Source organism: Diadema antillarum, unplaced genomic scaffold (genome assembly GCF_040938485.1).
Source record: "Diadema antillarum isolate AM-2024a unplaced genomic scaffold, OU_Dant_1.0 seq00000620_RagTag, whole genome shotgun sequence".
NCBI classification, from domain to species: domain Eukaryota; kingdom Metazoa; phylum Echinodermata; class Echinoidea; order Diadematoida; family Diadematidae; genus Diadema; species Diadema antillarum.
The window spans coordinates 1,589,926-1,878,283 of NW_027271543.1; the positions used below are offsets into that span (position 1 = coordinate 1,589,926).

Sequence of the window (288,358 nt, forward strand, 5' to 3'; positions counted from 1 at the left end):
CGAAATTGAATGACTGAAATACCATTTTCCGTCAGTGCTGGCGAATTTGAATGACTGAAGAGCACGTGCCAATTTGAATGCCCGTTTTACGATGTCGAAAGGCACATGTATTGTGCGAATTTCATTGACCGAAATGCTAAATTGAACGACCAAGTTGCAATTTTGAATGACAGAATGTGCAGTGACGAGGATTTTCGCTAAATTGAATGAACCTTTTATCAAATGGACTGACAAAAGTGCGAAATTGGCCGGGAAAACCTTTAGTATGATCCCTCCTCAGACTGTGCTTGCAGTCCACAATAATTATGTGATTGCTTTCCCGACATACTTGTCAATCAAATTTTGTCTCTGACGAAGATTCTGCTATAGGATCGAAAGCTCGAGTTCCTTTTGAGTCCATTTTACTCCATTGCTTCACCACTATTGAATAAGCAGGTTTCAGCAGTTTCTTTTTATAGTTGAAAGTTATTATAATTGTGAAAAATGTTTTTACTATTACTGAGAACAAGTTAATATCCATCTTCAGCAATTGCACCAAGTTTTGTAAATCAGTTGTGAATAGTGATAAATTTGAATGGCATCCAGAAAAAATGTTGACATTAATACACCACCGTCATTATACACAAAGTCACGTGGCGTATGCTATCAGGCACCTGAGTAATGCAAAATGTCATTGACAGAAAGAAAACGGCCTAGATAATCACGTTATGATCCCTTAACGAATATGCACTATACACATAACTCGATTGTCACTTTAGCTGATGTATGACCATTGTATGGCCAGCCACGGTCTTTCAGGCTATGCTTAACTGAAAGCCCAAGGGAGGCACATTGTGTGCATATCATAATATCATTATTTTCATTTGCCACTCCTACGCCCTTTACTCAATTTCAACCAAATTCGGTGATTTTTCTTAGAATCCTATTGCAAACATTTTGATATAATATAACCATAACAAATAGTGAAGGTTGATTTGCTTTTAGTCTGTGGCAAATATAAAAATGATTGGCATGAAATATAAAAAAAATACTGGGGATAAAGAAATATAAAGAAAAACATGATTTCAGCATATTTTCCTGTATGATTATTTCTTTATGTTTTGGTAAATAGCGCCCTCAATGGGTGGCTGAGAAATTTCAAATGTTGGGTCATGTAGAATATGAGTTGCCCTACCATGTGCCAAATATGACGGTGATACATATTAAAGAAGTTATATAGAGGGCACGATGTGCCCCCCTCCCTTTGGAGCCTGGAAGGGGTCAAATAGCTTGGTATTTATAGGGTTAATACAAGGCGATAATCTCTTTGTTTGCTTGTTGATTTATTGATTCTCTATTCCACATTTTAAGATGTAAACAAAACAATACATAAACCACATAAGATGAATCAAAGAAAGATTACAAAATGGTAGGGCCTATAGATTGCCCATTTCAGATTCGTTATTATAATGATACTATCCTTTCATTCATGTTCAGCATATAATTATATACATCTGCACTTTGTCTAGTTGTTAAATGTACCGATATTATGGTCCCTTTGTAATATTTTGTTTCGAGTTATGTACATGTAGTTTGTCATTTCTTAAACTTCTATCTCCTTCAGCGGTTCATGAGCATATAATGTTAAATGTGTTGTGAAATATATAAATTACTGTATCATTTACTGAAAAAATGCAAAAATAACGCTCACCCTGAAATAAGGAAGCAGATAAATCAATCAATTATCGATAAATCGATCGATCGGTAGATCAATCAATTATCTTATAACATTTTATTACAATCAAATTGTTTATACTATTAAGTAACTCACATGCCATTTTATCTGAAGAATAATATGAACAGTAATGAGTCACAAACCGAGACTACATAGTATACTACAAGGTCTGAGGCATTGAGTACTTTGAAAAGGAAGTCAACTAATGGAAGTAATGTAAAGAGAATTTGGCCTAACTCCAAATCGACTGCCAGCAAGGTGTAATTTTCTAAGAAATTTGTATAGCTCCAATGAAAACACATCTTCCAAGAACTGTTGTAATTAGAGCTAGAATTATCGAAATAAAAAAGGGCTATACAATTTGATGCATCTCCCTTTGTTCCACTTTGTTAATAGGTATTCTCATTTCGCAATATTTATAAATTATTAGGAACTATAAGATAGTTGACAAGGATAAATAAATTTTACATAAAGAAATACAAGCCAACAGAGTAATAATAATTTCTAAGGTAATATGTGTCGAAAGTTCATCAGACCCAGGACTTTTAGCATTTCTTGTTAGATCACTGACGATTTCAATTATTTCATCAGGAGAATATGGTTTTAAGAATCCAATATTATTCTAAAGTACTTATACCGTGGGTTCCAGCTCTTTGACAAGATGAGGCAAGTTTAGATCCAACATCGATTAAAAAATAATTAAGGCAGAACACTATCCGGCATGTCATCTTGCCCATGCATAGTTACAGCTTTGTTGTTGCCTTGCGGTAGTTTGGGCAGGGTATATTCGACTTCTTTGCACCTATATATTCCACGTATTCTTGATGCTATACATGTCGACTGATTCAATACGGAGCGTATTATGACACATGTACGTCATAAATAAAAGGACACAAATACGATACACCTTCTGTACCATATTATGGTAGACCATTGTTGACGGTAGTTGTTTATAATTATAATGATACGAAGAGAATGGTTTTGTTGTGTTTGAAAGATGGATGTTGATAGAGCAGAGCATTATTGTTTGGTGTCGAGGAGTCTGCAGGGAGCACAAGGGAAATTAATACAGATTAAAAAAAGAAATCTCTTGACCTTCGATTTACGAAAATGTATACTACGCTGATCCTTGCAATGGGCTCACAGATAACTTAAACATGAGAGATGCTGATCTGGTATCAGAACTTTCGCAGAGTTTGCCATATTAAGAAGGTTGCAATACATTGTAAATTCTTAACAGCAGTAAACACTGCTTTCAAGTATAACTTCAATGTGTACGGTTTTTCTTTTTTTTTTCTGTGTGGCGGATCGGGGGGGGGGGTGCCCCTTTGTTTTATTTTTTTAACATTTAAAGAAATAAAAAGAAAATAAAATGACAGGGGGCGCTTGCGCCTATCCCTTTAATATTGCTTGAAGACGTCAGCCGATGAAACCCGCGATGTGGCACAAGAAACGGCACTGGGAGCCCCGCCCCCTTTGCTTCTCAGCTGATTAAACCCCGGAAGTGGCACCCGTATATTTTTGCTCCCCCCCCCCCCCCCCCCGCCTCATGGAATTCCTGGATCCGCCCCTGTGCAGGTACATAATGTGTATTTGTAAAGTATTTCGGTGACAAGGACGGACATTTATTTGTGAATTTTGGGCATGCATAGCATAAGGATGAAGTGCTTTTTTGTTCTTTTTTAAAGATGAAAGTTGATAGGACAAACCTGTGGAGTCATGGCGATACTACGCGGCAATAACAATCGAGTAGACCTATAAGATACACTAACAGTCACCAGGGTGCGTATATGGGGGTGTTTCATCAATATAGTCAGCTCTGACAAGTTGTCAGTCTCTGACAATTTCAGCAAAATCTGTGGATTTGATTGGCTGCGAAGCTAGGGGGGCATTTCATGAAGGAACTTGTCCGATAAAGTATCTGACAAGTCAATTATATCCGACAAGTTTTGAGAAATTCTTAAGTCTGATTGGCTGATTTCTCTGAACTTGTCGGATATGATTGACTTGTCGGACATTCTATCAGACAAGTTCCTTCATGAAACGCCCCCCTGGTCACTGACTGTTACCATGGTGATTGTCAATGACTGACATCTTGTCAGCGCTGACTTTTGTGAAACGGTGCCCCGAGTTAATATTGGAACATGATCTTATACTGTAGGCCTATACTATTACGGCCCGTGTCGGAATTAACTTCAATTATATCTTAGATTCCAACTTCTACAGTGAGAACAATAATGTGAATAGCCTGTGTTCTGCTATGCTATGCTATACAACACAAAAGCATTTCTGTGATATGTAGAGAGGTGATGTTCCTTATTCCGAAGGTTCGTTTTTCCGACAAATTCCGTATATACATAAGATGTTCCTTAATCCAAGAATGAAAAGGGCTCGTTAATGCGAACATCTTGTGTCATTTTTTTTTTTCTGGAGGTTGATTATTATAACGAAGATTCGTAGGCCTATAATTCCGAAAATGAAATAAGCTTTATGTGAGGTGCGTTAATCAGAAAATGACAGGACCGTTCATCCGAGGATTCGTTAATCCAGAAATGAAAAGAAGGTGCATACTGGAAAAAAAGAAAATAAAATGTAAATAAGATCCCTGTTTGTTTCCGGATTAACAAACTTCCAAATAACGAACCTTCGGAATAACGACTCCTTTCATTTTTCGATTAATGAACCTCATTTCATTCTCGGAATTATACTGCGGAATAACGATTCGTAACCTATACCCATTCATAGGTCCTATATAGGCCTAATAAATATATATTTTTTTTGATCTGGTATTAGATCTCTTATTTACATTATGATTAAAGAAGAAACTTTATAGTATTACAACCGGTGATTACAATGTGCGTTCTACTAGCGTTGTTCGTGGAAATCAGACATCTGGAGATTCTCCCGCCTGAAACCCCTTGCAAACGGGAGACTCCAACTTGATGTGCGCGAAGCGCACATTACGAGCGAGAAGTTCCTTGCAGTGATAGGGTTCTAGATGCTCTCTCGCACTGTCTCAGGCTTATAGTTCAACATGCAATGAAATAAAGTAAGAAATCATTTCAAGCGGGAGAAATTAAATCTCAAGCGGGAGAACGGGAGATTCTGCAAAAATGGGCTTTCGCCGGGAGATCTCCCGTCCAAAGCGGGAGAGTTGGAGTCCCTGTTAAATGCATCAATCCACAAAAGCCAAAAACACTCAACAATGATAACTCATGTGAGGACAGAAAAAAAAAAGAAAAGAAAAGAAAATGATAGTAAATGGCAACAGGAAAGGTATCCGGAAATGATGGAAAACTGTCATCACCGGTAATCAATGAATCATTTTCAACACCCTCTGCCCATCGTAGCAAGCGCCAGCTTGCGGTGAATGTTGCTATGCGGATATGAAGACATAAGTGTACTGAACCAGTGCAGGAGTACCCCGCCTGGTATGGTATGGTACATACACAGAAATTATGCTTGCCTACATATCCGACTACTTGCTATATGCTAGAGGCGCAGGCACACAAGCCCGGCTAGGCGCAGACTAGACGAGACCATACCATTATCGTTTTCTCTAGCTGAAGTAACTAAACTCACTCAGTTATAATACGGTTCTCAGACGTAGAATACCTATTGTACATGTAGACTATAGACGTCGTGCCGAATACTTACTTTCGAGTCACCCTGAGGATGTTACTTCGGGAGAGCAATATGGCGTCAATGCTTAGTGCCGACGAAGAAAGGGTAAGATAGACAGGGTTTCCTACATTGTACATGATTACCTATTATAATCATAATAATGACATATCCGGAGATAAGAGTTTAGGCATCCGGATAAATATGTCTTTGAGCGATATTCGCTCCGTTTGACACAGTAGCAGGCGATTGGTCTACTGTTTACACGTGAGCCGTGGTGGTAGTGGTGGTGGAAAAGGCTGTTGCTGGCACAATGGACTGCCTGCTCTCATGGCCCAAGGTGTGTGCCTGTTTCCGTATGTATGACTCTGAGCTAGCTAACGTTTATGTTGACGGTGTTGGTTTAATAGGAACTTAGTAGGGTGAGAAGCAGGATCACATCCATCAGTGTTTACTACTTCTAGGGCCATAGCTAATAGGCATATAGGATTCAGTCTAACATTACTGTTACTGTTACTGTGAATATGCTCAATATCCACAACCTATAATCCATCCAAAGAAGTATTGTCACTCCTGATCCTGTTGAGTCTTGTCAATGACAATGTCATGTCATTAGTAACTTAGTTTTAGAAATGTATGAATTGTCATATGAGTCATGACGTTTCAAGACCCCTAACAACAGATGTCTGCATTGTGGTGTGTATTTTAGCAATTAACGTTAGTTAATGACATCATAAATGTAGAGGCTAGGTCCATAGGAAACTTTCAATTCCCCCTTTTTTTGACTGTTATGTTACTGTTAATATTATCTATAGCTTCAATACCTTCAAGTTTAAGCCTCATCCACATATGGTCCTACTTGAAGTAGACGTCTAAGATGGGTCATGGCCAGGTGGGATGGCATCAAACTTGAAGTTGAACTTACATGTAATACTTTTTCAATATGGATCTAAATTTGAGAAAGTCTGCTGCATATCAATACAATTCGGGAAACCCACTCACAAGGGGGGCCCCTCCTTATAAGTAACCCGTCCCCCTTATAAGTAACCCCGTCCCCCTTATAAGTAACCCCCGGGGCACCCCTTATAAGGAGTCTCCACGCTTTTTTGCAATGCAACGCGAAAATGAAAGGACTGCGGCAATTCGCTTGATTATGTCCATAAAGCTTCACAAGTTTCCTAGTTACTCACGAAATTTGAGCAAAATCGGTTCGAGGCATCATATCTAAAATCATGGATTTAAATGCGATGTCAAACGACCCATGCGAATGCTGAAATGCGAGCGATTACTGGCGTGAGTGTCGCCAGGCGCGGCGGCGCGGCAATGCTTGAGTGCAGACGGGTTACTTATAAGGAGGGGCCCCCCTTGTGAGTGGGTTTCCCGAACTGAATAGTGACCCAAAATGACCTACTGTTGCCATCTTATGTGAAACTTGTGAAATGTAAAGACCATGGCAAAATGTGTAATTTTTTGATTAAGAAAGATTGGCTTCCTTTGCCTTGGAGCAAGTGTAGAAACATTACCCATGAAATAATGTTTGAAAAAAAAAGTACAAAAAAAAAAAACAACATGCCAACAGAGTCTGAGGAGATCATACTGTGATCTAAAGTTAACTTGCAGAAGGTGCCTAGAGAATGTTAAGGTAGATGATGAGACATTTTGAAATGCCAATGAGAAATACTATAATTAGTATTCGCTCTAGACTTCTATAGATATTACATGATTCACTGTAACCAAATTGGTTGAGCTTTTACAAATATTGTGCTTTGATTTCACTTTTAGTTGCTGTTACACTACACTTGGTCGATTCAGACTGTCTTTCGAAAAGAAAAAAAAAGAATAAAGTATACATTAAAAGCTGTAAAGCTCATGATGATGCACTTGATATTGCAATATTGATAAGCAATAGAGTTCACCTCTGTAATTTGTGCCGTATCTGGTTTGAAATATGTCATTTGTAAAGTTTATATGATGCTCAGTGAACTCTACTAAGTGTATCCCACTATGTTGAAAAGAAGAAGAAGAAGAAGAAGAAGAAGAAGGAGGAGAAGAAGAAGAAGAAGGAGGAGGAGGAGGAGGAGGAGAAGAAGAAGAAGAAGAAGAAGAAGAAGAAGAAGAAGAAGAAGAAGAAGAAGAAGAAGAAGAAGAAGAAGAAGAGGAAGAAGAGAAAGAGTGAGAGAGTGAAGATCTTGTGCCACTGCAACCACAGTTGATGTAGACTGGCTAGTCGGGCACCCACACCATGCATCGTAGCAGTTGTTAAAGGTACAGTTTACCTTTGGGAGCAGTGATTTCAAAAATTTTTGAGTTATCATTGCATATGTGTAGGTCATATTGTATCACAAAACACCCTATCATATAAGAATCTTGCAATAAAACCTAAAATATAGGGAGATGTCGCTGTGTTTCTCATTAAACCATAACTGTAGACGGTTTAGTCTAGATACAATTTTATTATAATTATTGCTCACATTTTGTATATTTAACAATACTTAACATTGATTGTCCTGATTAAAATATTTGCAATGGTTGTTTCTATGCCTTACTCACATCTTTAAACTATTTTGAAGCTCTAAAGCTGGGTTTTTGTTTCATCTGCAAATGGTAAGGTTGCCTTTAATATCAATCCAGACATATAAATCTCAATGTGATTCTTTTTTATTATTATATGACTAGAATAGAAGGAGATAAAGCAGGGTATGCTATAAAAGAACAACAACCATATATCCAGCTTGTTATCAATGTATTGAATGGAGCAAGAGTATTGAGAGCAAGAGACCTTGCACTACAAGTAATGTTCTCCATACTTCTTTATTCTACCTGTGGTCTAAAAAAAGTGAAATCCATAGATATTTTCAAATTGAAATTAATAGAAATCTTTAACAAGTGTCTGATTTCCTGTGTTTAGAGGATTTTTTTAAAAACATACATTACATATTCAGGAAGAAAATGAAATAGCGAATAATGGATTAGACAGCAATGCATTAAATCATTAATATCATTAAACTTTAATACTGACCACCCTTAAAAGGGCTTTTTAAAGGAATAAAATGTTGATTTTGGAGCAAAGCATGCTTACTACATAGCCATGTAATTTTTGCCTCAAAATGATCAAATCAGACTTTATCTGGATGGGAAAGTTGTGTTGCATTGATGAAATAAAGGGAATAGAGCGACAGTGGTTACAATTAAAACATGAATACTTCTTTCAACTTATTTAAGGAAATCTCAGTAGTTGAATGTCATTAATTCATTTTGATTGTATTTAAAGTATTTTATTTTTTGTCACACAACTAAAGCTTTGCTGTCGTGGAATTCTGTAGTCTTGTTTAGAAATATCCAAATTGTTACTACTGTACAACATTTTGTTTGATTTGAGTCAGACTCATAAAGTGTATTATTTCTTTCAGTGAATGTGAATATTAGCGACACTGGGGGAAAAAAAATAGTATGGCACAAGTGATGTGATGTTAACACCAGCCTGTAAAGCAAATATTTTGATATATCTTGAGAACGCTTTAAAGAATACTTTCCCCCCAATCAAAATTATTTTGATTGTTATTTTTTATTGTGCTTATTGAATGTAATTTTCTTAGTGAGTGACGATCCCCTTAAAGAATTGATGTATCATTCATAGAGTGATGAACTTATTAGCAAAAGTGTAACTTGCTTCTAATCCTATTATCAAGTCAAATCTCCCTTCTGCTTTTGATATTGATAGGATCAAGACTATCAGGTAAAGTATGTGATTTGAGATGATCAGTTAAACCATACTACTAGTATAGTGAGTGCATTAGAGTATTTAATAGCAGTTTCATACCTACGGTACACAAGTCGCACAGTGCCGTGACTAAAGTGATTAATCCTACGGTTGTAGTGGGCACCATGTAATATGCACTGAGCCACAAATTTAGGAAGAGATAGTCTTTCACATCTATAAGAGGGCATCTAGTGTGACAAGATACGTAGTATCAGGGGCCAAGTATAGGGGAATATTCCATAAAGTATTTGGAGGTACACAAAGTGTGATTCAAGTACAATGTGTCACACATTTGTCCTCACTCTCTACACTTGTTAGTTGTATGAATTGCAGCATTGTTATGTATTCTTGTATCAACAAAGTGTCAAAGCTTATTAGGCTGAAGGTGGCAGAAGGGTGTCTGTTATCATTTTCAGACTCATCGTTACCTTGTCAAAATGCAGTGATTTAATGACAGTATGCAACAAACATCTTGATCAAGGGACCACTATTGCAGCTGCAGCAGATTGTGTTATCATATTGTCACATGACCCTTACAATGTATAAATCATGCTGCCTCATACACATATGAAAAACCTGTGTTGGGATTTTTAGAAATCATGCCAGGCCTAGTGATATGGGCTATTTTGACTTCTGTGCAATAGCATTTCACCTCATTACTTAAAATGACAGAAAATGTAATGTATTTATATTTGTTCAGGTTTTGATGAAAATCAGCCAAACCATAGGAACCTTCTATGTAAGTCTTTCCAGTCTCTCTGAAAACATTTAAATACATATTCTAAAGATTCGCATATTTTGTAATATGATAATATGTGCCAACTATACTAAGGAAATTCCAAATACAGTGTACAGGACCTGTACAGAATTCAGGTACAGAATTTGGTAGCTATGAAAAAGAATCCCTAGAATGTCCTTTTATATGTAGGCTATACTGTGGGATAGAAAGTTGTAGGCCTACATTGTATAATTTGATATGAAGGACATGAAGGATCTGCATTGTATGATCTTCCAGTTGCCTTAAAAGAGTCTGCTTTAGGATTGAGATTTTCAATGTGTGGATGGAAATACGTAGATTGGTCATTCATGAACCATATGATAGTTATTTGAAGCGTGTTGTGACTATAGAGATCCCCACAAGGTTTTTAGATTTAATAATTATTGTAACTTAATAACAACATTAGCCAGTGCAGCACACTTGTTACACTGACAGTATCATAGAGCATGCCAGTGTAGACTGTTCGTAGTACAGGCACAGGTGTACGACATGTACATTGTACGTGTAGGACATGAAATGAAATTGTATGCTGCTGAGTTTAGGGCCTATATGCCACAGCTGTCATACACGTGACTATATGCATTGCAAGCCAGTTGGATAACATAGAAAATCATCATTCATAACATAGCAGTTGGGCCTTTGGGCCCTCTTTGATTCTCCGGGAATTTTGTCTCTAATTTGGGAGAGTTTGATGATTACTTCTTCCCAGTGCTTCAACTGGGGACAGCCATTGTGGCAGAGAGATGTGTTGTATCACATTGATACAGCAGGTGACTCATCAAGTGCCATCTACCGGTACCCAGCACAAGGCATGTCTTCTAAGACTCGCATGCGAGCAAGGCAGGGTCTATGGGTATAAGCACACAGTAGTATGCAAACACTTTTGACATTGTGCATTGGTACAGTACTACACTCTTCACCTCTGCACATGAATGTATTGTATTTTTACATTCTCACATTCCATGCTATGTATGAGAAATTTTCACTGGCACCACATTTTCCCAGATGTAGTGAAATAATCATAAATTCATAGGTTCACAATAGTATACACTGTACGGTAGATGTGGATACATTCTGTAGTTGAAAATATGGTACAATTATGTTGTAAACCTATAAAATTCTATTTACCAGTGTTCACCCACAAACGCACATGTGCAAAGCAACATGATACCGTGGTACGTTATATAGTTCTTTGTGCTCAAGCATATAGTGCAAGTTACAGTGTAAATGTGCGATACTCCATAATTTTGGGAATTGAGTAACCCTTCAACATGTGCACATTTTACTTTTGTGTACTCACTTCATGCTTTATGTTTTTATTTGTTGTTGTGGGTGTATCATACAGTAATTGTATTTAACCATGTCGTATGATATTTCTTCAACACTACAGCAAGTCAGCAGGGCTGTTGGGGATACTCTTGATGGTTATTGCTAATTGCCAAGGGTTAACTGCTGTGAGTCAGTATCATACACCTAATGTTTTCTTGTGAGTGCCAGCCTACCAACTTTCCAACAACTTTTGCTAGCTTTTAACCGAGTACATTTTTTTATTTTGTCAGGCCTTGTATTTGTGGCTTAGGTTTATTCTATACGCTTGACATATCTTAGACTTGATTTAAAATCATTGTGGAGAATGGCAAGGTAAGGGATGGAGTCACACCCGAGTGGTGCCAGCCACTTGGTCTTTTTGGACCTTGCTAAACCATGCATTGATGGATAATTTACAAGGCAGGTATGCATCATTCATTTTTAGTATGGAAATCTACTGGCTCTACATCGACTGTCCGGTCAAAAGTGGGTGGGGCGTCTCCAAATTGTCCATTATTTTACGAAATGTATGTGGGGGAATAGAGGTGTCTATTTTCTTTCGTAAGGAGGGATTTTCAGATTGTAAACTTACAGATTATTATAACTGATATAATTATGTGAGAAAGAGATATTTTATAAGTGCATCAACATATGACAATATCTCGTCGTTATTGTACACGCCATTATACACCAATGATATACAACAGGTGCAAGATTATACATCCCCATATATAATATAGACGATTTCAGCAAGACTACGACTCTCCCTACAAGTATGTCTGGTGGGAAGACTTGTGTGTCATGTGATGAGAACGGAATTTATCATTGTCAGTTGTATTTCTGCATACCAAACGTAGGCTTGATATCATTTCATTGAAAAGCTCGCTGATTGGCAGCTATAATTACAACAGAGAATTCTAGGGAAAAACAAAAGGTAACATACAAATGAAAGAAACACACAGACAAGAGTCTGCACAGGCCCTGTAGGGACTGCAGTTCTCTCTTGCTGTCACCCCTTGCTTCACTTTTAGTCTCAAATAAGATGGGGGCCTTTCCTGTAAGGCTTGTTTTTACCCTACTTTTTGCAAAAATTGTGATAAGCAGTGCAATTTTCAAGGGCTATGCAACTCTTCAATCCTCTACTTGAAAAATATCACATGTGGTTTTAGTGTCTACGATATCTACACATCCTCTATCAGTACAAAAGTGTACTTTTCCTGAGACTGCTTTGGAGTTCGATCAAGGGACCTTGTACACTGTACAAGTCTATGTCAGTGTCAGCCTGCATTGTACTTAAAAATAGTGCCAAACGGACCTCACCCTGGCAGTTATTGTAATAACCCAGGTTTTCTGACTTAGGGACAGCATCATTTGAAGTTGCTATGCAACCACCTACATTCACCAAAACAGCAAAACAAACAACTAAACAAACTTAAAAAAAATAATTGTCAAAGTGTGATACACTGCATTTGTCAGCTCTATCAATCTTTTGCCTTTATTAGCCTTTGAAGTACAGTAAACCTCGGATAAGTCGACGTCGAGTGAGTCGAAAATCACTTAACTCGAAGCAAAATAAAAAGTCCCGATTTTTCCCTATGCATTTTCTCTAAGAAATATTTGGATAAGCCGAAGTACGAGAGTCGAATTTCGGCTGTGTCGAAGTAAAACATTCAGTCCCTTTTGTACAAAATACACGTAGTTTACATCACTTGAGCCGAAGAAGATTTGTCTGGCATTCTCATGACATTTAGAGGAGAACAAAAAAATCGGCATGTCGCAGAACCCCGTCCCTGGCCTGCATGCTGCAGGTAAGCATGCACACTCACCGTACCGGTATGCACGCATGTCGAATACGTACACATGTATACATGTAGGGTATACACACAGCACATCGATCCATATACTTTATCCATACACACAGCACATCCATACTTTATCCATGTCAAGCCAGAACTCCTTGGTCAACCAATCGCTGCTTTAATATTTTAGTGACAGGCCAAGTGGGCGGAGCTTGTTTGTGCGTGCCCGGCTGGCTGTATAGTTTTGTTCAGTGGAGGTGGGATGGGCCTGGGAGAGTGTTTGTCTCAGGGTAGGTTGACAGAGATGGCTACCTACATTGTATGTTGCACCATAGACATAGCATATGCACATTGCCACATTAGCGCAGACATTCTCAGAACTACGTTTAACTACTAGTATTGATACAAATTCCATGTTCAATTTAGAACAAAATAAGAACATTATCTTCAAGAACAGACAAATTTGAATGCAAACACACACACGCACGCACACACATACACACACACACGTGCATGCAAATGTACTATAATACATGTACATAACTGTGAGTCGAAAAAAAATCGACTCTCGCGAGAGTCGAATTTCACTTAAGTCGACGCATTTTTGCCAGTCCCGAGAGCTTCGACTCATGCGAGGTTTACTGTACTATAAAAGTGGATATTTTCCCACGACTAATATTATGCACTCGGCCAGTCAAGAAGAGTTTTGCATGTTTTTAATTCCGCAGAATCAAGACATCAACTACTGAAACATACGGCAAGCAAAAATATTCACATGCTTTTATTTTCGCGCTAGTTTCTGGTGGCGCGAAATCCTCATAGATGTAGACACCGCAAAAATTTCAACTTTTACAGTAAGTGATAATTGTGGACATCGGTCATAATAGCAAGCATTCCGAGAGAATTGCTTGTTTGATTTTTTTGTGTGTGTGTGGTTGTGTGTGTGTGTGTGTGTGTGTGTGTACATGTGTGTCTGTGTGAGAGTCAACAGAGGCTCTAAGATGACAGGTCATTGCTCTTGTGCTTGATCCATTCAAAACTTTGGCCTGAAATTGCAAAGCACCTACAAATACATGTACTTAGACCTGTGCATGCACACTCCTTGAAAATATTAGATGTTGAAAATTGTTTTGAGATTTATGAATTTTTGTTGTAAACCTCTTTGGTTCTTCACTGTTTATTTGCCAATATGAAACTTCGCCCTACACTCACTATTTAAAATTCTGTTTTTTGGTAAAGTATCTTTCCATGCCTTTGTTAGTATGCAAACATAAAGCTCAAAGGATTTAAGAAGGTGATGAGTTCTTGTTGTCTTCTCTTGAATTACAGAAAAGCAAATATGATGTCGATTTTATATTTCCGATATAAATAAGAACAAACCTGGATTTGGATCATGTGTCATTGAGAGGACATGAAAAGTTCAGGGCAGTTATATATTTTTAGCTTGTGAACCTGAGTGGAATGGCTCAAGTGAGCTATGTGTACCCTGTATTGCGATCATTCACCATGCATCAGGCATTGTGCGATGTGCGATGTGCATTGTGCAGTGTGCATTGTGCGTTAACATTCTCGTACATTTTGAAAATTGGTAGAAGAATTTTGCCAAGACCTGGCAGGAATCATCAATGGGGGCAGGGGGTCATAGTTTGTACAAATAGTGGGGCTGCCCTCAAGGGGGCTCCTAGGGCGAGGCCCATCCCGAATTAGCGAAATTATTATTTTTTTTTAAATGTTTATCTTCCGGAAAACAGGGGGATAGATTTTGACCAAACTTTGTGGGAATCAGTGATGTATAAGTGAGGATTGGTTCCACATGAAGGGGTCCCTAGGGTGGAGCCCAATCATTCAAAATTAGCTACTTTTCATAATTGTTGATATTTTTATCTCCTTGTTAAAATGAAATTGTTGGAATTTGATGGTTGTGACCCAAATGGGCCTGCACTAACTCCTTCATCTCAAAATGTTTTTAATATTAAGTGGTTTGCCTGATGTGGAATACAATAAAGGCAAAATGTGCTACTAATGTGAGTACTAATATACTATGTGTACATGTAGGTCTGGTCATTGGCTCACTTCTTTATTGAAATAAACATAGTTGATTGTGGAAAAGTAACCATACTGTTAATGAAACTAAGTAAGCCTGAAACTTGAGAAATGACAACAACAAAAAAAGAAAAGAAAAGAAACTGTGCTAATTTTGCAGTGCATAGGTTGTGTTTGACGCTCCATTGCAAAGTGATTTTAAATTCAGACTATCAACTTCAAAAATGCATAAAAATTTAGTTCATATACCAGCACATCTTGTGTAGCTTCTGATATTTGATATGCCTGTTCCTATTCCTCTAGTGCAGACCCCTAATGGCTCTGGTGTCTGAGTTTATTCTGTGACATTAAAGTCCGTAAAGTGTGGGGATACCATGCGATGGAAGAGCTTGCCCGACTCGAATAAGTATATACTAATCGCGTATCCCTGTGACGAATAGTGTACAACTTTATCACTGATCTGTGTGTCAGTACACACACAACAAAACAATCTCGACCGGAGTCGAACATTACAGAAGAGCATACGCTTCCACGCACATATTCTGATAAGGGCAATTTTATTCCAGCAGGCCTGCGCTGGTCTTGGTTTTCGAATGTACCCCATTGGGCAGCGAATTAAGATTGATACAGTCTGGTCAGCCATCTCTTCCCACACTACCAGGTCTTAAAGGAATGGTATAGTATTGGTAGAGGTGAGGATTTGGCCTTTAACTTTTTGCCGGATATCAAGATACCACTTGTAAAATAGTACAGAGCATACCATTCTAAGAGGAATTCAAGGATTATTTGATGAAAATCGGTTCTGGAATGGCCGAGACATCCAAAAACAAAGTAAAACAAAGTGATCGTATAATAAATGGTGCGTCCCACCTTTTATTAGAATTGATCTGTTTTGGGTATCTCAGCCATTTCAAAACCAATTTTCATCAAGTAAATGTTGAATTCCTCTCGGAATTACATGCTTTTTCATATTTCATAGGAGGTTTCTCATTATCTCTCCCCAAAATGTTAGAAACCTGAGGTTAGGCCTCAACCAAAACTATACGATCCCCTTAAGATCATCCCTTCCACAGACACTATGAAGAGTAGACTGATAAATCTGCCTCTTGTTCGGTGGCTTCTTGTTAACTGTACAGTCGGTTATACGGTCAGCCCCTTACAACAGACAGATATCTTCCATTCAGTCAGCTGTGCGGACTGTGCGATCTACAGATCTGTATCTGCACATACGCGACTTCGGCAGTTTGAAAGCGACTGCCGCATCTTGTAGGCGAGCAGAGTTTGAAGGCCATTTTACTAGTACCCAATTTTGATAAAGCATGCAAAATGGTGTGTAACAGTGTAAGAAGTATAAGTCTTAAAATTGTTGAGCATGACACGTTCTTTGAATATACAGTTTGTAAAGGTATGCATGCCAATTTGTTTTTAATGTCTTATTTTGGAAAAAAGGGATTTCTAGCCCGTTTCCTACTTGCCTTCGTGAGGCAAGTATAAAGTCTGCACAACAGAGTGAATGGAAGATATCTGTCTGTTGAGAGGGGCCGACAATATTATTTATATAAAACTTTAACAAGAGGCCTCTGAACTGAAGGCATATTTATTGGTCTATAGGAAGAGCACAATGGTAAAGAGAGGTGGGAGGGGGGGGGGGTAAAAAGAGATAAGAAAAAATGGAAGCTTTTGAAATTAAACAAAAAAAGAGAAAATCAGGAGACATGTGGAAAATTATTGTTTTGTTGTGCAGTACCATAATACACTGCAATGTCTGCATTTGAGTTCAGACTTTAGCACTCTTTTGCTTAGCCCTATAGATAACTCTACCAGCACTTTCTTTTAGTGTACATAACAGTCTCTAATAAGCACATTCTGCACAAGGACGCTGCACCCCAAGTTGAGAAAAATGTCTAGGACCGATGATACAAATTGTATGCAGCACACCATCGACAGTAATATTCTTTGTAAGATAAATCTTTCTTTAACTGGAAATTTCATTGAAATCTAGGAGACATGAACAACAAATGCAGGTTCATGTGTGCGTGTTTGTGTTATTTTTTTTTTTTAATTCTAGATTTAAAACAGCTGCATTTGTATTTGCCTTCACTCTAGCACAGGTAGTACAAGAAGAAAAAGATTTACAGAATGTTTCATCTACGTGAAAAACTGTACCCGTCAGTCGTAATTCCCGTGAGAAGCACGAAACAAAGAACATGAATTGAAACAGCTTACATGTAAGTATCATTGACCACTGCACATGAATATAGCTCTTCCATTGATTTTTTTTTCCATGCTGCATTCTGTAGGTCAAAATCAGCTCAGAAAGTAGTGGATCATTGGCAGCTAGAATTTTCTGGAAAACAGACCCATTTCTTGTATTACCAGTAGTCTCTTTGAGCATTAATGTACCACTGTAAATAATGCATTCACGTTGTGTACTTCACAATACCAGTTTTATTCCTACAAGTCCATTTTGCATACTCTGTAGAACATCATTAAAATTTCTGGAAAATTGTAGTGCTACAAACAAACAAAACAATTGTCATGAAATGACAAGCCACAGTTTGCGTGGGTGCTTTGGCTGTGGAAATGGTACAGAGAGTTTCAAGAAACTTGCCATTAAACCTGTGCACTTGTATCTAGTTGTCTGCTGCTATGCCTGTAGCAGTCTTCCTTCTTGTTACCCATAAAATTTACTATATTTCTTGAACTCCCCTCCCCCTTCTTTTGTGTCATGCTACCAGCACATGGTACCCTTACTGAAGAAGGCTTGTTGAAATTGTTCCAGTAAATTATGTAGGAAAGTATGGACAATCTTTCGTATTGAGTAGCGTGATGATTTTCCACAAAATTAACTCCATTTGCACAGGTGTCTGTTACTGAAAATAGATACCGGTACTACAGAGTACAGTTGAACCTCTATTATCCGGCCTCCCTTTATCCGGATCTCTCTATTATACGGACGCAATCTCGCCGTGATTTTTTTAAAAATAATTACGGGAGGAAAGGGGGATTCCCAACTCCATGAGAACTCCTACACAAACACACATGAATTACATATTACTTACAACATGATTAACATACATTACATCAAATTTCCCTCCAAATTGCTTACCTTCCGACATTTTAACGTCCCCAAACATCCCCAAATGTAACAAGGAAAAGGTTGCAGTATACACATTACTACATGTGGTACTACAATGGGCTACATCAGTACATGTGTATGTGTATGTACATGTATAAAGCATTGAGTCTCCCGTATCCGGCCAAATCCCTTATCCGGATGAGCCCCGGTCCCGACTTGTCCGGATACGAGAGGTTCAACTGTATGTGTATTATCATGTATGTGAACAATGACTCTTACAGAGTATGACATGACAAGAAATATCAAATAAGGGCAAATAAGGGATATTCAATATTCCAAAACTTTCTTTGAATAGAAATGTCTTTAATATTCATTCAGATTTAGTAATTCTAAATGTTAATATTAAGTGTGTTTCCAGTAGTTTAAAAACACTGTTGTGAAAGTGTTTGTGTCTGTGTTGGTCTTCGGTAATACAACAGCTTAGGTAGGGGAATCTTTATCATTTTTGTTTTCTCTGCAATCTGCAATAGTTACGACTGAAAATTGCAAATTGCAAAACTCATGAAGAACGACTTCACATTGAATAAAGAGGAAAGCAGAAAGATTTTGAAATACAGAAATCTGGTAATAAAGTAGTCTTAATTGGGAAGCAGTATGATTTTGACAATGCATGAGGCTGCTGTACAAATGGAAATGTCTACAGCAACAGAACCTGTCCCTGTTTCTGAAGACCCTGTGTAACATACATGTAGTTCAGTATTTCATTTTGCACACAATCCTAGGTATTCAACACACTAGTGGGATACGGTGTGTCATCATCACAGAGTGATATATATTTCTCTGTGATGACGTATCCAGTCTATATGTTAGCTGTTCCCTAGAGATGCATAGATCATCAATATGGCTCTAGAGGCGAGAAAGAAACAGAGATCGAGGAGAGAGAGAGAGAAAGAGAACCAAAGCCCCACCCATCCCCAACATTTAGAGAAAAAAAAATGTACGTGGCAAGAATGACAATCATGCTTTCTTTGGACTTTCCAAATTTATTTCATCTTTCCGCATCCCTCCCTAGTGCTCTTCCTTCATCTAGGATCAGCATGAACAATCCTCCATGACCAATTTCCCCATGCCCGGCCACCAGTCATCATCGCCAACGTGTCTTGAATCGGTGGCATAACTCTGGGTGTGTGGTATTTGCATTCCTCTCATAGTGACAAGACATTCGAAACGGGGGAAATTAGCATGCTCGCGGAGTCTCATCCTCATTCTCATCGGAGCCTTGTCTTTGTTAGTATCAAACTTTGTAACTGCAAGGAAGAGACATAAGCAGCAAAGACTGTAGGAAGGTTTTCAACATTTGAGCTGCTGTTTTCCGTGGGCAGCAGAGATAAGCAGGAGTAGTGTGGTTTACCTGGGCATTTTCAAGTGTTTAGAGAGGCTCCCTTTTGTTGTCAGTGACTGCCCACTGGCCCATTCCGATGGATATGTGAAATATTAATGGGCTCAGCCACACTAGAGTATTCACTGGCCCACATGGCTTGAGTAGCCTGCTATACAGTATTTTAGATTACCTGAATTTGGATGACTGGGCCTATTCTATTGTTGCTCAGACTGCAGCTTTGAAAGGATAGATAGATAGATAGATAGATAGATGGATGGATGGATGGATGGATGGATGGATGGATGGATGGATGGATGGATGGATAGACAGACAGACAGATAGATAGATAGATAAATAAATGAATAGATAGCTAGGTAACTAGAGAGGGACAGAGACAGACAGAGCAAGCAAATAATACTAATAAAGCTTCCAAAAGTGTTTGTGTGAATTTTTTACATTTATTGACACCTTATAGAACCATGTTTGTCAAATACAATTCTGGATCTTGAAGAGTTAGACCCCCCCTAAGTTTAGTTTAAATAAGGTTTTCATTTTTGCACAGGCATAAAAACATGCTAGTGCCGAAACAGTGTAGTTCACCAGGTTATGGTGTTGCAGAAATAATCATGTTATATTATGAGTTGAATGAAGCACTGGGAATGACATACATTGTGTACAGTATATATCAAGAACAAACTGGTCATAATGAAAGAGTATGTTAAGAGTGGCAGATTCTTTAAACACACTATAGAAACAAGTGGGATGGGAGAAGAAAGCAGATGGATGCTTGGAAACAGAAATTTGATTCTGTAAAACAGATATGATAGATATGAATTTACTATGAGAGAAAATGAAGTTTATGGGCCTGATGAAAAGGCATATTCACACTTACAGTGAAATATCACAGTATTTTGCACAGTATTACCTAATAAGAATGCAAATATACCACGGAATTCCTTGGGAAATACATTGCAAAATAATGTGGTATTAAGGATGACAATTCAAACAAAAAGTTAAATAAATATGCGTGCAAGCTTTGAGTGAGGACCATATTACCTATTTTGTGTGGTTTACTAAATTTAAATTCTCATGGTCTGCCCTAAGCCCACTCAAAGTACACCTGTGCAGGATTAATTCATTTCTTGAATAGTTACCAAATTAAAAGAAAAAAGAAGAATGAAACAAAACTCAAGAAGGTTGACATGCACGAGCATTGAGTTTATTATAACACTTTGTTTATCAATAGGTTGTGCTTCCTTTGTGTTATAAAGTTTCTGTCCTGGTTGCGTGTTAAAGTTTTAGCAACTTGAAGTGGGAATTCCCATGCTAAAGGCTGCTGTCTGGAAGTAGAGCTCAACTTTTGTTCAATGTAACCAAAGTCTTTCATTGCTTTGTCTTTTATAGGGTAATAGACCATTATCTCCTCTCCCCCGTCCCCCCCCCCCCCCCGAAAAAAAAAAGTCAACCATGAATGAAAATGGTGCATGGAAAGAAGTTGTATCAAAACTAAATGTAAAGATGGTTGTACTTTTGGATTTTGTCTTGCATGATGTACAGGTACATGTTTCTGTGAAATAATGTCCTTTGTGTAGAACTGATTATTGAAGGTTACCAGTTTGTGTGATTTCATGCCTTTCCTCAAGTATGAGGTAAATCTTTTATTTTTCTTTTTGATCGGAGTTGGTTTAAATATTTACATTAGAATTGGTTTAAATCTTCACTGATGTTTTGTGTGTATTTGAAGACTAATTTAAAGTGATGTGATGATCTTTTGTACATGATCCTGTCGTATCTATATCACATAGATAACAGGTTGAGTTATTCAACTACAAGGAAATACTAGAAAGTACATGTTGTATGTGCTACCTGTCCTCATCTGTGAATGGGGTTGACCTTGCCGAATCCGATTTGCATCCTGACCAACCAGAAATCTTTTATCAAGCATGACAAAGCTTGAATAACCTGCTGTGAAGGTTAACCCTGACCACTGAATAAAATCAGGAAATACTTGCTCCCATGTGCTTAATTACGAATTACACTGACTGGATTTGGTGTGCCCCATTTCCTCTTTAAAGGAGAATGCAAGTGGCCCGCAAAATACAGTATGCATATTGAGTAAATGCATCAACATTGGTAAAACACATCAGCAAAGTTAGAGGAAAATTGGACGATCCATTCAAAAGTTGGGAATTAAAAAAAAAAAATGTTGCAGCTATTATTGGATGAGAAGACAACAATATTTTGTGATGTCACACAGGGAAATGATATAAAGAATGTAAAGAAAATTCAACATGTTTTCACTTACGTAGCATGATAAAAAAATACCTGACTTGCCTCTTTCAGAAAGCAGGGGAATACATGTATTACCCTAACATGCTTTGTATATTAATAACTAGTCAAAGGAATGTGTCCTTTTCTTATGAAAAAAGAAATTTTGTTGAATTCTTTTATGTAAATTGCGCTAATATTTGTTGTCCATACATGATGTCAGGAAGAGTAGTAATCTTCTCATCCAATAATGGTTGCACTGAAACTTAAAAATTTAGAACTTTTGAATGAATTGTCTGATTTTTCCTCAAACTTTCACTGATGTATTCTACTAGTATTGCTACATTTACTCAATCCTCATGTTAAATTTAGTTTCATTCCACTGAAGTACAATACTACTCCATATTTTGGGCGACTTCAATAAATGTAGTAGAGGTAAATCAAACCAAGACATCGAAATTGAATGTGAAGAAGAAAGTTATGATATTTTACAGTTCCACATGCATTGTCGCTGAGCATTTGTTGCAATGATGTCATATGATATGCAGATTAGATGAGGTATTGATGTCATCAATCACAAGTTTCCCATTGGTTTAGTATGCACAAACTATCATCACCAAAAATTGTGTATTGGAACATGATTTGTTTCCAAATCACTGGCAGATTATTACAATACAGCAATATCTAGAAGCAAAGAATATATGCATAATATCTTTTTCAATTCATTTCAAAACCTTTTCCCTCATAATCAGTCACTCTTTCACTTTCGTAATAGTATCATATCAGTGGCAGATCCAGGGAGGACCGTACCGGGCGCACGTCCCCCTTTATTTTCTGTTGAAACAAAAGAAAAAAATGGCGGAGGGGTGTGTGTGCCCCCCTTTAATTTTGTAAACGCGCTCCTTCTTTACATAATTACTAGATCCGCCCCTGCATAGATCAGTCAGTGTCAATACAGGCACATAGCACAAATTCCCACATACATGTATATCATGAAATACACCATATGGAGACAGACTATAAAACTTTTTTTTTGTTTGTTTAGAAAGGAGATCATTCATTACAAATGCATCTTTTGGTGTGCACATGTATGTGTGCATGAGTGTAAAAGTATGCTTTTAATTAAATTAACATGTTCACTGTTAGACTGTTCTTTTGATTGCCTTTTGGCCACTGACATAGTTTTTGGTTTCATCTAAATGTGTTTGCCATCATAAAGCATCAATCACTCCATTTTGAGAAATGTTGCTGCTGTTGAGAAACAGCGCCAATGTGCCATGTGTAGGCCTCCTGTTGTGAGTATGCAGCCTTTTACTAGTATTTGGTTCGTAACTGGAGTAGGGCGCTTTTGAAGCTAAAGTGTGCTGAAATCAATACAGTGCCGTATCCGGCGGCATCATGGAGGCCCCAGCTTGTAAACCCGACATTGGCACCCGGCACACAATACAGTGGATCTCTAAGCCCACCTACAGCTGTAGAGTAGGAGCAGAAAAAACGCTCATTCTGGTGCTTCCTCCCATGTGTTTCACCCATAGACCTCTCCTCGAGAATGTGTGCAAAAAGTAAAAAAAAAAAGAAGAAAAAAAGGCTGAGTAGAGAGTGCTGCTCATTATGTGAGATATTGGAATGCAGTACTCTGCATCAATGCTTGGAAAATGTGGCATCCATTCAACAACCAAGCTTCCCCATCATTCCCACCTCCCCCCCCCCCCCCCCATCCCATGCCTGATGATTTCAACAGGCATTTCTGTGATGTCCATATGCTTTGTACACCTACAGTACATTAGCATTGACCAAGAAAAAAAGAAGAAGATAAGGTCATGGTTTGGTATATTATATTCAACAGACAGTGCTATGGCTTTGAATTCTATTTCTACTCTGTAAAGCCAGTATGTCTTTGGCATTAGCATGGAAAAGCCACTGTGTGTGTGATTTAGTAGCAGTTACTAGACCTTTTTTGTTTTATGGTCTAGTAAAGGAATTTAGGTCAAGAAGTGCCAGTCACCAGATGTAGCATGATAATGGGAATATGCATGGGAGGCAAATTTTGAAAGAAGGGACATAAAAAAAAATTATTCCAGGTTCATGAGTGCATAAATGTTTAAAATTGTGGCCTATTTGCAGATCCTAAACTTTTTTCTTTGTGGATTTTAGCAGTTTTAAACTAAACATATGTTAGTCAGGAGACTGAAAGAACTTGAGACTTAATGTCTCAACCTATGTGTTTGAGACAGTTCTTATATTGCTCTTACACATGGGGAGGATAAATCTAGTCCATTCTGTTTCTTTGAGTTTCCCTTATGAATTGCAACAGATCTGTATTTACGGTATTGTATGTGTGATGTACATGTGCATATATGCTGTAACATTACAAATTTATGAAGTTTGGACAAATGAGCAAACATTGTTTACAAAAATCGTCGTCAGAGAAGAAGGCAAAGAAGTTAGAATAAATTCCCAGGGCTTGCTGCTGTGTAGTAATTGGGTCTAGAGACGTGTTAATGAGCCCACGGAGAGACAAGCTGGTATCTTTTTAGAGCATGTGTTTATGTTTTTTCTGATAACTGGCTATATGATGTATGTTGCTGTGGAGATGGATACCACCTTTGCTGGTTGGTTCTAGAATGCTAAATTAAGCGCACAGCAGCTTGCACAGATTTATCATACAGTTATAGTATACATTCTTGCAATAATTGTAGATACACTTTACTTGAGTTAGAGATGTTACAGGTGCATAAGAAGCAACAATGACAATGGCAACAGCAATGACGACAACAACTACAACAACAGCAACGCTCACGCAAATACAACTCTTTACTTGTTGGTTTACCATGGCATATTGTTTGTGTGAGTGCCACCTCCATTGGTATGATGGGTGTATTACAAGAATGCCTGATGCTTTTTTATGTACAGTGTAGTATTTAGGGGAGGGCTTTCCAGATCCAAACTCTTCTGATTATTTCAATGTGTTATTTGTTTTTTTTTTACACATTTTCAACAAGCATCAATACCATTTGACAGGTTTCCCAAAAGTTTAAAATGATACACACAGGTCACATGTCTTTCCTAATGACATGCATAGGGTTTTTTTTTTTTTTTTTTTTTTTTTAGTTGAAAAGGGACTCAGAGACAACTTTCTTATGATCAAACTCACACTTGTTGCATGTTAATAGTGTGAGTCAATTCAGATGCACTATTTGCAAAACCTTGTTATGTGTGTGGATTCAGAGTGTATACAAATTATGATTTATAAATTCTCTTGGCTTTAATCCTGTACTGAATGCAAATGCATTTTTTTTTTCATTTCTTAGGGTGGGAGGGGGGAGGGAGAAGGGGTTGATCTCATATTCCAGTCAGTGTAAAAGATATGGTTGATTTGGACGTGAGAAAGAGTTAGTGCCAGGATTTTTCATGATGTAGATGAATCATCCATATCAGTGGCTGCATGGTTCGTATGATTAGCTCGTATAATCTGGGTAATGTTCAGTTGGAACACAGTGCTCGAAGACTGCTGGCTACAGACAATTGACATTCTTGACCTTGGCTGATGTTGATTATCGTTATAATGGCTGTATATATGTGACCTCAATACATGTATGTTACCCATGCTTTAAATGTTGAACAGCATACAGCAGCATGTGTCGCCATATGACTACAGGGATGGCGTGTTTGAAACAGCATTCCAAATTTCCAGTGAGCACTTCCTCTTCTACCAATTATGCAAAGTACTTTATACGCCGAATATTTTGTGAGGTTTTTATTTTTGCAAATTTCGTGAGTCAGGTGCTATTCACGAAATTAAAGACATGCGAAAATATTGATTCTGATCCCCAATTTGAATGTGACATACACATTTCTCCATTCAGTTCAGTACTCCACAATCACGAATTTAACCACTCGCGAAATTTTCGGAAAGTCCCGATTCGCGAAAATTTAGACTCGCTCAATATATGGCCTATACAATGGTGGTTGGATTTATTGATATCCTGGTGATATGATGACACTGCCATGGTTGCCAGAAAAAAACTTGGAGTCTGATATCAACTATTCAAACAAACTGAATACAATGTTTCCCCAACAAATTGTACCTGTATAATGTACCAATGTGTGTATGAAAATGCATGTTAACTTTGACTGAAGTTTCCTTGTTTCTTTATTTTTGAGTTGGGGGGGGGGGGGAGAAATGGATAGGGGAGTTTTGTTTTGTTTTGTTTTGTTTTTAGAAAGAGACATGATTGTCAAATCACCCCTAAAAGATGAAGTATAGTTTATGGGTTTTTTTTTTTTTGGGTAAAATTTCCTGTTACTCATGCACCAAATATGTCTTGTATATGGTTGACAAATGCGTTACTGGACCACCTCAACCAAGTTCTTGATATTGGATATCACTTCATCTAATGAAACAATAACAGTAGTTGGAGTGATGCACAACAATTGACCAATTAGTAACTTAGGAAAACTAATTTCAGAGATCAATGTGGAGGTGTTTCCCATACCTGCAGCACGTATCCAATAGGTACATGTAGCATAAATATACCTAGGAACATTGTTTGCTGTCATATGCTGCATATTAATTCACCACCAGACCAAAGATCCTCCGGATTTCCATTATAATCCTTTCCCCTTATTCTGTATGGGATTATTCAAGAAAATGATGTCTCTGATAAGCTCATAAGTGAACAAGAATAACCTCACTGTTGTTTTTGCATTTGTGTGTTAACTGATTGGGCATCAGTACAAGTGGTAATGGGAATTATGTATATACTCGTGATTTAGTCAATCTGCGCATTTGACAGGCCCATTTTGCCCGAGTCCCGCGGTGGCGCTTCCCAAATTAGGGAGCGGAAGAGCTTCATTTTGCCTGCACTATGATGCAATTTAAATCATTTTGTACTGTAATTAAATCAGTTGGTAGTGTGCATACATCCCAAATACTAAAATTGATGCATGTATTATACATGTATCTATTAGGCTCATAATGATCAAGACAGTAGTTCAGTCCATATCCTGTGTTGCAGCATAACACGTTTGGCCTAGTCCTCTCTCTCTCGCTCTGGCAGATGCCTGACATAGCAATGATTTAGTTTCCCTGACCTGTAGGTATATGTCCCAATCTAGTTCATCATGTAACTCTCTCGTTACTATCACTACCCATTTGCATGCCATGTCAAAGGCATTTTGAAACAAAGGTTCTAACAGAATTAATCTGCAAATGAGACGGAGTGTATGTTGATTTTTCTGCAAGTAAAACAGTTAAACATATATATTTTAAGTTATCATGAACATATAGTTGTTCGCGTGAGTGACCTCTGTGATATGAAAGCAGTTCTTCAAAACCTTTAGTATGTTTAGAGTGAAAACAACTTTTTCTACGTACATCTTCATGAAGTTTTGCAGGAGTGGTAACCCCCTTTGGCACCAACAGTTACAGAGAGAATTTCATTTACAGCCTATCCATGCAAATTATTGTAAAAGAGCTGTTATTTTCATGAGGGTTTAACTGATAGCAAATTTGGTGATTCTCTGTTGGGCCACAAATGTACACGTAACAACACCCGAAAAATATCTCCACATGCAAGGGTATGTACTAATATCTTTGTGCACTTACATTGTATGTGTCTGATGGCCTCGGTGTCAAATTGCAAAAACAACATCTCACGAAAAATGTCTGTGACCTCCTTCCTGAAAATATCTGTATGCACAAAAACAGCTTTTACAGTACATCATCATCCTTACAAATGCTTCTATCATGTGCTTTCTACATGTACAGTGTACTTTGTGCAAACACTTTGAAAATAGCAAATTCTGAAACCTCCTTTTTTATAGAGCTACAAATGTACCGGTATGTTGAAAGTTGTATGTAACAAGAGTTCAAATGGAAACATAATATTTGACTTTTGGTAAAAGAAAGTCAGACTTTTTCCCTTTACCCTCCCAGTTCTAGCAAATGTACACTGGATGTTAGTGAGTGATACCAATACAAAATGGCAGACTTGCTCCCTTAATTTTGTGTGATTTAAAAGTCTTCAATACATTGTAGGTCTGCCAAAGTTAAGATGCAACCATTATGTCATACTTCAGTATCTTGCTTGACATTTCTCTTGACATCTTTCCTGGAATTTCACTGCAATCTGTATTGACTGAATGTAACTCGTGAAGCGTGTCTATCACACAAATTGATGGCCTCCAGGTTTTTACTGATACAGTGGCGTCAGATCAACCCACGCACTTTACCAGTGCAGACATTTTCAATCAATTTCATCTTTTCCTCTTTTCTTGCTACTATATTCCTTTGTCATAATGATGCTCACAAGCAGTTAGAAGTACATGCAGGAAATTTAGTGAGAAGAAAGTACGAGGGGGGGGGGGTGGACATGATTATAACAATATCTAAATCTTATTCGGAAGCAAACTGCAGCAAATAATGCCAGCCCATGGTTCTTTGTTTTTTCTTAAGCTACACAGGTTTGTGAAGTTGTGGGGCACAATCTGTGTATTAGATTCACTGTCCCAGCATTTGTTCACTGTAACAGCAAAGACTATGATAATTGATGACAGTGTCCGTAATTGCAAATTTAAATTCTTTGTTTATCATCTTCTCCCTGAGCACTATTTACACAGGTTCATCTTCTGTTTTTGTGCAGATCACCATTAACATCTGGAGTAATGACTTGAAAAGGTTTTTGATTTCTCATAGCACAAGTAAATATAATACGGCCTTCCATCTTAGTGGAGACTATCATCATTTTAGTAGGATTTATTAGAAACTGAAAGGATCTGAAATGATATACAATGTAATGTCACAACATTTCACAGTCAGTATTACAAATGGCCGCCCTGTTTTCATAGCTTTTGCCATCCTAAGCATGAAGTATTCTAATTACCCATAATACTCATTTTTGCTCCTATGTTTTTATGATATAGTTTTATTCATTTTAATGTAGAAATGATCTATACATGCCAACATTCAGCTTCAGTGAGCAAGCATCTAACATTGAGGGGAAAAAAAGTCACCTTAAATGCAATTTTTTTTTTCTATGAAATCAGTTGATATGATTGAGAAGTACAAGGAATTATTTCAATGAGTCCTTCAGGAAAAAAAAAAAGAAGATTGCTAGCTTCTCTTGCAATTACAACATGTAATTCTTGTTACCGATACACTTTGGTTGAGGTACATTTTTCATGCTTGCAAAGATATTGCTCCAGTAAGCCACACTGTCATCCATTTCATGTTGCTTGGTAGTATGGCTTAGTTGTTCAAGGACTCAAAATTTGGCTCCACTCAATTTTCAACACCTGTATGTTAGTCATGCAAGGCTAGGTAACGACGTCATGGAGACTCTTGCATAATTTATGTTACCACTGAATGATGAGGGAGAATTCCTTGAATGGGAGAAAAAAAAAAAACAACTGAAGAATAGCTGGAAATAATGATTTATTTGCAAAGCCTGCCGTGCAAATTTGATTGCCAGAAATGGAAGGTTTTCATAAATTGATCTTGATTCATCATACGAAGAGGAAGTGTGAGTGCTTGGTAGAGTGAGAGTATGAGAGGGAGAGATTCGGTTCAGGATGGATGGGGCAGACATGTTTTCTTTCATTAAATACTTTTGCAATAAACTGGATGTGTGGGAAAGCAGTCCTCACTAGAGAATTTAATTCAATGTTGGATCTCATTTATTTAGTCCATACTTCTCATGAGAAACATAGAGAAAGAGAGAGAGAGACAGAGGCTGTGTGTGTGTGTGTGTGTGTGTGTGTTTGCTTATTTTTGTGTGTATATGTGTCATAAACTTTTTGTATTATTTTGTAATAAACTAGTTGGTAATAAACTAATTTTATAATAAACTAATTTGTATACTGTGTATATGAAAAAGAAAGAAAATTAAAGATTGACAAAAACAAATATGTGTGGAGGGGATGTCTGTCATTCTTGGTCATCAATTGTAATGCAGTTATCATAGGTGATGCCTCCAATTTCATATGCTAACTGGGAATTAGAGAATTTCGACTTTTTTTCCCCCCATTTCAAAATTTCCAATGTAACAAAGGTTTAGAATGATATTTACCAGACTATTTTGATACTGTATGCCAAATTGTACGATGAAATATTACATTTTCATGGTACGATCGTATGTGGCATTTGATAAGCTTACCATGTAGAAGATTGTTATCAGTGTTATCAGTCAACCTCTGTTGATTGAATAGTGGATTGTGTCAAAGGATCAACATCTCAGCTGGTCTCAGAGTTAGTATTAGACTTCAGATACAATGTGTGATGCATTACATCAACTTTGATTGGAAATGTCTCGTAAGTTTTAGAGGGGGAATGAAACTCAGATGTAATGTTGTATAATATGTGGATTGAGTGAATGCAAGAGTACAGATTTATAAGTACAGTGTAGAACACATCAGTGAAGTTTTAAGAAATTTGAGCAATCCGTTCAAAAGTTATAAAGTTTTAAAATATGTTAAGCACTGCAGTAGTTCGATAAAAAACAAAACAATCGCATTGTCATAGTAGGACAATGATATAAAGAAAATATAAAGAAAATTCCACTGTATTAAAAGTAATTCCTTCTACACCTGGACTGGTTATTGTCACATGTTAAGGGTAACATTATACTACTCCTGAAAGAGGTAAGCCAAGTGCTCTTTCATTATGCTAGAAAAATGAAAATATGTTGAATTTTTGTATATTTTCTTTTATCGTTGTCCATATTAAAGAGACATCAAGAATTTTTGTAGTCTTCTATCCAGTGATGTCTGTACTGAAATTGTGAAAATTTATAACTTTTTAACGGATTGTCAGATTTCCTCAAACTTCACTGATGTGTTCTACTATTATTTCTGCATTTACTCAATCCACATATTGAGGTTTGATTCTCCCCTTTAAGTCTGCTCTTGTCCTAGTGGTATTACAGTACATGAGAATATAGATGTTCAAACTGAAAGTAAAATTCCAGTGCTCACCAAACCTTTGAATACTTTCAAAATGATCTGGTATCATTCCTGGGAATACTGGACCTCATAAACCACATGATTCTTTTAGAGACCCTCCTTTAACACACCGCATGAAATTTTCTCAGAATCTCTCGTTGGCCAGTGCTATTTGTAATGCCGGCAAATATTAAAGTAGTTTGTGACCTACACAGGACCTATGCAGGCAACAGTTTTGTGGTTTTCCACATTCCCGAATTGAGTTTAGTTATATCACACTAGATAATGGAGTCTCCTTTAGGGTGTCTTGTCCAGGTAGAGTGGCATAATGATAATAAGAAAAAAAAAATAGAGGGCACAATGATATTAATTGGAAGTAGAGACTTTGATTTACCTAGAGTCATTCAAGGCCTTTATGTGTGAAAAACTGAATACATCACAGGAAATCACACTAGGCAGCCCACCACCTATTCAGCTGTATGGCTGTGGTATTACTACCAGCAATTAGCGGGTGGGCGGGAAGGAAGAAGGGAAAGTAAGGTGCATTCACATTAGAATTATGGTGGTATTAAATACTATTTTGATTTGTTGGCACCATTCAGTGGTGTCTCATGACGTGATTCACACTCAAGTCTGGCATGCATATTTTGTTCCAAGTTTGAATTACTACCCTAAATACACGTACCACAGTATTTTGCCATTGCATTTTGCTGTGTGTGTATTTTACATTTACAGTGCTATATCTGCACAAAATACTGTGTTATTTCATTGTCAATGTCTTACAGGCTGTAAAATTGCCATATTCAAAATTTTGAGGAATTTCAAGAAAAACATAATGAGAACTCAAAAGGATGCAAATGTCTAATGCCAGCAACCATACTGTCATAATTAAGGAGCCGGTAGCATAGGGAAACACAAGTGGTCTGACTGGATTGATCTTCATTCACTACCCACCAGGGTACTTTCAAAAACCACGAATCATGCCTGTTAGTGAATATGTGCATCAAAGCGCATACTGTAAAACACAATATTTTTGCGGCATGAAATTTTCGCGAGTTGCCTATAACATTCAGTGCATATAGTGTAAACAAGAACTTTCGCGAATCTTGGCCCTCGCGAAATTGAAATGCACGCGAACATTCCTCGTTTTACAGTACTCAAAATTGGTTACGGCCGACTCAAGTCTGTAGATTCCTCAGCTGTGTGTGGACTTACATGGAGATTAAATAAAGCTATACTCCATTCATTACAGGATCCTTCAATACTGGCTGGACCAGCCTTCCCACTCCCTGTGCTACCAGATCTTTTAATACTACAATCAGTTTTATGTAAGGGAATGCCGTACAGTCTGGTCTGAGAAAAATCAAAATCTGCTAGAAGGAAGTAGGAAGTTGCATGTAGGACTAGCTAAGTGCCCTCATTCACACTAGCATTTTGATCCAAAGGCCGTTGAAAGTACCACATTTTTCACCAGACATTCAATTGCTAACTGTCTTGGAGGAGTTTGTGCCTTTGAATGTTTCTATAACAGATATATGGCGCCATACAAATGCTGTGGATCATCATCATCATCATGTACAACCACAACACAATAATTGGATGTTACGCAAGATAACTTAAGTCAAGATTTCTGTTTGATATTGTTTGTGGGTATGACTTCATGAGCCATTGCAGGAATTGAATTGTAGGAAAATATTATGCAAGTATACAGGTACACAACTGTATGTATGTGAGAAGGAAAGTTGGAGAGACTTTGTATTCTGTTATTCTTGATAAAGAAAAGTTAAGATTTGTGCTTTGTTATAGATGCACAAAACAAACAGTGAGTACTTTCCACGTGGTTTTTGATACAATCGAGTAGCATGTGGGGCTATTATGAGATGCCTAATGAGGCGATTTGCTATTTGATCCACTGACATTCATGGTCATGCTATGATCCCAAGTACTTTGAGCAGACAACTTTTTTCTCTCTCTTTTGTCATTATTCAATGAACATTTCCATCTGGATGCCATGAATACATACACTGTAGTGTGTGTTACAACACAGTAATGTTTTACTTTTCTTTCCTTGCTGTGTGCTTTTCTTTTTGACATGAATGCCATTGGCCACGCTTTTTCGTAGGAACATCTTCCCGACTCTACTCAAGATCATGCAGATTCTGGTCTGCCATGCTAATAACAGTACCTTTGAAATGTATTTTGCCTGAGTTGCTACAAGTTCTCATCGCTTATTTCTCCACATTCATGTATTAGAGAGTTCTTTTGGACATGTTCTTCTGTGAAAAAAAGTCAACTTTGATATTATATGAAATCTCCTTTAGAATATGTGACCGTGCACCTCAAAACGAACATAAAGTCGCACACACTGATTTTGCGTGAGGACTGAAAATAAGTGAAATGGGTCAACCTAGCCGAACATGACTTTTTCATATTTTCTGAAAGAGCGGGTCTTCTTTTACATTATGCTAAAATTTGGTATCATAAAACGGACAGGAAAGTGTGTTTTTTTCAGCAGTTTATCTCGAACATTTTTGGTAGAATAGTGTGATTAGGTGTGTCTTTAGAATCCCTTTTTCATTTCTGAAAAACCTTGTCCACACTCTTCACTTTCAACTCTAATAACTTTTGAAAGGATAGTGCTACTGCTTTGAAAGTTGGCATTAATTATGGACAGAATGTGTTAATGAGGCATGCCTAATTTCAGTTTAATCTGATAATCTCTTCATTGTTGTTACTCTGGTGGTTTACTTCCTGTTTTTGTCCCATTCATCGCACAGCCAGCACGGTTTGGTAAAGATTAAGCGCTTGAATACCGGTAGACACTGTACTTCAGAGCCTCTTTTCTCAGTTCCCACTTTTCCTGAGTCTGTGCTTTCTTTCCAATATTTAGATAGGTTAGGAGAGTCTATTTGATTTGAGTTATACATCATTTTAAAGCTTAAAGTCTGCTCTTTTAGAATATGGTCTTAACAAAAAAAATATGTCTGGCGACTTTTTGTTTGTTTTGAGGTGCAGGGTCACATATAATAGCTGTCATAATGATTAATATGAAACAGTTTTCTCCGTTAGTTATGGGATGTTGGAGCATATACAGTATTATATGTACACGTGTATGGATTTGTGATTTGGTGACAAATTCATTAGCAAGTGACATATTAATGCCGAGGCTCTTTCCGTGTGCGTTTGCAAAGACCACGCATCGCATCCCACATGTCATGGCTGTTTGTAGCACTGTAGTATTGAAAGGGAGGAGTGTGATCCATATATGTCATCAGGTCTTTCCTTGACGGGTTCACTAGCCCATCTGGATTAGCGAGGATTCACCACTTTAAAGGGACGAGGGCTGTCACAATCCCTGGGAGCTCATCATTTGCTGTAGCATTATGGCAGTCTCCATGCAGGTCTCCATGTGATTTTTGCCTTGGATCCAGGGTTTTGGGACATGGTACATGTATGTGTGTGTGTGTGTGTGCGTATGTGTGTGTGTGTGTGTGTGTATGTGTACATACAATGTATATGTGTTGGTCAACATGTGTTTGTTGGGAGAGGGAGGTGAATTAGCTGAAAAGTTTGTTGTTGTTTCATGTTGATGACACACATCTCATATTGGCTCTTCCATGTTACAGTGTGTCTTTTCTTGCTTACTGTTCATTTTTTAGTACCGTGCAAGGAGAATTGTGGTTGTTGTTCTTTGCCACAAAAAGCAGATTTTAATTTGGGGTACCGCCAATAATGCAAGTGCCTCTCAGCCAGCCCTGTTTCAGATGCATTATGGGACAGCTCAATTGGCAGAGTTGGATCTAGTCTAGGCTGCATCTTGCTCCAAAAGGCCAGTGCGCAAACAGCATATGTACATACATGTGAAAGCGATGATGCATATCGTGTTAATAGCCAGCAAGGTCTGCGTGTACGTATATACTGTACTAGTGCTATACAAAGCTACTTTTAGGTATGGGCCTGCCGGTATCATGCATGTATTGCGATTGCAATTTGTTAAAACATAAATATGCTACAAGCAACGTTAACTTAAGCTTTTCTGTGTCTGCCATTATCATGTCATATTTTCAATTTCCACAACTCTGTTTGCAAATTCGGAAGATGGATCACTCATCTTGAAACTACAGCTGTATGTGGAAATGACAGTCCCTCAGCTGAAAGCATTGCAGACTGAGAGAGAGATTCCTTCCCATGGAAAAACCAATTGTGACCTTACATCACTGGCTGTGAAAGCAGCTGAAACATACTCATACAGCGTTATTGAGCCCAGTGATTGGGATGAGTCTGGGAAGAAGCACCGCTTGTGGAAGAGCTTGCTGGAAACTTCACCCAGGTCACGTCTTTCGTGAATCCAGGGGTATTTTCGAAGATTTCTCCTCTCATCATCGTGTGACCAGCACATTGCAGCTTTGCAGTGACAACCCATGACTTGAATGTACATGCACACAAATCAGGCAAATTGAAAGACTGTTAACTCTTTTAATGCTAGTTTGAAACCAAGGAAAGGAGTAGTAGTGAACACACTGCATGCACACCGCCACATTTTCAAAAGTGGGGGGGGGGGGGCTCTAGACAGGTTAAAATCTACTGCGGGAAACAAAATTTCTGGCCGCGTTAAGACAGGTGGCCGCTATACACAGGGTCTTTAATTAACTGGGCTTTTCTCTCGGGGGGGGGGGGGGATTTTTCAGAGGCCGCTAAGGCAGGTTTGACTGTATGAAGGCTCAGGTATTCGAGTGCAATGGTGTGATCATAAACTTTATAACAAACCAAATGGCAGTATTGCTTTTCACTGGCAGTTGTAATAAAAAGCAAAGAAGAGAGGAGTAATTTTCTAGTCCTGTCCCATAAATGTGAACTAAATATGAGCTAAATTTTACATATCTTTTGGAGGGTTACTCTTTTTTCTTATTGGTTAAAAAAAAATATCTTTTGGAGGGTTACTCTTTTTTCTTATTGGTTAAAAAAAAATAAACCCAACAACCTTTGCAATTTAGATTTAAAAAAACAAACAAACGTGTACATTGTAAACCTACTAATGTGTTTTATTGTCAATTATTTTGGTGTCTGAGACACTAATCTTCCTGTTTTTTTTTTCATATCAAAAGTTAACCTTTACCACGTGCATATTGCGTTTGCCAGAGAATATATTCATCGTTATGTGAAATAAAACTTTGGAAGCGTATTCCAAGGTGTCCTTAAGACTATATTTTGTAGAAGTGGTAGATATTTGTAGAGGGCATAGTAAGTGTGTTCATTACAAAAATTATCCTGCTGTGGTAGTCATTTCAAGTGTTGAAGTATGTCACATAGCCATGCTGAAACATACACGTATATTGTTGATTATACAAGCGTATGCAATTGAATATAACTATGGTATATATGAAATGCATTTCTTCAACCCTTTGAATGACTGAAACCCAAGCCTTCTGTTATATCCCAGCATACTATTTACCTCCCTACTTTGAAGGTAGTGTACATCTTTCAATAGGTATCACTTGTCTCCATAGTGCTTTGGTTACTGAGTATTATCATTTCACTTCCTTCTACTGAAGATCTGTTACAAGTGGACAAGAAATGAGCTCATTCTGTTATTCTAACAAAGGACCTCTTGAATCAGTTTTCAAGACACACTATTCAACACACTGCAGTAAGGCTGAGTTCCAAGTCATGAATGTGGGGAAACCCCTGACCAAATTACATTACTCACGAGACAGTTGCTAGGGTGCTCTTTTTGTTCTGCTTAATTTTGTTTTTGTGTTTTTTATACTCTAAATTGTTTTGCTGCAGTGACTTGAGCTGGTAAAAAAAAAAGTTGATGTGAATATTAAGATGTCATGTGGTTATATTATAAACTGAGACATGTTCTTTTTTCCCCCTCAAGGTGACAGCAATAAGCAACCAATGCTTCTCATAGTCCCATAAGATTTGTGATTAATGCCAACCATAATAACACAAAGAACTTTCCTCTTTACTCTAACTCATTGTTCTTCTTTGGGTTTCGATGGCATTATTTTTTTGATACTTCTTTGAAGTATTCTCTTTGTTTTTGTTTCTGTGTGTGCGTGTGTGCATGTGCTTTCTTTTTCTATGGCTCCTCTCTTCTTTTTCTCCCAAAGTTTTCAGCCATTGAACCAGAATGGTTTCATGTTTGGATTCCAAGAAAGAACATGAATATTTGAAGGCAAGCTATCAAATATGCTGAAGAATGTATAAGGGAAACCCCAGAAAAAAAAAAATCACTCTTTTATGGACACTTCTACTGCTCATTTCATAAAGGGGTTTGCAATAGTTATGGTTACCATGGTAATGACTTCAATACTCATGTTTGATTGATTTTCTTCATGCCTGCTGCCGTTGAAACTGCAGTGGGTACAATTTATTGATAGTCGTAATGTGACCGTAATGAAATGGGGCTTTGAAGATATTCCTTCAATAGTTTAGATGAATTCCCTGTAATGTCTTGGCTACTCTGCGTCTCTGCAATCTGACTTTTTCAGTGTGAGGCATTTTTTCCCTCATGTTTAATGCTGATTGGGAAAATCTCGCGTAACTTGTTTCCATGAATGAGATGGGTTTAAGTAGGATTTTTTTTGTAGTTGTAGGCTTGAGTGTGCTATTGTATGTGAAACAGATATTTGAGCCGTTATTTACAGTCAAAACATCAAAACTTCACTTCTCCCGGATCAAAACCAAATCACACAGAAGCACAATGTTGTAATCATGTGTTTCACAACCTGCTGTTGTAGTATACGGTTGTTTACATTTGAGTGAATATGGGCTTAAAACTAGTAATAAAAAGTAACAATGGTCAATAGAAAAGAAATCTGGGAAGTAAAGAAGACCCTGAGAAAATGTCACTGATTATGGCCAATGATATACAGTACAGTCAACCTTGTGTAGGTCGAATATATCTGGACTGAAGAAATAGCTTTTACTTAGAGAAAATTTGACTCGTTAGGGATTAAAATCAAAAGAATATTAAGAGAAAAGGACTTGAAAAGACCTTTGAATTAGGCGATTAATGCAACGTGTCGATATGCGAGGTCGACTTTTGTATAAGCAAGGTTGACTGTAGTTTAAAAGGCATTACTTTGTGTTGCATTGGAATGTGTAAAATAGCCTTTAGTGTGATATGGGTATATATTTTCTTCTTATTTTTGATGAAGTATTTTTGTCTTGTTTTTTTTTAAAATTCTATATGAATGCTGTAATCAGGAAATGCTCTGCTTTAAGAGCTAATAGACAATGCAGAGTTGTGTGCGTGTGGTTTTCTTGTGTGCCTCTGTGTGAAAATGCTATCTAATAATGTCGCACATGTGCAGATACAGTACCATAGTGTAGGTATTGCTTGATCCATTGCCAGAAGCTACAAGTACATTGTACATGTGATGTAGGAGAGAGAGAGAGAGGGAGAAAGAGAGTGTGTGTGGGTGTGTATGTGCGTACGTGTGTGTTCATGTTTGTGTATATGTGTGTGTGTGTGTTCAAGTGTTCAAGGGGGAAAAGGGGGGGGGGGGGGGAGAAAAAGGAAAAAACTTGCCAGCCAGTCTTCTCTCATAATCAATTCATTTATTCCTTCTCTGGGGCAAGTCTGTAATTGATAGATGGGGGAACGTTGATTCGAGTCTTATCGCTCTCTGCTATTTCTCCCCACCCCCACCCCACCCTAGCTGGTGACTCTCTCTCTCCCAGTCTCCATTTCTTTCTTGTTTTTGGTGGTGATGGTGGTTATGCCTTTCGTGTCATCTCCCTTTCACCCCCACCCCCACCTCCCCCCCCCCCCCCCCCAACCTCACACAACCAGTGAGTATTATTCTGGCCTTTTGCCACACAGTCATTCTATATTCATAGTGCTCAGAGGATCAGACATAATGAATGAATCACACATTTACATATCGGCTCAAGCTCCAGTTTTCCCCGTAGGCACTCTATGGTAGCGTTGAGGAGCCCGGCTCTCTTCCATCTAGGCTTTCAGTGTGTATCTTGTCGCTCAAGAGGTTAATACTTTCTTTACTCCTTTACTCTCCCCTCCATCGACACTGTTCTATAAAAGACCATCTAATTTTATGAATTTTGATTAGCACAATCAAGGACGGTATTTTGGAAAAAGATTATGGCTCAATCTATTGTATTATGTACTCAGTGAATGCTAAAGAATGTAATTATGATAATGATAAGATACTACTGCTACTACTGTGCACTACTGCTACTACTACTACTACTACTTCTGCTACTACTACTACATCTACTTCTTCTACTACTACTACTACTACTACTACTACTACTACTACTACTACTACTTCTACTTCTACTACTACTATTGTACTACTAACGATTGTAGTTATCCTACTAAAGATAGTAGTTATCCTACTACTGCTATCACTACTTCTACTATTTACCAAAAAAAAAAATCAACTACTACCACTACTACTTAAAGTACTACTACTACTATCACTATAAAAAAATTGAACCACAACTACTACTGCTGATGCTGCTAATGATAGATGTCTATAGCGCTCTTTCTTACGCATTGATGAAACCCAATTATTAATAGATAAAAAATAATTACAATCAAGGAATGAGTTTAAAAGAATTCCCACACAAAAATTTATGGGTAACATATTTTAGCAGAAAAATAATTATTTTTGATTGTGTTTGCATGGGATGTCCAGGTAATTGATGGTACAGTTTCGGTTGAGATAGGGCTTCAGGTTTCCAGTGTTTTTTGATGATGATTTTTTGAGATAATGAGAAACCTCTTGTTAAATATGAAAGAGCATATTATTTCAAGAGGAATTAAAAGTTTATTTGATGAATTTTTTTTTTTTTTAAATGGCTTAGATATCCAAAACAAAGTGAATGTAATAAAAGGTGGGACCCGCCTTTTATTAGGATCGCTTTGTTTACTTTGTTTTTGGATATCTCAGCCATTTCAAACCCGATATTCATCAAATGAGCTTTTACTTCCTCATAGAATTGTATGCTCTTTAACATTTCATAAAGTGGTTTCTAAGAGTCTCGCTAAAAGTTGAAAGCTGAATCCTCACCTCGGTCAATACGAAATCATATCTTTAGTGTACAGTTAGATACAAAATTGTAATCATACATTGTGACAGTATGAAAGGCATTAAAGACATGTGAAAATAATGACTCTGATCCTGATATGAACGTGACGTCACACACACATATACATTTCTGCGTTCAGTAGAGTACTCCACGATCGTGAGTTTATCCATTTGCGATATCGTCGGGAAGTCCCGATTCGCGAAAATTTAGACTCGCTAGATATATGGTGTATACAGTATGTATTTGCCTGTTGTACATGTGTATCTGTGGAAACCTTGCAACCAAACAATGTGCATGAGGGAACATGTTTAGGGATTCTTTCATGTCTCCTAAGATGGCACACAATACTGTACGAGCTGAAATTTTTTGCGGTGGTTTTATTTTCGCGAATTTCGCGAATCGCCCTTGAACCGCGAAAGTAACAACGCGCCAATAACTAAATTCAGTTAGACCCTTGCAACTGCGAAATTAACAACACGCGAAAATGTCCTCCAAGTAGCAATTCGTGAAAATATCTGTACGCGAAAATTTCAGCTCGTACAGTAGCAGCGTTGATATTTGCAATGGTAGTCACTATGGAGACATTGGTGTATTTTTCGTAGACGGCAGCTCGATCAGCATTCAGTGTGTTATTTGTAACTGTGTTTCCATAGCAACATGTATCTCCGTAGAGAGGACAGAAGACAGTGGAGTATGTGGGAAGTGTGACTTCCTGTCTGTGAATCTGCCTACAGGGGACATCACATGAATCTTGAACATGACCCACTGTTTTGAAGTCTTCACTCAGTATATTTTCAGGATGTTGCCAACGGCATGGAGTCATTTTTCTTTTAAAAAGCTAGATTGATGAGCAATGAATGACATACTAAAAAAAGTATTTGATCACTGTCTCTGCTATACCATGTACAATGTACATTGTACTTTCGTTTTGAACACCATATGACATTCTTTACTTGTGGTTTAAAAAAACTGAGGAAAAAGAAACCCTCTTGGTTTTAAGTTGTTAATATTTGTGGGGTTTTCTCATGTTTGGTATTTCATACAGAGTACAAAAGTGTATGGTGACTTGGTGCATTACAATGTATGTAGGCAGGAGAGCAAACCCCCAATAGACCTGTTGCTTTTCTGCCAGTGCCCCTTATTCTCATTTAAATTCACCAGGCAGCAAAGACCTGTGGAGTGGGCATTGCGGCGAGGTCCTTGGGCGCTCTTGGCGAACTTGCCCTGCTATAGTACCCCCTGGCACAAACACTCTACAACCTGTTATTCAGTTTAATAGCTGCAGCTCGCATCATCTGACTTCCTGATGTATGGCTATAGCATGCATGTTTCTCACCAAACCTTTGCCCAACACTTCCTTGAGGCAGCATGGTGGAAATTATAGCATATAGCCTGCTTTATATTGCATGGATATTCCGTGTTATGACAGCAACAAGACTCCCCTTCATATCTCTCTTGGCCTTGCTGAGAGGTCACAACCCCTTTTGCATCCATTTCGTACATATAACCACTTGTAAATTTCCTTGCAAATGCATGAGAGTGTTATTGGAAGTCAGCCTGATAGCTATATCTACTACAGTACGGTACCACATTGATGTTCTTGGAAAAAGGAATGGGAAAATTGACCCTGCTTATGTATAAAGTCCATCTTGATTAGTCACTTCTTCATTTTCCAACTTTAATTGGTATATATTTTGAAAGTAAAAAAAAAAAATAGTGGTATCACATGATCATGCTGCCATGGATCCTTATCATGCAAGATAATACACTATAAATATGCATGTGCCCATGTACAGTATTAGATTATCGCATACAGTGTTAGTTTATGTGCGATTACCTCGTTAACATGCTCTCGAGAGCACGCTATTCATGTCAGAGAAGGTGCGCAGATACATTTTTGTTTTCAAGGAGATGAATAATTGTGTAATAAGGTCATTGTTAATTCATGTTATTGGTAATATTCCTTCCAGTCATTCATCCAAAGAGCTAGTTGTGAGAACTTGGAATCATCATGTTTTATTCAAATTGATGTCACTCATGTAATTAAGATATCCCATAAATTACTTGTATCCTTCATGAATGCAGGACTGTAGTAAAAGCTCTTGCCTGAATAAGGGGGGGGGGGAATTGGTATGTGGGTGGGGCCTTCTTTGTTTCCCCTGTGTTGGAGCATGCGTGCAGTTGGGAAATGCATACAACCAGTGCTATTAGAATATGACTAGTGCTAGTGGAGGCATGTATGTACGTGAGAGCAATTTCTATGGAGATGTCATCTCTATCACGGCACCAAAGGTTTTCAGCTGCTTAATAATTTGGAGAGATGGTACAGAAGACTTGATGTCGTGTGCATTTTTTTCACTTGCAGGAATGTCAGTATCATGCACAGTATTGTTCATGTTTTGTTATTGATGTTCTTACGCTTGTATACCAGGAAGAGATGATATTGAATGAAAGGATTGTTATCCCATGCTTTTCTCACCCTGCAAGCCGGAAAAATGTGTTTGATAGAAATGACATATCCTAGCATTGTCTTTGAAGCCTTGTAGTTCATATTCGCTGCCATAGTTTACTCATAAACTGCTGTGGTATGTGGTCCGCAATAATTGCCAATTAGTTCGGAGGGTCCCAAAGCACTTTCACACACAAAGATGTTTTGTGAATACATTGTACATGAATAGCACAACATATCCCACTCGGGCACTGCTCCTATGGAGTAAACGGGCAGCACCTTGGCATTGGTACATACTCCACACATACAGTATGTAGCAGGAACGACAAATCTCAGCTTTGAGCCATTAGAAGGGGATCATTCCCCTCATTGTGCAGTGCAGCGCTTCTTCTGCTTCGATAAAAACATAAAAATCAGTGCTCCATATGAAAGCAAGATGAACCACCACATAATGAAGGCATTTATAAAGTGCTTGTCTTTCTTCGAACGTCCTTGACTTTAATATGGGAATGTTGGCCACCCTGGTAGTATGCCTTGAGCTGCTTTGGACTTGTATTGCTGTCAAGTCACTTATTTCATATCTTACCATCAGTACAAATGAACAATTTTTTATGATGCCACAAAGTTGCCAGATGATAGCTAGGGAACATGCTAATTGCGGAATCTGAGGAGATTCTTCCTGTTCGGAAACACGACACGATGTGTGTGGCTGATACCCTTTGCTGAGTCAAATTACTACTATGCTAGTCAAGGTGAATAACAATTGGTCAGTGTTGGAATGCTGTTTCTCAGAATGTGTGTGTGTGTGTGTAAGTGTGGAGACCACTTCAGATCAGTGGGATTTCGCCAATGCTCTTCTGGAAAATCAGAGTGGGATCTTCAGTGTGTGTGGGGCTGTATATCACTTCTACATAGTATAGGAGAATGCTTCACGAAGTCCTTTTTGAAGGATGGAGTGTTTTTTACTTTGAACAGAGATCGCTCTTTAAAGTCCTTCCTGGAGGATGGAGTGTTTTTTTTTTTTACTCTGAACAGAGATGTAACATGTTGTATGACTCTGAATAGATGGGACATTTTGCGCAACCAGAAACTAATGCGGGAATAAAAGCACGCGAACACTTTTGTTTGCCATGTAATGTCTCAGTAGTTGATGTCTTGATTCCATGGAATTAAAAACTCGCGAAACTCTTCTTACTGGACTGAACGCAAAAAATTAGTTGCGCCAAAATATCCACTTTTACAGTAGTATACTAGTAAGCCAGCTCACTGCCCTCTGATCAGCCTGGTACTAATGAAATATCCCTACACATTCCCAATTTCTAATCATCGTGCAAACAATGACACCAGGCACGAGAGAACCAGTGAGTGAGTCATGCTTTTATAGTATCTGTGAAAGCAAACCGATGGCATCCCTTCTAAACTCTTGTTGAGAAGCTGTCATGTGTCTGTAATGACATTAGCCATGCTGTGAACATAGTCTCTCTCTCTCTCTTAGGGCTCATGATGATGTGTCAGATAAACAGATTGCAATGGCAATTTCACAAGCTTATTTCCTCAGTAGTCGCAGAAATGCTCCTGTAGGGGCTGTATTTTATGGTGGTGCATATCTGACCAGCCCTTCCCTTTCCCCTTTAAAAAAATATAAACGATATTATTAAAAGAAAGAGGGAAAATAATGAGCCGTAGCAAACAGATGATGGCTGTGTGCTTCAGGGAAGAAAGAGAAAAAGAAAGTTGTTGTGTGTTTTAAAAAGGAAGGTAATGATGTTACAGTGGTAGAATGATGCGAAGAAAATTGTACAGATCTTCATATTAAAAAAAAAGAAAGAAAGTATACATCTCCTTGACATGACGCTGGGATAGGCTTGTAGGCAATTATTATCATCCATGCCTTTCAGAGGAGGTATATGTAGGTCAAGTGTTTTTATGTCCAAGAAAAATGATTGTTGTGAAACTCCTTTTACCAATATATATTCTTCATGTAGGCTGCATCATTATTCTGTAAATTTGTGCAGAGTTCCCATGTGCTGAGGGTGGCATATGGAATTAACCGGACCTTTTTAACTATGTACAGTCAAACCTGCCGTAGCAGCCACCTGTCTATAGCAGCCACTTGCCAGGTATGGCCATTAAAAACAATTCCATCAGTGAGAAAAGCAATTCTAAAGACCCTCTGTACAGCGGCCACCTGTCTACATGTATAATGGCCACTATTTTGTATCCCTTGGGTGGCCGCTGAAGACAAGTTTTGGACTGTATCTCTGGCATTGATCGATTCTCCATTTTCCCCTTCACTTTCATTAAATGTTTCCCTGATCTTTCTGCTCTCACTGTGAAAGTTCCACATGTGTTTTGGGGGAGAACTTCCCTTGTAAACACACAGGGAGAAAACAGATGGAATTGCGGCCATTGGCTTCTCTGGCCGTGTTGCAGGAAGCGAGGGAGGGAATATCATTAGTCCACCAGGAAGCTGCCACCATTTTGGGCAGTTATAGGGACAAATTGCCAAATGAGCACTAGCGTGCATGCACGGGCCTGTGACCGCTGCAAATTAAAAGAGTGCCGTCAATGGTGCGAGCCCATTGAGCAAAACAGAAATTGGCTGTGAAGAGATTACGCACCGTGTTGATGAGAGGTAAATGGCATTATGGTAGTTACATGAGGGCCACATCCAAGTTCAGAAAAGGTTTATCAGTGCTTCCTTCCTTATGGCATGACGAATGTACAATACCCTACTGGTGAAGTAGAACAGCCATGAATTCGACTGATATACATGTAACAGCTGCCTGCTTCAGAGCTGCTAGTTCTATGTACATGTATATTCCTTAACGGAGGTCAAAATGGACATTATTGACTTTACCTCACCTTAAAGGACAAGTTCACCTTCATAAACATAAGGATTGAGAGAATGTGGCAATATTAGTAGAACACATCATTGAAAGTTTGAGGAAAATCGGACAATCCGTTCAAAAGTTATGAATTTTTGAAGTTTTTGTGCAGTAACCACTGGATGAGAAGACTACTGCAGTGTATGAATAACTTAGATGTCACATGCGTACAACAATATAAGGAAAATATAGAGAGAATTTCACAAAATTTCATCTTTTGAAAAAAGTACACATTCCCTTGACTCGTTACCGACATATGTTATGGGTAATATCATTCCCCCTGCCTTTAGAAAGAGGCAAGTCAAGTGTTCTTTTATTATGCGAAAAAAGTGAAAATGTGTTGAATTTTCTTTACATTTTCTTTATACTGTTGTACGCATATAAAACCACAAGCTGTAGTAGTCTCCTCATCCAACGGTTCCAACACACAAATTTTAAAAATTCAGAACTTTTGCATCGATTGTCCAATTTTCCTCAAACTTTCACTGATGTGTTCTACTAATATTGCTGCATTCTCTCAATCCCTATGTTTATGAAGGTGAACTTGTCCTTTTTTTTTTTGTTTTTTTTTAAATTTGATCTAACACAAGGGCAAGCGCAAGTACAGAATGAAGTCATGTCTAGGGATTGTTTGGAAGAGAGTTAACCCGTTGAGGACGGGCTGATTTTGCAACAACATACATTTCTCATAGACACTTGCCCGAGTATAGGAAGGGTAACCATGGCAAAAACTTTTGTGGTACAATATATGACATGAATTTAAATGTGTTTCCTGTTGTGGATGTCTGTTGCCTTATGGAATGTAGGGAGACCACAAAATATAGTGCAAAGTTATATAGACTTTCAGAAAAAAAAACAACAACTATTCAGACTGTACCTGTGGGGCACTTGAAAGTCTGGGGAGAAAGTTATTGCCAGAATTTTGGAATATAATGCCATGTGGAAATATTTGCAGGGTTTTGTGCTACGTGACACCAGTGCACTTTGTTTCTACATGTTGGACCGTCAACTCTACATGACCTGTAGTGCTGTGTCTACAGCCAGCGGAATTGAAAACACGCAGAATTCTTCTTGCTCCATCGAGTGTGAAATTATAAAACGCACAAAAATTCTGCTTCTTTTGAAGCTTATAAAGAGAAAAAAAAAGATTTTTCACTGGTGAACAAATTCCTTGCTCATCCTGATAACTAAATCAGAGTATATCATTGCCATCATTATCATATTATATGGTTTGCCCATTAACACCGTATAGGTTAGGAGACATGCAGCCCGATATCACAGGGGTATTGCATGCAAATTTTGCCATTTACTTAAGTGATTACTTTGGCATCATTGCAGTATCCCGTTTTTGGCCCACAGTCAAGTGAAATACAAACTAATTTTAGGAGCATGTTGGGATGGTGTTACTGAGCGCAGCCAATCAATCATGTGTCCCATATGAACTCATTGCAGTCATCTAATCTGACCCTGGAGAGGCATCGTAGTGATTTTTTTGGGAAAAAATAAGAAGAAATATACATCCATTGAAGCAATGGCATGACACTTTGTATGATAGATGCATTGACATCATGTGAAACTTGGATGTATTGTGACATCATCTTCACTGCAAATTCAGCAGTTGTAAATGTCAAGGTAATTGTAAGATGGCATTAGAATGCTGAGATGAATGAAAAAGAAAGTCCAAGAAAGAATTGAAATAATGTCTGGAATTAAAAAACTTTGGTACACCAGGTTATAGGCTCATTCCCATTGCCATCTCGTACATGTATTTCAAGGGGGAAATGATGTACATGTACCTGCTAATGAGCTCTGCTAGAAGATATGGAGCCTAGCAATTGCATCTGATTGACAAATTGCCCTATATCGACGTCAAATAAACACGGATTATTCAGTGCAGCCATGATAAAAATTGACAGTACAATCATTAATTTGAATAAATAAGCAGTACTCGCTGCTGTAAGATATTAGAGCCATCACTGGCTATTGAGTGAGGGCTCAGTAGTCCAGTGGATATGGTTCCTGTCTAGCAATCAGGAGGTCGTTGTTTTTGTCAATGAGTTGCAATAAAAACGACTCGACAAGAATTATTCATTTGAATGGAGCACAGCAAGTAATGAATATTGATAAACTAGGCCCTAGCTGTTTTATGAAGAGTTAGAATTGATTATAAAGTTGATTTCTATCATAAGTCTATGGCAGCCTGTGTGTTAAGGAAATTTAAAATCGATTATATATTTTGATAAAACAGGGCCCTAATCACATTAAACTTAGCATTAATATCGGTGTTAGTATTTCGTCCATATAGCCTGTCTCTTCCTACGTGTTGAGACCTGTGCATATACAGATACCATACCTAAACATACGTTCTCTACAACCATTGGCACTCGCACATACTGGGGCACGTTGTAGTCTCAAGAATTTTACTGCAGTTCATCGGCATACCTCACTGTCGCCAGGATTATGTATGCTGAACACTTCCATTGGTGACAAAGTGGATACTGTGTCCTTTTGAAGTAAGGAGAGAGCATTCGTTCTATCGATTATGGTGTCTATGACTGTGCACTCAAATCCTGTATTGATACAGTGTTTGCCAATCTGCAGTGCACACCAGTATAAAAGTGATGTTACCAATACTAAGTCCTTTTTTTTGTGTAACCAAAGATTATTTCTAACTTAATGCTGTCATACCTGAGGTAGTAAATGTCTCAGTAAACCCTGTATTCAGAATTGGGTAATAGGAGCTATTCAGAACTTCTTTATTCCTAAGTATGACTTAAAAAATTACCATGTGATTAGCATGTTTTTACTTTCCATGAATTCAATGTCCACAAAAAATCGCTGTCCATGTATTCAGTTTTTCAATGTAAACTGTGTTTGCTGAGATCAACCTGTTTTGATTGTGAGGATTGGGCAGTTTTGGAATGGTTTGCAAAAGCTACTGATCACATTTATCTTGGAGCACTGTTTGTACTGTAAAATGATGCATTTTCAAGCTTCCCTGTTGGAACATTGATTGTAATGCATTGTAAATTCATTCATGTTTTATTTGTTTTGATATCACAGAAATTGTCAGCTTGGCATAAAAATGAATTTGAAGTTATTTTTCCATCTTTGCTGTTGTATATGCAGGTAACTCATCAGTTCCTGGAACATCTGAACAGAGTGAGGGCGCAATACAATGTTCCTCCCGTCTCCTGGAGTACAGCGGTCCGTTTCCTCATGGCACGCAAGTTTGACGTCAAGCGAGCTCTCGAACTTTTCAGAAACCACGGGGTAAGGTCACAAAGCTCATTAGCATGCTTTGAATGCAGATGTATGAATTTTGTTATAATGTGTTTTAATGTGTGTGGGTGTGTGGGGGGGGGGGAAGGAATGCTGATCTTTGTTTATATCATGACGAGAATGAGAATTTTCAAAAGAAAATCTTTAGAAATATCAATGTCAGAATAATTCCACAACTATCATGCATTGACAATTTGTTCCTAAAGCAAAAAGGAAAAAAAGGGCTTGTTTTTCTCTTTAATAGTAAAGTGTATTGTATACCTGTATGGTTTTTTTTTCGTTTGTTTGTTTGTTTTGTTTGTTTTGTTGTTTTTTTAGAGAGAGAAAAAAAAATAAAGAGAGTTATGACATAACTGTTGCTTATTGAATATTTATACACTGAGTGTATGTTTTATGATATTGAGGCAGGAAATTGAGTAGCGTCTTGGAGTTTGCCAGTGTCCACCATGTGGTACAAAAGGTATTGTGAGTGCTACAGGAAGTTTTACAAAAGTTGGATTCTCTTCATCCGGCACGAATACTAGTAGATGATGCACTGTGATATCACACTTTCATTTATGTACCGTAGACTGTACCATAAACATAAATGATTATTAACCAAGAGTACTGGAGAATCAACCAAGGGAGGATGTAAGACTCATGGTTATAAAGAGTAGCTTCTTTTTGGCATTTGTTTTTTTTGTTTGTTTGTCTGTTAGTTTGTGTGTTTGTGTGTTTCTCGTGTTGCCTCAGTGGGGAAAACACTGAAACAAATGAATTTAGATACCTATGTGTAGTGAGAGAATCATATACCACCACACAGAAGAGGAGAGTAGGGAAATTAATGCTGTAATGACTACATGTGTGTACACTATGTATATCAAAATCAAGTGTCACTTGATTTGATCTGTGACTTTCAGTGCTGTGAAGATAAACCAATCACACACACACACACACACACAATGTGTATATATATATATATATATATAATATGTAGATGTGACGGAGGAATGACTGCTCGCAGACGTTGCAGTATGTTCACTAATAGCCTTTAATTCTCCCGAGCTTTTGACCCAGTTACTGGTCTCTTTCAAGGACTTTTAAAGGCGTTGGGGGTATGCTTGCTGGGGGTCTGCCTGCTGTGTGTAGTGTCAGTAGGATGAGTGTATGTCTATATATAAGTGTATATACACACAAATATATTTGTATGCTTTTCGTCAAAACAAAAGTATGTCAAGATCTTGTTCAAGGAGATTGGTTATGATAAGCTGTTTAGTCTTGACTATGCAATCTTACAAAATTGAAAGCAAAACTGAACCTCATGAAATGAAATCATGCTTTTTTAAAGCCCAATACTATATATTACTATGCAAAGAATGCTGGTTTTGAGAATAAGGAGCTTGTCAAATGAATTCCCTGTAGGGATACATGTAGTATGTCACTTATTAATCAGTCTTGGAGTACACATGTAGTATGTCAGTTATCAAATATATGATCAGTATTGGACCCAAGACAGTCTTCCTTATTTAGATTTAAAGCCTTTTCTGGCTAACAGTATACTGTAGCTTTGAAAAGAAATCAAAGGGTTACATTGTTGCTGGGGGTTTTCCCAAACTGCATGTGCACTTCATGGTGAGACCGTCACATTATCCCTCAGAGCTGTGCACTTATGGGTATCGTACTGGCAGACCAATAAGGGCTTGTAATAACAGGTTAGCAATTGTTCAATTTTCGTTCCTACAGTGCACTCCCGCCACAATCAAGTGAAAACTCTGATGGTGTTATCGCTCAACTGTGTGGAGCAATTACCTATTTCAAAGTCCTCCATTGAATGATGTTGGGTAGAAAAGAAACGCAGAGGCAGTCGTCCTTGGTAGTATGCCTTTGTATGGGTCGTGAGCTATTTAGGTCGGTTCAAGGGTGTCAAATGGACTGAAATTCTTGTAAAAAGAACCGGATCCTGCAAAATTAAAAGCCCCTGCTCAGGTTTCGAGGGAGCATGCACAAAAAAAAAGTTATATCTGCTTCTTTGGGCTTTATTTACTTTTTTTTTCCTTCTGGGTCTTGTGTGTAGAACTCTAGTGGTGCAATTTCTGGGAACCCCATGTACTGTATTGTGGTGCAAATTGGGCATGATCTATTGTGCACAGTGTGACCTGATTGTAGACTATAGGAAGTAGTAGTGTAGACCTCCCAAGATAAAGTATTTGATTTATTGGGTTGGAGTGGCAAAAAAGGGAAGGTATACATGTTCTGTTACCAGTTCCAGTATTTATCTGTGGACTCCTACCAAACTTGCCTTCTTGACAGTATTCAGTGCTTTTTAGTAGGGGCAGTAAAAGGGATGGTATAGTTTTGGTTGAGACCTAATTTCAGGTTTCTAACATTTTTTGATGAGATAATGAGAAGCCTCTTATGAAACATGAAAGAGCATGTAATTCCATGAGGAATTCAACGTTTATTTGATGAAAATTGGTTTTGAAATGGCTGAGATATCCAAAACAGAGCGATTCTAATAAAGTGTGGGACCCACATTTTTATTACGATCGCTTTGTTTTACTTTGTTTTTGGATGTTTCAGTCATTCCAAACCCGATTTTCATCAAATAAACTTTGAATTCCTCTTAAAATGGTACGCTCTCTGTACTATTTCATAAATGTTTTCTTGGTATCAATCGCAAAAAGTTAAAAGCCCAATTCTCATCTCCACCAATACTGTACCATCCCTTTAAAATGCTTTGAAATTGGCAGTTCATTGTGCTCACAATGTGGACATTTGTAACAACTCTGCCAATATATGGATGAAGCAATAAGTGATGGTCATGACAGGTAAAATAGTAATATTTTTTTTTAGTGACTACTAAACTAAGATTAGCTTTTAGGCCCTTAGAATAGATCAGCCTTGTGCGCTTTGAAATTTTTATACTTGCATTAAAGTAAGAATAGTGAATTAGCCCTTGAACTGATGGTAAACCTGAACTGTGGTACTTAGCAACTGTCTTAAAAGAAATACTACTGGTACATGTATATTCTTGTATTGTAGGTCATGAGTTCATACATCATATTTACACATATACTGAGCAACTAGCTATCCGTGTAGATATTCATAAAGTACTGGTCATCATGTAAATTGCTGTTTACATGACAGATTAGTGGCTGAAATGTTGATATGATTAATTTTCTGTCTCAGATGTCATCCAGGATCAGTAGCTATGGCACATCTTTCATTGTAATGCTAGAATTGTATGGGGTATACATATGTACATCCCTCCCCCCCCCCCCCCCCCCCCCCCCCGCAATTGGGATCTTGGAGGTGTTGTATACTTCTCCTTTTTTGAAATTCATTATCAATCCATGCAAAATATACATGATATGCTGGTGAAATAATTCATGAACTTGTATGCTGCTGACCAAAAGGAAGTGTGAATCACTATATTGATATGAAAAGTATGCTATCTACAATGAATGATTATCACTGTGTTATCAATACATTGGTTTGTTTGTCTTTTTAGAGAGGTGAGAAGCCATGTATGGAGACACCTAGTGTATAACATTTCAGGATGTGTTCATAGACAGAAAGATAATTTTGTATTGAAATAACTGCAACAAGGGTTGAGAACTGTGTCCTCTTGAACTGTTGTGTGGGATTCCAGAATACATCAGAGCAGTAGTAGCCATAGATTGACATTATACCCACTTCTTTAGCACCTCCCTGGTTTAACCAACTCCTTCGGGTGGGTAATAATTATGCGAGAGACTCAGAGACAGGTGAAACTGACCCCTACGAGTTCTCTGTTCATACTGAGAGCTCTCCTGTATTGGTCTGACATAATAATACAGGTGTAATGTCTCATCTACCTTTGACAATGAATTTTTCAGCAATTTGTGTGTGTGTGTGTGTGTGTTTGTGTTTTTGTGTGTGTGATTTTGGGAACATACATACATTTAGGTTGCTGTGCAAGATGCTGAATGTGTCTACATTGTCCATGAGCATCGTGCCAGTGCAGACTTACAATTCCTCATGATTTTTAAGATAATTGTGTAACTTCCAGCCAAACAAAATCATAGAGGCAGTGGCTCTTTAAGTTGAATTCACACTGATGGCAATTAGCATGATACAAATCTCAAGATTTTTACCTGTGTGTGGACAAAGAAACTTACTAAACTGCATCGCGATCTAAACCCCAAGAAATCTTGCAATTATTTTAGAATTATCTTGATAATTTGATAGATACAGTGTAGCGCGACGATTCTGACTGTGGCAAGTATGTATAATGCTGCAGCAAAAAATCTTGAGATTTTTATTCTGTCATTCAAACACTTACCACAACATCACACAAACACAAGAGCAAGGGTCACCATTTCAGTAGATTTCGGGCATTATATGCCATGGGTGTATGCAAGGGGGGGGGGGGGTCGTGAGGGTCGTACGACCCCCCCCCCCCCCTAAATTTCACGGGGTCCACATTTTTGCAAAATACAATTTTTTTGGAGGGCCTTTCCCCAAATAAGAGTGCACCAGATCGTTCAATTTCAGTTCAAAAAATGAAAAATCTCCTTTGTGCGGGCCCACTACACCCTCCCCCTTTGGTCCATCTCCATAGACTTTCATAGTACACAGTGAAAGGACGCAGACGCGGTGTAAAGAAAAATGTGTCAGACACCACAATTTAGCCCTTCACATTGTTCTTATAAATATTACTTTTCTTACTTTTTGATTGAATATCAACCCCAAAAGTATGCACCAGTTCTAAAAATGCAAAAGCTCCCTGTGTGGGAGGGAGTCACTCCCTCCCACACCCTTCCCTTCGGTCCATCTCCCCTGACTTACTCTAGCAAAAAATGGTGACAGACCCCTCAATTTAGCCATTCTGCATTCTTGAATATATTTCTTGCTTTTTGATTAATAATTTTTCAAGTATTTCCCACCAAAAAGTGCACCAAATTGTTGAATTCAGTTCTAAGAATGAAAAATTTCCTTCGTGTGGGCCCACACTCTAATCCTGTTCATCTGCTCCCTCTCTTCAGTATTTTCCATAAATATTGAACATACTCTTGCCCCCCCCCCAAAAAAAAAAAAAATATATATATATATGTATGATACGTTCCTGTGGATATTGTTACGACCAAAATCACTCTGAGAATGATCGCACAAAAGAAACAATCAACTGATGTTCAGGCGGTTTATTAACAGTGATATTGAGGGTACAGACTGGTAATCGGCGTCACATCAGTACAATAATGATCACGATAAACAAATATACGTCAGTAATGGAATTACTTACATAGGCATTACACGCAATATCCCTGGAAATGTCCAAATATGATGTTCGATGCACAAATGAATGATCCGCGATACACCGATGAATGATTCCTTCGACGTAACTCCAGAGGCGCAGGTTGCGATAATCCTTGGTATAAATCCGGGGTAAAGATCCACGATATATGTCCACGGCGAAACGTGCAGAGTCCAAACGTTGTGACGACCACGTCCAATTGATGCGTTGAATGATGATTCACTTAATAATGTTCAGCTAAGAATCCAGCCCGTCACAGCTTTGCCGTAGCAATGTCCACTGACAGAAAAATATGGAGTCTATCTCCAATGTAGGCAAATTAATTATCTGCAGGCAAAATGTCTCCCAGGCCTTATCTCCACAAACATAACAGGTCAGCAGGTAACACAGGACTGACTATAACAAGTCACTTCAGAGCCAGAAGTGACGTAACTCTCAGAGCAGAGGTGTTGGGTACTCTGCCTACTGCAGAATTTCTCTAGCTTATATACTATCTATTCACCCCTTCTAGCACATTCTATAACTCTCTCCAACCTACTAGCCAGTCTAAGTTCCAGGAAACTTGGATGACTCACTGCCTAACTATGTACAAAACATCATTGCCAAGAATAACTACCAATCACATTGGGCTACAGGGACAGTGCCTCACTCAGCCAAATATGTTAGCACTTCCCAGAACTTTCTGGAATGGGTGAAATCATTCTAGATTGAGTGAGCTATAATGTATTTCCTGCTACATGCATGTACTGTATAGCTACATTGTATACCACCTAGAAAATTCTCCACTTATCTGGTCAGCCTGTATGTACTATATCTATACCACATAGAATGTTCTCCATTAATCTGGTCAACTGTGTACGTACACATTAAAACAGCCATGCATACAGTACATCATACATATATGTACATAACTACTAGTGTGTACATTTGTGACACCATCCCCCATGGGAAAAAGAAAGCCTTGCCGTAGCAAGGGTTTCTTTTACCTTCACAATTTCTCATTGTTATTTACAACAAATGTGAGGTAAAATCCAAGTCAAGCAACAAAAATTACATACTATCACATACCTTTTGGATAGCTGTATTAATTCCATGTTCTCTTTTCATGGATACCATTTACAATGATATTGCTTGGATTCTCGGAGCTTATACAATCATATCAAACTGTTTTGCACACATTAATGAATATGCTTAACACATACACTGGAAATGATATGCGGTGAAAACTTTTCACCTTTGATACTCTCTTCATGTTACACTCTTGACAGAGCGTCGGCAATTACATTGTTTTTGCCTGCCACATGTTTGATTTTGAGTGCATATGGCTGCGTCATCATGCTCCATCTGAACAACCTGTTGTTCTTCATTTTGAACCGGTCTAAAAAGACCAAGGGGTTGTGGTCAGTATAGACTGTGACCTCCCCTTTGCTATTTGTCAAGTACACTTCGTATTGCTGGAGGGCAAGGATGAGACTGAGAGCCTCCTTCTCAATTGTGGAGTACTTCTTCTGGTATGCGTTCAATTTTTTGGAGAAGTAGCTAACTGGTCGTTCAGTGCCTTCTTCATCTTCTTGGAGCAAAACCGCTCCCACTCCTACATCACTAGCATCTATTGCCACCTTGAATGGCTTTGCGAAGTCAGGAGCTGCCAAAACAGGCTCATTAGCAAGGACTGCCTTTAGTTTCTCGAAGGCTCTTTGACACTCATCAGTCCAGGTGTACTTTGCCTTGCCCTTCAGCAGGTTGGTTAGGGGGGTGACTACAGTGCTGAAATTCGGTACAAATTTCCTGTAGAAACCAGCCATGCCCAGAAATCTGAGCAACTCCTTCTTGGATTGGGGGATGGGAAAGCCTAGTATAGCCTCTACCTTGGCTTCTCTTGGCAATACTTGTCCCTGACCGACTACATGCCCGAGATACACCACTTTGGCCTTTGCAAATTCACTCTTTGCCAGATTAATCACCAATCCGGCCTCCTTGAGTCGATCAAAAAGTTGCCTTAAGTGTGTAATGTGCTCCTCCCACGTGTCACTGTACACTAGGATGTCATCAATGTATACTACACAATTGTCAAGTCCGGCAATGATTTGGTTTGTCAGCCGTTGGAAGGTGGCTGGAGCATTTTTCATGCCGAATGGCATTACTTTGCATTGGAACAAGCCATCTGGTGTAGCAAAGGCAGAAATCTCTCTGGCTTTGTCGGTCAAGGGCACTTGCCAGTATCCCTTTAGAAGGTCTATCTTACTGACATATGCAGAATTTCCGACCCTGTCAATGCAGTCTTCTAGTCTGGGAATGGGGAAAGAATCTGTTTTCGTCACGGCATTCACCTTTCGGTAATCTATACAGAATCTTTGAGACCCATCCGGCTTGGGCACCATGACGATTGGGGAGCTCCAACTGCTTTTACTCGGTTCTATTATGTCATTGTCTAGCATGTATTGAACCTCTTCCCTTACTTTTTGCAGTTTGCTCGGGTTTAACCTGTAAGGGTTTTGCTTGATAGGGTCAGCATCTCCTACATCAACATCATGTACAGCCAGAGGGGTGCAGCCTGGTTTGTCTTTACACAGTTCTTTGTACTCATGTAACAGACTAGTCACATCTTTCCTCTGATTTTCAGGTAGGTAGTTCAGTGCCTCATCTACTTTCCCTAACATCTCTGAGTTAGACAACCTGGCACTAGAGGGCTCACTTCCATTCTCATCTTGAGCTTCTCCCTCTTCATCTACTTCTTCTACTACCACCTGAGCTACGCCTACCGGCTGACTAGCCTTTCTCTCATAGTACTCTTTCAGCATGTTTATGTGACACACCCTCTGATCTTTTCGTCTATCTGGCGTACTGATCACATAGTTCACATCATTGAGTTTCTTTTTGACACTGTACGGGCCACTGAACTTGGCTTTCAGTGGTTCACCTTGTATGGGCAGCAGTACAAGATTTTTGTCACCTGGGTTGAAAGTTCGGGCTTTGGCATTTTTGTCTGCCTTTCTCTTCATAGAGTCTTGTGACACTTTCAAGTGTTCCCTAGCTACCTCACAAGCCTTTGAAAGCCTTTCACGAAACTTTGACACGTAGTCAAGTAGGTGGACCTCATCATCCTCAGTCATGAATTTCTCTTTGATGAGCTTCAGTGGGCCCCTAACTTCATGACCATACACCAACTCAAATGGGCTGAAACCCGTCGACTCATTTGGGGAGTCCCTCGTTGCGAACAGCAGGAAAGGGATGCCCTTATCCCAATCCTCGGGATACTCCTCGCAAAATGCCCTAATCATTGTCTTTAGGGTCTGGTGGTAGCGCTCCAATGCACCTTGGGATTGGGGATGATAAGCTGACGACTTCAGCTGCTTCACACCCAAACGATACATCACCTCTTGAAATATGCCTGACATGAAATTTGAACCTTGGTCAGACTGCACTTCCTTGGGCAACCCATACCTAGTGAAAAACTGCACTAGAGCATCTACCACAATCTTAGCAGTGATACTTCGCAATGGGATAGCCTCTGGAAACCGTGTAGACATATCCATGATTGTCAAGAGGTACTTGTGACCCGACCTAGTCCTAGGCAAAGGTCCAACACAGTCAACTAGAACCCGACTGAATGGTTCTTCAAACGCAGGTATCGGAATCAATGGCGCCGGCTTCACTGAATGCTGTGGTTTACCAGCCACCTGACATGTGTGACAAGTCTTGCAAAACTCAGCCACATCCACATTCAACCCTGGCCAATAGAAATGCCTCATGATCCGATCCTTTGTCTTTCTGACGCCTAAATGGCCGCCAACTGGTAACTCGTGAGCAATCCTCAAGATCTCACCGCGGTAACAGGGAGGGACAACAACTTGATGGACCACCGTCCAATCCTCATCAGCTGGCCTATGGGGAGGTCTCCACTTCCTCATCAAAATGCCATCTTTGACATAATAGCACTCAGGGACCTTTTCAGCCTCAGCCTCAGAACACGCCGTCTGAGACAAGCCTTTCAACTCAGAGTCTGCCTGCTGTGCTTCAACCAAGGAAGACTTGCTAAACAGCCCATCACTGTTAGCCTCGGAGCCTAATACAGCAACCCCATCATTCAAATCCTTGAAAAAGGTTTCTGCCAACCAAACACCGGAATTCTCCTCCACATCAACAGAATCCGCATCATCTTGAACAGCTCTACGAGCCTGAGACCTAGTCACAACACAATCTGGGAAAATCCCAGGAAACTCCTCCTGCAACTGCTCAGTTTCAGCAACCACCACTGGTTTATCCGAAACAACTGGAGACGCAACCACCTTGTCCCCAGCCAAGTCATTCCCCAACAGGAAGTCAATGCCTGCCATGGGCAACTCAGGAACAACTCCAACAGTAACAGGACCAGAAACTAGGTCACACTTCAAATCCACTCTATACAGTGGCACTGACATATAACTGCCATCAACAGTCTGAATCAAGACTTTTGCATTAACTGCACTATCTGGTGGAAAAGTCATACCACCATCCACCATCAATGACTGAGAGGCCCCCGTATCCCGCAGGATGACCACTGGCTTACCTGCCTCACCAGAGGTACATGGGGTCACCTCACCATCAAACAAAAAGCTACGATAGCTCTCATCCACCTGCTTCATCCTATCTTTGAATTTGGGAGATTGACTTTCAATGGCCTGTGTTTCACTGAACGGGACACTGTTTTCGGGTAGGACACTTTTTGACATGACAAATCCCAAGTCCTTCTTAGTTTTGTTTTGCAACTTCCAACACTGTGACTTTACATGCCCTGTCTTGTTACAGTGAAAACATTTGATGACATTTGCACTTGTACTGGACCCTTTGTCAGATTGAGGCTTTGGTGCCGATGAAGTTTCAGAACTCGTGCCTTTTTCAGGACCAGCATTCTTTGGATTGCTCAACTGATTTTTGTCTCTCTTGATTCCAGAGAAATTCCTGAAAGGTGGTCTGTTGTCATTTCTGTGGGTCAGCTCATACTCATCAGCCATCAAGGCTGCTTTATGCAAACTTGTCACTTTGTGATCATCCAAATGTGACCTCACACTGAAAGCAACACTCTTTTTGAATTCTTCCAAGAGAACAACCTCACGTAGGTTATCAAAATCCTGATCCACTTTCAGGGACCTGTACCACCTATCAAACATCATTTCTTTTTCACGAGCAAACTCAACATGTGTCTGGCCTGGTCTGCGGTACGAATTTCTGAACTTGTGTCTGTACGCCTCTGGCACCAACTCATAAGCATTCAACACTGCTTTCTTGACTGTAGCATAGTCACGTGATTGCTCTTCAGAGAGAGATGAGTACACATCGGCTGCTTTGCCGACAAACACACTTTGAAGGAGCAAGGGCCAAAATTCCTGTGGCCAGTTCAAACTGTTAGCCACCTTCTCAAATGACACAAAATATGCATCAACTCTGTTTTCTTCAAACTTGGGCACCAATCGAATGTTCTTTGCCAAATCAAAATCAGAAGGAGCCCTTTCACGATTTCCAACAGCGTGTGCATGAGTCAATTCCATCTCACGCAATTTCATTTGCTGCTCCATTTCGAATTTCTTCATTTCCATTTCTCTTTGTTTTTCCCTTTCCAGCATTTCCATTTCCCTAGCCTTTTGCTCTCTTTCCGATCTCATCTTCTCTTTCTCTATTTCCAATCTAGCTAGCTCAAGCCGTGTTTGATCTGAAATGTGAGCTTGATCGGAAGTGTCAATTTCTTCTTTGAGCTCCATGTGACCAGCTACTAAGTCAAGAATCTCTGCCTTTCTTACACCTTGTGGAACATCAACATTTAAATGCTGTGCAACAGCGGTCAAATCACATTTGCGTAACCTTTGCAAATCTTTGAGGGACAAATCTGTCCTCTGAACAAATGCCTGAACATCCATTGTACTGATTGACATTGTTACAATGTATAACACACAATATACAATTGAACAATCAACTCAACTGGTATTTTGTCTGTACCAATATTCTGGATTCCGGAACGTTCCAAATTCTAAGTTTTGGCTTTAAATTCACTTCTCGGACACAAGCCCCCAATTTTGTTACGACCAAAATCACTCTGAGAATGATCGCACAAAAGAAACAATCAACTGATGTTCAGGCGGTTTATTAACAGTGATATTGAGGGTACAGACTGGTAATCGGCGTCACATCAGTACAATAATGATCACGATAAACAAATATACGTCAGTAATGGAATTACTTACATAGGCATTACACGCAATATCCCTGGAAATGTCCAAATATGATGTTCGATGCACAAATGAATGATCCGCGATACACCGATGAATGATTCCTTCGACGTAACTCCAGAGGCGCAGGTTGCGATAATCCTTGGTATAAATCCGGGGTAAAGATCCACGATATATGTCCACGGCGAAACGTGCAGAGTCCAAACGTTGTGACGACCACGTCCAATTGATGCGTTGAATGATGATTCACTTAATAATGTTCAGCTAAGAATCCAGCCCGTCACAGCTTTGCCGTAGCAATGTCCACTGACAGAAAAATATGGAGTCTATCTCCAATGTAGGCAAATTAATTATCTGCAGGCAAAATGTCTCCCAGGCCTTATCTCCACAAACATAACAGGTCAGCAGGTAACACAGGACTGACTATAACAAGTCACTTCAGAGCCAGAAGTGACGTAACTCTCAGAGCAGAGGTGTTGGGTACTCTGCCTACTGCAGAATTTCTCTAGCTTATATACTATCTATTCACCCCTTCTAGCACATTCTATAACTCTCTCCAACCTACTAGCCAGTCTAAGTTCCAGGAAACTTGGATGACTCACTGCCTAACTATGTACAAAACATCATTGCCAAGAATAACTACCAATCACATTGGGCTACAGGGACAGTGCCTCACTCAGCCAAATATGTTAGCACTTCCCAGAACTTTCTGGAATGGGTGAAATCATTCTAGATTGAGTGAGCTATAATGTATTTCCTGCTACATGCATGTACTGTATAGCTACATTGTATACCACCTAGAAAATTCTCCACTTATCTGGTCAGCCTGTATGTACTATATCTATACCACATAGAATGTTCTCCATTAATCTGGTCAACTGTGTACGTACACATTAAAACAGCCATGCATACAGTACATCATACATATATGTACATAACTACTAGTGTGTACATTTGTGACAATATATACGGCCTAGCTAGTATTATCAGGGACATTCGAATGCGTGCGCATGCGCCTTTCCGTATTTTCTTCACATACAAACTGTACTATCTTTCATTGCAAAAAGGTCCAAAAATTTATGATTACGACCCCCCCCCCCCTGAAAAAATCCTGGATATACCCCTGTATGCAGTTTGGTAAACAAATACTCATGATTGGCAGTTATTAAGATATCAATGTCCGTATGAACGGGCGCAAAAAAATCATGGTACCGTATGTGGATCACTATCAACATCCTGCTATTTTGTCTGTGTGAATGACACTTCTGATCCATAGGTCAACCATGCGTAAGGTATCATCACACTGGTTTAGAAAATGTACATGTGACTGTGTGGCTGCATGTATGATCAAAGCTTGTGCTTCATTTGTTGTGCCCAGGGAGGTGAGACAAAAAGGAGTGGGCACTCTGCCCTGAGGGTTTTCCCTATCACTCAACACAGGATTACAAGGGATCAGTGCCCCAACGAACAAGTAAACGACCTCTTACGTAACGAGGTCAGTCTGATCGTTATCACTGCTGTTTGATGTTCGATCCTCGGGGCCGCGGTGATTTGGCCCTCTATCGTTAGGAGTATGGACAGGCCAGTTGACTTGTGTGTGTTCACAAGGACGTGTATGAGGGTTTTACATTCTTTATGCAGGCTCACACGGCATATGCTCTTGGGACCTGCTAGTCTAAGAATTCAGCTCTCGATAGATACAAAAATTTTGAAAATCGGCCAAGAAGAAGTTGAGTTTTGACAATGTAACTGTTTAACAATAGCCATTGTTTTGTTCTTGTTTTAATCAAATTACGACGCAATGTCAAGTGTAAATCCTGACTAGTGCTGACGAAATTCACCTGTAGATCAGCAGATGTTGGGGTTTTTCTTTAGTCTGATGTATCACTTCATTGTTCGCTCGTGTTGGTTCTCTTGTCATATTTTTTGGGAAACTTGCGTACATCCGCCAACACATGTTTTTTCTGGTCCCACTAACATATTTTTGTGAGCAATTTTAGTTCTCCAGGGGATGAAAACACTATTTGAATGTTTTTTTGTTGTATGCTGGGGATATATTGAGGCAGGAGGGCTCGAATCTACAACAGAGTGGTCATGATGGAGACTACTATAGGACCTAATCTTGGTGAAATAACTTGCCTCCTTGCCTGGTGTATGGTGAAAACATGTGAGAGTTCAGTGAGAGCTGAACTATCTCACATGTCCTGTATCACTGTATGCCTGATAAGATATTCACCATGGCGCTTTTTTTGTCTGTCTCTCTGTTTTTGTTTTATTCTTATTTGAAAGCTGAATGGGTATTTTTATGATGGTTGTTGCTGTTCTGGTTAGTATTTTCTGTGCTAGCTTGGTATTAAAATTATTATTATCATCAGACATTATTAGGGCCTGTGTTCCACTACTCAGCTGTTCATGTTTCCTTCACATTCTTTCAATCAGTATATTATTATTGGTGCTGCTAATCATTATTATTAAATGTTTTTAAGTCTGTGTTAATTTGTTTCCATTTCATGTAAAAGTTATTTCACCATAATAGCATGCAAAGTACATTTGTTCCCAAGAAATCTTATAGTACATGGACATGTAAATGCACATAAATTATAATACCTTGAATACTAGCTGCAAAATTCAAAATGTGACCATGCAACCAGTTCACTGCACATCACAATGCACCAGTGTTGTTTGCAGGCACAGCAATGGGTAATGCACCAGTTATGCACCAGTATACACCACCCATCCAGTACCACATGGAGTAATCCAGGTTCTGGCCAGGGAGGGGTGAGACCCACCAGCCTGTTGACAAGGATTGCGCATGTGCACTGTGCGGCCAAGCGGCAGTAATCTAGTTAGTGGAGTGGTCTCTTGGGGAGTGCGGCTCCGAGGATGGTTCAAAAGACACTAATCCAGTGCCCACTCCTTTTCCTCTCACCTCCCTGTTGTGCCTGAGCATTGACATTGGACAGAGTGGATCATGCAGTGATTGTAACCCAGTGATTGGTGTGAGCGGGCAGAGAGGGGAAGTCCGTGCGAATTTGATCCCAGGCGGTTGGTTTTCGGGGGTGTGAGTCAGCTCTGGCAGGTGTCAAATTCTGCTCGATTCTGCAATCAGAGGATTGATGCCTCACCTAACGTGTGTCTCACTCCTCTGTGGTACGCTACTTTCCCCTGCAATCCTATTTGACATAGAATTCCCTGTAGAGATGATTGGTTAATTGATTTTTTTTTTGAGTCAGGTTATATTTGTAACACTGGGTGAGAAGATCCTGAAGTCGCGCTTGTTAAAGGAAATGCCAATCTTAGAAATGAGAAATTTTGTCTGTGTAATCATTATGACGTATTTTCTACTCTTTCATATAAAAAAAAAATAGATACAGCTATGATTATGAAGTGAAATTGTTCGTCCATCGTATGAGTCACATACTCTGTGACTGCCACGCAATATTTCTGTAGTATGATGAATGCATTTCTGCAACTACTTTCAGCTTTAAACATATTCATGGTAATGGGGGATGACATAAAAAGAAGTTGGATTTTAATGTCATGGTCTGAATATTGTGCTAACATATTTCTTCTATGTTTTGTCTTTTTTTTTCATTTGTTTGGTTAAGAACAAGAGCCAAAAAGTAAAAGTGTTAATCATGCAGTAAAAACTTGACAGATGCCTAAAGTTAAGATTTAGTCTCCTGTAATTGTGTTTGCATTCTTTGCATACTTCTCCGGTACCTGTGATGCAGCACACTGTAACCAGGTGTACAGTCATATCCCAGTTTACAGTGTAGGGTAGTGCCAACTCTTTTTCATAAGATGTACAGTTATACACATTTCTAGTATTGCCACCAAATTTTAGAAATAGGCTATAATAATCCTATCGCTAATTCAGTAATGTTTTGATGTGTATGGCAATTTCAGTAGTAGTGACAATAATAAAACAATTACTACTAATAATGATGGTGATTTGTATAGTGATAACAATGACAATGATGGTAATAATGATTATAGTGTTGATAATGATAATGATAATGATATAATTTTTATTATAGATTAGGGAATAATAAGAAAGAAAAAGATGGCTGGATCATTAATCTATGCATATTCCTGAAGACATGGACAGCCAAAAGGGACAAAGTACAATGAAATTGTTAAAGTAGACAACAGCTGGAGTGCCCTTTTTAATGATTACAGGAATTTCACTTTCAGCAGTCATGATAAGAAAGTGAATTTCCAGTAATGAGCTAGGCAATACGTGCATTCTCAGAGCGGACGTCACTATTCCTCCTCCACACCTGTAAAGCAACTAATGAGGAGTCCAGGCATTAAACAAAAACCTTAATTGGATTCTCTGGCATGCTGTATAGGGTAGTGATACTCATTTGCAGAGCAGCGTCGTCGCAGCGCGAACCAGAAATATGCTAATTGTAGATGAGACTAGACTAACTTGAGTAGAAAAGTAAAGACTGCATGTGAGCATGATTCATCAGCGGAGCATTTCTCAAATGTGCTACAAAAACAAAAACAGAGGTCACACTTCCAAGAAAATTACAGTTTTCATAAGTCTAATTGAGGGATAGTTCCATCGGAGACTCAAAACGTGTGTGCTGTTTTTAAGAAAACAAGGGGGGAGGGTGGTATAAAGCAGCACATATGTTGCAATAATATGGAAGTGGGTCATTTGCTTGAACTAAATCCAAAAGGGGAATTGGTGTTGTATACAGTTAATGAAATGATACCTTTCCTGTGATCAACCAAAAATGAAAGTCATGCTGTTTAAGTTTATACGAAGCAAGTCCAGATAAATAGATACATTGAAATGGTACACTAATGCCTACAGAGGAAAAACACCTCTCTTATGAAGCAAAGAATGTAGTAACTTTTGTGGGCAAGTTATCATTGGGTCCCACACAGGTAAGAACTTTGGTTTATAGGGAAGAACATATATTTAATTGATGTGTCAGACATATTCTAACCTTAAAGTTACAATCACCATAAGTCATTCATTACCTGAAAAAGTATAGGCCTACCCCTCTGATTTAGGGCCTCTGAAAATGCTGAAGAAAAACCAAGACGTCAAAGATGAACAGGAATTTAAAGGACAAGTTCACCTTCATAAACATAAGGATTGAGAGAATGTAGCAATATTAGTAGAACACATCATTGAAAGTTTGAAGAAAATCAGACAATCCGTTCAAAAGTTATGAATTTTTGAAGTTTTTGTGCAGTAACCGCTGGATGAGAAGACTACTCCAGTGTATGAATAACTTAGATGTCACATGCGTACAACAATATAAGGAAAATATAAAGAGAATTTCACAAAATGCCATCTTTTGAAAAAGTACACATTCCCCTGACTCGTTACCGACAAATGTTATGGGTAATATTATTCCCCCTGCCTTTAGAAAGAGGCAAGTCAAGAGCTCTTTTATTATGCGAAAAAGGTGAAAATATGTTGAATTTTCTTTTACATTTTCTTTATACTGTTGTACGCATATGACTCACAAGCTGTAGTAGTCTCCTCATCCAGCGATTCCAACACAAAAATTTTAAAAATTCATAACTTTTGCATCGATTGTCCAATTTTCCTCAAACTTTCACTGATGTGTTCTACTAATATTGTTGCATTCTCTCAATCCTTATGTTTATGAAGGTGAACTTGTCCTTTAACTGTACTATAGAGAAAAGGAAGTTCACTAGCCAACTCCATTTCTCTGTCCCTTATAGGTCTCTTACAGTGTACAGTAGAGCTAAAATCTTACTGACCGTATCCGGGCAATTACCCCCAGAGGGCAATTACCCCCGGTCAAATACTGGTTGGTGGCAAGGTTAGAGTAAAGATTAGGGTTATGTTTAGGGTTAGGAGTTTGGGTTAGGGTCAAGGCTAGGTTCAGGATTAGGATTAGGATTAGGGCTAGGGGAAGGGTGCGGGGTAATTGCCCAGGGGGTAATTGCCCTAGACCCGAAATGAACACATGCACTGACATGGATATTATTTTTCTTTGAAGGAGATGATATAGGCCCTATTATTCCTTTAGTTTAGAGAAACAATTACCTGTCACAATATATGCTGTCTCTATGGGATATGCCACTAGTAGATAATACCTGTGGTGTTTAAGTTTACCATGATTTTCATTATGTGTTCATTTCATGTGTAACTGCACACTGATGGTGATAAGCTCATTTGGCATTATCTAGGCATCATTACTTTGTAAAATTTCAGTACCAGGAAGGCTGCTTTGCTCAACAAAAATCTGTGGTCTTAATTTAGCCTTCTGTATAAAATTAGTACAATGTGTTACCTTTTAGTAGTGATTGTAGTATAATACAGAGATCGATGTTATACAATTGCGTGATGCCATCTCAGCTTTCTTGTTACTTTTAATACTCTTGTACAAATAGTCGATGTAACAGAGATGTACAAATAGTCGATGTAACAGAGATTTGTATTATTGTGCGTATGTTTTTGCACAAATAAAAATCAAATTTTATGCCTGACTCAATTTAAGGTATGTGTGGTGAGTGTCCATGACTTGCCCACATCCTATGATATAACATCATACTCTAAATAAGAAGTATAAAAGAGGGATTCAACCCAGGGGTATTAAATGTAGTATCCAATGTCATCAAGGAAACTGTTCTGAAGGGCTGCTCTTGGGTGAAGCTGTTTGCAAGAATATTGGATTTGGCAGCTGAAACCACTAATAAATCCATCCATCCATTAGCAATCTGACATTGCTGAAAAGAGTTGCGAAGAGGCAAGGAAAGTAAAGAGGGGTGGTGATAGAGGAGAAGGAGCTAGGTATATAATATATTTACATAGTGAGTGATTGACATCATTCTGAGCCTGTTTGATCAAATCAAACCCACCAGCTGCCCACTTCCTCATGATGCGGATGAGCTGCTCTCAGTGAATCTCAGCAGGTGAGTGGATGTACAGTTGTGTGTGATAAAGTATCCTCAAGCGCCGAAGAAGCGTATGGCTCGCGGTCGACGTTCCTGTCATGAAGGTGCTAGCACCGCCCCGTCCATTCTTAGGAATCCAGGAATAGTTGCGGCATAGTAGGTGCTGATGGCTGGGATGGGCAGATCAAAATCTTGTTTAGCCAGTGATCAGGTCTGACAACACCAACATGTGTGTCCTCCTATATTATCTGGGCATTTCCAGGACAGAGGCATTTTACAAATGGATGAAGAGCAATAACATAACCATCAGATGCATTTGAATAAGGAATAGATGATTGAGAATGAGATCAAATATTGCCAATTTACCACTTGAATTTAAATGCAAGAGGCTACCAGCAAATATGAAGTGAAAATTGTTTTAAATATGGAAATAATTGATGACCCATCCCTTGAAGTTATTACAGATTATTTACAGCTCTGTCAGGAACGAAAGGCTCTTGAGTGAAAGTAGCCACAGCACATTTAACTGGTCCATTATGAAACATGAAAAATTGCCCAAGAAACTATCTATATTCACAGTAGACTTATTAAAACCCACTTTAGGTGAGGACTTTGTTTCTGTGAGATTGATAAAAAATAGTAATACTATAAAAAAGATAAATTGTGTGCTTTTATTTTCACGTTAGTTTCTTCTCGCACGAAATGTGCAAAAATTTCTGCATTGCAAAAATTTTCATTTTACAGCATTACACTGGCAGTCCTTTTATTCATATTTGTTTTGTTTAGTTTGAACTTAGATTTAGTGTCTTGTGGTACAATTTTAGGCTAATATTAGAGTTTAAAATTGGTCGGTCACATGACATCTTCTTCAGGATCACATGAAATTTAAAAAGTCATTAAATTTCCTGTGACTTCTAAAACTTTCTCATAAAGTTGGGTGTGTTGCGTAGAAAAGAGGTTTGTTTATGGAAATTGCCTCTCTTTCTTGGAACCATGAATATTAATGTTGCACTGCAGGTACATTGTACTTGTAGGTGCCAAATGTTTTCAAGGTCTAGTCTGTCATTACTTTCCTAAGGTCAAAGAACTTACCTCAAATTTGAATGTATAAAAAGAAGGAAACCTTGCAACATCATTAGCATTCTAGGTACTCTTGAGTTTGAGTTTAGTTTGTTAACAACAAAACATATCTAAATGAGAGGATGAATACTTGTTCATGTTCATTTTTTTATTTTTTTTTTTTGCCTGAGCATGCAAGTATGACAATAAAAATACAATAATCAAAGATTTATGTACAGGTATTGATACATGCATACACCGTTCTTAATCATAATACATATATTTACCTTGATTGTTTGGGGGAAAAAAAATCTAGACAAAATGTTGTTAAAAGGAGACAATGTATGACAACATGCATACATAAACATAACACATACATATTTACCTTGATTGTTTAGAAAAAAAAAAAGTTAACTGAAGAACCAAAAGTTAGCACAAGTGCTAGTCGAGAATGGTTCTCCAGTAATTGAAGGGGAAGTCCACCACTGAAAAAACTTTTTTTTTTCAGTTTTATCAGAATTTGCTCAAACCTTCACTGTCCTGGGCCCTGTTTAATGAAGAATTATAATTGATTATATAGTTGATTTCTATCATAAGTCTATGGTAGCCTGTGTATTAAGGAAATTTATAATTGATTTTATCTTTTGATAAAACAGGGCCCTGTTATGCTAATTTTTCTGCTTCTGTTCTCACTAACTAATTTTCAGGGTGGAGTTTCCCTTTAAAGGTGCATTCGAAAATAAGGGCTGTGTTGACTTTACCAAACTTTGAAAATAAAATTTAAAAAAAGGCATTTGCACAGTCATGGCTTGCAAATTGAAATCATCTTCAAACTGCTTGGTGTCAGTTTTTGTGTTTTTGAATAAATGAAAATGATGATGTTAACAACTTTGTACTTAAACTATATGGAAAGAGATGATAAATGCATGATATTGAAAGAAATACTTTATAGACTGATAGTCCATCGGAGGTGCATTCCCTGCCTCCCCCCCCCCCCATAAAAATACTGGTAATAAAAACAACAACAACAACACTTGAGATCCTTTGCCAAGGGTCATCTCACATGAACCTTTCACTGCCCAAAGATCTCTTGCAATGTATGTATTTGGCATGTATTTGTTTCTTTGTAATGATCTGTAAGTTGTATATTGTTTTATATTTTGCCAAATGAATGAAGGAATGAATGAATGAATGAATGAATGAATGTCAACCTCTTTGCTGGAGGAAGCAACAAGTTTCACACTGTTCTGCATGAGCTTTAGACAGAGCTGATCACACATTTGTGGAGATGATGAATACAGAGAAGAGATGTAGATGGGGTTGAGAGAGGATGCATTCATTTCAAACCCATACTCCACAAATACACAGACAACAGTACTCAGACATACACTCTACGAACTGAAATTTTAGTAGTTTTATTTTTGCAGATGTCATGGATCGTCTTTGAATTGTGAAATAATAGCATGTGATTGTTGTAGAAACATGCGGAAATAACAGTGCATGAAAATATCCCCCCCCCCAAAAAAAAAAAACCAACAACAACAACAAACAAACATATCAAGCCATGCAAGTGCTGTAGACACTAAACTAGTAAAGTATTGTAAGTCTAGTACACTGTGTGGGCCATGACATAGCTTGGCATAGATTGTTAAGGTCTTCTGGATTAAGGATGTATTAAAGGTGTTTTAATAGTACTTGTATGTATACGTGTTTGTGTGATACATCAGCTATGTGTCTATTCATACAATATGCATTTGATGTATATTAAAAGAATATCTTCTTGTGATTCCCCACTGGCAAAAATGCACAGCATACATAATTGATGAAGCTCTTCACTATAACTTCCAGCTTGACCTTTTTATATCCATGGTAACCTCATCATCCACTCTTGAATCACTCTTCTCCCTGCTCTTTACATCTCTTCTTTTTTTTTACCTCCTACTCCAATTCGTGTCCCATCTCTTCTCTCCATATCTTCCAGCTTAACTGCTCCCCGCGTTCATCTTGTGTTGTTTCTCTCTCCTAATTTCTGTGCCTATTGAATTATGTATCCTTATTAAAGGCATTTTATGCTTAGATATCTTGCAAATGAATCTTGGCAATGATAGGTTGCTGCAATATCCAAAAGGATCACTCTATCACTGCGATCTCAGAATAAGAAAGAACGGTGTAGACATCTCAATGAGCTATCATTGCTTCATTGTTGCATTTGAAGTGCAATCTGCAATATTCTAGCCACATAGTTGATCATTAATCACTGTCATGTGAAGGATATCACAAGTAAAGATCTTTTAAGAGAACAGGAATCTGGGGTTGAATACGAAACTAGAGCATATAATAGAAGAATAGTGATTTCAGTGTATCTAAAGAAGGTGGCACTGAGACAAGAACTGTTCATACTGATGCTACATCTATTGATGGCAAGTATTTATGCTTTGTGTCTAGTGTAATCTTAAAATCTGAACTGTCTTCCGGAGTTCCAGGGATTTGTACAAATTGTATGTTGTACCAATGTGTACATATAGACATTTTCCAGTATTCATTGGCACAAAAATGTTCATCAAATTTCTTCTTTCATCCTTTTGAGTTTTGTACACTACTCTCTGTTGCATTCTAATGCAAATAATTACATTCACTTTTGTGCTCAGTTTCTCATTACTCTAGAAACTGTACTTGCTGCAACTAACACACACACACACACACACACACACACACACACACACACGCACACACATACACACACACATGCACACACATACTCTCTGATGTCTCATAAAAGCTTCCTCTTTGTATTTCTGTTTCATCCTTTTCAACTGATTCACCAGTTCCAGGTTTTAGGAGGAAGCTTTTATGGACAATGAGTTGATAAAGTGACACTTAAGAGCAACAGGAATGTATTGGAGTTGATGATAATACATACTGAATATGCACACATTGTGCTCATTTAGTACTGAAAGGGGGGGGGGGGGTGAGGGGCAAGGGGAGGGGAGTGAGATAGAGAGAGAATAGAAAAGAGAGCAGTATTATTTGCACGTACGTGCCTGATGGGAGTTTTTTGCAAAAAGTGGTTGAGCGGTGAGCATTTGAAGGGCTGGGCTTTAATTAAAGTGTCACAAGCGTATCGAGGCTTGCAGTGGTGGTGTGTGCAGAGAACACTTCTGATGACTCAGGATTTCTGAAGATTTCAAAATCCATTTGTAACTTTACAGATATATACTGGACAGAGAGGGAATACTGAGATGTCCCCCCCCCCCCACCCACACACTCCATGGTGCATATCTGTCATTTTCTCCCTCGTTGTTCAAGGAATTAGATGGGGAACAGGGGAGCAGTGCATATCCATTTTAACAACAAGCTTCTTCTCTGAGAGTGAATTATGAGCAAACACAAATCTAAAATAGCACTATTATTGGCAATTTACATGCAGCTCTCGAGCGAGATACCTTTACTGGCATTAATGCATCAATCACAGTGCTGACTGAAAAGGAAAACATTATTACAAGATTCATCTGTTCCTACAAGCATCTCTTTCATTAGAGATAGACTTTTTGTTTTATTTTGAAGCCAGTTGTTATACAGCTCATCTTCATGTTTACTTTGATCAATAGATAGAAAGCTCGCTAACATAATGTCATTTTATCAACATAAAAGATTTGTTTCAAAAGAAAAAGGTTTTGATATCCCCCATTTATTTTGGTTGATACTTTAGCAACTACAACCCCTACCCCTTGAAAGTCACAAGTATGAATCTATTGCAATACAGGTTAGTTTGATACAGATGATACACAATATTCTTATTGATACTTTGTTTTAAAAAAAAAGGATATAAATCAGTGAAGATTTATGTTAAGGTGAGTTTGAGACATGTGACAGATAATAGCATAACTTCAAGACCTCATCTGCATATTATAATATTGCATGTGGGTTGCGACAAATATCCCTGACTGGTCAAAGTATGTGCAACTTTAAAGTCTCGTAACTCCCTTATTTTATGTATAATGTTACATGAGTCTTCTGCCATACCCTTAGAACTTGCCCATTCTACCCATTCTACAGTTACTTTAGACATGGTATGCCTCTGCACTTTCAGTTCCTGTTCTAGTTATGGGACCATATATGTAACAGGATTCAGGTTACAAACAGAAGCCCATTAACATCTTCAGTAGAAGGGACTGTTGTCTCCCAGAACTTCTGGCAGTGTTGATGTCTTACTTCTCAAGTTGTATCGAAGAAGATTATATTGTATAATAATAGATTTTTCATCCACAGATTCTGTGTTCCTGGACAGTGTGCTAAATTACTGAAAAAAATAAATGTTCTTGAATGTGCCTTGTGCCAAGTCTGTTTCAAAACTGATTGAAATAATAGCTTTTAATGAGAGCAACTACCACAAGCATCAAACAGTGAAAGTCTCCATCTGATTTTCCTCTGGTACATCAATGGAATATCTTACTATGAAAAAGTATCATTATAGTCTGTCTTTATAATGGAAAAAGAAAAGAAAAAGAAAATGGCCAAGATTGTTTGGGATTTTGTTCATTTGGAATTATCTATTAAATTCATCAATGTATTCCCATTTGTGTGCTCTTAATTTTACAGGAAGTGAGGATACGAGAAGGACTGATCAATTTCAACCCCACAGAAGAACCAGTAAGCAGAGAGTTGCTGTCAGAAAAATTCACAGTCCTGGTAAGAGGAATTTTACATTACCACTTTTGGCTCTTTTTAACTTCTTTTTTTTTTCTTTCTTTTGACAAAGATACTAAGCTGATATGATTCAGGACAGAAAATGTACAATAGTACTTCACAATGACAATTTTCACAGGGTCAACAAGTCTGGAGAAAAGAATCGAGAACACAGTGGAAATAAGCGGAAAGAGATAATTGAAGTGAGAGGGAAAAATTGATGTGATTTTATGATCTGCAGGATGGATCTGTGACCATGTTAACTATAATGGTTAGTTTTATAGTTGTTGAATTTCTACTTGACCATGTGAAATCCACTTCTGCGTTTTTCAAGTTCAAATCAATAGGGAAGATCACTGGATCACCAGTGTTTCTTAAATTTTTGGGCTTTAACTGAGAATATGATTGATGATGTAGGACAAATGGCATGTGGAAAAGTAGGTTTCTAGCACACTGCTTTCATGTAAATTCTCATTTATTTTGATGCAAAAACTTAAATGAATGACTCTTATTATTCTTATCTATACTGGAAAAAAAAATCTTCTTCAATTGTGGAGGATGTACACTGTATTGTGTGGACATTGTATTATGCAGAAACGAAGAATGTTGGTAAACAATAAGATGATCTGGGTGACTTGATATTTGCCAATGTCCAGTTCTGATTCAGTGTTTGCTTTGTCTCTTTCTTTTTTTTACCATTGGCATTTATGCAACTTCTTTATTTTCTGAGTACATTCTCTCTTAAGAGTTCGTTAGCAACCATCTCTGTGATTTATATCTATTTTGATTTATATTTGATTTGTTACCAAATACATGTAGTTAGTGCCTGCAGTGGCTGTGCGGATATTCATGGGCCATGGCCATTGATATTTGGTCACAGTATAACCTCTCATCACAGTTGACCCAAATCTTGGCATGGGAAATGTTGCTGGTAGCTGGTAGTTGAACAGATCTGCGAGGAATGGTTAACTTTGACTCGAGAGTTTAATTGGATGAAAACGGGTATTCCAGGGTTTAAATTCATACATTTTATGCGTGATAAGGATCACCAAGTCATGTCAATGCATGTGCACAGCTTAGAAGTTGGTCGTCAGATATTATGGTTCTTCAGTTGAACTGAATTTGGTTTGCTGCCCACCTACATAAAAAACCATGACTAGCGCAGGCCTGCTAGATTAGAACTGCCTGTCAGCGAATATGCACACTGAAGTGTACACTTATTGCTAACGGTGAACTCTAGTTGAGTGAAATTCTTTAGCTATATGTGGGCTGTGTACAGCGACTACGTACAAAGCTGAGCACCAGTCATTGCAGGGATTATGCTCTGATCTTTATGTAAGTATCTTACATAGAGATCAGTTGGATTATGATCCAAGCGATGTACAATGTACATACACTGCTTGGGATCCAATCGAGCAAACTTTCCACCAGGTTCGGGTAGTCGGGTCGAAAACATATGGTATTTAAATTCTTTCTCTTTCCCTACGAGCCTTGCACAGATTTGAACCCCTGTGTCCCGTGTCCTGCTAAAGTGCAGACAAGTGAACAAATAGCATGCGTACGTAACTTTGACGATGATCAGCCTGTAAATCAGTGTGGCACTGTAAATAGTGTGTAGTTTTGTGCTTCCTTGTTCGTGGTCAAAGTACTAGCACCACAGGGATACTTCCTTCCTGCCACAATGGACATCTTTTACTCTTTAGCTGCTTTTTTTTTTCTTTTTCTTTGGAATAGATGAATGGTATACTTAGTTCAAAAGCTGACCCACTTCTTTACAAAGAAGGGAAATACATGATATCATTGTGGCTTTAATTTAACTCGGAGCTGCACATGATCTCTTCCGGATTTTTCTTCATATTTGCAGGTTTTAAGAAAAAGTGTTGAAATTGTAAAAAGTTGATAAACCAGTATAAAGAATTTGCAGTAAACGTGGCTTTCTGCCAAAGAGTAAATGGAAAAGGTAATTGCTTTGAAGTGAGCGTATGAAACAGGAAATGACCCCATTAAAGTCATGTATCCCATAAATATTAATGTGCAAGGAAAATTTCATGCTTCCAGTAAATCCTTTTCATGCGGCAGGGGATGTGGCTACAATATCAATTTCATGCGTATGAAAGTCCATTACTTTCTGGAATTGGTAACTACTTCGAAAAAGCAAACAAACAGTTTATTCTACTATATGATCATACACAGGAGTATCTTATGCAAATTTAGTAGAACTATGTGTACATGGCCACTGTGGAATGGTCTAAAGGGCACATCTCAACTAGTGTGCTGAGAAGCTCTCACAGGTTGGCCGAGATGTCAACAAAACATAAAAAAGAAAAGATTCATATTAAATTTGACTTAAAGTGTAGGAGTCAAAGTGGGCCTCGGGTTGAAAAAGGTTGAGAAGCATGGGTCTCATGGCGCTTTCAGACACACCGAGTTATCGTATATTCTTACGATGTATGGATATATGACGTTTCGATATGAAAGCATTCAGACACAGCACCCCGTTATACGATAATCGTATCGGAGCAGGCAAACCTAGTGCATAAGCGATATTTTGTGAGTAGATGTGAATCTCTTCCATGCGCAGTACGTAATCTACACAGGTTTTGCGCAAAGTGCTTATACGCTGCCTTGGATTCATCCGGTAGTTCGCGCCAGATCATTATTACATCACAATCAATCTGTCAGCCACCCGTTATAAGTCCGCACTGTGGATACGCGAGTTTTGTGCGCGCTGCGAATAAGCCCCACGTACTCATACGACGTATGGATATGAGAGCATTCAGACTCAAATATACGTCATATGGATATAGGATAATGATTTGAAACGATGCTCAAAACATCGTTTCGATATACGATGTATATTGATACGGTGTTTCAATATTTGAGCATTCAGACACATAAAAATGTCCTTAAGATCCATACAAAAACTCAGAAAGGTCTGAAAACTCTGATAGTCTGAAAGAGGGGTATAACAATTCGGGTGTGCCTTGTGTGTCAGCTGTGCCTAAGTTAGTTTATGCATACCATACCAAACAGGACACTCTGTTGAATAGTGTCTTCTTGTTAAATATCAGTAGAGTAGTGCATTCTCTTTTGTCTACGGTGATGAAAATGTCTCACAGTAGTATCTGTTATAAAATGGTAATATGGATCCTAATCAACTGATTGGCTGAGAGGTATCAATTGACCAGTCTTTTATTTTGTCCAAATGCCCAACTTTATCATCAGGCGTTAGTATACTAATGACCAGTACTGAAGACTGCTTCCCCCATAACAAATTCAAAATTTCCTATATCTGATTGATGGCAATTATTCCTCTCAGATCCACCCAGTTCTTACTGAGAAGTGTCTCTTCAGGTTCTGGCAGAAGGAAACATCTCATTTCTCATGGAAATGTCACATTAAGAACATAAATTAAACACTGTGATATTGTTAGGATAGGATTGCCCTTTGAAGCTGCAGTGTGAGCCCATTTCTATTGGAAACCAGTACGGTGCAGTCTTTGAAGAACTAGATCACTGACCTTAGGTCGGTCTCAGGGCTGCTAGCAGCTGAAAATAATGACTCATGTGAGAAAGATATCATAATGTTTAGAAGATGCTCACCATATACAGAGTGTAACAGTATACAAATGATGCACAGGTTGGAGTGCATTATACAAATGATACACGGTTTTGATCTGCATCACTAGGAATTATGTGCACAAGGTAACTATGGAATGTGAGGCAAAGACAAGTGGGTTTAGGCCACATTCCATAGTTACCACATGCACACTGTTCTTTCCGATACACAAAAAAATACATAGATCATTTTGTTTTATAGAATGGTAACAAATTTTTGCCTGAAAGCCATTGCTTTAGTCATATTTCTTTTAATTTGCAAGCCTTTCTCTTTGCTGTGTCATAGAAAAAACCATGCATCAGTAACTACTGATGCATAAATTTTTTTACTGATACCTGACTAGCCATCTCTTGCCAAGTATGCGAATGCTTGCCAAGTGCACAAACACAGGCTACTCGTTCTTACTGTATGAATAGCAAGCCATCTCTTGCTAAGTGTACGAACTCTGTTAAATGAGTGTACATGTGACAGCATGTTTACTGCGGGTATCGCCAGTGATCAAGCGTGCTGCCAGTAAAGATTGATACATGGCTGTCTACCAATGAGATTGCAGCTTTCTATTGACCCTTTTGATAGGAATTATATGCATTTATAAGATGTATGGGTTTAGACTAGATTCCATAGTTACCGCATATTCCTACTGACAAACGTAAAGATGTGTGCATCATCTGTTTTATAGCATGATGAATCCATTTTTTAAATCTTGTGTCTAATAATTGCTGATGCATGACAAATTTACTGTATGCATTTCCTTTTGGCTTGCCATAGATGCATGACTAACCATTCTGCGCAACCAGTAATTGTAGCCATGCATCATGCTAGGTGTGCGTACTGGATTCACAGTAAATTCACTGGGTGCACGTTAGCTAGCCAATAGTCATTTCGTGCCAATAAAGTGTGCAAATGCTTGCTGAGTGCACAAACTATTCCAGCAAGTGCACGTTAGCATGTTTGCAGTGGCTACCATGAGTGATCTTTATTGTCATTTGATATCAAATGAGCAGCTAATAAAATAACTCACAGCTCTTGACCAATGAGAGTGCGGAATTTTTTTGGTCCATTCTGTAATATTACAATGGTATTGCTATGTGAGTTTGACTGTTTAAGCATTTTTACATTTCCATCGCAGCCATCGCTGAGTGAGAAATCTACTAGTTCTTCAGTTTGTGATGTCACTTATGGAAAATGATATAAAGAGAATTTCTTAAAATAATATTTCGGGATCCTCTGACTTGTTTTTGACATATTTCAAGGATGATTTATTCCCCCTGCTTTTGAACAAGGTAAGGCAATTGCCTTTTTTACTATGTGAGAAAAATTCAAATATGTTATGGTGTTTTAGATATTTTCTTTATATCATTGTCCATACATGATGTCACAAAATCTTGTTGTCTTCCCATCCAGCAATAGTGACACCAAAACTTTAAAAATTCATAACTTTTGAACGGATTGTCAGATTTTCCTTAAATTTTCAGTGATGTGTTCTACTAATGTTGCTGTATTCGCTGAATCGACATTTGGGTTTCATTCTCCTCTTTAAGAGAACATGCTTCTCTACCGCACTAGTGTGAGCTATAATATGAGATGCATGTGTGTGTTTGTGCGTGTGTGTGTGTGTGTGTGTGTGTGTGTGTGTGAGTGTGTGTGCGTGCGTGTGTATTACAGCAGATATACATGTGCACACAGACACGCACCCCCCATTTGTTTATCCATTTATATTGAGGAGTTCTTGTTTTCCCAGTAAAGTATGGCGTGCCATTCATCACATGGCTGATGAGTAAAACTGTGGGAGTTCACCTCCACTTCACGTCACAGTCTTGGCTGGCTTTAGTAATTCCCTTAATACAACTGTCAAAAAAGGGTTGAGATGCCTGGATGTACAAGTGCATACGCTTCTCCCCTTGCTCTCAGTAACATCTTGAACATGTGACAGTGAGTCATGTTGAGGGGGAACTAAAGCATGATTACCCCAACTAATCTACCCCTCACCCTGCCTTCGTCCCTGCCTTCGTCTCTCAAACAGGAAAGCCGGTCTTGGTAAAGCCAAGGTTAATGCAATTATGAAATGGTCATGCCCCTCTTTATTGGCTTACGCAGTGGAGCGGGGTCACGCTGGCATGATATACAGGAGATGTGCTTTGTGACACAATTAGCACAGTAACGCTCGCTGATTTGAAGCTTCCATTGAGCAGCTTCATGATTGATAAAGTTAATATCCGTGTGTTCATCCAGATTGCAAACCCAAGCTTTAGCATTTAAGTAGGCCTATAGGATATCAAATGAGGGAAAGTTAGACTAGCATCAAACTTAGACATAGTTAGGCAAGGTTGTGTGCAAGAAAAGAGTTAGTATGAATCGTTCTACTGTGCAGAAATGAAATTTGGTTCTGACTTCCGACATGTCTTTAAAATTCCAGTTAAGTCTCTTAAGTTTATGAAAATATGCAATGCTCATGATTAAAGTTAGAGTGCTACTGTAGAACGAGGAATGTTCGCGTGCATTTTAATTTCGTGAATTTCGCGAGCGCCAAAATTCACGAAAGTTCCTGTCTACACTATATGCATTGAATGCCAGTGGCAGTTCGCGAAAATTTCATGCCGCAAAAAAGGCCGTCGGCTCCGATTCGCGAAAATTTCATGCCGCGAATATATCATGTTTTACAGTATTTAGTTTTAATGATTATTACATATACATGCATATGTGTGTGTATGTTAAGATAGATGAATTGATAGGTAGATAGACATACAAGGCTTATTAAACAAAGCAAATAGCACAAATAAGACAAAATTTGCCCTCCTTAGCTAGTGAATTCTTGATTGAAGCACACAATTTTATAGCCACAATTAATTGAACTGGAAGAGGCGAGAGTTTTGTGAAGGATAGTGATGTTGCCTTTAAATCATAGGACTGTCGGTTGTTATTGATGTGTCATGTTATTGAACCAACATCTTCAACGTACATAAAATATATGCACTCTTACTACACACTTACACAGCTACACAGCTTCTATTCCCTCGAAACAGTCAAACACACCCAACTCTTCAGCGTGTGTCACCTTTATGAATGTGATGACTAAATATGTGATGACAACTTCACAAGACGTGAGCTTTCAGCGTATAAATGACATCAGAGATTGCAAGATACGAGTGGGTTGAGATACGCTGTTGTACCTCGTGTCATCATACTTGCTTATTTCCAAGAATCGTGTGAACGTCCACTACGTATTATTATTTTTCTTCGTAGGTCCCTCAGTATCTGTTTTCTCAGTGATAAAGGGAAATCCCTACGTTCCTAGACTGTCATGCAGAATTAGGGGAAAAAAAGTGTGGATAGTGAGCAATGAAAACATTACCACAGACGTCTATTGACGATTGAAAGTGAAAATGAGCAGTGTCATTGAACATGCAGTATTTATAACATGGAAAGCTTGCTCTGAGGAAATGCTGGAAGCCTTTGTCGATATATCAGATAAGTCAAGATATCGAAGCTCAAACTGATGTTGCGTGAAATGTTATTGGTTTTGGGTAGGCTGTGAAAGAAGAGCAAAACCAAACTTGGATTTGCTATTCAAGAGATCGATTAGACCAACCAGTGAAAGTTTCATACCACTTGTATCAGATGTGAGATTGAATGGTGTGTTTATTGTCTGTTGTTTATATGATAACATAATTTATCATTGAAATTGCAATCACTTCATGAATGTCATGTTGAAACCATGTTTTTTATTTATAATTTTGAAGACAGCGTTTCATTTTGTTTCATTTGGTCATGCTGCTGGGCTTAAAGATCAACATCTTGATTGCTGTAAAGCTTACAATGAATGAAGAGCGGTATTGAAGATGTCTTCACTTATGTAATTTAGTGTAATCTGAAAGTAAACTGATTTTTCCCATTTAAACGTAGTTATATTTAAGCCTTTAATAATGAAATAAATAATTAACCTTATTCTCTTTATAAGAAGTAAAGGAGGCAACCTTAATTGTCATAAGTTCTGGGATTGAAAGCCAGGGGATAGGGGAGGATGGTGGCTAGCAGGGGAGAGGAGAGTAGAGTGAGTAGAATTGAAAAGGAAGGAAGAGGAAGGGAGGGGGCGGAAGATTTGGAGGGAGAATGGTGGTAGATAGGAGAACAAGTGAATCAGAAGATGAGAAGAAAAGAAGGAAGGAGGAGCAGAAAAATCAGGTGAGAAGAAGGAGAAGCAGAAAGGGAGGGACAGAAGATTCAAAGTGAGATAGAAAGGAGAAGAAGGAAATCAGAAGATGGGAGGAGAAGAAGGAACGAAGGAAGGGGGAGCAGAAGATTCCAGGGAGGAGAAGGAGAAGTGGGAAGGGAGGGACAGAAGATTTGGAGGGGGGGGTAAAAAGGAGATCGAGTGAATCAGAAGAATCAGGGGAGAAGAAGGGGCAAGAAAGGAGGGATAAGATTTGGGGTGGGGTTAGAAAGGAGAACAAGGAAATCAGAAGATGTAAGGAGAAGAAAGAAGGGGCAGTAGAAGCATCAGAAGAGAATAAGGGGAGCGAGAAGGGAGGAACAGGATTTGGAGGGGGGTAGAAAGGAGATCAAGTGAATCAGAGGAATCAGGGGAGAAGAAGGAGAGGCAAGAAGGGAGGAAGAAGATTTGGGGTAGGGTAGACAGGAGAACAAGGAAATCAGAAGATGTGAGAAGAAAAAGGAAAGGGGGCAGAACAAATGGGAGAAGAAGGGGAAACAGGAAGGGAGAGACTGAATATTCAAGGTGAGGGGGATAGAAAGAACAGAAAAATCAAAAGATAGGAGGGGAGAGAAAAATCAGAGGTGAAAAAAAGGAAGAGATGGATGGAGGAATCCGTAATGCTACGTTGACACCATGTTCCCGGCGGCCGCAGCAGCCCCCTTTGCCTGAAATGTAGTGCGCGTAGGTCTCCCTTTTTTCCCCTCTGTATTCTAGTATTGCTCATTCCAGTCCTCGCTCCAGTGAACATGTAGCTGTTGGAAGGTAGGCCTCGGGACGTGTTAAACGTGGCAAGATAATTATCATTATCGTTATGTAACAAACTACACACCAAACACACTCTCATCATACGGCCATATTCCAACGTCTCGAGTTATGATTCCACTCGATTTACTAATTGTAATAACGGGCGTTGACAACAGAATATTTAAGTTTCAATACTATACACGCTTTATTGTAGTGTACATCATTATATCACACGCAGGTGATAATCATAGGGTATTTCCCCCAGAATATGAATCAATCAGTGTATTGGTTATTTACGACTCTCCATGAGCAATCACACCAAATTATATTTGGTCAAAACGTTTAAAAGGAGGTCTTAAAATTAAAGGGGACATACATGTGGTTATAATCATTATGAGCGGTAATACAAATAAAATGGTGCATAAGTTACGAACCACCGCGACAGTCCGAACAGAGTCCCAAGTCGCTTCCAGCGTAAAATAGCGGCCACGTCACTCTCCAAAGGGGACCTCAATCGCGATCGCGAACTGCAGTGCGCACTGCCACGATGAACTCCGGGTCGAGATGCTGACGTGTACACGTACTGTCTGGAACGGGACCGGTGTTCGCCGCCTCGTCGTCGCCCGGCACTCACATCAATAGCGTTGACATCGATTGTTACGGATGCGATCCCACTTGGAGATTCACAATAAATTTACGCTAGTTCGTCGAGAGCTGGACATGGATGAAGTTCATCCTTAGTCGTTGACGACGGGGTTGACGATGGGAGGAGATGCGAGATGATGAGCTTTGATGCAAGCCTCATGCAGCGTCCGCAAATATGACAGGAAGGCAACTCCTCTTCATAACAATTGTTCCACAACTATTTAGAATTAATGTTGCTTGAAACATGCACCTCACCGATGTGGTGTATTGTATGAACTCCAAGAATTATAGTACAATGTAAAACTGACTCAATACGGGATGGACTTGACTCTGGAAAGTATAATATTACATCTCCCCTTTGTATCGGACGCAGGGGAGCGATGGTCTATGTCCATCTCCTTTGGAGGTTGAGGAGCCAGAGTGAGAGAAAAAGCTATGTCCACGGTTAATGTTAGGAAAAGGGGGCTACGTGGCAAGTATGATGGGATAAGCCTACGTGTACCTTTTTACATAACCGTGGTCAAAGGACTGGTCAGCAAAAATTAGTTCTTTTGTTTCTTTTTGCCATCGGGGAGCGTCCGGAGAGAGTGACATGATTATATAATACCGATTGAAATAGCTCCCTCTCTCGGCCGGTGACTTATAGTCAGACTAACGGGGTACGTGCTGCTACAAGGAATCCCCCCCTAGTACGTAAGTCCTGACCAGCACTGACGTACGACAAAAGGAAAAAATAACTGTATGTACACCGTTTTACTACCTGCCAAAAACACAATATCAATACAATGGTCGTGTATATACCCTTGAGGACTGCATGCAGGTTGTTAGAAAGCAAACAAAACTTATTGTAAAATACTGTACATAATAATATGCTATGAGGTCGATCTGACTGAACCGTGTGTTGGTTCGACGTCCTCAAGCACGGACCATGTATTATAGCACGGACTCGATAATAATACACACAGATAAAAATTTGTAACGGAAAGTACAAACAAAGCATATCGGCCAAGTATGACACAAAAAAGTGTATGTCATGTTGCTCGTGTCGTTCTGCGATGGCAGCCCCTAAGCGTTATACAATGTACTACATTTAGAGTATCGCAGAAAGCACACAAAGTAATATACATGTACAATAAAAATACGGAAACTTAATGTATCTGGTTGCAGTGAATCCGCCCGTGGTAAGTTTTCCTTCTATGGGGGTAACTCTGAGATCACGCAAAAGAAACTAAGATGATAACAAATTATCACAAAAAAAAATCCTGTACAAACTGTATACGGCCAAGGCGTACACATATAACATACATACTAATTACCTATGACAGTCACATAGTATTCACATTAATTAATTAAATCTGCCTTAAAACCTCGACATCATCAAGAGTGATGGCAGACGCCTCGTAACTAAATGAAATAACGTTATCCTAACGATACCACATAACGCGCCGGCCATCTGACATGGCGCCCCGATCTCGTTTGTCGGACCGGTGGATCCGACTTCGCAGCGGGCGTATCCGACGCCGTCGACGTCGCTGGGGGAGACTCGAGTGGGGAACGCGTTGTGTCGCGAGGCACTACTACATCGTCCGGCGCGCTGCTGCTCTCGACATGCGCGACTTTTAAGCGATCGACGCTCACCTGCTCTTTCTTGCCATTGATTTCGAGTGTGTAATGCCTAACGTTGCGTCGTAACACTTTGTAAGGCCCATCGTAGGGCTGTTGCAAGGGCTTACGAACTCGATCAACACGGACAAAAACATAAGAACAAGTGTGCAGGTCTGTCGGCACGTGAGTAGTCGTGTGTTGGGAGCGAGGCGGAGTAGGTGTGAATTGAGACATGTGGTTACGTAATCGAGAAACATAATCGCTCGGGTCGACAGTGGTCTGCTGGGGAGCAACAAACTGAGCGGGCAAGCGCAGTGTCGTGCCGTAGACAAGTTCGGCTGGGGAGCACTTGAGGTCATCTTTTACAGTAGAGCGAATGCCCAATAAGATGATCGGGATATGCTCAGTCCAGTGGGAGGGGTCGTTCTTCGCTTTTAGTGCAGCTTTCATCTGGCGGTGAAATCTCTCTATCATCCCGTTTGCTGCCGGATGATAGGCGGTAGTGCGAATCCTAGTCGTGCCTAACAACCGCGTTAATTGCTCAAATAGGCGTGATTCGAATTGAACTCCACGGTCTGTGGTGACCGTTTCCGGCGCGCCGTGCACTGCTACCCATCGTTCCACAAACACTTTAGCTACCGTCTCTGCTGTTATGTTGGGTATGGGCACTGCCTCGGGCCACCTCGTATATCGATCTATACAAGTGAAAACGTATGCATTGCCCTGTGAAGTAGGCAGTGGTCCTACTAAATCAATATGAACATGCGCAAATCGTGCGTCAGGTGTACTGAATGTGCCGAGAGGAGCTTTGACGTGTCTATGAACTTTAGACTTCTGGCAAGGAATGCACTCGCGTGCCCACTTTCGAACATCTTTGTTGATGTTTGGCCACACGAACCGAGAAGTGATAGCTAGTTGGCTGGCTTTAACACCAGGATGAGATAAGCCATGGACTGAGTCAAATATCGCGCGCCTGTGGGATTGAGGAACGTACGGACGTGGCTTTTGGGTTGACATATCACAAATAATCTCACCACCAGTAGAAATGAGAGGCAAACGTTCGAGTTTAAGGCTAGTATGTGGGTTTCGCAGCTCTGTTTGCAACTCGTCATCGCACTGCTGTGCTTGTGCCATCGATGCGTAGTCTACTGTTTCAGTCGTGTGGAGTGCGTTTACCGCAGGGCGGGAGAGCATGTCGGCTACTACATTTTCTGCCCCTTTTACGTGCCGAATGTCGGTAGTAAACTGGGATATGTAGTCAAGTTGCCGTACTTCGCGCGGGCTGTGACGGTCTGGCTTTGCATTGAACGCGTAAGTCAGGGGTTTGTGGTCTGTATATACACAGAAGTCACGGGCATCAAGCATGTAACGAAAATGCTTGATAGTCAAGTAGATAGCAAGTAACTCTCGTCCGAAAGTACTGTACCTCGTCTCCGCTGCGTTCAACTTTCGAGAGAAAAAGGCGATTGGCTGCCAGGCCCCGTCAGTCAGTTGCTGTACCACGCCCCCGACTGCTCTGTCGGACGCGTCGACCATGATACTCAACGCTGATTGGGTAGAAGGGTAAGCCAATAGTGTGGCCTGTGCAACTTTCTCTTTGATTTCGTCGAATGCCACGTCGCATGCTGGTGTCCAGTGCAGTGGTTTTCGCGAGCGTGTTGCACGATTCCGGAGGAGGTCCGTGAGTGGTGTCAATGTTTCTGCGCAGTTTGGGATAAACCTACGGTAGAAATTGACCAGGCCTAAGAATGCACGCAGCTGCTTGACCGAAGTGGGCGTGGCGCATTGACGTATGGCTTCAACCTTTTCGGGCAGTGGGCTCACACCTTCGCTATTGATGCGGTGGCCCAAGAAATCAAGCGAATCTCTCCCGAATTCACATTTGCTTAGGTTTACTACTACGCCGTACTCTTGCAGTCTTGCAAAAAGCAAACGCAGATGGCGCTCGTGTTCTTCGTGATTCGCGCTTGCCACGAGGAGGTCGTCTATATATGCATAAACGAATGTGAGGCCACGAAGAACTTGGTCAATAAACCGCTGAAATGTCTGAGCTGCGTTGCGTAACCCAAATGGCATACGCAAAAACTCGAATAGGCCAAATGGTGTGCTAATCGCAGTTTTGCAAATGTCATCAGTCTCTACGGGGATCTGATGATACGCCCTTACCAAGTCTATTTTCGAGAAAACGCGCTTGCCGTGCAAGTTTGAGGCAAAGTCCTGAATGTGAGGGACGGGGTAACGGTCGGGGATAGTTGCCTTATTCAAGGCGCGATAGTCTCCGCACGGCCGCCAATCCCCTTCAGTGCGTTTGGGCACCATGTGTAAAGGTGATGACCACGGGCTGTTGGACGGTCGCACAATGCCGAGCTCGAGCATGTGTTCGAACTCGCGTTTGGCTACGGCTAGTCTGTCAGCTGTCAGTCGTCGTGGTTGTGCACTAACAGGTGGTCCCTTTGTCTCGATATGGTGTGTGATGTTATGTCGAACGTCGCTCTCTTTGTATACCGGTTTGGTTATGTCACTGAAGTCGGTCGTAAGCATGCATCGGTATGGGTCGTTGTCATCGTCGGCTGTCATATGTAAGCCGACGGGGTTGAGTCCGACGTTAACCGCAGTCTGTCCTGTGACATGCAAGTTTGTTACTGTGTCTATCAGTCGTCGTTGTTGGACATCGACCAAAAAGTGGAAGTGATGCAAAAAATCGGCACCGAGTATCGGTGTAGCCACATCGGCAATTATGAAAACCCATCTAAAATTACGGCGCAAACCCAAATCTAATGTTAATGAACGTTGGCCATATGTGGCTATTTGGGAGCTGTTTGCTGCTCGCAAGTGATAAGAGGATGGATACTTTCGCTCATGTTTGCCGGGTGGGAACACCGACACTGCGGCACCAGTGTCAATCAAAAATTGTTGTTGCGTATTGTTGTCAGTGACGTAGAAGAGGCGACTGTTGCTATGGGAACCAGTCGGGGTCGTCGCGCCTACCCGCTGGTCACGTCGTTTCCCTTGTACGAACAAGGTTGAGTGCATCGATGTGCGTTTGCACCAAATCGGTAGTGGTAAAAGCATAGCTGCTGTGTATTAGCTCCGGGCTGATCACTTGACGCTGCCGCCGCAGCGTTCGCTCCTTGGCTTTGCTGGCCGTGCTGGCCGTTGTGTTGCGAGGGGGTCCTAGCGCCCCTGCCTGCCGTGTTACGGCTGCGACTACGTCCCCGCTGCTGCATCTTTTTGACGCTAAACGTCAGATCAGTCAACGCACGCTTTACTTCGGCAAGCTCGCTCGTTAGCTGTGCCAACGTCGCTGGAGGCGTAACCCCTCTCGAATTTCCCCCGCTGCTGCTAACTGGTGCTATTATCGGAGGGCTAGCTGTCATTGTATTGACACCCGGTACGTGGGCATCAACGATTCGATCCGCGAGCTCGGCCAACTCCTGCAAAGTTAGGGCGTCAGAAGTAGATGCTAAGATTAGCCTGACGTTTTGGGGGAGTCTTTGCAGAAACAGCTGCTTCAGAATACCCTTTTCTAGCGTTTGATCGCCTACCAGCTGCTCCATTCTCCGCAGAAGCTGAGAAGGTTTACGATCGCCGAGTTCCTCCTCAGTTAGGAGTCGCTTAACGCGGCGCTGTTCAGATTCGGACATTCGTGCTATGAGAGTCTGTTTCAGTTTGGTATATTGGTTGGCAGAAGGTGGGTTAACAATCAAGTCACGCACATCCTGCGCCACTTCGGGTGACAATGCGGCGATAACATAGGCGTATTTTGTCTCCTCTTTAGAAATGCCGCGCGTGCTAAACTGTGCCTCCGCTTGTGCGAACCAAATTTGGGGGTCGTTTGCCCAAAATGGGGGCAATTTGATAGAAACTGTGCCTATGAGTGAGCGTTCCTCGGGCTCTTTTGCAGGCGAGGCCGCTGGGGATAGAGTTTGCTCCGCACTGTCGGTAGCCATGGTTACAATCTCTTCACGCAAGAATAAAATCGCCTAACGAGGGCGCGAGGTCCTGACCGGAGTGTTATGTGGTATCGGTCACTGCCGCAGCAATTTGCTACTGAATACGAACTATTAGGCCCACAAACAATCGTGAATAATTTGCAAACTTAACAGACAGCAACATACATATTACGTAAGCATAACACAAAATTGCCAATCTATGTGGTACGAGCCTATATAGTAGCAAGAATATGCTCAGATAGTATGGTTCACACTAAGTGCGTGTGTGGTTGTCAACTACTACATGGGTATTATAAAGTCATATTATCAAATGGAGTGGAATCACACCTCTTTTAGATCACGTCGGGGTCACCACTTTGTTGGAAGATAGGCCTCGGGACGTGTTAAACGTGGCAAGATAATTATCATTATCGTTATGTAACAAACTACACACCAAACACACTCTCATCATACGGCCATATTCCAACGTCTCGAGTTATGATTCCACTCGATTTACTAATTGTAATAACGGGCGTTGACAACAGAATATTTAAGTTTCAATACTATACACGCTTTATTGTAGTGTACATCATTATATCACACGCAGGTGATAATCATAGGGTATTTCCCCCAGAATATGAATCAATCAGTGTATTGGTTATTTACGACTCTCCATGAGCAATCACACCAAATTATATTTGGTCAAAACGTTTAAAAGGAGGTCTTAAAATTAAAGGGGACATACATGTGGTTATAATCATTATGAGCGGTAATACAAATAAAATGGTGCATAAGTTACGAACCACCGCGACAGTCCGAACAGAGTCCCAAGTCGCTTCCAGCGTAAAATAGCGGCCACGTCACTCTCCAAAGGGGACCTCAATCGCGATCGCGAACTGCAGTGCGCACTGCCACGATGAACTCCGGGTCGAGATGCTGACGTGTACACGTACTGTCTGGAACGGGACCGGTGTTCGCCGCCTCGTCGTCGCCCGGCACTCACATCAATAGCGTTGACATCGATTGTTACGGATGCGATCCCACTTGGAGATTCACAATAAATTTACGCTAGTTCGTCGAGAGCTGGACATGGATGAAGTTCATCCTTAGTCGTTGACGACGGGGTTGACGATGGGAGGAGATGCGAGATGATGAGCTTTGATGCAAGCCTCATGCAGCGTCCGCAAATATGACAGGAAGGCAACTCCTCTTCATAACAATTGTTCCACAACTATTTAGAATTAATGTTGCTTGAAACATGCACCTCACCGATGTGGTGTATTGTATGAACTCCAAGAATTATAGTACAATGTAAAACTGACTCAATACGGGATGGACTTGACTCTGGAAAGTATAATATTACATCTCCCCTTTGTATCGGACGCAGGGGAGCGATGGTCTATGTCCATCTCCTTTGGAGGTTGAGGAGCCAGAGTGAGAGAAAAAGCTATGTCCACGGTTAATGTTAGGAAAAGGGGGCTACGTGGCAAGTATGATGGGATAAGCCTACGTGTACCTTTTTACATAACCGTGGTCAAAGGACTGGTCAGCAAAAATTAGTTCTTTTGTTTCTTTTTGCCATCGGGGAGCGTCCGGAGAGAGTGACATGATTATATAATACCGATTGAAATAGCTCCCTCTCTCGGCCGGTGACTTATAGTCAGACTAACGGGGTACGTGCTGCTACATAGCTATCAGAAGATGTCCTCATGGCATCTGGTCAGGCTATACTACACATATCTCTCATGTTGTTACGCTCCGAACCACCTCCGAGTTTTGTTCCGGCCTGTTACGTGCTGTCACGTTTTGTTTTGTTTACCCCATTTCATTACAGAATATTAGGTTTCATATTAGTGCTGTAGCTGCAGTGGCAGATTTTTTTACAGTTTAAAAATCTGGCACAGCATCGATAGTAATCACGGCCTTTCACATTTGCGCATCCTGTCCTCCCATATTGTCTCAGGGCCTATCCTGTTTTTGGATGGTGGCATGAAACGTTCACTGCTGTGGCCGCTGGGAATGTGGTGTAAACATAGCAAAAGATATGAAAGGAGGAGAGGAGGAGGAGGAGGTCTGCAGATTAGATGAGAAAATGGAATAAAGATAACATGGAAGGAAAGAACAGGGGAGACAGGATATGGATTAAAAAGAGGCAAGGAAAGGAGAAGAAAGAGGGCAAGTCTAAAGAGTTTGAAGAGGAATTGAGAAGAAAGTGTAGAGGAGGTAGCATGTGGCCTTATAAAATCGAAACATATAATGCAAATCACTCAGCATCTCAGAATTGTCAGTAAGCAGCTGGATGTTAGAAAGTGATCAAAGCTTAGCAAATGCTTATACAAGAAAGTCTGTTGGAATCCTACAGCCAATAAGATGTGCTGCAGGGATAGAGATTTATTCGGGGAGATACAGGTCACATTTGATTTGGAATGTTTGATGAAGGGAATTCCCCATGCATTCATGATTGTAGAGTCAATTATGATTTATAGCCAAATTAGACAAACTTTTTAAAAAAGTGTTCAGGATCACACAATGCTGAAGGATTTTTTTTTTCATTCTTTCTTTTGTATGGACATTAAAAGAAAGGTTGTGGCTCTTTCTTTTCTTTTCAAAATGCTAAATAAGAAAATGTCTTCCTTGGAGTAAATTTCCTGTTTGCACAGCATCAGGTTTGTTACCTACCCTAGAAACACCTCACATCGTAATGGGAAGTATTCCTCTGTTTTACCCTCACTGTTTGCCCTGTTTTTTCACGTTGCAGCCTTTCCGCGACGCAGCGGGGTCCTCGATAGTTCTCTTCTCGGTGAAGTATCACTGTCCGAACACGACGCCCACACAAGCTGTTCTGCAGGCCGTTGTGTTCCAGCTGGACCAGGCTCTCAGCAGGTAAGTGGGACGCCCTCGTGCATCCCGCAGAGATAAGCTTACCTAAAAGGAAGCACGCACACAATCATCAAGGGGGTTAGACATCATTAGAGATGTTCTGAAAATATTCTCAATAGGTGCATTTCCACAAGCACCTAAGAAAAGACAATGTAAAACTACATTTTTCCTCACATTCGTCACCTTCATATGAAGTTGCTTGACAACTACCTGTACAATCTGCATGATTTTTTTATCTTTTTTTTTTCATTCCACCTGTCTTGTGCATTTATTTTTTTATTGTTATTATTATTATTATTATTTATTTATTTTTTTTTTTTTTTGGGGGGGGGGGGGGCATGGTTTATGCTAATCACTACAAGTTCTAATGTTTTGATCACTCACCTCATCTGTGGTGGCCCCTACAAGCTCGATGGAATAGTGTCTCTTGCTGAAGTCCCGCACCTGTTTGGAGATACCATAGGTCGATGACATGTCACACATTAGCCCTACTTTAGGGATATTAATAGATATTGTGATTCCAAAATTAATTCTGCGAAGGGTTTTTTTTTTCTCTCTCTCGCTGAGGTTTTTCTGCCAGTGGGAGTATTTGGATCCAAACTCTGAAGTTGGTTTGTGTGTGTGTGTGTGTGTGTGTGTGTGTGTGTGTGTGTATTTTTATTATTTTTTTTTTAGGTTGGGTTTTTACTAGTGTAAGTGGGCCAAATGTCGGGGACTTTCAGGATGATGGAGATTTTGAGAACATCCTGGTACTGTCTGATATGTAGAGCAAAAGCCCCCCATCAAGAACCTGTCTGCATGTAGTATGAATGTGCAATTTCACACCATATTCCTGTTAGCAATAGATGAAAATGAGATGAACAGAATTGGAGATGTGTATCTCAAATTTAATGTAGAATGTGAAAGGTATGGAAATTTAAGGTGTAGTATCTCTGAAGCAAAAAAAAAAAGAGTGATATTAGTCACTACCATATACTGTATACAGCAAATATTTCATGAGGTTTTTATTTTTGTGAATTTTGCAAGTCAGGTGCTATTCGCGAACTTAAAGACACGCTAAAATATTGACTCTGATCCTGACATGAATGTGACATGCATTCATACATTTTTCCGTTCAGTATTATACTCCATGATCATGAATTTAACTAATCGTCATGTGTGGACAAAAAGAAAATATAAAGGGGATTCCACAAAACTTCACTTTTCTAGCATAATTCTAGCATAACTTCTTTCAGAAAGCAGGGGGAATAATTGCTACCCATAACATATGTCAGTATCAAGTTGATGGAATGTGTAATTTTCATAAAAAAGGAATTTTTGTGGAATCCCCTGTATATTTTCTTTATATTGTTGTCCACACCATACGTCATAACCTCTAGTAGTGTCCTCATCCAGCGGTTCCAAAACCAAAACTTTAAAAATGCATAACTTTTGCATCGATTGTCTGATTTTCCTCAAAGTTTCACCGATGTGTTCTACTAATGTTGCTGCTTTCACTCAATCCACATAATTAGGTGATCCGAGTATCCTCTCGGATCACCTTCTGTATCTGTACTGATTCTTTGTTCTTCTTCTTTTTCTTCTTCTTTCTCCGCAAAAGTTGTGTATGGATTAGCTCAGAAAGTCCTCTTCCTATCAATGTCAAAATCATACCATATATGTATCATGTCCCAAAGACGGCAATCGAACTAAAATCAAAGTGATCAGTTGACCGTGACGTCACTATGACGTCATTATATGAAAACACATTCTCAATTATATGTCATTAATGGAATGGAATTTTTCGATGAAATTTACGTCACATATATTTCAAATTATGCGCATTCTACTCATATTTTCAGAATTCATATTTTCCCTTAAAACGTGCGCGTACGCGCGCGTTGAAATATTTGTATGCTCAAATCCAGCTCAAATTTTTTTTGCACACGTTTCAGACCATTTGGAGCATTTTTTGAAAAATTGAAAAAATCGGACAGACGCGTACGCGCGCGCACATATACGCACGCACAGCTCATATGCAATAGAAATTTTCCTTTTTTTCACACTGATCGGATGCCTTAAATGTCAAGGAATATTTTTACCAAGTTTCAAGTCAATCCGACTCAATATGACGTCACACGGGCCCGTCAAAGTTGAAATTCCGCTCGCGCGTCAATGGCGATATACAGTGCAACAATGCAAAAAAAATGCCAATTTTGAATCCGATTTTACTCGTCAGGATGGACGATGACCCCCCATTTTCTTTACATATTCTGAATGCTGATGAGTTGTACATGTCATTTCATGGGTTGGCAATGCTGGAAAAATGATGAAAAGATATCACATTTCTTAATAAAGTAAAAAAAGTACATTTGCAAAAAGACGTAATCAAATTTTAAGTTCACTCAAGTGTATTTCACTTATTCTTTTGTTGATTTTCATCCAAATTTCAATATGTTGTAGCTTATTAAATGGTCTTTCAGTCATATAATAACAACATTTTGATTGGATGACGGCATCACCTCGTAAAAAGGGATTAAATGTAACATTGTCAAATTTGACCAGTTTACGTGTTATCTCTATGGGAGTACAGTTTTTCTGGAAATGAAAACTGACATGACTATCTTTATCGAGCACTAGCTCACTTATGCTTTGGTGAATTTCTCCGAGATTTTAGTATGTTGTAGCTGAGACTTTGGACTATCGTAAGTGTTCCCTTCGTTTTTTCATATGGAGTTGGCATCACGTCAATAAACTTGGTTGAAATTAAAGCTTATCTTCGATTGTATTGAAATATTTCTTCCTTTCTGCAACTTTCTTTGCAATAACTCAAGAAAAACATACCCTATCACCACCATATTTTGCACATGTTTAGTTCATGTCACATATATTATTTCACAAAATAACAACTACTTGATCAGACACCATCTTGGGTATGTAAATTAGGGTCAAAGGTCATAAATGTTTTATCCTGTATCTTGGTGAATACATGTCCTATCTTTCCCATATTTTGCACACGTAAAGACCATGTTACAAGGATCATTTCACAAACTAATCATTTTTGGCTCAGAGGCCATCTTGTCTGTGCAAAGTGGGGTCAAAGGTCATATGTACTTCTTCCTGTATCTTCGTTGTGACGTGTTATCTCTATGGGAGGGAATTTTTCTAGATGTGAAAATTGACATGATTGTCTTTATCGAGCACTAGCTCACTTACCCTTCAGTGAATTTCTTCGAGATTTTAATATGTTGTAGCTGAGACTTTGCGCTATCATACGTTTGCCTTTTGAATTTTATATGCTGTCGGGATCATGTCAAAAAACGTGGTTGAAATTAAAGCTTATCTTCGATGTATTGAGATATTTCTTTCTTTCTGCAACTTTCTTTGCAATAACTCAAGAAAAACATACCCTATCACCCCAATATTTTGCACATGTTTAGTTCATGTCACGTACATTATTTCATAAAACAACAACTACTTGATCAGACACCATCTTGGGTATGTAAATTAGGGTCAAAGGTCATAAATGTTTTATCCTGTATCTTGGTGAATACATGTCCTATCTTCCCCATATTTTGCACACGTAAAGACCATGTTACAAGGATCATTTCACAAACAATCATTTTTGGCTCAGAGGCCATCTTTTCTGTGCAAAGTGGGGTCAAAGGTCATATGTACTTCTTCCTGTATCTTCGTTATCACGTGTTATCTCTATTGGAGGGAATTTTTCTAGATGTGAAAATTGACATGATTGTCTTTATCGAGCACTAGCTCACTTACCCTTCAGTGAATTTCTTCGAGATTTTAATATGTTGTAGCTGAGACTTTGCGCTATCATATGTTTGCCTTTTGAATTTTATACGCTGTTTGGATCACGTCAAAAAACGTGGTTGAAATTAAAGCTTATCTTCGACGTATTGAGATATTTCTTTCTTTCTGCAACTTTCTTTGCAATAACTCAAGAAAAACATACCCTATCACCCCAATATTTTGCACATGTTTAGTTCATGTCACGTACATTATTTCATAAAATAACAACTACTTGATCGGACATCATCTTGTGTATGTAAAGTAGGGTCAAAGGTCATAAATGTTTTATCCTGTATCTTGGTAAATACATGTCCTATCTTTCCCATATTTTGCACACTCAAAGACCATGTTACAAGAATCATTTCACAAAATAATCACTTTTTGCTCAGACGCCATCTTGGGTGTGCAAAGTGAGGTCAAAGGTCAAATATACTTCATTCTGTATTTCCGTTAGTGTATACGGAATTCGGTACCAAAGATGGCAGGTCTGACTCCCTTTTCTAAATGAGAATCCAAGCATCACACGGCCAATATCCCGTCAACACAGATGAAACCTGTATGGTTATGCCTATTTGGATCAGGACTCAAATCATTGATTTCCGAAAAGATCGGATCACCTAATTTGTCAGTGTTGACAAATTCCGAGTCTAGTTTCTCTTTGGGTTTGGGTTTCCTTTAATGTAGTCTGAGTATACCAAAAAGCTACATGTTGTACATGTAGCACTTGTGTAAGATGTCAGCTTGACATGGCATCAGCTGAACACATCTAACAATGTTTTTGGTGAAAGAAGTTGAGCCTTTCATCATGTGAGACATGTTTGTTGTATGTAGGAAAGAGCACCTTACGATGTTATCCTGCACACACACACTCGTCGGGTAAAGCTTGATGTGTGTTGTGAATATGAGTGATATACTGCCCTCTCTTGTCCACTCGTGTACCATAATCTGTAATCCACAACTCATGACATGGATGAATACAACAGATTAATCGGTTATTTTTCTCCATGAAACTGAAGTTGGAAAGTATTGCTCCCCGCCCTAACTCTTCAAACAAACAGATGCAAACAACAAATAAAATCAAGAGCCTCAGGTCCAGTTAACCCATTATATAGCAAGCTGTTTTACATTCAAGCAATGTATCTTGCTTGTCAAATTAATGACATTACTTTTTTTTTGAAATCCAAGTTGTTAAATCTCTTTTTCAGTTGATCCAATTTGTGTGAGATTATAAATAGACAAATGCACAGTAACTGTAATCATTCTTTTATTTTTTTTTCAGTGTATTATGTAGGGCTCTGCTGTTGTCTAATCAATACATTGTACTTTGACATTATCTGCAGTGTTCTACTTTACACCAACAGAAACAATGACAATGCTGTCATGAAACTCGACAATGTACAAATTAATTTCCTAGAGCAGCGATAAAAACATTTTTGGCAATAATTCTCTAAAAAACTGTCTCACCCCCTCTTCTTTCCCCTCGCATACCTTCCATGATTCCTGGATACAATGCAAATATTCTTCCAGAAATAGATCTGCAAATGTCATTTGAACTTGTAATGTGTATTATTTTAATCCAAAACAATGTATATTCCATATGGTTTACATATGGTTTTCATAAGTCCTTTCTCTTTCAAATATTTTTTTTTTAGACTAAAACTACCCATGATATAAAAACTGTACTCAGTAGACGAAGTGATGAAAGAAGGCTGTACATATGTTGTGGTTTTGATTCATGAGAAAAATCATTTTTTTCATGCCAAATATGATTTTTCATGGAAGTATGCTTTTCTTGGTCACTTTTCATTGCGTTGTATTTTCATCCAGATATTGGTAACACAATAGGGATAATGATTATACCGTAATCTCTATTCATTGTTCATTATATGAAGCTTTCAATTTAGTGTGCATGCATTCATAGTCCCTTGTCTACTTTTTACCAAGCTGCTTTAGGTTATCCTGCTAATGTAGGAGAGAGAGTTTGGTAGAGAAAACAGGGAAGTAACAGAAACACATGTCCAAAAGTGTGAGCGAAAAGCCACAAGAAGTGATACAAAGTTATTGATGGTCGGGTATCTTGTCTTGTGTAGGCAAGCCACTTTCTTTGTTGGCCACTTCAACACAGTGGCTCAATGACTTTGGAGTCTTTTTTTTTCCCCTTGGGGAGGAGTTGGCATGTAGGTCTACATTGACTTGAGAAAATGACTTTTTCTTCTTCATTTTTTTTTCCAGCAACCATTGAGCAACAAACTTATTACAGTTTGTGTTATGAGCTGAATTAGAGCAGTTTTATGAGACCAGAGAGGGGAAAAAAAATGCTTGAGTATCATGATATTATTACAGGAATCAAATCATGGTTGAATAAGAAGTTATGTTTATTGAGATGCGAGTGTGGGTGTGAAACCCATATCATCATGTTTTCTCAAAGGGATCCATCTCTTGGAGCAGAGCTCTGTTTATAAAACAAGTATTGCCTACACATTAATGTATCATCTCATCCTGAAAGAGAGCCTTTAGCCACTCAGCAATGGAAATAGTGCTTGCTTGGAATTATATTATATGTGACAGAGTATTGACAAGGAAAACATTTTTAGTACTTTATTTCCATGCTGGCATGGAATCATTTACACATCGACATATCAGTTGTCTGGTCATAAACAGCACATGCAGTATCCCTATTCCTTAAGTATTAACTTTATTTTGCTGTAATTTTGTACATTTTGCAAAATTTCATGCGGTTGTGAGAAGCAGAGTAGAAACCACTGATTTCTTAACAAGGACACTGCACTAATTGGTAGAGTAATATAATGTTTTTCTTGTCAATATTCTCTCACATATCATTCCAAGAAAGCAGTGTGTCCCATCAGTTTTTGGCTATAGCTTATCTTTGAGAACGAGACGCATTGAGGACGGACTGATTTTGCTACAACGCGCATTTCCCGTAGACACCTGCCCGAGTATACTCATTTTATAAACGGAGCTAATCACAGCTCAGAGAAAAGACTTCTCCTTGCAAAATGCATTGTGCTTGTTTTGAGGTTATTGCTTTTTTTGTGTGACTAGTTTGCAATTAAGTCTGTAATTTCTGAAAGTTGATTGCCATCTTTGTTCATGCTCATCGCTCTCTGGATTTCACTGGTTCACAGGATGTTTCACGCTTGCTAAATGTTGCATTAGGCAGCATGAAACAGGCACCTGAGCAAATAAATAACCATCAGCGAGGAGGCCTGCAACCCTAAACCCTAGCTTAGTGACATAAAAATGTGTTGCACCATGTTTAGTGAGATACTTAGAGATGAATATAATGTAGAGCCAGAGTGTACCCTACTTACTCCTTAACTGTAAGATTACAGACACTGTAAACCATGTAGTGACAATGTTTGATGATATAAGAAGTACAATCTGAACCAATTTCCCAGATTGCACCTTTTTTTTTTTTTTGGAAAGTATCTGTAGAGAATTAACATGGAAGTAACATACTGTTTTTTATAAGGACAAGTTCACATTAATATGTAATGTGGATTGAGAGAACGCATCAATAGGAGAACACATCAGTGAAAGTTTTGGGGAAATCAGACAGTCCATTCAGAAGTTATGAATTTTTGAAGTTTCAATGCCACCATTGCAGGATGACAAGACTACTACAGCTTGTGATGTCACATGCATAGAATGATATAAAGAAAATATAAAGACATTTCAACATATTTTGACTTTTCTCCCATAATAAGAGAGCACTTGACTTGCTGCTTTCAGAAGGCAGGGGGAATAATATTGCCCATGACATATGTCAGTAACAAGTTGAGGGAATGTGTACTCCCTTCCCCCCCCCCCCCCCCCGGAAAAAAAAAAAAAAAATTATAAATAAATTTTGCTGAATTCTCAATATCCTCATATTGTTCTATGCATTTGACATCACAAACTGTAGTAATCTTCTCAGCCAGCAGTGACTGCTCAGAAATTTTAAAAATTCATAACTTCGTAATGGATTGTCTGATTTTCCTCAAACTTCCAGTGATGTGTTCTTCTAATATTGCTGCATTCACTCGATCCACATACGTACAATGTATATAAGGTAAACTTGTCCTTTAAGATCGCAACTAGTCAACTATTGTGGTTGTTCAATGTAGAAAAGGGCAATTATGACTTAATTATGAACTCCTGCTCTTTTTGCTCATGAGCTAGAATTACTTACACATGGCCTTTGCAAAAGAGCTTGGTCAAGAAGCTTCTGGTTGACTGTCTTAATTCTATAGGATTGTGCCCCCCTCCCCCCCCCCCCCCCCCACACACACACACACAAACACAAAAAGAGTCATATTATATTATGGCCAGATTCTTGTTGATTATTCTAAGGGTCAGTCTTATTACCGGGTTGATTCATAGTCAAGTTTCATTTTATCATGTGGGTCTACCCTAACCTTGGGAGTGTTCTAGAGGAGCTGTACTTTCATAGTCATTAGCACTTTCACATTACGACGATGACCGGAAGAGATTTCATTGTTTTATTTACTGGCGATGAGGGTGATTTATCAAATGACAAGGATCTGCTTCATCATTTCATAAAGAAAATAATACACACCATTTTGTTCGGACATTGGTACAATTACCCACATGCGCTCTGTACCTTCTCCACAATCCAAACCCCTTCTGCTATGGCCTTGGGCATATTAGACTGATCCAGAGGCACCCTAAGGGTGGGATTTCACGGAGCACGCGAACGATTTGCGAAGGACGCGAATGACAAAATCCAACATTCGGAAAAGTTTTTCTCCGAATGTTTTCCGACAATGAAGCCGAAAACTATTCTTGCGCAATTTGTGCGAAGTTTCCACGACGTATGTGCGAATGTCGTGTGTATCATTGCTAAAGTACAGCATGTTACGTACACGAAGAACACGCGACGGAAATGCGAACAACGAAAATTTTTCAATAATCATGGGAGAAAATGTACCCAAAGAGAGGTGGAAGCTGTCTTGAGTTGAATTTTTTTCTTTCCTCTATTTCTCCTTTCTTTTTCTTTCATTTTTCTATTGTGTGCTTGCCTATATTTTTTCCTAGGACGTATCTCCACAAGTAAAGCATATGATCTTTTTTTTTTTTGCAGTTCCTCCAACACATAATCTCTATACTTCAAATGAAATTTTACATACTTTAGATTAATTCTAACTGTATTTTGCGATTTTTTTTTTGTAAAACAAACATTTCTTTCTCTTTGCTAGTCTTTAATTTCTTTTGTTACTATAGTTGTTAATAATTGTTTGATGTTTAGGTGTATGCTACGATTTTTATTTGTAGAAAAGTATAGGTCATACATCCCCCAAACGTGCGCTAAACGTTCGCGAGAATGTCTCAAAAGGTACGCGAACAGTTTGCGATTACGTCGTAAAATGATCGGAAAAACTTCGCAAATTTCGCGTAACATACGCGAAACATTCTCCAAAGTTTCGGAGTCTGTTTGGGGTTTCACAAACATTTTGCGAACATCGCGCGTGTCCTGCGAAGGTCTTGCGCATATGACGAGGCTTTAAAGACACTTTCGAGAACAATTCACGAGCAAATCACGACCAAGTGTGCGGAAAAGGTTCGCAGAAAATTTCAAACTTTTTTGAAATTCTCGCCGAAGTAAAAACGACATTCGCGAACATTTGACGACGCTTCCGAACCCTCACGTTCGTTTGGCGATCTTTTGCAGACCAAAATGCGAATGCTGGATTTTGCCATTCGCGTCCTTCGCAAAACGTTCGCGTGCTCCGTGAAATCCCACCCTTAGTAATTCTTACTAATGTCTTCACCGGTGTGTATTATCTGTATATATTTGATTGATAAGTCAAGCCTGCCTTGAGTTATTGCCTTGACTCTTTGAACTTGTCCTTTCTTGGTGCAGTGTATGGCATAAAAGCTGTGTGAGTGATGGGGTCACATGGTTTCAGGAAGGGCAGGAGTTGCTGATGTCATGGCAACGCACAATGACTTTAACCTGTGAAAGAAAACAAACCTGCTCTAGGTAGTATTCATTGTGTAGCGCTCCCCTTTCCAAAATGGATTTCCACCACAATCCATTCCTTCTTCAATGTGGCATGAATACAGAGGACCATATAGCCATGAACCACATGAATTATGCAATATAACCAATGTCATAAACCTCCCCCTTTTTTTTTCTCTAAGAATGAAAGGAGAAAATGCCAGCTATGATGTTTGGGTTCGTAATTCTGATTGAGACTGACCTTGTAGGACTTGTCTTAGTCACATCCCCCTGCTGCTAGTGTGAGTTGGATGCAACAGTTTGCTGTGGTGAATCACATACCCTGCACACAGCTCAGCCTGCTGGTCCTTCGTGACTCCCTGTAGCTATGTTTTGCTGGTAGGAGAGCTGTAGCCTACTCTATGTACAGACTCTGTTTGAAATACTTTGCAGTATAGGCCCATGCATTCTGAAACAATCATTCCAAAATTTTCCTTGCCTTGACGTGTTAGGTTATAAAGCACAGATGTCTTTAATATAATGGTTTTATTAATAGAGTGTCAGCAAGTACGAGTGTTGATGCATTTGCACTTTGTGTCAATCATACCAACTGTGATTGGGTAGCTACTGATAGAGGAAGTTTAACTTGAAATAGGTTGTAGTCCCACCCAGCCAGTTTTATGTATTTTAATTCCACTGAACAAAGCTATCATGTCTCATGCCAAAATTAATAAGTATAAAATGTCAAATTATTAATTGCCAATGTCAAAAAAATCTCAGGAAGAAATATTTACATCTATTCATACACAGTGGAACAAGTTACTAGAAAGCAGTGACTGTAATAGAACCAGGTGACAGGTTTGCAATGGATGAAATAACTTAATATGTTGATTCTTTTTGTACTCAACAGTTATGAAACACAAAGGAATGGCCTTACCTGTATCTTCAACATGACTGGATCAACGTTTACCAATTTTGATTTGAACCTGAGCAAAAAGCTGCTGAGCATGCTGCGAGAGACGTATCCCGCCAGACTGAAGCGAATCTACGTGGTGACGCCTCCGCTCTGGTTCAAGGCCATGTACAAGATTCTCACCCCACTGCTCAAGGAGAAGCTGAAGGAGAGGGTAAGTTCAGAGGTTAATGGGTGTGTCTGTGGGAGGGGCAGGGAGTGGAGGGAAGGGGAAATATTTAGTTCACATGTCAATGGGTGTGTCTATGGGGAGAAGAGGGAAGTTCAAAGTTCAGAGGTCAATGGGTGTGTCTAGGGGAGGAGAGGGGAGTTGATGGAAAGTTCAAAGTTCAATGGGTGCCCCAAGGGGAGGGACAGGGAGGGGAGAGGAGAGGAGAGGAGAGGCGTGGTAATCTCAAGTGTCAAAGGGTGTGTATGCAGGAGGGGAGAGGAATTGATTAGTTCAAATGTCTATAGGTACATGTATGTCTAGGGGAGGGGACTGGATGGGAGAAGAGATGGTAAGTTCAAATGTGAATGAGTGTGTCTAAGGGAGGGGCAGGGAGGAGAGAGGAGAGGAGAGGAGGTAGTAAGTTCAAATGCCAATGGGTGTGTCTTGGGAAGGGGAAAGGAGTTGATAAGATCAAATGTTGATGGGTGTGTCTAGGGGAGGGGATGGGATGGGAGAGGAGATGGCGAGTTCAATTGTCAGTGGATGTGTCTAGGGGAGGAGAGGGGAATTGATAAGTTCAAATGTTGATTGGTGTGTCTAGGGGAGGGGATGGGTTGGGAGAGGAGATGGCGAGTTCAATTGTCAATGTGTTTATCAAGGGAAGAAGAGGGAGTGGAAGGGAAAGGATGAATTCAGAAGCCAATGTGTGTTTCTAGGGAGGGGCAGGAGATGCTAAGTTCAGAAATTGATGGGTGTGTCTTGGGGAAGGGAGGGGATGTGAGAGGCTGAGTTCAGATGTTGATTGGTGTGTCCAGGGGAGGGGCAGGGAGTGGAGAGGATAGTTCAAAGGTTGATGATTATGTGGCAGTGAGTGCAAAGGTTGATGTATTAATGTGTCTTTGGGAGGGGATTGGAAGGGGAAGAATAGACATGGAAGATGAGAATGGGAAGATCTGGGGAGAGAGAAAGAATGCACCATGAAGCAAGGGGAACTATATTAATGTAAAGGTATGGGTCTTGTAGTCTTGACTATAGCTGTGGCTAGCATTCTCACTGCTTTACACTTTGCTCTGGTCTTTGGGTACCCTACAGTCCCTGACAGTAATGGACATCATCTCTACAGCCTGTGAAGAATGATTTCCATTCGCCAGTGAGCTTGACCTTGATTACCATGATTATTCTGCATGAGGTGTTCACATCCTTTGATGCACATTTTTTTTGCACCTGAAAGTGAAAAAATTGTAACTATGAAATGTCTTGCTGATGGGCTGGTGGTGTCAGACCAAGGCTCGAACCAAGGACCTGCCTACTACAAGCCAAGAATGCACACCACTGGACTACAGCTCCTCTGAATAACAGCATAAGCAAAGAATGTTAAAACAGGTTGATAGGAATGAGAGAGGAAAATAAAAGTTTGTTGGCTTGGAATCATTAAGGGAAGATTGAAATTAAGGCAAAAAAGAAGATTCTTGACAAGTACAAGTATCGCAGATCAATGGGTGATTTGAGAATGAATAGGAAGATTAAGAATTTAATAACAAGTAGTTGCTACTTCCAAGTATCAATGTTTTATAAACAAATAGATTAATAAGTAATAAATGAATAATGATATAATTATAAAATGGGCTTTAGAATCTCTACAATGTGATTGGTCAATCATCATGCATTGATTTTTACTGATCCACTCTGAGCCATGTGTCCAATAAAATCCAAATGCATGGCTCAAGACTTGTAGTGTATTGTAGGTGTACCGGACACATGGTGGGGAAAAGGTTGAATTTGATGAATTTTCAGGCCCATTTTATAAAACAAATGATGTACAGGCCTATTTCATGGATCAGTGAGCATTGGATGCTCTCGTTTAACTTTGGAAACAGTCTAAAACCCACTCGCGGTGCTTGTTCCAAAGTTAAACTTGTGCATCCAGTTCTCACCAATCCACTCTGTTCAGTGCATCAATTGTATACTGTCTTCATATCTGATCTATATATTTATCTACCTATCTATCTTTTTTCATATGTCTGTATACATAAATGTGTATTGGTCTGTATTACAAGTGCTTGGGGAGAGAGAGGAATAGATAGAGATGTATAGTGAAGATACAAAGGCAAATTTTAACAAGGGATTGAGGAATGTGCAGGGGCTGTTTTGTAGATGAGCCGTCTCAAGTGTTGTGCAAAATTGGTGGACAAATTTAAGATGACGGTAACAGACGGAGAACGCGACAGTCGGGCTCCGCACTTCACTATTAGGGCATTGCGAGCATTCCTGTGTAAGAAAGGGCTCAATGTTGTGTGCTGATTGGAGGCATGCCCTCTACAGACTGGTTTTGTTATGTGGAGATTTCTCGTTTGTATGTGCGTGTTTGACAGCAGATTTGGTGGATCAGTTGGGCATCGTGTGGACACTTTTTTTTTTGGGGGGGGGGGGGGTCAAACATTGATGCAATATAGAATCTTTGTGTGAAAATATTCTTATGAAATGAAAGGAATTTATCAGTATGTGTCCAAATGCATCCATTGGTAGTGGAAAAATATTTTCCCCAGCCATGAAAACAAGATTTGTATTCATTGGCAGCCAAGGAGTCACTACCACACATTGTATTGTATTGTACTACCACACATTGATATGTAATCCACTGGTTCACTGAGCCCAGCCCAAGGCAGCCCAGCCCCATCTTTGGTCTGCCACATGATGGTGTGAATTATCTGCCTCTTGTCATTTCAGCAGTCGCTTAATACTTGGCACAAATGTTGTGGTCCTGTATCGTCCCGATGAAGCATTGTTGGCTGTATCCAACCACCATCTTGTTTGCATGTATGCAAGTGCACCTTACATGAGGTAAAGGCATATCACATAAAGTGGAATGCGTCTGTGTCTTTGCTGGATCGCTTACGCAAGCCAAAGTTGACCCACCAGGAATCCTGGATTAAAGGTGTGATCTGATATGCCTGTGAGAGGCTTTCTGAAACTTTTTGGGTGCATGTCACAACCGTCCTTCATATAAAATCCACAATTTGAATTGATCCAGTAAATTAAACATGCTTTGTGATGCTTCAATAAATATTAGAGTGTTAATGTTCAGAACTTTTTTTAAACAAATTAAGTGCTTAATCCAAAACTTCAAAAAAAAAAGAAGCATTAAAAAATATTTCGATTTGCCAGGTGGAGTCTCCTGCATCACTCCATCACTGTATTTTCTAGTGGAAGTGATAACAGACAAAAATTGTTTGACATTCTACTCCACACAAGTCCTCTTGTCCATAGAAAACACGCCTTTCAAAATGAGATCTTGTTTCAGCACATCACATGTCTCTTCAGGTCTACGTACATTGTAGAAGGGTATGCAAGATGAGAATATTGCATACTTGGATGACAGAGTTTAAGAGACATCTAGATCACGTACGTCCCTTTAAGTCTGCCAACGGCTCTGGTTTGTCTTGTAAAGCTGTGCTCTACCAGCACACTCCTTGTATGCCATATCACAAGATTAGATACCTTGAGGGAAACGATGGACAAAGCTGAGTGAGCCGTACCACTCTGGGCTCAAGCTTCAAGGATCAGCCATTGGTGGTAATTATTACCCGCTCCCCAATTAATCAAGTTGATAGACCACTGTGAGCGGAAATGTAAGACTATCTAGACTTTGAATCACCAGATTGCACTGTAGTCTCTCTGCATTGGAATTTGCAGCATGTTGAAAGGTACGTATTCTTGTGTAGTTGGCGTGAATTGAGAGGAACGTGGAGGGTGCAGGCTCTTTGATTCGTCCGGTGATTGTCAAGTGTGGTTCATCTCAAGAATCTGGAGTGTTCATTTCCTGCCCATCCTAACTTAACTCCATGCATTCTTGGAATGTCTTTTGGGTCGAGTGTTGCCTTCTGGCACTGTTTAGAGGGCCAACTTGCCAGTCGTGACGTGTGAAGTCCGCCTCGTGATATATGGCACGTGCCCCTTAGCATTCTCTGCTCTCTTTCCGTGAAATCGGAAGGTGAAAATGGGGTGAGAAGGAGAAGTGATATGTTATCTAAATGTAATGCTGCCATCTCCTCTTGAACCAAACAAGCAAAGATGCAGTTGTCCTGATTGCAGCCAAATTTATCTTCTTCATTATCTGTGGTGAACAGGTGGGAATTTCTGTCTGTAACATGATGTTACCAAATCATAGATTGACTTGGTTTATATGATTGATTGATATCTTCATTTTACATAAGAAGTTTTAGATTGTACACAGACTCTTTTCTTCTGTGTAGACAGACAGCAGGTGACTTGGTAAAGATTATAAACTATCACCCCCCCCCCTCATGGCATTGAATTTGCAAGCCATTTGATTGATTAAGGGTGAAATATGTTGACTTCTTTAATGTGTACAAACTTGTGCAACTTTGTACTTTGTCATAGCTGAATTGTGAACATTGCCAGTGGTGCTTGTGCAAAGCTTGCTTGTTTTAGAATCTATGATGTTGGATGATATGCAAACCTGGGGGAAATACCTGGTAGGCAGCTAACCCAATTAGAATCCCAAGGCTGACCAGTATTAAAGAAGATTATGACTGCTAATTATCTTTGATGCAATTTCCTCTCTTCTACGTAGTCGTATTTAAAGCTCAGTTTTGTACGCGTCATGAGAGCTTTGTTTTTGTAAGGTACGATGTTTTTGCTTTGTTGTATGTTTTTAAGCAACCTGCTTAGTGGCTTGATGAGAGTGCGGGGTTACGGCAAACCTCTGAAAGTGCCTGAAGTTTTTGTTGGGCTGGTTTTAAAGAGACTTGACTGTTATAGCTTCCCATTTCATAAACCTGCAACCCCTACCCCCACCCCCCCCCAAAAAAAAAAACACAACAACAACAACAACAATAACAACAACAAACAAACAAACAAACAAATGCAAAGTTATGGCACTAGCATTAAATCATGAGTTCTTATGCACTTTCAGTGGATTAGATTTTACCTAATAACCAAGTACCTAGTAGCATGTGATAGCAATGAGGTACTCCGAAGATATACTATATTTTCAAATCCTGGTCTATTTCTATTAATCTATACAGATTAGCAGACTTGTTGATGACTGCATGTTCGATCCAGTATTTTAAAGAATGATGCTATAAATTTTATCTGAACTTTTGAGGAATCATCTTGATTTTTCACTAGCAAGTTGTCTCAGAGAGAGAGAGAAAAAAAAAACATAGCTCTTTAGTTCTCATTATAAATCCTTTCTCCTTAGCTTTCTCGCTCTCTTTCTTTCCTTTCAACCTTGTCTCTCTCTTCTCTCCTTCACACTTGCTTATCTGATAGGTCATTACTGCTGACAAGATGCCATCAAAAGCAAATGATTAAATGCATAGATTAGGAAGTAGTTTGTCACTTTCTAGGGAACAGGTCTCTATAATTAACCCCTGATGGGTAATTGGCTATATTGGCTCACATGACAAGTTGATGAAAAATCTTTCTTCTGTGAGGATCGGAAAGGTGAACTGGCTGGACTAAATATCTACAATAGGAGCATAATTCATTGCGAAAGGAAATGACTGTTTAATTCAATTGTAAGTCACCTTTAAAAACAAACAAACAAACAAACCCATATATTAATTGAAACTTTGGTCAGTATAAAATTTCCAAGTTGAGATAGTAGACAAATGTTAAATGAAGTGTGGGAATTGACTGCAGAAAGTATAGATAAAAAACCAACAAACCACAAAATACACATGTATGAAATTTAAGGGAGAAAAGGAGAAAGATATCTAAGCAAAAAAAAAAAAAAAAAACAATTTCAACCCCAGATATGGCTATAGGATTGCTTCAACACTATTTTGTTCTTTACTGTTTAAGCCTTTTCCATTCTTACTTTGATTATTTATGTCACATATTCTACTTCCACACACTTAATAGAATACCTAACTTTTTTTTTCAATACTGTAAAATGAGAATGTTCATGTGCATTTTAATTTTGTGAATTTTGTGAGAGTCTAGATTTGTGAACTTAAAATGTGCATGAAAGTTCTTGTCTGCACTAGAAAAATTGATTGAATGGCAGAGGCAATTCATGAAAAATTTCATGCCGCAGAAAAGGCCATCGGCTCCAACCCGCAAAAATTTCATGCCGTGAATACACGTATATCATGTTTTACAGTGCAGACTACTTGATGGGTTCGTTCATTCTGTACATTACCTATCATTTTTCCTACCCAAAGTTTCCCTTAGATTTACCTCACACTTGCTTGATATAATTACAAGTATGAGCATGCAATAAATACTGTTCGCATCAACTCCAGTGCAATGAAAACTGGAAGAACTTAAAGGAAATGAACGAATACCTCAGCACACAGTGTCAGAAGTCAGGAAATACCTGTAATTTGGATACATGGAAATGTTTGTCTTATACCATTGATAAGTGGCTGTGTTATAGCTTTGTGGGAGTTTATTTTGTGTACATCCCCAACCCATGTTGCCTCTGCTGCGGAGAGAATGGAGGGGGAAATGCCTCGAAGCAATCTAGTGACGCATGCCGCTATTTTTGTAGAAATCGCCCCGAAAATCCACGGCAATCCAGGGATGATACAGGTGCCCCACGAAAGCGGCAAAAATTAGAATGCGGGAGGAAAAATAGCAGGGGGACCTGCTTCCTCTCGACTTTAAATAGCCATTTCTCACCAACCTGATCTGAATTTAAATGATTCTGCATCGCTTACGCGATGACAGCTGACAGGTGATATCTTAGTAAAAAAAGGAAGCACCATGCCTCATGCTGGATGCGTGGTTTCTACTATGTACAAGTACATTGTTACAAGCAGTGGAATACCCAGCCAGGCTAGTCATGCTATGGTCTAGGTACAAAATTCTGGTTGCAACCAAAACTTTTATCTCCTGACCCTGTTAGCGGTGTAGTCACAGAATTTCTGGACCCCTCGGCAGAACAGCAGCGTCTTGTAGGCACAGCTGAGCAGGACAGTCCAGCCGTATCTCAATTATCATGTATGATTATTATTTGAGTATTTTTATGTTGATTTTATGCGGAAATAAATACAATTGCCCCCTAAGGGGTAGGGTCCTACAGTGTGTGCAGATTTCATTGGGTACATTATGATGCCCATGCAGACTTTGTACATGACGAGTTTTGTCTTATTTTGAACAAAATTTTCAAATAGTACCGCTATTCAATCAAATTTTGATATTTTCAGAAACCAATGTACTTTTGTAAAGAAAAAAAAAATTTGTAGATGAACCAACGGGAAGGAGAAATTGTGCGGCAGTTTTCTCGGAGCTAAGCAGAATCCACTGTCTGTGGGTAAATGTTTAACGCAAGAATGTTTGTGTAATCAAAGAAAGAAACTGAGAGGAGAGAGAGAGAGAGAAAGAGGAAGATGAAGTCTGCTGAGGCTAATCCCAGCCATTGCTAATCCAAACAGGATTAAGTCTTGAGCTCGTGGATAAACATGTTAGGCAGTCTGGCAGGTCTCCCTGGTCTGGACTGTGTAGGGTGTGGGATTAGTGCCCTGGCTGTGAGATACAATGTCCAGGATCCAAGAATTAGGTGGGGGATTGAGGAGGTGATGCGGGCTAAATCACGGCTAAGCAGACTATCTGGAAGACAGATGAATGGGAGGATGTACAAATATAGAAAAGACAGAATTCTATGAATGGAAAACTTTTGATTTTAGCTTTTCCCCGTGATGACAAAATACCCTTCTTTCTAAAGCCTGAGTGTAATTATGGCGATGAAGGAGTATTTCATCAGAAACCGCCCAAAATCTTCCCCCTAGTTATTGATTGCAGTGATGTCTGAATCATGTGGTTTTGCGAGAAGTTCAACTTTTGATCAATAAGATGTTGCTGCAGAATACTTACGCCCACTACTTCAACCAGAAATATGGTAGTATCAGTCCGGTCTTCAGTCTTTAAAAAAAAATATATATGCATATTTTCTGCACAAAATGATAAATTTTTAGATGATTTTGAATTTCGTTGTCCCCTAATTTCTGCTAGACCATCATATTCATAGATTAAAAAACAAAAAGATTACAAGGTTTGTTCACAAGTAGTTAAGAGACTGTTAGAGGGTCCCTGAGGGAAGTGTACTACCTTCATCAAGTCACTGTTGTCTGTGTTGCTATATATTTTGATATCAGTCACAGATATCATTTGGAAATGAAATAGCAGACATAATTTAGAGGTATTCTGAAGAAAAAAAAAGCAGCTGTTCAAAATTTACGTTGAATTAATATCAGAAGCTCAGAGAGTGAATCATAAAAGTAAGTGTACTCAAAACAACAAATTCATTCGTGGTCTGTTTGGTTGTGGCATGCAAACATTTCCACCAAATTCCATCATTAAGAAAATTGCATTGGTATCACAGCATTGTGTGACTCACCCATGGCAACCATGAGGTAGATTTCGTTTCCTTTACTTTTCGTTTGATTTCTTTAGTTTCCTCCCGGCATCATGCTGGTGACTGCAGACATAAATGACCCATGGTTTGAAGGTGACAAGAGATGAATATCTATGACATGAATGTTGTAGGAGGCATCTTTTCTTTCTAGACAGCCACTGTTCTTGTTTATTTGTTTGTTTGTTTGTTTTGGTGTTTGCCTTCTTATTTCAGGTGCCTTTTATGTCCCACCTTCAGGCAGTCTAGGGATTGTAAACTACCGGTACTAAGCCTTTTTTTTTTAATAGTTGAGAAAATTCGACAAATGTAGATTATGAATCCAAGTGAAATTTCAGCTAATTCTTAATTACTGTGAAGCTTTTTCATCCCTTTGAGACCCGACGTTAGCAAAAACTGTACATGCTGAAAAATTATATCAGTATTTGAACTTGAAATGCACATAATGTCTGCAAGTGGGGTAATCCTATGAAAGGGGCTTGAATATGTGTGAATGGTTGTATCAAGAAAAAAACCCAAACAATTGTATTTGGGTGGAGGAAAAAAGCTGCCATCTGTATTCTAATCATGTTTTAGAGACTGGCATCGTGATGTGCATCCCATAAATGATACAGGCTTTATCAGTTTCCTTTGGGAGAAGAGCCAACATTGTGTGAAACCATTCATTTAGAGGACAATTGTGGAATTCCATGTATGAATACTGCTGCACCACATGATGATGATAATAAAAGTCATTGATATTTAGTAGCTACCGATAGTGTATTCATATATCTTGTATCTCTGATCCTACCACGATGAGATATTTTGTACAAGCACTAGTCATGTTTCAGTATCACTGTCTGTGTAGGCAATTCTTGATCAATTATAGAGCCTCGGTTTTGAAACCGAAGAGGGAAATCGAAGTCAGTTATGGCATTTTTGGCCGAGATGCACCACCGCTTGCAGCAGGTGTCCGCATGCACATCCTGCATTGTAAATGAGGGAATAGTTAATGGCTGATAGATCCCACATTGTGACAGAAGGTTGAATGAATTTCCTTTAAATGTTCCTTTGAGTTTAAAAGTATGCCATCATTGTGCACACAGATAAGGAGGAGGGGAGGGAAAATGAGGAAATGAGAAGGAAAAAGTAGAAGTGAAGGGGAATAAAGGAAAATTGCATCTTGATACAAAGCCATGATACTGAAAAGGTAAATCAATGATTTTGATTACTGCATAACAGCTTTTTCAGATTTCTTAAATTTTTCTGAAAGGATTTTAGTCATGATACTATTACTTGCACAAATTAATTTGAATGAATGCTGAGCAGTGATGGAGCATGATTCCTTTCCTTTCTTTTTGGCATCAGTGTCAATGGTAAAGTCAGTATTTACACTGCAGATACAGCAGATGTTTATGCTTCTCAAATCCATTTTTTGTGTAACATCTATTAATAAGATTGTGATCTTATGTTTGCAGAAAGAGCAGAGCAGAGCAGTGAATGAGTTCATATCTCTATGAGTGATTTATGGCAAATACTTCTGTTACAAAGGCCACACAATGTTCGTGTATATGTGACCCGCTACAACAAAATGGTCCTAAAGTCGCGCACGGTCGAAGCCGTGAAAATCGAGTTTGAAATTAGAGCATCAAAATTGGTCAAAACTTACGATTTTCTGAATTTGACATATTATTAGAGTCTGACATGTCTTCTATCATCTGTCGAAATTTTGAAGCAAAATGATGAAAGGAAAGACCAAAAAATAACGTTTTTCTGGGCCATGTTTTTTGGGCGTTTCAACGAGGCAGAAACTGGTTCGAACATTTGGATTGAGCGCCACACGTAGGCTCCGCCCCTAACAACGACCAGAGTGATCTCATTGGTCAGTTTGCTGCTTGCCGCTAACCAAAGCGTGAAGCTCGCACACTGCCCAGTCGACTGGTGCGTGCAGGCGGGTTGCGCTATGCCTAGCCGCTTCTCCTGACATCCTGGTCACTGATTGGTCGGTGAGGAGACCGCCGACGCTGTGTTTGAATGAGCATTTCGGGGGTTGCTAGGGCTTAACTTCTATTGTCCGGAGGTAAATACTGACTTGCGTGTCTCTTGATTGTGATTGCGTCGCAAGGAGAACTTTTAGGGCGCTTTTCTCGAAACAGTGATTTCCCAGACGTCTTGACATGCTCTCTTTTAAACATCGATATCTCCGCAGCCGATTATTTTCATAAGACGTGTTATATATCAATTTAAAGCAGAAAGATTAGGGAATTGTGTCATGCAGTTTTCAAATAATCGACTTCGCCCGACTTTAGGATCATTTTGTTGTAGCGGGTCACATATATCCTTTCTTTGCCATTGACTTTGGACAGTGTACACATGTATACCAGGAAGGTGGGATTCCCACCTCCCTGGTATACAAAGTAATGGGGTTTTCTGTGACAGTCAGCACTCAAGATACACAAAGGGGTTACATGCCAGTTGCCCCACTATACACATGATACACATGATGGTTTCCCCCCTGACAGACAGGATTCCACTGATGTGCTCAGACCATTCATTCTTCCTGGGGTGCTGGCATTTACCACGCGCTGTGGGGAATTCCCTCACGGCAGGACACATGTACAGTGCTTTGACAAGCACATAGAATTATGAAAGGCATGAGGAATGGCATGTGCAAACAAGTAATTCAATTAGCATTGTGGTGTGCAGTGATGTGGAAACGTGTCTAGCTGCAGGGAAGGAAATGGGAATTATGTGGGGAGTGATAAATTTACTCGAGGGGGAAGGAAATGTCTTCTTCGAACTCACACAACCACGGCATTAGAGCAGTCTTCTTTCTCTCTAGTAATACTGAGGCTTCTTCTTGCTGGAAACACATAAGTTGCTCATTACCTTTGCTGAGGAACATTTCCACTGTGGCCATAATGTGCTGTAAGGCACGTTAGCATGCTTCAAGAAGTGACTATATATACCATTGAGAAGAGGGATGCAGCGTTGTAAAGATACTGGCATTTGTGAGTACCGCGTGAACTGCCATATGTGTGCAAGGTTACTCATCAGAGATTGAGTAATTTTATACACATCCTGATGGTTGTCTCCATTTTGTAATAGCGTGGCTTTTATTAAAAGGAAGGATTTCTGGTATCGAGTTTGGATGATAAGTGCTTGGTGTATGACCTTCTGTTACATTAAGCTGGAATTGTACCTCTCTTTATCACTGAGCCAGAGGCACAACCAACTCAAATGAGCAACTCTGATTTTGTAAACAGGAATTGTGGCAGAAATAGAGTTGTAGGAGTAATGGTTCATTAGCAATAGCATTCAACATTATTTGATATCATGCAAAAGCATCTTTTCTCTTAATAAGATTTTAAATTGTCATGGCAAGTGTAGTGATTATCACAGTTATAGCAAGCTTACAAAAGAGATCCCCCCTTGTCTTGATGCCATGTAGCCCTGTTTGTGGAAGGTTATCAAGCGTGAAAACATGTCATTTCATTGTTTGTATTATTACCTCTGCCAAAGAGGTTATGTTTTAGCCAGTGTTGGTTTGTTTGTCTGTCTGTCTGTCTGTCTGTCTGTGTGTTTGCGAAATAACTTTAAAAAGTGTGAACAGATTTGGATGAAACTTATTAGAAAAGTTGATCAATGACAATGACAATATGAATAGATGATTAAATTTTGGTAGTGATCTGGATAATCGTCTGGATACAGGATCCTTTTTTTTTCTTCTTCATTTTTTTTGTATGGGTTATCATGGACAAATTGGGCCAACATGAGATAGTTTTAAATAAGCTGTGCATGTTTGAGGTGTGCGCGCTTGCATGCAGTAAGCTGATGTTAAGGTAGACTTTGGTGCAGACACAACAGAAAGGCTTTATTATTGGGAAATAAGGGCGACTTTTAGTATGCATGTACATGTGTGGGTGAAAATGAGCTGCTTGGCAGAGGTCTGTACTCTTTGAGTGCTTTTCTAGTTTATTTTCTTGTGTCATTACATTGTCAGTCCTTTTCAATTCAGGGGTTGCCGCAGTTGTAATTTTCTCACGCCCACGTTATTGACTGGAGAATCCCCAAGACATTCTTTGCACTGAGTGTGATGGTCAAGGTCTCACCCCTCCATTGCACAGGTGTTTTTGCAATATTTGCATTGCAAACCCCTTTACTGTATAGCAAGCATTGTCGTACAATGTAGTTCTTTTTCTTCCATGCCTGCCAACAGTGAGCAAAGGTTTGTTTTGGGTGTGTTTTTTTTCCCTCCCTCCAATTGTGCAATCTATATCAACTGTGCTCCATTTCAAAACTTTAATGGTAGCAATGCCAGCCATGTGTCTCGTCTGGAAGTCAATTGTGAATTGCCATTTTGATTTCTTGCAAGTCAAAAGAGAAATGCAGAAGAGCATCTGTTATCTCTCCTCCTCCTCCTCCTCCTCATCATCATCATCATCTTCATCCTCTGCCAGACTTTGATTTTCCAGCAACATTTTGCCCAGTTTGGAGGAAAGACACTGTCATCAGAAGAATGGGAAAGATTCTTGACCAAGGTGATCATTTCATTCTTGACAGGATATATATATTGCACATCATATCTAGTGGAATGGACCTGTGGTCATTAGTTGCCAGTAAAGATCTGTAGGAATTGTTGGATGAACAGTGGTTTAGTCTTTCATTGATCTCTCCCCCCCCCCCCCCCCAAATATCAATAGAATATGTCTACACTGTACCTTGTGGTCTTCTTGTCCATTGCTTGGTTTGGTTTGGTTTTTCTTCCTTGCACAATCGTAAAGCATCATTTGTGCGTGAAATCCACGGGATGGCGATTAGGGCCTGAAGGCCTGGGGAGGTTTAGACATGCATGGTTTCTCAGTTTGACGTGATGCTTGCTTGCTTGAAGTCAAAATGGACCAAATTACATACACGGGGCAATGTGTGAAAATGGTTGCTATCTGTGCAAATCTGGTTGTGTGACGAACATAAGGTCAGTCACATGTTTCACTTTGTGTACTGTGTACATTGCATAAATTGTGGGATGACATTTTTTGTCTTCATAAATTTGGTTGTGAACAAATGGTTTTGTAAGCTTTGATTTCAGGATTGTATACTGCCTGATGTTGGAAGCTTTGAGAATGTCTAGTGATTTATCAAGTTAGCCTGTACTTTTGCCTCTGAGATTGTTTGGTAGAGCTTTCATACCAGGGAGTTGAAAACTCAGTGCACACATGGATATATGCATTGGTGCTAACCAAAAGTGGAATGTTTGCACCACCGCAGTCAAATATTTTTGACATTTATCAATGGTAGAATGGGAATGAAAAATATTTGTTAGCTTCCTGCAATATGCAAGTCTGTATCTAACACTGATTTCCTTGTTCAGTGCAATAGCTGAGACCTTTGGAGTGTCTGTCCATGGAAGTTACTCACAGTTTGGTTCTGTTGCAACTTGCCATAATCTTTATGATATCTCTAGTCTTCATGTCTTTGTGTGAGTTAAAAGATGATCAAACTTTCACCACTGCAAACTTGCATAAAAATCTAATCTTCATGGTATTAATGGTGTACCAGTCATGACACAATGATCATGGTAAACCGCGTTGGTCTAGCATTTTGATTACTCTTTGTGCATCCTCTATAAATATGAGTCACAATGTGTGAGATGGGTTTCAATTTTTTATGTAAGTTTCTGTCACTAGAATGGCTCATGAATTATTCCATTTTAGATCCAGCTGTGGGTAGAAGTGTTACAGCCACTGAATATTTCATTCAGTCCTTATATTTCCAGATTTTTGACGGACTGCCCGGCGTATCCTCAAAAGGCTTTTTTTTTCTCCTTTCGTCCGCCTGTCGCATGGATGGCTGAAATAAGAGATGGGGTAGTGTTGGCCAGAGAAGCAGCCTGTGGGATTCAGAATTACCATAACCCATTGTGTGATCTTGATTCACTCTGCATTCTCTAAGGGAAGGAATGGACTCATTTTCTGTCTCTTTCTCTGCCTCATTTTATGCACGTCATTGTTTCTCTCTCTCTCCCACCCTCCTTCCCAGAATGACAGTGAGTGCATCACTCCAATGTCTTCATCACAGACTGATGCGCTGCTCTCCAAATAGCTTTTGACCATGTAATCGAGACATTTCTTTTTTCTCCCCTCGGCGACGGAAGTGTGTCGTTTCCATGACTACTTGCCCGTTTGCCCGATTGTCTTTTTTTCTTGGGGGGGGGGGGGTGTGAAATGATGCTAATTAACGTTGTTGGGCCGAGTGCAGTAGAGGCTTCTCAAGAGGTTTTATTATGTGGTTTCCGAATGGCTTGATCAACGTCAGAAACCTACGCTGGTGCTTACGTCTTTATTGGTCTTCACCTCTGCCCTGTTGCTCTATGGACTTCAGCGAGCGGCCATATCATCAAATTTAGACTCTCGAGAGTACCATTAGTGCTGAACATGATGCATTAGCAGTCTACAGCTTTTCCTCTTCTTTTTTCTTCATATAAAAGGCTATTAGCAAAATTTTGACCATTTCATAGAAATTGGATAGTGATGTGAGAACTGGATTCACTTCAATGCATTAGAGCAAAATCTCTTGTAGTGCAATGACTTTGCTTTTTATCAATGAGAGATATTAGTCTTTCCTTCAGCACTTTCAGGAGTCAAACTGCTACGTATCTTGGCCACATTTTCGACTGACTCCTCAGGATATGTCAAGTTCATTCCTGTGAAAGAGATGACACTTGAGCCATAGTCACACTGGCAAAAGATTCGAAAGTCTTCACGATCTTTAGTTGTCTGTTCACACTAGCTGCCAAATTTCTCAATCTTTGGGTCACTTGTGCATGTGCACAAGGAAGAAGAAAAGGTGTGCGGTCTGATGGCTAGTGATTGCATGACATAACAATAAACACCTGTACATCACAATGGCTGTGTGCTTTGTGAAGTTTCAGTTTCTAGAGTTCACACTGGCAAAAGAATGAGAAGTTTGGCGGGGATGGGAGAAATATCCCTAGTTTGAGTGGGAAATTTTGTGAGAGGTTTCATGAGAAGTTTTGCATGAAGTTTCGCGGGAAGTTTGCTGTCACACTGGCAAAACTTTGAGATCTTAAACTTCTTGATCTTTCGCCAGTGTGACCATGGTTAATGTCAACTATAAACAATTTTCCCAAACACAGCTAATGGATTACTTTCCTTCAACATCTCAGGTCAGTTCTGCTCATATGCAGTTAGTTAATGTCTGTCTCTCTGCCCTACAGGTGGTGGCTACATTTGTACCCCTTGATTTCCTGCTTATAATTTCTGAAAATGGCATTCCATATCAGAATGCCACATTTTGTAGTGATTGAATCGTGCTAGATAAAAGTTTTTGTTTGATCTGTGCACACGTATTGAATGGTCAAAGAGTCATCCAGAAGCAGTATGGGGAAAGTGTTTTAATTCTTTCGGTAATCGCCAAGTGTGGCCGTAAACTGAGTGTTAAGCATGTTTAGTCCTTAAATGTTGTTGATAGCATCAATATACGCTATTTCAATATGTGTTTTGTAGCATTTAATGTTACTCTGAACATCAGAAGGTATCGATGCAAGTGATGTAAATTTTGCTGCCCAGTTTCTGTAGATGGTGTGTACCTGTGACAGACATATCTTTCATCAAGTATAATGTAGTACACATTGATGTAAAATTAAAAGAACAAACTGAACTATTAGAAATTAGAATGCAAATGCAGTGGACAAAATATTTTTTGTGTTTTGTTGCTGCCTTCAGCTGACAAAACTGTGTTAAAAAAACCCCCCCAAAACAATAGTCTCAAACGAAACTATCCTTTTGACTGAAATTGGCAACTGATAGAGTAAAGTGGACAAATAATAACAACATTAGCATTTCCAAATATCAATTTTTGTTATGTGTTTGGCTTTTAGTTTTTTTTTTTGTACAACTCATTTGAACATCCATTTGCAAAGAGAGAAAGAAGTACAGGATATTTCTTAAAAGAGAAGGTGTTTGGGAAAAAGGGGAGGGGGTGGGAATATGAAAAAATGGAGTACTGTATCTATTAAATGAGTGGTGTGATTGGCCAGGTTGTGGCAGGGATTCCTCGGAGGCCTTGCAAACTGTGTGTTGATTGGCTGGGTGGGATCTGATGTAAATCAGACTGATTACCATTGACGGAGATGAGTGAAGCTAAGCTCAATTGACAAATCAGCTGGCATGCTGTGTAACATGCTTCTAACTGAAGCCACACCATAGGGATGCCCTAAGAGGAGGGGGGGGGGGGGGGGGAGAGATTCAGAGAGAGAAAGAGAGGGAGAGGGAGAGAGAATATGAGCTGGCATGTGAAGCGTATCACTGGCTGCTCTGTGTTAGTTTGCATGTGTGCTCTCTCGCTCAGGAACGTGATTTAAGCCCTCCGTGTCTTGCGCACTGTTTAGTGACGCCGATGGACTCGTCTCTCTATCACGGTGCAAGAATGGCTGCTGTGACTCTCTCTCATGCGTTCTTCCCTCCTCATTGTACCAATCACCAGTCATTTGTGACACGATCATTGTAGCGCATGCATGGCATGCGCAAGAGAGAGACAGAGAGAGAGAGCCTAGTCGCGCCAAAGTGTGGACAGTTTTATCGTTAGCTTCAAAGATGGAACATCCTCCTGTATCGAGTCATTGTGTGATGTTCAGTGCATCGAAGATTCAAATGGAGCTGAGCTGTACTTCCTACTGATAATGAGCACTTGTCACACATGTTGCAAACCCTTTTTTTTCACGTTATCTCTGCAACTTCCAGGCACGGGTTGTTAGAGGACTGTAGGTGCATAGCATTTGGCTTTGTCAAAACCTGTAGTGTGTGTCCTTGCACCTGGATGTGGTGTGTCTGGGGTGACTAAATTATCCAGGAAGACGCTGTTTTGTGTGATTACCCACCTGATAAACATTTAACTGAGCAGAAAATGTGTGTTCGATCTGGACGGCTTTGCAAAGTGACAGTTTAATTTTTAGTTGGATTCTGATCTCCGGCAATATCAAAACGTCCCCTGTATTATAGTGAGGTGGCATCTGTGACTGACTTGTTCATAAGGGGAAAAAAAGGAAATTGCACTTTTGCTCCCGCCTCATTCATTTGTGGCCAACTCTTGGAGACAGTATGCCTTCAAAGGCAAAGACTGGTCGTATCATGAACGCCTTTTTCAAAAAAATGCCGTTTGGCAACCGTGTCAGTACAGCTCTGGTGAGTGATATGACTGAGGTAAGATGCTAGTCCATGTTATCACCGACATACATGAAAACATTCTGTATCCTGGTGAAATACTGCATAAAATGTTGATTGCAGGTGTTGGGGACATTAGAGAAAGTGACAACAAGGGGATCTGAAGTACTGGAAAGGGAAGACGAGATGGAGACTACACCATCTACCTCAGTGAGATTTCGTGAAGCTGAAGTGAAGCTGTTCTATAACATTTCAGACAATGAAGTCAGTTTTTATTATTGCCTTTGGCTGTCATCTATTACCGCAACTTGAGACTAAAGCCTTAATCTCAAGACGCATTAATATCAGTGTTTGTAATGTAGGACATGCCAACCAAGAAATGTGAGCATCTGTGGTGTGGTGTTGAACCTTCCTCAAAGCAGTTGTGGTTGTTGCAGAAGAGGGGTTGTTTGTGCTGTAATGAGCAGAAATTGTAGTGGAGTGAAGCTAGAACATCATAGTACCCATCAAGATTAAATTTTGGTGGTTTCCACATATACCTATATAGCTCTGATTTTCAAAGATGTGATTTTAAAATTGTGTATCCATGGGTCACTTAGTGTAGCCGTGACCCAACTAACATACCAAATTTGGCTGTAGGAATCAGGTGATAAACCACAGCCAAAGGTTTGTTTGTATGCAACCCAATCCTGTCGTGTTTGATGTTTTGACATGCTTCATATTACTCTTCTCTCAGTCTTTCAAATCAAGAAAATGCAAACAAACCAATCTTAACATATGTCTGAATATCTCTTAGCTGGGAAGTAATCTAACTGTGGACTTTTTGTGTGTCACCAAGAAGTCGCCAAGAATGTTAGTAGGTGTCATTGTGTTGCATTATTTTGATTTTTTGCAAAAACATTTAAACTATCATAAATCTAAATTGTTTAAAGATGCATTCACAGATTTTGTCTTGGATATGCAAATGTAATTTCAATCAGAATTTCGGATGACAGTCAGTTAATGATAAATACTGTATGGCTGCTTGCATCTGCCATAATTTTCAGAGATATATGAGTGGTAAAGACAAATAAAGAAGAATGTTTGAAATATGGTGTTCTTTGTTCTGTCACTTTCCTTTCTCAGATGACCCTAGTCAGTGCTGAGAGACTGTGCCGTTATCTGCCACCTACCTCGTTACCAAAAGACCTCGGTGGCACTGCGGAGGTAAGGCACCTAGACTGGCTGAACTCGTGTTTGGACCAGAACAGTGACAAGAACCGCAACTCGCGAGATCTGAGCGACGCTCTTGTGGACACGCCAGAGGCACAGGAGGCCAACCAGAAGGCCGTTGAACTCTATGTCCCTCCCGAGCGGTTCGGCACGCCGGTAGACAGCATAGAAGGATTTGTAGTGGATATACACAATACGGGTAGCACGGAGAGCCTGCGGTCATCGAGCCAAAGCGAAACACACCCAGACATGGTCCATGGGAGTATAGAGGACATGAAGACGAATGGTAGCAGTAGTGACAGTGCCAACGGTACGGGTAATGGTAAATTAATCACAGACTCCAGGGCTAACGGCCCAATGTCCAGGAAGGGCCGTGGGTTTAGTGACATGGAGGAAGAGGAGGAGAAAGGACAAAAGGATGCTGAAGAGAAGCACGAAACAGAGATCGTCCACGAGAAAGGGAACAGCGCCGACGCCGACAGTGACGGCATCCCGGAGGGACCCCCACCGAAGCCACCCCGCCCCAGACCCAACGACTCGCCGCCCCCTGTGCCCAACCGGCAAGATATGACAATGATCAGCCCCGAGTCGGTCCACCAGCCCACGGACAGTGGAATGGACATTGAGACGCTGGTCTCCTACATCCTGACCATGCGGCAGAGTGGTATCTACAAGGAGTACGCAGCCATCCGGGCAGAGCCTCCAGCAGGCACATTCCATGCCTCAAAGTAAGTATCAGGGTCTGGGATGATGAGACTACCTCCTCATTGTCTACAAAAAGGTGTCATTATATTGCCATAATGCACATTTCAGCTTGTGAATTGCTAGGATTGCAGATTTCTCTCTCTGCCAGTGACACATGCAGACTCTCTGATGATAATCTGTAGGGTGTCTTCCCGGAGACGGGGAAATTAGTCATGCAGGTGGTGCATCCCTTCACCACTGATGATGCATCAAGTTTGGAGTCAGAGGCGGGAAATCTCTCTCGGTTCTGAGATTTCTACGACTGAAAATCACTAGGCAGTATCTCATCATGCAGCTCTTTCCGTCCCCCCCCCCCTTTCCCCCTTTTTTCTCTCTAAGCTCAAATTGTAATTAATTTTCCGTAATGGCAGTAAACAGAAATATATTTGTTAGATGCATCAGCTCTTTTGCTCTAAAGGTTTCTTGCTTGTTAGGAGTGCAGCCGTGCAGGGATTATTATTTCAAACATGCCGGCAGCTAAAAATGGTGTCAATGACCTTGTGATCCTGTCGTACGTTATTTCAAAAGGAGCTTTCCGTGACAGGATGCATCAAGCATCCAAATCTTCTCCCATCCATCGTGTGCTCTGCATCATGTGAGAAATGGTATCAGGCTTTTTTCAGGGGGGATAAAAGACACACGGGTAGGAAGATGGGATTTCAGTGAGACTACCATTCATGAGGATCGATCCCTGGCTTCCTGCCCAAATAGAAAGAGTGACGGAAAATTGGGTACAAATTAAAGGGAAAGCACAGTCTTCATATCCCTGCAAAACTGTCAATTTTGCTCAAAAATGCACACAAATGCGTAAGAAATGTGTGAAATAATGCTGTAATAACTTGATTTCAGGTTGGTAACGATGAAAATGCGAAATATTAGCCAGAAAGCGTCATAGGAAGTACTACACGTATAGTGCCAGCATTTGCAAGTAGATAAGTGGTAGCATACATATGCAAAACACAAAAGAAGAAAATAGCAACATATTGCTTGAATGGGTGGTGGAAATCACTTGTTCCAACAAGCCTTATAGTTATCTGAAGCGGTCTGTTTTATGTATTGAGCTTAGTAGTATTCAAGGAGATTGAATAATGACAACAGTATTTAAAATAATGTATAAAAAGCTAAGTATCTGAATGGAAGTCATATTCATGAGAAGTGTGCAAACACAAAATTTTGTTGAATTTATTGCTTAGTAAACTCTATCAAAGTGTGGGTTTTCAGTTTTGTATTTGCTGTGCCACATGGAGGATTGATTTGGCTATTCAGTTATGAATAGAACAGATTTACAACAAGAGCTCAGTGCCACTTCAGAAATAGAGTGAAGATTAAATAATTTGTATCAACATCATCTGCACTTTAATGCATGCAGCAGCATCAAATATTGTAGTGACAGGGTGGACAAATTTTTAAGAGGATTATAGAGCATGAGGATAGTGCAACATCATTTCCATTGCTTTTTAGATTTATTGCAGAGGAAAATTGTGACTAGAATTCATCCAAGGTTGAAAGGGATAGTATAGTATTGATGGAGATGTGGATTAGGCTTTTAACTTTTTGCGAGATACCAAGAAACTACTGTAGAGGGAGACAAATTGAAGAAACTCACACCTGAAACTTCACCCCTCTGAATAATATCTTTCTTTCATACCAAGAAAATACTTATGAAATAACACAGAGCATACCGTTCTAGAGGAATTCAACGTTTATTTAATGAAAATTAATTTGAAATGGCTGAGACATCCAAAAACAAAGTAAAACAAAGCAATCCTAATAAAAGGTGGGTCCCACCTTTTATTAGGATTGCTCTATTTTGGATATCTCAGCCATTTCAAAACCAATTTTCATCAAATAAATGTTTAATCCCTCTTGGAATTACATGCTTTTTCATATTTAATGAGAGGTTTCTCATTATCTCGCCAAAAAATGTTGGAAACCTAAAATTAGGTCTCGACCAAAACTATATGATCCCTTTAAAAAAAAAAACAGTTGTGAGGTCAGCTGAGACAGGCACAATGAGGAACTGGTATATTGAGTCATATCACTTTTATCAGTTAATCTTCAATACTCGGTGTGTGAAGCAATTTAGCTTATGGCGCAGCAGGGTAGGGATGTTGATTCGACAATCAAATTGACCAAGTGTTTGGGTCGGATCAGGAAGGATTACTTTGGAAAAGCACACCACAAGTGCCTTGTGACGAATGAACGATGGGTGAATGTGTGTGTGTGTGTTTGCGGGGGGGGGGGGGGGGGGGTGGAGGGGTTGGCAGACTGGGATGTGTATTAGGAGGAAAGGAGGAATCCAGCAAACTTTTGAACTCCTTCAGCAGCAGAGTAAGTCTGACTCACCTGATCTGTTGTGGTCACGTCCCCTGCTCTCTTTTGCTTACCCCGCTCTACCCGTCCCTACTGATTGTTGCCTTCAGCTGCACCTTCCTAACTCTCATGGAGAATGATGGATGGAACAATGGGTTGTCAACCCATTCTGACCACCTTTCCTGTTTTCTTCTTGTGCAAGATTCATCGATAGCTTGCAAGTCCCAGAATTACCCCTTTGCTGAGGCTGTGTGGCCTACAAAACTGTATGTCAGAGTGTAGCACTCTCGATCAATTTCTTGCTAAAATGTCACTAGTTCAAAGACTGGAGAAAGATTCTTCACATTTTGTACATTTTTTTTTTTCAAAATACTTCTTCCTACTGATGGAATTAGAGGTTTAGCTGAGTGTAGAAAGTTTGTGAGATGCTTTATTTTTAGGTACTTTATTTTTAAGTGAAGCAGACATACTTAGTGTTTATGACACATTTAAAAGTGATGAGACCTACAAATGTAGCCTAATGTAGTTGTGAATTGTCAATCTCTTGGTAAAGGGTTCTCCTAGCGCAACAAGAAAGCCCAGGCAATTTCTTTTTTAACTTTTGAGGAGGTTGTGGTATTTGGGGGAAAAAGAGTATGGAAAATATGCTTGTTTTTGGTATTGCTGTAGATTGTGCTGTAAATGATTGCTGCATAGATTTCCGTGAAGGGTGATAATCATGAATGCAGGCACGCATCTCACTTACAGCAGGTAATACCTACCCCCCCCCCCCCCCCCCCCCCCAATACGAAGAGCTGGAACAGGTCTCTACCATTTCCAGGCCTGCTGTTATTATTCTAAGAGCTCAAACTGTAAATAACCCTAACCTGGGAAAGGCTGCTAGAGCTCAGTGAGAAATTCTTACTCATAAATGGAAGAGAGCCGTATAAGGTGGCATCTCCCTTTGTTATGTACGAAAATGGGAAAAATATCACAGCTGGCTTGTCTTGGTTTGGTGTGGTTTGTTTGGGTTTGGTTTGTTTATGTCACATAACCAGTCAGGAAAAGTACACTTTTGGGTCGCGGCCAAGGGTGCTGGTGGCTTGTCTACCGTGCTGGTGGTTTGTCTACCTCTGTCGATCTTTGTGTGAAAATAACTCTTCCCTGTGTTGATCATCCTCAAGTTCACTTTAGATGATTTTGTCATTTGTGTGCAACATTCAAGAACTTAGTAGATTTCTCAACACATTATTTATATATCACAGACCTCTCAACCATTCTGAGTTGGGAGGAAAGAATCTGAATTTTGATCATCCCCAGCTGTTGTTTCAATAGGAGTTTCCTATTTTGTTTTTTTGAATAATGTTGCTACACTCTCCTGTGGGAACTGCGCTTTCTTTCTTTACTTTTGAGCCAAGTCATCCCTAGTTTTTAGTCAGAAAGATTTGGAGGTCTGTATATCATTCTTTTCTTAATTTACTGCAAACTGTATGTCATCCAATCCCCCATCTGAAGAGAGAGAGAGAGAAAGAGAAGGAGACAGCAGATATATAGTGTTGAATGGAGCCAAGAAAGCATGTTCAAATGCCTGGTTCAATTTATTTTACATCTCATAAATTGTGCCATCTCGTGATATTGATGTGTGGGTTCTCCATTTCTCTCTCTTTCTACTCGAGCCATGTCCCCAGAACATCTGGAAGTCTCTAAATATCAAAAGCCTGTCATTTCCTGAAAACAAAACACAAAGAATGCTGCACTTCTTCCAGATATGACTGTATCTGTCACATGGGGGATTTGCTCCTTGAGCTTGTCCAGCAGACTGTTACTTCTGTTTTGTTTTCTTTCGTTGTGGAGGATGGGGATCTCTTGTTGAGGAAATAGAGCATTTTTGTTACTATGTTGACAAAACGTTAGAATGGCAGTGGTTGTGTTCAATGCATTAGTGTGGATTTATGAAGAGTGGAAAGGGGGTGGGGGAGAGGGCTTTGTGCATACAGACAGTGGGTGTGTGTGGTGTTTACTCATCCTCATTGGGTGCTATGAAAGTATCTGTGTGATACAGAGAAGGAGGGAGGATGAAGGCATTATGGCACGCTGTCCTCGTAGCAGGAAGATCCCAGATCACAGCTTGCATTCCGCCCAAGCAGCATGTGGCACGGAGGAGGGGATATGAAGTAATCAGTCCGGTGTGTGCCAAGGGTTTAGTCACGGGCAGTGGCACTGACTCAGCCAACACACAGGAGATCACACAAGGGTGTTTCTAGTCTGTTTGTTCTTCTGTGTCTCTTCTTGTTTGTTGTGTGTTGTTTTTAATTTTTCCAGGGAATTACCATTCTTTGCTGGGCCTACGTTGATACGACCAGGTGACTTGGCAGACCTGTCCGAAAAAGTTGTTGATGGAGAGAAGAGAAATGAATTGGTTTGAACAGAAATTGGCTGTCGTCAAATTCAGGCCATGACTGTGCTGTCGTTAAAGCATGCGACAGGCATGCCATTTTAAATACATGGCATATTAAGTCAATGTAGTCCCATATATAGCCTTACCGGTGGTCTATTTTGTTGAGGAAGAGGATTAATATTGTGGATGGGATACAATTAAATGTATGCGTGCCAGTGTGTGCGTCACATGATCTCTCAGTGGGGTGACTGAAGGGCACAATGCTGTGTTCTCGGACATTCCTTTTTACTTTATGTGTTGATGAATCCATGCCAACTTTTTACTTCTTCTGAAATACAAGATTAGTGGTGGTAATTTGGCATAGGTCTGTACGATGAAGCAGCATTTTTTTCTTCACTTGAAGGTCATGCTGTGGATGTTCTTCTTTTTTTCTGCTTAAGTTTTTGTGGTCATGAACAGTCTGTTTTCCAGGATTATGAATTGAGTGAGGAAAAGTATTGTTTGATACACACAAGAAAAAAAAATATTTCACCAATAAAAATTCCAACAATTGATAATTGAATGAAGCTATAAAGTTAATTGTGCTGCTGTTGGTTATAAAGCATTATGTTTGTAACAACCAAGCCAGTTTAAAATCTTCAGACTCCTCGTCTGCTCCATACATGAAAGTTGATATGTATTTTGGAGGGTTATAGAACTCCCACAAAAATGTATTGATTCCCTTTCTTGATCAATGGGGCATTGGAATGCGAGTGGGTACAATTTTGTTGTTGTTATTTTAAGTTTAGATATAGATATTCATTTTATATGATTTCATTATCATTGTTTCTTTGAAGGGTGATCATATGTAATTGATCTCTTACATTGTTGATGGTCATACAAATGTGTTTTAGTATATTCACTTTTTTCTGGGTATTAAAAGAATAAGATGTTGTTGTTGGACATAATATCTGGATACTTTATATTGGTTTATATGCTATTAAACAATGTGACAGCGATGCTTTCAACACCGCTATTAGATATATTAAAAAAGTTCTAGTAATACTGCTTTGGCCCAAACTGTCATATCTATTATATGATAATTCTATGATTGGTGATACACGGACTATAAATAGTAAAACAGGATATTTAGGACCCTGCAGTGAGCCCTGTTGAACCCCCTCCCCCCCTTCCAAATATTTTAGTCAGTGTGTGGAAGTGGCACTTGTGTGTCACTTTGGACATTTCACAGAGTAGCCACACATCATTATTTTAAATGTAAATTGTCCTACAGATATTCACGAGTTTACAACAGGGAGAGCAGGCAGCATTGAAGAGTACAAGACACAGCGTACCATGTATTCAGGTAGAAACCCAATGCAGAGTGCAATAACATAATCACCAGCGGTTGTGTCATACCCTCGTGGAAGCATTACTGTCTTGCACCCACATGCACCTGCTAGAGTCGTGATAGGAGGCATCGATGACATTATATTTGTGAAGTTATATCATCAATTCATTATTCTCCCCCCCCCCCCCCATTGTAAAAAGGGGGCATTCTTCTCTACATTTACTTTAGGACTCATGAAACAGTCGTCACGATCAATCGGGGGGGGGGGGGGAATATATATATATATATATGTATAATGGGGGGGGATTACTATTAAGTGGCTTACCTCTCCCTTTAACAAAGACAAAAGTTTAATGTAGATAGTTGGGATATTTATGCAATAGTAACCACCGTCTTAGGAGTGAGGTAATCTTGATGATAACATTATTTAATGTAGCAATTGACTCATATCCCCTTATCATACTCAACTGTTATTTCAAGTATTCTATGCCTTGAGAAGAGAACTCAGTGGTTATTGTACAATGTATGATAACTGCTTGAATCAATGCTCAAACCTTATCATCAGAAAGAAAAATAAAAAACCTATCTTGAATCCCCCACCCTTCATATTTTTGTAGGTTTTTTTGTGTGTGTATCCTACACAAATGACTACAATGGTGATCAGCTTTATGAAATGATTCCCATCCTGGTGAGGGAGTGGTATATTTTCTGGATTGGAAGATAATGCACAAGTAATTTCATGGGGCTTTCCACTTTAATTGCATAGTGGGTACAGTAACGACAGCGGCTGCGCTGAGTGGTTTTTGTTGAAGGGGCCAATGACCGCCAAATGCTTTGTGACAGAAAAAAAGGGAGTAAGATAATTGCATAGCACAGATGTGAGATGTCTAATTATAGCTCGCTGTAGGCAGAATGATCCCTCAGCTCCAGCTCTTTTTCCTACCAGTCTCTGTTTTTTTTTTCTTCCCCACAATGTGGTTTCATGGTATGTTGCTTTTATGAGCTAAATGCACAGGTGGTGGGCTTCAAAAGTCTGTCAAAACAATCTTTCTTCTCAAAGCCACTGCTGCTGCTCAAAATGTCATGCAGTTTTTGTTTTTCATTTAATTATTTTTGTTGACAGTCAACAATGAATGTGCTCTTGAATTTCCATTACATTACATTCCTCCATGATCTGTGGTGTGCCTTGTCAATTTCAGATTCTTGAATAGACAATGCATGCACACCTGTTTTGCACAATGCTATGTCATCCAATTTAACAGGTGGTAGAAATATTTTTGGCAACATATTTGAAGAACTAAAGTAAACATGATTAAAAAATAATTACAATTTCATGGTTACTGTTGAGGTTGTAGATGTGATTGAATTGCTGGTATTCTGTCACAGTGAAATTGTGACATAATGTACGTGTGCATGCAGAGTATTGCTGTCCTTAACCCGTTGAGGACGGTTTGAGTTTGCTACAACACGCATTTCCCGTAGACACCTGCCCGAGTATACTCGGGACTCGTCCTCAACGGGTTAATTTATGGATTATGTTGGCTGCCAATACAATACCTGACTAAATTGAAGATTCCTGTATTAAATTTCAGGTACTTACAATGTCTTGTCCCAACATAACCTCCAAGAACTCAATCAAAAATGATCAGTGGTTAGAAATCTTTGTTCATAGTACAATTCTCTCTTGGTTTTATCTCCCAAAATCGCTCAATTTTTGTGGAGCGCTAACTGTTGCAGTGGCAGCAGCAGGGCTATGAAGTGGTCTCCCTGATTATACCAAATGTGCAGGAGCAATCAATTCTTTCAGAAAAATGCTATTAAAAAACACATTGATTTTACAATGATATGTTCCACCATACATTACCCTTCTACATTTTGCTGTATCAGTCATGTTTTTCAGTTATATTAAAACGCTTTGTCTCTTTTCTTGCACTTTATACTTTCATCCTGAAAGGGCATAGAGATTTCTTTCAGAATGTGATTGAGGCCTTGTGAGAATAGTTTTATCATTATTACTTTCCGGTGGCAGAAATAATTGGTGCAATGTCATGGAGTTCATGTGCAGAGTCAATCTTGAAACAGGGTTAGGGATTCTGAACGTGAAAGGAATGTGAGCTGCAGATTGAATGATGACTCTCACACTGTGTTGTCAGGAAATGTTGTTCACGTCTCGTGGAGCTTGGCAGCGAGTTTGGTGGCTGTGATGTTTTTCCTCCTCACAAATCAGTTGGGTGTGATGCCAGCCACTCTCAATCAGGGCTTGTCGAGGGTCGCCGCGTCTGCCAGTTGCGTTCTCCCGTTCCGATGACGTAGCAGACTCCACGTGTGACAAAAGTCGCTTCCATGTAAGCCTAGACACGCGTGATTAGCACTTGTGGCTGTCTGAGGGGAGCACACGCACGTCAGAGCCCCGCTGACAGACGAAAATACGACAGACACCCCTGCTGATTGCAGGAGGGTTTGAGATCAAACCGCAAACTCTCACCGTTAGCGGCGAGAGAGAGGCAAGCAGGCTTGTCGGCATACGGGGTGCCTGTAGATATTGAAAAGTCCAGCATCCCTGGCAGCCATCACACAGCTCAGCAGGAAGGCAATATCCTCCCTACATTCTCTGAATCTTGATCCTTGCATGGTGTATCAGAGTTGGCAGTTGATGAGTTGTCAAGTGTTCAAATCTTAAATGTAAATGCGCTGTGAAAGGTCTTACAGGGTACCTTTGATTGAACTACAGGTGTAAGGGAGGTTTATGGTAGCATTTTGTTCTCAAAGGACTCTGGTATTAGTGTATGTATGTATGTGTATGTCTCTTTCTGTCTGTCTGTCTGTCTGTGGTCATTGTGTTGTCATTGATGTTGGCAAGTGGAGATAGTACATGCACAGATTTTGTTGTCTTTTAACATGTGACAGAGATTCTGATCCACACTCTACACTCATCTGGAAGCCACCAGACTAGACATGTATTGATGCTCAACAGGACAGCACCTCTCATCTTAGTGCATCTTTCTCATTCAGTTTAATTCTTTTGATGACATCTAGTGTGCTTGTGAAGTGATTTGTTATGTCAGTGAAGCCTTTGGCAATCCTCTGGGTTGCTTTGGGCAGGATCTAAGTCAGAAATGAAGTAGGCTACCTCAGTTTAGAGTGGTATGTTTTTTAGAACAGCATCTGTTTGCGTCATACTCGGGTGGTCGAAAAAAAAGATTGTCTTGAATAAGTTTGTACGTATCTTTTACAGAAGAAAGTGCGATCTGAAATCTTTCTGGAAATGTGAGGAAAGAGGAGAAGTGAGTAAATGTTGTCATGCACCCAATCAATTCTTACAATGCTGTTCTACTTTTCTTTTCTGTCTTTCTTTTTAATCCAGACATAGACAGAATGTGTACAAGAACCGCTATGCAGATGTCCTGTGCTACGACCATTCCAGAGTCAGACTGCCTCCTCTCAACGGTGACCCATACTCAGATTACCTCAATGCCAACTACATGGACGGCTACAAACAGAAAAATGCCTTCATCGCTGCACAAGGTATTCATTTTGTCAAGGACAGTTCCTCCAGTTTACTATTTACTATCTGTGTTGTGTGTGAATGTTTTGTGAATTGAATTGGATATTAGTCCTGTGAAATAAATCGAAATGAAATGGAAATTGAACTGGAACTGCAATTTAGTCCCACGAAGCAGGCAATCCATACATTTTTGCAGACTTTGTTTGTGAAAAGATGTCAAAGGTGTCCAAGAGGCACATGAGTGCCATATGATTTGCTACCATATGATTTTTCTCCCTAGTTGAACTGTTCCCTGTTACTCTTGGTTCTCCACCATAGGACCGTTACCAAAGACTTTCAGTGACTTCTGGCGAATGGTGTGGGAGGAGCATGTCCTGACAATCGTCATGACAACAAGGACGATGGAGAGGGGGCGGCTCAAGTGCGGCCAGTACTGGCCGCTGGAGACTGGCGTGCCCACGGAGTGCGGTAACATCACAGTGACCTGCATAGACGTGGACCAGAATCGAGACTACACAATGTCCACTTTGAACGTCCACAACAAAGCTGTGAGTCATACTCCCATCCTTCCCGTCTTCCTTCCTCCGTCCTCACCTTGGTGTCATTCCTGTCATTGTTTCATTCATTATCTCGTCCTCAAGGCATCAGCTAACGAGCCCACATATATCTCGGCTTTTAATGAGCACATTCTCGGGGGCATGCTGATGTTTGACCAGTCAGAAGAGGAAGATAGGCCCTCCTCCACAGAATCTGATGGCTGAGAACCAAAAAGTCCTTTTGACATTACTTTCGTACCATCTCTGAATCATGACTAAAGTTTACAGTGTGTGAACCCTGCATAGATGTGTGATTTGATGTCCCATCGATACAATACTGGAGACTGAACACAAAATGTGTGATACCCTTTTTGAGATCTTTTCCCCCTGCCAGTGTAGCTAAACGTGAGCTTTCAAAAGAAAAACAAAATACTGAACACGTAGATATGCTACAGCCACTTCAAAGCAATGCTCCAGCTGCTCCAAAGCAAAGCAACAAATGTAAGTTTTAGCAGAATGTTGATGTCAGAATATTTCATGACATGAAAGAGATGGAGTAACAGGTTTTTTTTCTCCATTCTGAAGATTTATTTTTTGCGGTCAATCTGATGACATGAAAGAAGGCTCCTTGTAGTTCTGTGCGATGTCAAGAAAGTAATGACTTCTTAAGTTTTGTAACCCATGTCCTTTCACTGAAGATAATTTAATCTCCTTGGCCATTTACTCACTGCTGTAGACTGGGGAGAATAGGAGAATAGCCCACTTTCAGTTCACCAGTTGGCCGGACTTTGGCACCCCGCGGTCAGCCCTGGCCATGCTCGAGTTCCGCGAGGAGGTGCGGCAGTACCAGATGGCAGCGGTCAAAGAGCTTGGGGACGAGTGGACGGGGCATGAAGGAGGCCCTCCCATCGTCGTACACTGCAGTGCTGGTATAGGCCGAACAGGTGGGTTTGCTGAAGCAGCGAATCCTGTCGCTGTTTAGATGAAGAGATTTTCTGTTTTAAATTTGTGAAAAGTATTGCACAGTGTGTCTTGTCGTTAATATGTAATTATTTAAAATGTGGAAATGTGAGTTTAGTTGTTGTTGTTGTTGTTGTTTTTCAAAGTGGCATACTTTTGCTGTAAAAATATTGCATATGAGTTTTCATTCAGTATAAAGTGAGGGCATGGAATTTTCACTGAATATTTTCTCTGAATTGAAATACATGGAGAGCAATGATGACCAAGAGACTTTTAAAAAAAGAAACACTTTTCAAATATAAACAGGTTTGTGTATTTTGAATAATGTAGTTTAACCTGCTGAAGACTAGTCCCAAGTATACTGGGGCAGATGTCTATGGGAAATGTGTGTTATGGCAAAATCATCTTGTCTTCAATGGATTAAAAGATGTTAAAATAGTTCAGAAGTACATATCCTTATGCCCTTCACTCAGTGTTTTTCACACATGATGAAAGTAGTCTTCAGAGAGAGAATCTGTACCCGTTGAATCTCTCCTTCCAGGTACATTCTGCACCCTGGATATCAGTCTGGCGCGGCTGGAGGACGTGGGAACGGTGGACGTCTGCAACACGGTGCGACTGATGCGTGCCCAGCGGGCCTACAGCATTCAGACCCCAGACCAGTACGAGTTCTGCTACTTTGCCCTCGTCGAGTACGCCCAGCGTTCCAACAAGCTCCACATGCCCATCGACTTCACCGGCTACGAGGACAGCGAGAGTGACAGCGATTAAAGGGAGAGACACTCTGACCTATTGTGAGAATTGAGAGCGAGATTGACAGACCCGTCTCAAAAGGCCAGAACTATTCACTGTAGGGATTCAGTGAGAGTAGGTTGGGAGAGGAGGAGGAGATAAAAGAAACTGAAGGCATTAAGCCATTAACTGCCAGCACTCGAGGACTGTTCACGCGACGGTGTGTGATATGAAAAACTCCAACAAACAAACAAACAAACCAGAAAGAGTGATTGCGCGAGAGCTAGTGGAAAACAGACCCCCCTCCTGCTTTTTTTGCCTCACAGTGAATGGAATGGAAGTGCTGGGAGTGACTCGTCACAAAAGAAATCACAGGCAGTGGGAAGCGATCTGAAAGTGTCAACAGTAAGATCTGATCGCAGCCAGGAAAGAAAGCAGCCACTGATGCAATCGTTCAAGACACTACAATCTTCCAGCAAGTATCTTTGATCTCAGAGAGTACACACACACACAAACGAAAAACGGACTGAACTCTAGCCATCAATTTTGTTAAACGTAGAATCTACCTGTGATAGAGTAATATGTTTGTAGTGTGAAGAAGACTACAATTCACAAGATAGAAGGCAAACAAGAATTTAAAAATTGAGAGGAATGGAGAACCAAGGGGTAGGTGAAGAACTATTCTTGTACAGATAAAAAAGCTGCCAATTTACTTCACATCAACAAATTTTCATTTCTTTTAGTAAGAAGCACTTTCAGGCTTATTTTGTGTGATGAATTTCAGATCTACCCAATGGGGGTAGTGGTTGGAGGGGGTGTGTAGAACCCCCCCCCCCCCCCCCATGCTTGGCCTTCCTGACTGCAGCCACGTAAGGTGGCTTCTGTGAAGTTGTGGATGGACCAAGGAAGATGAAGAAGGGATGGAGGCCTGGTGTGGTGATCATCAGTCTTCCACCAGGGAGAAGCACACTGCTGATGCGTAATTCTCAATGAATATCAGGGACGCAGAGTACCAGTAGTCATTATATGGAGGCAGATTAGACGGTCAGTGCTGCACATAACAAGTTGGCACAAAAAATGTCGATCACATGAAGGAAACCCATCTCAGATGAAGTCCATCCATGGCATGAACTTGCAAAACCAAATTTATCATATGTTCTCTTCTTTTATAGTGTGCAAATTATGTTCCACAATGCTTTATAATATGAGAATTGCAATAGTCAGCATGGCCCAAGAGCGTAATTGTGGGTCCATTCTCAAACTTTAAAAGAGAATCAAGTGCAAACTCACTGGAGTGGTGTGTATTTCAGGCATTTGGATGAGGGCCAAATACTCTTAGAAGGCATGTACCCATTCATTTGGCTTGCCCAGCAGGGAGTCATATTTGCCCAGGGCAAGCAAGCAAGTTAGTCTGTAACAGTCTGTATTAGACAGAGCAGTAACCTTTGACATGCAATCAGTTGAATCAGAATTTTAGTTTGATTTTTACACTTCAATACATCTCCATGTCCAGTCCATCATCCTGGTATAAATGATTGCACCCTCTTTGCATCCTTGGCTCCAAAGAGACAGAAGATTTGACAAATGTATCAGATTTATTTTTGATGCCAAAAGATATAGAGAGATAATTATTTAGTTACTCTGTAGTGTATGTCATCGGAAAAGTTGAAATGCTCAGGAGACACACGCAAATCCTCATTCGATTGAAGAAGATGTTAATAGGTGCCATGGATGCAGTCTAACTCCTAATCATATACAGATTGTATATATTCACTTACTAATAAATTTCCCCTGCTCTGATGACTGATTTGTCTGGTCTGTGACGAGTAACTAACATTTTTCTAATACAAAAAAAATCATGCAAGCCAACAGAAATTGATATGAAGTCTCATCATGTGTCTGTACAGTGGAGGAGGCTTACAGACAGATTGTGTCATTTCCAGAAACCTATGAATAGTGCAGTTGCAGGAGAGAAAAAATAGAATGTAGAGCAATGATGATTGTCTGTAGGAGGCATACTGCCTGCTCCCTGTTCTATAGAGAAGATAGTGATGAGGTGATAGCCTGTTGGTTGCTTGGTTACCACTCCCTTCTCCTCCTGGTTCTCTTTTCCTCTTCTCATGCCTGGTCCTGCTGGACAAACTGCTTGTGATGTGGCATCCTCTGTCCTCTGGTATTAGTCAGATTAATGGCTGAAATGAGCCAGATAGTTTTGGGTGCATTTTTCACCCCCTTTTCACTCAGATGGTATCAAGACACATAATTGTGTACACCATTGCCCTTGCCAAACACCCAAGAAAGAAACAAAGAACATAAAAAGAGAATATGAAAATACTCTATATATTTTATTATTTCTGCCTATTTATACAAAAAAAAAAGGAGAAATAGAGTGAACTTGAATTTTTCGTTGAGTAGAATGCCAAGAGAACTATTAGATGAGACGGAGTGTGTATGTTATCCATGATCCTGTACATATTTATATATTTAAGTATGCTATTCAGCTTGTTACGATGTAAATGATCATTCACATATATAACTCTGTGTCATGATTGTCTGTATGAATGTCGTAGAGGGCGCTGTAATGTGTTAAGGTGAGTCGGGTATGTGCACGCTGTTGTGGCAGTTTGTGCTTTTCGTTGAGCCGATTCAATGTTTTCTACTTGTGTACTTAGTTTAATCATGTTTTGTAGCTCACCAAACAGGGGCATATGTCCAGCAGTGGTGTGATGAAATCAAGCACTGGGAATTCTCTTAATTTCTACCTATCCCACTTGTATAAAAGCCTGCTATTAAAATCAAAATCAAAATATGTGTGTCCACTTCTATATTATTTATTGGACAGGACAGTTGCTGAATTCATCGTCACACAAGATACTGCACATTTTTGTTTGTTGATGCAAGAAAAGACATTCTGGTTTAATACGTATATAGCAACACCATGGCAAGCAGCAGAAATCGTAAATCCATCGTCTTTGTTAAGTGTGGTCCTTCCTCTTCTATATCCACTTGTTTTGAGCTGCAAGTGTGAAGCCCCCCCCCCCCCCACCCCCTCCCCGACTTCAGTTGTTGTTGCTGTTGTACCACAGTTTGAAAGTCAGTTGTTTAGCATTGTCTTGCGTTATCATGCCTCTCAGTTCTTCCTTCCACTACTTGTATCTGTGTAGTCAGCCAGTTTTCACTAGAATGTGTTAAATGCTGCTGTAGCTTCAGATTTCTCTCCCCCCCCCCCTTCTCAAGTCAAAAAGCAAATTTCCAAAGAAGTGATGTACTCTTCTAAGCAAAACCAAACCAAACCAAACACCCCCCCCCCCCCAAAAAAAAAAAAAAAAAAAAAAAAAAAAAATGGTTGGAGACTGATTCATCCATAGTGGTGATTGACCAGGTTGTATTAAACTTGGACATTCATTTTTTTCTGCAGTAGCATTCTTGTGTCCGAGGTAAAGCTGAGTACATTTAATATTGTTGGCACTTATTTGCATTGCAAAATGATTGTGAGATTACAGGTATATTTATTTACTCTCTGGATAGCTGATGTTTGTCCTGAGCACCAAAATGAGGAAGACGTCAGTGTCTTTGCAGACTGGTAGGCAGTATCATGCATATTTAATAATCCTGATTTTCATTTGAACCTCAGTATTGTTAGTTTTTGTTTTCTGAGTGCTCAGTAAACAGTCATTGAAGTGCAAGAAGCATTCTTCTTTTGGCTGTCTGTCATACTGTGCAGACAGTTTGTATTTCAGTGTTATTAACCTTGGTAACCACACGAGGGCAGTATTCACTGTGTGTCTGCTGAGTGTAAATCAGTTTTTGTGCTTTTTCCTTTGTTCATTCTTGTTGCACTATGCAAGATATTTTGATACGTGGAAATAGAAGGTGCCATGCTTTTTTTGTGTGTAACTATATGCTAGTACAACCTGCATATTTAACAGATGTTTTAAATGTTATAATTTTAAATAAACTTGAATGAGAGTGCTGTTCAAACATGGGGATCGTCGTGACATGTTTATAAAACTAGGCTTGCCTCCGGTGGTTAGATTTACACATTTTATGCTTATTCAAACCTACAGTCGCTGGGAAAGTGATGAAGTTATTTACCAATAGTGCCATAACCTGGGGCTGGTGCTTAAGCAGTCAGAACTGTGTCCATTTTTTCCAGAGGGTTTCTTTCACCACACCAAGACTTGATATTTCTCCAAAAGAAAAAAAAAAAAGAAGAAATCTTAATACATGTGTCTAGAATTTTGTGAAAATGTAGCAAGCAGCTGCAGGTCCCCATTCCTGCCTCTGCCATATCTTGTCAGATTGAAGTAAATATGCCATATATGGCAGTTCATTTACATCTTTCTCCTGTCAGTCAGTTAAATTTCCTTGGTGTTTTTGTGTTGAAAGTCTCCTGTTTTTTGGATTGTCACAAATTATGCCAGACAGTTATCAACTACCCATGGATGCCAGCTTTGGGACTTTGCTTATAGTGGCACACAAGGAGTTAAAGAGTGGCTGTGGTGATTTTGTTTTGTTTTGTTTTGTTTTTCTTAGAAATGCACTCAATATGTGGCGTGCATTCTATTCTAACTAATCTTGAGGTACAGATTTGTAATTATATCTGCTGGTTGGGTTGCTTGGCTAATGGCATAGTCTCAGTTGAGTATATCTTTACTGGATGGAAATAGACCCACCTGAAAAGTCATAATTGTCCCTCCCCTATTATTCTCAAGTGCTTGGTGTACATGTAGACCCATGACGGGATCAAATAACAATATAATGATAACCACTCACTTGTGCTTGAAGTGGGTACAGGATAAATAGTTTGTGTGTGTGATTGGATGTTGCTTATCAGGTCAACTAAGGTGATTTCATCGTTTGTTGTGACACATACTTCCTCATCTGGGTAATGCTAACACTACTGCCTTTGGTGAAAATATTGAGAATATGTAAACAGGTCAAGTCAATTTGTAGTTAAACACATTTTTTTTCTTCCTTTGATACTTCTTGTTTATGTCATCGGTCAGTGTGGCTGGTTCTGTAGATGATATTTGTAACAGTCTAGTCAGTCCCCAACACCATACCTTTTTTGTCAGTGAGGGGCAGACCTTCCCACAAGACACAGAGACTTGGGAGGCACATACAAATGTCTTAAAATAATTTTAAAATCATTGTAGTGTCCCCAGATGAGATGGCCACAGTGGTAAGTGTGATCATCTGAATAAATGCAAGCCAGTTCTGATGCTCTACCCACCAAAAAGGACCGGGGGTGGGGGATCATTTATGTCTTTTTTTTTCTCACCATACTGCCCAACGTTGAGGATCTTGTCATGTGGTTATAACAATGCCAGAATTCTATGCAGGAGAAAAGATGCCTGTGATTCACATACTGCTTTAATATCACAAGTTCTGTAATATTTTCATAGATGTGATATTTTACGTGGGAGTAGAAATCTGGGAGAGATTTCAGAGTGCAGGATTAAGTGAGTTCACTGTATTGTGTTGTAAAGTGCTTGAACTTGGTGTTCATCAATTATCTGTGTTATTTAATTCATAGCTTTAATCTGATGTCAGTATTTTTGAATGGCTCAATCATAGAAAATCAATTGTGAGTACAGTTCACTTGCCATCACTCGAGTTGTTTGATGCTACATTTACTTCAAAATTATTCTTATAATCATTGGCTTAATTTTTGCACAAGTGTTTGATGTTATTTTTATTTACATATTTCTATATCAGTGTATAAATAGGGTATGGCAAAAAAAAAAATGTAAATAATCCTGTATTTTGATTTCTGTAACTTTATTTGTGGGGTGGATTTGTCTGTGTAGTGCGCATGACATAAATGTTGAATGTTTGTTCTCTTCAAGTCTTTTTTGGTTCGAATGGATTTAATCAACTGAACATGGATATTAAAAAAAGAAACACATAAACTCACTGTCGTCAGAGCAAAAGGAATGAAACGTGTAGAAGGTGTCGTTTGTGTTGCTGCGTATATTGTCTCTCAAAGGTGCATGATGTGTGGTGTGTTTAAAGTGGGTGATGCATACATTACAAGATGAGATGAGGTGAATGAAAGCAAGATGGGAAGATGAGATAGAAGTTGACAAAAAAGAAGAAATACATATGTACTTGTCAACTTAAATTATATATATATATATATATATATATATATATATATATATATATATATATATATAGTCTTGTTCCAAACATTGTATGCCAGCTTTCAAATATCTCCATGTCTATATATATAGATAGACAGAGTTTGAGTGCAAAAACAACTACATGCCATTTTTATATTCTTTTTAAGATCATCAAATAGAGAAAAAGAGAAAAATATATCTTTACAATGATACTGCACTTATGACCAAAAAAAAAGTTTTGAAGAAATCAAAATTATCACAAATATTTAAATCATTTTCTTTGTTTTTCAGCTGATTGGATCTCAAATATCTCAAATTGTCAGCGATGGATGTATTGTACATACATTTGTACATACATTTAAATCTAATGTGTATGGTCCTTATACAACTTCGGTAGAATCCATATCTTGAAATATTGAGACAAAATCTACTCTTCTCTTGGAGGATTATATGAATATGTTTGTTTGTTTTTTAATCTAAAGTTTCTTTACATGTGGCTTTGATTGTGCATGTGTGTGTATATAGTGAGGGAATGAGAGATAAAGAAAACACACAATAATAAAAAAACCACTCAATTTTGTGGTGAGAAATGATGGTCACATGTTTCAAGTTAAAGAACAGATTTGTAGCATTCAAGAAGTATAAAATAGACACTTGTGCTGCATACACGAGTAGTCGATAAGTGTCCCCTTAAAACAAGCAAACAAAACACACACAAACTCATAACAAGAAATGAAAATAGATTTTAAGTAGATTATCTTCAGGAATGAGGAACAGAAACCTTACTTCTGACTCGATGTTTGCTTTCAAATATCTCGATGTTGTTCATCAAGATCTACGGATCATGCAGTGTTGCATTATAAAGACTACGGCTGAGAGATCTATCTTACCTATGTGTGTTTTAAAAGAACAAACACATGAAACTTCATGCTATCAAAATATTCACAAATGAAGCATTTATCTATAATGATATTCAAACAAATTTGATAAGCAGATGAAAACTGATTGTGAATTGCCTATTTCCAGTTGCACATGAATTGTTCCCTTACTATGTACACTGTGGGTAGAAGACTACCATTCTGAGAAACATACACTGATATGAGTATTCTGAAAAGAGCAAAAACAAAGAGATGGTTGAATTAGAATAAATTCTAAATGCTGAAAAAGGAAGTATGCTAATGCATAATACTATGCTGTAGGTTTGATAATCATACACAGCTAAAAGTGTGATTTACTATAACTATACTTCCAGCTAGTATGGATTTGCAAGGCAATGCTTAATAGCTGTCTGTATTTTTCAACATTGCAAAAAACCATGGGCATACTAAAACGGAATATGTGTTTTAAAAAATATATGCAATTTTACATCTGGACTGTATTGCAACATGAACTTTTCTTTCTTTATCTTGCCTCTTGATAAATCTGAAGGTGATGATGATGTCACCAAAACTGAGAGAAAAATCATATGACCCATTACAATTAATGGTAATAATCATCATCATTTTTTTTTACTCAACAATGCAATGGTGGATTGATAATCAAAAGAAGCAAAGGAACACATTGACAAAAGATATATACACATATTTTCTGCTACATGCCCTCCAAGAGTTTAAATTCATGTTTTGTCTGGGGCTAACATTTAAACTAAACATAATGAGACTGTGACACATGAACCATCAATAACTGATAAAAAAATATCATAAATATGCTAGGTAATGTCCAAGATAAAGGCAGTGCATTCTTACATTATCTTGTCATTGCAAATATTACTCAGCAATGTTACAATTGAGTCATATAATGTATCATCAATCATTGTGAAATTAATAAATACCATAAAAATCAGGCACTTCTCAATTTGGATATGACATCTTTGTAAAAAAGAAAAAAAAAGAAGTATACTTCATTCAATACAATTATAATGCTAGTTTCCTTATATCAATGTTGCAGACATTGCGGAGGAATAAAGGCATTGACATGGAAATTGATGACAAATATTCATAGCACTTAATCATACCATTATGGACACATATATCACTCCGTAACTATCACTTGTGACATTACTCTACCTCTCCCTACAGTATATATACACATTTTGTTAAGCAAGTTTTCTTCAAATCCTAGCAGTGAGCGTCATACACATAAAATTGGAGAAGGAATGTAGAATAATTAACATACACATACACAGACACAACTGCCGACACATACACATACACAACTGCAGACACATACATAGACACAGACACAATTACAGACATACACACAGATACAACTACAGGCAAATACACACACAAATACACAGACACAGACACAGATGTGTACACACACAACACACATACACACACACACACACAACACACATACACATACACACACACAACACACATACACACACACAGAGAACTATGATGAATGTAGAACGAGACAAAACACATAAGAAGTAACTGAAACATTGATAACAAAAACAAACAAGATCATATTCACTATGATTTTGAGGTACATCATCATTTCAGATTAAAGGTACTACTACTGACAGTGTCTGCATGGTGTGGACTCACACTGGAAATAAGCAGAGAGCAAGAAATAAGTATCACACATGGACTAGGGCATACAGACATACAAACAAACACACAGACAAAAAAACCAACCAACAAACAAGCAAACCTGGAAATCAACTGCATATTATTGCCATCAATTACAACATTACTTATTCCTTAAAAAGTCAATTTATAGTGGCAGATGATCAAATTGGGTTAATTACCAAATTTATGCACAAATGTATATGGCATTCTTAGAATATTTCTGAATATATTTGAAAATAATGAAAATGAAAATGGCGAAGAAAATTAAACATAAACAAATTTACCATTGACTATGAATGCTTACACTTAAACAACATACGTGTGCATATACAGGACTAGTAATTGAGAATGAGATAACTTGGTATATTTGAGTTTCATGAATGTTGGTACAGAAAAGTTAAAAACTGGTCTTACTACTGGTTTCATTTTTACATTTTCCCTGCACACAATATTTCAAGTCCTCCTTTTATAGTACAATGTGCCACAAAGTCTTAGAATTTTTTTCTATTTGTTTTCAAAAATTACAAAGGGTCTGTAAAGATGACAAACACTTACTGTGCACAGAATGTGTAACTGATCAGGCCATTTCATGTTAACAATGGTAACTGAAGTCTTACAACAGGATATTGTACAATTGTCTGTAACTTTATGAGCACATGTGGAGTGGCCAAGACTGATTAAGATAACCATATGATGAGGCAAGCGACTGGACATGACTTGAAGAAGTGCTGGCCCTAAATGAGCCAAGTAGCAATAACGGATTGTTGAAAACAACTTCTGCAAACAGTAAACAGAAGCCATCTTTACACCAGCATAAATGGCTTTCACTTGCCAAATTCTCATCAACTTGCATTGGATAACAGACATGATGTGTCTGCTCTCAGGGGCGGATCCAGGAATTCCGTAAAGAGGGGGCACCTTTACAAAACTATAGGGGGGGCATGCACCCCACCCCCAATTTTTTCTTTTTATTTCTTTTGCTTTCACAAAATATAAGGAAGGGGGGGGGGGGCACACAGTGCACCCCTGCCTGGATCCGCCACTGGCTCTGGATCCAATGTATTCAATGTAGGTCAATCAATTGTAAAAAAAAAGCACACATCGCAACAGATAAATGTACTTCATTTCTTTGTGATAGTTTCATTCATAGCACAGAGCATCTGTTGCAGACCAGCTTTTCATCGCAGAAATCATTCCTTGACCTGCTAAATGAGGGGCAAGTGCCGTTTAGTAAAGGTACGATATTTTGAGCCAAGACGCAACATAAAGTGCTCGGACTCTCTCTCCCATACAATCAGGGATGATGAGGTTTGTTGAAAAAATTGTAAATCAAAAATTTCAGGTGATTTTGATACATGGAAAAAGCAACATGTGTACAGACTTGAGAAAAAAAAAAATCTGAAATCAGATTTAACCCGTTGAGGATGGAATGATTTTGCTACAATATGCATTTCTCATAGACACCTGCCCGAGTATACTCGGGACTCGTCCTCAACGGGTTAAATCTACAGAATATCTTGCCAGACACAATGTTAGGAATTCACATCACAAATCATGGATACTATATACTGCCCTCTATCCATTCGGTTAGGAAAGCCTGAAAAGACAACAGACCTGACGTCTTTCTAGCTGATGCATATCGTGTAATCATATATTTCAATTTTAAATACAAATGACCTGAACAGTCAAGTTCAGGTGCACTGCTGATAATATATTAGAGAGTATTTCATTAAATAATTCCTTTGTACAAAAAATCATTGATATATAATATTATGTATTTACACACACAAAAAAGTACATTCACACGTATCAATATGCAGACACATCTGGAATAATTGCCCTAAGATTCTTTGGCATAAGAGCAATCTTTGATTTCTCACCAAGTTTCACAGTAGAAAATAAATGATTTTCTGATTCATTCATGCAAACAATTAATAACACCATCCTTGCTTTAAAAAAAGAAGATATGTCTGATCATGAAGGCATCAACTTTTAAATGCATGAATATGATGAAATACACATTTCTTCATCTTCACATCCACTCTCTCTCTCTCTCTCTCTCTCTCACACACACACACACACACACACATACATACACAATCTGTGTAATGCACAGTCAATGGTGCTCCAAGTTGAACACACACAATCCAACTGAAAGAGAGTCACGTAATTACAAATTGCAAATACAGAAAGGAACATACTGTGTAAATCTTCAGTTGCTTTTCAAAGACAGAAGGAAATGAAAATGAAAAATTGACTGTGAATAGACGAAATAAAAACACCTCCCCCCCCCCAAATAAAAAAGGAGGAAAAAATGGAAAAAAAAAGTAGAAACAAATGAACATTTTTTACAAATGTACTACATAGAAGACTTTGCAATTACATCCACCTCGATCATTTCACACTAACAAATCTAATCCTAAAAATGGCATGTGTTTGTAAGGAAAGTGCGATGCATGTAAATCTAATAAGCTCTGAACGAAGTGATGTACACGTGTATGCCTATGGGAGGACAGAGTCTACACTGTTCCTTTCACTGTCATAATGCAATGCAAAGGCTGACAAAGCTTTGTATTAACCCGTTCCATACGGAAACCTGGTGGCCTGTGTATTAAGTCTATGGAGATTTCAGAATTTAGTATGGAACAGGTTAACATGTCTGCTTACAAAAAGCTGCTCTGGCAATACATAATCTACCTCAATTACAAGAGATCTTTAAAAGAGATTTTTGCTTATGATTGGAAACAATTGGGACACGTGGCAGAAAGTTTATCAAAAGCACAAACATTCCAGCCACTCTCTATCATAAAGTGATGATATGGATCCTAATCAAACTACTGTATTGGCTGAGGGCAATCGCGTGACCAATCTTTCCTTTTGCCCAACATGCCCACAAGCATAAGTTTTTGCCATTGACTGCATACTAATTACCTGCATTAATGACTGCATCAGAGATATCATTGCTCAAATACACACATGTAACTGGCTTGCCATAATCATGCTCACTGATGTCACAATTGCATACTTTAGCAGTGCGCACTCAATCAGTTACAAGCGCATATATGCTCAATCACTCATTTACTGTAAACAATTTCTAAGTTCGTGTTCAGTGTATTTGGAACATTTCCACCGACATCTTGGCTTTTGAGCAAGCTCTACATGTAGCTGACAGGTATTTACCCATAAAGGTAAATGAGAAACATTTCATAGAACCATTTTATAAAACAAATAATGCACAGGTTTATGTTTGTGGCATTAGTGGAGATGCAGCTCACTCTCAGATATTCACAACGATGTGCATGTTACACCACTGTAAATACCCTCAAGTGCACTGCATCTCCACCAACGCACTATCACCTGTCCATTATTTGTATACTATTTCCTCTGCTATGAACATTCATAACTGTTCATACCCTCCAATATCTTCCAGCAAAGCAATCAAGACTGATCAAATATTCTTGCTCTTCTTCCAGCAAGCTCCTCTGCCCCTTTGAATTCCCACAGTCTCTGCATGTAGTCTCACCCTGGCAAGAAATCTGGCCAGAATGCCTTTACATTTTATTCTAGCAATCCGTGCAAGCAATTCACTTGGTACCAATGTCTGTATATTTTTTTTTTCAAATTTCAATTCCACTCACTTTCCTCTGAAATATGAGCTAATGAGGTATTACCACTAATCACCCACACTCCGCCCTTGTCCGCATCGCGATGGTATCATGACTACATACATATCTACAACAAATCAATCATTCACTTAATGACCAAACAAACAAAAAAATAAGAAAGAAAGATATCTTTCTACAATTCAAATCTATAGCTGGAACCCCCAAGGCCAGAATTCATAGAGGTAGCTTCAATTTAGTCCAGGGATTATGCAAATCTTGACTGCGATGATGCGCACCACATATATCATGTTTACCAACTGACATCAAATAATGAATGCATGGTAATGCATGCATGAGCAAGGTATGCATATTTCTCAGTTCGTTTTGTTCAATGAATAGATATAAATCATGGATTCATTTTAAACTATCCTATGTATTCCGGCCTTACTTTCAAAATGGTAAACTGTTTGTCATACAAGAAATTGGAGTCCTAGCCCATGAAATCTACTGCATAACAAGCCAAGGTGATTAAGGCATTGGGCAGAGAGACAGGAGAGGGTGGGGATGGGGGTGCAGTTGGGATTATTTCATCCTGATGTGGAAATCAATACTTGCACTGAGTATGAAGCATATATTACTAGACTTTTATCTGCAAAGTGGTATGATTGCGTAACATCCTTGTTCAAAAAAACCTGGTCACACCTTACAAAGTCTTCTTCCTTTTACACATTAAAAGTAGACCACAATACTATAAAAAAACACACAAATACAATCAAAGACACAACAATGTAAAGGTTTTGTCTGTTGTCTGTGTTAACTTCACAAATTACCAAGAAGTGGATATGATACAAAGTTTTAAAACAGCAATTTGCACAACTGTACGTATGTTCCTGACATCACCCTCTTTAAGTACTTAACGATTTGCTGGTTTTGCATGAAGCCACAAATAATGATACAGCATCCCAGTTTCACACACTTTGACCAAAAAAAGAAGAAATAAAAAAAAGGGTAAATTGACTACTTTCTCTACATATATATGCAGGGTAAACATCTCAGTATATATGGTAGAACGTTTGGCATGGCTGTCTGTTCTACATCAGGAACGGTTTTCTCGCAGGTGATGGACGGGCGCGACTAAAAGCTGTAGCTTCCAAATGAGGATTTGGTTATAAGTTCTCATTGCCCACAACTTATACTAATATCTCTAAATGCAGCAGAGCATTTGGTGGGAAAGAGTATGCATGCTCCACCTCAAAATGTATGGCACTCTCATTACATGATTGTGGGTCGGTGAAAGAAGAAGAGATCAACAGTTGAGGAGTGCAAATCACTTGGCAAGTCCCACACAAATAACAGACAATGGCTGTATGCTAATATTACAGAGTAAATGGAGGTAAATCAAAGGTTGAATGTCTGAACCCTGACAAATGTTGAACACTAGTTGCTTCACCCGACCCTGCAACAATTTGTATCTGCACTGCCATGTGCTATTACACCCTGTCAAAAAGCAAGGTGACACCCCCCAACACACTGCACCTAAAACATGCAGGTATGGTAAAAACACATCACTTGTCAGGATGGGTTAATACCTGACCTGCACTTAGAAACAGCAATCTGGACATGATTACCTCTAAAGGATCGGCACATGAAGGATGCAGATGGCTGATATCAGTGGGTGTTGCCTGGTATCAGCCAGGCATTGACCATTATCCTTCTCATCTCCACCAAAACATTTTGCCTGCCCTTTACACTCCTATTGATACACACAATCGATTACTGCTGTGTCCACACCAACTGCTCTCCACACAATAAAAAAGCGATGATACCTTGGTGACCACACTCCTCCGTGCATTGGAGAGGCAGAGGTATATTCATAGAGAGAGATGATAAAAATATCTCTACTCCTACGCCTTGACACAAATCTATCCATCTGTTCTTCCAAACACTCCCGCCAATCAAAAAAAAAATAAAAAAATACCAGCCACCTCTCTCAGTGTTGCTGCTTTGCTTATGCCTTTGTATTCTCTCTCTTATCTCTCTGTCTCTATTATTCTCTCTTTCTCTATATCTCTTTTATCTCTCTATCTCTCTCTATCTCAAAGATGGAGAAATTCACTGCTCCATCTCCTGTTGCTGCTTCTTGCGCTTCTCCACGGCCCACTGCATGGCCCAGATGGCCAGGGGCCGCATGTAGCCCAGGGACCGGTAAATCTTCTTCACCATGTATGCTTCGGGCACCTGGTAGGCGAGGCCGGCCTGTTCATAGCAGGTGATGTAGCAACCCCTGGCTGTGCGGAAACCTTCTTCCCACATTCCCTGGATGAGAAAATGGTAAACGCATTCAGAGGAAGAGATGAGAAGAAACAATAATAAGTAAGGAGTATTGACGGAGGAAAGAAGATAGATACGGTTCATAGTTTGGTTCATAGACTGGTTTACTTGAATATCACAATGACAGCAAATTATACTACGGGTGACTCCCTTCATAACGAAGTCCTCAGGATTGACAATTTTCTTTCATTATGTCGATATTTTGTAAAAACAAATCAAGTACAAAAAGATATGATTTTGGGACCTGAATGCTTACTTTGTTGTAACAAAATTCTGTTATAGCCGTATTCATTATGCCAGAAGTGCACTGTACTACAAATAATGGCAATTATAATCATTATCAAGATTATACTGATGGTTCATATAGATGTCATTTTTGATAATATTGATGATTGTATGAAATACCATGACAAAGGCAACTAAACTGATGACTAAACTTCAAAGGCAAATTATGGCAATCATAGTCATCATCAAGATTATACTTATGATGCACATAGATATAAATTTTATAGCATTGACAATCATATGAAATACCATGACAAAGGCAACTAAACACAGAAAAGTAGCAAATGCTAGCAACAGCAAAATATCACATGTTAGCAGTGTTGATAAGGACCTCAGCTTTCAGTTACCAGTTCATTCAACATACAATGTACGTGTATCTCTGTAAGACTTTCTTCACAAAAATTTTATATCAAGGAGCCTCCAATGTCTCTCCTCATTTTGAATAGAACATAGCAGAACAAAACAAAAAACAACAAAAGAAGAAAACACAACCTACCAGCCCCCTTGTCTAATCCTCACCTCTTGTATCATGTTTCCAGCCAGCCCATAGGTGGTTCCCACCCACACCTCCTCCCCCTGCAGGCTTGTGTGGTCCGCCTTCCCGCTGGGACGCATTCCATTCATGGCTCCAAAGTTGCCACCCTTCGTTTGCATCACGTTCATGTCGAAGATGGTGCGTAGCGCCGACCGCACGTGATCAACGGGAAAGACCTGACCCCTGGCTGTCGCTGGTGATGGCGGTGATGCGGGGCCGCCGTCCGGAACCAGGTCACATGCCCGCAGATACCAGTGGCCACACGTCTGGTCTGCCATGATGCTGTCGTGGTAGCTCTGGTTGCTGCTGTCGTAGTTGTAGTATTTCCCTGCATTGGGAATAGATTGAGGGGTATGGTGAGGTTTGAGGCAGCTTCAACTATGTCCACTCTACAAAGCAAGCTAGTCTCTAACACTGTGAGGCAGCTTCAACTATGTCCACTCTATAAAGCAAGCTAGTCTCTATCACTGATGTGACTTTGGTGTACAGGTTTGGATGAGATTTGGAAGGCAATCACAAATGATGTAAAACTCAAGTTTTTCACATCACGGTCAGAATTTGTCACCTGCTTGACTTGAACTGTCTTTTAATACTACAATAAATCTCATTCACTTGTGCAATAATTTTGCAGATGATATTGACGTAAAACCAAAAACATAGCCAGGAAACCAAGCAAAAAAAAAAAAAAATCCAAGCATTGCTCATAAATTGTGAAGATAAAACAGATCAGATATAAATCATCTCTTTACTAAAATGAATGCAGCAGACACTCAGCAGTTGCATCAGTTATATAATATGACAATATCTATGTGATAATTTGAAGTTTTCCAACCCATTCACCCTACACATCTGAATACGTTCGCAGCCGAGATTTCTTCCAAACTTTCTCCCTGTCTCGTTACTCCCCATCAGTGATACAGACATTTATAGGCATAGTGATTCCATACCATTCCAAAGCTTCTTCTCATAGGATGCCTTCCCCCTCTCCAGAATCTCAGAGAACTCCCTCACAGCTGCCTGATCCCCCAGCAGCTCCCCCATCTCACACGCACACCGCAGGGCAGCCAGGTAGAGACCTCCACAGTAGGCGCTGTACGAAAGAGCATTGGTACAAATTATATTCTATGATGTTATGACAAAAATATGTCTTCACAGGACTTTTTTTTGCTTTTCTTTCATTAGAAATTGCCATCAACATTATCTCCTTTTTTTTCTATTACTAACAGGGAGTGGCTCTATATACATAATAATCATGTGTATTCTTTAAAATAACCAGATGGCAAACTACACAGTACTCACGAGCTAAAAGTTCCCACTTTTATCATATGCATTCTAAATATTATTCCCAGTAAATCTAACGGCATGGTTAATAAAATTAACCAGTGAACATTTTTTTCCTTTGAAGCTTTAAATAAAAAACATAGACTGAGCGAGACTTAGCACAAACGTTTCATCAAGCAAAAACTTCCATTATTGTAGTACTGTTCCTCCTTGCTCCAAACATCTTACCCAGTACTTTATCCATACCACTTTGTCAATATATCTTCATATCGTCTAATAACATTATCTTTTACTTATACATTACAAACTAAATAACAGATTTAAGACAAAACCTTCAGTCCAACACATATGCTCCTTAAACAAACCACAGTTTGCACTGAAATCTACTTTTTTACTCAGAGGAAGTAGCGTCTGCAGCTATTTCACATATACTTAATTGACATTTTCTCCACTGACCTGACACCTTTAGATGTCCATGCATCATAGGTCTGGTCAGCTGTACCCTCGTGGTCAATCAGACCGTCACCATCTTTGTCTTGACTCTTTGCTTTGGCCATGACCGTCTGAAGAACAAATAAAAATTCCAGGTCACTATCATTGTATATATTTGTATGACATCTTGTATGGCTTTACTGAATAACTCATGCTTCATTTGCAGTAGGTTTGGCACAAACTTACTTGAAGAATTACACAACTGGGAAAACTAATGTGCGTGTATGATAGGAAACCAAAGATAATTTATGCTCAACAGCTTCTGGCCGAATTATTCAAGTAAGCTTTGAGTCATGGGATGAACCTGGATTACAAATCACTGAGAATCACTTGAAGATAAAAAAGTGTGAAAATTGAAAAAATGCACTCTGAAAGATATTCTGTGTGATTGAAGGATAAAACCTGAATATATTTGATCCTCTCATCCACACCATTTTAGCTCATTCATTTATCAAGTTTGGTTATTACCAATTCATTTGCTGCTATCAATATCACAGTCATCATTAGCACTATCATCACCAGAGTTTACAAAGTGTTGGGGATACCTTGCATTTAGGCCACATGAACTCCAGGAATTCCTTATCCTTGGTGGCGTAGTAGTCCCTGTACGTCATGAGAACAAACTTCAAGTTGAGATCCTTCCACTCCGCTGTGTCATGGAACCAGTAGCAGTTTAGACTCAACCATGGTTCTTCCTCTGTAGCAAAACAAATAAATAGTACAGTCTTTAGATATATCGCAGATCTCCCAACCTTTCTGACTCAAAAATAGGGATGATTTGGCTCAAAAGTAGGAGAGAAAGAGCAGTTCCCATGGGAGTGTGTAGTAAAATTATCAAGAAAAATAGGAAACTCCCATTAAAACAAGAGCTGGAAAAGGTCAAAATTCAGATTCTTTCCTCCAAATTAAGAATGGTTGGGAGGTCAGTATATGGTTATCCAACAAGTATCCTAATAGAGTTTTCTTCTTCCTAAAAAGGAGAGTGTCTGCATGGTTTATTTTGAAGGAAATTAAAATCTGACGGAACATTAGATCTAATTCATGGTTAAAGTACATCATCTGCATTACTTTCAATTTATATGATTTACATATTTTCACTAATCATAATTTTCCACATCCAAGTCAAACTCTGGTGTGGAAAGGAACTTTACACAGATTTGATATGACAGGGATGAAAGGAGACATTTCTATCCAAGATGTGGGCTTTGAATTCCAGATGGAGCGACTTTGATTTCCGGAACATTCTCACCACAAACTTATACCCTGTATTCAAAGCTAGCAAGGTCTTCGCAGCCGCATTTGAGGATATTGTGTTATCACATTCTTAAAGAAGAAAAGTTTTAACCCATTGAGGACAAGTCCCGAGTATACTCGGGCAGGTGTCTATGAGAAATGTGTGTTGTAGCAAAATCAGTCCGTCCTCAACGGGTACAGAGAATGCTGTCTTATATTGGAGATAACAATTTCATGGACCACCAGTACGTGCAAGAGTGAGATTCTGCAGCCAACTTGATTCGGATTAAAGAAAGAAAAGAAAAGAAGAAGTCGTAAAACAGTGCCAAGGGTTTGAATGACAAACCTGGGTTGCCAATGTCATGAGGTACGCAGCCAGGACTTTTCCTGATGGAGCGCAGGCCGGACGTAAGATCCTTGAAAGCTGCATCATCTTGGTGATCAATGTAATGGCCTGAAGAAGCAATTGAGACAAAGGGAGGAAAAAGAAAAAAGTGAAACCCATCAACCTTCTACACCTACCTGCAAGGCATATACTATACATGCCATATATTCTTAAATTTCTAATATTTTCTTAAATTTCACAAGTGAGACACTATTTGCAAATTGAACAACACACCAAAATATTTACTCTGATCCCAACATAAATGCATCAAGCATGCATACATATTTCTGTTCATCACTGTACTCAAGTTGGGAGGTCTTGATTCGCGAAAAATCAGACTTGCTAGATATATGGCATACACAGTATTTCCTCAATATCCCCTTCCTTACAAAGCACTCTCTGCTCTGTGTCAATTCTGCAACTTTAGATCACACAACTGCTCTGATTACATGAGAAAGAAAAATTTGAGAAAATGAGAGAAAAATACAGGAAACAAAATCTGCATCTCCTCCTGTAATGGAAAAAAAAAAGAGATATTCTTGCACAGCATAGATTTTGTAATTGTAGTAGAATTATACTCAATGAGTTCCAAGTTACAGTGTAGATTTAAGTTTAGTAATCTTATCGCTGTTAAAGGACTTTAACTTCAAATCTTCCCTTTCTAATTCACTAATGAGTCACTTTAGGGGCTAATTACCAGCACTTTTATGTGCCACATACAACGTCCTACTGAGCCAAATAAATTCCATACATGAACAAAGGGAAAGAGATGTTGCTCCTGATTCCCTGAAGCACCACAACTGTGCACCATAATCACACAGTACTTAGGAATCACTACACTCTACTGTCTATTATTGAAGTCTTACTTGGGTTTTTGCATCTGGGTTTTAAACAAAATGAAGATGAAGTCATCATTCAAACAGGTACAGCATGCAGTCATGCGCGAGTGTTCAAGTTTTCGAAATTTGTCTGTCTGTTTAGCATTAAATTCTACTGTGTATATGTACCACACTTTACACAGACGAAAATGTTAAACATATTTAGATAATTCCACAAGATATCTTTTTTTTTCCATTATTTAGATATCCAGTTTCTTCATCGCTTTACAATCATATTGCAACATATCGCCTGTGTGTCTTCATTGTACACAGCAGAAATAATCCATTGCACAATTTCTCAACTACAAGTAACAGGCTGTAGAAGTCCTACTGACTCAAAACATAAGGGTAGTCTCTACAGCTTAGATCCTTTCACTGAAACACAAAAAGCTGCACGGATATCCTACTTGATAAAAGCGGAGGCAAATACCTTTACTGCGACTACAGGGAATCCACTCACCAATATCATACTGCAAGCTAAGTTCCAACTTTGGCCATAGCATGATGAGGGCAAATGATGCATAAAAGTGAACATCGTATGTGTTGTACATCCTGTATTCATGACCTGGTGAAGAAAAGTGGGTGGGGGGCACAAAAATCACTGAAGTGTAGCTTGTTTCCACTGCATTCACATATTGTGTTTCAAACACCATGCTTTCTTTGTTTGCTGGTTTGTTGGTGTTTTCCCTTCAGTAGTTAAGTTGAGAGTTAAACAGCATTCTATTTATAGTGGTTCCAAGGTATCTTTCTGAAAAGGGTATGCACACATTTGCTAGTAATATGTACACCTGTAGTTTGAAGACCTAGGATTTGGCATTGCATTTCAATTCATATTGTGTTACTGAGTTTGTGACTTATGTACAATTCATCTTTTAGTGGCAAAACATAAGTTTTTAATCAATTAGGACTACTACTACTACTACTACTACTACTACTACTACTACTACTACTACTACTACTACTACTGCTACTACTACACATAGTACTATGGCTGCTACTGCTACTACTACTACTACTACTACTACTACTACAACTACTACTACTACTACTACTACAACTACTACTACTACTACTACCACTACTACTACTACTACTACTACTACTACTACTACAACTACTACTACTACTACTACTACTACTACTACTACTACTTCTGACAAATCATCCCTTTATTTGCAACAAAATGAATCAATATGACATATTACTTTACTGTAGCCACTGAAACAGTATTCAATACCACTTGATGATGGCAACAGGCTAACAATGATGGCTATAAACAATTGATGATATTAGTCTCATAACAGGGGTAAGACTTAATATACTGTTTTATGAGGGAATACTGTGAATTGCTATACCTCGTATCTGAAATGCAAATTTGTCGTCACTGCTGAATACTGTCATTCTATTGGAAGTTGCACGATGCTCCCAGGACTTAAGCTTTATAAAGGGAATGAAATTGGCATCTAAGCACTCTGATCACTCAAAACAGAAGTGTCCTATCACTTCAAAATTGTGGACTTTTCATCCAAAGAAATAATTATGAGTGGTACCTTCCAGGTATGCAAATCTGCCATATTCTCGGACCAGTGGAGCAGCTCTCGTATGTTGGTTTGTTGTTCCATTTGGGAATTCCTCGTCAATATCCACCCATATTCCTCCTCCGTCGGTGATGAAGTACAGTTCATTGAACAAGGCCGACTTGTACCAGTCAGGTAGAGTCCTATAATACAGTGTTTTAAATGAATACAAAAGGATGCCTCATGTAGCGTGAATTCAAGCAGCCTCTTTACAATTCATACTATGTATCTAAAAGGCAACCCTATTTCATCTTGCTTTCTGTGAGGGGTATCAAATTCATATGATTTCATTATCAGCATTCCCTTGAACATTTTGTATACATTGTGGTTGTGTGAACATGGTCAGAAAGGGCCTCTTTAGAGGGGATTTTCATGCTGATTTACTACTGCTCATCAGAATATCACAAAAACTTGCAAAAGAAAATCAGTCTTAGATAAGCCCACTCAGAATGAAATGACAAAATCATACCTAGTCTAAACCTTATCAAATGAAAGTTATGGAAGCATATGTCTTGTGTTTTCTCTGCATTTGTTCATGCTTATGTACAGCTGTATGAAACTTACAGTAAGTCACAGTCCATATCTAAAGGAATTTGCAGTCTGTGGTTTCAAATGCTTAAAGACAATGTTGGTCAGACCGAAATCAAAAGCCAATTAATATTTGGCAAAATGTCACAACAAGTGAGTTTAATTCCAGGTGTTTTTTTTTTAATCGACTATCAATTTCAGCATAAACAACAAAAAAGGACACAAAGAAATCAATTTACAGTCTTGTATCAGCATATAATGCAGAAGAAGACAGCAAATACAACAATCTCAATAGTGTGATTGAAATTACTTACAGCACCCATGTTCAAACAAACAAAAGCATTCATCTCCTGCACATATACATACATGTACATGTATGAAATGGTCTAGGTTAAACACTGAATAAGACACAGTGACACTAGCAGGGCAGTAGATGAAACTTACTCGTCGTTGAGTATCGGGTCCTGCCAAGCTGTGATCTCCTTCTCCCACTCTGGGTATTCCTCCAGGGCGTGGCTGCACAGTGCTGGTGATGCAGTCCCATCTCTACCAAACCATCTCGTGTAACGTCTATACAAACAAACATACAAATGGCACCAAAAGACTTTTGACTGGAAGTTTTAACGCTTCACCAGTTGGAAGATGCCTATACATGTAGCTCTCCGTAAAGGTGTTAGTCATCTTTCTACACCACTTCAGAATGCAACAGCAAACACTCCAAATATTGACCAAATTACATACAGCTGTATAACTTGCTTGTTTAGAAGGATCCAAAAAAATAATCTACTTGCTGAAAAAAACAACAACACAAAAACCAACTATGGCAATTCAGTGGAAGGCATAAAGTGAATTACTATCAACCAAACACAAACCATGCATCTGACACAAAAGTTTTCCCTGTAAGTTGTAGCATGTTGCTCATTCTTCATGAAGACATGATTCTAGATATTTCTTTTTCTGACAAAACTTTCATTTGGTTATGTGACCTTATAAATGAATAGGAATACCCTTTAGTTTCAATAAAATCATTTTTAGGGCAAGTTTATTCCTATTCAATTCTCCACAAGGAAATGCATCCATTGAACACAGACAAATAAAGGACAAAGTTACACACACAGACACACAAACTACCAAAACGTTGCACTGCAGTTATGAGATATCTACAATTGGGTGGAACTACTGGTAAACTACGATGTGCTTTTCAATCCATGTTCATTCTAATATTTGGAGTCATTTGACCACACACACAACTTTGCTTCTAGTGTTTTTGTGACATTACTAACCTGAAGTACAGATGTGTGACATCATCAAAATGAACCTTAGGCATGTCCCATGAGAGAGAGAACTCCAGAACTCTCTTTTCGCCAGCCTCCACGTGGCATGATGCAGCCACAGCACCCGCTATCCGATGACCCTTTTCTGTTCTTTCGCTTGGTCCTGTTAAGTTGGTGTGCCACGGAATGGACAAATGTAATAACTAGTATTTATAATATTAACTGAATGACTGATCTATGGACTAATTGAAGTTTTCTTTTGAACAACAAAAAAAGACATATAATCACTTCAAAAGATGCAAGATAAAAGGGCATAACATTACGTATTTACAGGTTAATATGTATTGCATTGATGGAAACAGATTCAGCTAATCTGCACAAAGTGTAAAATGCAAACATACATCAGTAATGTACCTTCAGTCTTCTAAAAATATGCTACCAATTTCAGGATCAGTTATGAATTTTGTAATTAAGAGACTTTTGACAATTCTACTTTCCCTCGTATTGTAATATCAAAAATAAATCAACAAATAGATGAATCAAAAGGAAAATAATTACAAAAAAAGATACATCACCAAATGTGGTTAACAGGATTTGATGTGTATATTTGGATATGAGCTGATGATCCAGGGGTTTTGCTTAAACTAAAATTTGAAAGGATTTGTATTGTGAATAGTTTACCAGTTAGTATGTGAAGAATTTCACAATATAGGGTCAAGATTATGAAGTGTTAAACACGATGATAGAGAATATGAAGGGGCTCCTGAAGTCATAGTGATATATGCACCATAAGGCAGTCTATGTAACCACCGACTTCTTGATAACTTTCACTAGACAGGCACATAGAAGCACAATATATCTAGAGTGGTAAAATAAACATGTTGCATAACCTTAAGATTTTTTGAAAGTTACACTGACATTGGTTCCTGTCTTCAACTACAGCATCTGTTTCGGTTTTTCTTGTAATTTTTCCTTTTTGTTATTCTGAAAACAAGTGATACTCCTACAATTTTTAGTCTTGCTGATAAACCATGTCAAAACTGCTGATGTATCTCAAACATGGTTGACCTGGGTTCCATTTCATAAAAAGATGTTAGGATAGCAACTCTTGCTAGAATAGCAATTTTCTGTAGCAAAAACCAGTTGTTGTTGTTGTTGTTGTTGTTTGTTTGATAGGATTCCTTCTCTGAAGACTCAAGATTTAGAATACTTAGGTGTAGTCCTTTTTGGGTTCATTCACTCTAGAGCATCATCAGCTGAACAGTATTTGGGAAAGGACATTCCTTCTGCATCTTATCCAGTAAACTCAAGAATCCGTATTCTCCGCGGGGATTCAACTAGACTATAGAATTGGAGCAAAATACTGCATGTTGTCTGGTCAAACTTTCTTGGTCTCCAGTATGTGTGAACACAGCATGATGTACAGAATAGAAGAGACATTGGCAAGCCTTTCATTTCTCCCTTTGGGTGTTTTGTTTTGAGTGCCAATAGGCACAGAAAACCCCATAGCACTGTACACACTGTCCATAGTCCCTAGTGCAGATAGGATTTATGCTAACTATGCTCATTTTATATAATTTATAGCTACTATTCATGGGGGGGGGGGGGAGGGGAAACACGCCTTTGAATCCTCCTCATAAATATATTCAATATTTCCTTGCATCTACCTCATGTACAAAAGGGCATAGCTCTTATCCTCAAAGCAAGCATGACCTGTAATAGTTTAAGGCTTCTGTTAGAAAAACATCTTTGCAAGTGTTCCCAGCAGCAAAACCAATTTAACTCCAACCCCCTCCCTCCCCAACCCCCCCCCAAAAAAAAAAAAGAAAAAAAAGGACAAGTGCAGTAGATTGAATTAACATGTATGAACATGATGAATACAAAGTATAGGCACCCAATTATTACACATTAAAATCCTACTGAAAGCTGCTCAATATGACCTGTTCCTAATCATACTCCCTGTGGTGAAGTCTGACCTTGATACATCTCATTTTTCTCAGCTCATTATAAATCCACACAAGGTCTACACTGGAGGACTTGAAGCCAAACCAGTCTTTCACCTAGTCTACTCACAACAGACCTTTCTTTTGTGATACTGGTATACAAGCACACTGTAAACAGCAGGGAGAAGGCTGGAGTCAAGGCTACACAATCATTACACCTCTCAATATCAGTGGATGGCAAGGACAGAGTTAATGAGCGCCCTCACCCTTTGTTGTGTTCAGCTGTCCGTCTGTCTTGAGGTCGTTCCAAATTTCTTTCAGCTGAGATGAGGGGTCGAATGATGAGCACGTCGTCACGTTCACGCCATCCTATGGAGTTGTTAAAATGATTGCGAGTAATGCTATGAGCACCTCAAAATGGCATAATAAATCAATGTGCTAGTTTACATGACTATTGCAGAAAACATTCAGTACTTCAGTCAACATGAGAATAGTATAAAAACACATGGACTGTAAGCAAGTAGTAGAAATATTATGATAGTCTTTCAAAATGATAGAGTGCATGATAAAATGGTAATGAAGACTTTTACAATCTGACAGAAAAACAAAAAACTTCTACAAATTGTTTACTGGACACATTGACTAATTTAATGATATGGTAAAACTGAACACTCATCCAATTCCTCTTCGACACTCTGACATTTCAAGTTGGTTCACCATATTCTGGCATTGTACATCTTTCCAAATAGTTCAATTTGCCGTCAATAGCACATTATGTCCTGGGGGAATTTTGCTACTAAATTTATGATTTTGTCATTATCAAATTGGCACATTTGAATTTCACAATATGCCTTGAATTGAAGAAAGATAAGATACAATCTTTAAAATTCCATATATCTGCAAAAATCAAAAAGAAATTTACCAAATTTGTCAATTTGTGAGAAAAAACAGCAATCTTCTATCACATGTGTTGCAAATTGAAGAATCAGTCATAAATTAGTAACTAAAGGGTATAGAAATATCTACAACTGGAAATAAAAACAATTATATTGATCAACAAATAGCTTTTATGAAGAAAATTGCTGACTTTATCTAATGAAAAACTGCCAACTTAATTGTAATGGAGAATGGAAATCCTATTAAACAAAAAGACACAGTACCAAACCACGGAAATGTCATTTTCCTAGAATTGCTAGGTTATATGAGAGATGAACATATGTGTGCTCACACGTCCATACTGATCATGCGCTACAAACAAGTATTAAGATAATTATCCTTTGGCATGCACTGGGCATTTTGACACACATCTGTTTCAATGTCCTTCAATTAGGTGGCTGCCAAACCTTACTTTTCAACTCGCTGACGTCATGAAAACCGCACTAATGATTCACCAACTGTTAGTACAAGGGCGGCAACAAAACTATAAAAGTTGTTACACTTCCTGAAGGTTGAACAAATGTTAATTAGAGTACAAACTCCCTGGAAAGTTCACAACATTAAGCATAATAACAACAACATGTAGAATACAAAAGTAAGACATAAGTCTGCATGACATAGAGAATAAACTTGTTATCTTTTACTTTCTTTTCATTCGAATACTCTGGAAAGGCTTGTGGAAGATTGTGTGTATGTGTGTGTGTTTGTCTGTTTTGTTCTGCTAACTTGTTTTTCTAGTTTCTTTGGTTATTTCAAGCATACAGAATTATAAATTTGCATTCTAGTAGCATACCTTGCATGCTGCTGCCATGCACACGGTGCAGGGCTGAGTGGGGTGACCATCATGGAACATGACTCCTGACGTTGAAGCTGACGAGAAGCCAGTATTCCACCGGCCCCCTTTCCTGCAGAGGAAACAAAATAAGTGCGTTGACCTGTAGCACACAGTTCATTCATAATCACACATTGTTTCTTCACTACCACAATCAGTCTTCTATCTCCATGTTTATATGCTGTATACACCATATATTTCCTAATCCTGGAATACAGCTACAGCTTTGTATGGACGGACAAATACATATGTGCACATTGCTTTCATGTCAGAATCAGAGTCAATATTTACCCATGTTTGTAAATTTTCGAATAGCATCCGACTCTTGAAATTTGCAAAATGAACCCCCCCCCAAAAAAAAAAAAAAAAAAAAAAAATATATATATATATATATGGCATATTAAGTAGATCATGACATAATTGCATGCTGACCTCTCAAAAGTAAAGATAACCTGATGTTCCTAATTTTGCTTGCTTTCTCTGTCTCCCCCCCCCCTTTCATTCCATTAATTAAAAAATTCTGACTCATTCCAGCCAGGTTAGAGAGAGGAAATGTTTGTTTGAACAACACACTCAGATTACTTTCAATACAATACATACATGTACTCATATATCGTAACTATTACAATACTTGCTTGTCTTAGATTTACAACATATATCCTGTTACATTTCATTTACTGGTAACGTTCAGGGGGAATGGGGAAACTATCACCCTGAAATGGAGAAATGGAATTTTCTCTTTGCCATTTATTTCAAAATCTGAGACTAAATGATATTGAAATGTATGCAGCGGTGAAGCATTTGTGAGCGAACATCAAGAAAGACATAAGGCAAAAAGAAAAAAATCTTCTGTGGCCATCACACCAGTATAGTAAGCAAGTAATCAACGTTGGTGAAGGTGATGGGACAAACTATCACTTCCGAGGCGATCTGGATGTAGCTTTCTTTCCGAAGCACAGCTGAGGAAATATACACGTAGTGTACACATTCAGATTGCCGAGGAAGTAATAGTTTGTCTCATTGCCTGAAACTAAAAGTTGATTATTTGCTTTATATTCCAAATCTAGGGTCCTAGAAATTCCCATTTTATTCCACATCTGAAACCGTTTTAGCTGTCTTTAGGTATCCTTAGGGCTTAGGCTACGTGTGCGCGTAGATGACAAAACAATGAATTTGCTGCGCGCACCACGCAGCACCGAAGTGAAAGTGCATTGCACTGTGTACTATCAAGTGACCTAGTTAAATGGTAGTCCACAGTGCAACGCACTTTTATTTCGCGCGTACTCATCTCGCGTTAGGACTGTATGGACTGCCAGAGATTAGCGAAACACAAGGCAATCGCCAAATTGTGTCTCGCCCATTCGCGTACAAGGAATTAATATTTTTTATAACTCCCAGAAGTTAATTGACCTGCTTATGACCTTTGACCTTGTGGTGACCTTCAATACCCTAAGGGACATTTACCATCCAAGTTTGGTCACAAACGGACAAAGGGATCAAAAGTAATGAGCCATAATCGAAACGCGGCATAAAAACTTAACATTGGGCCCTAAAAATTTGTTGACCCCTTTCTGTGACCTTTGACCTTGTGATGACCTTTAACTCCCCAAGGGACATCTACCGTCCAAGTTTGGTCACAAACGGACATAGGGATCAAAAGTTATGAGCCACAATCAAAACGCGCCCTAAAAACATAACATTGGGCCCTAAAGTTTGTTGACCCCTGTCTGTGACCTTTGACCTTGTGACGACCTTCACCTCCCCAAGAGACATGTTCCATTAAAGTTTGGTCACAAACGGACAAAGGGATCAAAAGTTATGAGCCATAAACGAAATGCACCCTAAAGACTTAACATTGGGCCCTAAAAGTTCGTTGACCCCTGTCTGTAACCTTTGACCTTGTGGTTACCTTCAACTTCCCAAGAGACATCTACCATCACCCAAGTTTGATTGCCATTGTAGCAACATGTGCTGAGTTATGTGTGATAAGAGAGTCTTGCAGGTAAACTTTAACGTATGACCTCAAATGACCTTTGACCTTATCATGTGACCTCTTACGGCACCATAACATGAAGGTACCCCCAGTGCATCCATCACCCAAGTTTGATTGCTATTGTAGCAACATGTGTCGAGTTACGAGTGATAAGAGTCTTGCAAGTAAACTTTAACGTATGACCTCAAATGACCTTTGACCTTATCCTGTGACCTCCAATGGCACCATAACATGAAGGTACCCCCAGTGCATCTATGCCCCAAGTTAGGTTGTAATCCAAGCAACTTATGTGAAGTTATTTGTCAAAAGAGAGTCTTGCAGGTAAACTTCAACATAGAAAAGAGGGTCTTGCACATACCCTTTAATATATGACCTCAAATGACCTTTGACCTCATCACATGACCTCTGACAACACCATAACATGAAGATACCCCTAGTGCTTCTATCACCCAAGTGTGGCTGCCATTGCTGTAAGAGTTGCCAAGTTATGCATCATAAGAGAGTCTTGCAGGTAAACTTTAACATTTGTGACGGACGACGGACGGACGACGGACGACGGACGGACGACGGACGACGGACGGACGACGGACGGACGACGGACGGACACCATTTGGATCCCTTAGTCTCGCCTTCACCTCCGGTGGGCGAGACAAAAAGGGACTATCAACATAGAGTGTCACAAACTTTTCTTCTCAGGTGATGTGATGGGCAAAACTACGCTTTGCCACTTGATCAGCTCTTGACCAATCCTATAGCAGGATTCTTAGTATGTGGAATATGAATTAGTTTATCGTCATACTAGAATCACATCTTCAAACATACTTGTCCTCCGATTCTCCGGTTCCGTTCTGCCATGTGAACATGAGCGACACATCGGCTGCTTCACTGCCGTTGTTGTACACGTCCCAGACGAACACTCCCACGGGGAGACTCGTTTCCTGTGTCAAGGTTAGCGAGAAGGATATTGACATAATCAACAGATACCAAATAGATACTGTCACAAGGGTAATATATGTACAGGCAACTCCTGTTACAATGAAATCCTCAGAACCAGCGGTTTTTTCTTTCGTTACATTGAAATTTCACAAAAGCCGAATTAAAAGTGATGAAGATAATGATTTGGAGGACCTGAATTTTGACTCCATTTTATCAAATTTTGTTATCTCTAACAGTGTTTGTTGTAATGGGAGCGCCCTGTTATACATATATTTGTTCTCTTCACAGCAGCTGAGGAGCAAAGTGTATTTGCTGGGTTTCTTCTTTCATCTGCATGAACTGCAATCACTAAGAACTGCAGTTGATTCCTTCCATCACAAAACAAAGAGTATATCCCCAGTGCTTTAGTGTTTGCTCAATCATGAAAAAACTTTCCAATACACTATCAGAGCTTTCATAGCTTGTCTTGTCAAACTGGACAAACTATCAACACATCTTTGCAAGTGAGGTTAATAATGCTAAATAAGGTTAATAACGCTGAATAAAAGACAAGCACTGATCAGATAATATGTACAGTGTATAATATCATGAACAACTTTAGATTATTACAAATATTATCCTTCATGTATGTGTACTTGTAGTTCTCTTTTATGATGTATGAACAGAATTGAGTTACAAGAACAAAAATGAGTAAATGCAAATAAGACAGACAAATTGCCCTTCATGGATGTAAAAAAGCACCAATTATTCATTGTTTATAAGTACCAGATACAACATACACACATATATACATATTTGGGTTGGACTTGAACCAACAATCTACTGATTACTAGACAAGTGTTGTGACCACTAGACTACCTAGCTTCTGTCCTGCAGCCACACCAGTTTTAATCTTTTATAGCAGTGGGCACTGCATATTTTCACTAAATTCTTGCTTCAAGATTTTTTTTTTTTCAACTGATTGACAAATTTACATCGATGAAGGGCAATTTGTCAATCAGTTGCACGAACACATCTCTGTGCAAAAATTCATTAATTTAACGAAATGAGTTAACATGAACACCAAAAGTCATAGCATGGCAATCTCACCTGGTAGTTGTGAGGAAATATTGGTGAGACTTGGCGACACACCAGGGTGATGTTTTGCCCAGGGAGGAGGTATTTGGTCCAGGCCCTGGGGTAGAGCCCGTGGTAGGAGGCTCTGTTAGCTGGGAACTGCCACTCCCACGAATGGGCCAGCTCCTTGTTGGACGGTTTGTTTGGAGATAGGACCTGTTGGTAGACTGTCTTTCCACCCCTCCGCACACATACTGTGAACTGTAGCACATTTGAATTAGAAAGTGAAAATACAGACACACTTGTTTGATCTTTAAGAATTGTTGAACAATTAAAATATACAGTATCTGCATTCATAAGTGGTTCTTTAATATTCTGTAAAATCAAAGCATTGGTACTTTCCCCTCATTTGCTTCTTCCATTCTTTTTTTAATCTTGTTAATCAGGCCTTTCCTTTTTCCACTTTTACTTGTAGTGAAGAGTTATACTATCACTAGGAGAATAAGAATTGACTTCGAGGTGGTCAGAATTTCATACTCACTTCCCAAAAACTTTACAAAGATTATCATTATTCATTTGGCATTTCAACACAAAATACAAGGAGAATATCATATTATATGAATTTTGACATGCCATACCCAATCTACATATCTCCTATTAAAGTAAAGTACAGTCTTACAACAATCGTAAATGGCGACATACATTTCAACAAAATACAATCATTTGGTCTATTTGGGTCTTTTTAAAATGTACACATTTTGCAATTCTCAGTGTACATGTAATTGCTACCTACTACCTTGTCCAGTTACATTGAGTACAATTCTGTATAATTCAGCTTCCAAATATCTTAATAGGTTAATACTGAATGATATGAGTTTAGATTTTTGCTCAATTCTAACTTAAAGCCATCACCATGACCAGCATCAGCATTTTGAGGCTAAATCACCCCCCTTACTTGCAGAGCTCAATAAAAACGTAATATACACTGTTTACCACTAAAAAATATGCTTCTCTTGAAGGAAAAAAAAATACAATGTATCTTTCATCACATAAAGTGAGTAGAAATTTATTATACAATTCTTACAGGTTTGAGTCAGTCTTATTTATTGGCACTTTTTAATCCAGTCAATTTAAATATAGATTACAATAATTGTCTAAGCTTGTGATACATTTTGGTATCATAGAATCATGTGCAATAACAAACTAACATTACCAAAAAAAAAAATGCATAATAAAACAGTGACAGAAAAAAAAATCAATTTGATCAATTGTGCTCACTAAAAAAAACCCCAAACAAACAAACAAAAAAAGCAAATGATTGAGCCATATGTTTTGGGGGAAGAAAAACTCAAAATATCCTATCTATGCTGACAAAAACTCCAACCTGGAACATCTACAAATATTTGCTGAACAATACTCCATATCAGAAGAATCATATTTCATTAACAGAAAAGATCACACTCTAGTCCAAAACATGACAGGCAAAATTGTTCTCTAACCAAAGGAATACAGCCCCACAGGGAGTTGACCTTTGAGCCAACTTTTCACACCACACCCCCAACTATGAGGCCATATCTCTTCCAAAACAAAGAGAGGGATGTCTCAGTTTCTGTTTATGGTGCATGAAGTCACAACATCAGATGATAATATTCTCCCTAATATGAGCCTAGGTGTGCCTACAGCCATCTGGTATTAACTCATTAATTTTTAATGGCCAACAATTACCAAGCTTCTACAGCCTGCCTGTGAATCCTAATGACTTCAGTCTGCAACTGTCAATTTTCTACCACTGCAAACATCAACATTTTTCATGCGATTAATCTTTCGTGCTGGGCGACTACAAAACATATTCAAGGGTCCTTGAATTCGCGGTGCACAATTGCTTCATACCTGTTATGTTTTCATCCAGTTCTCAGAAAAGACAGAATTTGATTTAACATTTCCCTGCATGAATACTAATGCGCTGCCAGATTAATTGCACAGCAACTACTGCACACACACATGAGCTCAAATGAATACCGGTACTCCTAGGGCACATACACACACACCTATACCAGGGATGCATCACTGCCAGACAAAGCCCACAATTCAACCTGGTCAAAATGTGCAAAGAAAATAGTGAAGATATTTTTGCAGGTTATAGAATTTATGCTAGCTAATAGAATGAAATATATGCAAAAATTAATGTACTGGATCAATTAATGTTGGATCAATATTGTATTTTTAGTTGGTATATGCTGTATTCTTTATTTGGTATATATTTGTTTTTGTTTACCATTTTCTTCTTTGTTAAAATGTTTGAATATGTATATATGCATGTAAATATCTTTTCATTTCTGAAGCGCCACGAGCACTGAAAAGTGGACCTGTGCGCTATACAAGTAGCCACTATTATTATTATTATTACTGCAAAAATTTCCACGTATACAATTTGTACATTACACAAGAAAGTAAAAAACTGAAGTACATGTATCTGCTCAGTTTTGTTATAGCGACAGTGTCTGTTTACGTCACAAGCTACTATTGCAGCAAATGTTAAGAACTGATGATGTTACATCAGGGTAGTGTCTTCACACTGTGTCATTACAAATATCTCAATCAAATGCAGGACGAGAGAATACTATTAATCACCAAGTTCCTGCTTGGTTGAGGGACCAAAGTAACAAATACCCACTCAAGTTTTAAGCCTTGGGTAATACCGCACTGTTAGTAATACTAGGAGCACACATTGCACAACCCACGGTTTTGGTACTGTGTTGAATGTGATATATTACTGTGGACCCTTTATTGTGGAGGGATCAGGAGACAGGCTTTTCTCCCTTTTAAAGGGGAAATCCAGTCCAAATATAAGTTATTGTGATAAGAAAGATTAAAATATTACGAGTTCAATGGTATAAATTTGATTGAAATTGGATGAAAAATAAGGAAGTTATGACATTTTGAAGTTTCACTATTTTGGGGGGAAACAGTTCTTGAACAGTCAATATGAATATGCAAATGGCAAAGTCAGCATGTCATTCCCTCACAACTTACCATATATAGTTTGTACATAAAATTTTGACATTTCCAGTTTTTCATTCAAACGCAAATATGCCCGAGGCTCAAATCCTCATATATCTAACTGAGTACTATTCTGAAGTTATTCAACCAGGAATAACATCATGTTTCAGACTTCAATGACAGAAACATTGAATTTTTCGTCATTTTTTTTACACAATCAATGGAAAATTGTGAGGGCATGACACAGTTAGCTCACTCATTTGCATATTCATACCCACTGTACAAGAACTGTTTCGGGGAAACTATCAAAGCTTCAAAATTTCATAACTTCCTTATTTTTCATCTGATTTCAGTCAAATTTTGACAGTTGAACTTGTAGAATTTTACTCTTTTTTATCAGACTAACTTTATATTTGGACTGGATTTCCTCTTTAAGCAGAGCTCTCACTAATGTAGAGGATGGTATTGGCCTGTGGAATTCATCCCACTTGAAACTCAGTATATGGGCATCATACTAAACCATGCACAGCTATTCAAACCACTGATATCCATGGCAACAAGTACACATGCGCTACAGTACCTTTAACAAAATGATGATAGAAGATTATACAGCAGTCTCAGAATTTGGGAAAATATGTCACTGGAATGCACCTGATATGCAAAATAACTCTTTTCAGAGTATACAACAAGTCACAATGTCTTAGATGACCCTGACAATGCTGAGAAATAGGCAGAACTGCTATTAAACTTGAACATTTTGTGCTATACCATTCGGTTGAACAACATGCAATTTTTTTTTTAATGACATTTAGGGACAAATACATTCTTTTCATATTCTTTTCGTGATTATCCTTCCTTTGTTCTCTGTCACACACACACACATACACACACATATGCACATACATTGTACACATGACCAAAAACACAAACACTACACATACAGATGCACAAAGAGGGAGAGCATGGACTGAACATAGTGAAGGTGACTCTCTGCACTCGTATTGAAGTGGTGGTACTTGTGTATGTCTGAGTAGAAGCTGGCGGTGCTCGATATGACCACTGGCAGAATGTCCTACTGCCCAACGTCAAATGTCTAGCTGTGTTATCAGCAGAACATGTCTGGCATTGGTTAGAAAATACCTCTTCTGGAGATGAAATTAAATCACTGTAATCATTTCTAAGGATTAAATTAGAATTTTTAGACATCAGTGATGGGCAATGGAAGTGTTTCAGCCAAAACATGTCCTGATAAAGTGGTTTGTGGTTCCGATTATATGGTGAATATAACACATAAAAAGTTTATTACATTTAATTTTGTTGCCCTTCCTATTTATAAAGCGGTTTCCGATTTCCAGGTTAGCAATGTATCAGGAAGAATGGCAGGCACAATCCTATTTCCTCTATGCTTACGTCAAAGTAGGGAAATACTGGTACATCCTGTATAATTACCTCCGCGAAGGGGGGAGGTTACAGTGTATGTTTTCGTTACCATTGGTTTGTTTGTTATTTAGTTCGTTCGTTCGTTTCTCCATGTGCAAAGTAATTCAAAAAGTAGTTAACGGATTTGGATGAAACTTACAGGAAAGGTTGAGAATGACACAGGTAACAAACGATTAACTTTTGGTAGTGATCCGAGAATTTTTTGGGAATTTATGAAGGATTTTTGATGTTTTGGCAGGTAGGGTCAATGAACTTGGGAGTTCAGGCTGCGCGTATTTGAGGTTTGCATGCACGCACTAAAGCGCATGCTCTAGTTTCTGCTAGGGCAAGGCGCCGTGCAGCTGAGGGTTTATGATGTAACAAAGGTTTCTATATTGGGAAATAGGGCGACTTTCAGTCCACAAAGCAGTACGTATGTTTGGAAATCACTGATCTCTGTGGAAGAACAAGATCAGTGCGGGTGGAAATGAGCTGCTTGGTTGAGGTCTGTGCTCTCAGAGTGCTTCTCTAGTTTGCATCTGTTAAATAGCACACCTGTTACAGCTGTATATTGCTTTTGTAATACCACAAAATATTCTTTATTCTTCGAGAAATATGAAAATAAAGTAAACTAAAACTATAATGAACAAATTTATGTCTTGCCTGAAACCATTCTAGTGTGACTTTACATGGCTACATTACAACATTACATTGATAAACATGGGAGCTACCCCTGAACACAAGTTTGCAGGAAATTTTAGACTTGGAGCATCAATGAGAAGGTGTGAATATACAACCATTGCAACATACTGTACATTGTACACTGGCCTGGTGAGGCCAATTGACCTAGTTGTGAATGTGTGTTTGATGATCTGCCAAAGATGATAAATTGACTTTTGTGCCGCCTGGAAAATTAGATAACAATAATTGCATCTATCTTCATGCTGTCCAATTTGCCTCCTTTCAGACAACATTTCCCTTTTTATTTTGGTCAATGATTAATCAAATGCTGAAAACTTTAAAACACACCTGAGGAAGTTTGCTTGTGGTGAATGTATACACTTGTGCCCGACGCTCTGTTAAATGTTAACTAGCAGAGTGGCGTAACTGATAAAACCATAAACTGACTTTCACGCTCTGCAGACACCATAAATGCAATTTAAACTAATGATGAATTCTAGTCATTTTATTCCATCAGGCATACTTCATGACACTGTGTATCAAAATGGAAAATGAGCAAAGGAAACTGGAATGGTATATTATTTATTTACTGCCACTCTTTCAGTGAATTCTGTTGATAATGAACTTGTAATGTCACCTTATCTCTTCTTACAAAAAAAAATACAGGCACAATATACTACATATCAAATCTAGAGGTAGAATTAGCCTTATTATGACTTACCTTATAACCAAGAGAATTCTATGCAGAAATACAAATTGAATATTTAAAAAAAAAAGAAGTTTTTTTCTATATCTTGATCCAGAGAAATTTTACTAATATAATCCCACATCCTCAAAAGAAAAAAAAGGCAAAAAAGAGGAAAACGAAAAAAAAAAAATATATATATTAAGGTTACAGCCTGATGGAATATGTCATAACAGCATGTAATGAATCACTCTTGCCACTATACCATGAGTAGTGAGTTATTCAGAATTCCTAATTGCCTCTCAATAATACAGCACTTTCATTCACTCAGTAGTGGTTATAAATTTGCACAGATGCTAAGTGTAACACTCCCAATATTCACAACATTTTGGCTGAGTCTAGAAAAAGAATGTACACATTCGTTGTACCACATACTCATGGCAGATGGGTGATGTGGTGAATATAGCTCCTTAGTTCCCGTGTTAATGCTCACAGAGTAACTTCTAAATGATCATCATAGCAAATGTGGTAGTAATTCATTAACTCTTTGTCACATATACTATGAATACAAGGATTTATTAGTATGGGCTAAAAACACGCCAGTAGGATTTTCACACTATCGAGGCTGGAGTCAAGATAAAAAAAATCACCAGATTCAAATCTACAGTATGGTATGAGTACATTCAAAGCTGAATTCTGATCAAAACAAACAGACAAACAAACAAATCTTGATTCAAAGCCACAGCATGGCACTACTACTTTCATGGCCAAATTGGAGTGAAAGTGAGAGAGAAAAAAAGAAGAAGAAAAGAACTCACCTGATTCAAATCTACAGTATGGTATGAGTACTTTCCAGGTTTGAGGGACCACCGGCAGAAGTCGCCCTTCCAGCCTCGGTTGATTGCACCGCACCCAATACCACCAATGGGGACACCTGATTGTGGACAAGCCCAAAGGGGATGAGAGAATATTTTGTGTAGAACCAAGTTTGTCTCAAAATATATGAAGGATGGAGAACTTCCAGACTTGAATTATGAATGTCTCTTAAAGGGATGGCATATAATTTTGGTTGAGATGGGGATTCAGGTTTTAACTTTTTATGAGATAATTAAAAACCGCTTAAAGGAAATATCAAAGAGCATACAATTCTAAGAAGAATTCAAAGTTTACATGATGAAAATCAGTTTTGAAATGGCCGAGATATCCTAAATCAAAGAGGTCCTAATAAAAGGTGGGACCCATCTATTATTATGACCACTTTGTTTTGCTTTGTTTTTGGATATCTCAACCATTTCAAAACCAATTTTCATCAAATAAACTTTGAATTCCTTTAAGAGTGGTACATCCCTTGCTTTTTTGATATCTTTAGAACATTTTGTGGGTTGACTAATTTTTGCGAAATCAATAACTTCCCAAAATACTGGCTTCTGTAACATAAATGAAATGTTTATTAATGGAAAAATGAGCAGAGAAAATGGGATTCCATTGGATCCTGATCCCATTTTCTTTGCTCATTTTTCGACTAATAAATCATAGTCATTTCTGGTCAGTTTTCTTCTGTCTGTGTTTGTTACAAAAATGAAATGTAACAGGAAAATGTCAACTTCTCTCTTGAAAAAAACAAACAATATACTTGTTTTTCATTCAGTTGCTGGGAGTCTTGATTGTGAAATCAACCACTTGCAAAACTGTTAAAGTCCAGATGCACAAAACATTATGCTCACATAAATGTCATATACACAGTGTACAGCTGTACCGTACAGTACAATAGCAAACAGTAATCACCAGCTTAGATTCCTACATAAAAAAATGTAGTTGCCATGCATGCTAACACTGCAAGTTATTATTTCATGAAACTAGATGCAGATTACGCAAACAAGTTACAGTTCGGACAAAACTTTGTTGTTGTTGTTGTTGCTGTTGTTGTTTTTTCCATGCCACTCTGAGGGGAAAGTTGTACACCTGTACTTTGTCATGATTGATACTATTGACCCCCCCCAAAAAAAAAAAAAAAAAAAATATATATATATATATAGATAGATAGATAGATAGATAAAAATAAAAATACTGTCATAGTTTGATCTCTTTTGCTTAAATTGTTTTTTATTTGAATAGTAGCTATCATGAGGTTGTTGAGAACCCCAAGACTGAAATGATACACATTTTGTTGCATAATTCAAGGTATTCAAGTCACAGACATACATTGTACAGTTATCTGTTTTTATCTGTAGATACCAAATCACCCCAGCATGTAATACTATGTAATACTGTAGTCTTTAATAAATTCACTGGCAGAAAACAAAGGGTCTTTAATATTCAACAAGTTCCACAATAAACAAGACACTAATTAACACAACTGTCTTCAATAATCCAATGCATGAGAACTGTGCCCAGACTGCCATTATTTTCACCTATTCTGGGCTGCAATCTGACAAATGGGCTAGCATTTTTTCTTTTAAATCTACAAGAAACATAAACCTATTCACTGAATATACTCACCAAATATGGGTCTAAATTTGACTGGATGAAGCACATCTATAAATGGCCTCTTTCCACCTCTCCACATCTTAAAGTGCATTTGTGAATATCTGCAGAGATTGGACAGACACACAATAGGAGATGCTGCAATGCACAAGACCATTTCTGTAATTAATTACAATCTATGGATGTTTCTTTTCCTATAGCCTAGTAAGGAAGCATGTTATCCATCTGCTCCCCTCCCATTAAGTTCCATAGGCACTAGATGTTGCTAGAAAAGGCAAGCCTCAGTAAGCTTTGTGGTTGTTAAGGGCAATTTTTGGGAACAAATCATGTGGAAAATCTGAATAAGTTACAGAACCAGTCTACTATGAGTGGATTATCGCTATGACAATAATATTATTGATACTGTAATGAAATTGGAATGTGTTTGTATAAATAAACATCATAATGATGGGGAGAAAAAAACATGTAAAAATATTTCCTTTTTTTTTTTTTTTGCACACACATTATCTACAATTATGAAAAAAAGTGGAGAGGGGACCGGTATAATTGTATAAGAAACACTGTAATAATGGGCAGAAAAAAAAACTTGTAAAAATATTTCCTTTTTTTTTTTTTTTGCACATACATCAACAATTATGAAAAATATTGAGGGGAGGACCCAATGTTTGGCAAGCATGGAAAGAAAAGTTAGTACAGGGAAGCCCTTTTAAAACGAGATTGCTTACAACAAGGTACCGTTTTTAATGAAATAATGTGACTGCCAGTCCTGATTTTCCATTATTGTATTTAATACATGGTCTCTTTTTTAGTACATTTACAATGAGGTATCAATTGCAACAAGGCTAAAGTGGTGGTCCCAGTGGCCATGCTATAACAGGGTTTGCCCCATAGGGGCTTTAGAATGAAGTTTCTCACCTGACAGATGGCAAAACGAATGCTTTTATCTGGTTTGGACGGACCATTGTGAGAGGCCGCCATTTCTCCTGGAATTTGTGGTTGAGAGAAACCGTCCAGCAGTAGCGGGGAATCCGAAGCTGCTCCAAGAGTTCAAAGTTCTTGGAAGCGTGCTTGTCCGGAGATGACCTCAGACTGGCCGAATTGTTGTGGGCTACTTGCCCATCGGTCTTATAGTCACTTGTTCCACTCAAGGACGATGCACTCTCTGCCATCCCATTCTCCTCCACTTCCGGGAGGTCGCTGTCAAGGTCGTCTTGGCGATCATCGCCGATGCTGAGGTCATTGCGGAATTCTTCGTCGATGGCTGCAGCCATTTCACCTGCACACACATCCGCCGTCTCTCGTTGGTGTGAGGATCAAAAAACCTACTGAACTCAGTTATGTGCACTTCAAAGAATTTGATCCTTGCCTCATGCTCGCTCTTCACAGAGTCTGAGTGTCCGTGAGTGACTGACACTTCCTTTCCTGCCAACAGTCTCTGGCCGCATCTCAGTCACACCAATCCTGTAACAGCTGTGCACTTCATGTCATTTCCTGGAAATCATGCCGGAAGCAGAAGAAGATTCAAAAGAAATTACCTTCTAAGATATGGGAAGCGGATATATCTGGCATGACTAAACATTAACTTATCAACCTTTCACAATTTTATGGTGGAACTGAAAGGTTACATAGTTGACACTAAAAAAAAAAAAAGTATTTGTGGATTGAAAAAAAAAATGTCTATGACCATGAAAATACCTCCTGAAGTGTTGATTTACCTACATGTACAATATGTTACACTGTTACTGTTTCAACATGCAAAGCAGTCACAAAGATGCAAGTGATCTTTTGCTTCCTTTTAAATCATTACACAACAATGATCATTAAAACTGGGTACTGAAAACTTGAATGAGTTTGCCAACTTTAAACAATTTATGGTCATGACAATAAATCTCAAATCTTATGACATCTGTTTCTGCAGCAAATTTCTTATGTTGAGACAAAGCAGTAAAATAAGCAATACATTGCTGGTAACACTCATCAAATAATAACATTGACAATATTCAAAGCAGACATTCGTTCAATTATAGCTCTTTTTTCTATTCAAACAAAACATCAAATGAAATACAAGAACATCAGGTACATGATTATGCATACAATACTTTTGTACAATGCAAAGGTGTGAAGGAAGGGTGTCAGTACTGTCACAGACTGTATAAATACAAATGTAGCTACGTAGGCTATTGTTAACAACACTACTGAAGCACATTGTATGCTCAGGCTGGTGAGATTGTGCATATCATTCTGAATGACTCTTCCCCTGTAGCATACACATACACATGACAGTATTTGAGATCTAGGTTTATCTTTTGATTGTAAAGCAATCTACGGCCCAGTATTTCTGCTTTTATTCCATGTGTTCAAAGCTTTCATAGCAATTACAAGATCTTTGAAGACCTGACACTTAATAATGACATTACTGTATGTTGCGTTTCAACTCAAGGGTGTAAAACTTGAAAAAAAAAAAAATAGGACAACATCAAACAGTTTCAAAGCATCATATTAACCATGAACTAAAAAAAAAAATCACATACAGGCCTTAAGAGGGACTGGCGACCAAAGTCATAATACTATTCAACTCACATACCTTCAATCCTCGCATTTAAATGAAAATGACATAAATTATGCTTGTAACGTTTACAGATACCCATACTTCACAAGACCATCATCAATGATCTAAAGCGAAAAGTATTGGTACAGAGTACTTGATTCTATTACTGACAGAGTCTGTGAACACCACAAAGTTGTTTCCTACCTGGCGTACTGCTCCTACATTGTTTGAGTGGTTACTACTTACTCCCAGCTCGCAACACTAGCAACACCACACAGCTTACAAGTCTGAAAAGAAGGGGCAAAAATTGTCTCTTCCACACAAAGAACACTCACACGCAGCATCTGGATCTGACCACATAATGTGCTTGTACCGGCACACAGATTTGACCACATTATACAAAGTCTCAAACTGTGTGATGTAAAATGATAAGAAAAGGAAAAACAACATCATCAAAAGACTCAAGTTTCATTATGGTCAAAGGAGGTGTTTGTATTGTTAAAGAAGTCAATGTATAACTAGCTGGGTCATTTATCCAAAGGAGGCTTTCAGTGTGATAAGGGAACTGGTTGCAAAAACTGTGCCATCGATCTACTTAGTGATAAGACCTACAGTATTAATACTTAAACTGTAATACACTCACAGACGCACAACACATGCTTTAGCAAATCCGTGATATGCTTTTGTGCAGTCTTCCATTCTAAAGGCAGGTAAATGCTGCATAATTAATGCACCGCGCACCATATTTCAACAATATTCAAACAGTGAGCACATGCTTGTTCAGCTATGGCAAGTTATGCACGAGTTTGTCGGTCACCACTCAGCGGCTTGAAAATCAGACATTCATCTGCATTGTTTGGCTAACAGCTATCTTGTGGTGTTTTGAGATTTGTTACTGCTCTGTATAGGAGCCTTTTGTGGCAAGGGAAGTTTGCTTACAAATCGCATTTTGAATATCATTATTTCATCACATTACTTATTGCAACCATACAAATTTCACTACTGATAATGAAAAGAAACACAGTAGGCCTACATCAGATCAGTTTCAAGTCAGAGTCAAGATTTGGTCTCATTGTTATGCCATGTTAGACAAAATACCACATTCCAGTGCACAAAGTCCATCACATTGGCAGCACTCAACTAATCCTTCTTCTTCTTTTTTTTCCTTTTTTTTTTAATCAGTGCTCTCTTCACATTGTAGCATATTTCTCTTTAAGAGGTAAAATTTCCTCTACAGATTTCATGTTTATGTAGATGTAGTCAGAATGATTACTTTAAATACATGTACCATCACAACAGACGAATAGAATAAAGAGAGGAATCGTGATCACATTTCTGCACGTTGGTGATGGCGGTGTTACATGTACATTTCTCCCCAAGAGATACTCACATGTCATCAAAAGACACAGTGCAAGTTACATGGTTAATACACACATGATTTGTTTTTGCCCCTCAGGCAACGTGTCCCTTGACGTCATGGAACCTTGTCCATAGGTATAATGCTCACAACCAATTACTTATTTTGTGTCTGGTACCATGGAAATGGCAAACTCCTCTCTATTATACACGAAACAGGCTTTAGTATGACGCTGTTGAATTTCTGCTTTTGAACAGTGATATACATATACCACTGCTAACATTATCAGCATCCACAATGTGTCTCTTTACAGTGTGCACACAACTGGTGTGTGTATGATATCAATGAAATACAGTGTATTTGCTTTACGCAAATATGAATGAATGCACAAAGGTCAAAGTGCAATTCCACACCATATTAAAGTTGGCTTTAATAACTGAAGCAAAAGCAGATGGACAGAACAGCAAAGATTTCATTAAAGATTGGATCTACAAACAGAAGTTATGTCATATCTTAACACACAAGTAACTTTCTGAAGTTTTTATATCAGTGAAATTCAATAGTTGCAACCACTTATCCAAATTTGCAGAGGTAATTTACATAGGTCATCACCATTGAGCAGTATAAAAATCTTAACCTTTAAAAAAACAAACAAACAAAAACTGATTAAATCATCTTAAATTGAATATCCTTTCTACCATTTGATAAATTCCAGAGCATGGATCTCCCGCAACTTGTCAGTTATCAACAGCTACTGCGTACTGGAGGTTTACATAATTATATGCGCACTAAAGCAAGTGCTTTCCTCGGGTAAGGTACGGCACAGCTAGAAGCTGATGACATAAAAAAAAGTTAGGCTTCTTGGGAAATTGCATGAGAGTATGGGTGGAAATGAGTTGCTGGCTTGGGGGAGGTCTGTGTTCTCCGAGTGCTTTTCTAGTTTTGTTTTTTTTTGTTGTCCAAACAAACATTTAATGTATGCTTTCTTCCATAGTGATGAGTACACAATGAAACCTTCCTAACAGAGCAATACATATGTATGATCTACTGGGACAAACATTTTGTATTAGGCAAGGGCATCAAATCTATTTCTAATCATTACATCTAGATCAAGTCCGTCCACATACATATACTAGAGATCTGCTTTATCACAAAATAAACCCCTGGTTACTTACTACATGTAGGTCAATAGAAGATTAGCCATTTCTAATGATGAATGACCATTGTTCATACTACTGTGTACCTTTTTCTTCATTTGACCTCTAGAGCCTAGAGGCCTAAGTTATCCTTGACCATTCTTCCTTTTCCTCTTCCTTTTTCATACATGAACAACTTTTTGTTCTGATGATGACAAATTTAAACAAAAACAAACTTTCTGTTTCATCAACTATTCTTTTCTCCCTGTTCTTGATTTGCTTTTTTGTGAGTGTCTTTTTTAAAAATTAGATAGAAAGAAAGTCTTTATGAAATAAAAAAACAGTGATAAGAAATAAATTTTAAAGTTCAGGTAATATATTGCTGTCTCTGCATAACACAGTTAGTAAAGATCAGCTAGAAAAACACATCCATATACAGGCAATATGCCTTGGTTGTAGGCAGAGGTTTAGAATTTGTGCCTACGGACAGAGTTTGAATATTGTGGAGTAGAAATGTAAAGCGTTCAAAAACCTAACATTAAAAAAAAAAAATGCACACAAGAAACACTTCTCTACCCAGGAAGGTTGATGACATTTCACAGGGTAATGGTAGCTGACTGTACAGAGAATTACTGAAGAGGAATGTGGGAGAGTACATTCTTTGATTACCAGTATTGCTATTAAGAGCAAGCATTATCCAAGCATCATGCAGTTTGAAAACTGTCTAGCTTCACCTTAAAGGCATAATTTACCATTTGCAGATGAAACAAAAACCCAGCATTAGTGCTTTAAAATAGTTCTAATATGTGAGTTGTACGGATAGAAACAACCACTGTAAAAATTTGAATCCATATCGATGTCAAATACACAAAATGCGAACAATAGTTATAATGAAAATGTTTCCAGACTAAACCATCTACAGTTATGGTTTATTAAGAAAAATACTGATATCTCCTTACATTTTGGGGTTTGTTGTGAAAATCTTATATGGTAGGGTGTTTTATGATGCAACAGACCTACGCATATGCATCAAATGTGATGTCTTGAAAAATTTTTAAATCACTGCTCCCAAAGGTAAACTGGACCTTTAATAACTCCACCATGTTACTTGCCACACAGTTAGTGCTTATCTATAGATTCCCTCAACACTCGCCATTGATGTTGGTTGCTACATTTTTTTCAAAACAAATGCACTCACAGGTAGCATTGTGACAGGAACTAAATGTTTCATTCATACAACAGGCATTATAGGGATTGGTGGCCTTGGCTAGGTACACGTACGTAAATACATGTGTACATAATAACTGACATTTAGTTTAAGGATATTTTGTATTGATCAGTTGTTGAATCAAGCAATGGGATGTACCAAACACTGAATGAAGCACAGAAAGGGAAAAACATTAACCTCAAATAGGAAGTTGTTTTACACAGAAGCAATGACATAAAGACAACAGATCAGCAGCTTAAGTTTAAGTAAAGAAAGAAAGAAAATAAAACTTACAATAACTCCAATACAGGTGATTTCCTTCTCAAGGGAGAACACAGCCTTTTATGACCATGATATTGTGTGCATAGACATTTCACATACACACATTAGAGAAGCTCCATGTAAGAAGTACTCTATGTGTGTACAGTGTACATGTAAGTCTTGGTTGAATTTGTACTAAAAGCACTAGGGAATCAATGTCCATCCTGTGAAAAGCATTAATGTAGTATCCAAAATACAATACAGAAAAGATAACATACCGGTATCTGTGATATTTTACACACAAACAAAAATATCAAACAAAAATTGCATACAATACTTCCTATTATCAATCAAAACCATCTCAAATCAATTACTGAAAATAGAATAAGCTGGTCAACTTTACAAGGGTATATACAGTAAACCTCGGATAAGTCGACGTCGAGTGAGTCGAAAATCACTTAACTCGAAGCAAAATAAAAAGTCCCGATTTTTCCCTATGTATTTTCTCTAAGAAATATTTGGATAAGCCGAAGTACGAGAGTCGAATTTCGGCTGTGTCGAAGTAAAACATTCAGTCCCTTTTGTACAAAATACACGTAGTTTACATCACTTGAGCCGAAGAAGATTTGTCTGGCATTCTCATTACATTTAGAGGAGAACAAAAAATCGGCATGTCGCAGAGCCCCGTCCCTGGCCTGCTGCAGGTAAGCATGCACACTCACCGTACCGCTCTGCACGCATGTCGAATACATACACATGTAAATATGTATACACACAGAACATCGATCCATACTTTATCCATACACACAGCACATCCATACTTTATCCATGTCAAGCCAGAACTCCTTGGTCAACCAATCGCTGCTTTAATATTTTAGTGACAGGCCAAGTGGGCGGAGCTTGTTTGTGCGTGCCCGGCTGGCTGTATAGTTTTGTTCAATGGAGGTGGGATGGGCCTGGGAGAGTGTTTGTCTCAGGGTAGGTTGACAGTGATGGCTACCTATGTTGCACCACAGACATAGCACATGCACATTGCCGGGCGCAGACATTCTCAGAACTACGTTTAACTACTAGTATTGATACAAATTCCATGTTCAATTTTGAACAAAATAAGAACATTATCTTCAAGAACAGACAAATTTGAATGCAAACACACACACGCACACACACACACACACACACACACACATGCATGCAAATGTACTATAATACATGTACATAACTGTCTGTGAGTCGAAAAAAAATCGACTCTCGCGAGAGTCGAATTTCACTTAAGTCGACACATTTTTGTCAGTCCCGAGAGCTTCGACTCATGCGAGGTTTACTGTATCTACAATCAAGAGATTCTAATATTTGTTATCAGTTCAAATTTCAATAGTCTGCTACCCTGCTTTCACCAAACTAATGCAGTACATACTGCACCTTATCCTTCAAAACAGCAAACCTCCACTACATCCAAGAGCAACGCAAAGTAGTTTCTAAGCTTCTCTCTCCGCGCTTTAAACACCAGCGCACCCCTTGTCCGGTTGGCCCCTACTTAGGGCGTTGGACAGTCAAGAAGAAGAAGAAGAAGAAGAAGAAGAAGAAGAAGAAGAAGAAGAAGAAGAAAACATTCACAATAGGCACATCCTCCTAGAAATATTTACTGAGCATGAAGGCTGGCCATATCATATGACAGCATCTTCTTTTTCTCCATCACATACCCTTTCCACCATATCAAATACTGACTCAAAGAAAAATACTGCAGTGTCATATGATATCTCCCTATTAAAAACAGAATGGTCCCTGTGCACCATAGAGCAACAATGGGTGCTGCCCACAATGAACAGCTCATGGGGCCTTATTTCCTGCTGATAGAAAACCATTCATAGTTCTACTTTGCAGATGATTAGAAAAAGGTCATTTGCACCTAACTTGTTGTACGTGTATATACTGTACATGCATGCATTTTAAGCCCGTATACATCCACTAAGATAAGCACTGTATATTAATTATTCATGTACTCCTTGTTTAAAGGCATAATTTACCATTTGCAGATGAAACAAAAACCCAGCATTAGTGCTTCATAATAGTTCTGAAATATGAGTTCGGGATAGAAACAACCAATGTAAAAAATTTAAACCAGTATAATCAATGTCAAGTATTGTTGAAATGTGAACAATAGTTATAATAAAAATGTTTCTAGACTAAACTGTATACAGTTACGGTTTATTGAGAAAAACTGTGATATCTCCTTTTATTTTAGGCTTTATTGCAAAAATTTTATATGGTACGGTGTTTTGTGATACAACTGACCTATACATATAATGCATCAAATGTGATATCTTGAACATTCATAAATCACTGCTCCCAAAGGTAAACAGGACCTTTAACTGATGGTCCTATCTGGTCACCAGGTCTACATGTATGTAAGTTCATTCTTTGTTTGAACATATATATTTCATAAAGTGTCACACTGGGCATCACTTTCAAAACAAGTGAAGTGCCTAACCAACTGAGAAAAGAAATAAAAAGTAAGGTCACTTGCACACTTGTACCAATGTGCACATAAACATGAGCTACTTGTAACTCTGAATTGGCTTCAAACTCAGTTGACTTTGTATCACAAATCATGGGATGAATTCACAGAGACTTGTGCACACACGTGTCCATTACCCGTTGAGGATAGGCTGATTTCGCTACAACATGCATTTCCCATAGACACTTGCCCGAGTATACTCGGGACTCGTCCTCCATGGGTTTAAAATCGTTGGTCCTTGTTTTGTGGGACATTCTTAGAGAATGTTAGAGAAGTCTATATTTGTGTGAGAGTTCCACATCAAAATGGAAAAAATGATTCCAAACCCAAATCCCGAGTTCTTGTGCAAGTTGTGGATGTGGTGTGGCGCCTACTCCTACACTGCAAATCACAGAAATTTAGATTTCGATTGGTCATACAGTGTAGACCTGCGGCTGTATCAAATGTGCTGTTGGCTCACTTTCTGGATATGTTTGCTTGCTTGTTTTTCTTGTTTCATGATGCTTAGAGTAGACCGGCTAAGATAATTTTTTGGTGCAATAGACATTTCCATGTTACCCGAGTGACATCCACACATATTGTACACCGCTACAGTTGAGAATGTTATAGACTTTCTAGCGTACAAACAATTTATCTTTTGCAACGACCGGGAGACTACAGTACAAGACTACAATACCTCACTCCCGTATATCAGATGATGATGATGATGATCCAACTCTACCAGTAATTAGATCTAGGTGTAGGTCTACATCTATTTCTACTTCTAGAGTGTAAGTGGCAACTGTTGAATAGCCTGATATAATAGATTTATATACTCAAGAAAAACCGTATGCCTTGAGTAACCACACCGCGCCATCAATCTTTAATTAGATTAAGGATCTGAATTTAAATAACATTCGGAGGCAATACTGCATAATCAACTAACATGAAAATTGATGAGTGGGGCTTAATAAACGAATTCGACGACTGCAGCAATATGCACGAACTACACTTGCTACATCAACATCTTCGCTTCGATTTTGTCTTTGTTTTGTTCTTTGTCTTTTAGCACGTTGTCAACCTAGAGGATACTAGCGCAATTTCAGGGTAATATCAGATAATAAAATCTTACCAAGTTATCATGTCAGTAATGATCCTTTAGAGCACTTTTGGCACAACCCCTTCAGCTGAAACGTTTACGGCCAACGAGAGATAACCTACGGCGGGCACTGGCTGGCGCTAGCTGCTGAATACACACACTAGCAACTGAGATCACCACCTCCCTCTGGTTAAGTCCCACGCATACGTTGTATCAATCGTACCATTATTATGTGAATTGACCCGTTTCCTCCCCCATGGAGATATAATTGAACTAACGCAGTGAAATTATTGTTTTGATTTTTTTTTTTTTTTTTTGTCGCAATGGCAGATCGGGGGGGGGGGGGGTGGCACCGGGCGCGCACCCCTTTTACTATTCTTTTTTTTAATATATGATAATAGCATGATTTTTTTTCTTTTGCTTGGTACTGATGAAACCCGGAAGTGGCAAGAGAAAGCGATAAAATTTGCACTGTATCCAACCTACTTTTATCATTTTTCTTTTTGCTTGTCAGCTGATATACCCCGGAAGTGGTGCAAGAAAATTCCTGCTAAGGCCTTTTTTTTTCTTCCTTTTTTTTTTTTTTTTTTTTTTTTTTGCTTGTCAGCTGATGAAACCAGAAAACTGCTGTCTTGTTATGCGCCCCCTTTTACGGAATTCCTGCGATCCACCCCTTTATTGGCTCCCCTGCTTGTGTCATGTCTCTTTTATTTTATTTACTTTATTTTGATTCGTACTGGTTTGTCTCTTTAAATGTATAATATTTTATCAAGAAAGCAGTAGTATGTATTTCTCGATGGGGGGGGGGGGGGGACGAAAACCGAAGGGAGAAAAAATCTTCCAAAAAAAAAAAAATAGCTCCAAAAAAGAATGATGTAGGAACCTACATGGCACATTAATGGCCGTGTAAAGCATGAAATAATGTTCAATATTGAGGGAGTGGGGGAAGCACTCAAGCGAGGGGCGCAGGTATACAGGGAGGATCCGGTAGGATATGAGATATAATGCCACACGAGGAGTATTAACCCCTAGAGCCCAGCAGCAGTTAGCGGTTTTAGAATTGAAACTCAACTGATGTGGTCTCGGTTTACACTTAAGTTGGATATTTGCAAAACAATAATGTTCAATTAAACAAGTATACCTTGAGAAAAAAAAAAACTCAGGGACAATGTGAATGGTATCGTATATTTGCGTTCTCATAGAAACCCAAACCGGCTACACACACGGACCTCATACAAGATCATGATTATAGGCTACAGCCCAGCTGATGTTAAAGCCACCGCTTACAAAACGTTGGTTCGACCAATTGTTGAGTATGCTTCCACAGTTTGGGACCCATCTACCAAGAACCTAATCCACCAAGTGGAAATGGTCCAGAGAAGAGCTGCGCGATTCACTTTAAATCGCTACCATAACACCTCGAGTGTCACCAAAATGCTACAAGAACTTAATTGGACCACTCTGGAACAGCGCAGAGAAAATGACAGGCTAATTATGATGTACAAAATACACAATAATCTCACTCCTCTTTCAGCACAGGACTATATCATCAAACAGGCTACTCAGTTAACGAGAGCCTCGCAACCACACTCCTGCCTATCAGGTACCATATTCGAGAACTGAATCGCATCGCCATTCGTTCTTCCCAAGAACTGTAAGGAACTGGAATTCCCTGTCGTCAGAAATTGTTTCAGCGCCATCTGTGGGATCATTTCGAAACCGTCTAACGGTTGATCACAGTGGCTAGTATTTTCGTCAAATTTTCTATGTGCTTGTAAATATCTGTAAATAAATTGTATTATAATGTAAATAGCACCAGTCTGCAAGAATCTTCAGTCTATTGAAGGAGGCAGACTTAATCAGAAGAAGAAGAAGAAGAAGAGCTCAAACTTGGCCCTTGCACCCACAACCGATATTAACATGGTGACCGCTCTTCTCCGTTTGTGCCCCCCTTCTCTGGAACAATCTCCCTACTCATATTCAGTCCTCCACCTCCGCTGACATTTACAAAAAGAATTTCAAGAACAGTTCTGATGATAGTGTATTGTTGATTATTAATTATTCGTAGTTGATTTCTATGTTTGTTTTCCTTTGACACTTAAGCGCTTTGAAACATGCTTGTCTTAAGCGCTATATACATTTTCCATATTATTATTATTATCTCTTGATCCGCATGCCAGTCTATCAACAGTAACTTAACATGTTGATACTCTGTTGCTGGACTGATAGGAACACTTCTCCTATAATGAAACCAGCTGGTCTAAATTGGTTTGTTGGGACGATAGCCTCTTGGAATTTCGACCCGGGCAAGTCGGACCTGAAGGGAGAGGGTGCGGGAGGGGCGTGTCCCCCTCTCACAAGAGGGAGCTTTTGTATTTTGAAAATGGAATTCATCAATTTGGCATCTTATTTCGGAAATGCAGCATACACCCATCACGTGCGCGACTAAGACAATGTCACATTGTATCTAAATGTTATACTTTATTATGAATATGCCACATAAACAAACACAACCAAAATGAATGAATACATAAAAAAGAAAATCGAAAAAAAAAACAATAGGAAAATGTACTTTCCTACTTTACGAAGGTTCCCTCGTTGGATTTTTCCCATCTATTGAATGCGGGGAAGGGGGATGGTACCATTAAAGGGTTGCTACATTTTAGTTCAGATGGGGTTTGAGGTTTCTCCAGCCATTATGGTTTGAGATAATGACAAACCTCTTATGAAATATGAAAGAGCATACTGATTCTAAGATGAATTGAAACTTTATTTGATGAAAATTGGTTTTGAAATGGTTGAGATATCCAAATTAAAGCGACCAGAATAAAAGGTGGAACCAACCTTTTATTAGGATTGCTTTGTTTGACTTTGTTTTTTTGATATCTCAGCCACTTCAAAACCGATTTTCATCAAATTAACTTTCAATTCCTCTAGAATTGTATGCTTTTTAACATTTTCATATTTAGTGTTTCTAGGTTAGGCCTATCTCGCAAAAAGTTAGAAGTTGAATTCTCACCTCAATCAATTGGCCCTATAACCATCCCCTAACCCTTCCCTTCCGACGAGCGTTCCGTGGTGCCTGTTTTCCCACTGCTCGCTCCCCCCCCCTTCCTCCATCATGGGGTTTGGGAAGGGGGGGGGGGCTATACAAAAATTTCATTACCCCCTAAATGAATTAAAGGAAGAGTGCCGAGGTGAAGAATTTCCACGATTTCAGCACTTGCATGTCAGGGATATCCGATAGGGCCTTTCTCATGTTTGAGGGAGATACCAGAGAAGATGTACTTCTCTGCGAAAAGAAGGCCAGCTTGGCATGCTTGGCAGCAACATGCACTTGTGAGTAAATTTTTAGGGAGAACCGGGGGCAAACACCAAGAAGTCGGAGCTGGAGTAGCACCTTCAAAATTATGCTGGGGGTTGAAACTAATCCTTTTATAGAGACCCTCTTTCTGGGTTCTTGGGAAGATTTGAAAACTACCCCAATTAGAAGTATTTCGGCAAGAAATTCAAAAGACCCCCTATTTCAATGATTTTTCCCCCGTGTAATTGAGCCCCATATATACCCCTTTCCCCGAAAAAAAAAAAAAACTTTATTAAATCTAATTAGTACGGTCTGCTATGTCGAAATATTGGATCCCGTGAGATTTTCGTGCCAAAATTGATTTTCTTAGCTAACTTGGTCAATTTGGGGGTGCTGATTCCAAAAAACTTTGGTTCCATTTTTTTCGACCACGTCTTCAGCCGCCATTTTGAATTTCAAAATGGCCGCCATAGCAAACTGTATTTTGACCCAGATCTCATAATGTGCGCATCATGGAAGGTTGAATTTGATGCAAAAAGCATGTTTATAACGTCAGACATTGTGATACACCATTTCCTGATATTGTAGATTGTTTTGATACAATTTGAGGGCTGCCATCTTGAAATTCAAAATGGCCGCCATAGCTAAATGCATTTTTACCTGTATCTCAGGTTGTAAGCATTATGGAAAGTATAAATTTGGGCCAAAAAGCATGCTTATGATGTAAGATATGCTAATATATACATATTTGTTTTAAATGATGGATAATTTTGGTTGGCGGCCATCTTGAAATTCAAAATGGCCACCATAGCAAATGTAATTGGGCCTATATCTCATATTGTATGCATTGTGTAAGGTTCTAACTTGGGGCAAAGAGCATGTGTTTGCTATCATACTTTCTGAAACATCTTTATCTGAAATGATGGTCCATTTTGATATCATAGGTGGCCATCTTGAAATTCAAAATGGCCGCCATACCAGAATGTATATTTTGACCCGTATTTCATGCTGTAAACAATACAGAAAGTTCACATTTCGGGCATACTCGGGCTCATGATGTTGAACATTCAGATGTACTTTGATCCCCTCCCTAAAATTGCAGATCAGTTTTGAGGCTGCTTTTCAGCTAATATCTGTGGTCGACAAGCAACTTTTAGGCATATCAATGTTTATGGTGGTGTACATTGTACATTATTTTACAAACACAGACACACACACATAATCATATACATTCTGTAATAATGGATTATTCGCATTGGCTGCCACTCATGAAATTCAAAATGATTTCGACCCATATCTAGTACTGTAAGATCTTTACCCTGCAAACTCAAGCATGCTGGAGCACTTTCATGTAGGACCTATGTGTAAGTCAATCACTTCAATAAATAGTGTTATCATTGCATAGGAGGGACTGCTTCCTGTAGGTACACTGCCATGTTGAAATGCAAAATGGCTGCCATGGTAAACATTCCTTTAAGAGCATTGCATTTGGGTAAAACTTGTGAATGGGAAATCATGTGATTCTGGTGTCAAAGCAAATGACTTTCAAAAGTGCCTCAATAACTGTGTCTGGGTGACTAAATGCCCCCATTTAGACGATTTGGTTGTAGAGTTTAAATAAACAATATTAGCCGTGTACTAGAAAATTTATTGGAAATTTACTTTAGTTAATGTCTTCTAGGCTCATTCCCTGCATGTGTTCTTAAAGTCACAGCACTTGTATATAGGGCTATACACGGGGAGAATTGGTTCTAAATTCTTCCAGAAACAATGACTTTTGCATTTCTTGTCATTATTATGAACATGATAATGAATTATGTGGCTACCGTTGGTGTAGGAAGCTCAAAGCATTTAATTGCACAGTTTATGTATATCCGCTGGAAATAACTACAATGTACCATATTAAATTCCCCTGAATAGTAGAGGCACTAATTAGGTTTTGAAGGTTTACAAGGTTTGTTCTCTGGATGTGTTGTATCAAGACTCTACGAAAGCAAAGCGGGAGATTGTCCAGGTTGAAGTCATCCACGCCCAACTTCTGGAAGGCATGGACTGTGTCATTGGACATTCTGCATGATTCAAGGCTTAGAGAATTCTTGATCCATCTGCTCTTTGAGACATCCTCAAATTTTCAACTTCATCCTGTGCCATGAAAGGCATGACCAAGCAGACCCTTGTTTTTCGCAACAATTTGCAGAACATAATCTGTCAACATTGTCAATTGTACTTAATCATCTCCCCTTTTCCAGTGATGGAGCAGACAACATGCGACGCAGTATTAAAAGTAAAGCAAAGATCCATTAGGAGAATGAAAATGTCAGTGTCTATACGTAATAATCATCAATATCTCTGAAATTCCCTGTTGCTCTTGAAGTAGCATTTGATACATGCAACGGAATGAGGATATCTGCTTCCTCATTGTGACGGGTGACAGCTCCCATGGCATCTTTGATGAACCTTTTGTTTCTTTTTTCCCCGTTCTGTGTCAGATGGAATTGACTGATCAGTATTTCAACTTTCAGGCTGATTATTTGGCTCAGTTTTGTGGGTTAAGGCATGGGTATGAAAAATGAACCTTTGTTAGTCAGAATGAGGAGAAGGCCATAAATTGTGAGATGAAGAGTGATTGTGGAATTACTTGATAGAACAGTAGAACTTATAACTTCCGATAATTGTATCCTCCCGTAATGACTGGATAATGACAGGTCTATCAGACTGTTGTACCGGTAGAAGTGTTATAAGAAGGTAGTGGTCTTCTTTAGCTTAGTGACTTTTGATCCAATCTTACATGGTGTATTTCAATTGCAAGAGCTGAATGACTGGCCTTTCTCATATTATCCCAGACAGATTTTTTTTTTTTAAATTCTTTCAGATACAAATTCTTAGTACAGAACATGAAAACATCCATTTTCATCTCTTTCTAGAATATCCTCCTTGAATGTTTCCGATACCTGATTGCCAAACACCACGTTCATCAGTTTCAATGCAGTGATAATCTTTGAGATTACCCTCGTGTTATGGAGTTCCAAATTGTTGAGGAATTCTGATGCATCCAAAGTGCCACAGAACTGAGCTATTATTGCTCCTTGGTAGTTTTAGAGTCATTGGCGGTACAGCAGTAAGCATCTTGGAAGTCTTGATAATTGAGGATGACCCACACAAGGGCAATCAGGAAAAAACTACTCATTGGCATTCCTTATTCATTCTGTGTTATTCCAGAAATACATCCAGCAATTATGAGCTCCCTGATGAGTTGTTTTATTTTGTGGTCCACAAACAAGCTTGTGGATGGGATGCCTGGTAGGGTGACCATGGCATTTCTTGACATTGCGAGACTTTTCCGTGTTTGTCTTCATTCTCTCAAGGCAGCATCAAGTTTTTGAAGATCACCTTTAATCGTGTAAATGCTTACTTTTGTACAAATATTTAATAACTGGGATTGAATGTAACCATTGACGAGGTTCCACGAAACCAAATAATGTTTTGCCTGAGAGGCAAAAGCAAATCACGTGTAAGCGAATCACATACCCGCTTGGCGCTATTATGGGACGTGGGATGTAACGCTTACACGCTTGCCCACACTTATGGGAAATGGCATGGGACCCCCCCCCCCCCCCCCCCACACACACACACAGTTTTTGCCCCTCAGGATGGCTTGATGACGTCATTGGAACCTCGTCCTTACAGTCTGAATTTATGGCGGCCATTTTGGATTAAGAGATGGCTGTCGTTCTGCGTGACCTGAAAGTGAATTCGGTCTAACTAAGACAATTTTGGCAAATTTATCTAGGGCACTTACCACAGTATCATATGTTTTTCTATGGCCACCATCTTGAATTTCAAGATGGTGGCCTATCTAATGATCGACAATAGGAAACAGCTGTATTGGAACGTTGGACACCACTAGCATGTCTATTACTGAGAATTTGATGCTCCTACAATAATTGCAACATGAGATATGGGTAAAAACGCTATGGCGGCCATTTTGAATTTCAAGATGGCAGCCTATAAATTGTATCAAAACAAGCCACAATAACAAAAAATGATATATCAGAGTGGCTGACATCACAACCATGCATTTTGCACCAAATTTGAAGCTTCTACAATGCTTACTGCATGAGATATGGTTCAAAATACTGTTTGCTATGGCGGCCATTTTGAAATTCAAGATGGCAGCCTACAAATTGTATCAAAACAATCCACAATATCAGAAAAAGATATACCAGAGTGTCTGACATCACAACCATGCACTTTGCACCAAATTAGAAGCTTCTATAATACTCACTTAATGAGATATGGATAAAATTACAGTTTACTATGGCGGCCATTTTGGAATTCAAAATGGCGGCTGAAGACGTGGTCGGAAAAAATGGAACCAAACTTTTTTGGATTCAGCACCCCCAAATTGACAAAGTTAGCCAAAAAAATCAATTTTGGCACAAAAATCTCACGGGATTACATAGTAGCCTCTACTAAATTGGGAACGCACATGTTACGGTACAGATGGGGGGGGGGGATACACTGCAAATAAAAATGTTCGTATTAAACATTTGCTCATATCAGCAACCAAAGTAGGCCTACATTGCATATGGAAAACATGTTTAACAGATCCACTATTAAACATTTAAAGAAGCTTGTGCGATTCATAACAATTGCATAGTGCAGCATTTTGATTTGATTTGGTCCTGATCCTGTATATAAAAGTGTGGTCACTCGTAGTGGTAGACAAACGAAATAACAGTACGTGATATCCTGGATTTGTAGCCATTTGTATAGGCCTACTCAATAGTTTCTAGCTTAGTTTATCTATGCTTACCACTTTTGTAAAAGCATCATATTTCATGTTTTATACATATGACGGATTGTATAGGCCCTTTTATTCTCATATAATTATTATTTTATTGTACATGTGTTGTACTCTCATACCCCTGAAGGGGGTCGACAGAGTTAATAAAATATCTAAATATATCTTCTAGATGGCTTTGGATCTCCGTTATCTTATAGACGGCAATTGCTCGTACATGTACTGTAACATCAAAAGTACAACTCGATTTTTGTAATCATTGTATAGCTCTTCTAAAGAGCCTAAACACGAGTCCGCAGTTCGCAAGAATGCGTAAAAAACTTTGTTGTACGTCTGCAGGCACATGTGACGAAATCATTGCTGATATGACGTAACAAATTCAACATGTCTGCCTCCGTGGGAAGACTAAGCCGACAGGTTCGTACATTTGCCACAGCAAATTCCTGACTATTTATACATTATTTAAGTCTTTGTCAGTGATTATATGCGAACGTTAGAGTGATCCTTAAGTGTAAGAGCTTGCTCTCTATATCTATGTGGGAATCTTGCACAAAATAGTTGCTGTTGTGTCACAGCAAACGTGCGTCTGACATGCATGCGTGCCTGCTAGCTCATCAGCCCGCATGGCATGGCCTGGCTGCCCAGCCCGCAGCGAGCTGCACTGCTGCCTGCCCTGTCCGAGTGTCGCATATCGGTGCCCATTATTACCATCGCGCTATGAAGTGTGGTAGCATAGCACGTGTACGTGCGGGCAAATGTGCAAAGGGATCTGCAAAGTGAGCTTCAGCAGCGGTGTGCTATCGGCTTTGATAGCGGCGGGCTATGTTCTGTCAGATGATGTAGAACGATAATTTCGGTTCGTCGCCATTAACTAGGGTTTAAAATAGAGAATGCTGAGTCAATGTCCCAGCCTTACCATTCTTGAAAGAGTTCATATTTGTTCCCCCCATTTGAAATGTACAAACTGAATTACTGACTTCTGTACTGTAGATGTCTGTAAGTGTAATAAGATTCATTTAACCTATCAGTTATATTGCTCATCTAACTAAATGAGTAGCAGTAGGGCTAGGGGTGTAACTACATCTTGCCTGTGTTAAAAGGGCAAATTTGATATTGCCATTTCTTGCATCATTTTTGTCTTCCGCAGTGCTAATGTTATAGACTTCTATGTGTAGGATATGTGTGTTTGTGTGTGACTGTGAGAGTAAAATGCCTGCCCTACCCATTTACACTAAACTAAAGTACAGTATATTCATCAATGCCCCATCAACATCATGATCTGAGTGATGAGGCACCATCCCTACATGCAGTTAACACAATAATGGCCTTCATACATGATAACTAAATGAGAACACACATATCCATATATCTTGTGTGTTGAATGGTATTGCAAGTGAAAATGTGTCATTTTGCTTCTCATTTTTTCACCTCTTTGTCATTTGAGATCCTCTCGTTCTTCTTCTTGATCTGTCTATTCTGCCTCCTTCAGTCTTGCTTTATTGCCGATGACGTGTGTGTGTGTGTGCGCACCTGAAGATGAGCAATATAGAATAAATAATACATGTATATTTTTGCCAGTGTTGATTTAGGTCATCAAAAGAATGTACCTTAAATCAATCATTCAACTCATCAATTTATGGACTTTTACTTCATGCTTTAAGATGTCCAGCCTCTGTGTTATCTTTCAACTTCAGGTTTGCACAGCAGCAAGATGCCAGAGACTGCCACCCAACCATCTTAATCCAGTGGCATCTGTGATAAGTATAAATCCTGACATCAGAGGTCCTCCATCCACCATCCCTACAAATCAGCAGCTAGACATAAGGTTATCACAGGTGTGTATGCTGTGTTAACATAATATCGTCAATAATTCTTTGACAGTACACATTTCGTGTTCATATCTTTGTCAATATCATGCTGGAAAATTTTGTTTTTTTCCTAGACATTTGTAAAAAGCAGCAGTTATGCATATATGTTGGAGCAGAGATGACAACGTTTATTTTTGTTGTCTCTCTTTTTATTTGCAGAAGTTTGTACTTTTTTTGTCAAAAATGCTGCAGCTTTGATGGAAAATACTGCTTTTCCCAAATTGTAAAAATATGGTACACATGTCTGTAGCAGAAAAGGTAGAAATGTTGTTTTCCACCAAAAATATGCCTTTTCAGTCCCCAGGATACTGCAAAGTTGTTAACAGGGTTGACATCCCCATTGAAGTGCTTTTTCCACTTTGTTTTTGTTGTTTCTTTGTGTCTTTTTTTTCATTACCAGGTAGTTCATGTTAATAGCAACTACTATAGACCTCATTAGATGACTCTACAGTCTTACAAAGCAGTTTATGCTAGTGTGATCAACACTTTGTGTAGTCTCTTTTGTTGTTCTTACGTCATGAAATGTTGCCAGAGTGTCAAATTAGAATATTGTTTTGATTTATGTTCCCTATATGCACCCAATATTTTTATTCATTATCCTTTGTTGTTGTTGTTTCCTTTGCAGACAAGATGTTATTCTCAGCAGCCTCAGAGAAAGGGGTTCATCTCAGGGTTCATCGACAACATCAAGCAGGAGATGGCAAAAAACAAAGAAATGAAGGTTAGATACTGTACTTGCATTTGGTGTTCATTCAATTGTCCATTCCTTTGTTTGTTTGAGTTTTCAGTCTCCAGCATATAGAAGTGTAATTCTTTTCAGAGTTGATGCATTACCAGTTTGTATATATCCTGCAAAAGTTTCAAGTATGTGTAGGTAGAGAAGAAACAGAGACATAGGGTGCGTTCGAGCGCTCTCCTAAAGTGAACTGTACCGTACCGTACCGCGCTACAGGAGCATTCGAACGCTCCTAAAGTGTACCGTACCGTACTGTACCGAGCCAAAAGTGGACCACTTCCCGATGTGCTCCAAAAGCGTACCAAAGCGTACCAAAAGTTCGTTGTAAACCATGCGCGTATCATGCGCATACGTCACAATGCAAAAACATCATTCTCTTTGTTCGGGACAGCTGTAAGTAGGTCAAGCGCAAGGTGAATGACCTTCTTGCTACAAACAAGCGTGAACTTTTCTAAAAATAACTCGAGAGGTACGCTTTCTCCACAGAGCATTCGAACGCTCCCAAACTGGCACAGTACGGTACGGTACGCTTTAGTTCAGTTCGCTTTGGTTCGCTTTAGAGCGCTCGAACGCACCCATAGAAATAATGATTCCTTGACAAAATTATGAGTCGACACTTTATGCAAGCAAGAATGCAAGGCAGCATATTTTCTTCATTTTAAAATCATCTGTGACAGTGAAAGCAGTCTTTGCTTCTTCTTTTTTCTTAGCAGAAGACTTTTCATTGATTTGAATGTTGAAAATCTTTATGGAGAGCAGTCTTTGATGTTTTTGTTTTTTTCTTAACAGAAGACTTGTCATTGATTTGATTGTTGAAAATCTTTATGTACAGCTTGGTTGATTAAGCTCCTGTGATCAGCTTGTGAATGTCTATGTTGCTGTCTTTCATTTTAATGCTGTGATGGTCACAAAAGACTTTTTCTTGTTGTGTTTTGTGATGCAGGAAAATATCAAGAAATTCAGGGAGGAGGCAGAAAAATTAGAGCAGTCTGACGCTTTGCAAGAAGCAAGAAAGAAATATGTAAGTACTCTCTAGTCTGAGCCTTTGTTGTAACGCAGCGCTGTACACTGACACTGGTCTGATGGTTCCTGACCAGTAAAAATCACTTGACCAGTAAAAAATGGAAAAACTGGGTACCCTGGTCAGACAGGTCGGACCAGTAGAAAAAATGGGTTAGTGTGTAGCCTTGTTGTTCTCATATTTTCCTCTCCCTCATATCCTATATTAAAATCTTAATGTGTGTAGGTACGTGTTTGTGCTTCATCACATTTGTGGGTAGTTATGACAATCATTCAGTATTAAAGCACTGAACCTCTTCAGTGATTGTTGGTAAGTTTTGTCAAGACTCAAAATGTTACATTAGCAACATTCAAAACTGCATGCTTATGTTCACCTTGATGTCTGTGCGCACCAGTTTGACTGTTTAGCATAGGTTTCATAGCATGATTACAATTCTTCAAAGGAGTATATATACTGCTGTCACACAACGTGAATATGTGTGATAAATCTGACATATCTTTTTGCTCCTCTGTATTGATGCATGTGTTTCTTGATTGTTTCTCTTGTTGTAGGAATCTCTTGAAAAGGAGACTGCCCGTGGCTCTGCAGCTTTCAGACATTCACTAGAAGACTTCAAGGACAAAGTGTCAAAGGTAATGGAATATCACGAGAGAGAGAGAGGAGGGGGGTTAAATATCGGCATTGTTTCTCTCATGTAAAAAAAAAGAAGTACTAACAATATGTTTCTTGCAATTTGGGCATTCTCCAAGGGAAAAATACAGCTGAGTGGATGTTGCCATGCTGTTTCCATAGTAGCTGTAAATCATTTTTTTATGTTACACAGTAGGCCCCTACTGGTATCTCTATATTGATTTTTTTTGTAGTGTTTATTTTTATTTTTTTATTTTTTTATTTTTTAAGGGAGGGATTCTGGAAACTAAGACATTTTAGTAGTATCTGTGACTGATATATGTTTTGTTTTGCTTTTCTCAATCATTAAAATTTTGCCGTAGTAGTTGATGCTTTCCACTGAATATACAGATATTCTGTTTGAAAAAAGCACAGAACAGTTTGTGAATCTTGAACTTTTAAGGTTCAGTCACAAGAAGGGGTTGCTGTCAGTGATATTCAGAAGTTGATATTGTTTCAGACATGAACAAGTCAAAGAGATATCTTTCCTTGATTTCGACAGTATAAGATGTCATGCTTAATTATGTTTTTCAGTACATGTCTTACATTGCCATTTTATTGATTTTTTTTACGTATTTATTTATTGATTTATCTATTCACTTATTTATTTTTTTCTATGTGTTTGGTTCCTGAGCAGGGCATGGAAGAGGCACAAAAACAGGAGTGGGTGAAGAAAGGGCTGGATGATATCTCCAAGTCGGCCAAAGGAGCCGCTGAGCGAGTGAGCAAGTCTGGGGAGGAGATTAGCAAAACTGCCGCCTTTAAGACCATCACAGAGGTGAGTAAAGTGCAGTCACACAAGCAAAAGGCAAAAGAAAATGAAACACTGAATATAGGACAAGTCATCAATGCAAAACGCAGTCAACCTTACTCAAATGGATCTTGTATGAGTAGAATAATCGCCTAAGTCGAAGGTCTTTTTGAGTCCTCTTCTCTTTATATTCTATTGATTTTAGTTCCTTGTATGTCAATTTTTCTATAAGTCGAAACTGTTTCTTATGTCCAAATAGATTCGACTTAGGCAAGATTGACTGTCCAGTGGGCAAGTTGTGACTTAAATCTTGCATTCTACAGTGTTCAATGGCCCTTTTTTTAATGGTCAAATCTTACCCTTTGTATCAATTCATTGATTATTGGGAGTGTATGGATAATTTTGGCATGTGCCATACCTTTCTTTCAAATTTCATTCATAAGAATCTGTATTTTCTTTAAAATTTGATATGGCTAATTTTTGTTCGATCAGGGTGTGAAAGCAGTAAAAGAAGAGATTGACGAGAGCACGACGTCAAGAGCACGGCCGTATCGAGCACCAGGTATGTGGCTGATGATGATGCTAAAAGTGTCTCTTTCTGCAGAGGTATTAACCACTGCCACTTTACCATCTGATTGCCTATGTAGAGAGTAAACATGCAAAAAAAAAGAAGAAGAAAGAAAAAGATGTGAAAATTCGAACAATAAAGAACACAGACAAAAGAAAACAAAAGATAATTAGGGCATTCAATTATCTAAAATCATGTTCAAATGAGTGATATATTTTAGAGTGTTTTGTAATCCTATTTTATTTTAAGTCCATGCTGTTAAACTCATACCATTTGCTTTGAGGAAAATTCAAGAGAGATTGCTGGTACCAAATTAATGATCAAGTGGTTGAGTGATGTTAATTTCCAGTCTCAGTACATCACATGTTAAATGGCAAACAAACACTTTTGGTTCCGTGGCATGCATAACCTATCGTCATACAGTGATTTCACTTTATTTTAGAATTATATTTTTTGCCTTGTGACATGGCACTATCACTGAGAGAACTAACAACTTCTTTCCATTCCTGCAGAAAAGTTACGGAAACGAACAGAAGGCATGAGTGAAGCAACTGAAAGAACGTTCGAGGCAAATGAGTGAGTTTTATTATTTTTTTTTTTAGTTTGGTTGGTTGACCTATTGTTCTTGTACATGTAGTACGGATAAGAGTTTTAGTTGTCTTAATTGTTGTCAAGTATATCTCTTGCCAACAATTACTAGTTTTCATGACATTTTATTTTCTATATTGCCTCTATTTTTTTTGTGTGTGTGTTTACTTTAATTCTTTGTGCGTTCCTAAATTCAATACACATGTGCATACTGGTATGTTAAAGGCACTTCAAGGAGCTTTTTCATCATACTGTGTTGTCAGTGGATTAGACCGCAGATTCTCAGTTTTGATTTGAGTTTTGTTGGCAATAGCATTTGTGTCCTTCAGCAAGGTATCTTATCACTATTGTCTAGTCATTTGGATAAAACTGAAAGCTATCAGTCTTCTGGTGTGCTTGTGTGTTGAAGCTTTTGCTTCCTTTATAGTGACTATGTAGAAGAAATCCAAACTCAAAACTCATATTAAAAACACATCTAATTTGCCAAATTTGAAGACACCAGTGTAAAATAATGTTGTCATTAAAGATCAGAGAATAAGTTCAGAATTAGCTGTCAAAATATATTGGAATAACTGTTCAAGGGTGCAAAAACAGCGTAGCCGTCTACTGATTACATTTTTGGCAAAATTGAGTGTCAAGGGTCATGTGCTATAAAACACAGATATCATTGAACCTCTTTATCCTTTTGTGCTATAAAACACAGATATCATTGAACCTCTTTATCCTTTTCTCCTCTCTTAATTCTTTGCAGAGATGCAACCGGAATGGTTTTACACAAAGACTCCAGATTCTTCCAACAGTGGAAAAATTTCAGTGAAAACAACCAAGTCTTCAATAGTGAGTACACATGGTGAAGCAACTTGTGATAACTATGCAGAAAACATGTATAACTATGTTTTGTTGGATCGTCTCAGTGAATAACATTAGCTGTATCTTCTTCTTGAGGAAAATTTTGCAAGTTCACTCCCTCTGTCTTGGGTAAGGAAGGAAAAGCCAGACAAACAAATGCCTATTGTCTTCAGACGTCATTTAATGTCAAAGAGTTTGATGAGGCTTCTCCCTTCAACAACAATTTAATTTCAGATAGATTTTAGCTTATACCGGGTGTCCCAAAAAAAGCGGAACGGTGGATTTTCAGTACCTTGCGTTCTAAAAGTGATATATTTTTTGACATCATTAGAAAGAGCATCTTCCGCAGAATACCATGATACCAAAAATATTAAATTTGGTTCGGTACTTTTTATTCTACCCCAATTTCTGTACATGCATTCATTTTCAATTTTTTGCGACTTATGAGATAATAATTTGGGTGCGACACGCGTTCCATACAATGAATTGTGTAAGCTCGTTGATCCATGTCAACAAAAGATACAGCTTTCATATTGGGAGCGCACACACACACGCACACACAGACACACACACACACACACTGTTTTTCCTGGTACGTTCCCAATGTGAAAGCTGTATCTTTTGTTGACATGGATCATCGATCTTACACAATATTCACCGTATGGATCGCGTGTCGCACTCAAATTATTATCTCATAAGTCGCAAAAATCTGGCGAAATTTGACAATGACTGCATTTTCAGAAATTAGCGTAGAATAAAAAGTACTGAACCGAATTTATTGATTTTGGTATCATAGTCTTCTGCGGAAGATGCTCTTTGTAATGATGTCAAAAGATATAGAACTTTTAGACCGCAAGGTACTGATAATCCACCGTTCCGCTTTTTTTGGGACACCCGGTATATGCCCTAATGATAAGTTTATTTATTTTTAGCTTCCAAGACATATTTATGCCCTAATGTTGAGTTTGTTTACTTTTGGCTTTCATAAATTATATATCAATCAGGGACGGATCCAGGAATTCCGTAAAGGGGAAGCGCCTTTGCAAAATTAAATGGGGCGCAGGCAACCCCCCCCCCCATTTTTCTTTTTATTTCTTTTGTTTTGAAAAAAAAATAAAGAGGGAGGGCCCCCCTGGATCCGCCACTGTCAATGATCCTGACTAATGTAGCAATATCTGTTGCAATAAGCAGAAATCCTGAAAGCTGATGTGCCATGATAACTGTACCAATTTTTAAACCAATTGCTATCTTTTGGGGTCATTTATACCAAGGGGCCCAAGGGTGTCCAGTCCTAGCAAATTAAGGCCTCATTGTTTTGATTGACTCCCAATATGTCTACTTTGTTTTCAATACAACTTTGTCCTTCCCTAACCCACCCATGCCGCACAGAGTTATTTGATTTGAAGATGAAGTATGACGAGAGTGACAACATCGTAGTCAGGGCCTCGAGAGCAGTCACAGACAGAGTCAGCCAGCTTCTAGGTAAGATATTTCTCTTCTGATGGATGTAGGTGATATGATACCCACACACTAAAGGTGATGATGGAACGCTGGGGTACCTTACAGTGAATTATTACTTCCCTGCAGATATGATCTCTTTCCATAGGTTTGTCTACAAATGGATGCAAAGATGTGTTCTATTTTCCCCTATAGACACAGTGCAAATTTGCTGTTTGTGTTATGGATTTGTACATAATGTAGTTCAATTTTGGTTCGTGGGGATCTCCACAGTGTATGCGTGTATATTTTGTCCCTACAGGTAACTGTAGGGTTGTCTGAAACAACATTTGGTACAAAAGTGTGCATCAAATATTAATGTGTTCAATTTTGTCATTGCTCATGATTTATATATGTGCACTTGTAAAAGAGTGTTATAGCACAAATGTGGAGACCAAGATATTGTACATGACCAATAGATAAAAGAAGAAAACTTGTCTGTCTTTGAATTTGATTACACATGCAAATGAGTGAATTGTAGAGTGGAAAAACTAATGAGGATGTGGATTGGAGTATCTTTGCTTCACACCTATAAAATTGAAAACTAATGTTTGTGTTGCCAAGAAAAGCTGCTGCTGATCAGCATTGGGAATATCATTGGAAGGTGATATGTGTGATTTCAGTCGTAAAATTCAGACTATTGTGAAGAGATTATCAAATTCTTTAGATTTTGAAGAGGTTGGAAACCCTAATTCGTAAGAAATTATTTTCTGTCAGTTATTCTTCATGTTTCATGTGACTTTACCCAGCGCATCTTGAGACCTAGTATACACTATAAGTTCATTTCACTCTGGAGTACGTACCACTTAAAATGTTTTTCCTTTCTTGCTATTTTCTTCATAATTTGGCCGCAAAGAATTGAAATGTTATTACATTCCAATGTCACATTTCTCTTGTAGGAGGTGTGTTCTCACCGACCGAAATGTCCGAGGTCTTGACAGAAATCATCAAGATTGACCCTACCTTCACAAAGGAGAACTTCCTGAAGATGTGTGAGCTGGAGATTATACCTAATATCCTTGAGGTAACTCAGTGATGTATATCCTGATATTTACCCTAGTAATGTAGCTTTATCATGTTTTATTGCTATCAGTTTTCTTTTGTTGCTTATCATTTGTGACCCGCTACAACAAAATGATCCTAAAGTCGAGCGAGGTCGATTATTTGAAAATTGCATGACACAATTCCCTAATTTTTCTGCTTTAAATTGATATATAACACATCTTATAAAAATAATCGGCTGCGGAGATATCAATGTTTAAAAGAGAGCATGTCGAGACATCTGAGATATCACAGGGACACGCAAGTCAGTATTCACCTCCGGACAATAAAAGGTAAGCCCTAGCAACCCCCGAAATGCTCATTCAAACACAGCGTCGGCGGTCTCCTCACCGACCAATCAGTGACCAGGATGTCAGGAGAAGCGGCTAGGCATAGCGCACCCCGCCCGCACGCACCAGTCGACTGAGCAGTGTGCGAGCTTCACGCTTCGGTTAGCGGCAAGCAGCAAACTGACCAATGAGATCACTCTGGTCGTTGTTAGGGGCGGAGCCTATGTGTGGCGCTCAATCCAAATGTTGGAACCAGTTTCTGCTTCGTTGAAACGCCAAAAAACATGGCCCAGAAAAACGCTACTTTTTGGTCTTTCCTTTCATCATTTTGCTTCAAAATTTCGACAGATGATAGAAGACATGTCAGACTCTAATAATATGTCAAATTCAGAAAATCGTAAGTTTTGACCAATTTTGATGCTCTAACTTCAAACTCAATTTTCACGGCTTCGACTGTGCGCGACTTTAGGACCATTTTGTTGTAGCGGGTCACATTTTAAGTTATGGAGGTGTTTGAGATAGGGTGAAGTAGAACTCCATGAAGTATCATTATGATCTTCACTTCTTGAAAACTATGAAAGATGAAATAGACTTTACAAGTATCATTTTCTGTTGTGTCCACTGAAATTTTGATGCATTGATTAATACAATCATAGTATGTCACTGGATTGTTTACATCTGTGATTATTGTAAAAATAAACAGAACAAAAGAATGGACTTGTGACAAACAATCAGGTTGTGGTCTAGTGTGGCCTTAGTGAATGAGTTTGATTCAGCAACATCTCCTGACAATGACAAAGTTAGTTGAAATAGATAATGGTTAATTGACTGCGTTCACAGCATGTCACCTATTTTTGTTTGAGTACAGTCAGCATGAAACAGCAAATGGATTTATGTCATCTGTTTATTCCATGAGAATCATTTGTTCACAGTATTTACATCTACTTGGTGGCTTATAGTAATATCAGCCACCACTTTAAAAGTTTACATGTGTTAAACATGAAATTGTGCAGTTATTGATATGGCAAAGCTCATATCTTCAATATGCTTATGATAGGACTCTCTGTAGATGAACTTGCTTTGAAAACTATAATAATACTCCAGGAAGCATGGGCTTGTGAATGGTACAATTTATTGAGGTCATATGGGTTGCATCATTGGCATTCTAAAATGCTCGAGGTGAGCTTTATGTGATGGTTCTGTCATTTTTCCTTCTTGTTTCCTCTTACTTTTGCAGGCAATGATTAGGGGAGACCTGGAAATCTTAAAGGACTGGTGCTATGAAGCAGTAAGTCATCCTGTGGACATTTTTTTTTTTTTTTTTGGGGGGGGGGGACTGGGGGTGGTTACACCATGAATGTGTGAAGTTTCACTTATTTGTATACTTTTTGAAGTATTGTATCTCTGTGTATTTATCAAACATGTTGCTCCTTTGTTCAATTTGACGCCATAGCTCCAGTGACATGCACAGACACAAAAACAGAAAAGAAACAATCTTGTACCCCCCTTACTTAACTAGAGGTATGTCGGGTGTGTTGGGGTTGTCAACCACACATGTTTGAAGGATAATAATAATGTATGATTGTGGATTCGTTGATATCAAACGTGACCACCAAGCAGTTTCTCTGTCCACTTATTGTAGTTTTAATCTAGTCTTGTCCTTTTAGTTGAAGTAAAAAAGTATGTCAAGTTGTACCTGTTTTTGTGTTTATGCACTTATTTTCCATGCTTTTGTTTGACCACTTTGACCACTTAGCAGTTTCTCTGTCCACTTATTGTATTTGTAATCTAGTGTTATCCTTTCAGTTGAAGCAAAAGTATGTCAATATGTACCTTTTTTCATGTTTATGCATTTATTTTCCATGCATTCTTTTTCTCTCACTGCAGCCCTTCAACCAACTGGCCACCCCTATCAAGCAGGCCAAGTCTATGGGTTATCAGTTTGATTCCAAGGTCCTGGATGTGGACAGTGTAGATGTGAGTAGTATGAGCTCAGAGTGGTGGTTTGAAGTCTTAGTACAAGCATGATATTCTACTTGGGTTAGGTGTGTGACACTGCAGGTTGATAAGGTTGAGTTAAAGATCTAATACAGGTCACAAGTATGATTCTTCACCAAAGCCTCATTACTGTGACTACAGCTATGAAAAAAACAATGATGGTTGTTATTGTCTGTAAAGATTTTTGTCACCATAGTACACAGAGCACACTTGGTCCACCATTGCCTGTGTCACTGAAATCAAAGCCTACACCAATAATGTACTCTCTCCATTCAATGGATGATTATCCAGCCACAATGTTTTTTTTTTGTGTGTGTTTTTTTTTTTATCCCTAGTATGCACATTCAAAATCAAGCCATAACACTAAGCTTCCAAATCAAGCCATAACACTAAGCTTCTTACTGGACACCCAATTATAGACCTGGATAGAGAGAACCACTCTATAGTGATGTGTCGTGCTCAATTTCAAAAACATCAGCATTGTAGGAGGACTTGACTCTGGGATCTTCTCATTGAGAACCCTATTGTGCATATTCAACTACACCATGGCTCTTTCACCATATCATAGCTTCTCTCCACCCCCATAGTTATGAGGGATAATTTGTGGCAGCCAATGCACACATTAAGATTGTTACATTTTTGCTCCTATATTTCTAGTCCTCATGAACAGGAATATGTCTTGAGTAAAATTTGTATTAAAAAAAAAAAAAGGTGAAATGTAACTAAACGGATGATTTTGTGGATATGTATTGTCAGTGTAAAGTGTGCAGTAGGACTAAATGAGAGTGATGATGACACCCAAATTTCTGTCCATCGTTTCTCCAGCTGTCGATGGGTAAAATGATGGAGCAGGGGCCGGTCCTCGTTATTTCCTTCATCGCTCAGCAGATCATGGCCGTCAGGAACTCCAAGGGAGTCGTCGTCGAGGGTGATCTGGTGAGAATGAATGTCCCTCCCCTTCCCTTTCCCTCTCCCCTTCCCTCTCCACCCCCCCCCCCCCCCAACCTGGCATGTACCGATATAACACACAGTTATGTTTCCTGAAAAGGAACTTTGTTATACAGAGGAAGTTGTCCCCAACTTATACCATAAAAGTGCAGAAAGATTGCAGAAAGCGCTCAGTGAAAATTTGTCAAAAATGAGACCGTCCTGTCAACAGCTAGGAATTTATAAAGTTTTGGCTAATTTTATGTGTCACCCTCCTCAAATGGGAACATTATAATATATAACATAAAATTAGTTGAACAATGCATTTAACTAATAGAATTTACAGAAAGATAAATTTTTCTTAGACATTAAAAAAACCTCTTCGCCCAGCTCCTGGAGAATAATATATCCTTTATCATAGTCTCAAGAAGAGGTCAAGAGAATGTCTGCTTTTTGGAAGACATGACAATTTATGAAGTTCCTAACATGAGTTCTTCATATCACTCTACCTCTTTGACCTTACATACTTTTCATACAGTTTATGTCTAGAAAGGGTAGTGCATAAAATTACCCAGAACTATTAAGATTCATAAACTTGAACTTGAAAAGATCATATGATTTTCCTCAAACTTTCACTGAATGTTCTGCTCATTTTTAGCATCCACTGAGTTCACAAGTATGTTGGGAAAAATTTCTCCTTAAACAACTCTTCAGATATGAGGAAAAATCTTACAATTTGAGGATTGTCTCTATCTTCTGGTCATCACATATTCAGTGAAGAGAAAACAAGCATGCAAGCTCTGACACAGTATTATTTTTGGTTGCATAGGGTTCTTCTGTAATGGAATGTCAAAAGTCCTTGAGGTGTATTGCTTGAGCAAGGTAAATGAATGTGTGACATCAATTCTCCAAAAGTTTAATTTTAAGTCATTCACAGGACTCTAGTGTTTGAAATTTAGTACACAAAATGGAATACATGTATCAGTATTCACCTTTAACATGCTGCAGGTTAACTTTTGTAAGTTTTTGTTTGGGCAATTATGGTATGTACCATTGTATACTCTTTAGACTTTGGCAATATACCAGAAAACCTTGTAAGTCAGTTAAATAAGAGCAATTACCTAAAATATTACATTGCTAAATTCTGATAGAACAATAGGGGTCATGTACTATGTGATGATCAATTTGTGCAATATAAGGGTAGCCGTTTAGTTTAAGTACTGTATCGTCAATCGTACAACCACTTACCCCTTATTAGCAATGCAGTGCCATGGAAAAGAATTGAATTTTATCTAGATTATAATGTATTACCTAGTTTTGTATTGAAGGACCTACATGTAAATCTGCAGGTGATTTGTAAGCAGGAGGATATTTTTACATAAAGAGTGGGGAAATATGTTTTAAAAATTACATTTTTTTCAAACCCGAAATTAGATCTTGCATGGTTTTGTAATTTTACACCGAAATAATGATTTCTGCCTAAAATATGTTGTGTACTGTGCATCGCTATGTTTTTTGTTCTTGGTATTTTGTTTGTTTGTTTGATCTGCAGAGGTTCTGCAGCCCTGTTTTGGTGATAGAAGTGTAATTCTATATTTTTGCGTCCTTTTTTGCAGGAGAAAGTGATGAGAGTAACATACGTCTGGGTCTTATGCCGGGACCAAGAGATCCTGGATCCATCAGCGGCATGGCGTCTCCTGGATTTGTCGGCCCACTCGGCAGAGCAATGGGTCTAGGCTCCACCCCTTTTCTGCCCCATCTGCGTACCACCCCAGAGTCATTTAATAGTATATTCCATATACACAACCCAGCAGAGAGAAACAAAATCCTCTGATACTTAGTACATTAAATTGTGCTGTCGTAGTCATATTAGTTCAGAGCTTATCTAACTTGCTTTTTTTTATTTAAAGAAATATTTCCAGGAATTACTGCAAAGTATAGATTTTTGGCAAGGAAGAGGTTAAGGGGAAGGTAAAAAAATAATAATAACTCAGGATATTCTTCATCATTCATCAAGCAAATATGAGACAGGATGTTGAACAACAATGACAAAAAAAAATACACCTTTTCAATCAGAAATTGTTGTAAGAGCAACTTGTTTCCATATATATATTCATTTCAGCTTGCCATACAGTTCATTTGCTTCATGCTCTGATCTTAAGTGTACTTCATTTCCCTAATGACTATGCCATGTTGCATCATTTAACCAAGTCTGAACTGATTGCTGCAGCCAGTTTGCTCTTGGTAGATTTAGAATCTGAGGCATCATTTACTTAATGAATTAAGTTTTGGACATCATTTTGGAGGATAAAGTGTTTTTAATTCTTTTTGTAGTCGTTTTAAGTAGGAGGGGGTTGTATAAGATATGAACATTTAAGGAGTCATAAACCTGAATAATGATAGGAGTAAAAAATGATGTCCTGTTGAAAGATATTTTGCAGAGAAATTTTGGAGCTCCATTCCAGCTACACCCTTTGAGCGTTCTTTGGAGCCTTGTTGGCATCTCTGTGTAGGAGCAGAAGAGTAATAAAGGCAAGAAAAGTAAAGCAATTACCTCAAAATCATAACGGGTACCAGCATTCTTCTGCAATTCTATTCTGGTCTGGTCTTTTTTTTTTTTTTCTTCTTCTTCTTCTTCTTCTTTTATGGAAAGTGTATCAGGTCATTACCGGAAATGAAATAATCTTACAGATCAGGCATTTCAGCAAGTCAAGGTCTGTGTTATGGAATCGGAGAGCAGTGGTCTGGAATTTTATGACGTTCAGAAGGACAACCAAGTAGGGTAACCCATGCTCCGGTATCAGCTGTATTTCTTTGAATTCATTCATGTGAATATCTGAGGCTTTCACAGCAGTGACGGCATCAGACAGCTTTATTACCTGTATCCCCCTCCCCTTATCCAACATTAACAACAGTGATAGCTTCAGATAGGATAAGAAAAATAGATTCTGTTCAATACATTGCTTTTGGCCATTTTAAGTGTTAAACACAGTTTCTGCTCACGTAAAGACAGGGCCTCTATAACTATTTAGATAAGAAGTTCCCACACTATGTGAAATTAATTAACCAGTTGTTACAATGGGTAAATGAATTTTTCCCCCTGTTTTTAGAGTAATTCGTGTAAGACAAATTATCTATGAGAATGAGAAATGCCACTGCTGATCTGGTTTCACTGGTGTTCTGCCTACTTGGTCATTTGATGGATCAAATCCTGTCATGGTAGCTGTACCCCACCCCTGTATTATGCCACTTTCTCTCATCACCCCCCTCCCCACCCCCCCCCCCCACCCCAGTATTATGTAACCTTGAACCTTAAATGCTCTGCAGGTTATCACATACATCTGACTGAACTGAATTCATATGTCAGCGCATACTTAAGGCTATTCTGTTGTGTTTTTATGCATACTTTATTGCTGGTGTGCAGTAGTGAGCGCACTAGAACGTACAATGACCTCGTGACAAACAAACAAAAAATCCAATCAAAACGATGAATTAAGAATTCACTGTTCATTCAAACTAACAGTAAGACACTATACTCTTGCAATAATATGTTTCTGTTGCAGTGTCAATTTTCTGACAACCACGTCCAATGTTTTGAACAATCTGAGAATTCATGAATAAAAGTTTGTATGACAATTGCTGCAGAATGAATGATGAACATACTCTGCATTAAATACTTCTTGTAAATAATGTACATACGAATAAATTGTGTTTGCTTCTAAATGATGGTCTTGAGGTGCTACAGGGTTGTGTGTGGTGAAGAGTTTTTGGATAGGGATTCTTGAGAAGGGTAGAGTAGAAAAGCACAGGTAAGCACACCCCCATGGAGCAGAGCTCACCTGCAGAAAAAGAATTACACAATGTACAGTCAACTTTGCCTAAAGTCGAATCTATTTGAACTGAAGAATTAACTTCGACTTAGAGAAAATTTGAGTTATATGAGGGATTGAAATCATTAGAAATTATAGAGAAGAGGACTTGAAAAGACCTTCGACTTTAATAGGCGAGTACTTGACTTATGTGAGGTCGACTTAAGCAACGTTGACTGTACATAGTTTTGATCAGAAATGGTAGTTTAATTATAACAGCCTTCAAACTAGGCCACAATCACACACAAACACCCACGCGCGCACACACACACACACATACAGAATGACAAGACCTTCGAACTTGGGCCTGCCTGCTGTGTAGAAAGGATTTTTTATCAACCCAGCTGTGGACCCATGGACCAGTCTTCAACATTTCATGACAAAATGTGCACCCGCTGAAATTAAAATTCACATTCATGTGCATTCCCACAGCGGTACTGTCATCTTTTTCCGTTGTACTCCTTCAAATGTCAGCCTTTTCAAGTGCATTTTTACATGACATGTTGGCAATGGCACTTAATTAATACAACAGCAAAGGATATCCATGGATAGTGTGTGCTCTATCAGCTGGTGTACCTTTCCTCTAGCACGCATTCATGGCTCAGGAAGCATTTACAGAGGCATAACCTCCCATGTGTGCCTGCATCCATACATATTTATTAACATGTGCACAAACGTGGGCAAATCCAGGTGTGAAAATAACTACATTTGTACTGCATGCTTCATTTGTGAGTTTAGAGATTTTCTCTAGATATGTGTACAGTAAAAGTGGATATTTTCGCACGACTAACTTTTCGCACTTGGCTGGGTGAGAAGAGTTTCACGTGTTTTTAATTCCGTGGAATCCAGACATCAACGACTGGAACATATGGCATGCAAAAGTATTTAGGTGCTTTTATTTTCGCACTTGTTTCTGGTTGTGCGAAATGCGTGAAAATTTCAATACCGCGAAAATTTTCCCTTTTACAGTATATGTGAGGTTTTTTTTTCTTAATTTCACTTCAATAAGAAGTAAGTGTGTGTGTGTGTATGTGTGTGTGTATCTACCAGGGTGGCATTCTTATCAAATTGTCCATGTTGTGAATGTTTGTTTGTTTGTTTGTTTGTTTGTCTGTCTGTCTGTTTGTTTGTTTATTTGTTTTAAATCTCAGTGCTACTTGGGACTGCTCTAAATCCAAGTACCGGTATGTAATCAAGTTTCATTTGTAAATAGCAGAATCATCACGGCTTCTGTTTCTGTAAAAACATTTTTTTTAAGGCATTTGAAAGTGAACTCTTGTTACGAAGAATTATGATAGAACAAAACTCATCTTATAAGGGAGCATCTTTTTCTGCCCTATAGTTTAGTTTCTTTGTATTTTTGTAAACCCTGACACAAGGAAAGTTTGATAAAACAAAATGTTTTCTCTGGTCCGATAGAATGTATTAAAGAGAAAGTGCACAATTTTGCATGCAGGTTTGCCAGTCTGTATTCAACCCAATGAGAGCTAGAGCTTGTAAATTTACTAAATGTGGTATCTTGCCATCTCACGTTCACCATTTTGACAACTTTGGAAAGGCTGTGAATATTTTGTGACAGCGCATAGGCATGTAAGGCCAGATACCCATATACTGTAGTTTCTGTAAGCTAGACATGGTTATAACCCCATTCCTTAGCAACACAGACACACATACACACACATACAATGGCAATGTCACAACTCATATCACTAGAAAAACATTTGTGTAATGTAGGTGATCTTATCTGATCCTCGTAGATCTCAGTAGATGTTTCTCTAAAGGACAGGAACATGAAAGAACAAGACTGAAATACAAGGAATTAAAAAAGGACAAAATTTGCCTGTGTGATTCCACACATTTATACATGATTGCCTTTGCTTTTACAAACAGAGTATAGTGTATTGTTATACTTTTTTTTTAAAGTCTTTCATAAGTGACCATAAAGATTGACTATTAAAGGTTAATTCCAGACTATTTTTAGTTAATCTGAAGAGAAAGAGTAAAATTTTACAAGCATAACAGAGAGTTTGATGAAAATTGTATTAAAATTAAGAAAAGTATGGAATTGTGAAGTTTTGCAATTTTCTCAAAACAGTTCTTGAACAGTCATATGAATATGCAAATGATTGATGATGTCATCACCTCACAACTCGGCAAATTTTGACATATCTAATTTGGGTTTGGTTTTGTTTTTGTTTCAAACATAATTATGCTCCTGTCTCAAATCTTGACATATCTTACTCATAATTATTTTGAAATTATTCAGTCAGGAATTATATTTGCTAAATGTTTTACAAAAGCATTGTACAGTAGAAAAATTAAAGTTTCATCACTTGTTTTTGTACATGATCAATGGAAAGTTGTGAGGTGATGACATTATCGGCTCACTCATTGCATATTCATATCAACTGTTCAAGAAGTGTCTGCAAAATTTAACGAAACTTGACAATATTCAATTTTATAACAACTCCCCTAATACTTATCAAATTTTGATTAAATTTTTGCTGTTGTGCTTTAAAAATTTTACTCTTTTTCTCTCAAACCAACTTTTAACTGGTCCAGAACTGACCCTTAATGGTATCCCATCCAAGATTTACAGTGGTAAGAGTTGACCTACAGTTACCCAATGCCTCACTGCAGGCCAAAAAGTAAAGAACTGCAATTGATAGTAAGATCAAGATTGATTGTACACTTGATAGCTCATCAGGTTTAAAACAATCCTACTAAATCATACCATGCCCAGTGGCAGCACCATCCTGCATAATGGACTTTTGAAACACTGGCCCCAAGATGGCTGAAGGGGAAATTTCCTCAAAGAGTATGGATTCAGGAAATTGAGAAAGATTTCTGACACACTGAAAGTTTGAATAAATCAAATTTTTTTTTTAAATTGTGAATTTTTGAATTTTCAATAATCTTTGATAATAGCTCTCTATACCCTGGAACCCTACAACTTGCGATGTCACAATATAAGATTGATATACTGCCGAGAAACCAAAGGATTTCACTTTTTTTTTAAATGAAAAGTGCACATTCCCTTGTCCTGTTGCTAAGATACAGTTATGTATGTTAAGGCAAATATTCTTCAGACAATACAGAGGAGCCAAGTTGAGTCATTTTCCACATCCTCTGAGTATGAATTCCTCTTTGTGTCATTCCTTTAACTCTTTCTATTATCATTCCAGTATTGTGACATCACTGATTGTTATACATTTTCAGAGAGGGCAGAATACTGTACGAGCTGAAATTTTCGAGAATTGCTACATGGAGGACATTTTTGCATGTTGTTAATTCCGCGGTTTCGAGGGTCTAACTGAACTGAGCTATTCGCGCGTTGTTATTTTCGCGTGTTGTTATTTGCACGGTTCAAAGGCAATTCGCGAAATTTGCGAAAATAAAACCACCGTGAAAATTTCAGCTCGTACAGTACTGCATATATGTATATTAACCACTACTTTTTACAAAAGTTACAACTTTCTCAAACACAGTGTTCAATTTTCCTCAAACTTTCATGGAGTTTCTCGCCACTTTTTTATTCTTTTTTTTTTCTGACTTTCCTGGATCCAGATGTATGCTTGAGGAATTGTTGGAAATGCAACTCTGTGCGATACAGGGCCTTGCATAGCCTTTAAAAAAAAATGAAGCTCCTTTCCTGAATCCTTATCATAATTTGACCTTCTGGCACAGTGCAGGTCTATAAGATACAAAATTCAACCAAAATAGAAAGCAATATTTCATCATTATATCCTGTCTTTGACTGTGTATACTGAGTTTTTGGTTCTTTATTGCCAGTTGAATTATTCATCACTGCACGTGGACCTGACGTTTCTGAAGTTAAAGTTCTGAAAATATTGCTATAAAGATAAAAGTCAAGCCGCATTTTTGTCTAGCCAGGTACCATAAATGTGGAACATTTTGCAGTGGGGACTTTTTTCATGCATTTCACACTCTGCAATACCTGTGTAGAAAACAAAAGTTAAAATACTTCCTTTAGTTTGTTTTGTGCACATTGTAAATTCATGCTATTATCAGCAAAGTGCTGATGGTCATGGAAATTGAAAATACACATATTTATCCTCCTCCAAGACTGACCTTAAAAAAAAAAATCAATTGAGCAATAGTTCCACCTTGACAGCATATCAAGAGTTAGTATTAAAAGTGATTGGCAAACAGGTTGATGTATCAAACAAGTCTTTCATCACAAGTACAAGTATCATCAACTGATCTCTTCAACCGGCAGGGAAAGACTGGAGCTGGCTGACGAATGTCCACCCAGTCCATGTGCCGTGTTGGCTTTGCCGTGGCAACCGTCATCGCTTTTCTCACTGCACTCATCACGGTCTCCTTCTCCTATTTCTTTGTCCTGGATGTGCAACAGGGAAAACTTGTCTCCCAGTGACACCCCTTTTTCTCTCTCCCTGAGGTCGATCTTCTTCTCCTTCTCAGATGGAGTCGCAAACTCCTTTTCAAGCTCCTCTTCTTCCTCCTCCTCCCCAGCGGCCCCTTGCTCGACTGCACCCAGGGGTTGCCTACCGATAACAATAAAACAAACGTGCAACAACAACAACAACAACAGAAAAATACATGATTTTTTTTTTCTTGTGAGTGTGTGTGTGTCTGTGCTTGTTACTTCTACTTTTGCACTGGGTTCATGCACATGATACCATCAATATGACCCTCAGGGCGACTTGAATCATTCCTGGACGCATACCCTTGCGGCATGCAAAGCGAGGAAAATTGATTGAATAAATATCAAATGTGTATGCAATGTATGGATGTGACTTCCATTTTAAAGCAAAATGTGGGAGAGAGAGAATGTTTCCAAGTCGGAGGGCCAGACAAGGAGACGCGAGTGAATACGATTACCCGACAGAGAGTTCACTTTAATTCTACATCAATCTAAAAAAAACAGCAAAGGGGCTTGCGAGACGAAAAAGAAAGTCGAAGAGAGTGAGGAAGCATAAGAGAGTGGAAGAGGCTGCGTGCATTCCACTCTTTTCTGTCCTGAAATTGAAGGTACCGGTATGTGATTTTGCAATGTACAGTGCTAACCTCTTTGCCACTGAGATATTGTAATTCCCATAGGGTTATTACCTGGCACAGCTCGTCTCATGAGTAATGAACAGACCGAGTCATCCTGCCTGTTATCACTTCCATACTGTCCAAAACACACAACCATTTCTGTTTTTTATAGTGCCTCCGATGACTACAATTTCAAGTTTATCCATCTATATCAACACTGCAAATCTATTCTTGGTCATTGAAATAGGTATTACAATTTCTAATCTACATGTACAAAAAAAAAAAGAATGCATTAACCGACTGGGATGTAAATTAAACTTTTGTTTTAGTTCAAAAGTGTGAATTTGATGCTTATTAAGACCCTGCAGGGAACTATACACTCATACTTCATGAATTCACAAGGGGCACTTCTGCAATCCAAAATCAGAATTCAGCACATTGTACAAATCATGCTCTACAGGGAGTCCAGACTACTCTTATTCATGCCACATTGCATCAGGGTGAAGAACTCCACAATATGTTATGAATCAAAAGCAGCTTGGAAGTGAATATTTTATCCTTCAGACATGCTGGGATCTGGACAATAGAGTGGACTTTTAAAGGAGAGATATCTTAAAAGATGGAGTAATTTGTAATAAGCTAGGGGTGTAGCTACCATTCTACATTCTGGGGTAAGCTCTGATTGTCTGAAAAAAAAATCAGCATTTCACTTGACACCATCACTCTGAAAGTAGCTCTTGTCCAAGTCCAAAATGATTTTGCATAACATCATCAAATTTTCCCTGTCTTTGTTTTTACCTATATTGTCACAAATTTGTTCTTTAAAGGACATGAAACATATACAAGTGATATTCTGGGCTCAGAGTATTTGAAATGGGAAGTGCATTTATGCAATTGATAAAGAAAGCTTAGTTAATTGGATATTTGCACAAGTTTTAGACATTTACTGACCTTAAAATTATTATTTTATTTGATAATTTTAAGGTATATTACAGTCCAATAAGCATTTAATAAGCCTGATTACATATTCATAGTTTTGTCCTTTTTAAAAAATTTCTAATGCTCTCATTCAAAAATACTGCTGTAGAGTATATTTCCTTTTACAAACTATGGCTTTGTCTGAGTGTGGAATATTTACATTTGAGTGATGTCGTCATACCGTAAGCTGGGAAGGTACTCTGAGAAATGTTATTTGTCATTTAAATAGGATTTACATTTTGATTTCCCTTTGATTTCTTATTCATGGTTGTATACATGAGATTTACTTTTGACAGGTCACATCACACAACCATAAGTAGGAAATTGAAATGAAAAATGAAATGCATGTATAAAGGAATAAGCACCTCTCTCACGTGGTACTGTTTAAATTCAGCAGTTAGTGTTAATATGGTAAACAGGTGCTGACATCAAACCATTCACTGAAATTCTCCATTTCTGATTTAGACTTAACCACGAAACAAAGATACATGTAGCTTTCAGAATTACAAGCCCAGAGGGGATCTCACATTCCAATGCCTTTTAGTTGGTCACCATTTATGATGGCAATGGACCATACGAAGTCAGATCATTCAATTTTATTGAGTGTATTATGTAGGTTAGACTATCATTGGTTACAAAGTTGTTATAAAATGCATTGTCATGTGGTTAGGTGCTGCTTTGGTATGCAATCCCATTACTGATATGGAGCTACGAAAAATAGTCAATGATTTAAAAAAAAAAGTTATTTCATTTATGAAACATTCTTTAAACTTTCCATGCACAGAAAGAGCAAGCAATTTTTATAAACTGAAATATCAGTGAGTATGCTACCTTGCAGTAGCAGGGTTCATGTACAAACTTGATTGCTCATTTATCATGATATAGGGAACACAGACAAGGACCATTGATTGATGGCAAGTATTTCACCAGCATGGAGGCACAGTCATATCCTTTGTATGCTAAAAAACCAACAACTTTTTTTTCTCAGAATTTCAGTGCACCATAGGAATGAACACTTAATCTGTTTTGCAGGATGGGTACCCCAAAACATTGATACAACAGCAATGAAAATGTTAAATTTCAGACAAAAAACAATAGCTTGCTTCATAGTGTGCACAAGATGTTTCTTACAGAAATCTTTCATTCATGTACAGAAAAAAAAAACCTGAAAAGCAAGGTCATCATTAATGCAGTCATTTCTTGTGATCATTGACAATTTTTTTCCCTTTGTGAAGAAGTTTTGTAAATGATTTTTGCCAGTTAAAAGCCAAGAAAACAGGCAAAAGACACTTCAAAATTTCAGTGATTTCAATTGATACAAATGACATGAACTATGACAGACTTGAATGAAAGAAAGATATTATTCAGAGGGGTGAAGATCAGGTGTAAGTTTCTTCAGTTTGTCTCCCTCTACAAATTAAATTTGTTTAGATCGCAGGAGGGAGACAAACTGAAGAAACTTACACCTACATGTATGACAGACTTGTTGCTAAACAGATGACTTTGGCATAATTGTGAAAATCACAATCATTCAGTATCGTCACCATTACTACCTGTATCTTTTATAGCTTTATTGCTGGTCAAAGTTCACAGACAGGTTACATACATAACTAGAAATTTAATGCATATCAAGACTACAATTAAACTGAGCAATTCCTATTATGAAATTGGCATTAATGTACAAGAAGGTTAGAGGTAAAATGTCTTTAAATCTATAGTATTTTCATATGCAATAGTTTCACGAGTACACAACTTCATTTCATCTAGGAGTACTTTTGGATGTGCCCAGTATTACAGGGCACAAGTGTGAGACACAAATGGGTCATGTTTGCTTAATATGATGAAAATATGTCCAAACTTTGGTTCACTGTCATCATGTACATTGTAATAGCATGTAAAGTGATGGGCACACTGTTAAAGCATTAAACAAAGTCAACAAAACTTAAATAATATCCTCATCAAGCACTGCAATTTAAGGAGTCTGTTCAGAAATCTGGCTCATACTATGATTTTGTGGAGGTAATGATCTTTAATAGTGAATGTCTTTCTTCATCTTTTTTCATATTCAGTTTTGGAATTGGGAAGCCTAAAAGTTTTTCCAAAGTTTTCTACACCAATTTTTAGTAACACAATAAATATATTTGATGCGAGGATGCTGTTGAATTCATGTTTATTAGACAGTAAAAAGTGTCAGAATATGTGCACTACAATCAGAGCTTTTCAAGTATCCTATTCTTCCAATTCAGCATCTTTATTTATGTCCTAATGGAAAGAACCATGGAAGAACTAAGACTGATAAAAGCTTTTTAACACACCTACCATATGTTTTTGTGACTACAGAAATACAGAAGGAATATGCTTGGTCTCCTTTATACCTAAACTAGAATCACCCTATGCCAGTTACAAATGCCTTTACAAATACCTGATGAATTCTAGGACGTATCAGGAGATTAAATCTGATGCATTCAGACATATTTATTTAGTGATTATAAAGAGGCTGAAATATGAGTATGACCACCATGAAAAGATTGGCATCTATGGATACATTGTATCATACAAGCCTCCTTCTGTACCCCCAACAAAATCTTTTCTCCACTTGTAATTTCCCCTCATCACAATTTCTCTCCTTTCTAGACTTTCTTTTCTCATTCCTGCTCTCTGAATCCATCATTTCCTTCATCCACTAAGAAATATGTACGAGGATGTATGCCTTACCTGGATCCATCTCCCACGGGCTTGCCACACTTGGTACATATCCCATCAGCCTCGGCACAGTTCTCACAGATGATACGGTAGGCATTTTTGATGGTCTTCTCCTGACACTTTGTGCTGTCAAAGAAATGTTAAAAAACAACAACACACAAATATCTAATAATTGTCAAAGGCTTGGAAGCATGTCAAAAGAGATATTCTGATGGGTGGTGGCCTCAATCTTGTATCATTAACCATAATGAATTTAGTTAATTCAAACTTATATTGACAATTATTGTTAGATGAAAGGCATTTGAAAATCACTACTAGATCTACCGGTACTGTGAATGAAATCTTCCTAACACACTGACAGTTATAACATCAAATTAAATGATCACACACTTGCTTGGGAACTATCTAACATATGATTCAAATCACAGAGTGTATACTGTGGAAAGTATTCAACAGAATAGACACACTGTATAAGCTGTTATTTTCACGAGGGTTTAATTTTCTCGAATTTCACGAATCACTATTGGATTGCAAATTGAACAGCATGCGAACATGTTGCCATATGCTATGGTAGCAATGCACTAAATGATAGCTTTGGTGTCAAATCATGAAACAACATCTTGCGAAAATGTCTGTGACCTCCTAAGTCGCAAAAATATCTGTACGCAAAAAAAAAAAAAAAAAAAAAACAGCTTGTACAGTAATCTATGGTTGCCACACCTAAGGCTATGTTTCTCTGTTTGACTCATTTTGTGCCCTTACCTTTCACCATAATTTGCCATAATTATCCTTGCACAATGCAACACAATTTGCATAATACAATACTTCCCCTAAATATTGATATATACTGTTTGTAACTTTATTTAGGGATAATCCCACTTTATATGTGTACATAGAGCCCGCCGCACACTACACGATTTCGCCCCGATTCACCGGTCTTAAGACCTTAAGACTAGAAGTGTGACGTCACAGTCTTGCCATTTTCTAGTCGTACGACTGGGTCTTAGCGCCAGTCGTAGAGATTTGACATGTTGAATTTCTACCGACTGGTTGTGGGCTTTCAGCCATTCACAATGCAGTAAAATGCAAGCGCACGCACGTGCGCACTGCACGCGCTTTACAGTCGGGTCGAATAGTGTGCGGTGTCCGGTCGTACGACTGGTCTTAAGACACAGCTTGGCTTAAGACTTTAAGACCAGTCTGATCGTGTAGTGTGCGGTGGCCTTTAGTAGCATTGTGAAGGTCCCTCTTTGAAAACAATTTAATGCAAATAATCTAAATGAACATCATAATTCTATTAAATACACTGTACACATCATTGTATTATTTTGATAACATTTATTTTTACTTCTATTCCGGACATTAGTGCCATGCCAATCAGCAGAAAAGCACTAAAGTTTAAAGCCTAAAATTTTGAAGGCAAAGGTAAATTACTGTTTTAAAAAAACAACAAAAATTCCAGAAAAAATCAGACATTGTACATTGCTGGTGCAAACTGCAATGTATGAGCAGATTGTAAGTACATGTAATTTACAGGAATTAGTTTTAGTACAGCTGCTACAGCAAACATTACCGACTACTAGTGGAATACTCACGTGGACCACGCAGTATCTAAAGCTAATGGTATGATTGGTTTTCTACGTCGCAACCTGGGATCAGCCCCTCCTAAAGTGAAAATCCAAGCTTTCAAAAGTCTTGTTCGTCCCCATATTGAATACTGCAGTTCAGTATGGGATCCACATACCAAGAGCAATATACAAAAAGTTGAAGCTGTCCAAAGGCGAGCGGCACGGTTCATCCTTAACGATTATAAACGTGAAAGCTCTGTCACAGCCATGCTTGCATCCCTCCAACTCCCACCCCTCCAACATTAGAAGATTCATCAACAGGCAAGTCATGATGCACAAGATGATCCACAACAATGTAGATCTCCCCATTACGGATTACTTGGAATTTAAGAAACGAGACCCCTCTGTGTCTACAAGAAGATCTCACCCGCTCTCCCTTGAGGTTCCTTTTAGCAAGACCAACTAGTACTGCTTCAAACAGTCTTTTTTCCCCAAATCTGCCAAAGATTGGAACTCCCTCCCCCACTCATTAATTTCCATCAAGGACTCAATGATATTCAAACAAAAGCTAAAGAGCACACAGCTCGATTAGATACCGTTCCCTAACAGACCGCTATCAACGTTGAGTGATGTTCCGGATGGAGCTTTTCAACTGTGATACCGTGAAACCGTGAAACGAGTAAATTTTATGCCAATCTGGGAAGTTCTTCCAAGCATACACAAACATTAGCGAGTGGGACTACGCATATTAACTTGCAGAGCTCAGATATCACATCACTTCTGACGTCAATTAAACACGTATATCAGGATTTGCACTTACCATCTTTTGGGTTGAGTCAGTGGCTTGTATTTCTTGTACTTGATTTTCCACTCGAGGATATCCTTGCATCGCGCACAGGTGTCGGATATGCACATATCGTTCAGTTGTTTGGTCCTTTTGCTCGTATCGTGCATGCTGTTCTTGAAAACAACTGTATTTTTGTGTTTCTGAGTTCTGCTTTTCTTGACGTTTCCCCGCTGGGTACTCATTGTTGTTAGCAATCAGGATGGTTTCTGACTGACAGAAAAAGTGTAATTTAACTAATTTATGGTAAATTTAATGGGTAACAAAGCAACAGACAGTGCGTGTGCAGTGGCCAGGGCAGGGAGCTTAGTAACTACACGCAGCGCTGTCGCGAATCGCGACAGCGCTGCACCCCTTTTCCTTCGCGGACGTTGTTATCGCGCTTATATCGTTCACTGTTTCCTTCATGAATATCTTTATTAATCGTGGAAAACTAAAATATAAGGAACTATCGTAATCTATGATCATCATTCAATAACCGGTATGCGATTTTTTGTTTAATTACGTCTAAGACTTACCGAAATCTATGGCTGAAATCAGGTCTGTAAACGTCCTTACTGCTTCACTCCTCATCTGCGTGTTATATGAATAGCATTCACTCTCGTATACTACAACGTAGGTAGTCGGAGATAGTCGGATGACCCCGACTCAAAAAGGTCAAATCATTGCCGGTGCAGCACGCGCGGATCTACTACAAGTTTTACGTAGCACATGAAACGCACGGGCGCACGGGCGTAGGTAAAAAGCAACCACTTCTGAATGCGCATGCGTGGTAGTTTGTTGATTTTTTGAAGCTCTCGAAGGAAAAGATGCTACCGCACGATCTATACTCCGAAAAATTCAACAATAAGGTCTGGATACCGACAAAACGCCGAATTCAACTCAACAATCAGGAAAATATGCTGTAGGTAAGTGTTGCAATTATATTACTCTTAAAATCATACAAAATAAAAGGTATTTTATGTGATTTTGCCGTCAATAGTGACGGTCGGTTACAACGTTGAAACACTAACACATGTCAGACCCTGTTCACAGTGTCTGGTCAGGCTAGGAGCTTAGCAAACAGCCGATTGTATGACGACACAGCCAGACTGAGACTGCAGCCGCACCCGTACCCCGGCGTGGCCTGGCGTGGCGTCGGCAACACTCGCTGTACGTGGCCCCAATCCATAGCTCCGTGCCCTGACTCACATGTACTACGCACGCTTGCAATCTGTTGCGCAATCAAACTACAATGTATATTGTGTACTCAGTATTGTAAAGAGCATTTCACGGACAACAGGATATAGGTAAACTCTTTCATGAAAGAGTTTACCTATGAGTTTACCTATGAAAAACAGTGAAAATGGGGGAAATGCATTTCCCCCATTTTCACTGTTCTCTTGTCTTTTTTCTTTTTTTTTTCGGGGGGGGGGGGTGTGGGGTCAGAGGATGGGTTTGAATGAATAGGGAATTGGTTATTTCCTTATGTCTCTTATTTTCAGAAGGAAGGAATTTTTATGCAGGTTGATCCATGCAAACAAAAGCATTACATTCCCGCTCATAATAATCACAATAATAAAAGCTTATAGAATTATTGCCAGAACACCTGTTGCAGGGGCTCTTATAAAGAAAGCGAAAATATGTTTAAAAAATACACCAACAAATACATAACTTTCAGAGGGTTCCGCTCACAATGCCTGGGGTGGGGACTGGGGGTAGAAGGGAGGCACCATTGCACGAAACCACGGGTACAATGAAAACCCTTCACCTCATATTCACTGACAGTTTGTTACACTTGAACTATACGTTGTAAACCTTTGATAATTCTGAACTTATAATTGTAGTCGCTGTATGTAGGTTTTTATGAAAAAAAAAATGTCCGTGTCATCTACGAACAAAACAAAGTTGAGCAACGGAGATGAATACACTAAATCTAAATATATCAAAAACAATAAAGGTCTTAACATTGATCCTTGTGGGACACCGCAGAGGACGTTATGTTTATTGGATTCAGTCTATTGCTAGAACACAGTATTGCTTCCTATTTTGTAAATATTTTTTCAGCTTACAGCTTGGCCACGGATACCATAGTTTTCCATTTTGCATTAAAAAAATGATCTATGGTATCAAATGCCTTGCTCAGATCCATAAAATCCCGATAACATGTTCCTTTTTTTCACTAAACGATTCAACAATTTTTTTTCATGTAATTGAATTGCATAATCAGTAGAATATCTTTTTTTTAAAATAAAAACTGATCAGGAATTAATAATACATCATAATTCAAAAACCCATATAGATTGATTGTAACCTTGTTTAATTTTAATGAGTTTGGGAATTGACCAGAAAGAAGCGATAGATTAAAAATACGAGGTAGTGGGTCAGCCATGTGATGAGTTATTATCTGCTTCATAAGGTTAATACTTAACACATCATACCCATTATAGAATGGCTAGTTTGAATTTTCTTAATTGTTTATTTTCATACTTTCATGACGATTTGTAGGCGTTAGAAATAAGGCACTTTCAGGAGATGACTGTAAATACTGAGTAAAAAGCCCATTTTTCGCATGTCATGGTGGTCGCAAGACGAAAACCCAGCTCAACAAATTGAATTCTTCTATTGCAATTTTGACTGGATCGTTTTCCAACTCATCATCAATATATAAATTACAAGTTACCATTGTGGTTTTTTTTTTACTTAATAAAGTGTTTGTACTACATGTGCCCCAAAGAACATTTATATCAAATTTATGTGATCCAGTTTTCCGTAAGTAATAAAGTTTTCGAGAAAGTCGTATTACTGAGGTAAGTTTATTTCTGTAAAAACGATATTTTGAATATAAAGATTTTAATTTACTCTTCATGTAAGAGTAAAGATAAGAAGATTTCAGAAGTATGACTTCGTCCTCAAGGATCCAAGCTTTACTTCAATTCAATTCAGTTCAATTCAATTTGTCATTTATTTCACTCCAACAAAAGTTGAAACAAAATACAAAGCATACATAACACAAATCATTGTATTAATATTTTGTTTAAAAAATACATAATATATAAAGGATCTGAAGTAGGCCTACATAATAAAACATAATATGCAATTACGTAGAAAACCAAGAATAGCAATGCACACTTTGCAAGGTTCACAAAAAAGTAAGTACGTGCAATGTATCTATAACCATGGACCTATACAACGTTGTATGTCCATGGTATAACTTTATGGGGAAAAGTGGTCCTCTTCAACTGAGTTATATAGACTAAAGTTAATCGTTCCGCGAAATTATTTCCTGAAGGAGTGTAAATCAAAGATATAGGAGTAAAGTTTGTTTGAGGTTTTTGTTTTTTTTTGTTTTTGTTTTTGTTTTTGTTTTGTTTTTTTTTTTGGTTTTGTTTTTGTTTATTGGTGGGGGGTAAAGTGTTCCCTATAGCTTACGATTGTAACTTGGAAAATTAAACCCGGCCCATGTGCCTCGACCTAATACGTTGTTGTACACGTCATGATGACAGTCTTGCCTTAAGCTCAAGTTGGGTTAGACAAATTGCATGTTCTCGCGTTCTATCCGTTGTCCATGCTGATGGTTTCTTCTCAAACGGCGGGGCTCATGTAAGGTTTTGTCGTCACATATTGATTAGAAGTGGTTGCTTGAGTGATAATAAAGTGGTGTGATGGATCTTTATTGCTCCAACGTTTCTTAAACTAAGTAGCAGTCGCTGTCGACTGTAAAAGAGCGCCTCGTATATTGGGTTTTCCCACCCTCTCTTTCTCTCTCAACTCTCAAAGGAATGGCGAGCAGTAATGGCCAGACCTGTCCGAAATAATTGGAGTATTTTCGCCAAAGCAACAATTAGTGCGCACCTATAAGTAGTTACAAACCTTTACTGATCTGACACTGATGTTAAAGAGATACTTCTGTTCTCTTTAAAGGACTGTATGCACGCAACTATACTTTGTCCATTTATTGGTTTTATTGTATTGCACAGGTATATGTAGCCTTGAATCTAGTCGTGAGCGAGGCATCAAACCTAACGATTGATATGATAACACAAAACAACATATTTTTATTATAAAGTATGTGCCGCATTATGGCTCTGTGTCATTGAACACGGCAGGAAAATTAGTTCAGAAGCATGAAGATGATGTCTTTATTTGGGTGATTCGTTCATTTCTTTGAAGGTTGACTTCTACTTGCATGTTGAGATGATACTATGATTTTTGATGATCAAAGTTCATTATGGACGAGTCGTCAAACAGGCTGAGTAAATATTAAAGGAAATATCCGTAAAAATAAAAGTTAGTCTAAACATAAAGAGTAAAATTTTACAAGCAGAAGATCACCCCTGCAGTTTGATCAAGTTAGGATGAAAATTAAAGAAGTTATGAAATTGGGAAGTTTTGCTAATTTTCACGAAACATTTCTTGAACAGTGACAGTCAATGTGAATACTCAATTCTATCCAATTTCATTAAATTTTCAATTCATTTTTCGACAAAAGCATATATACATGTCACTGTCATTGGTAACAGAGAATAAGGAATTTCAGCAAAATCATGTGAAATGAAATGAATATATAATCATATTGTGGAACCTTAATAGTAATTATATAATGTCATGAAAACTGAAGTGATCAAAGTGAAGTAAGCAATACACAAAGTGCGAAAAATGAAGGGACCCACTAAAAAGACAATGCTTGTAGAATGTGGGCCCCTCTGGAAATGTTCACCAAAACACAGAAACAAAGTTTGGAAGCCCACTAAAAAAAAAAACAAAAAACCCAGAGTAACAAATAGACACTCATACATGCGAATGAACATGAAACGAGACTTGGACAAGAATAACACTACTGAAGGAAAAACTATGAGACAAGACTAACATAACAGTAAGACCACAGAACAGACAAGAACGTTCATAGACAGGGCAGAGCCAGGCAAAAACTGCCTTTTTTTCCAGTCAAGGTTTTCTCACTTGATTCTGGTACTTTAGACCATACTTAACAAAATAAGCTTCTGCGCCATCTTGAAATCTGTCCCAAATCCAAGATGGCCGCCAAAAATCCAAAATGGCCGCCAGAGGACCTAAAAAATGCCTTCTGTGGTTAAGATTTGTCTGGGGATGGGTTTTTTTTTACTCTATTTGATGATAAATGGTAAGAGGAATAAGATTCAGTGAATGAAAATTAGAATCAGTTTCTTTTTTATTGCGAAAATCCAACATGGCCGCCAGACGCAGCTCCCGAAATTAATAAATGTCATAATAACCGGAGGGCCAAACAATAAAAACTCGCATACTTAATGAGTGAGTTCCACTCTCTCTACAAACTAAGTAGACCATGCTTATTTTCAAATTTTTATTGTAACAAATAACATACCACTGGTCTACCTCAAAAAAAATTGTTGCGAAAGCCTCAAAATCCAAAATGGCGTCCAAGATGGCCGTCATATTTACTGAATTTACTATTTGAAATATAGAATTTGATAGAAACATCAGATTTCAACAAATGTGATGTCATATGAAAGAAAATAAAATTTCCTACAAGTTGATACCAGTTTTGTGGGAGATTGTGATAACTGGATTGAGATTTTAAGGAAAAATACTCATTTTCTGATATTTTTCTGAAAAAAGGGAAAATCATGAAAATGCTTGATTCAGCATAAATAAGAAAAAGAGCAAAGGATTATCTTGAAACGTTTTTAAGAATTTTGTTTAACATATAATTAATATTTGGAGAAAATTAGGGGTCAGTACCATATGCGGTTTAGGAGTTATAATGTCTCAAAAAACTCACTATGTAAAAATGTCCACTTTAGCTGTGACAAGACCTTGTTGGTCGTAAAGAGAGTCTGCACGCGCCAAGACTACTACACGCACCACTGGCACTGACGCTTGTAGCAGCGTCAGTGGTACGTGTAGTAGTCTTGGTGCGCGCAGACTTTTTTGACAAACAAGAGTTTGTGCCTGCAAACTAACTTTTCATACCAAATGATAGCTCAGGTGACGCCGATCGCATTCATTTCAAAGTAGATTGTTCTGGAGCAGATGAGATGAAGCAAAAAATGTCTTTCAAATAGAGGTATAAGCTTGAAACAACAATGCTATAGAAAGTTTAAAACAAAATTTGGATCAATCACTCAAAAACTTCAAGATTGCAGGCCATCAAAGTTGACATAGTTCATTGCGCCAAATTAAATGTATTATTTTAATTTTGGTACAATTTTTTCTGTTGTGCTATCTATTTATAGTTTTTATACATTTTGAACATTGTAGTATTATTTCAAACCGTCGTGGGTTTTTATGGAGATATCTTTAAAACCAGTGATATTCTACTCCGAAAAAGAAGAAAAAATCGAGTGGAAGTTTCATTTTTGAAGGAGTTAATAACGGAAATCAGTAAATTTAAAGTAAAATTGGAGTGAATGTTGAGTGAAAATTTTCATTTTCACTCATTTTAGAGTGACCTTAGGGATCACTCGTCACTCTTTGAGTGATCCCTGAGATCACTCTAAAAGGAATGAAAATGAACATTTTCACTATCGAGTGATCCTGATATCTAAAATGTGAAAGCATCTACCAATGGCATTAGTTCAATTCAATTTTGACACTATAACCCACATGAAATCAGCCTAAAACGATGTAAGAAAAATCTATTCACAGTGAATACACTTTCAGCATGCTTATTTGTAAATTCAATTCAATTCGATTCAGTTCAATGTTTTATTTCATTTTTCGACAAGAACATTAAACATAACTTCTTCTTTTTTGGTAACAGAAAATCAGGTGCTCAAAACTATGTAGGATGAAAAGAATACAATAATCGTAGCACCTTACAATCATTACAGATTATCATAAAACTCGAGTGATTTGAAGTAAGTAAACATTGTGGATAATTCGAAAAATGGAGAGACCCACTAAAAAAGACAAGTCTTGTAGAATGTGGGCCCCTCAGAAATGTGAATATACAGCATGAATAATCATTTTGGACAGTGTTATTTGAACGATATACTGAAAAGTAATTTCGCACAACACATTTAAAAGCAACTTTGAGAAATTGCCGCCATGTCGGATTTTTAAGGGGGGGGGGGTGCTCGGATCAGAAGGGCTCTCAAGGACATGTACGGATCAGATATTATTACACATATGGCATCATCATTCACGTTTCTACAACAGCAGAGTAACACACAAGTACAAAAGCATATCTTTGATACAGAAGTATTTCTTTTTTAAATCAAAGATCGGGCCTTACCCAAACACTAAAATGAGCTCCACCCCCCCCCCCCAAAAAAAAAATAAATAAAAAAACCCTCAATATGGTTTAAACAAGGCAATATATATGATAGACAGCAATACAAGAAATTCTAAAAATATATCAAATTATTAATCAAGATTTGACTCTGACGCAACACACTAAAGGTATCGTTTACCATTGGAAGAGATATCACATTCGATTTATATGTGCATGTTAGTTGTATCACAAAATATTCTACCATGTAAAAAAAAAAAAAAAATATATATATATATATATATATATATATATATATAATGAAGCCTAAAACATACGGAGATATAATAATGATAATAATAGTGGCTACTTGTATAGCCCACAGGTCCACTTTTCAGTGCTCATGGCGCTTCAAAAATGAAAAGATATATATTTACGTGCATATACATATGCAAACATTTCAACAAAGAAGAAAATGGTAAACAAAAACAAATATATACCAAATAAAGAATACAACATATACCAATTAAAAACACAATATTGATCCAATATTAATGACATACAGCAATTACAGTCCTCAGTATGAAAGGAACAGATAAGTTTTAAGTTTGGATTTGAATGACTCAGTAGATGACAGTTCCCTTAACTGAAGAGGTAACTGATTCCACAATTTTGGTCCCATAACGGAAAAAGCACGATCACCATACCCATGTTTTACTCTGGGTATTTGGAGTAAGAATGCATCTGATGATGAACGTAGCCTTCGTGTCGGATTGTATTTTTGAACAGAATTACTTATGTATATCGGGGAAATATATATATCACCATTTCTTTTCAATAAACCATAACATTGATAACTGTTGACAGCTTAGTATAAAAAAACTAGAAATGTCGCTACGGCGACTGGTATGCCTCCGCAATAATGCATGGTTCTCCTAATAAGTCTATAGTACAATGTCTTGACAATGCGTGATGACAGTTTCACACAATTGGCAAAATATTAAAATGACAGGTTTGCCACAAATGTGCTGAATGTTCACTTTCCTAGAACTAGTTTCAATTGGATGAATGATTAAAACGTCAGAGTGCAGGTATTTGGGGAACTGATGATTTTTACTTGACTTTTGACCCTTTTATAAGTTTATGCATTGAGTAATTTTCAAGGTATTGAGAAAAAGTATAATTTCAGTATCGAATGGTAAAATAGCATTATCTAAACCTGGCCTTTGACCTTTGACCTCACAGTTCCAAAGAGAATCACTGTCAGGTAGAACATGCATATTATGTACGTTTCATGATGATACCTTGAATTACTTTCGAGATATGAAGGAAAAAGTGCAATTAAGCACTTTCACTTGACCTGTGACCTTTTGACTTTTGACTTTTTGGCAAAAACTTCCCACAGAATATATATTTGGTAATACATGCATACATCAAGTTAAAAAAACAAACCTTCAGACATTGCATAAATATATGTAGTGATATTTTGAGGAGTTGACCTTGACCTTTGAACCCCCTGACCTTTGACCCATGACCCCCAACTTTCCTCAATAATCACTGCGCATCGGTACAAGCATATATATACTAAGTTCCATGAAAATACCTTTAACCATTTGCGAGATATGGAGAAAAACGTGAAATTTCAACCTTTTTTTCACAAAGTAACCTGTGACCTTTGACCTTTGACCCCATGACCCTAAAATCCAAACAAAGTATCATCACCCAGGATATACCCTCGTACCAAGTTTGATGTAAAACCACCACACGGTTCTTGAGATATCGACAAAAACAAAATGGGACGGACGTCCGGACGTACGTACGGACGGACGGACGGACGGACGGACGACCCGAAAACATAATGCCTCCGGCCACTTCGTTGGCGGAGGCATAAAAACATATCAGAACAATCTACTTTGAAATAATAACGATCAGCGTCACCTGAGCTACCACTTGGTATGAAAAGTTAGTTTGCAGGCACAAACTCTTGTTTGTCAAAAAAGTCTGCGCGCACCAAGACTACTACACGCACCACTGGCATAGCTGCAAGCGTCAGTGCCAGTGGTGCGTGTAGTAGTCTTGGCGCGTGCAGACTCTCTTTACGACCAACAAGGTCTTGTCACAGCTAAAGTGGACATTTTTACATAGTGAGTTTTCAAGTTTGAGACATTATAACTCCTGAACCGCAAATGGTACTGACCCCTAATTTTCTCCAAATATTAATTATATGTTAAAAAAAATTCTTTAAAACGTTTCAAAATAATCCTTTGCTCTTTTTCTGATTTATGCTGAATCAAGCATTTTCATGATTTTCCTTTTTTCAGAAAAATATCAAAAAATGAGTGTTTTTCCTTAAAATCTCAATTCAGTTATCACAATCGCCTACAAAACTGGTATCAACTTGTAGGAAATTTTATTTTCTTTCATATGACATCACATTTGTTGAAATCTGATGTTTCTATCAAATTCTATATTTCAAATAGCAAATTCAGTAAATATGGCGGCCATCTTGGACGTCATTTTGGATTTGGAGGCTTTCGCAACAAATTTTTTGAGGTAGACCAGTGGAATGTGGTTTGTTACAATAAAAAATTGAAAATAAGCATGGTCTACTTAGTTTGTAGAGAGAGTGGAACTCACTTGTTATGTAAGCAAGTTTTTAGGGTTTGGCCCTCCGGTTATTATGACATTTATTAATTTCGGGAGCTGCGTCTGGCGGCCATGTTGGATTTTCGCAATAAAAAAGAAACTGATTTTAATTTTAATTCACTGAATCTTATTCCTCTTACCATTTATCATCAAATAGAGTTAAAAAAAACCCATCCCCAGACAAATCTTAACCACAGAAGGCACTTTTTAGGTCATCTGGCGGCCATTTTGGATATTTGGCGGCCATCTTGGATTTGGGACAGATTTCAAGATGGCGCAGAAGCTTATTTTGTTAAGTATGGTCAAAAGTACCAGAATCAAGTGAGAAAACCTTGACTGGAAAAAAAGGCAGTTTTTGCCTGGCTCTGCCCTGTCTATTCAGCATAAAGACAGCGATCTTTGTCAAGAGTAAGCATCTAGTATGTCGAAAAAAAAAATGTTGTGACGCTTGAAATGGAAAATGAAATACAGAGAATTAATTAAAAAAAACTTAACTTAACTTAACCTGTTCCGTACGGGAACCTGGTGGCCTGCGTGTTAAACCTATGGGCATTTCAGAATTCAGTATGGAATGGGTTAATATGCAAATGTATAGTGAATTGATAATGTCATCCCTCCACAATTTGCCATACAGTATGTACATAAAATCATGACATTTCCAGTTTTGTGATCAAACACAATTATGCCAAAGTCTGAAATCCTGATATGGGCCTATCACCAATCTGACAAATTATTGTTTTGAAGTTGTTCAATCAAGAAAACTGTTATACACTTTTTAAAGACTATAGAAAAACTGATTATTGTCATTTTTTGGTACACGATCAATGGAAAATTTTGTGGTGCAGATATCATCAGCCCACTTGTTTACATAAGCATAACAACTGTTCAAAAACTGTTCTACAAAAATTAGTGAATCTTTGAAATTTCATAACTTTCCTACTTTTAATCCAATTTTGATCAAATTTTCACTGTTTCACTCATGTTCTACTCTTTCTTTTCAGACTCACTTTTAACTGGTCTGTAATTCCCCCTTATTGAATACTTTTATGTTGTCGACTGTTCGTTTGTTTGTGTGTGGGTGCGTGTATTCATGTGTGTGCTTTTTGGTTTTAAGTTTATCATTTCATAGAGTATTTACTCCGGTGCATCTTTACCAAATGTATTCGTTTCATCCGCTTCAGGGAAAATGTATTGAAGTACATTTGCCTTGGTATCTTTTTTTTATATCTATGTCTTTATTATGAATGTAAACTCTCCTTTATGGTGTTCGAAAGCTGAATACATGGTTGTATCACACGTTGAATATACATGGTTGTACCTAATTATATATGCCATATTTTCATTTAGTTCTTATTCTTTGGGTTCTTGTTTTTTGTTTTGTTTTTTCACTTTTTCTTTTTATTCTCTTATTTCTTTTTCCCTTTGTACTTTGATATTTTAGCTTTCATAATCGTTTCGTCATTATTACTTTGTGTCCTATCTCCATTGATTGCATAGCAAATTTACACCGGTATCTTTTCATGGAACCTGCGTTTGCAAGCTTTGCTTTTGCGGTTCCATCATATTTCACAAGTTATAGAGAATAGTCTTATGTACATTATGTATGCTGACACACTTTTTCTGTACATATCCCGACGTATGACATATTTTGTATCTTACTTGGTTTGTATTCTTTTTTTGGATGTATTTTGATGTCAAGTGAAATATGGAAATAAACGTGCTGGAACTGTTCACTGTGTCTTGAGTGCAAGACCAGTGCAGTTTCAGTTATTCAGTATTCAGTAATTTATCCTTTTGGTTAGTTTGTTGTTGTGTCTCTGGCCCTTGCGAAAGACGTACTGGATTAAATACAGTTGATCCTGTCTATGATTATAGCGGCCACCCAGTGGAGACGGAAAAAAAGTGGCCGTTATAGACAGGTGGCCGCTGTAGACAGGGTCTTTAACGTGGCTTTTCTCTTGATGGGGATTCCCTTTAGTGGCCGCATATAATACAAGTGGTTGCTATAGACAGGTGGCCGCTAAGGCAGGTTTAACTGTATATGTTATTCTCGTTGACATTCAGGATTACATGTATAAAATTATACTCTTTGACCTTCATTGTGTTGCAATGTGTTTGTGTTCCTTCTTTGTTTCTTCCTTTCTTTCTTTTTTTGTGATCAACTGTGTATTAATTATGTCTGAATTGTTGTTTTGTCACTACATTATTTTTGCACACACTATTCACTGAATAGTGTCTGGTTTGCAACATTTATTTCATTTTAACTTTGTATGTCCTCTATCTGTCTTATCTCTATACTTTGAAATACTTTATGATAAGTATTTATCTTTTTTATTACCTGGAACAATGTAAATGGATAAACTAGCATATGCAACATGAATTTGGCATTCAATAATTGCTTTTCAGTAAAGCAATCTTTTCCATTGATTATTATTTACTTTTTTTTGGTCACCATTGAAAAGTATACAACCGCTTTTATTCATTCGCACACACATAAAAAAACTTCATGATCCGCATTGATTACAATCTATAAAAACTTGTTGATAAAATATAACTTGCTATAAAATGTAACTTTCAAGGCATAGTTTGAATTTGTATTACCTTTCTATTGGATAAAAATTAAAAGCAGAATATGAATTGAATTGAATTAGATGTATGTGTATGTGTGAGGATGTGCGTACGTGTGTGTGTGTATGTGTCTGTGTGTGTGTGTTTATTTCCTTTGTAATATTTTGCTATTTTGATAGTACGGTAACCTTTTGCAGAATGTACTTATTTATGAATACCATTGGGCTTCATATTCTTTGCAAACTGAACAGGAGAAATACCATTTTCGTTCGTATGTCTTTCTCTCTCAAACGCTCTCTACCTATCTATCTATCCGTCTACATATCTATCTATCTATCTATCTATCTATCTATCTATCTATTCATCTATCTATCCATCAATCAATCAATCTATCTATCTCTATCTATATTATCCATCCAACCTATAGTCCATCTGTCTAGCTACTATATCTGATAACTTCCTCTCATTGTGTGGATGCATTATTATGACCACCTCATTTCACAAAGGGGGATCAATTATTCATTCAAATTTTGTAAGATCTCATGATCATGAAACATAGATCAAAACATGGCGGAAATAATTGCGTTTCAAGATGTTCCCGTAATTATGTCGTGATTACCTTGAGAAAGCAACATGTACCACTTCTAACAAATGTGAAACTCTACCTTCTTTCTCCAATTTCACTGACGAGAAAGACAGGTTGCGATAATGCGTGCACCACATTAATATACCTTATACCATGCAGAAAGGCTTGGTGTTCACGTAAACCTGTAGATATATCATGTAAAAATGACAAGTCTGTAACTTACTTTTAGCACAAGCATTTAAGCGGGTTGTTCAATAATTCGCATCTCCAACTATACGCAATATAAGATACAGTATGAGACTGTCCTTTTAAACTGATGGGCCGAACACTATGAAACATTCTTCGACGATATTCACCGTAGTATATAGCGACACATCATGGAAGATAAGGGTAAAAACGCAAAAGACATAATCAGTTATCAGAGAGTGTGATAGTGACTAAGAAGGTGTTGAAGCTGGTCATGCCAAAAGCTGCGGTGATAAAAGAAAGGCATGATTAAGAGGACGGAGGATTAAATACCATTGATGATAATCTGCTCTTGATGTCATCAAGTGAAACTGACGTACGTAAGGTATACATCAGCATTCATCGCATGTACTTTAAATGCTTCTAAGGACGGCAGCCTCTGAAACGCAATCTGAAATGACCTTGAATAGAACAATGCTCAGCTATAAGCGTCATGCCTCTATATCTACTGTACCCGTGGGAACTTTTTTTTTCCCCGAAAGGGAAATGACTAGTGAATATACATATCTCTTTTCACACCTTGGTCCCTAGTTATGAAATGATTCATATGTGCAGAGTGATGCCAATTGGAGACAGGCAAACATACATTTCACCCTACAGGTCAATAAGGAATACGCGACTTTTGAACATTGTCAAACAAAATCACTCCTTCATAACCAGCATTACCAGCAGTATAGTGTACCGGTATTTAACTGATTTAGACTTCACAATATCGCATATACATAGTATAAGCATTCAGACCAACAAATTATACGTTGTCATGGTTGTGAGCAAGTGAGCAGTCAAATTGGGTCTCTTCAATGATTGGACTAAAAGTAGTGTAAATATTCATGTTACTGCAACATAGTACGGTAGCGATATTATATTGAAAATGATGGAACAGTTGTATACCCACCTTGTCGATAAACCAGGATAATCGTGGTTTTATCCATGAAATGATAACATAAATTATACGCGGTAGCTTACATGCACATGAGCATACAAATTCATAGCACAGATGTAGTAAGAACTCGTGCATATATATATATATATATATATATATATATATATATATGTGTGTGTGTGTGTGTGTGTCTGTTTGTGTGTGTGTTATAAAATAGTTAAAGCAAACATAGAAAAATACAAATACACATATATATATATATATATATATATATATATATATATATATATATGTATATATCGGAGAACGCTACAATTCATGACGTTACAAAGAATTCGTGTGTCCAGCAGGGAAAGGAACGTCGAATGTTGTCAAATGTCTTTGAGGTTCCTCCGAGTTCTGAGTAACAAACATACAGCAGCTGTATTATACAGCACTTATCATGTTAATTTACTTCCGTGAACTATACATTTCTCAACAAATGTCTTTTCATTAAGCGGCTGGAAATCCCTACACTGCTGTGTCGTCATCGAGCCCTAAGCATCGATTCGCTCGGGCGAGCAATCAATTTAGTTGTGGCGCAGATTTTGTCGGTGCTGTTTATCGTGACACAGTTGAAAAAAAGATCTGTGTACTCATAAAACAACAGCATTTAAGTGTGACGGCCGGCCGTACAATGCGCTGTGCAAGGGAGTCTAAAAAGCAGTCAACGTTTAGTCAGCAACTCGAGCTTTGAAGAAAAGGTGGCGCCGGAAGTCTGTGGTTCCACAATCAGCTCTAGGTGAGTGTAAAATTCCAGTATATGCGCGTAATATTTCAGGTATACACGTGTTATACAATGAGAGCATAGATCCCCATATAGGGCCTACTCCGATGTATTATTTACGGTAATTCATGCACACATGATTCATGCAAGGACATATCGATATATGCATATTATAGATTAGCTATGGGTCTGTGTGTGATGCATTTCCGCATAACATTGTGTATGATTATGTGAGTATTGCGTCTTTGTATATTTCATTGACCATTATAGCATGCTCCTCCACCCAGATCGTTCTTTCAATCTCTGCAAATTTTCCGTTTTCAAATATTGCTAATGTGTGGGCATGTCATATAGACCAAACTGGCTTGATGATGCAGTCAACACTGGTCCTGTCAGTTTTTAAGGCTCATGGCACCATTATTAATCTTGGTAAGCTGAAATTCATTTTGAAGTAATTTGTGCGTCTCTCATACAACACATTAGGTTGTAACGTGATGACGGTTTGACTGCTGTGAACCTGAGACAAAAATTTTTAATCATATTGTCAGCTTTACACAGTTTGTTTTCCCCGAGGGTTGTGTGTGTGTGTGTGTGTGTGTGTGTGTGTGTGTGTCTCTCTCTCTCTCTCTCTCTCTCTCTCTGTGTGTGTGTGTGTGTGTGTGTGTGTGTTTGTAAGTTTCCTTTCAATTCCAGCAATCATAGACTATATTCGGGATCTATAGGCAGTTTTTATTGCGTTTTGTTCTGTATCAGGTTTCTATTTTTAAATTGCTGGCAGTATAGTGCTACTTATTCGAAACTTCATGTAAACCGTTCTTAAGGGTGGTTCTGACAACCAGAAACTTGCTTTAACCTCGCCCCACATAGCAACGACTAAGGTATTGATTGTATTGGCGGAATATATACCTGACAATGAATCAAATAAACGTGTCCTTCGTTGATAAAAATTTCTAATACTTCTGAAAATCTGAATTTGCGGGCTTGTCTCTTTTTGTTTCACTGGCTGGTCTCAGGCAAGGCAACCTGCTGAGTTAGCATGTATAATGAGGACGTTCGATACCCACACTGACCATGTTAAAAGCAATGCATTTATATAATCATGTGACTGAACATCGGATCCAACGGCGTAGCCAGGATTTGATCTTAGGGGGCGGTTAGTCTGCGAGGGAGCGAAGTGACCGAGCCCGAGCGAGCGAAGCGAGCGAGGGAGGGAGGAGGGGGGGGGGGGGGGAGGGTGTGAGAGGGGGTGTCCCCCCTCCCACGTGAGAACTTTTTGTATTTTGATGTTGTAAATGGTGCAATTTGATGCATGTTTTTGCGCGTTTTATCGACGTGAAACAGTCCCACTTGTTTAAGATAATATTATCAGTATACTTTGATGTAGATTATTATTGAACAATTTGCCTTTACTGGTATTATTTAAATAATCTTCTTGTATCAATTCTTACTCTAAACATCATGAACGCGACTGAGCCAGAGCGAGCGGAGCGAGCGAGGGGAAAGCGGAGGGTGTGGGAGGGGTGTTTCCCCCCCCCCCCTCCCACGGTGAGAACTTTTTGCATTTTGATGTTGCAAATGATGCAATTTGATGCATGTTTTGGCGTGTTTTAACGAGTTGAGACAGTCCTACTTGTTTAAGGTTGCAGTATATTTTAGTGCAGGTCATTATTGAACAATATGCCTATAAAATGGTATCATTTAGATAATCTTCTTGTTTTAATTTTTACTCTAAATACCATGAACGCGACTGAGCCAGAGCGAGCGGAGCGAGCGAGGGGAAAGGGGAGGGTGTGGGAGGGGGGTGTCCCCCCTCCCACCGTGAGAACTTTTTGCATTTTGATGTTGCAAATGGTGCAATATGATGCATGTTTTGGCGTGTTTTAACGAGTTGAGACAGTCCCACTTGTTTAAGGTTGCAGTATATTTTAGTGTAGATCACTATTGAACAATTTACCTATAAAATGGTATCATTTGAATAATCTTCTTGTATTAATTCTTACTCTAAATAATTATCATGAACGCGACTGAGCCAGAGCGAGCGGAGTGAGCGAGGGGAAAGGGGGAGGGTGTGGGAGGGGGGTCTACTTCTATGCATGGGGAGGGGGGGGGGCACGGAGAAGGCCTCGGCGAGTGTTATCTCCACCCTTCCCGTACGATGGAGCTTTTGCCTTTTTAAGGTTGAAATTGAGATATTTCGTATATAATTATGCACATTTGATGGAATATTTGGGAAATCACCAAAAAAAAAATGATGGGGGGGGGGGACTGAGGGAGGAAAGGGTCGATTAAAAGAGGAAGTTCCCCTTGTACATGAGGGAACTTTGAGGTTTGTCTTGTGCACTCAGAATTATTCATAATTTTTTGTAAATCTGAAAAGTGTACTAAGCTAGGGAAAGAGGCACAGAGGGGGAGGGTTTGGGAAGGGGATACCCCCTACGAAGCACGAGAGATTTTGCATATTTTGAACTGAAATTCGATCTGGTGCACACCTTGAGTGAAATATTCAAAAAATATGATCTTATTTGACGAAAGGTTGCAAAGGAGACCCGCTTCTTGTGCACGCATACAGTATACGCGCATTTTTTTTCCGCCTCTCAAATCCCCAGTCCAAATCTTGGGGGGGGGGGGGGGGGGGCGACCGCCCCCATCGCCCCCCCCCCCCCCCCGCTACGCCCGTTCATTCAAATAATGCTGAGAGTAAAACAATGGCATGGCATGCCTGATGAGACCAGAAAACGTTGGAAATGCAGGGAAGATTTTATTTTTATTTTGAGCGTGTGTATGTGGTGTGTGTGTGTGTGTGTGTGTGTGTGTGTGTGTGTGTGTGTGTGTGTACGTGCGTGTGCGTGTGTGTTTGTGTGTTTGTGTGTATGTGTGTCTGTGCGTGTGTGTGTGTGTGTGTGTGTGTGTGTGTGCTTAACTGCTCAATGGAGACCATTTTGACCTAACCCTGACTCATGATGTTGTTTTGCTCGTGGCCTCTCTGGAAGTTGAAAGGATTGCATGCAGCATACGCAGATCGATGCCTGTATATAGGCCTACCAGTAACCATATACCCTTATCAAAATGTATTACAAGGTACCTATAAGGACGAGTTGGTCTCAGGTGATTTACCCGCATATTTTGTTTAGATGATATGAGACGATGGCAAAAATATTTGTTTTCATCGCAATGTTTTTTTCAAAACTCAAAGCCGCCATAAATGAGTAATGTAATGTATCGGGTACATACAACCATCCTGAGTCTTGCCTCTGACCAACAAAATTAATGGCACGTAAATTAGGAAACTCAATACTTGGTATGGTCTCGAAACGGCCTTAGTATTCTTTTTTTTTTTTTTTTGCTCAATTTGTCATGATGACCATATAAGCGCCTATAGAAGCATCATAAACAAGTATAGAATCAATGAACTTCACAGAAAAAGCATGCACAAAGACGGACGCACGGAGCAGCACACACACACACACACACAGCACAGAGCAGTTTGATTTTGCTCGTGCATGCATAACCTTCGCTCATACTACATGTATTAGGGAAGTATTTTTGCGAAGATAACAGATGGTTTTGTTTCAAATTGTTTGGGGTATCTGAAGATATTTGTTCGTGAGATTACATAGCTTACAGTAACATGGGTGAGGGGGTGGCAGTCATGTATTTGTTATCAAATGTGTTGTTTGCCATTTTCACTTTCATGACATATTCAACGTTGCAGGGGCCGTCACAATAAACATATATTACGTAATGATGTTTGACGATATAAGCCCTATATAGCCTTGCCTGACAGAACGACTAAAAATTATTCTCTGAACGATTTACTCACAACAAAACAAGGGGGCGTGAGGGTGAAAAGGTGCAAGGAGGAAGGGGAGTCACGAATGGCTAGGCTTAATTTCGCTTTCATAAATTAAAAAATGAGTACACTTAAAGGGACCATAAATAACACAACTACACAAATCTGTTCCAACAGATTTGTAGTTGTCAATATTATTCTTTCAATATATTTTCTTATAAACATGATCATTTACTCCTATTAAATCAAACATAATATTCATCTATCATCATTGATTTTAATTTTCTTTTTAAAAAGTTTCCAAAACAATGAATATTTTGCAATGGTGACAAGAACGAAATATGGCGACGGAAAAGAATGATCTATTGAAAGGCGGAACTTGTTTAAACGTGGATCCCTCTGGAAACGATACCAAAATCATATGTAATTATATCAAAATTTATCTATCTACACCTGTAACTTCTTTAATTGTTTAGTAATCACTGCGAAGTACGCTAGCTTATTATTAATTGCGACTATCTATTTGTGTTGATGACTATGCTGAGCGTTAGTTTTCCCCACAGTCAATCTTGGCTGGGGGGGGGGGGGGGGAATCATTAGAAAGACTATTAATTTTTTCTATGGACAGTTTTGCGCGTACTGCTGACCGGCTGTGATACTGGCCACGGAGGTGCTGCACCATGAAATACATGTGGTGTATTTCTTGGTAGCTAGTGTGAAAATGCATTTTGAGTTCAAGTTTTGCATTGTGTGTCAGACAATGGATGCCTTTCGCTGATTACACACACGAAACTGAGCCCTGAGAGAGAGAGAGAGAAAAAAAATAAAAGCCCGCATTGTTTGACACGGCTGTCACTTTGATAGTACGCCAGGCGCATTACGCAGTGTGCGTGAATCGAGCCTACGAACGAACTCGCGGAGTCAACCACTCCAGCCGCAATTTTGCCGCCACGTTCTGTCTTATTTTCACGCTGGCTGCAGACTTGAGGTACAGCGTTGCATGCAATGGGCCTACTCATTTATGCTCGTCTGCTGCGATGTCTACAATTTATGGGTTTCCTCTGCCACTGCTTCTTTCAAGGCCCACATCCGGCACATTTACAGCACCACTTGTGAACTTCTTGTGAAACTACGTAAGTGTTTTCACTTAATCTAAAAAAGAAGAAGAAGAAAATCTTTCAAGGTACGGCTCCTAGACGTTGAATGTTGGAACTAGTTATTTGCTCCTAAGAAGTTGTGTTATTATTGTCATTAATGTGCGTGGTGTCTTATTGAGTGCATGTCACCAATATTGGTCTCTGACGTCATTCACAGTCCGTCCAATTATTGTGAATTAATGTATATGCCATTAGATTTCAGTGGAGAACATTATTCCTTAATTACGAAATAAGAGACGCAATACGAATGGAGGATGGGAATTCAACTGTTGTCGAATGCTGGTCCACCATATCCATTTTATTTTCCCCCGTAATACGTCATCCACCCCCACGCTTACAAGCAATTCGAAACTTTAAAAAGGATCTGTGTATACACACAGTGAGACTCCTCTTTCAACGATCTGTTCTTCCTACGCGCTGTCCAAAGACGAGGCGTTAATTTGGGATGTGCAGTGCTTTTAGACATTCCCATGGTGGGTATGAAGTTACCGTGTTGTCAGAGGAGCGAACAGGGAAGATCGCCCTGATTGCAAACCTACTCAGTTTGGAAATTGTTGCAGAAATGTTTCGTCACTGAATGCAAGTGAATTATATTGCAATAACCTATACAAACCCACCAAAGAATAGAAATACTATATAATATCGTGTGATACACAAACACGAAAAGATAGCTTATCGGGTGCCACTATAATTGTTGTTCAATAGCATCCAAATCAGTGATTTGTTAAAAAACACAAAGCAAAACAAAAGGAAATGAAACTCCTCCAGCTGTGCAAATGAATGCTCGTTGGACTCTTGTGTCTTGTATAAATCTATTTTCTATGTTATGGGAAACTTGGGATCGTTCATGTGCAGCTATAAGAAATATATATCTTGCCCTCATTTGAGGTTGAGTTAACAAACGACACAATCATGTCGGAAACTTTTTACAACCACTCGGGTGAAGACGCGGTGATACTGTCCCTGAATATGCGGTTTGACATTTTCAGTATTAATATAGGTCGCCAGCAATCGATCAAAAGATATTGAATTAAAGAATCAGCGGTGAACTTGGGTCGGGTGGGTCGTGTATTGAATACGGTAGATTGATAGAGCCACGGACAAGGCGAACTGTATGGTGTATAGTTGTGGACGTTGACAATGATCTAATGATGATCGACGCATTTTATTATGCGGAGTTCCGGGAAGTCCCAAATTTGTGGTCTAGACCACTCTAGCTATACATCTATTTTTATATGCAAGTAATTTTCATCATCAACCTTTGCAGATATTTATGAGCTGGTACAAACGCTCTCTCTTGTCGAGTTTAACTTTCTCACTTCTTTTAGCCTTGTGCTATATATACAAGGGATAAAGCTACGAACGTTTAAATAACGTTAATCTTTAATTCAAATCTTCTTCGAAGCGAAAAGCTGTATATACCTTAGAGAAGATGTCTGACTTTTCAGTCCCTCTTGCTGCTAAGTGGTACTTCATTGTTAGTACGTTTCATTGCTGGGATAATGATTGTAAATGATTCTAATGAATTCCAGCATTTAATCGAAGCGCAATTACGACAAACTGTACAAAAATAATGTATGATACGAATAACTTCTTAATTGTATGAAATTATAGATGTTTTGTAACATTATTTCACTCACATTCATAACTAGCTTAATAGCAAGAAGAATAAATTGTTAACTGTGCTATCTATTATATAATACAAGAGAGGAAATTATACTTGATAATAGCCTAACAAGATGATGTCAGGGCCCTCGTATCAGAGGCTACTTTAGGCTACGGTATGGTATTATCATTATTGCTAGCGCATAACGGTGACTAGTTTTTATTTTTAAAAAGTTTCACCATTGTCATTGTTAAGAAAATCATTATCATTACTGCAGCTTATAAGCAAAACGGTTAATCATTGTCACATGACTTGTTTTCATCGTAATCAACACTGGTAAAAACTAGAACTGTAGAAGATGAGACATTTCTTAATCTATTAATCTATGTAGTTGATAATAATGTACATTCTATTATCATACCTTGAAAAACAGTGTATACATAATATTCGCTTCTATAAACAACTAACAACAATACACTCATTTCAAAATATAAACATATAATATATCTTATAGAGATATATTCTATCTCTGAACATTCTGTCGTTTTCATAGAGCGATATAAAGGTAATAGTTGCACGGCATGAAGCATGGAGTTGATTAAAGTCTTTCCCTCCGTCAATTTCAAAAGTTGCCTCAATCGATGGGGCCCGAGAGATAAACCGAGTTTTGATCGTTTGCCGCCTCCCCCCCCCCCCCTCCCCCATATACCTCTCTCTTTCTTTCTATTATCTCTTTTTATCACTTTTTCTCCCTCAAAGATTTCGCTTATAGTTAGGAAAGTTTTCAGCGGCATGTTTACCATTACGTCATCATGATGTCTTCTTCATGAGCCTAACGGTTATTACGGGTGTTGATATAGGATATCTGCTTGTCACGTGATTGTTATCTCAAGTTTCAAAATCAATAGTCTATGAATATGAATGTTGTGATTTTATGTATTTTCAATGTAGTGTGGACCCCTATGAAAAACAGCCATTGGCTGAATAGAGTCATCCAACCCATGAGTGGTGAATAAATAGCTTTAAAAAAATAGTAATTGATGGTTCAGTACTGTATTGTCTGGGACTATTTTCCCGGAATATCTAGATATCAAAGAGATATTTCTCCTCCTTGGTACTGTCCTTGGGAATTTATGTCCAAGAAATACTATCTCAACGAAATATAGTCAGCGGGATCGTGACCCGGAGAAATGATCCTCGCATTATTTTTTTTCCCCGGCATAAAGGTGTTTTGGGTTGATTTTTTGGGAGTTATTGTCCGAGATATCCTCTTTTAAGGTTATAGCTCATTGGTTGTCTTGATGATTAACTTGTGGTAAGAATACTACAGTGGTACTTGGTATTGGGTTCACGATCGAGCCATTGTCTTATATACGTTTTTATGTTGTTTGTTTGTTTGTTTTTCGCATGGGCTGTCAGAAACTGATTTCACTTGAAATGTCCCGGTAAGAAACGACTATACGAACCCTTATTTTGGCACCCAAATTGGACTGTATTCAGTCCCTTCAGAGATCTTACAATTTTAGTTCCCGCGGAGCACTGTGAACATACACGATAAGCTGCACAGTCTGTGGCGTCTTACATAAACGCTGGTTAGTATATACTCGCCAATAATGATCTATATATCGATGCAGCTGATTCGGGGAAGAAGCAATTACTCGTAATATGTCAATATAAATGTGTACATCCAGTGACGAAATTCAATGTGTGAACAGAGAGTGCATATAAGGAGCGTGAAGTTGATGATCACCTTGAGATCTGGTGAGTTACGAGCCATCGAATTTGATTTCGTAAAATTTTATTTGGCTGTGACATTTAGTAATCATTTATTGTGGTGTAATGATAGCAAAAGCATAGTTATGTCACAAGTTCGTGTTTCGAATTGATCTTATAGTAATAGGGTATAATAGATTTGATATTGGAATGATATAAGATCTATATAGGCAATAAACAAAATTATACAATGCGGGGGAGCTATTATGCTCACAATCTTATCAAGATGAGCGTATTTCACTAAATTTACACTGAAATGAAAGCGGCTCATATAAATTTGATGTTAAAATCCGGGTGAGATGGAGTTTTTTTTTAAATATTTGTTAAGAGAAATCACCGACAAGGTATACCAACCTGTACCTGACAACCAAGCTGACTATTATACGATAAAACTCCTTTATTTTTCGTCTTTATTTGGCCGGGTTTTCTTTTTTTCCGCTTTTATCGAGGTTTTCGTTTTGTTTGATTTTGATTCTGGTGTTGCAGAGTGATTTATAGGCTCGTGAATTCGACAGGTGTAGTATCGTATCGATCACGTAGTCATGCTTGTTTGAATGAAACATTTCTCAGCTTTTCAAAATATTCTGAATAATGTGACAGTGAATTCATAACACAGCATTTAGTGCAGATAGAGGTTTAGTTGACAAGTTACCGACCCAAAATCTTGGTTGTGGTATGATATTTTCAGGCACAAACCAATTGGACAGTTTTTACTTGCTGACATACATCATCATCTTGTATATTTCTATAAACTTGCACGTGGTGTGGTTTTGACCAACATCACTATTCGGCTAAAAAAAAAAATGTGAAAATGTTAACATCAATTTCAGCCTATAGCTTAAGTTCGATTTTGACGAAACTGGCATGCTACCAACTCTGCCCGTGCCGTTTTACTCTTTTGTCTATAAAGGTCAGTATGATCATGGCAAGAAACGTAATTGTTAAGCTGTTATGATTTTCATAATATTTTGTTATATCTAGAAGTGTTATACTATGATGTCAAACATTCATTGTAAATGATCACTACATACCACATAGAGCATTGTAAAGGAAAATATTATGAGTTTAAAGAATGATAACATGTTTTCTACACACATTTCAAAAGTCACGGTGTTACTGTCATGGTGTTACGTTGCACTCATTTATAATCTTTGTCACAGTTTCCCTGTCAATTAATCAAATTTTACTTTGTTATTATATCGAGACTTTAGCACATCCAATGAACATATCCACTTTTCAAAATGTTCATTAACTTCACAGTGGTCAGTAAACAAAGTGCACAAAAACCTGTGCCTATTTCGCGTCACGGTGTTACAGTACGGGGTGATTAATTACGCATAACTCATTTACCATTGCAAAGTTGTAATTATTCTTTTCTTTTCAGAATTGCTTATGATGATATGCATAGATACACAATAAAAAAATATTTTCAAGTTTAAAAAAACACACAATAACAACCCTTTGAGCGCGGTCAGCTTGCACGAACACGCTGCCACGCAGTGCACACCTCAATACGTTCCGCCGATGAAGACCTACTCGTCACACCTCGATCAGTCCGGTTAACTTATCAAGTCACATAAAAAAGCCACTTTTCTGTGGTTCGGTACTGTACCTTTTCTTTTGTTCTTACTTTTCCTTGTTCATGTTTCATTTTAATACCTCTTTTAGGTAGCCGTGTTATTTCACAAAATGGATATTCTGTTGCACCCAATCCAAGCATGGTTCGGGATACCCGGCAATGTCTTGGCGGAGGATAAATTTGGTTAAGATGATTTCAAATGACCTTGTTGAACACAAAAATACCGCTTGGCACCAATTCGCTGTGAGGTTGTGCCGGCTATTATAAAAATAGTGAAAGAAGAATCAAAAGTAGATTCCTCCTTTTCTTGTGTTCTCCACACCCCCTGCTCAAAATTTGTCGGACGTGTAAATCCCTAAACCACCAAATCGGATTAGCTTTTGTTGTATACTGTATACATACAATGAGAAGAAGCATTCAAAATAATAGACTTTGGAAGGTCTTCCGTTGGATCACTATGGTGAGACCAGTAATACGTCACAGTAGGGAAGCCTTGTCTCGTTTTGACGTCACATTCCCTGGCCAGTTACCAGGGAGGTGATGCAGTCACCTGGTGCATGGAATCGGCTTCAATGATCTACACCTTAATGACCGCTGGTTTAGCCGGTCAATGTATCAAAAGTCGGTTCCCTGTGACAGCCTGCAATGATATTTGTACTGGAAGAATGCTAATCTGTATACCCAGTCACTGCAAATTTGGTTCAGTGATATCTCTCTTGCCTTGATATGATAGAGAATCGTTTTCTCCGCTCACTTTGGAGCAAATTCATTCGTCTCGAATTGCTTTTGATTCCTGATAAGAATGGATAATACATTCCGGTCTGAAAGACCTCGTTACATCACGACGCATTGTGCTTCATTCCATCCGAGAGTCTCGAACATCGTCATTATGCATCGCTTTGTTTGTCTCTTATCATGTTTTCATATCATTGTAGTTTCCACCTATAGATAAATAATCATATTTGTTACGTTATATGATCAAAACATATGTCTTGAGCACAGGTGTAGCTTTGTCGATTCCTCTTTAAAAATGTGAGTGATGCCGACCTGACAAGCGAGCAAGACGTATTTGATTAGCTCACACAACCAAACGGAACTTGATTGGGTTTGCAAGATATTTCTTCAGGCAATTTGCTTGTGATATAGTGTGATATTCATTATTCTGAAGGTTCATTTTTTTTTGCGAAACGCATAAACTCCACATACTTATAGAAGTTCATACAAGCCGAAAAGGAAAAAGGGGTTGTTAATCCGAACATTTGTATCGTTATTCTAAAGGTTTCTTAGTCCGAAAAGAAAAAAAAAAAGGTCACACAACAAACCTTCTGATTGACGAACATTATGTCATTTTCGGATGAACGCACCTTCGGAATAGAGCAAACCGTGAACGATAATAATATTAGACTTAACTTTAATCCACATTCTTCGAATTGGTTTGTCACGACAGCTATACTGATGTCAGTTTTGGCGAAACCATAAAGGTGCCCCCCCCCCCCCTCACCACCACCACCACCATCATTAACAAGTTTCACACATTTCCGATCACAATGAAGATACAGGGGGAAATAAAAGTTCATCAGGAACCACATTGTTACAGCAGTCTTCCAGATTACAATGATTAAAGGGGACTTTATCTCATATGATAATGGATTCAGTGAATACAAAAATATTAGCAGAACACATGAGTAAAGTTTGAGAAATATCAGACTCTATACATTCAACAGTCATGAATCCTCACGAAGGTTTGGTGAAAATTCACGTGTATATAGTCATCACTGGATGAGAAGGCTACGGCAACTTATGATGTCAGTATACTGGAGTGATGAATTTCCTTGAGAGAATTAAAAAAGACAGCTAAGTTTTTATTATCATATACACTCTTTTTATCGCGTTCTCTTTGGGCCACTGTTTGGTGCACTTCATTAATCGGTGTTGATATCAAACATTGTCTTTGCGTGGAGAATAAGTCATGCACGTGGCTGATATCGGGTGGCATCCCACTAAAATATATTGACATAATTATCTGCGTGTGTGTGTGTGTGTCTTCTCATTTTCATCACATTAAAAGTGAATATAGCAGCAACACTTTTTAGGGGGTGGTGGAGTATAGTTTGTGGTGGTCCTGTAACATCTTAAATCACTCTATGTAATAGTATAGTAGTAATAGTAGTAGTAGTAGGGGTAGTAGTAGTAGTAGTAGTAGTAGTAGTAGTAGCAGTAGTAGTAGGGGTAGTAGTAGTAGTAGGAGTTGTAGTAGTAGTAGTAGAAGTAGAAGTAGTAGTAGCAGTAGTAGTAGCAGCAGCAGCACACTAGCAGAAGTAGAAGTAGAAGTAGTAGCAGCAGCAGCAAAAGGAGTAACCAAAAAAAATGTATTCCAGGAGAATGTTAATAGAAGCAGTTTCTACTCAAACTCATGAAACATCAACGGCTGATCAAGTGAATGATTGTGTAGAGTGTCGGTATATCGTTTCCGCTCTCTTGATCAATGTACTAAGTACCTGGGAACGAATGATGAGTTCTCTCTCTGACGTGTGTAGAGTTTCTCACATGCGTGAATTGTCTGACAAAACTCCCTGCTCCTAAGGATATTGGCGCACGCAAAACCGAATTTTGCCTGTTCAAACATAGCAAGGCCAACGCGTTGAGCCGAGTCAAATAACGCGTCGCGCTCCATCGATTCTGGCGGAAATCATTTCTCTTCATTTTCCTTGAGATAGAACCAGTCGACGTCCATTAGGATTAGCATCTGTTATTTGTCTGCTCGAAGCGGCGGCTTTACTCGGGCCTCCGACCCCACCGAGGTCCACAGCCCCCAATCAGTGCGGATGAAGAGACTTTTCCTTCGATGATTGACTGTTAATGATCAACGTTATTCTTCAAGCATGTTGTTTGTGTGGTGTATATCGTCGTAGTATTTTGTTTGTTTGTTTGTTTATGTGTGTGTGTTTGTGTTTTGTATGTGTGTGTGTGTGTGTGTGTGAGAGAGAGAGAGAGAGGGGGGGGGGGGAGAGATAGCGAAAGGAAATAGGAAGGTGCATGCATTGTGTGATGGGAGGTCGCAGGGGACAGTATGTCCAATTTGTCACGCATTTAGACGCTGACTTTGACTGATGATGCTCTGTTTACATCGACTCGTGTTTGAAGGAAAGCAGGCTGATAAAGCAGGATGAATATGAAAGCATACTGCAACATTCCCAGTGTTAAAATGCTCTGTCTTCAAGTCTCCACGATTTATTTTGAATGCAACGGTGTGCATTTCAGTTTGACGTATCGATGGTATTCGCTGCATTCTATGTTCTCAGTGTTATGTATCGTTCAATAAGCATGGAAAGTGATTTGTATCGTCTTTTTAGTACAGCTGTTCGTTGTGATCACTGAGGAAGAAAGAAATAGACACTTAATCCGACATTCGTAACAGGTATATCGATTCTTTCATCGCTTCTTGGTTATTTTTTCTGCATTTGATCGATGACGAACGAAAGTCCTGCGAAAGTTCTACAGTTTCGTTTGAGATACTTCACACTTAGCACGAGTGTTATTGATTGCATGCGGGCGGATGCAATGTAACATTCGCCGTGTCTTCCGGAAAATGCTACCTTGACGCCGTGAATTAACGCCGTCAGAAGATCATGTGAATTCACCAGTGAAATTTTGTCTAATGAAACAATTTTTGTAACTATTGTAGTTATTTGAACTAGAGGTCTGTATCCATTTTCCCCTTTATCAGTGATTATGTCGGGCGCAACCTGAGATAAGAATATTATTTTGTCTTATTTTGTTAAAACCCGTCTCTCTGATACAACACTCTATATAGTTGTGCTAATAAATGGGGCGGGTTGGGACTGTGTAATATCCACCTTGATAAAGGAATGACAAGTCAGTCATAGATACGACAAGCGAAAACACTCAAATGTGAAGAAACTTGCTCATATTTCCGGAAGCATTTATGTGAATCGCGATGACTGTGGAAAAAAAAAAAAAACCACACACACACCGTATGTTGGCGCCAACCATTCAAGGCTTCTGATTCCTTGAAGTCTATGCGCTTTGTTGGTTGGTGTCAAAATGATAGCAGTTGCCCAGAGATGCCGAATATAGATTTCAAGAACAAGATTGTTCGACACAGTGGACATCATCTCATTTCATATTTTGTTAAATGATTTTATTATCTTCTTTAAGCCTAAATGATTCAGCGGCCGGTTATATCTGACCAGTGCATTTACCATTATGAGTTGTAAAAAAATAAATATATATATAATGTTGCATTAATCTTAATGATTAGATAAAAAAAGAGGCAATTACTGGAGAGCTGATTGCAGTGATCATCACAGAATTCTAACATTGAAGAGAAGGCCTTTCCTTTGCTTTCCGTCATTGTATGTAGTTTTCACGATTTAGTGCATAGGCCTACTTGCTTTCCTTGGCTGTGAAGGCGCAGGTTTTACATGTAGTTTAAAGGCTCTTTACAATCATTCAGATATTCATACGCAACGAGTGCTCAGTATATCACATTCTCTCGCGCATATATAAAACTGTCATTCTCTTTACCACTCAAGTATTTCAGACATCGCTCTGAAGAGCGCGAAGTTCTCTGCACGGCTAAGGGCCTATATTATGTGTGCGTTATAGGGCTATATACAGAGGCGTGATATTCACACTGTAACAACACGGCTTCGGTAGAATGCACTTGACCATGAACCGAAAGCAATCGATTACAACAGCATTTCTTTTTTAACAATAAACTTCAATCAATGGATATTGATATTTTAGGTTGGATTGAATGAAAGCTGAAAAGAAATTAATTTTTTGGGTAAGTCAGTTAATAGAATTTATTATATATAATGAAAGAATAAAATTGTTAAGAGATTGAGGAATTAGTAATGTAAAATTAGAAAAGAAGAGACGTTTATATATATTGATTGTGTATATGGATTGTGAAAAAAATGTACCAGAGTGTATCAAAACATGCTAAACTGATGTAAAGTTTTGGTATCAGTTTTGTATTCATTGATGTAAAGGATTATAAAATTGGTCCGGAGAATTTTGTATAAATTTGTTTGTATATTATGTTTTCCATTGATGAAGAGTAAAATATTCTTTAAAAAAACAGCAACAACAATAAAACAAAACTTCCTGCTCGTGACCTATCTTGAAATTGAGATATTTGATAATTTGATAATTATTAACATAATTGCGAGTGGGGACCCTCTTTTCCATCGTTATATGATTACTTTTTTTTTGTTACAATGGCAAAGTGTGCATTGTTCCCTTTTTGCCGTTATAATACCATTCGTGCATATATCTTATATTGTGTTCAATGATCTCTCCTTCCCAACCGGATGAAAGTCAAAATGGCATATGTATCATGTATTTCTTAAATGGAAATAAATAAAATATCAAATTGAATTGAATTGAAATGACGTTTATACATCATTGCAATCTCTACTACATAACATTTTAATACGCTGTTGATTTACAACAATTTGTGATGTACGTACCATCTTTGTTTTTAGACTCAGTGACTTGATCGTGCCGATTTACAGTCAGCAGCACGTGTACCCAAAATTATGCTATTTTTCTTTGAAGTGAATGTAGTTGCCACTCCTTCACCATCCGAAAATGCCTCATGCTCAGAAGCGCACACGCACACGCACACACACGCGCACACACACACACACACACACACTTTTTTGTTTTTCAATAATATTTATTTGATTTTTGTAATATATATATATATATATATATATATATATATATATATATATACATACACACACACATAAACATGCACGCAAACATGAACTTTTGAACTCATTTGCTCAGAGACGTCATTATCTTGAAATACGAATTCCGTAATTCTGGTCTCCAATCTGAGAATCTGAATGAATGGATAAAGAAAATCCCATACATAGATGAACAGTAGATAGAAAGATGAATTTCACAAAATACAATATAATGATTAATGAGGTAAATGAAATGATGAGTTTTTCAGGCCCATAGATGGTATTCTACCAGATCGGATCAAAAGGATAAACCACTAGCTTAGCCAGCTCCCGTCTGTTTGGATAAAGGGTTCAATAAACAATTCAATTCCCTTCCGTTTTTATCTCAGGGAGTCGTCAACAACGGAGAATTTTTGCGCAATTTCTCAGATGGCTTCGGTACATTTCTTATATCTCAAAGAAAACAAGAAAAGAGGAAGATAAAGGAAACAAAAAAGATATAAACAGAAAAACGAGCCATCACTGCCAGCCCAAAATATTCAAATCGCGTGCGAGACAGAAATTGTAGTATGGGACGCTTTTGGGCGCCAACATTTGCCCGGATGAAGTGGATCCGGTATCCATACACTTATCTCATTACGAAAGGCCTTCATTGAGAAACCAACCTCTATTTTCCCGTACTCTTTTCTCGCACTCCTCCATCTCTGGCCGTTCAAAATGGTCATGCATGCCAATATGACGTCTTTCAGAGGGATACAATTTTTTTCCCCCGTCAACAACATCTTTCTTCAATAATCCGTGCCCAACTCAACTTCGAACTATATACCCTCAAGCTTAACAAGCAAGAAGCAAAGATGTGAAGGAAGAAGAAAACGAGATTGCAACTGAGACAGACGGGAGGAGGGGGGGGGGGGGTAGAGAGTGATGAAATTAATAGGTTTACATGAAGTCAACAACCTCTAGCATATTTTTTTTTTCTGTCTTAGCTGTCTTCGCTTGGGAAGGGACCCATTTGTATAATACTGATTGTATTATCTTAATTGACATCAACATTGAATTACAAGTAGCCTAGGTCATCAAACACTGTCACACACACACATTCACCCACACCCACTCCCACATCCACCCCCCCCCCCGCACACAAACACACATCACATACGTATTATATGTATATAAATGTGCGATGCAGCATACACACGGCAACTCCTTGTTATAGATATCCTTTCCCTATTATTGGTCACACCAGTAATGTAGGCCACGATTTAACCATTCCCTTTATGCTTTCATCATGTTCCACAAATCTTTGCTCCTCCCTACCATCTTCCACATTCCCATTTTGTATACTTTTTCCTCTTGTTGGGTAATTCAGATCATGTGTATATTATGCCCTTTGCTGTAGATAAGCTCACGTCATAATGCACATCAACTGTTAACAATACGGAGCAATCTATAGTGGAGCGTGGTTTTGCGCCGCGACTACGGAACGCCAGCTGGATGCGTGTACCCATAATTTCCTGGACACATAATTGCGGCATTGTCAGATTAATGAGCCGTGACTAAGCAGTAGCTTGACTCCATCGGTATGCCAATAACGACTTCCAAAGGCCACGTCTTTCTCTCTTCCTACAATGGTGTCCCGAAATTATACCACTTTGAAAATTACGATGGAATGTATATAAACGAAATGAAGAGTTTTACTCAGCCCGAAATAGGGTGTCTCTATAGTATTATTTGATTATGAGAAACAAACGTAAACAATCATCAGCGAGGGCGGAGAGTTAAAGAAAGATTGGGAATACGTTTTGACCTATATTGTCTTCACCACTCCCTGTACTTAATGTAAAGAGAGAAAACAGTAAACGTTCGTCTCGCAGCATTATGGTCTAAGTATATAAACCATTTCTATGTAGTTTTTCTGAGTGTTCGATGAATATCATTTCATAACTAAATTTCATTCTGTTTATGGGAACATGCACATTTGAATTGCGATATGTGTGTATCAATACAGCACAGAAATCTTATGTAAAAAAAGAGCAATGGTCATTACAATCATGTATTTGACAATATTTGAGTAATCCTAGCTCTCACGTGGCACGAACTGCAAGTGCGCTATGGATTCCGTCACATTTCCGAGGACAAGAAACGAAAAGGAGGCTATCTGTGTTTGAATATATATGTATAATATGTATATATATATATATATATATATATATATATATATACTCCTAGATGGGTCATTTGGAAGACATTTCCATTTGTTTTATATGCAAATTTATTATTACATGTTCAATGGCAGTTTACGCAATGGAGACACGAAAATTGTCTCCTTAATGACCAGTTGTCTCCCTAATGAAGACACTTCCCCCCAATATGTCTCCCTAAGGTGCCAACTAGGGATATATATACATACATATATATATATATATATATATATATATATATATATATATATATGTGTGTGTGTGTGTGTGTGTGTGTGTGTGTGTGTGTGTGTGTGTGTGTGTGTGTGTGTGTGTGTGTGTGTGTATGTGTATGTGTGTGTGTCTGTGTGTGTGTGTGTCTGTGTGTATCTGTGTGTGGGCGTGCAGGTCCGTCTCTCTGTGATTTGTTTTGTTTTGTTTTGTTTTTCTGTCTGGATCACGCGGTACATAGTTGGTGTGTTGCAGGACGGGCATACCCAAAATTCATCACACTCCTTTGTGAGTGATGCTGTTTCTGAGCAAGCAAGCAGCCAAACCTTGCTGCTGGCTGCATGTAATCTATCTTAGGCTCCACCATAGGCTCCTTCTTTCCCTGAAGGACTCTGGGTTAGATAGATGGAAGGGGAGAAGGAGGGGGGTGGGTGGGAGGGCTCAGTGAAGTCGAAAGAGTGGGGAGAGAGCTGAGAACAAGCTCAGAATAATAGAAGTTTTCCCAAGATAAATTTGACACACGCAAGCGCTATTGTGGCGTTGTGTAAATGAATATTCCAAAATATCACAGCTATCTTTACCTTTGTCTCCTCTGCTGTAGAGTTAGATTGCTAGATTAGTCAAGCGATACTTCAATGTTCTTTCGTCGATAATTTTCAGCGAAGAGCCAAGTCAGTTAAAGGAGATTTTCTTATATGGATGTCTGTAATAGACAGTTTATATATTGCAATTTATGGATGTTTCTTTTCCGCAAGCATATTAACGAAGTATTTTATTCATCTGCTTCCTCCCATTACGCTGGAATTCGATTAGTCGTTGCTAGGTCGGGTAAGCCTCCGGCAAGCTTTGTGGCAACTTTTGTGAACAAAGCATGCACAAAATCGAAAACATTACAGAACTGGTCTAATGTGCTCTGCACCTATAGATGTGCGTCACAGCGTTCAGGAAACAATCCATGATTATAATTAGTGCCCTGACCCTCACACATTTCACACCATTCACATCATTCTCCACCCAAAATTAGCTTAAAGTTTGCCCGATCAGGGATACGGGCAGGCCAGGCAAGATGTATGATTACACTAATCACTTTGTCGTGTTTTCAGAGTCGATTACTGCCATGGGGTCATCGGTCACTATCGACGCTATCGATTTTCCTTTAGCGATATTGCCACTTGCAAGTTTCTCGTGGACAAAACGTTTATAAAGTGTTGATAGATGACGGTCTAAGTAGATAATGTAACATAGGGGAGGGTGTTAAGATAAACCTTTGAGTGTGTAATTGCTCTTGGTTATTCAACTTCTTCAATTATTCTAGGTCATGCATTTTGCTTACATCATGTTTCTGCTGACGTCATAAGAACTACGATGCTGATTGAAAATGAAGTCAACTCATTGCTCCCTACGTTGTATTCCATCTCGAAACTTTCACCATCTCTAAACATTATACATTGCTTGATAGGTAGCAGTGTTCGGGAAGTTTCGATATCGTTTTTCGTTTCATTTTTTTGTGATTATTATTATCATCATCATGAGTTGCAGGAAACAATGCAAACTGACAATGTTGGAATGAGTGTCTATAAAATGTAATGTAATGCCATGCTGACAGTAAACATGGCAGCGTGATAAAAGTTTTGCTAAATTGCAACTTGAAACATCTCATTGTTACTGAAACACTTTTTTTTTTCTCTTGTTCCCACTGATTATTTCATGCCACCAGTACCACGCACTTTATTCGCAATGGGACGTTGCGCATCGTCCTGCCACGTAAAGCCGCCAATAAGATTATAATGGAGAAGAACAGCTGACTAGGATATAGAAAAATTCATTAAACTGCATGACGCCTGCTGCCAGTATTCAGGAGTGACTCGAAAATGATTCAAAATGAATTCTCTTATGTCGTGACTGCTAAAATATTGCAACAATCATAATGGTGCCAGAATAATGTCTCCACTGCTTTAAAGACATTATTTACCATTTGCAGATGAAAGGAAAAACCCAGCTTTAGTGCTTCAAAAAAAAGTTCTAAAATGTGAGTTAGGAATGGAAACAACCAATGTAAAAATCTTAATCATTATGATCAATGTTAAGTATTAATCAATACACAAAATGTGAACAATGTATAGTTATAATAAAATTGTTTCTAAACTAAACCGTCTAAAGTTATATGGTTTAGTGAGAAAAATAGTGATATCTCCTTATATTTTAGGCTTTATTGCGAAATTATAATGTGGTAGGATGATACAACTGACCTACACAGTCATGTGCATCCATTATGATGACTCAAATATTTTGTTAAAATCACTGCTCCCGCTGCTAACAGTGGTTAAAAATACCTTTAAAACTTGAATGCCTGACTTGTTAAAAATCATAGAATAGCGCATCGATGCGTTTTCCTGCTTTGATATTCAAACCCGCAGTGTCCCATGCGTGATGGTGGATAAAATGTCTGACGGCGTTGCCATGGCAACAACTCATTGACCCTAAACAGTCCCAAAGACGCGCTTCATCACTTTCTGTCAATATCATCCTGGGAAGGATCTCCCTTCTCTTTCTTTATCTTCTCCTTCTCTCTCCTTCCCCCTCCCGCTCTCTCTCTCTCCTTCTAATCAGCTGGTTTCACCTCAGAAGATAACGCAATATGCAAGTATTTGGGTATACGGCTTTACACTCCTTGGCTAAAGCAATTATTCTCTTATTTATCAGGCAGCATTTATTATACAACCATGTACACACGCACACACACTCACCAACACACACACGCACGCACGCACGCACACACACACATTAATCACAATACATAATGTGTATGATTAATGGGAAGCAAGACGATACAAAAAAAGTCTGAGGGAAGAGTGAAAGTGCTGGGGGAAAAGAAAAAAGAAACAGCAACTCTTCAAACCATGGTTATCTGAATTTTCATTGCATGTAAGACGTCACCTACCCTATACACTGCCCGAAATCAATTAAAAAATATATATATATGGATCACGCACACATTGATTTATGGCAATTGTTTTTCCTGTAAAGGACCATGTAAGTATAATGAGTTATATCCTTGATGCGAATCTTCTTCATAAAAATAGTTTGTAGCAGCACTGTGGTATCTATTGGTGGATAATGCTCTGAAGTTAGGAGTTCGAGTCCTATCCAGTGCTTTCGTCTGAGTTATTGTTGACTTTGTGATCGATTGTCACTGAAACCCATGGTACAGGTAGCCCGAGACCTGCCTTGTTTTGTTTTGTTTTGTTTTGTTTTTGCAAATTATAATAGTTACTTCTTGTGTAGGCATAAAAAGCCAAGTCCAGCCATAGACACCGTGTGAGAAGGTGTAATGAATCGTGCTTCACATACAATATACTAGTACCACATCGTGATACCCTGTGCACAGCAATGGGTTTGAAAGCAGTAATGTTACAAGTGTATTTTACGAAACGTTGGTAGAAATACTGTTGCCAGGACCTCTTTCCAAATATCTTCTTCTCCTTCTGGTTAAGTCTGCCTCCTTCATTATGCGGAAGATTCTTGCAGACTTCTTAGGAACCAATTTTTCGAATACGCTGCTTATCATCTATAGTATGAACGCACATCCATTGCTCACAGAACATTCATGGGTTTGTTGGGGGTCTTTTTGTCCTTCTGTCGAATATCAGGGCTGCCGAAAGGTATGCCCCTGCAAAAAAAGAAAAGTATGTTACGCGATTCAAATAGACTCGCCTATTCACTGATGTCATGTCTGTCGTTCATTGCATGTTGATTTTATATTACTAAAATGAACTAGAAATATCAGCTTTTGCTCAGCCTAACTTCGGATCCTAGTCCATCTGTCATTATCAAACATATGCTGTTTACGTCAACTTCTTTGATAGTGTTTCGGTATCAAGTTTGATACGTACACAACGTTTTAAGATATCAACCTCTCAACCTCATGACAGCAGGGAAGAGAAAATAGTATCAGATTCTAGTGGGTTTTTTTTTTCTTTGTAATGATGTGTTTGATTATTGGCCCTTCATTCACTCATTCATTTATTTCCGATTCTATCTCAATTTTTTGTTTCATCTTCCAGAATTTTTTAGTCTTGAGCAGACTTTCTGATCTCAGTTTGATTGCCATATCATGTTCCTCTGTTCTGTGTCATGTGAAATATGAAGTTTTGTGATCTGAACAACTTTATTGATATGAATCCAGTGTTTTGTATAATAATAGAATATTTTTGATGAATGTAATATCTGAATATTGATCGATGTTTTGTAATAGAGAGTAAATGGTAGTTTAATTGTCATGATGAAAATATGTGTGACTATGATAATGATAATTTCAGGGAATAAGAAGAGGTTGAAGGAGGGAAAGTGAAGAAGAGGATGGTAAAGTTTATAAGGAGGGGGAAAAGAGAAGATGAAGAAAAAGATGAGTATATGTAGATGAAAAGAAAGTTGATTTTTAGTAAGGTTATTTGTATAAACGATAGAGATTATTTATGAAAATAAGAACAGAGGTGTTGATAATTTTGATTGCATTATTTGTTTTTTGTTTTGTTAATGGTAAAGTTTAACTTTATTGTGCAATAGTTAATATTCTTAATGTATGTTTGTATATTTGAATGTATTCATGTTGATCCTTGTAAGATGTCCGCAATTCAGCCTGCGGGCTGCAAGGGATGTTATTCAATAAATACCTTTCAATCAACGACCTTTAGACTTCGGTTTTATGTGATAATCAAGACCAAGATAAGAAAACAGAAAAACGTCGTTTTGTATTGCTCTCATCCCTTTGCGACGAGACAGATTTCGCGTCTGCGCTGTGTCATGCACGCAACGCCAGCTGAGTATCATCTGTAATTGGATATAGACTCATGTCTTGCTCGCAAGTTGCTCCCATAGGCACACCATTGTAGGACTGACTTTGGGCGGGAGAGCTACCCCACTGCTTGAGCGACATACAAGAGTCAAAAGTCTGTAGTGAATTTGCAATTCCGAGGTATCATGAAGCTCCATGAAGTTAAAGAAAGTTTATATTTTGGAAGACACTGCCAACTCTAGATTCTAGGTTAACATCTCGTGACTTTGTAGATGAATTCTGCGGACTTCTCTAGTCTGCGTTCTTAATGTGACGGGAAGGAATAAAATTGTCTAAACATATTCTATCCCCAGTCAATTTCAATTTCAATTTCAATTTATTTTCGTATTTCTCGATGGAAAATACATGGTAAATAACAAAATATAATACAGAATGTCCAGCTTGGATATATACATGAAGAAATAGGAATACAAAAGTAATACATAACGGTCGATGTGTCATTTTCAATCACAGTATTAAATGATGCGAAGAGAAATACGATGGAACCTACTAAAAAGCAAAGCTTGTTGAGTGTAGGTCCCAACAAAAGCCTAGTGAGGGGAACAGGATGAGGAGCACGGGTACAATTAAGACCAAAGTAAGGATAAACAAAAGGGAATGACTCTTACTCGGGGCTCAGAAGATTCTTCTCACATGCATTTATGAGAACCACATGCTGCACACTATAGCAGTTGCTCTAATAGCAATTTAGACATGGGAGTGATAATGACGTGAATACTTAAGTACTATTAGGGTTTAAACATTCCGGCTTCCATAGACACGGGGAAAGATTTGAAAAATGGAGAACATGAATCAATTGCAATTCCTATATGTGATATACCAGCCAGCTGCAATGGTCAGTCAGTCAGTCAGTCAGTATCATACAGGCTCTCTTTCATAGTTCGCATAAAACATTTAATATCTCAATCTTCATTCTCTGTGATTAACAACTTTATGACTGGGTAATAACTATCAATAATCAATGAACACACCGAACATCTATAATAATGTCCTCACTCAATATCATACCGGCTCTCTTATTTGTACGAAGTGTGTCTGTTTCAGTATCAAAGTGGTGCCTTAGTTCCATCCAACAATAAAAGGTAGTACAAATACAAAGTATACATTATTCTGGTAAATCATATTGTTAACAACTTGTAAGAATTACAAATCATAAAGTATAGTACAAAATATATGAACTAATGAATAGAAACAGTACACACTTCGCAATGGTGACAAAAATAGATATAGCGACGGAATATAGTAATCTACTGGAAAGCAGAGCTTGTAAATTGTAAATCACTCGAAAAACAGTTTAACAAAATTCAAATTCAAATTCAAATTCGAATTAAGACTTTATTTTAATTTTTTTAAACAGAATGTACAAAGAAATATATTCAAATTTATATGTTTGTTTGTTGGTTTGTTGTTCATTTATCCACGCTGTAAACGCGTCTTTACATAAATTGACGGTTAACTAGCTATAGGCGGCATGATTGATATTGACATCGTCATTTTTTTTGGTCCAATTAGAGGGCAGACTGGGATGGCAAGTGTTGCAACTTGAATATTTCATTTTGTTTGTGTAGAGTAGTATTTTTGGCGAGATGCGACGTGTTGATTCTAGGCATAGGTGAAAAAAAACCTTGAAAAAGCACTGGCTAAATGGAATTGAAAACGAAAATTGAAAAAAATATATATATCACTGTCGAATTTCAGATTCATATCTGTAATAATTTTGTTTTTAGCTGAGGGAAATATAATATGCTGCCTGCTCGACATGGGAACGAATGGATGCAAATAGAATTTACAGTATTCACAGGCTCCCGGCTGATGTGTATAATTTCGGATAAAAAGTCCTTCTTGACCCAGGTAAGAACAAAAATAAAATAAAATAAAAACCGGGACGGGGCTGATATTGTTGATGTGCTGATGAAAGCAGGGCTCGCTGCGAGGAAAGTGCTATATAGCTATCAACCCTTTCTGTGCCAGGGACTTGAGAAAATGGGAACAAGGCTATGCAGGATTTTCTTTTCTTTCTTTTTGTGCAAATAAGCACTCAAATGACACAAAGAGTTACTTGGGTATACACATACTCCCATTATGTTAATAACTGTTATTGTGTTGTACAGCAATAGGGTAAAGTAATGTTGCTCACAGCGCTATAGATATGGAACCAGAGGTGAATCAATTATGTATCTGCATTGTATATAATAGCACATCAGTGAGTTTGATAAGAGGTACAATCAAAGTGTCTTTGTCGTGTATCAAACGTCATGCACCAAGGAATGGCTGTAATCGAGGTAAAAAGGCCTACTTCTGTTTATCATTGCATTGCCTATTGCCGTCTGGATTGTCAAGATCCCACAACAGTACTAGGTATAACTTTAAAGATCGCGAACTTCGATCTAAAAAACAGGCCAACCTTCATTTACTGAAATTCAATTTGTAGAGGTAAAATCAAAACGAACTTCACCCGTAAGGAAGCTACAACTTGCGGGCCCATCAGGTTGGGATCATTTAACAACATCTGAGTCAACAAAACATCAGTCGCATAGAGAGGTCAGGTAAACTGGTGCTGGTTATATTTGTGTCGTGAAAAATATATCCATTGAACTCCGTCATTATCATGGTAGTGCCTGGTTGGTATACAGATAAACATTTCTAAGATTGCCCCCCCCCCCTTTATACATTTTTTTTTTTGTCACTGCCCCAGACGTATTGTATTCAGTAGAATGAGACGATTCAATAGAGAGCGAAAAAAGGAGACTTCGTGAGAGCGTATAGTTTGTGATTAATATCTTTTATTTTGAAAACGCATTTATGTAATCCGCGGAGTATGCAAAACGAATTTGCACAAGTATACCACGTACGTGGCTGAAATAGAGTTGTAGGCGTGTGAGCGTTTTAACCTCCAAACCACATAGACAAATTGTGTCAGTTCTTGTTGTCTTTTGTGATATTTTGATTGAGAGTTGTTTGCGTATCGAACTGCGGGGTGTTTTCGTGTTTTTCCCGTAAAAGCTAAAGTACGCCGGTAACATGTTCCCATCCAACAAAACAGTGAGCTACCCATGGGACATAGAAAATGCAAAAGTATGAGTGTGGGTGTATGTGTATGTGTGTGTGGGGGGGGGGGGGGAGGGAGGAGGTCTTTCTTAGGGGAAAGCGAGTCCGAGTGATGCTTTCCCCGATGTGAATACCACGTTAAAGGCATGTGTCATCATCGCTGAATGAGAAGTCTGCAACAATTCGTGATGTCACAATAGGAGAATAATACAAATTTGAAGAAAAAAAATAAGAAGAGAATCCTAGTTTTTAAAGTATAATAAATGAGCATAACGATCAGCGTATGAATTTGGGGGTAAATTCCCTTTTAACAATAGTTTGATCTGCTGGACCAACGTGGATATCACAATGCTTTAATGAATCTCACGTTAGAGCTATTGTATAAGGCACTTTCGAGGGAGGGATGTAGAAGAAATTCGTTAATGTGCAATCCCATAGCCATCTGCAGTGTAAGAAGAGCAGAAATTGTCACAAGCCTGAGAGCTCCACTTTGGAGATTAGATTTCAAGGATAATTTCATCAATGCCATTCCTGTGCGAGAAACCAATTTTATCACTTTTCCATCTCTCGTCAGTACTCGTCTATTAATCAAACTAGAGGCTGGGGGGGGGGGGGGACAGAGACAGGACCCTCGGGTGTCCTCTAGGTCGAAGTCCCGTGTTATCCACTCATTAATGTCCAACAAAGTATACATCCGCTCTCATTTGTTCAAATGGACATATCTACTGTAGATAGCATTCGATTTACAGGCGAAGACTCTGGCAACCTAGCCTTGTTCTCAGGCTGCTACCTTTCCACCACCTTGGCAGTGTCCACTTTAAAAGGTACCTCTTATGTTTCATGGGAGGCTGTATATTCTGTCATTTTATGCCCATGGGTGTAAGTCTGTTGGCGGTCGTATTTTTAGGGTTTTTGTGTGTTTATGTGTACCTTTATTTTCAAGCAGCCTTTGCTCAGGGCTGACTATTTTTTGAATGGAAAATTGAATGTGCACGTAGCCTAAGAAAATAAGACAGAGCGTCTGGAAGTCACGCTAACGGCGGACAGGCAAGTTATCCCACAGCGCGGTCGTGTCCATAAACTTGATTAAACTGTTGAGCACGTGACACAGAACTTAGCCATGAAAAGCTTCATACAGGTTTTCCGTTTCCATTTTTTTTCCCGTCCACACTATGTCCCTTCTATGGTGAAGTAAATTAAAGACTCGACTGGCCAGCACTTGGTTGGTACTGCATGACAATAGGTCGTCCCCTCGAGGCATTGAAGTGTTTTCTGTCCGTACTGACTTCATGTTTGTTTGTTTGCTTTCACCTCTTTCAGCGCTTATTTTCTAGATAATTCTTGAAATGATGGACGTGGGGTATACATGTTGCTTACTTTGGTTCGATCATACTCTGGTCTACTGGCAATGCTCGAAGCCATGTACTTGTGCTCAAGAGAAATGAGAGGTGAAAATGAATTAGAGGACAGAATTAAAGCTCTCGGCATACCCTCATGATCTCTCTTGTTTGAATAGGATATTGTAAGCGTAGATATCATAAAAGGGACAAATGTGACTGGATCAAAATAAAGCATTCAGGCCCCGGCACAACAATCAACTTGACACCGAATTTTGTCTGTGAGAAAATGATATGAACCTATACTTAATATATCCCTGCTGATGAGGTCTTTAGTGGAATTAGAGTTTGAGGCGTGTTGTTCATAATATTATGACGACTTTCTATATTAATGTAGGTCACCAGTGTAATTATGTGTCTTTAGACTCACTAAACAAATTCACTTTCCAAACCTTTTTTGCGCTATATCTGTTTCTCTCCATCTATATATCTCTATTCATGCTCAGTGTGAAGGCCTGGTGTATACCCTTCCGTGACCAGGGAGGTGTTAGAAAAGGAGTGGAATCTCTTCGCAATTTGTGCAAATTTATGCGTTGGTTCTACAACACGACGATTGAATGCTTAGCATTTCACTGGCTTTGATGTTCCTTACTCCAGGCCACCCTTCCTAAAGAGTTTGGATATGAAGACCAAAGAAGATGTTTTTGATTTTAACAATTTCAAACTGTATTTCATAGGAAATGTTGAAATCCTGTATGGACCTTTGTGGTAATTTTGTACTGAACAACTACTTTAAGTTTTTCTTCAAATCTTGCTGTTACTAATACACTACACCCCTAGACTGAAAAAGGTGTAATGTATTAGTATCTCATTAAAAAAGTAAACATATAACCATTTTGCCCATATTTGTGCATACTATTGTTTGCCAGGTTTAGCACTTGAATATTTAAGCTTTCGTATTAAGTAATTTGCTAATGCGTGTTTCTGCGTGTTCAGTAGCATTCTACAGTTAAGGAAGTACAATTTTCAGTAATTATTTTCCCGTGTCCTATATTCCTTGCACACTTAATAATTGATGCCGAAAATATTGAAGGGGACAGCGAATTGCTGCTGGCTGGGTATGTTGTATTTTAGAAATGATGCTAACTTAAAACAGAAGTGCTTTATTTTGTCAAAGCAATTTATTTACACTTGCGATAGAGCGCATAAGTTCTTAGCGGCACGGAGCACTGATACAAAGGAGAGATTCTTGTTTCTTCTTCTCTAACACCTCCCTGCTCTGAATTACTGCTGCATTCGCTGTACGTATTTTGTTAACTTCAACACGATTTCAGACATCGAGGTGGTGTCAATATATTGTCGGGTCGAGTTTGCAATGACCGAGGCTCCATGGGTGTCATACATGACTTAATAGTATTTTATCGTAGCAAAGGCCTTTCAAGTCGTGTGCTCTAGTGTAGCGTGTGTGAACATTATATTGTGGAGGTTTTATCTATTTCTTGATGTGAGAACACGATGGGCCACGTATGTAGATCAATGGAAGGAGCAGTTCTGCCAACCGACGACGAGGGAATAATATTGTAGAAGATATTGTACTAAGATGTGGAGCTATAATATTCTTCTTACGAAACTTACAATAACAATGACAGTGAAGATGGTTATGACAATAATGCTAAGTCGATATAACATTGTACAGCAAATCGATGTTGTACAAAATATATTCAGACATACATTTGGAGGCCGAAGAGAAAAATGAGCGAGTGCATGTCCCATATGAAGCTATTTTGTAAAAGTTATTGGAAAAGAGAGGCCCTATATATAAAACTCGTTTGCTAGCCGTGAAGTTCTAAATATAAACATTCAATCAAGCATACATCACACGCCATTCAGTGCACTCTTTTCACTCTGATACACCAGGGGGACATTTCATGAACCGTTTGGTCCAGTTCAAGTTGATTAATTTCATTTCCAACAAACATATATTTAGAAATACATTGAAACACTCGTATATACAGATGTCAGGAAATCAGTACCACAATGCGATGAACAGAATAACATTGCAAAAGAGATACAGATAAATTATCAACAGAGATACAAATAACTGTTACGTCACTGTGGTAAAGGCAGAAACAAATTTGCTGGAAATGGAGGGGACTGCTAAAAAGCAGAGCTTGTAGAATGCAGTCCCCTCATTAAAAAAAAAGTTTGTCCGACAAAGTTGTCGGACAAATTTGCTTTCACCCAATCAGATGCAAGGATTTCAGTAGCTTGTAACAGTTTGTCAGAAAAATATCCGACCAAAACGCTTCATGAAATGCCCCCTGATGAGTGCAAGACCTGGAATCGGGTAATGACTATTGTCGAAATTAGAGTGAAATGCTTAATTGGGTTATTTTGGCATTTTTGCCTTTCCCATGATATAAAGGAAAAGCGAGATGAAGTCACGATTTGATTAAATCAAACTAATTTCGGCTTTATTATCATTTGTAAAATTTTCCGATGAGAAATGGATCGGAAACGGATAGAGCCTTTAAACGAAAAATTGTGATGTCTTGGTGATCTTTTAGAGCAAACCTCAAGATAAACACAAATCAGGCGTCAGTACAAACTCTACATAATAGTCCCAGTAGAGTAACTTTGCCTCCCATTACTTATCCTAGAAAGACCGTTAATATAAAAACAAAGAAACAACCAACAAAAAAATGGAGAAAAAAACACGATACTTCTAAATCCACCGCTTGAAAATTTGCGTGTGCACGCCGAGTTTGTAAGAGCCTCGGGCGACGAATCACGGGTGAATATTCATGCCAAAAATGTCCAGTGCCGTCATGTAAATGTGACAGTTTCTGGGGCAAAATTGACCTGTGAGACATTCGAAGTGACATTTTATGCGAAAGGGAGCCAAACATAGCGACACAGAATGAGAACAAAAAGCCATCTTACCGACACATTACCCGTCTACTGACTTTATGGTGGATGTCATGCACTTTAGATGAGAATGTCAGTTGAGTCATAAACGTTTGTGTGTTCTTGTGTCAGTATGCATGTATGTATGTAGATAGACGGATTTAGATAGATAGACAGATAGATAGATAGATAGATAGATAGGGAGAGAGAGAGAGATGTATTGCCGTGTATGTGGATTTATTAAAACGTAGGTATGTTTGTTGTATGAATGTACTTCTTTGTCTGCAATGTAAGAATCATTTTGATATTTTCCCCCTCTTTTTTCAGTGTTTAGAACACTATTTTTTTTTTTCGGAAAGGTAGTAAAATGAGACAGAATTGCGTAGCGCCGACAGACGGGTTCTTATATTGATAGAAGCCAAATATCTGCCATACCGGACCCTACAAGGCATAAGACGAAAAAGAAAAATGATGATAATAATTGTGGCTGCTTGTACGGCGCGAAGGTTTGCGTTCCGACGCTCATGACGCTTTATTATGCAGACTGTGAACTACTAGTACGTGCACGTGGCATTATATACGGGAATAGATGAGCAATATTGAACTACGCTTGAAGTACAAGTAACTCCAGACATGGATAATTAAAGGTTTTGGGGAGAACGTTACAAAAAGTTTTGGACCTACAACAGAAAATACAAAATCAGTCCATAAGTGTTTGAGTTTTGGTACATGTACATGAATATGCGTGCATCTACTGAAGAACGTAAATATGTCGGATTGGTTTTTATATTGTATACAATGTGACAGATTTACTCATATGAGGAGAATCGTTTGTGAATTGGGAAAAAGTGAACAGGCCTTAGAACTGGCGATATATGATTTTTTTTTTCGTTGAGTGCTAAAAGGCGAGCGGCCGAATTCTGAAGTTGTTGAAGTATAGGCCTACATAATGATACGTCTTTCTTTGGGAGGTTGCAGAAAAGTGAATTAGAGAAACCTTAGCCAGAAGAGATGAAAGCATGTGGTAAAATATCAGCAGCAGCTTCAGGAAGACACTCTCGCGTGAATCCATGGATTGCACAACGAATTTACTGATATCTTACAACCTTGTCCATGTGCAGGATGTGATTCTGAAAGGACAAGTATTGCGCCAAAGTTAATTTAGGCTACGCACTCCACTCGATGCTGGAGTAATCGGACTGTCACAAACACAAACTTTAAAAAGATTGCCGATTTGTTTTTGGAAAGAATTTGTTTTAATGTAATATAGTAGCAAGAATTCGGTGGGTTGTTTGTTTAAGTAACAATGCTCTGACGTTATTGTTATCAATACATGAACTGAAAATATCTTGATCGACTGTGTGTTCTGATACTTCTTGGAAATTATATTGTCCCTCTTGATAGATTAAAATTCGTTCTTTCTTGTGACACATGCATTACAGGTATGTACATTCGTATAGGCCTATATACGTTATACAGTAGTATTGTTTTGATAGTGCCGTTGTTCCCTCGCACAAGTGATACTCTCGATCACTATTCGCTAGCACCATTTATGGCAACTACTACTTTTGCATAACTTCACATTTTGATAACGTGGAACGAAATTTACTAACTACTCTTTCTCTCTCTTTTAACAAGTAGCGTGAAGAAGAAAACTATCTGCTAGTATCATATAAGTTTCATCAGATGTAATTTCAAAATTACCCATGTTACAGTACCTCTCAATTACAGCTGGATGAAATTTACTTGCTTTGTCGTAGACTTGTAGACGTGTATGCCTGTCTATCAAAGTTTTAGGTGGTTCTTGATTTTTCTCAACGCGCCCGAGTGTGCGTTAATGGGGAAGTCCAGGCGATTTCATAATTTCAATAGTTTCATGTGTAAGTTTGAGGAATTATTGTGGTCCTTGAGCAGAGAAACGAAGACTCTGAAAACCCAAATTGCACTGAACAAGGATGATGACATAGCAGATTCACCATAAGAATGTGTGAGTATCTTTATGGACCCGCCATAAGCATGCATGAGTAGGAGGCTCAAAACTTTATTTCAGAAATGTAGCAAAGTCATTCCATTACAGTACCGCTTGCTTAATTAGGTCACCTGTGAAGAATTTATAGATGCTTTCTCCTTTTGTTCTGTTTCCTTGAACCCCCACTCATGCATTCTTCTGGTAAAGCTGCTATGTCACCATCCTTGTTTATCCTGATTTGTTAAAAAGTTTGAAAACTTTCTCTTTACTTATTCCAATCACTTTAAATTATGTTCCCAGTACAACCTATTTATAGTTGTTCAAATTTAAAAGTCTAAAAATCCGGAGTTCTCTTTTAACGGTGATTCTGCATGTGGATCAATATTGTGTAAGTGTGCGTCAGCTTTATTTAACCTTTATTCATTTTACCACAGGTGTGCGATAACAGTAGTTCTTATGTTACTTTGTTTTTCACTGTAAGGGCTAACCGAAGGTGTAGTGGGTATTACGTGGTTGTGTGTGTGTGTGTGTCGTGAGCATCTTTTTGACCAAATTTGCGTCAGTCCAGTGAATGGTGTGAAAAACGACATAAAATATTAATCTGCGCCCATTCCATTGTATCCCATAGGTCACGTGAACTCACCGAGTTTGTGGACTTTAATCCTCTCTTTCCATGCGCCCGTGTCGGCTTGACTGAACGGTCGTCGACGCAGTGCCGTGGTCTTCGATCATGAATAATAATAAGTCCCGTTGCATCGCGCCACTGAGGGAGTTGAAGAATTCCTTCTGATCGCTTCCCGCGCTTCTTGCTCCCTCCGTCTCGTTCCCGCCGCTTTCTTCTTTTAGCATTTGATTATTGTCATGTGATCAATTTGCGGTGGGTGCCTCTGACGCCAGATAAAAAGGAAGGAATTAAAAAAGACAGGGCGACAAACGTACATGGGAATAATTACTTTCTATCCAGTCGAGGTTTTCCGTAGTTTTCAAGTAAAGTTACGGTTTTAGGAAAGGCAACTAACAAACTCAAACAGTCACACATTCGAGATTGCAAATTAAAGAACAATTACAATCATACATTCCACTGAGATCCCGAGGACACACGTATAACATTACATTCTCTGCACATTTCATACAATTCACAATCACTTCTCAAGTGTTTTTCTGCTTAAACTTGAGGTAAGAAGGCGATTTGTGGGAAATCGCCCATTTGCTTTCTTCAGGACGAAAAGGCGAGAAGGCAGCTTATTAAAACTCGTCAAGGCGACAAAGCGTCTTTTATCTCAAACAGGGCGTCGAGGCGAGTTATGAGAAGTCGTCTCATCGCCTTTCCCTCCGAAACAAGACCCCTACACAAGTTTCAACAAGTTGCCTTCTCGCCCTGCCCTGAACAGGGCGTTTAGGTGAGTTTAAACAAGTCAATTTGGCGCCTATAGGCGAGTTTGCCTTCTCACCGTCTCTCTTTTAGCGAGCCACCTTGAGGCGAGTTTCAACAGGTTGCCTCCTCGCTGCGAGTTTAAGCTTACTTGTTATTCCAAAACTTGTAATCCCGGAATTAAAAGCTACCGTGTAACATTTCTCACTAGGCGTTTTCACATCAGCCCGATGTTTCGAAATAGCGCGCTATTTTGCTGACGATTTTCTGCGAAAAATATCTCGAGCTTGGATTTTTATCGGGCTGATGTGAAAACGCCTAATTAGACCCTCATACATTCTTTGAAATTCTCTGCATTTTCAACCTTTTCTTCTTCCCTAGACAAATTTGCTCACTTAAAAGTAACAACAGCGACAGCCTTTTCTCTCAGTCATAGTGTAAACTTTCATTCTAAGGATGGCTCATTAATGTTTCTTGTATTTATGTTTAGTGTTGTTATGAGTGTAGCTATGTAAAGTGCATGAAACGTTCCGTTATGACCTGGGTAACATGAATGTTCAGTCATTGTTGTCAATCAATGGCCAGCCGACACAGGCAAGCACATCAGACTGAAGCGACCATGACGTCTGTTGACTAGCATTCATTTGCCTCGCACACAAAAACACCCCCTTGAAATTGCGTTCTACTGTATGTCCCCCCCCCCCCCCCCCCCCCAAAAAAAAAAAAATATATATATATACAACGGGAGCTCATCAATGATATTTTTAAAAATAGCGAATCAATCTATATACAAATTCGGAGTATGAAACTATAACTCATTGCCCACATCTTACAGAAAACCCCATTCCATTTGCTTCAGTGGTCAAAGAGAAATGAGGAATTTTGTAGAGGATGTCAGGAATCTCTTCCCTCCAAGTTTTGTCTATTGCATTCACACACAAGAGCATCGAAGTGCTAAACTTGGAAGAATCAGACTCATGACATGCTTTACAACAATCCACATTTCTCTGTGACCGCTTAACCAAATTGAATGGGGTTTTCTGCAAAATAGAGCTAAGATGTTATATTTTAAGATCTTGAAGTAGCATTTAGACAGTTTAATCCTATTGGGTGTTATCTATGCGAAAATCTGATTGTATTTTTAGGACATACTGTATATCTGTAAAACTGTATGACTTTTTTATATCTCGATGGTGTTTAGAACCATAATGTCTCTTGCTCTATCTTGAGAAAATCATCATTATCTTAAACATTTCTTGGAGAAAATAATATGTGAAGAACTTTAAGAAAGAAGTTTTACGGCAATGGGACCCAGTCAGTTCTCCTTCGCCCCCCCCCCCCCAACATTACGACGCCATGCTTGACGACTGCTAAACATTCAAGTGCCTGCAACAACATGAATATTTGTTCGATTTAGCCCAAAGTGATAGATGGGCCTCTTCATTGATTTTTAATGAGGACATTTTTCTTCCTGGGACACGACTCTCTTACGATATCGCATTTGGTCTGTATATGCTGTACTTCCAGTAGAGGAGACAACACTTATCCGATGCACCTGCGTTATGATCAGAATGGAAACGCTGATAACATGCTATAGAAAATCATTTTGGATGAATTTTCGAGTTTGATTGATAGCCCGCCTCGTGCCAACCAATTTGCGAAAAAATATAACGTTGAAGAGAAACTTGACAGAAGCTGGTACCTCTCCTCGAGTTAATGAAAGGAAATGGAAATCGACAGTCACGTATTACAATGTATTATATAAAGCAGTTTGCAGGGATATAATATTAAACTGCATCTTCGGAGGCAGGGCTCTGGCAACTGGGGGGGGGGGGGGGGAGGGGGCATTTCATGAAGCATTTTGTCCGACAACTTTGTCTGACAAATTTGCTCTCAACCAATCAGATGCAAGGATTTCGGTAGCTTTTAACATTTTGTCAGCTGAAATATCTGACAAAACGCTTCATGAAATGCCCCCTCGAAAGTGGCATTTTGCGTCTAAAGAACGATAAAAAGGAGATATTTCAAAGGTGTTGGAGCAAGAAATTCTACTTGGCAGCCTGTCTGTTCGACCATGATATTGTCCATTACCATTGGTGTGAAGGACCTGTAAGACATTGCGCTTGTCTGGCTGTCGTGCCAAATAAGAATCTTCAACAAGATAAGAGTAAAAGACTGAAGGTGTTACCTTAAGAAAAGTGTGTCGCCGTCAAGTGTGACATTAGTGCGACATCGATTGTCTCGTCTGGAAAGTGTTACGTTCGACAGGAGAGATATTCTTGTGTACAGGTCTCCTTTATAACTAATCTCATCCGCCAGTGACGTTTGGAATCACACTGCGTGCATGCCTTCAAATTTAGCTCCAGGGAACCCGCCGATTATGTGGCTGAAAATTGTCACAGTATTCTTAAGATTCCGCCTTTCCTTTTCATGAGAGGTAATGCACTGAATTGGTTCCAGAGATCATATTCATATATTCATAATATTCATAATATTCATGTGTAATCCTCACTCTACAATATATAACAAGCACGTGACTGTATGACTCACTTCTTCGTGAGTCTAGTTTATGTAATGTGCGGATATTATACATGCCATTTATGTGTTCGTCAACCATCAGTAAGTCAGTGACCCGATGTGTTGTCATTTCTGTGTTTTATAATGTCAGGACATGAACCACGATATTCTTGAACACACTTTTGACGTTACAGGATTATTCTGAGGTTGACATCACTAGCTGTCCAGCAGAAGTGAAAAAAAAAACAGTCTCAGGTAATAATCATCGTTTGATATGCGTATACCTGCCCTCAGGTTTTGTTAAATATAGGCTTTTATCCTCCTTTGGTTCTGGGAAATATCTTGAGAAAGGCTTGAATAATTCTATCATAATTCTCTTCGGTTTCGAAATGACCTGATAATATGCCGTTACCACTATCAACCCTGAAACATCGAGTACAAGTTGTGGTCCAGAAAAGATAGAAGTAAAAATAAATTGAACAAAAGCTGCGCCTTATCAAAACACGACGTTATTGTCTTCGCACTCTAGAGATAATGGCTGGGCAAAATGTGTATACCAAGCGTATATAAAAGGTAGTCCACACTCAGCCGTTAAAAATGATATACCGGCTGTTATAAAGAACAATAGAATTGTAATCACGGCGCTTTCGTCATGAATGGGTGTGAAGCACGTGATCATAACAAAACAGAAATGTGTAGTATTGTTTTAACGCCTGTGATCAGTTAGCACACTATTATGACATAAAGCGATCGCTCAAATGCAAATAATGATAATAATAGGAAGAACAATAATAATAATAATAAGCCCACTCGGAAGTTAATGTTGATTTTGTGGCACTTATCACACACATACACAAAGAGAGAGAGAGAGAGAGAGAGAGAGAGAGAGAAACTAAGGTGCCCATAGCGACACAAAAGTTCATAATTACACATTAAAAGTAATCCAAGAGTAATGACAATTCAAAGCAAAATAATAGACACCGCGATATTGTTAAGCAAAAATATCTTATCAATCCAAAGCTCAAGCTAAAAGCAGAAAAAATAAGCTATAATCTCTTCGATCTGGCATACACCCCAACTGCTAATTCTAATTCACTTACCTTTGACAAAGCAAGGGTATATGTGTAACGATAATGTCGTTATGTTATCATAATATAGCTTATAACAAAGAACGATAATGCAGTTTATAGTGAGGCGTATCGCAACAGACCACCAATTAATCATCTCCTTAATCAAAATTAATCTTGTTTACGGAGTATAAAGACCATTTATAATATACTGTTCTAGTGATTCTGTTTCATAAGTTGGAAATCGTTTAGCTTACCCAATCATGAATTCCTACTATAGGTTTAGCAAGTTGAGGCAACGACCATATACATTCTGGATCTTTCATGATTATGTAAGCTTCGTTGTGGAAGCATACACACACAAAATACATTACCCTCATAATATAACCAGAAAAAAGAAAACAACAGATGCAAAAGCTAAAACACACACGTAGTGGGAGACAGAGAAAGATATGGATAGATAGATAGATAGATAGATAGATAGATAGATAGATAGATAGACGGAGAGGGAGAGGGAGATAGAAAAGATATACATCATTAGGCGGGACTCTTTTATGTCCCACCCGGCCATCAGTCATCGATTAAAAATGCATCGATCGATGACATTGCTAAGTGTCTGTTTTACATGCACTCTTATTCATTGCATACATTGAGTATGATGCACCACGAGTTACGCAATTCTGAGCCTATAGTCCTAAGCCAGCTCCCACATACAATGTTAATGAACAGCCAGAGCACTACCCTCGCGTTCACAAAACCACAGAGCCCGTAGCCCAGAATTTCCCCATATACACTATAATATATATATGTATATATATATATATATATATATATATATATATATATTACACCACGTTTACGCTAATAAATTGAGCATTTACGTATTCATTTTGATGTTATAGACGGAGAAATAAGCTGAGAGCTATCCGGGAATGCGAACTTGAATTGGTTCCGAAGTGACATCAAAATAATATAGTTATTTTGCGTTTCCCTTGCGTCGTAAGACGACAAGGCCCGAAAAAAGGTGTGCTGTACGTCCAAAATTTCAAATTTGCTGCTGGTTTTCCACTTCATTTCTCCAAATCGAACCGTCATGAAGACGGTATCGAAGTGACATTGAAACTGAAAGGGATCATTCGAAGAAGACTCGATTAATATGACAACAGATATGTCGAGAATGCGTGATAGAGATCACTTACCTTTTATAGGAGGTGGTCGAAATAAGATTCCATGTAGTGTTCGTTCGAAAGGCGCCGACATTAAACGCGTATTTCGAACCAAAAATGCATTATCTATAGGGTAGAAGGTATAGTGCGTTTCAAATATCCAGAAAGGAACAGCGTGAAAGTTAACAAAAAGATTATGTGACTTAGGTAATATGTTGGGAAAAGAAGAAAAGTAATTGAAGGCTGGGACCTATTCTTCTGCTCGGCCTTAAAGTTGAAAACGAAGATATCTGGAGAGAGAGAAAAAGAGAAGGAAAGGAGGAGGAGGAGGAGAGAGAGAGGGAGAGAGAGAGAGATTCTCAGAAACATATCTCAGGAAAATTTCTTTTGCAAAAAAAAAAGAAAAAAAGAAGAAGTGATAAGCTTAACTTGCACCGTTTTCTCTTGCTCTTCAAGTCTATATGACTATAATGACAGAGGGCATCACTTATGTTTTTACCTCTTTCATCGTTTATTAATCGTATAAGTACAGGTTAGTAGCGTAATTTTAGATTTACGGCAATTAAACTGATGGCAAATATTTTACCTTGTATATGTAATATACATGTTTGTGTTTGCATCAGGTTATTTAAACATGACCCAACGGCATAAATGAATTACCTGCTATACATAAATGCAAAGTGAATCAGAAGAAAGGCATCTATAGAAGAAAAAGTAGATGAATGAATATATGTATAAATTTATGATTTAATGAATACACGAATGAACGAATGAATGATTTCTTGATTAGGAAATTTGACTTGTTACAGTCCACCAAAATGATAAGTAGACAAGTCGGAGTCTTTTTTTTCTCAAAGTATTGTTCCTATTTTTGTGGTCGCCTTCTTACTTAACTTTTTTTTTTTTGTCATGGTTCTCATTCTTCTTTTTTTTTTTCTTCTTTCTCTCCTCATTGTTCGTCTCCCTATTCGTCCTTTGATTTCTATCATGTGTCTCATTCTTCTTTTTCCTCTCTCTCTCTTCTCCTTGGTCCTCACATTTTTTCTCCATGATTTCTACTCCTAATTCGATGATTGAACTTAACTCAATTATGCGCAATCAAATATAGTAAGTTATAAAATGTGTCATCGTGTATGAAATAGTCCGTCATTTATACTGCAACGTTTTATCACGTGGAATTCAGATAAGCCTGGATCGAAGGTGGTTGTGTATTATGTGCTGTGTACACAGCTATTTCTGAAGATAAGAGTGCATGGATTAAACCGACTTCTGTTTCGTGTGTATACCTTTATTGTATCCTATTGGAATCCACACGAGCGATACGCTTTCGTATACAGCGCGTATAAAAAAAAAAATGTAATCCGACTTTGGAGGGCTACTACTGGTATTTCATGATTGTCACCAATGGAGACCGCAATGTTGGTTATGAGGAAAGGAAAACTCTCTTCTTCTTTCCATTGATGCCTAATTATGTTGACAAAAGATATGCTATGCATGACTGACCACATGAACTTTAAAGACAACTACAGCAGATGACAAGTTGCACTTTTACCAAGTTTGAGTGTCACATGAAGGAACAATGAATGTCTCACTGAATGGATGAGATCTGTCAATGAAAGTGGTCACATTAACAGGTCAGCCTGGATGCACGACTGCAGGTTTGTATTTAGGGTTTGTGTTAAGGTTTCTTCCAACATTTTTTTTGGTCCAGCTAATAACTTTATAGCTGATAATTATGAAATACTAACCCCCTGGAGTTGGATTACCTTTTCTTTTCTTTCTTTCTTTTTGATACACACTGTACAGGTCTTTTGAAAATTATACTCGGTTATTATACTCTCGTGTTTTTGGTTATATCTACTCAACATGTTCGCGAAGTAGACAACACCTAAAGTGTATTTTAGTCTAAATATATCTCAGTCTTTATCAGAGGAAGTGAAAATATATAATCCACTTTGCCTCCTCGCTCTCTATACATCAAAAAAGTGAAAGAGGAAAAATGTTTCATAGTAAAAAAGGACCATGCATGCATGGCGATGCTTATAGTGCTCAGCGTATGCGGCATATACATCTGATTTTCATTTGATTGGAACCGCGCTCTTGACGTCATCAGCCATAAAACAAGTGCCTTAGGAGAATATCACGATGTGAGATATTTCGGATAATAGGCAATATTTTATTGTCTATGGGGAAATCACATGCTATACGAACCCAACATGAAAGTATCGTGGCAAGAATAGTACGTTGCACGGTATGGTGGTTTACACAAACTGTGTACAGAAATATCTATACATTCATATCGTGAACAGTATGCACCTGTGCCTGTAAGTGTATATCTTTGTAATTATCATGAACACTATAATATGAATTACAAAATGGGGGAAATTATTCTTAACTTGCTATAATACGTGGTTATTCTGCATCTAGAGTAATTACGTCGATATTTTGCTCTTTGTACATCTTATTTTTGATTGTCTTTATTTTTAATACTCACACAAGCAATGAAAAAGACACTACGACGTTAGACACTGCTAACGCTTAGCTCAGCAAAGCGAAAGTGTTGAAAAAAAAAACAAACAAAACTGTATGTTGTAGTTAATGCAAAAGACTATAACGTTACACACTGTTAACGTTCATCTGAGAGAAGCATTGTATGAATTGGAAATTATCTGCATACCGAGGTATTTAATTAGGGCATGATAATAAGACTTTAATATAGGAGAAGGAATCGCAATGATATACACTACATCCAGTCCCCGAAGAGTATTATCGTATAAATGCGATTTGATGTTTTTGGGGTTTTTTGTTTTGTTTTGTTTTTGTTTTTGTTTTTAGTGAAAGAATTTAGGATCGGTTTCTTTTTTCACTTCAGAAGCAAATAACCTGTTGCAGCAGTTAACGTCTGTCTTGCTGTTATTGTTATCTTATAATGATCTGCTACCGCTTAGCGCTTAGTACTCTGTTAGGTCAGATTTACAAAATTAATGAGAAATAATAATGTGCACTGTTACTGAGGCTTGGTGACAAATGAATCAGCTTTGTATACATGCACGTCCTCCGCGATCACACGCACAATCTCGGGTGCGAATGTTCCACGGAAACCCACGTAAGTGTACACAACTAAACTGAATACGTCCCCCGATATATATATATATATATATATATATATATATATATATATATATATATAATATATATATAGCAATAATAAAGTCACAACAGAGGACTGCAGGGAATGCATTAATAGCCAATCTTGATTTAATGAATAATCCGAATTTTCGAGGATCCTTCCTCTTCTCTCTCTCTCTCTCTCTCTCTCTCTCTCTATATATATATATATATATATATATATACATATAGATAGCCCGAAAGCTCGAAGTAAAATAAGATTGTGAGGATTCAAAAGCAACGTCTACCGCCTCTTCTTTACTCTCGTTTTATATATATATATATATTATATATATATATATAGATATAGATATAGATATAGATATAGATATATACATTTATTTATCTATATTGGGGTAAGTTTTGCTGCTATGCGCACAACAAACTATAAAGCATAAAATCGAATGCAAGGTCAATTCAAGTAAAAATTTCTTCCAAAATCAAATTGGTTATAGTATATGGTAAGAAAGCTCTATAGGATTTGCCAGGGAAGATTCCAATCTTGTACAATTTCTTGCGGTTAAACAAAAACAACAAACTTCCAGTCTGGTTTCATGGTATTAAGAAGAGAGTCTCCAGCCCCATATACGATATGAGTGGCGAGCATTTTCATTCCAAACAGTGAATGTATTACAATGGCGCTTCGTGCGAATTTCAATCTTCGTACCCATCCAGGAGAGTGCAGCGCATGATAAAAATGGAAATCCAGCGACGAGGAGTTGATGAGAGAGTCAGAGATGAAAATCTCATATCTACGAATAAGACACTCCATCAAAGCCCTACTAAAATGTTGAGTCTTTTCTTTCTTTCTTTCTTTTTATAAGTTACGGCTCCCAAACTTATTATCCCGTTCTTCATTTTTCAAAATAATAAAAAATAGTTCTTAATTACTAAGCACATATCTGTGTGGGGAGTCGAACGCACACGCTGCACGACTATACCACGTTGAGCAGCGCCTTATAAGATTATGCACCTGTTTATGTTTCGGTCATGGTAACAGTTATGAGATGTTGCCGGTTTTGTTTCCAAATTATTAGGTGTTATTATACCCTGAAAACTAAAGACCTGTTTCGTTTGCAGGCTGTTTTTTATGATAATGTTTATTTCAGCCCTAACAGGAGGGCTTCAGTGTACCTATATAACAGTAGTTGATTTGTGCACTGACATAGCAATGTACCTGATTCATTGCATAAGCCATGAATCATTTTTTAAGTCCCCCAGTTATGCCCAACATAACTTACAGTGTTTTAAAAACCGAGTACAGTAGGTCTATAGCCAGTCAATGCAACGAAAGAGATCAATTTTGAAGTGGAAACAGGTCGTTGCATTGTAAGGTACACGTCACTTTGCACTGATCAAAATTTGCTTGGAATGAATTTCAGTTGTCGTATGTAAGAGACAACTAAAAGCGCGCGTGTACGTGGGCAACCTGTCACGGTACACAGGTGCATATGCGTGAAATATAAAGTAAAATCCAAGCAATAGTTACGGGAAATGATTTCCACCTTTTCAGAGTACAAGTACACGAAATTAGTGACAATATCAATGCACATGACAAAGCTCGAGCGAATTAATGAATCTAGGTCTTATGAACAACTCGTTGCACTTAAAACGTGATGTTCATCTCTCACGTAGTGCGGTAGTGAGCGCCGATGCATTTTATAATGGCTATACAACATTAATGTGTGCTCCCGTACCCTAAGGTAACCCTGGACAATTCGTGTCCCATGTATTTTTCATCCCCTGAAAGCATCCATCTTTCCTAGTATCCCACTGGAACCGGGATGCATTTCATTTTTCAAATTTAAAAATTATATTGAGAGTGCTATACCAACTATAAGATTTGTGTGTGTGCAAATCATGGACAAGACAAATCATGTGTTCAGCTGTCTTCTATAGGCTTGCTGCGATCATTAGGAGGCGTACGTAAGGATTGCCACATTTTTTTTTCTTAAGGCAGAACTAAGGAAGATGAAAGAGACTCCTGAAAGAGTAATATCACGGTCGTCGACGCGAGTGTTTCAGCGACTTCGCTGTGAGTTCTTTATCAATTTAAGGCAACTCGTTATCAATATTCATGAAGGCCTGGAATTATGGATAGGATGCCAACAGCTTCGTGCTGTCCCACTGCATGCAAGATTTACATACCTTGTTCATTTCCGTCTGTCACTTTGTCGCGGGGAAAGTGCCGCTATCCATGGATGGTCGATGTGCATGGACAGTTGCCCCAAACAAAGACAACGTGGATTTCTGTCTTTTAGTGGCGAGATCGATATGCGAGAATCTCCTTGCATCAGCTATCGGTATCTAGCCATAATTTGCTAATTAATCTTTAATTTCTCTTGCTGCGTCTCATCGGACTCGGGTATCACGGATACATCCTTGTACAAAGTCTTTATAGGAACTACTACGTGATGAGACCGAGATACTTAACTCCAGTTTTAACACCTGTTACTCTAACGTTCTCTCGTTCTACATTTTCTTTTCTTTAAAGAAGGAAGAAGCACGACTGAAAATTTTCCTTCATTGAATTTGTTCCCGAGATATTTTGTTTTTGAAGTTTTTCATAAAATTACAAAATAATGTGACTGTAAGGCCTAGGATTCAAACGTTGTACTTTCGTTTAAGATTTGAAGGCGATGAATCAATAAGTTATTAATGGTCATTTCACAAGGTTCCGAGTTGGGTAACCTCACAAAAATATTGATCTACCGGTTAGTCTCGACGAATCTTGATCATGAAGATCAACATACCACGTGGAATTTAGAGTCGAGTTTTTCCAAGAGCTATTTTCAGCCTAAATTGATTGCTTTGGAGTGTTCCCCTCCCCACCCCCCTTCCAAAAAAAAAAAAAATAGATAAAGCCACAGAAAAGATCGTGTTCGATGAGTATCAGTCACTTAAGCAGCATTACGGCAGCCTGAAACCTGCGGCATCTAATTTGCGAGCTGCTCCCAGTTTCCATTCGGAGAGGGCATTTTGCATCATTATCTTTAGTTTGTAGCATTTCATGTCTAAACATTCCCCTGTTACTCAAATTACACATGGTAAAATTGTCCTCCAATTGCAGATCTTTCTTCCATGTTCTATGTCAACAGCAAAATTTTATAGATGAAGGGTGACCTTTGCTAGCATTTCAATCTCGAAGCTAGATTGCTGGAATTTAAATGGTAATGTAGGAGGAATAAGATACACAGAAAAAGTCGTTATACTGGTGTACGATTACCCTGCTTCTGTTTGAACATTGTTTACTTGATGACCCGTGCATTGGTGCGCGATAAAGAAAAGAATCAAGTTAGAGGAATGATTCAGAGACCCCTTTCTATTAATGTCATGTCAATTTATATATATTCTATATCTCATTAACACTGACAAATCAACCAACCAATCAATCAATCAATGACAATTTATCAATCAATCAATCAATCATCATTCAATCAATCAATTAATAGATAGATCACTCACTCACTCATTCAATCAATCAATGACAATCCATCAATCAATTAATCAATCAATCTATCATCAATCAATCATTAATTCAATCAATCAGTCAATCAATTAATCAATAATAGATCGATCGCTCAATCACTTAATCAATCAATCAATCGCTCAAATATATTCATAGACACACACACATGCATTGGCACAAAAATCATCAATCAAATATTTCAAGCCAAACAAGATTAGTGAGTATGTCAGCCTTCATAAGTATTCAGCATGCATTTCTTAACAGGTTTAAAACGACTTAAAATGACCTTTCAATAGCCTACATTAGCATCGTAGAAAATGACCTATGACTGGCCTCTTTTGATTTGATTAAATTAAGGCTAAAATGTCACCGATCTTACACTCGAGACTCCGTGGACACTTCCAGCACATTTAATTTCATATTTCACTTGACATTGAGGCAATATATATACTAAACGAACAATCAAACAAACAAACAAGATACAAAAGATAAGATATACTGTGGATTATCCGCATACTAGATCTACATAAAGAGAAACTATTTCCAACAAGATGTAACATTACGAAGGAACCGCAAAAGCAGTGCTTGTAACTGCTTGTCCCATGGGAACAATGTGAATACGTCTCTCAGTGGAGACGGAATACAAAGTAATTACAAAGAATATAGTAATCTAGAAGCTAAAATAGCAAAATATGATGTCGAGAGAAAAAAAAAGGAAAACTAGGTAAGAAGAAAAGCTAACATAAGTACGTTGTATATAAGCATATCATCTATGCCGTCAAGTTCGTAACGAATTCAAGTTATGAGAATCGGTGTAAATAGCTATGTTATAGAAGCAGAACCAGAAGCAAAGGAAGGTGATTGTATGTTTTTATCCGAATCGATTCACTGTAGACACTGTAGGTGGTCCATTTACTTGTATCTTTTCTTTCCATAACAAAAATTACCTTATTTCCATATAAGAATAACAATATCTTGGTCGACACACTTTTCTCTTTCCTTGATGTGTCGGCAGTTTTGTATGGGTGACGTTTGTAATGCTATAAACGAGCTGTTTTACTAGTAATGCTGAAAAAAAAAATGAAGGTGAGATTTTACCTGGCGCAATGGTAGACGAGTGCCTGATTGTATGTTTTTATCCGAACTATGTAATCTATTGTAATTACACCCGAAAAGAAAGAGTAATCTCATTATTCAACCTTTCAATATTCCAGGAAGTAAAAAAAAAAAAAGATAAACATTTAAGAATCTCAGATCACTTGCTTTTTGTTTTGTTTTTTCTTGAGTTTAGTTCACAGCACCTGTTTGTGGACATTCTATTTTCCAAAAAGATTTCAATTTTTCGACCTGGCGATGCCTTATTGGCAACAGCTCTGAGGAAAAACCAAAACACAACACAAAACGCAATCCCCAAAACAGACAAAACGTACCAAAACAAAACACAATGCAAACAGAAAAACCTTCTAAACAACAACGGCTTGTATTGGCAATGTTATCTTTACGTTTGGATCTTGTCCTAAATACACCCTTTGCCAGCAAAATGGACCCTCTTGGCAAAAGTGAACACTGAGACACCTCAACAGTAGTCAGAGAATATGAAGAACACTTTCATTTCTCCCAGATATTGGCGAAAGTAGTTCGGGTTGATACTTGATACCTCTTATTCTGATTTCTAGAAATGGAAGCAGCGCTACCACAAGACCGAAATACAGAAATACTCCACCACACAATGATATGCACCTGTGCGCCCTGTCAACAGTTCGAGTTGAAAACAGTGTGAGAACAGAGAAACAGACAGACACACACACACATACACACACAATATCACACACCAAACGTACCGCAGCCTTTAGCCCTTGTCTGGCAAGCAGGGGAATTTCGACATACGTTGCAGTGGCCCCTGGGTCGAGGGGAACTGCACTAATGAGGCAGCCGATTACCCAAGCTAACATGACGCCATTAAAAGCTTGCTGAATGACTTTGATTGAATTCAAAGTGGCGCGTGACTTTTTGCTCTGCACCCCAACGTTCTCTATTTGGGATGGCAAAATGTCACTAAGCTCTCTATCATGTTCGAATACGCCGGAGAGAGAGAGATGGAGAGATGGGGGATATAGGAGAGAAGGAATATTATGACGTCATGGGTACAGACGAAGTTGATGTCATTTTGTGAACCCTGGGAAGAGAGATGAGACGAATGAAATATAGGGCCTTGTCGCAGAGTGCAAGTTGGGTATGACTGGACTTAGTGGCGCGATTCTAATTCATATTAATGGCGCTTCTGCGATAACTCTTTTATTTCAAATGCTGCAAGTTAACGAGAACGTTTTCAACATATTGGCGGAAGAATGATACACAATGACGTGCAATAAGTACAAAGCTTGTAAGGCTTGGTGAGATTGAATAAGCGCACTTCGATCAGCCTTGATCTTTTCAAGAGCAGCATGATTCGACACAGCTATACCAAAGGGCGCCACAATATGCACGTTGCCTCAGAAAGCATTTTATAATGGTGTAGGTACCCTGTAACATCTGTCAGTGCCGGGTTCTCCAAATCGGTTAAACGTGAAAGAAAGTAACTCAGCTTCGCGGGTAAATCAAGGGCTTCGAACGCAAATTGTTCCTGCCATCAGCGATGACGACTTCCTTGAAAAATAGATGTAATAAAAACTGCGAACGTTTACGATAAATAGCGGTGTCGTTACACTCTGGGCTTTGGTGGTTTGATCACTTTCAAGGAAAACGAAACATGGACCAATAAACCATATCAGAGTCTATAAAACGGAACATATATCCCATATTTCACGGTGCTCTGCACATATACCTGTATCATAGTTGGATTATTGCTTTCAGAGAAAGATTTCTGCGAAATTTTAAAGAGCCAACTTGGGATACATCTTGCAAAAAAAAAAAAAAAATGCCAATTCCGCGGACTCCCTTTATGACAGGGAGCCCATCCGTGTAACCACTATCATGACACAGGTGTATGAGCATGCCTTGTGATTATTGCACTATGTTCTCATGTTTCAATATTGAGTTGATCTTCAGAAGGAAGAAGCTAAGACGGTAGCCTCTTTTTATCGTCCTTTTCTTCATTCAGACATCAAAGTCTAGAGAAGATGAAAGAATCTCTTTCAATGAAATCTAGTGCAAGGGGATTCCGCATCATTATTGTGATCCATTTTTTTTTTCAAATTCAAAAATGAAGTTCCCAGACTCTATGTAAAGACTTTGATTCTGTAGAGCTTTATTTCTGCATAAGTCCCATTCTCTTGATTATGAAGAAAGCATTGTACTGACTGGTGATATTTCATGCAATATGCGCTGTTATGTTCCCCCAGGCAAGCAAATATCTGGTAGAAGAATATTCTGCATCGATAAAGAGTATTACTGCCGTATTCACATTGTTCCACTTTTTTCTGTTTCCTGAGTTAAAACATTTTGACAGATGATAAGAAAGAGACGGGTGTCGTACTTACACTTGATAGGAACCTAGACAAAATCAATGTTTGTTGCAATTTTTCTGTAATTTTTCTTTACTGGTTCTTAATGTCAAGCATTTCTCAAGACATGTAATTAGGAGGGTCATTTACCCCGTGACTATGCTGTTATCCTACTGGTTTTAGAGTTGATATTATTAGGAAATTATTGCATCATGATACAATGTAAATAAATCGACGTTGTTATTGGGTAGTGCTGCTGTGGTGTTATCGTGGTAAAGTGGAAAGTGCTCTGTGTGTTGCTGGTGTGCTAATATCGTCGTATTAAAAATAGAAAATACTCTGAATTTGCTAAACAAAAAATCCTTGATTCATATCCTGATGTTCAGTGCCTGTTGATACTTTAGCTAAAAATTCGCTTTTGACCCAGAGGAAATTATCTTAACAATCGAAAGAATAGATACCCCCTGGACATGCATTTTTTAAAGATTGGCACACGTGGTAAAGTTGAGCTCATGTTGTTTTAAAAGCTGCCCTCTTTCTTCCGCGGCTCATTTTCTTTGTGGAATATAAAAACTGCTTTACTATACTGATGTTGATATAGTTTTCCCCTAAACGAACATACAGCATTATTCATTTACCTATTGTGTGGGTTTCTGATGACAAGTGGACAAAATGGTGGAACAGACAATAGATGGAAAGACAATGAAAGGTGCGAATGACGTCATTCTAAACTGCGAATTGGATTCGACCTGTTCCTGTAGTGCGTAAGAGAGAGAGAGAGAGAGAGAGAGAGAGGATGAGAGAAAATCCAGAATGATACTTCTCGACATGTGTATACCTCTGTGTCCCGTGGCCACTGTATAATAATATGCAGGATATAATTGTCATTCTGACCGAAGGAAGAAATAGATAAAGAAAAAGAAAACACTCCTACAAGTCAGGCGTCCAATTCACCTCGCCGCTCGTACGTAGCCATTGTACCTCTTTGTGGTACAATAAAATAAATTAATATCAACTGGGAAAAGTATAAGTATCCCAGAACCCTGAACCGAAGGTCGTTCCACATGAAATCAATATTACCCTTTTCTGTCGACGATCGAGTTAAATGATGATGTCATGCATAATGATTGCATCCCATCTATGTCGCACACTAAATAAGGCGTCACTATTTTGGAATGTGTCAATGCCAAATCTATTGTGAGCAAATAGTCGATACCTAACTTCCGTCTGTATAGACTAGATGTGTTTCATCATATTTCTAATAACAACCTATATTGTGTATCTGTCTGTCAGGGTGAAGAATATGTGAACAGATTGCTTGATGACACATACACATACACACACACACACATATATATATATATATATATATATATATATATATATATATATATATTATATAGGCCTATATATATATATATATATATATATATATATACACAATGTATATATATACATATATATACATATGTAGTGTGTGTGTGTGTGTGTGTGCGAGAAGGGGTCCCGACCGTGTACAGAACCAGTGTAGCTCCTCCATTATTTGAATGCTTCACTTTTTCGCACTGTATAGGCCTATACAATATATATATGTATATATATATATATATCCGTGTGTGTGTGTGTGTGTGTGTGTGTGCGTAAGTTTGTCCTTATATGTATGAGTACATGTGAGAAAGAATTAGAGAGACTTGCTTAGTGTCGTGGGTTCGTTGTTGATATCAACATTAGTATAATCGATGTATCTCAAACAGTTTGATGGACATATATTTCTGGGGGGCTTATGTAATGACATGGATTAAAATATGTTTTAGTTCGAATGGGCTGGTGCTTGAAATGCACTCTCATTTGCGATCAGATGAAAGAATAGCTACCCTGGTGGCGTGAAATAACTGTAATCCACAGCTCCGAATGTTCGATAGTATAACGACCCTGGGGACGACATTTCGTTTGGCTAGTAAATCAGCTGAGGGGTCATTTCGCTGCCCCACTGTGAATGTCACCAGGTAATCGGTCTCTGCATAGCGATTGAACATTGAAGGAAAGAGAGAGAGAGGGAGAGGGAGATCCTATAGACGGGTACAGCAGTGCGAGAGAAACATGATGAATTTGATTCAAACATGTGTGCTCAGATCTGTACAAAACAGAAAGTGTGGAGCAACAAGCTTGAATTTTGCTACATGTAGATTCTCGTATTTCTTCCTAACAATTCCTTTTCTCTCCCCCTTCTCTCTCCCCTTCTTTCATTCTTTCTTTGTAGGAATGTCATCAGAAGCCAGGAACAACGGACACTGTTTCACACCACGACGAATAGCGGCAATGTGACGTCAATAGTAGATCGTTGTTGGCCAACTTATCACTGCCCATGAGGTTCGTGGCGCCGCCGCGGCACAGGTGCGAGACCAGTTGAACTGTGGAGGCGGGAAAACCCATTAGCTCTCGTATGAAACGAGTTGCGCATGTGGCGCGCTCGGGCGACCGTCACTTCGTTCCAACACTTTAGGGATGGGTGAAATCCATACGTAACCATTTATCTACTGCCATCAACGTGTCGGATAGGCGAAAGCAAGAGAGCGAGGGGGAAAAACAGAGGCTCACTTATGGATGATGATCTTCCAACCGATGCGATGCACTGAGAAACAACGCACTGCGCCAGACAAATTAGCCACCGTTGGGAGTGTTGATGAGAAAACCAGTAGCGTTCTCGCAGGTTAGGGAAGGTCAACGAGGTGTACCCGGATCGGACGGACTGTTTGCCAATGTACGCAATTTTAAGTGAAGACGGCACTGATCAGTCAACCATTTTAACTGGAGGTATAAAATGCGCACCTCTAAGGTAGCAATTATCGACTTTCATATTCCCTTTTGCGAAGGATACCTTCACAGGTATGGTGACCCTTGAGTGACTCAGGGACAGAGATGTTGACATGAACTTCATCAATGCGGATTAATCATATTATTATTGTTTATACTGTAAGGAGTATGCATCTGACCTCATTAAGATGGGGTGATCCGATTCAATCGCACGCTGCGTCTGGTTGGAATTTCGTTTCGTCTCCATCGGCTGATGTTAAAAAGGCTGAAAGCATGGTAAAGTTCGCCAGAGGGTCATGGCGTGTATCTCGTTCCACAGCAGTTTACGTCAGGAAATGCATTCGCATGGCTCGCACAGGCAATCTGCGTTTCTACTCCTGCTTTTTATGCAAACTTTGCTTCTCTTTCCCGATCCAACCATGGGGATCTTGGCGGACGTTCCCTGTCCTGATGGGTGCTTCTGCGACAAATTCAACGCTTTAGTGGACTGTTCCCGGAGGGGAATCAGCTCGCTGTCATCGCACCTTCCGGACAACACTCGCATACTGCTGTGCCAGAAAAATACTTTTCAGTGGATCTCGGAAAATAACTTTAACATCACGAACCTTCGCCGTCTTCGCAAGCTGTCACTGGCTGATAATTTGATTACAGGTGTTTTACGAGGATCCTTCGCCCGGCTGCCGCAACTTGTAAGGCTCAACATGAGCGGGAATTTTCTCCTTCGCATTCCACACGACATTCGCCTCTTGAAATCCCTGAACGAACTTGACTTGTCTCGCAATGCAATAAAATCTATCATGTCTCATACTTTTCACAAGGATTCAAAACTCGAGGTCTTGTTTCTCACGAGCAATCAGCTGACGTCTGTGGATTCAGAGGCATTTTCCACGTTGGAACACCTACAGGTTCTTTCACTTCGAAATAACTCCATCAGCAATATAGGTCGAGGAGCACTTAGCGGAACTACAGCCCTAGAAGAGCTAGACATCTCGATGAACCGGCTCGGGTTGAATGACCCCGATGGCGACGATGTCGTTCCACTAAATGTAAGCGACTGGTTCACAACCCCCAATTCTTCTTCGTACCTGACTTCACTATATTTGAACGATAATCTGTTACAGGATATAACATGGGATGCCTTTAACGTCCTTACGTCCCTGCACACTTTGGATCTACACTCTAATTTAATAGGGCACCTGTATGCCGACGTCTTTCAAGAAATGACATCGCTAGAAGTACTTGTGGTGAATCAGAACCAACTCGAAGCGCTGCCCTTACAGCTCTTCAAGCAATCGTTGAAGCTACGTCATATCGATCTCCATGACAACCTGATCTCCGACATTCCTATAGGAACGTTTTCCACAAACAGACTGCTGGAAGTGATTAATATGGCTGGAAATCAGCTCATTGCCACAGCTTGGCTCCTCCACATCCCAATGACTATAACAGAGCTCCACCTGTCTAATAACCTTCTGGACGATATCCCGCATTCTGCTTTCAAGTTCCTTCCAAACCTACAGATTCTTGATTTAGATAATAACCGGCTGACAGGTTTCCCTCGCTTGTGGAACAACACAAAGTTGAGTCGAGTTCAAGTGGCGGGTAATATGATTTCCAGCATACCGCAAGATACGCGCTTCCATTTGTACCAGGACCTAGTGTTCCTATCTCTCGCACGAAACAGCCTAGATACGCTAAACGAAGACGTGTGCATGTCTCTTCCGCCTTTACAGGAGTTCCTCGTGGATGAAAACCCTTTTGAATGTGACTGCCGTCTCCTCTGGATGGACTACCTGTATTCGGACCTCCTTCAGGGCGCAGAAATTCCGCCGAACGTTGAGCCTTGGATCTCTAACACCTATATAAGCATGGTTTGCGAACATCCGACAGCGTACAGGGGAAGTATGCTAGCTGACATAGCCATTAATCGCCATAACCTTGGCTGCTCGTATTTTGCCAGCATCAATGGTGTCAGTGGACTTGTGATTGGATGGCTTCTTGTCCTGGGTGTCGTTGTCTGCGCCTACTGGAGGTGGAAGTGCAAGTCCGCGGAGAAACGCATGCGCGCATGGAAACGGCCGCCACCTGGTCGCCACAAAAAGCCGACAGTATCCGACATCAGTCGCCATGGTGAACCAAAGGTCAATGGAAGGGTAAAAAACTACGACCCCAGCACAGTGGAATACATCAGCCAATTTGATCGCGAGTCAAATAATTCTTTGACAAACGTTGGAGAAAGGGATCGTAGTCCAGCTTGTGTTTGCCTTCTGCAGCCAGAAAATATGACTGGAAACAGTGATATTCTAACTGAGACAACTGTGTAACATCGGTTAGTGAAGCGGTATTTTGTATTCATCTTTACACCAAGTGCAATTATATAGCAACATTCTATGTATATCTGGTGAATATATTATGCATAATTTTTGTACCACGTGTTTTTACAGAGCAAAGCGTATTACTTTGATTATATCGTCATTTAATGTTATTATGTTTTGTTAACTATTTATATCTTGTAACCATTAGCCATTGGATTTTATAATATAATCCGGATAGATGTAGTCATATTATGCGCCGAATACGATTTATTATCTCGTTTAGGTTGTTCGGTGTTAAATAGTTCCTTCTCATCTACCACCATGTTCTTATCCTTATGGATCATAAAAAATAACATATATTCCAATTGACATGCACAGATTGGCAAAACCCGACTACATTATACGCGAGAACGATTGAACAAACATGTATTAACGAATTCTGTTACAATTTGGTTCAGATTTTTAATATAAACTAGCGGTAGACTCCGAATAAACAAGTTCATTTTTGCCAATGTTATAGATCTATGCAATTGTACAAGATAAAGCATTGACCATAATCAAGTCTGTCCCAAGCATGTTTTAAGGATTGTTAATAAGTTTGTTGAATCTGTTTCAGGCTGTAACAAGGATGTTGCGCAGAAACGAGAACAGATTCTTTACTGTGTTCTGAGATCAATAGTGATGTTGATATGCATGTTCTCATTATATTTTGTCATTGTGTTCACTGTCCTGTTAACCTTTTTCTTTAAACACAAGTTGGATTAAGGGGATTGCTTCAGCTATACTTAAACTTGAATGGTATTATTTTTTTGCCTTAGTTCTAATACATATTTCTGTTTTGATGTACTGACAAATAATATCATTTCTAGCATTATACTATTCCGATGCACCGACAGCTCGTAGTCTGTTTATTCACCAAGGGATAAAATAGCACTCCAATTTTACAATGTATGGGGTAATTTTACAGTAAATGATTTTCGTCACCTGCTGTCTCCTAAAATGAGGTGCTGTATGCACAAATCAACGGTTTTGACATGAATTCTTAAGAGGAAAGGTTTACATAAGATGATCAGTTTTTCTGCAGATAACAGATTTTTCTTCAGCTCATATCTCGTTATCTAAATAGACCGATATATTCATACTTTTTCATGACATGTTGAAATGGCTTAAGACTAGGATCATTGAAAGCATACTAATAATAATTGCCATTCATTTGAACGCTTAATCAATTGCTCCTGTAGACTGATTCTAAATAGCAATCAGTCTCAACAGACAGCAAAAAATAACTACGATATATGTAAATTCCCTGTGGCCATTGTTGCAAATGGCAGTACTCTTATTAAAGCAAATCATTCTCTATAACACATCGGCTTTATAAGGGGTATAGTCATGATAGTTGCAAACATTTATTATAAATCAGAATGAGGATATGTCTTCCAGCACAGATTGTTGATGGCATTGCAGCTCTTTTCGTTGGCCATTTTCTGGGTGAAAAAAAAAAAACAGGAAAGATATTTTAGAGCTCAGATCATTACTACTCAAGATAGCGAGTGAGACATAATAAATAGGTTAGTGCTAAAACCTGATTAGAGGTGCAGAACTTTACCCAGGGAAATACCAGTATGAAAGAGATTACCAGGGTAAAATATTATGTCAAAGGTAATGCGGCTATCCTTTGTACAGAAGTTGTTTAGACAGGGTTGAATGTTAGGATAATTTGCGAACACTTTACTGAAAAAATATTTCTGTATCGGACGGGTATACGTTAACTGCTGTTCAATTCATGTTCGACCACCGTATAAATTACCTTTTTAAATATGAATGCCATAAAAAATCACAATGTATGTATCGCTTGAAATCTTTTGAGCTACTACTATGTGACCATAAGTTGAATGTTGGAATATGTTTGTCATAATTATCATGTCATTTAAATCTTGTACGAGCTTGTTCTTCTTTACAACCCCATCATTGCCCATCTCGAAGATCGCTCATGAGCTTGTGAGAGCTATGATGTTTAGGGAACAGAGAGACAGGATTTTCATCAAGTTCAGATTTACTGGAAGAGAAATACATGTAAATATCGATCATCCAATCAAGCAAGAACTGGGCTAGTACCTCTTTGATCCAGTACAGGTTGTTGCTTAGAAGTTCTTTTCTATAAAAAGCGAATAAAACCCAAATATACGTATGAGTTTAGCATCAGTCGAACACATCATTGAAGTTTGAGAAAATCAGACAATCTATTTAAAAGTTATTAAGTGTTAAAGTTTTAGGTACAGAAAGTCCTGTATGAGAAGACTACAGCAATTCGTGATGTCACCCATGGACAACGATAAAAATGAAATATACATAGAATTCAACATATTATTTTCATTTTCTAACATAATAAAAGAACACTTCTACCTCTTTCAGATGGAAGGGACAATGATATTACCCTCAACATGTCAGAAGCGAATGAGAGAAATGTGTACCTTTCGTGTAAAAATGGACTTTAGTGACATTTTCTTTATATTTTCTTTATATCGTTTTTCTGCACGTGACATCACGAACTGTTCCAGTCTTCTTACCCAGTGACGGCTTGTTCTGAAACTTTGAAAATTCATAACTTTTGAACGGATCGACCGATTTTCCTCAAACTTCACTGTTATGTT

At 38.6% G+C, this 288,358-nt stretch overlaps 5 protein-coding genes across 5 annotated transcripts; 3 read left to right on the plus strand and 2 right to left on the minus strand.

The window, feature by feature from the left end:
• The first annotated feature begins 5,221 nt into the window (after nt 1–5,221).
• LOC139736042 (tyrosine-protein phosphatase non-receptor type 9-like) lies at nt 5,222–134,164 on the plus strand. Its single transcript, XM_071646787.1, has 10 exons — nt 5,222–5,443; nt 48,224–48,367; nt 72,407–72,496; nt 90,009–90,133; nt 100,792–101,008; nt 119,675–120,489; nt 129,890–130,050; nt 130,349–130,578; nt 131,303–131,510; nt 132,068–134,164. The coding sequence occupies exons 1-10, from the start codon at nt 5,390–5,392 to the stop codon at nt 132,295–132,297; spliced, it is 2,274 nt and encodes a 757-aa protein (XP_071502888.1). The 5' UTR covers nt 5,222–5,389; the 3' UTR covers nt 132,298–134,164.
• A 12,497-nt stretch (nt 134,165–146,661) lies between these two features.
• Nucleotides 146,662–172,605, minus strand: LOC139736062 (non-lysosomal glucosylceramidase-like). The gene is given in 17 exon segments (XM_071646809.1): nt 146,662–146,886; nt 147,706–148,049; nt 148,669–148,811; nt 149,459–149,565; nt 150,040–150,191; nt 151,074–151,181; nt 152,451–152,555; nt 153,541–153,710; nt 154,540–154,665; nt 155,379–155,532; nt 157,579–157,681; nt 159,042–159,153; nt 161,896–162,011; nt 163,099–163,326; nt 169,669–169,784; nt 171,350–171,438; nt 172,250–172,605. Coding segments are annotated over 17 exon segments (2,754 nt in total).
• Nucleotides 172,606–189,927: 17,322 nt separating this feature from the next.
• LOC139736085 (mitochondrial import inner membrane translocase subunit TIM44-like) lies at nt 189,928–204,166 on the plus strand. Its single transcript, XM_071646834.1, has 15 exons — nt 189,928–189,964; nt 191,242–191,382; nt 192,041–192,136; nt 193,095–193,172; nt 193,724–193,804; nt 194,479–194,619; nt 195,085–195,154; nt 195,673–195,736; nt 196,500–196,585; nt 197,987–198,079; nt 198,994–199,118; nt 200,663–200,713; nt 201,313–201,402; nt 202,249–202,359; nt 203,967–204,166. The coding sequence occupies exons 1-15, from the start codon at nt 189,932–189,934 to the stop codon at nt 204,084–204,086; spliced, it is 1,380 nt and encodes a 459-aa protein (XP_071502935.1). The 5' UTR covers nt 189,928–189,931; the 3' UTR covers nt 204,087–204,166.
• Nucleotides 204,167–210,435: 6,269 nt separating this feature from the next.
• LOC139736063 (uncharacterized) lies at nt 210,436–217,519 on the minus strand. The gene is made up of 3 exons (XM_071646810.1): nt 217,311–217,519; nt 214,935–215,048; nt 210,436–210,748 (listed from the first exon to the last, which is right to left on the minus strand). The coding sequence occupies exons 1-3, from the start codon at nt 217,517–217,519 to the stop codon at nt 210,436–210,438; spliced, it is 636 nt and encodes a 211-aa protein (XP_071502911.1).
• A 66,292-nt stretch (nt 217,520–283,811) lies between these two features.
• LOC139736064 (uncharacterized) lies at nt 283,812–285,716 on the plus strand. The gene has a single exon (XM_071646812.1). The coding sequence runs from the start codon at nt 283,812–283,814 to the stop codon at nt 285,714–285,716; it is 1,905 nt and encodes a 634-aa protein (XP_071502913.1).
• The last annotated feature ends 2,642 nt before the right edge of the window (nt 285,717–288,358 follow it).

What these genes read in the sequence shown, in the direction of transcription:
- LOC139736042 (XM_071646787.1), top strand. Translation starts at nt 5,390, where the DNA reads ATGTTACTTCGGGAGAGCAATATGGCGTCAATGCTTAGTGCCGACGAA. An exon ending in CTGGACCAGGCTCTCAGCAG is followed by an intron (nt 90,134 to 100,791) that starts GTAAGTGGGACG and finishes TGTACTCAACAG; the next exon opens with TTATGAAACACAAAGGAATG. An exon ending in GGCACATTCCATGCCTCAAA is followed by an intron (nt 120,490 to 129,889) that starts GTAAGTATCAGG and finishes TTTTTAATCCAG; the next exon opens with ACATAGACAGAATGTGTACA.
- LOC139736085 (XM_071646834.1), top strand. Translation starts at nt 189,932, where the DNA reads ATGTCTGCCTCCGTGGGAAGACTAAGCCGACAG. An exon ending in AAACAACCAAGTCTTCAATA is followed by an intron (nt 196,586 to 197,986) that starts GTGAGTACACAT and finishes CATGCCGCACAG; the next exon opens with AGTTATTTGATTTGAAGATG. An exon ending in AGGACTGGTGCTATGAAGCA is followed by an intron (nt 200,714 to 201,312) that starts GTAAGTCATCCT and finishes CTCTCACTGCAG; the next exon opens with CCCTTCAACCAACTGGCCAC.
- LOC139736063 (XM_071646810.1), bottom strand. Translation starts at nt 217,519, where the DNA reads ATGAGTACCCAGCGGGGAAACGTCAAGAAAAGCAGAACTCAGAAACAC. An exon ending in CTGACTCAACCCAAAAGATG is followed by an intron (nt 215,049 to 217,310) that starts GTAAGTGCAAAT and finishes TTTCTTTGACAG; the next exon opens with CACAAAGTGTCAGGAGAAGA. An exon ending in CCCGTGGGAGATGGATCCAG is followed by an intron (nt 210,749 to 214,934) that starts GTAAGGCATACA and finishes TGTTATCGGTAG; the next exon opens with GCAACCCCTGGGTGCAGTCG.
- LOC139736064 (XM_071646812.1), top strand. Translation starts at nt 283,812, where the DNA reads ATGGGGATCTTGGCGGACGTTCCCTGTCCTGATGGGTGCTTCTGCGAC.